The 245,693-nt window shown below is 43.3% G+C and overlaps 8 protein-coding genes and 1 long non-coding RNA gene across 16 annotated transcripts; 4 read left to right on the top strand and 5 right to left on the bottom strand.

The window, feature by feature from the left end:
- Positions 1–6,100: 6,100 nt before the first annotated feature.
- Positions 6,101–24,057, top strand: PHC1 (polyhomeotic homolog 1). Of its 4 annotated transcripts, none has more exons than XM_083885006.1 (16): positions 6,101–6,150; positions 9,917–10,073; positions 10,668–10,778; positions 11,967–12,044; positions 12,786–12,935; positions 13,866–14,021; positions 14,967–15,465; positions 15,790–16,553; positions 18,191–18,338; positions 18,431–18,639; positions 19,218–19,332; positions 19,921–20,029; positions 20,698–20,848; positions 21,359–21,590; positions 21,905–22,027; positions 22,106–24,057. In XM_083885006.1, the coding sequence occupies exons 2-16, from the start codon at positions 9,960–9,962 to the stop codon at positions 22,195–22,197; spliced, it is 3,051 nt and encodes a 1,016-aa protein (XP_083741132.1). In that variant the 5' UTR covers positions 6,101–6,150; positions 9,917–9,959; the 3' UTR covers positions 22,198–24,057. The 4 variants fall into 4 exon arrangements, with proteins under 4 accessions (XP_083741132.1, XP_083741135.1, XP_083741134.1 ...); XM_083885009.1 differs by adding an exon at positions 12,536–12,577 and having other exon boundaries at positions 21,905–22,208; XM_083885008.1 differs by having other exon boundaries at positions 14,973–15,465; positions 21,905–22,208.
- A 371-nt stretch (positions 24,058–24,428) lies between these two features.
- M6PR (mannose-6-phosphate receptor, cation dependent) lies at positions 24,429–30,014 on the bottom strand. Its single transcript, XM_083885011.1, has 7 exons — positions 29,891–30,014; positions 28,287–28,457; positions 27,923–28,095; positions 27,724–27,833; positions 27,408–27,538; positions 26,726–26,852; positions 24,429–26,175 (listed from the first exon to the last, which is right to left on the bottom strand). Exons 1-7 carry the CDS (start codon positions 29,953–29,955, stop codon positions 26,053–26,055), a joined length of 900 nt encoding a protein of 299 aa, XP_083741137.1. The 5' UTR covers positions 29,956–30,014; the 3' UTR covers positions 24,429–26,052.
- A 304-nt stretch (positions 30,015–30,318) lies between these two features.
- On the top strand, positions 30,319–42,949 carry LOC310924022 (killer cell lectin-like receptor subfamily G member 1). Of its 3 annotated transcripts, none has more exons than XM_083885012.1 (5): positions 30,319–30,510; positions 38,483–38,575; positions 39,252–39,403; positions 41,261–41,364; positions 42,311–42,949. In XM_083885012.1, the coding sequence occupies exons 1-5, from the start codon at positions 30,381–30,383 to the stop codon at positions 42,420–42,422; spliced, it is 591 nt and encodes a 196-aa protein (XP_083741138.1). In that variant the 5' UTR covers positions 30,319–30,380; the 3' UTR covers positions 42,423–42,949. The 3 variants fall into 3 exon arrangements, with proteins under 3 accessions (XP_083741138.1, XP_083741140.1, XP_083741139.1); XM_083885014.1 differs by lacking the exon at positions 30,319–30,510 and adding an exon at positions 32,083–32,179; XM_083885013.1 differs by lacking the exon at positions 30,319–30,510 and adding an exon at positions 33,513–33,753.
- Positions 42,950–45,562: 2,613 nt separating this feature from the next.
- A2M (alpha-2-macroglobulin) lies at positions 45,563–74,821 on the top strand. Its single transcript, XM_083885004.1, has 36 exons — positions 45,563–45,820; positions 47,446–47,629; positions 48,678–48,837; positions 49,710–49,762; positions 50,253–50,273; positions 50,624–50,792; positions 51,995–52,079; positions 52,833–52,956; positions 54,409–54,523; positions 54,763–54,872; positions 55,365–55,523; positions 56,855–57,082; positions 57,410–57,473; positions 57,952–58,100; positions 58,765–58,914; positions 59,559–59,729; positions 60,356–60,503; positions 62,200–62,308; positions 62,614–62,842; positions 63,121–63,247; positions 63,865–63,986; positions 65,248–65,299; positions 65,800–65,883; positions 66,271–66,447; positions 66,939–67,023; positions 68,208–68,364; positions 68,653–68,727; positions 69,011–69,176; positions 69,759–69,982; positions 70,314–70,532; positions 70,882–71,009; positions 71,368–71,458; positions 72,696–72,764; positions 73,149–73,251; positions 73,795–73,836; positions 74,616–74,821. Exons 1-36 carry the CDS (start codon positions 45,729–45,731, stop codon positions 74,639–74,641), a joined length of 4,467 nt encoding a protein of 1,488 aa, XP_083741130.1. The 5' UTR covers positions 45,563–45,728; the 3' UTR covers positions 74,642–74,821.
- A 2,326-nt stretch (positions 74,822–77,147) lies between these two features.
- Positions 77,148–113,532, bottom strand: LOC310905722 (alpha-2-macroglobulin-like; the record flags this gene model as incomplete). Its single annotated transcript, XM_083854374.1, is given in 37 exon segments — positions 77,148–78,254; positions 79,670–79,711; positions 80,255–80,357; positions 80,742–80,816; positions 81,390–81,480; positions 81,839–81,966; positions 82,315–82,533; positions 82,865–83,088; positions 83,630–83,795; positions 85,923–85,997; positions 86,284–86,440; positions 86,625–86,709; positions 87,554–87,730; positions 87,838–87,921; positions 88,550–88,601; positions 90,964–91,085; positions 91,687–91,813; positions 92,243–92,471; positions 92,754–92,880; positions 94,260–94,359; positions 95,088–95,258; positions 95,470–95,619; positions 96,458–96,600; positions 97,844–97,907; positions 99,188–99,415; positions 99,669–99,830; positions 100,218–100,327; positions 100,456–100,570; positions 101,292–101,415; positions 102,124–102,208; positions 104,039–104,207; positions 107,071–107,091; positions 107,785–107,837; positions 108,395–108,551; positions 109,251–109,434; positions 113,287–113,409; positions 113,411–113,532. Coding segments are annotated over 37 exon segments (4,590 nt in total). The 3' UTR covers positions 77,148–78,228.
- LOC310905724 lies at positions 112,844–117,046 on the top strand. The gene is made up of 3 exons (XR_014589264.1): positions 112,844–112,948; positions 114,119–114,313; positions 115,979–117,046. It is a non-coding gene; the product is annotated as an uncharacterized lncRNA (long non-coding RNA).
- A 10,630-nt stretch (positions 117,047–127,676) lies between these two features.
- Positions 127,677–152,452, bottom strand: LOC310906194 (ovostatin-like; the record flags this gene model as incomplete). Its single annotated transcript, XM_083855255.1, has 36 exons — positions 127,677–127,738; positions 128,010–128,115; positions 129,060–129,128; positions 129,678–129,768; positions 129,946–130,070; positions 130,480–130,695; positions 131,319–131,539; positions 131,794–131,959; positions 132,929–133,003; positions 133,406–133,562; positions 134,038–134,119; positions 134,630–134,806; positions 135,643–135,726; positions 136,495–136,546; positions 136,998–137,116; positions 137,450–137,573; positions 138,128–138,356; positions 138,847–138,943; positions 139,542–139,674; positions 139,976–140,146; positions 140,704–140,853; positions 141,985–142,130; positions 142,602–142,659; positions 142,979–143,206; positions 143,558–143,716; positions 144,929–145,038; positions 145,242–145,356; positions 145,713–145,824; positions 146,623–146,707; positions 147,264–147,432; positions 148,484–148,504; positions 149,389–149,441; positions 150,558–150,714; positions 151,049–151,232; positions 151,744–151,868; positions 152,444–152,452. 36 exons carry the CDS (start codon positions 152,450–152,452, stop codon positions 127,677–127,679), a joined length of 4,437 nt encoding a protein of 1,478 aa, XP_083711381.1.
- An 8,568-nt stretch (positions 152,453–161,020) lies between these two features.
- Positions 161,021–190,144, bottom strand: LOC310905723 (ovostatin-like). The gene is made up of 35 exons (XM_083854375.1): positions 190,062–190,144; positions 188,327–188,510; positions 187,516–187,672; positions 186,543–186,595; positions 186,045–186,065; positions 185,135–185,303; positions 184,413–184,497; positions 183,645–183,762; positions 182,914–183,034; positions 182,571–182,680; positions 181,564–181,722; positions 180,229–180,453; positions 179,960–180,017; positions 178,798–178,943; positions 178,275–178,418; positions 177,527–177,697; positions 176,820–176,940; positions 175,672–175,765; positions 174,775–175,003; positions 174,435–174,561; positions 173,704–173,825; positions 173,007–173,058; positions 172,583–172,666; positions 171,392–171,568; positions 170,828–170,909; positions 169,804–169,960; positions 169,274–169,348; positions 167,790–167,955; positions 167,036–167,256; positions 165,762–165,977; positions 165,509–165,633; positions 165,224–165,314; positions 162,750–162,821; positions 162,087–162,189; positions 161,021–161,298 (listed from the first exon to the last, which is right to left on the bottom strand). Exons 1-35 carry the CDS (start codon positions 190,124–190,126, stop codon positions 161,246–161,248), a joined length of 4,353 nt encoding a protein of 1,450 aa, XP_083710501.1. The 5' UTR covers positions 190,127–190,144; the 3' UTR covers positions 161,021–161,245.
- Positions 190,145–220,580: 30,436 nt separating this feature from the next.
- Positions 220,581–232,676, bottom strand: LRRC32 (leucine rich repeat containing 32). 3 transcript variants are annotated; one of them, XM_083854996.1, is made up of 3 exons: positions 232,240–232,676; positions 228,783–228,873; positions 220,581–224,104 (listed from the first exon to the last, which is right to left on the bottom strand). In XM_083854996.1, the coding sequence occupies exons 2-3, from the start codon at positions 228,867–228,869 to the stop codon at positions 222,164–222,166; spliced, it is 2,028 nt and encodes a 675-aa protein (XP_083711122.1). In that variant the 5' UTR covers positions 228,870–228,873; positions 232,240–232,676; the 3' UTR covers positions 220,581–222,163. The 3 variants fall into 3 exon arrangements, with proteins under 3 accessions (XP_083711122.1, XP_083711121.1, XP_083711123.1); XM_083854995.1 differs by lacking the exon at positions 232,240–232,676 and adding an exon at positions 231,710–231,810; XM_083854997.1 differs by lacking the exons at positions 228,783–228,873; positions 232,240–232,676 and adding an exon at positions 226,278–226,403.
- Positions 232,677–245,693: the final 13,017 nt, after the last annotated feature.

The following is a 245,693-nucleotide window of genomic DNA, read 5'->3' as shown; positions in this document are numbered from 1 at the left end:
CCCATCTCTGAGCTCTTTTTTCAATTCAATTAACACAATAGTTGATCTGCAACCAAACTCCACACAGAAAAAAACCCCTCATTTTTAACCCTGATCTGGTTTGCTCCCTGACCCTGAGAGTCATTTTTCTGTCACAACTGAAGAGTAGGAATAGGCAAGGGATCACTAAGGAAGAAATACTTTACCAATTCATGCAGACAGAAAAGGACAGTACAGCAATGAAACCAAAATAACACTCACTCCAAATTCACTACATGTTTAGACTCTGACAACACCTAGTCCCATCCTGTCAAGACATTAACCTAAACGACTAATCCTCACCTCTGGCACTACTTAAAAAAGACAGCAATCTGTGGAATTTCAGGATGCAGCACATGCAACAAGACAACAGTGTATGCAGATGGCTCAGCGGGATATGCAGTGCCATTAGGAAGATAGCACTCATAAAAAGGGGGATACTAGATAAGAAAATTGGGTACTCGTTTTACAGAGCTGACTGCCAAAAGAGAAATTACCAGGAGAGTCATGCCAAAAAACTTGAAGTAAGGTATGAAGTCAACAAGCCCAGGGGCAATGGAAATTAAATGAACAAGACAAGCTGGGAATTTGGGAAGAGATGACACTTCTATACAGGAAGTACTTTGGGAGAAAAAAAAGGGGGAAAAGGAACATAAAGTGAAGCAGGTCACGTAACAAGGATTGCTTGGGTTATCCCTGTGTAGTAGCCCTTTGCCTGGTCAACACAGCTTGCAAAAGAACAGCAAATACATTTTTTCTCTGACTGTTCAGAACAATTGGTCCATAAAGTGGGCAGAACCAGCCCTTCCACATGGGGGCAGATGGAAAAGTCTCACAGCAGTACTTAACTATTAAGCATTTAGGGGAGGTAGAAATCCTGAGGAACCAAGTGATACATTCTGTGAACAGCTGATACAAAAAGCCGACAGGGTTGAGTTCAAAGAAGCAAAAATATGAAGGGACTGAGCAGACCTCCAAGGATTGTTCCCCTAGCACTGTCCTCTCCCAAGACATCGTAGGAGTCAACAGGGACTATTCATTGGTGCTCTGCAAAGAGAGCAAAGTGGGACCTGTTGCCTGTCCTGGTTGCCTTCCTGGCAAGTCTCTTCCTTTGGATATTTGGGCTGGACTGGAAGAGCTTTGGGGTTAAAGCCCTCTGATCTATTGAACTTCAGATCAGGAAGTTGTAAATAAAACCTGAAGCCTGTAACCCAGCGTGCTCATTTTGTCCATAAGCCAGGCTCTCCCATCTCTAAATGGACATGTGCCAAGGGTCTGCTTTATAGTTCACAGGATCAAATTGCCATGAAATTAGATCTCAAAGAAGCAGGCCCACCAAGATTCCACTGCTTCTGATGATAGGGTGTCTTGGCACCTTGTACCTGCTTGGGATAGATAAGTGAGAAAAACAAGTGTGTGAAATATGAATACAAACAGATATTTCCAGGCTGTGGATTCAAATCAAATAGATGTTATTCAGCTGCAGATGAGGGGCTGAGGAAGCTGGCAAAGCAGAGAGCTGAAAAAAAAGCTTCTGTGCAGCAAGTTCCTATAAGACAGAAATGTACAGTAGCAGTCAGTGAGGTCTTTGCCTCTTGAATTAAATATTAGAGAATGAAGTAAGTGGCTAGTCTGTGCTGGATGTGCAATCTGATGCTTGCTAAGTTCTGTGGCTGTTGAAAAGTGCTCCCTGTCCTTGGTGACATCCATAGGAAATACCTTCCAGAGCAAGAAAGGAACCTTTGTAATGTGTAAGCAAAGGTAAGGTTGGTGGCCAGGAGACTTCCCTCCTGACTACAAGCAGCTGTGTGGGTCTTGGCAGCCAAAATGGTCTGGAGGCAACTGGGAAATTTCCTGCAAAGTTTTGTAGCTTTAATCTGTAAAAAAAGAAGATCCAGAAGAGCATGGTACAGGTGGCAGCTAACAGGCAACCTGGTCACCAGCATCTCAAACAGCAAGGGATTTTTCTGCAAATAGAAGCTCTTAAAAGGAGCGCAAAGTAGGCCCCTTAAAAGGAGGAGGACTGTAAGCACACAAGATGGCCCTAAGTGGATTCTGACTTTGTTAGGGCACCATTATAAAAAAATAAATGGCATTTTTAAAATCTGTATGTGAAAAAGGTAGTCTGTACAATAAACAGTCCACCACAAGAGACAGGTTTTCCTTCTGAGGTACCTGAAGGTGACGGTCTCACTTCCAGGCTGAAGTGAGTAAATGGGTACGGGAAAGGGAAAGAAGACGTGCAGTTACACAGACTACGTCTGTTTATATGCCTGTACTATAAGAATCTGTACATTATGCAGTCTCATGCTTATGCTATGCGCTGTTTATTTACCTGTGTATAAGGTTCATTTACTACTACTGTCTTCCTATAAATTGGAAAAAACCCGTGAGCTTGGAAGGTGCACTTTTCCTGCAGGGCCACTGAGTGTCACCATCGCTCCGTGGCTTGCTCTGCGAGATATCGCTTCTCCAGGGAATAAATCTCCTTTTCTAAAACGGGCTGGAATGGGGAAAAAAATATATATATTGGAATGAAAATGGGCTGCTTCTTGCTTCACCCCGGAGCTGGGAAGAGCTGCACCTAAAATGTGAGTTATCTCTGAAATGAATTCTGCCTTACATGTAAGCAAAGCATTTGACAGGTTTCCAGCCAGACCTCTAAGCCAGTCTTACAATTCTCAGCATGATCCTCAGTGACAACAATTATGGAACTGAACAAGTGCTTTATCGGGAAATACTAAAAAGGTTGGGATCTCATCATTTGGTGAGCAGAATGAGCAGAATTTGCTGAGAAGATGAAGTATTGATATTTACAAAAATAATGAAGGCGATGGATAAAGGGAATAGAAAACTGCTCTTCAGGAAATCTTTCCAGGGCAGACTGGGTGCATGTGATAAAACTAGTTGGTAATCAATTTAAAACAAATAAAAAAGGTATCTTATGCTATAAGAACCTACTGCTACAGGAGCAGAAAATATCATCAGGTTCAAAAAGCTCATAGACAAACAAATGGAAAGCCAGCCTTTACCAAAGGGTTATGGGGTATTCTCCACCATTTCTGCTACCATGCTTGGGTGTGGGAGTAGAACAACGGGAATGGACTGTAGAAAGCCAGGTGCACCTGCTTTCCCTGAAAAGTAATAGGGGCAGCTAAACCTGGTGGACTGAAAGCTGCAGTGGTTTCCTTTTTTCCTGGGTCAGTGGAGGCGAATGAGAGCTTGCTTGTTTCACACCCCAGCAGTAGCAGAGTGGTGTGCAAGTCCACAAAAGACATGCACACATAGGTTAACGCTGACAGGAGACAACACTTCAGAGACACCCACAGCAGCACAGTGTCACTGGCCTGATCCTGTTCCTAAGGATCAGCACTTAGAGAAACGCATTTTCATAGGTCTCAGATTTTTTGCCCTATAAACCTTTTATCCTACTTGCTGACTAGATAGACCCACCTGCACACAACAAAGATCACAATAACACGGGAAACAATTAAAATTATTCAAAATGCAATACAGGCTCTGGTGATCGGATACAAAACTTGTGCAGACAAACATACTGATTGCATTTGACTGGCTTTGTTTATCCCTACCTTCTCACCATTTGATCCACCTTGATCCCTCCATTTCCCTGCCCGTGATTTTTACGCCAAGCATACCAGTGCAGTTTTGAAAACCCTAAAATTCTCTTTATGGGTTCCAACATTCCCCCACAGCTGCTAAGTACTCCTCCCGTAAGTCCTAAAGCCTCTTTATTGCAGTACTTTCCTCTAGTCCTATTGCAGTAACTGCCCTTCGTTTGCATACATTCCAGAGAGTTTCCTCCTTTGAATCCACTTCAGTGGGTTTTGCAATCGGGACAAATGGCTTAGTCGTTCATCCAGTTGTTGGGGCTTTTAGGCGTGGTTGATTCACAGGGATCACTGTTTGCTGGGTTTCCTGCCTTGTCATTGTTTCTTTGTTCACTGTCTGACCTTTTGTTTTGAATAACCTTAAATATCTCCTTGAAAATCAGCCAGACAGTTTTCCATCTGAATTGAAAAAGAACCCTCAGCATTTACAGCAAGTATGCTTGGTAACAGCCCAAATGCCCTCCTGCACAGTGTGTTTTGCTGCTTTTCAGGCAGCAGTAAATATTATTCTGCGATTCTAAGTCAATGGGAATTGACTGCAATTCATAATGGGATTTTTTTCCTGTGAACTGTCATAGCCCAGCACTGTCATTACAGTGCCAGATGCAAGTTTCTTGCAACATGAAGCTCAAAGATGCCACTTGCAGGAGTATTTATGTTGCTTATAGCCTCAGTGGTGCTTGAGCTTCTGCACCTTGTACATGTAGATGGAACACGACTCATTCTTATTTGTCTTTTGCTGTATCCCACTTGTCCTTGATGCAGGTGATGGCATTCTGAAAGGAAACTCAGCAGCTCTCATCAAGATGAGCCACTGGTCTGACCCGATGGGCATTTACTTTCTAAGAAACAAACGTGTTGATCATAAAATCATAGAATGCTTTGGGTTGGAAGGGACATTAAAGATCATCTAGTTCCAAACCAGTAGAACATGGGCAGGGACACCTTTCCACTAGACCAGGTTGATCAAAGTCCCATCCAACCTGGACTTGAACACTTCCAGGGACGGGGCAACCTGTGCCAGTGCCTCACTACCCTCACAGGAAAGAATTTCTTCCTAACAGCTAATCTAAACCTGCTCTTCTTCATTTAGGAGCCATTGCCCCTTGTCCTGTCACTACATGCACACACACTTCCTTGTCCACTTACCATTAAAGGTGACAACATTAAAAATCCGTAAGTTTACCCTGATCAACCACTCAAACCCTAAGCCAGGCAACAAACACGCTCTTTGAGAGGAATCAAGAGAAGCAAGGTCCAAATGCCTGCACAGAGCAGCTTCTCTTCTTGAAAGCTGCCAGCAAGCTCTGGTGATGTGTTTTTTTTTATCCTGCTCATGCAGGTTTCCACTGTGCACCTCCACGTGTGCATCACACATGTAGAAGGCAAGAAACCTCCTGCTATTGTCCTGTTTGTTCATCAGAGCTTGTTGCAGGTACCAACACAAACAGTTTACAACCCACAATTATTCTTCTCCCAGGCAACCAGCAAAAGGATCAAAGGACAGAGTCGTCAGGGGAGGTATGGGGTGTATAACAGTAGGAATTTCTTATAGAAAGGGTGATTAGACTCTGGTATGGGCTGCCCAGGGAGGTGGTGGAGTCACTGCTCCTGGAGGTGTTTAAGAAAAGACTGGATGTGGCACTCAGTGCCATGGCGCTGTTCGGTCACCACGTTGGACTCGATGATCTTGGAAGTCTTTTCCAACCGAACTGATTCTGTGACACACAAAACGACCAGCGTTTAACAAGGCTGATCAGCCTGCAGGAGGACGGACGCTAAGGCGAGCCCCAGCAGGGGGGACACCCGCCGAGCACCCGCCCGGGCTGTGGCTCTGATGGGCACGGCGGTGGCCCGGTGCCGCCCCGCAGGGCCCGCTCGGGGCAGGGCAGGGCCCGGCTCGGGGCCGCCCCTCAGGGCCCGCTCGGGGCAGGGCCGGGCCTGGCGCCGTTCCCGCCGCGCTCCCGCTCCCGTCTCCCGGCAACGGGCAAGCGGCGCCCGGGGAAGGCACCACGTGCCCGGAAGCGCCTCCAGGGAGGAAGTGACGGAGCGCCGGGGGAGCCCCCACAGGCCGAGATTTAAAAAAAAAAAAAAAAAAAAAAAAAAAAGAACAAAAATACTAAAACAAACAAACAAAAAAAGGAATAAAAGGGATTTTTAAAGGGATCCGGGGAGAGGGGCGGGCGGAGCGGGCGCGGGTCCCGCCCCCCTCAGGGCGGCCCCTCCAGGCCGGGGCCCCTCCGGAGCCGCCGCCGGTCCCGCCCCCGGCCCCGCCCGCCCGGACACCGGCGCTGCCGCCCCGCCCCGCCCGGCCCTGCCCGCCCCGCCCCGCCCGCTCGGCCGGGCCCGGCTGCCCGCGCGCGGGGGGCGTGGCGGCGGCGGCTCCGGCGGCGCGGGGGCTCCGGGGCGGCGGCGGCGGGTCCGGCGGGCGGGCGGAGCGGGGCAGAGCCGAGCCGAGCAGGGCAGAGCCGGGCAGGGCAGAGCAGAGCCGCGGCGGCTGCAGGTGAGGCGGGGCCCGGGGCGCGGGCGGCCGCGGCGGGGAGAGTTCCCCGGGGCCGGCGCGGGATGGAAGTTGACAGCGGCGGCGGAGCAGCCATTGTCTGGCCGGGCCGGCCCCGGGCAGCTCCCCCTGCAGCCGCCGCCCGGCTCCGGGCATCCTGCGGCGCATCCCGCCTCCCGCCGCGGCGGGGCTGCGGGCACGGCACGGCACGGCACGGGCTCCCCTCGCCGTGCCGGATGAACTTTGCTGCCGGAGTTGCCGGCGGCCTGGGGGGCTGCTGTGCCGCGGTGTCCCCCTCCATCCTCCCCTCCTTCCATCCTTCCTTGGCCCCTCTCTCCCGCCGCCGGCCGGGCGAGGCGCTTGGCGGGGAAAGGCGGGCTGGGCACAGGGGTGGGGACCAGGTGGTGCCAAGGTCCTGCAGTGATGGAGTGTGGCACCCGCTGCTGCTCCCAGAGCATCCCAGAGCATCCCAGAGCAGTCGGCGTGTCCCGCCAGCTCCGCACCTCTGCTCCTGTGCCTTGGAAACTGTAGTAAAAACATAGTAGCAGCAGCGAGTATGCTGTACTCCTGGGTGCTCATTTTTCTCCCCCAAATCTTACATGTTTCCTAACTTAGTTTCTCAAGGATGAAGTGATAAAACCACTTAGCAAATGTTCTGCAGGCAGCAGTCGTGTCCCCGGGGGAATGCATGGGGTGAGCGAGTAAAACTTTTCTACCTCCTACCTTGTGCTCAGAGTATTGTTTGCCTTGACTTCTGTCTGCCCTTGTGCTTGAGAAAGGTCAGGGAATTGTAGATGGGCCACCTGTGGTGTTCTCGGTGTGTGCTGAGATCAGCGAGTGTGGGTGAGGTTCTGGAGGGGCCCATGTTGGTCTCATGCTTGCACTGCTGCCGGAGCCAGTTTTCTCCCTTCTCCTTCCCATCCTTTCCCTATGCTATGTGGTCATTCCCGCCATGGTGCTAAAAAGCTTTTATGTCCTTCTGTGTCTGCCTTCTAGGGGTGCAGTTCTAGCTGTTGTTCAAAGGTTAATTTCAAGTAATGGCCACAGTATAACTGTGAGTTGGTGGTTTTTTTGTTTGTTTGTTTGGAAAATCCGTGGCTTAATAATTTTTAGTAGGTTATCCATCTCCTGGAGCAGCTGAGTCGAGTGATGTGACAGCCCAGTGATCACTGGTTTTTTGTAAGAGTAAGGTGCTCGGAGATGCAGTTGGAGGAGGGGTGAGGGTGCAATTCTCCTGTTTTGTGTGGAAATGGCCTGTGTGTGGATCGGATTACACTAACATGGAGCTGCATCCTTAGATGAACTTGCTTGGGGAAAGGCTGTGCCTTTTCACTTTTGTGTTTGGAAAGGGTTTGCTGGATAACTCTCCTTGCTGTGAGTGACTTTAAGTTCTTATTGCCCTTCTGCAAAGGGAGGGATGCTTCTCTATCCACATCTCCAAAAGGCCTTCTGCCTATGCAGAGACCAAAAGTTTTCTATGCCTCATGCCAGAGGTATTTCAGTAAGATTCTGTTTACACTAGGACCTGATTTTAATAAGATATAGATCAATATGGATCTCTCAAAAATGCTGGAAATCTTAGGGATTGGTGGTGCTGCTTACTGAGAAAACACAGATTGGCTGTGGAGCAGAGCACCAAGGCAGAAGCCTGGTTCCTCCTGGTGAAGTTGTTGAGGATAAGGGTATTTGCTGTAGCTAAGGTGAACATTAGTTACATCCTTTTCTCTCTCATGGGCACTTGTGGCATCACAAGTAAGGTAATTCAACTCAGTGATCTGGCAGAAAACCGAGTTTTAGGGCACCTTTTCTGCAGTTAGCAAGTTGATCTAATGAGCACCAGAAGCAAGGTCAATGAGGAGGATCTGCTTGGGAAGTTGAGGGTGGGCAAGGGAACATAAATTGTCTCCTACTGGCATCTGAGCTACTAGAGAAGTTGGTGTAATGTGTGTAGCTTCATGTGCATTTTAACCCCACTCAAAGGACTTTATTTATCCACCACAGTCTCATTCTTTCAAAAAGTCTGTATTCTCTCCCTTTGCAGTGTTTATTTTCAGGCTTCATTTAATTTTTCCCCTCTGGGGAAGATCTTTAAGGCAATTGCTTCCCCAAGAGTTTTTATATTCTAGGTAGGTTTATTGACCAGGTGTTTCTAGCTGAAATAGGGTTGTGCCTAAAGACAGTAATGGCCAGTTAAGAGGAGGTGTGTCACACTTGAGGAGAAGGTGGCCACTGCAGCGCAGGATGCCAGTTTTGGGTCAGCAGGGAGATGCCTGGGCAGGGCTTGAGGGCAGAGGTGAAGAAGGTGTGTTTGGAAGACCAGACTGGAGCAGCAGCACTCTGCTTGCCAGTTAAAGAATTTTCCTGATTTTGAGGAGCAGGTTTAAAGCAGCAGTTCCTTGATTTAGCCACCCATCCTCTGCAGTGTTAATGCTGTTGCCCTACTTTTAAGTTATCTGCTGCCCTTAACACCATTTCAGAATTAAAAAAGTTGGCTGAGACTATTGTTGCACCTCCTTTTCTGCTGCACTGGTCTGTTTGCTTATACACCAGGAAAGCGTTTGGTGAAGGTTGTAAAGCTCAGAATCTCTGGATTTAAAAAGGGCTGGATAAAGGGCCTGTGCTAGTGCTCTGGCTCTTGGAAGCTCATTTACAGGGGTCTCAGATATGCTACAGAGGAACCAGCCAGTACTTTGGAAATAAATAGGCTGTCGGTGACAATAAGACTTACCAGAAATATATATTTTTTAAAATCTTGCATGGAGTTTTAACCCTCTAAAAAGTCAGGTTGGTTTTATTTTTTTTTTTTCCAGTGGAGTTCTGTTGAATAATCAACTTTTTGCTCCCTTTTCTGACTCTAGCCCCTCCTGCTGCCACTCCCTGTGTAGCTCATGTTTCTTGCTGCGGGAAACTCCCTGATCATCTCAATGTGCTACTCTTCTGCTAAGCACTCTCTTCAGTTTCACTTTTCTTCCTCCTGGCTGTTGAAAGCCTTCTTCAGTCCTTTCTCAGTCCTGCAATTCACTGCAACTCACATTTCTGCTGCTGGAAGATCTCGATGGTTCTGCACAACCTCTTCAGCAGCTTTTGCCTCACAAGTGTTACCAGTGAACAAACACTTCATCCACTCTGCTTCTGACTCTGTTCCTCCTGAAAGAAACTTGCCACCACAGATACCAGCTTCTAATCTAATATTCAAGTTAAGATCTGTTGGGAGCAACAAGTAGCTGGAAAGTTTGTGTGATCAGAAGAAGAAAGAGTTGAGGGCTGGGGGCTAAGCTGGGAGGAAGAGGGTCTGAGCTGGTATCAGTAGGACATTGGAGCTGAAGGGCTGGAGGAAGAGAGGATCAGAAATTGCCAAAGTGCATTGGAGGACTGGAAGCACAGGGCAGTTTGCCTCAGTTTGCTAGTCTCTCTTGAAAGGAGAGGCAGTCAGGTTCAAACAAACCAGAATTGTTTCGATGAGCTGCAGCTGCTCCTTCACTCCACTGCCTTTTTAAGAGCTCAAGATACTGTAGCTTGCAACTATAGCATGGCAATAAAAATATGAGAATATGTGCATTACGTTTCTGATGGTGGTAATAAAAGATTTAAAGTGTGAGTATGATTTCTGGGTGATTTTAGAATCCTGGCTTCCCTGGTCTCTGCAGTGTATCAGAGCTGTGCAGGGATCCTGATATTGAGATATTCTAGTACAAGAGCTGTGTAATGTAGTGAAATACAGTTTGGTTCTTTTGGTAGCCTGACTTAGTTTCCAATTCTTTCAATGTAGATCTGGAGTCCATCTCAGCCTGAGCTCCTGGGATCCTGTCGCCATGGAGACCGAAAGTGAGCAGAACTCCAACTCCACCAGCGGGAGCTCCAGTTCTGGAGGAAGCACCCGTCCTCAGATCTCACAGATGTCTCTCTACGAGCGACAGGCAGTACAGGTGAGACACGGCTATGCTCTGGGATGGCAGGGCATCACTGAAGGGTGGTGGTGAACCCTTTAGTGTTCCTCTGCATTGTTGGGTGTCAAGGTGGGACCGTGCTCAGAGCACTCTCATCTTTTTGGATTTAGAAATTCTTACGCTAGGCCTGATGTTTAGTTCTTGTGGCCTGAGGCTTCATGTTTTATAGGTTACTCCTTCGGTGTCCAGCCTCCTAGATTTAATCTGTACTGTGATCCAAGAGATTGGTTTTAGCCTGCTGTTTTAGAGAAAATCAGTTTGCCATCTCAGTTCTATGCCCTCCATACACAAGCTACACAGGAACACTTGTCTGCCTGTGTGAGCATGCACATCCACAGATTCTTGAAGTTTATTAAAGTCTTGCAAGTGTGATTCACACTGGAATACACTTGTGATTCAGTGTGTTACCAGATTTCTAATTATACTACGTATTTGGATGTGCTAATCTAGTGCCTGCTTTTTTCTTGTGGTCTAGGGATGTTCTCATAGCTGTTACTAACTTCTTCATTGCTCTCTTCAATCACGTTTTAACGGCATGCAATTTTTGACAATTGAGTTTTCTTCTTTATCTAGGCCCTGCAGGCACTCCAGAGACAGCCCAATGCAGCCCAGTACTTCCATCAGTTTATGCTCCAGCAGCAGTTTAACAGTGCCCAACTTCACAGCCTGGCTGCTGTCCAGCAGGTGAGTTGCCAAGAGGCAGAAGGAGAGGAGTTGGAACATTCTCTGGGGAAGATCCAGAGGTTCTGTTTATAATTTATACACTGCCTTGTGCACCAAGCCATCCTGATCTCTGATGAGACAATGAGTCCCTAAACACATTGTTTAGAGTTAATACAAATAGCCAGTCAAGTGGAAGCCTGAAGCAAAGATTAATTTCTTTTTTTGGGTACAGAACAGGGGAAGATAAAATTTGGCATCTCCATCAAGCAACTTGCACTTCAGAGGCCTATGATCACCCCCTGCACCTTCTTTAAATAAAAGATGGGTGGTTAAATCAGCAGTGGATGCAGTAGTGTTTAAAAACTGTATTAAAGGAACAGTGGGTTGTTACTTCTCTGAGAATGAATGTTTGTGTTTGCATGAAATTTCAGGCAGCATCCTCTGAAATTCCTGTCTTGGAACTTAGTAGCCATGTTTTTACCAACAGGAGGGTAAACATGTCCAACCAGGAGGCTGTCTCTAATTGAGACATATACGGATCAATATAAATCTATATATATTTTATGATGTACAATTGTTGAGTGTTTTTTTTTTTTCTTTATCAACTTTGTTCACCTACTAAACTTAATCATCAGTTCAAAATGGATTGCATGTGACATGAATACATTCTGTTTGTGTAACAATATCTCAGTAGCTGTACCTCCTCGGCAGTTAGTCCAGGATGTCATTGCTCTCAAAATCCCTTGCTGTAGTCTTATAGTATAGAAGAAATAGAATCCTCCCATCAGTTTTGCACAAATCTTAGTTATGGAACTAACTAACTTATGCAGGGGAATTCCCATGGCATCAGAGAGGAGGAAATAAATCTATCAATATTTATGTTCTTCCACAAACCATATGCTCTCTAATCTGAATTTTCTTACTTGGAGTGCTATCATTGCATTGCTACTAAACTGCCTAATTAGCCCAACAAATTGCTAATATTGCAGGGAATGTCTGGGTGTTAACAGTGGATTTCAGCACTGGGGTGAGAGTTCCAGTGTGTGTAGTATGATAAGCTGGGCAAGAGAAGCTTGTGTACCCGTGGGTGGAAGGGCTGGAGGGTATACTCTCTGGGGTAAGGGACTAGGTGTTCTGACAGAGCCAAATAATTGGGCTGGATCGAAAAGTTTCTTCAGGCACTCATTTCTCTGCCAATCTCTCTTGCAGGCTACAATTGCAGCCAGTAGACAGGCCAGCTCCCCCAACACCAGCACCTCACAACAGACCACCACCACCCAGGCTTCTGTAAGTAAAACTGCTCCTTCACACACATATTGAAGCCTCCCTTGCACTCCCTGCCTTGTTCTGTCTCCTCCTTGTCTTTTAGGATGCGCACAGCATTCTAAAAATGCTGGCAATCAACAAGATGCAGGCAACTTTGAGGATTTGGGGTGCTATTGTTATTGGTGGGGCTTGAGGAAACCAGATAAGGTTTTTGGGTGGGAGAGGCCTCAGCTGGAAAGGTAGACATGGATCTCTGTTTGCTGAGGCTTTGGGGATACATTGTCATGGATTAGAAAAGGATAAGGACTTATAAGAAGGAGGAGTCTTGAGTAGCTTTTGTCTTAGGCAGAGCAGTAGTTTGTTGAATGAGAGGATGTCTGTTTTTTTAGTGAGTGTTGAGGAGCTTGGATTTGCGCAGAGAGTAAATGAGTTGGTAGGGAAGGTTTTGTGGGTTGTACCTTTACTTGAGAGGCTGGGGAAAATGATATATTTTTTTGGATCTCTTATTGCAGTTGCATGCTAACAGTGATTCTCAAGCTCAGCATACAAATGAGGTCAGTATCCAGGGCTTTGGTTAATTTAGATTGTGTAGCCTGTAGGACAAGCCCTCTAAGACAAGAACTTTCTTCTTGGTCCCCTGTGGGATACAGGAAAAAACAGTAAAATGTCTGTTCTGACTGTACCCCGCTTAGCATATTTGGACTTATTTCTTGGCCTCCATCTTTTCATGCGTGATTTGAAGCTTTTTTTTTCTCTTCTAAGATCAACCTTGCCACCACCTCAGCTGCTCAGTTGATCAGTCGGTCCCAGAGCGTGAGTTCCCCGAGCGCCACAACGCTGACCCAGTCTGTGCTCCTGGGGAATACCACCTCACCACCTCTCAACCAGTCCCAGGCACAGATGTACCTTCGGGTAAGAGATGTGTCCTGAGCATGAGCAATGAGCCAATTACCAGGCTGCTAATTGGCTGCATTACCAACCAATGCAGAGTTTCAGTGCTTGGGATTACCAACACTTATGGACTAAGCTAGCTTTAAGGATGTTGCATGGGGAAGCTCTCATCCCTGAAACGACAAGTTTGATTCTGGGCTCAGCCTTTGAGATAGATGAGCTTTGTATTGTGTGGCTCAGGTGAGAATGTTAACTGTGTGTGTCTCTGCTCTGCATAGATGTTAAAGGTTCCATAGCACTTCTCACTGGAGTGTAAATGTGAAATATATGTCCTAGACATGAATGTAGCTCACAGAAATAAACTACTCTTCTAGTTCATTGCTGGAACAGATACATGGTAAATTACTCTTCTACTGCTTGCTGAGCTCAGGGATGTAAGTCAGAATTCAAGCAAGCCTAGACAAATAAATCAATGTGAACAAATGTCATCCTTTTAATTGCTTCGAAGTGCAGCTACGTAGAAAGCATTAGGCTTGACTGTGGCGTTAGTCTGGGGTTTGGTTACCTACTTGCAAAATATTTTCTGTTTTTCATTTGACTTCAGATGCAGATTTTAATCCCCTTCATTTCAAGCAGCACTAATGTTGGATGTATGTTTTTTATCACTGTTGTTCAACCAGTTCTAGATAAACAGCCTTGGGCAGTCTGTAGGAGTTAGCCCAGGCCTATGTTTTGATAGAAGAGGGCTTGTTTCCATAAGGAAACTGTTCCTAGTTTTCTGCTTTCGAGGCTTATGTTCAGTGTTACAGTGCAGGGAGGGCTGGTGGTTTTGTAATGTGTGACAATGCAGCCTAGTGTTCCTTTATAATCTGTTTGCTAGTGGGTTTTTTTGTCTTCCTTTCTCTCTCCTGCCTCCATTCCTTCCATTCCACATCACCTCATCCTCAACAGCCGCAGCTGGGGAACCTGTTGCAGGTGAACCGGACCTTGGGCCGCAATGTGCCTCTCGCCTCCCAGCTCATCCTGATGCCCAACGGGGCTGTGGCTGCTGTCCAGCAGGAGGTACCACCCACTCAGTCTCCTGGGGTCCATGCAGACACAGACCAGGTCAGTGACCTCCCTCCCAGAGTCCTCCCTTTCCTCTGCTTCTGCCACACCACACTCTGCTCTTTGTCTCAAGCTGTCCCTGTGTAGTAGATTAGGGCTGTTTTATCCCCAGCCTGTGTCCCTGTGCAGGCGGGAAATTTTGCCACCGTGTTTGCTTTTTGCTTCCAGAGATGAGATTCATTTCTGCTTAAAATTTATGAGGTGAGCAAAAGTTGGATCAATCCCACCTTTGCAGTTTCTTGGTTGTGGTTGTGTGAAAAGAGCTCTTGAATTCTATGTACAGTTTTCAGTCGCTCTGCAATTAAGAGTTTTTGCCAGAGGTAGTATTCCTTCATCCAGGTAGTTCATTGTTGTAAAGATGCAAAAGACTTGTCTGAAGCAATTTTTTTGAAGAAAAGTCAGCTGTGATCAAACTTTAGCGATAGCATGACATTTGGAGGAGGAGTAAATACAGAGGAAGGTGGCACCAAAATGCAGAGGATCTGGTGAAATCGAAAGGGGTGTGGGCCATGAGTAGATCTGTGTGCCTGGGTGTGGCAGGTGGCACAAAAATTAAAAATGAATGACAGGTCTTTAAAGGGGTATCTCAGTGCTTCTAGAGCTGTGCTGAACTGAGTCCTACCAATGCCAGGGTATGGCAGGCAGGAGGTCTGGAGTCTGTTCCATACCCTGGAGAAAGACTATCCCCAGATCCTGTTCACAAAGTGCCGTGGGATCTTTAATTTCCACCAGAGACCGGACAGGAAAAAGTTCAGGATAATGTGCTTCCTGGGGAGGGCCGTGCTGAGTTTTGCCCTGCAGTGTGAGCAGCTCCTCACACGAGACCTGAGGCACCAGCCCAGCCGGCATCCCAGCCAGAGCGTGTCGCTTACGTGTACTCTGTCACCCTCCTGGCAAGCACAGTGTGTGAAGTGAATGGATTGTGTTTGATGTGTGTGTCTCTAGGTGCAGAACTTGGCTGTGAGGAGCCAGCAGACCTCTGCCACCAACGCCCAGCTCCAAGGCTCTGCTCAGAAGACAGCCCTGCCAGGAAGCTCCCAGGCCTCGGGCTTACCGCAGGCGGCCACCACGGGCCAGGCTGTGGCAGTGGCCCAGGCGTCCTCCGGTGGGGCGGGACAGTCCCTCAACCTGAGCCAGGGAGCAGCGGGCAGCAATGGTGTCTCCGGGGGTGTGGTGGCCACTGGTGGCAGCCAGCCCTCCATGGGACTGAGCCAGAGCGCCTCGGCAGGTGCCGCTGGCAGCTGCCAGAGGAAAGGCACCGGGGTGGTTCAGCCGCTGCCCGTGGCGGCTGCCCAGGCCGTGACTGTCAGCCAGGGCAGCCAGACAGAGACGGAGAATGCGGCGGCAAAGAAGGGTGACACAGACAGTGGTGGGCAGCAAACGGTGGGCATGAACCTCACCAGGACCGCTACACCAGCACCCAGCCAGACGCTGATCAGCTCAGGTAAGCACTCATCTGTTTTTTTTCTCTTCAAAGTCATTAGGCTTTCACAAGAATGACATTTGGAAGCCTGGTGATAAAAGGTTTTCTGACACATCTCCCGGCTTCTGTCCTCCCAGAGACTTGTCTCAAGGGGTTTTATCCCTTTCTATTAGTGCAAGAAGTTAATTTAATCCCTCATGTCCTCTGCAAGAAAGCTGTCAGTCATTTTGGAATTTAATGTCTCAAGCAAAAGCAGTGCAGTAGCTGCCTTATTTTTGTTGTTGTTCCCAGCTGCACTGTTGCTAACTTTTGTGCTCTGTTTTTTCTTATTCTGTTTTTGCATAGCAACGTATACGCAGATCCAGCCACACTCACTGATCCAACAGCAGCAGCAGATCCATCTTCAGAAGCAGGTGGTGATCCAGCAGCAGATAGCCATTCATCACCAGCAGCAGTTCCAGCACCGCCAGTCCCAGCTCCTCCACACAGCCACCCATCTGCAACTGGCTCAACAGCAGCAACAGCAGCAAGCAGCATCTCTGACCCAGCAGCAGCAGCAGCAAGCTCAGTCTCCACAGCAGCAGGCTCCCCCACAAAACCAGCAGCAGGCACAAACCCTTGTGGTGCAACCTATGTTGCAGTCCCAGCCACAGCATTTACAGCTCCAGCAGGACAGTCCGTGCCAGCCAGCCACCAAATCACCTGTTCCTATTCAGTCAAAATCTTTGGTCACCCCCATCAAACCCCCTCAGCTTGGGCCTGCCAAAATGTCAGCAACGCAGCAGCCTCCACCACACATCCCAGTGCAGGTCGTGGGCACTCGGCAGCAGGGCTCAGGCCAAGCCCAGGCACTGGGCTTGGCTCAGATTGCTGCAGCAGTGCCAACGTCCCGGGGAATGCCAGCTGTAGTCCAGCCTGTTTCCCAAACCCATGCTGCTTCCCCATCATCATCTTCAGCTCCAGCATCCTCACAGGACGCTCCCCCTCTCACCACAGGGGTGAATTTGGCACAAGTTCAAGGCACAGCCCACATGGTGAAGAGCCCAGCTTCCTCTCCAGTTGTGGCTCAGATGCCAGCAGCATTCTACATGCAGTCTGTCCAGTTGCCAGTAAGTGATACCATTGAGAAGGAGAATAGCATATGGATTCTCTTTGTTCATTCCTAGGACACCAATCGCAGTCCAGGCCCAGGTCAGTGGGATGGGATGGGTAAGGGGTTTGGGGAAAGGGATGTGGAGGCTTTTTTACTCTCAAAAACACTAATTCCAGTCCGTCCAACCCCTGGGGTTACTGACTACAAGCGTTTCTCTTCCACATTATCATTCAAGGGCTTGCATGAAGTTAATAGGTGAGGCTCAGAGCCTGCCCTAGATGGATGGGTGTCCACATCACATACTGAGTATCCCATTTAACAGTGGGGTTTGGTTGACCTTGGCTGGCTGTTGGATGACCACCAAGTTGCTGCTCTATCACCTCCCCTTCACAACACAACAGAGGAGAAAAATACAGTGAAAAGCTTGTGGGTTGAGATGAGGATGTGGAGATCACTTGCCAATTACCATCATGGGCAAAACAAACTCAGCTTATGGAAATTATTTATTTTACAGCCAATTAAGTATAGGATAATTGGAAATAAGAACAAATGCAAAAAACACCTCCCCCCTTCTTCACAGGCCCAATTTCACTCCTGACTCTTCTGCCTACTTCCCCTGAATGATTCAGGAGGACAAGAAATGGGATTTGTGGTCAGCTCATAAGGTTTTGTCTCTCCCTCATGGTTTTCCCTTGCTTTAGCATGGAGGAATCCCTCCCATGGGATGTCCTTCACAAAGGATACAGTCTTTCATAAAATCCTTCTCCAGTGTGGGTCTTTCCCACAGGCCGCAGTTGTTCATTACCTGCTCCAGTGTGGATATTTCTGGGTTACAGATCCCTTGGTGTGTGGTACCAGCCACTGATTCTAGACCTCAGAGGATCCCCTAGCAACAGGCTATGCAAAGGAAAACTCGAATTCCATAGGCCTTGTCTATGCATTTGTGAATTGTCTAGCTAGGGCCTATCTAAATCCCTGAGACAACAGCACTTTGCCAGCTCAGATCATGGAATCATCAGTAATTGGAGTTAAAAAGAACCCTAAAGATCATATAATTCCAACACTCCTGCTGTGGACTGGGGCACCTTTCAGTAGACTAGGTTGCACCATCCAATCTTGTCTTGAACACCTCCTTAGCCAGTTGCTGAGACTTTCTAATCTCTGACTGCTTCTTTAGGAAGATGTCACAAGATTTGTCTTGATTTTTAGACAGGGGGACAGTTCTGGTGAATGTGTGTCCCCCTACTCTTTTGACTCTCCATTGAAGCTGATCTGTTTTATCCAAAAACCTGTTCGAAAACTGCTGGATGAATGCCATTCCGTTTCTTCCTGCAATAATCCCTTGACATTGACACAGTGTCTTGATCTTATACCAGTGTATCAACATGACTTGGGAACCCAGATCCTAGTCAGTGGCATGGCAGTGAGTCTTCTCAGGCTTTGTTCCTTGCTAAGCAAATGCTCCCAAGTAGAGGTATGTACTGAGGGAGCTAGAGCCATCTCCAGAAGAAACCAGGCTGGAAATCAAGTATAGTGGAGCAGGATGCTTTTTTCTCTCCTTTTTTTTTTTTTCTTCCTTTTTTTTTTTTTTTCTGCCTTGTTCTTTGCTTTGGAGCTTTTCTATCTCTTACTTGTTCCTCTTTATTCATGCAGAGCAAATCTCAGACCTTGGCAGTAAAGCGCAAGGCAGAGTCAGAGGAGGAGAAGGAGGAGCCACCCAGTGTCACTGCACTCCTGCCTGCCAGGTCCTCTCCCGTAACAGACAGCCCCAAAAACGTGGAGGAGAAGAGTGGCCTTGGAGGTAAGGTACAAAGGACAGCTCTGCTCGTGTGTGCTAATGACTTGAAGTAGCTGGAGCAAAGGTATCTGACTCCTGTGCTGGTAACTTTCCAGATAATTCTGATGCTGCTGCCATTGCAACCCCAAATGCTACATCAAGTGAAGGAGCCTCAGCCACCCCCACCTCTGCCTCCACCCCAAACCTGGCACTGGTGTCACGTCAGATGGGAGACTCCAAACCTCCTCAAGCCATTGTCAAGCCCCAGATCCTCACACACATCATTGAAGGCTTTGTCATCCAGGAGGGAGCAGAGCCCTTTCCAGTAGGGATTTTTTTGTTGTGGGGGAAGGAGGCATAGCACTTTCTTGGGAGGGTGGTGGGATCCCATCTTTGTGTAGGAGCATCTTTCCCCATATTCCAGTTCAGCATTTATAGCCTGAGACACAGACAATAAAGAGGAAGGGAGGGAGGTGTCATGAGTGAAGCAAGGCATTAAGAGGTGTCATTGAAGAGAAGGGATTTGAAGGAACAAAACAACTGTTGCAACAACTGCTTACTCTAGTAGTCACCAAAGCAATAATTAATGCAGGAATTGTAAGGAGGCTCTCCTCTCTGTGAGGGAAAGATGCATTTTGAACAGGCAGCAAGTGAAGTAAATAAGGAGAAATGGAGTTACTTGGAGTTGGATATTATTCCAGGCAGATAGTGCATGGGGAACTTTAAATGAACAACCAAGCCAGAATCGGGAAGCAGTAATGACTTCTTTCAGCATCTTTCCTTCCCTGTTAGGCAGAGAGATTCTTCTGAGTTGAATTTTGAGTTGCATGTACCTTGGCAGAGAGGGAGGTGAACACAGGGAATCCTTTACTAGTGGGTCCAACTCATTCTTTTCCTATCCAGGTGAGTTGTTCTCAGTTGCTGAAAGAATCTGAGAAACCACTGCAGGGAGAGGCTCTTTCTGGCCAGAATGAAAACCTGTCCAGCAATTCTCTGGGAGAGGATAGTGCTTCCATGGGTGAGTTTCAGGACCAGGAGGACTAGCTAGTGTTACTGAAAGTTTCTGCTCTATATCACTAACTTAATGCATTACAGACTTGTATCTCTTCCTGCCAGCTTCTTAGAGACTGGAGCTATGGAACTAAGATCTCACTTTTTTTTGAGTGCCAGAAGATTGACAATGCTTTTTTTTGTTGTTGTTGTAAATATGATCAAACACATCCTGTGTCAGTAGTAAGCAGGATATTCTGAACTGTACCTGTCTTTAATGACTGTAGGCTGTGAAGCACGTGTGGACAGAGCAGAGAGTGCAGTGATGCAGTTTCACAGCCTTGTAGGATTGAGGAATATGCTATTTTTTGCTTGTTTCATGAAGTGGTACTGACCAGGAGAAAAAAACCCTGCTGTTTGATATCCTAGGGTCCTAATTAGTGGAGCTTGTGCTTCTCTTTTCCCAGTGGCTTCCCCAAGCTAACTACATACTACATTCAGTAGAAAATAGTGCTTGGAATCTGTCTGCTCAGAAGAGCAGTGGAAGGGGGAATCATTGGGTGTGTGATGTGCTTCAGTTCAGATTACAAACTGGTGTATCTCTGTATCTCACTAGAGCTTGACAAGAAGGCAAACTTGCTGAAGTGTGAATATTGTGGGAAGTATGCCCCAGCAACGCAGTTCCGTGGCTCCAAGAGGTTTTGTTCCATGACCTGTGCTAAAAGGTAATAACACCAAGATGTAATATTTCTTAACTCGGACTACATGTTTGCTGGAACTGGGCATGTGTGGCCCTTCTCCAAGTAGTTTACCACCTTTGGGTACATCTGATCCTCCCTCTGTGGTGTGTACTGGCCACAGCAATCCTTTAGCACTCTAAATGATTTGTAAATGTTTCTGGGTCTGGAGAGGTGGATGTGATGCTGAGTATAAACAGGATTTCTGGGTTGCTCAGAAAATGAAGTGGGAAGGGGGAAATTCTGGGGCTATAAACAACCTCTCTTCAGAGAAACGTGCATTTGACTGACTAAATACACTGGTAGCTGTCTGCATTGGTACTAGACAAAGACACAAGGGAGCATTGGGGAAAAATCTGGGGAGAAGTTAGACTAGCCATTGCTGCCTCCTGTTGATAGCAGAGTGCTTGTTATGAGTCTTTTTTCCCTTAGGGGAATGACTTAATTGACCCTTCAGAGGTTAGATCAAGACTCTGGTGTTCAAATATTGCTTGTGTCAGAAGTCTGGACTGGTTCCTTCCGAGGGGAAGTCTTAGAAGGAGGAGGAACAGAACTTGATGGTAAAGAGGAGTCTTATCCCCATCTAGAGCAAGGAGAAGTAGTAGGTTTAGATAGCTGCTGCTTTCTAACTGCTGCTCTGCTTCTGCTTACTTGAGGTACAATGTCAGCTGTAGCCATCAGTTCCGGATGCAGAGAAAGAAGATGAAGGAATTCCAGGAAGCCAACTACGCCCGTGTGCGCCGACGGGGATCACGGCGCAGCAGCTCTGAAATCGCTCGAACAAAGATCCAGGGCAAGCGCCACAGGGTAAGGACACACACCTTCTCAGGGCCAGGTCTGTGTGGGATTTGTCCCTGCTGGCTGTCCCATGTTGTCACAGTGGATGCAGTCATGCAGGATGTGCCGAGGGCACACTGACACACTTGTTACACAAGGCACAGGGAGCTGCTCTAATCCCTCATGGACTGCAAGGAAGTGTACTCATGTTTGTACTTGTTCTGTGCACTGTGTTCACTCCCATGTGCATCTGGAAGGTCTCAGGGAGTGAGAACAACTGACAGCCTTCGCAGAAAACAATCCACTTTTCCTGTTTGATTAGCAGTCTTTCACATGAATGACTTGAATTGGGCCATAGAAGAATCAATGAGCCTCAGTTCTGATGTGAAGAACAGAGGGAGCTCTTGGGTCAGCTGCCCCTGGACCAACAGCCTGAGACAGTTGTTCCAGACTGTTGGGACAACTTCTGCTACTCCTAATGTCTTGTTTTTCAGCTTGTAATTGTGAATTTTCTTTTCTTTCTTTCCTATGGGCTTGTAGGGCCAGGAAGACTCAAGTCGAGGCTCTGATAACTCCAGCTATGATGAAGCTTTGTCCCCTACATCTCCAGGACCCCTGTCAGTAAGGGCCAGTCATGGAGAGAGGGACCTGGCAAACTCTAATATGGCCCCCCCTACCCCAGATCTACATGGCATCAACCCAGTCTTCCTGTCCAGCAATCCTAGTCGTTGGAGTGTGGAGGAAGTGTACGAGTTCATTGCATCATTGCAAGGTAAAGTTAAGATCCACTCCTGTGATCCAGTAGCATAGGGAGATTGGGCTCTCTTTCTGGAAGGAAAATGGTGTCAGTGGTGCCTACTGCTTTTGAACATGTTTCTGAATTGGAGTAGATCATAGAGGTGAATTCTCAAGATTTATTTCTCAAGGAGACTGTGTGCTCAAGGAGACTGTGGACTAGAGTGGGGAAAGGGGTTGGTTAGATTCCTAGCTTGTTTTTCTGTACCTGCCAGAGGTACAAAGAGTAGGCATGGGGGGAGTGCCCAATGCACATGTGTTGCTCACTGCTTTTTCTTGTTTGCTTCACAGGGTGCGAGGAAATTGCTGAGGAATTTCGGTCACAGGAAATTGATGGTCAGGCCCTGTTGCTTCTGAAGGAGGAACATCTCATGAGTGCCATGAACATCAAGCTGGGACCAGCTCTCAAGATCTGTGCCAAGATCAATGTCCTCAAGGAGACCTAAGAACTCTGAAGCCAGAGGTCTCAGTTTTGCTCTGACCTCAGGGCAGCTGCCAGTTTTGGAGCATCCTGCTGGAGCAGGGAAGAATGGACAGTCCCCTGTGGTCTTGCATTCAAGAAGAATGAGAAGGAATTTAACTGATTGAAACTGCCATGCACAAGCCCATCTCTTGATCTCTTATTGGTGCTACAAGGTTGAGGAAAACTGCCACCTGGGGCCTTTAAACAACTTTCCTTCTTCCTGATTTTGAATATGCCTCCCCTTTATACACCACATAAAGATGTTAAGGGGATCTCTTTCTGTCTTAAAAGACTTCTGAAAGGGAACTGCCCTCAACCCTTTTTGCCACAGCAGGTCTGCTAGATCTTAGCTTTGAATATCATTACCAGAATTCAAGGCATAGGAAGAGCTGGCCCCACATGGACATTGGGAGACCTGTGCTTGGGGCTTTTATGAAGGGGAACTAGAATATTGCAAGTGACAGAGGTGACAAACAAGAATTTGGGCAAAAGGGGCTGCTGCTTTTCCACATTTAAAAATACCTAGGCTGCTCATGAACTGGGTTTAATAGCCATTCCAGCATGCATACCAAACTTGAAGGCCTGTGGCAATAGGAGCTGTCTGTCTTGTCTTCACTCTGCATGTCTACAGGAGACAGTAAAGCTAAAGTGTTGTGGCAGCTATTCACTCCAGGTGCTCCTCTCATAATCAGTCAGAGGATTTTTCCTGAGTACTTATGACAAAGTGATGGGAAACTCAAAAGGGAGGGGATTGTTTACATTAGGGAACCTTGCAGCACTGGGTTTGTCTTCCCATTGTGCTAGAGCATAATTTACAGATCCAAAGCAGTCTCCAGAAGCACCAAGGCTCTTCATGAAATGGGCTGGGGTTTTGTTTTGTGTGTTTTCTTACCAGTTTGTATTCTTTTCATTTTGTGTGTCTGTCTTCATTATCCTCAGGAGAGCTTATGGGACAAAAATTAGGCTGGCAGGATTGTACTGCTTGCCTCAGGCTGTTTTTTAGGGTGGGGGGGGGTGGTGTTGTAAAACAAGTATTTCTCAGTTACAAGAAACCAAACACACACCCTACAAAGACTTCTCATTTCTAAAGGGTAGAATTTTCCCTTAATTTTCCCATAATTTTCAGTTATGGGCTGATTTTCTCCTACTCAGCCCCTCCAGGTTTGGTTAGGAATTCTTTGGTTGGGTGGTTTGTTTTTTTTTTTTTAAAGGACCAAATGTGGTGTTTTGTAGCCAAATTGCCAAAGGTGAAAACCTGGGCAGACTTGTTCTCTTCCACAAGCACCTCTGCTTCAAACAGGCAAAATACCTGAAGGAGTTGCACAAACTGTGAAGAGGTAAGTGCCCTCTAGAGCCAAATACCTGAAAGCAAGATGGTGTTATAAACCATGTATCTGGGCTTTTCTATTTTCAGAAGTTTCACACAAATATTTGAGTGAAACATAAGACTGTTCTGTGTTAAACACCTACTGTTGCAGGAAAGCTGTAGTGGCATGGGAGAAAGCCTAATAGCATAGGTAGGAAAACATCAGAGATCTTTGAAATGGGCTCTTTATTGACCCATGTTAGAAAAGGAAGAAGGAAAGTGCTTCGTAGATGGGTAAAATGTGTCAGCACCTTCCAAGTTTAAACTGTGCTGCTGAATCTCACTTTTGTGACATCCTTGTTCATGTGAGACTTCTGAGGCTTTGTGAATGCAAATAGGCTCAAAGGAAGCTGCCCATGCTTGCTTGCACCCTGGTACCACAGTTTGGTCTGATGTAGTCTGGGGACAGGGGAGGGGAAGGTTAGAATCAGCAGTGAGCAGAGGAAGGCTGCCCTTAAACCATTTTATTCTTAGTGGGCTGGGTGTGATAAAACTCCTGTTTAGTTTGACCCTGGGCAGGGTAGGCAGGCAGGCAGCCTGCCACTGTTACCAGCTACTCCTGAGGACTGGATTTTATTTCAGTCAAATGGGAAGGCTTCACTTCTTCATTTCATGTTCAATGTTCTTAATAAAAAAAAAATGCTTGATCAGGCTTTGTAGGTCTAGCTGCTTTTTAACCTCCCAGTGTTTGGAAAGTACAAACTTCATCACGAAGTTTTTTTTTGACTGTCATTGCTGCAGAAAAATATGGAGCATAATCCATCCATCCATAACTACCTGAGCCTCTAACATTTCAGTTTTGAAAGATGTTGATAGCCTTCCCTCATAGGCCTGGGAAGACCTGGAGTGAAACAAAGTGGCAGCAAAAGCCATGAACAAGAAGGTGTTCATAAGTGGCAAGAGTTCAGGCACAACGCACCACACACTAAGCATGCTTTACTTTTGGGTGAGAAAAATGCTCTTGCTACATCAGCACAACACTTCACCACGTTTTTTGGTCACTTTATTTTTGAAAGTTTTGTTTTGTACAAAAAAAAAAAATACCTTAGACACCACCATGAGAACAGTAACAGACTTACTGACTTCCTATTTTTCCCATGTTATGAGAAAGATTGAGACTGTAACAAAAGTCAGAGAAAGCAGGAATTGCTTGCCCACTCCAAACCCAGAAAGAAAGCAGGGCCACCCCCTTTTCTCTCAGTGTCTTAAAAATACATGAACCTTGTCAGTACTCTGCTGTTAACATAGTAGTGGCTTGCTCATTCACAGTCTGCCCCCCTAGACTGAGGGCAGTTCTCTGCCAGTCCAGGGTAGAATGGGATTGCTCAGTCTAGCCTCTCAAATAAAAAGCAATTTAGAATCAAGGTGCGAAGTCCCTGAAGGTTCCCATTAATTCTACAGCTCAAGTGTACCTGCTGTTCACCAGGGCCCAAAGAGGAGGTCTTTCTCACTCCCAGCCAGTGGCAGTATGTTAAGTACCATCTGCAAAGGGCTAGTGTTTCAAGACTGGCCTGCACCGTGCTTATGAGGAAAGTGATTTATGAAAGCTGACCGTGTAAGAGTCCTTCATGCAGTTCTCAATGTGTTAGCATTCTTAGCCTGGGCTTCCACGGTTCCTTTGATACAAAAATAAATTCTGACAGCTTCTTAGGAAAACCCTCTGCAAAACAAGGAACTTCTGGGGAGTGTGAAAACACAAGGCTGACAGTGACTGAGGTGTGTGGGCAGTCACCTCAGGAAACTTGTGTCAGAACTCAAGTGGCAGGTACCTGTCTCATTTTGTCTTGATGTCACTTTCAGTTTCAGCAAATGTTCCTTTTCCTTAGCAGCACATCTTTTCCTTTTGCTTCTCACCGATTGAGAAGACTGAGTCAATATTTTGACTGAAGTCATGAGACTCCATTTAACTCCTATGGTTTTTTAGCATTGCCCCTCTCTAGTCTGAGAGGATGGCATGGATCCTTTTACAGCTGTGGAAGGAAACTGTTGAGAAGTACACACCACTCTGCCATTAGGGAAACAAAAAATTGCAGAGGTGCTAATGCCTCTTCACCCCCTTCACCCCCAGAGTCTGGCATAGAGCACTCTGTGCCAGTTATGCTGGCAGAAATTGTATAACAGCGCAGAAGCTAGAAAAGTTGAAAATGCATTCAAAGAAAAATAATTCCAGTGTCTTACAAGATACTGTAAACCCCTAGGAAAAAAAAAAAAAAAAAAAGACACAAAATATCCCTTTAACAGTGTCAGCTGTTTTAACTCATAGCTTTTTTCCCTTTCTGTACCCTTCCATGCCCCTTTTTTCTTCTTAGTGATTCATCTCCCATTCCTGCTCAGTGCTGAACACTCATATTGCTGTTTTCTGCCCAACTGTCAACACTTCTCCCCTGAGCTCTGCTGCACTTTTAAAACCTAAGCCAGCATTATATTTATAAGACATGCCATTAGGAACCAGTGCTGTTCACATCCAAAGCCATCCATGGGACTTGACACACCGGAGACAGCGGAAGCAAACAGTGTAAAGAAAATCAGAAGTGAGAGAAGGAGAACTGGCTGGGAGGCACCTGGCTAAAGAAGCACTGGGGAGATGGGGAGCTCGGTGTGGAAAGCCTATCACATGGGCAGCAAGTGGTCATCCCGTTCTTCTGACTCCTCTCCCAGCTGGTCATCCCCCACGCCACGGTACGCGGCTGGCGCGTTCCGAGGCTTGGATCGGCACACAAAGTCACAGCCATCCTATGGGCACAGGACACAGCACCAGCATCAGACTATTTGCACTTGACGCAGCATCCAATCCAGAGCAGCTCCTGCCATTTCTCTTTTGCTAAGGGATTATGCCTATCCCTGTGCTACCTGAAACACCTCCCCGAAACTTGATATAAAAACATCCTACTCAGTCTTAAAAGCTCTGGACAGTTATGCAGCAACTGCAGCAACACCAAGGCAAGTATGAAGGATAAATAATACTGCCTACAATGACCAAGGTAAGATTTCACCTAGTCAGAAGTAAGCATTTTACTATCCCCAGGTGAATATTTCTACCTGGAAAGTGTTAACTCCTGAGGAGCACATGTTCTAGTTTGTTATGTAGCAGTTGCAGGACAGAGGCAGGGAATTGGTTTCAGCAAGGATTAAAAAATGGCCTATTTGAGAAAAAGGAAAAAGATACCCCCTTCTTCTGCTTCAAGGTACTCCACCCTGCTGGTAGGTCTACCCAAAACACAGAGTCAATGCCATTTTCTCCTAACATGGGCCAGGCTGAGAATACATAAGAATTTTTACTCACTGCCACCAGATTGCCCAGATCTTGCCAGAAGGCAAAGTGAGGAATCTGCTCCATGCCCTTTGCTCCCACAATGAGGCGCTGGTAGAGGAACCCACCAATGATGTAGACTGCAATTAGTGACACAAACCTAAAAGGCAGAATTAAAAAAGAAAAAAAAAAGTAAAATCACAGCAGAGAAAATCCTATAGAAAGTCTCTTCTGAGCCAGCTACCTGCCTCATTTTAGCATTTAGGAACAATGCTAGCACCACTCAAGAACAGAGCTGTTAAGAGAAACCAGACCATAAAAGGTCTCCAAGTTATCAATCTGCTTGTATAAATTTTTCAGCAGCATCATGTGAAGTAGTGCCTCTAAGCACAAACACAGAATATGAGTCAAGACTCCTGGTCTGAGTTCCCAGCTCTGGCAAAGAGCCATCATACAATTTTAGGAAGTCAAATCTCCCATGTTTCAGTGCACCTGTCTGTAAGCTATGAAGTGAAATGTTTACTGGGAACAGACCAGCCCTGCATCATGCCTTGAGCAAGAGCTTTTGTCCAAAAACCTCAGAAGAACAGTAACATCTAATGCTGGCTGTGGGAAAGTATATTGCAGTAATTTAGTCTTACTATAGCATTTGCTAAGTTTCTAAATAGCACTGGAGATTATGACTCAGGCACAAACAGCTCTTCAAATGACTCACGTGATCAGCAGAATGGAGCCAACACTGAGGTGGGAATTCTCAGCTGGACAAGCCACACTGCTGTCCATTTCAAAGAGGTAGAAACATTCCTGCTCCTTTTCTCGCTCTTCGGAAATAATGCTGAATGAACTCTGCAATTTGGGAAAAGTGAAGTCATGTGAAAACACACCCACGTACACTGAACTTCACCAGGAGACAGCTTTATCTGTCCAGACACTGGTCTGGCCAGCTCATTGTCCCTTCAAAACCCCTCTGCTCACAATCAACCATTGGTCTGGCAGCCTCCTGCTGCTCTCTCACCCCAGGTGTCACTCACCGCTGTAACTCCCCGCTTGCAAGAAATCATTATCACAGCTCGCCTCTTCTCACCACTGCAGTGCCTGCCATATGAATCACCTCCTTTATAAATCAGCATGATCCAGTCACCTGCCAGGAGAGAAACAATACAGGCTACAAATCCAGATCAGGAGGTGAAAGGTAGCTACTGAGTAAGCAAAGTATTAGTGGAATCGTACTTCCATTGAAGACCTGGGTTTCATTGATTCTTCCTATCACTGTGGTCTTTCCAGTCTGTCTATCTGTTTGCACCACGCCACCAAAGTCGTGCGAGGAGCTGTCGACCTCCCTGCACACCCTGAAATTGTAGACGTAGTTTTCTGTTTTGCCTTTCTCCACAGTCACGTTAAACCTGCAGCAGGGAGAGGAAGGAGAGACAACCCATTGGATTACCAAGAACACTCAGAGCAGTGGGAACTTCAGACCTGAAAGCCAATCAGAGACCATACTAACAGGGGGAGTCCATCCTGCAGTCTGACCCAAATCCTCCCTTCCCCTTGGCCCACTGTGCAGCCCTGAGGCCTGCAGGGTGTTGTGCTGTACCTCATGTGGCTCAGGGGCTCCAGTTTCTTCAGCAGGGCTCTCTCCATCTGTGACTCACTGCTCTCATCACCAACCACATCACAGCTCCTCTCTTCTGACTGCTCGGCCCCTGCTACAGCCAGGGCCACAAAGACCAGCAGCAAGGCAGAGGTATGGCAAGGTGGTGACATCCTGGACACATGCCACAGAGAACAGAGGATTAACTTCACACAGGATTAGCTTCAGCCCCCTGCAAACTCACTTCAGGGTCACAGAGTCAATGATTAGCCACTTCCTCAGTCCTGACTGCAAAAAGGAGAAGTTGAAGCCTAGAAACAACTCACAGTGCACAAGAGACACTAAATCTGAATCTTTTGCATAGCCATCAACGACAATTCACTGGGCTGATTTGGGGGCTCTTTTCTGAATTTGCCTTGAGACCACAAAAAGTTTTGCTGCTGAGCACATTAATTAGCTGCCCGAGCATAGTCGAGCAGGCTGAACACTGGAGTAAATTTCAGGCATAATCCACTGTTTGTTATGGCACTGCACTGAGAAGCCAGTCAGCAGAAAATTATTTATGAGGCCTCTAATCAATCATCTTCACAGCTCTCGTGTAAAGAGCTTGCAGGGAAGAGCCACTGTGATTAGTCAGGCTCTGTTTGTTCAAGTGCCTTAATCTTTATAATGATCTTCCCAGTACTCCTTTAGCTGAAAACCTGAAAAACATTAATAATGCTGAACTGCAACTTCACAGAATAGTTTCTTCCTTTCTTTCTCTTCCCAGTTTACACCAGGGAAGGAGGAAAGCAAGGCATCCGATGTAAGATCCAACCAGGCAATAATGAAGATGATAATAAAAGTATAGTAATAATAACAACAATAACATCAACAATAACAATAATCCATAAGATTGGGCTTTCAGGTTCATGCTTAAATCACATACGAAACGGTCAATGGTGGCACCAGCCAAACAGAGCAGTGCAAATTTACCCCCCTCTGCTTCTCGTGCCGCAGATTTTGGTAAAGCTCCAGTCACTGGTGGAAGGCAGACTCTCCATTAAACAAGCACTGGCTTTAGGCGGATATAGAGCTCTATGACTGACCCTAAGGATCACCCCAGAGCCCCGCAGAGAGCACCGCCACAGCCCCAGCGCTGAGCGGGGGCTCTGCTCGCCACGGGGCACCAAAAGCAGGTCAGGAACGCCGAAATCACAGAAGGGGTCAGGCTGGAAGGGACCACAGTGGGTCACTTGGTCCACCTTCCCTGCTCAAGCAGGGTCATTTTAGAGCACACGGCACAGGACTGTGTCCAGACGGTTCTGGAACATCTCCAGCGAGGGAGACTCCACAACCTCCGCGGGCAATCTGTTCAGTGCGCGGGCACCGAAATGAGGAAGCCCGTGACACGAGGACTCGTGACTGCTCTCTCCCGAGGCCAAAGGCAGGACCTGCCCTCAGCCTGGACGCGGCTTCTCCCGGGAACTCGCTGCGCGGCGCTCGGCCCGGCCTGGCCCGGCTCCTCCAGCGGGGGCCGCTGCCCCAGACCCGCCCGGGAGGGAGCGCGGCTCGGCCCCGCGGCCTCGCTGTGCCCCGCTCCGCACCTGCCCGGCCCGCGCACCCACCTGCGGCCGCCCCGGCTCCAGGCGCCGCCGCCCGTGGGGAAGAGAGACCGGCGGCTCATGCGCATCCCATGCTGGGCGGCCCGGGCACCACGGGCACCAGCGGCACCGGCCTCCTCCGCGCCCCGACCGGCTCCCTGCCCACCCCGCCAGCCGGAAGCCGGGGAGAGCGTGGCGGAACTGGCGCCCGGCGCCAATGGGAGCGCGGGAGCGGCCGGGACCGCCCGCCCAGGAGCGCCTCGCAGCCAATGACGCGCGGCGGGGGAAAGGCGGGCACGGCCGTGAGGGGGTCCCGGGCCGCGCCCACTTCCTCTCCGTCAGCCAATGGGCGATGAGATTCAGCGCGAACGCCCCGCCCCTACTCGCCTTTCTGCCAATGAACGACGAGGGCGGGCAGAGAGGAGGAGCCCTCACGGCGCGGGGCCGCCGTCCAGCGCAGTGCCGGGTGTGCAGTGCCGGGGCGGCGGGAAACAGCGGGAAACAGCCCCGCGGGATGGGCATCGCCGGCCTCCCGCCTGCAAATCAACTCCCCCGAGTGCTCTGTGACTGTCCCTGGCTGAAGTCGCGCTCTCCCCTCTGGTGTGCCCCGCAGAGGTTGGGAGCAGCCGCGGCAGGAATGGAAGGTTTCTCGGCCTCGCCCTTCCCCTCGCTCCCGCTGCCGGAGGGGATAGGAGTCCCTCTGTCCCTCTCTCGTTGGGCTTTGCCATCCCCACCAGGTGCCTCCAGAGCGGCATGTGTTGCGCCAGCACTCTCTCTCGACCCCTTCACAAAACTGCTCTGTGGCCTTGATCGCTCTGATTTTGTCCCCATTTTGTGGCTCTGGTGGATTCTCTCCGTGTTTTGTTGTTACACTTTGGAATAAAGGTGCCTCCCCCAGCTCTTGCAGGTTTTGCCACTACAGAGGAATTCCAGGTTCAGCGGTCAAAGTCAGTGTGCTTGAGCATCTTGGATGTCATTAATAAAGGTAAAAATGCGATGTAAGACTGGCCTGTTCAAAAGACATCTCTTTCCTTATGGTGTGCTCCCAGGGCACATCCGCTTTCCAGGAGGCTCTTACTGGAAGGGGCAGATGTTCTTTCCCAGAGTTCTGAGGCTTTTGCGTCCTCTAGTTAAGAAAGAAATACTGCATTTAGTGAACATACCGACATGCTGGAAAAAAGTACTTGTTTGAGAGAAATTTGGGAGGTTTCCCTACAGTAGGCTGCTTCAGTAGTGAAGAACTGGGGAAGAGGTGCTGCTGGACTCCTGGAAAACTGATCAGTTTAGTCCTGCTGTGACTCCATACTGACAGTATAGCGCAGCTGCAGAAGTCAGATTTTTTTATTCACACTTAGATAATATCTGAGAATTTCCTTCACACCTTCTACGTTGTGATCCCTCCCTCTCTACTTCCTGTCCAAAGAACTCAGCTTACTGCGGATATTAGGAAAAAAAAAAGGGTAAACCACATGAAAAGAGAGCTCTTAATTCTTTCCCACCAGCTTTCACTTCTTCAGTTCTTCACAAAAAGTGCTGTCTTTGTGGCCACTCTGGGCCAGCAGGCAGCCTGAACACTTAAAAAAAGTGACAAAACTGACAGGAGCTGGGAGAGACACCTTTATTTCAAAGTATGACAGAACATGCATGTATTGGAGAGAATATACCAAGGAAACACAAAGCAGGGATAAAATCAGATCTGGACACTTAAACTGTGTCTGAATCCTCTTCGTTACTTTTCAGCTATACAGATTGTATTCCCAGCTAAACTCTCCCGTGTGAGTATAGCAAATTCTCTCTGAGCTTGAGAGCTCTCTTTAGACTTCTCTATTATTCATTTGAAGCATGTAGGGGAGATTTTCTGCCTCGTCTTGCTCTACTGTCTTATGCCTTCCCCATTCTTTCAAGCACACACTCCCTATCTTGCTGTCCACAGGCCCTATGTAGGGTTGGAAGGAATCTTGTGGGTGCAATATGCCACCCTTATAGGCAAGAGCAGAAATTTGCAGAAATATACAATCCCTTCCCTGACACGTGCATTGTAACAAATTTGCCATTCTGTGTCAGGTAAGCATCTTCCCCGTGCAATAATTTCTTGAATTTAGAACATGTCACCAGAAGGGGGAACAGTCATCCCTGTTGGAGGTAGCAACCATCCCAGCTCCTTTGTTGAGCATGCCCAGACAATTACTGGAAATTAACTGTAGTGTACTGTGCTGAAGAAGTGCAGCCTGAGCCTGACCAATATCTCCATTCTGAGCATGAAATGGAAGGGATCAGAATGTGGATTAAAACAAAAACCAGCCAACCATGCAGGTAAGACATTTCTTGGGGTGCTGGAAGCATCACTACTCCCTACTATAGAGTCACAGAATCTTTTAGGTTGGAAAAGACCCAGAAGATCATTGAGTTCAACCATTAACCTGACACTGGCAAGCCCAGCACTAAACCATGTCCCTAAGCTCCACATCTGCATCTTTTTAAAATACTTTCATGGATGGTGACTCAACCACTTCCCTGTTCAGGGGAACCAGGGGAATTCTGCTTGATAACCCTTTTGGTGAAGAAATTTTTGCTAATATCTAACCTAAACCTCCCCTGGCACAACTTGGACTCTTCTCTTCAATGGTCAATACTTCAGAAGAAAAGTAGCCTTTCCTGTTGTAGCAGAATCACTAAGTGGTTGACTTGTGAAGGGACCTTTCAAGGTCATCTGGTCCAACCCCCTGCTCAAGCCATGCTTCCTACAACCTGGTCCACCTACAGCCCAGGACTGTGTCCAGGCCACTCTCCTTTGAGGGACACAACACAACCGCTCTGGCCAACCTCTATCAGTTTTCAGTCACCCTCACAGTAAGAAAGTGTTTCCTGATGTTCAGAGGCAACCCATTCTGTCTTTCAGTTTGTGCCCATGGCCTCTTGTCCCGTCATGGGTACCACTGAACAGTTTCACTCTTCTTGTACCCTCCCTTCAGATATTTATATACATTCATTGAATCCTAACCAAGAAATCTTTTCTCCAGGCCAAACAGTCCCAGACCTCTCAGTCTTTCTTCCCAGGACAGAAGGTCTGGTGCCTTTATACTCTTTGTGTCCTTTTAGTAGATTCTCCTCAATATGTCCCTGTCTCCCTTGTACTGAAGCTGTTGAGATGTTGGCTTGGAGGGACTTGAGAAATGCCAGCTCGCAGTGCCTGCCTTGTGTCTCAAGCACAGTCACACCAGTATTGGGTATAGACAGAGTTCCCAGTCCAAAGTGGAATTGTCCAAGGCTCACAAGGCTTCCTTTTCAAACCCGTTCTGTCCACCTCTACTCCCTCTTTGACAGCAGTTGGGCTGCCAGTTTGCTGTAGCCATTGTTTATCCCACTTTTCACCTTGTACTCTCACTATTCACCTTTTTTTACCTTGTACTGTCACTATCCCGCTGCTTCTGCCCTGAAGGGAGCTCCTCAGAGCACTTGCTCTATCGGTGTAACCACACCCTCTTGCATTGGCAACAATTAGAATACCTGTGAATTTTGTGATGAATCGCCTTTTCCATTAGCAGCTGTTCTTGAGACATCCTCCATCAGGTTAGAAAATGAAAGCTGCTGCAGTTCCCCTGCTCTCCATTCCGTTATAAATTTGGTTATCTTTAGCAGCTGGAGATTGAGTAGCAGCTTCACATTTCTTGTCTTCTGAATATAGCCTCAGATTTCCTGTTTCATATGCGTTGAGCCCTGTTCAACAGCCTGATTGAAACATCTTTTTGTGCACACTCCTTGCTTTGGCATGGAGGCAAGCAGATCAGAAATTTCTGCAGCTGATGAGAGTGGGGAAATAACATATGCTTCTGTCAAATTCTCTCAGACTCCTCTGCCAAGGGCCGAAGCTCCATGGGAAAAAAGAGGTGAGGAAAGATGGATGAGGTAGGTCAACCAAAAATTTTACTTTGAGTGAGAGCAAGATTTAACAGAAACACTCTGAACTGGCCATGGACTCTGAGTGCCAGCTTAGAGAGCTGTTGCTTTGGTTCTAAATTATTGTGGATATTTTAATGTGACAAAAGCTGATGAGTTAGAGACCCAGCATTTTCCCCTTCCCTCTCACCAACCTCCTTCAGTGTCTACTCCCGGGCATTCAACCCACGCATCCTTTTCTTCAAAATATTGTAAAATTGTCTGCTTGTCAGCAGCAAGAGGTCGTGAGCAATAGTTCTTTGAAGGGCAGGCAAGATGCAAATACAGATAAATTAGAGGTGCATGCTAATCAGAGATCAGAGACAGAGAAAGCATATGAGATCATCCAGCCTCTCTCCCGTGGGGCTATGTAGGATTCTTTTGTGATTTTTTCCTGTTTTCTGTGTTCTAGTGTTACATACCTCCCAGTGAGCAAATTTGCAGCTTTTGCTGCGCAACAGCTCTTCAGAGCACTTTACTATCAGGAAGATTTTCTTAGTGCTTTTCTTAAATTTTTTTCTTTCCTTATTTCCTCTCCATTACTCCTGATTAGACCTGCAAATGTCACACTGAACAATTCCTCTGGCAGCTTAGTTGAGAAATACCACCTTCAAAGAGTCAAACTTTGCATTGGTGATAGTTTTTTGTAAATATTTCCTTTATTCAAAATGGTGGAGGGGTTGGAAGCAGATGAGCTTAGGGTCCTTTCCAACCCGAATCATTCTACTATTCTATGAAATGTCAGTGTGCTTTAGATGAGTTCTGTTGCATTGGCTGCAACACTAATGGTTGACCTTAAATTTTCAGACGTGTTACAGAAAAGGGGACTCTCACTGTGGGATGCAAGATTTCTATACGCTGATCAGAATAATTTTGTATACCTGTGCTGTTTACTGCTCCCTGGTCACTTGCTTCACTGTGGAAACAAAGCCAGCACAGAAACTCCCCAGTTCCTATCTGGTACTCACACTCTGTCTGTTTGGAAGGCAGTCTTACTTTTGCATATTTTTTCATCAGAAATTATGTTTTCTGTCACATCAGAAGACACAGTAACATCCTTTTATTCCCTGCCATTCCTGTTCACCCCCACCCTGTTGAAAGGTGATTAACTGATGCCCTTTTGAGATGTTTGCATTTTTCTTTTTAACATCTCTCCACATTCTTTTATGGAACCTCACCTTTTTTAGCTGTGGTCAGACAGCCGTAGATAAGGAAGCTGATACTTGAACACACTTTTTGTGCATATTATTTGATTATTTCTCAGCTCTCTTCAGCATGAAAGAGATCTCTAAGGAGCTCACTTTAAGTAATTTTCTTTTGAAGGTCTTTATGTTCAACCCTGTCCCTGCCTCCATCACTTCTGAGAGATATTCTTTCAGGTATTTTTCCTCTGTTCATATGCACAGCCTTGCAGACTTTGTAAGCACAGTATCATGGATGTGTAGATCAGTCCTCTGGTCAAACCAACAGGTTTTGATACTTATGGACTCCTCAGAAATGAAGAGTTGCCCTGTTTGGCTTCCAGAGAACTTTAGATATGCTGCACTACCAGAATGTCAGTACAGCAGTCACTTAAGGCAGTGTTAGCCCGTGTAGTGTGCTTGCAGTAACGGCGATAACCAGATCTGTGGCACAGCCAAGGACAGAATCCTTGTATCTCAAATTCTTCTCCTTGGCCCTAGGTAGTCATGCTGTTCCCTTACTGAGGAAGCAGGAGCTGAGGGAAGCTATCTGGGACAATGGCATAACATTCTTCAGATTGTCCTAGATGAGGTGAATTGTAAAATGCTAACAGCTTTCAATTTTTGAACTGAATCTGGACTCACAAACCTAAAAATATTGGGTTACTTGCAAATGTTGCTTGCAAATGAATGGAGAGTATCAGAGTCATTTTTCCAGAGCACGGAGAGACCTATTGGGGTGTTTTGGACACAGAAAGTGATAACGCTGGGTATTTACATTGATGTCCAGCAGTCCACTTCCCCCCTTGGACAAACTCTTCCAGAGTTTGTGAGATAACTACATGGAAATATTTCTGGATGCTCCGTTTCGATTTTGCTCCTGTTTAAAACTCATCTTAGGTACTTCTCCCATCTACTCCTACAAGAACTTCATATGTATTTCAAGGGCTGAGGATCAAACAGAAACCCTTGAACCTGTTTTAAAAAGTGTGAACTGCAGGGACTCCTTTTTGCAGCAGGTAAAAATCCTGATTTGTGAAATACTTTATTCCACTTCTCTGGATTGATCTCTGCAGTTCAAGTGCAGCTTAAATTCACCTCAAACACTTCCTGTTTTCCCACTTCACTTCACTTTGTTTTTTTTTTTTCTTCCAAAATTATCTAATGCCATATTTTTTTCATTTTTATGAACTTTAATGACTCTCCCACTGCTGGGGTTGTGGAGGTCCCCTGGGATTTTGTTTTGATGATTGATGAATCATTCCTTTTTTTCTGCAGTTGGTTTGAAACAATAGAGAGTGAACTGCTCTATTCATTGCCAGGAGGCACCAGCTCCGTGCCCGGTGCTGACATTTAAGGATTAACCATTTCGCAGACTGCCATCCTTGGTTGCCTTGTCCTGGCAGTTTTCCCTAAAATGTAACAGTGATCTGAAGGGTGCAGGAGACAGTTTCTTTGGAGAGGCAAGAGAGGAAGGAAAACAAAAATACAAATGTGATCTCAGAACCAAGAGTTATGTTTCATCAGATGTTTATCCCCTTTTGCCAAGTTTTCAGTTGTAATCTGCAGAGAAAATACTCCACCCTACCCCTTAACCTTGGTCTGATTTCATTCTCTTGAGGCCTAATCTGATGACAAAACCCAAGCTGCCAGCGATACAAACAAGAGGAATAGAGAGCAGAATGAAGTTTGAATTCCAGACCCAGTCCAAGTCCTTCAGTTCTCCCACTGTCCCTTTGTGTGAGGCTGAGGAGTAGGTTGTAAATGAAAAGTCTTTCTGTATTTTGTCTCTTAAAAGAGATGAGATTTTGTTATGTAATAATGATTTTAAAAAATAAGAACTGTTACTATTTTTAAACTACGTTTGGGACAGCAAGAAGATCCTACAAGCTTCAGGAAACGTGAGAAAACCTCTATCTTAGTAAAGATCTTTCTACCAGAAGAATGATGCTTACAACAACACACCTTCATGATCTCCCTTGTTACCTTAGAAACTTCTTCTAGGTAAAACCACAGGCCTAAGTGTGTTGCTACAGATGAGAAACTGGCCTTAACATAGGTGAGCCTGCAAACTGCTCATGATCAAAATAAATTAATTTTTATTAATTTACTGATCTGGTCTACTTTCTGTATTTGGGCAAAGCTTCCAATGTTTAAAAGTTGTGTTCTTGTTTTTAACTGGAGTCCCTTCCCCTTCTGTTTTAGCACTGGCTTTCTTTCTCTTTCTCACAATATTCTTCATATGTGATCTGCATTTGTTTTCAACCTCCACCAAGAGATCAAATGTGTTTCTTTGGGTCTCGTGACATGGCCAAGAGAGAAGCACCTCAAATTTCATGAGATCCATGGGGATTTTGTTGCTAGATTTGGGTAGAAGGCTCTGGAACATCACAAAAGCAGGATGTGGTACACAAGTTAGCTGCACATTTACTGCTTCTTAGAAAGTGCTGTTGTCTGTGCAGCTATCATACTGAGGTTAATAAAACAAGCAAATCAAACTCTCCTGGGGCTCGTCCATGCCAGTAAGTGTCATCCTCTCTTCTGTCTGGAAGAGAAGAGATTTTAGTGCTGAGATTTCAAATGTTTCATGCAAAGCGAATGCCTCTCAGGTCAAACACAGCTCTAGGAGATGGCAATGGAAAAGCAACATATAGCCTGGAGGTTGTTAACATGTTGTGCTGTACATAAGCAGACCTTTATAGGCCAGTCCTGACCAGCCCTTTGAAAGTAAGCTATGTTGGGCTACAGTGGAAGTTGCCCCACTGCCGCTGCCACTCACCCTCTGCCACTGGCAGCCAGGGAACAGCAAACGATGGTGAAAGTGTAAAAGAGGAGATGTCCTAAGGTCTTCAAGGCTGGTTTTCCCATCCTGCCACCCCACCACGGAAGATGAAAATGTAGAACTGCCTTGGGAGTATCCTGGAAAGATGTAGCACGAAGACCATGTATCAAGCCTGTGAACAGGATGCTGAGATTAAACTTGTTGCTGGGAGAGCTGGCTTTTGTCTTTTTACACATAAGCTGGAAATGGTGGCTGTAGCAATGCAGCTCTCTGGTTCCCACCCTAAGCTTCAATGCTGAGGCAGGAGTGGATTTGTTGCGAGATTCCTGCCAGCACGTGGTGTCACATGGTGCCTAGGTGGCTCCAGCTCACTTGTGGTAGGTGCTTCCACAGAGGCTGGACCAACAGGCTCTGTGGCCAGGCAGGGGCAGAGCTGTGGCTGGTGTGAAGAAAGGTACCTCCTGGAAAGTTCAGACAGGAACTCGTGGCCACAAAGCAGCTGAAATGGGGCCCTGGGCTGATGGGCAGGGCCATGGGGAGGCCCCAGTTTGGCTGGGCAGGGACAGTGATGTCTGCCATGTGCAGAGTGTATGCAGACATGATGCTCTCAATAGTGCAATTCCTTGTGGAAATGCCCAGGACACAAGCAAACTATGTAAAACCACAGTCAGTTTTCACGTAGCTTATATTCACTATGGTTTCTTTTCTCTTTTACAGCTCCCTGTCTGTCGCCAGCAGTTCTGAAAGGCTTGGCCATAGGCTTTGGGACACTGAGCATCTCCCTAGCAATTGCTTTGATTTGGAAGATGAGTAAGTGCACAAAGGGCTGCTGAGCAAGAGCAACCAACAGCAAACAGCCAGCAACACATCTAACCACAGGAACTCGATTATATGGAGTTAAAACCAGAAGCTATTCTAGGTTACTACCAGCCTTATGTACCCACTGCCTTTCCAGAATATTTTGAAGAATTTATTCCTCATGAAGACTCCACGAAACCCATTTCACATCCTGTGGCAAAGAACAGTTAAACATATTAAAAAGTCTTTATAGACTTGCCTGGTAAATGTAGTGGTAAACTGTAGAACAAATAGTAATATATTTGCACTCATGCAGATGGTGCTAGACCTTGAGGAGGAGCTTACTGTTAGTTGCTTAAAATCCATCCACCTAAGGTGGGACGTGATCACACATTACCCACAGAGTGTGATGTGTTTTCAGACAGCCAGTTATGTATTATTGGGTATCTCAGTGGTTCAGTGGAAACCTGGGGGTGGGGTGAGTGTGTGAATGCTTGCCACCAGCATCAGAGTGCATGTGACTATTGTAAGATTTTGAAATTACACTGTTACTTTCAGAATCTTGTCCTGATTTGAGTTTTCTGTGTTTCAACTATCTAAACGAGTTGTTTCTCAGTAGGTCCTTACTGACAAATGTTTCTGTTGGTTAATGGTAGAGAAGAGTACGAGTATTTTGACTTCTTTACAGGTGACTGCCACCCACTCTGCCCTCAACAGTGGGTGGCCTACAGAGGGAGCTGCTACTCTTTCTCCACGGAGAAGAAGGACTGGAATTCCAGCCGGGAATCCTGCAGGGCACAGGGAGCTCACCTCCTGGTGATCAGTGATACCCGGGAGATGGTAATGGTTTTCTTCGGCTTTGAGGATCTCCCATTTCCTTGCAGATACCAAAGTGACTGACATACAAGCAGTGCTGTTGCTTCAGCAATATTTTGGTTTTAAAAGAGAGGAAGGATTTATGGCTGTGATGTTACACATCACAAAGTTTGCAGGAAGCAGAGAAGCAAAGGAGAGAATGGAGAGATGAGGATCACTGTCAAGTGCTCAGAATCATCCTACGAAGGATGGTAGGAGACAGCCTTCTCCACTGCTCCTCTCCACCTCCTCTCCTATTCCCAGTAAGGCTGATATGAATGACTACAGGAAATGACTGTGGGATTGAGCAGTCATTGCATTCATTGCCTACAAACTGATACCTCCCCACTGTCAAGGTATGCTTCCTTTGCAAAAGCAATACTTCTCCTCCCTGTGACTGCTCCAGCTCCTCCTGCTCAGTGACCCGTGCCATTCCGTGTTCATGCTTAGATATTTCTTTCTCAGTCTCTTTTCAATGCTTACTTCCTCTCTCTGCTGAAGTACCTCAATTGTGCTGGTGAAATAAGGAACCATGTGTTCCACTGCAGGTGCTCTCTTGGGGGCAGGGGCATGTGTGGTCACTAGAGAAATGGGTAGTGCTGATCACTGGGGCGCTGAGGCATATCTACTTAAGTAGAGCAGAAATCTTGATCTGGTTTTGCTCAAGCCAGGGCTTATTAGCTCAGGTCCAATGAACGTGGACAGTTTCCAGTCCCTGGACAGAAGTTGCATTGTGTGATGTTCTCTGGAGGATTACAAAGCCAAGTCTCTGCTTGATTTGGAGTATGTACCAGGCTCTCACATTTGCCTAGACAAATCCTGACTCCTTGAGAAATAGGCATCTTCCCCAGACTACCCATTTCTCAGCATGAAGAAAGCCTTCCTGTTCCTGCTGCTTTCTTACTACCATCTCTGGTACTAGAGTGTCACCCATTATCCCTGCTCAGACTCACCCACTTAAACAAGACTTTCCTAGCTATCGCTGCCTTGTACTGCAAAGGCTGTGATTGCTGGACCTCCACGTTCTAGGGAAGCACAGTCATCTCCAAAACACCAGTGTTTGGAGTGTTCTCCAGTGATTCCTCAAGCTGCTCCTATTTCCACAATTTTACCAAGCCAGGTTTGTTAATGCTTCTCTCTGAAGATGTCTTCTCTGAAGCTTTGTTTATGGCAGCAGGAGATAAGGATGGAGCCCAGCTATAACCCTGAAAGGGTTGTAACCCTTTGGTTGCAAAGGTGGACAAAAAAATCTTACCTCTTCTTGCTTTGTCTTTTTTCTGGGGAGAAGGGTTGGGGATGGGGGATTTACTTCAAGGCTGAATTTCTGTTGCAGGCTTCACCTTTTAACAATAATCAGAGGTGAAAAGTTAGCTAAAAGGAAATGAACGTTGAAAACCCATAGGAGGAAAATGTGTATGAAATGTAGAGCTTTCATATTGCGTTTGTTACACATATCTGTCAGTGCCTGCACTTGCTGCCCTACCCCTTCCTGATTTTGCCTTTAATTGTTAATACTTCATATTAGCTTGTTAGTTAGCTATGTAGTAGAGTGTTAATATTCATAGCATACCTTCCTACATAAAGCTCTGTGCAGGAAACCCCAGGAGACTGGGATGCAGTTCATGGAATCACAGAATATGCAGAGTAGGAAGAGACCCATCAGGATCATTGAGTCTGACTCCTGGACCTGTCATTAGAAGGTGTGGGAAAGCAGTATTGTCAGTCACTTAAGGAACAATGAGTTGAGGGGATGTATTTTGCTCTCTGTTCTCTTTACCTATCCTTATCTCCATTTTCAAGCTGGCTTTCATTAGTCCCTTTGTAATTCATCATCATTTCTAGGATCTGTTCAAGCGTATTCAAGCAGCATGTTTCTGGATTGGACTGAGGAACAGTACAAGCTCTGGATGGATTTGGGAGGATGGCTCTGTATTAAGTGATGCCAAGTGAGTTTCATTCTGTTTTAAAAACAATAGTGCTTATTCAGATTGCCTGGTGTTCCAGAACACCCAGAGTTCCTCCTCCAGATGTCACGAGCTTTCTTGCTGGGCAGATTTTCTTCTTCCTGTCACCTGTACTGCACTAAGGTCAACAGGGTTCACTTTTCACTGTCCTGCACCTTGTAAGGGTCTGAAAAGCAGGTCGAGTATTACTATCTCACTCTACTTCCCTCCAGCTGCTCAGACCAAGGACTTTTTTGCCTGCACGAGCACACAGATGCTTGCTCAGAAAGGCATATGGCTTTACTGGGTTTAGCCACCTTGCACCCATTCTGTTGAATGCCGGTGTCACTGGGTGCAAGGACCCAGCCCTTTCCTGCTCTACTCGTGCCAGCCTAAGTCAGAACCTTAATTTTATCTCAATCTTTATTTGGACAAAATTCATTTTTTTCCATGTGAAAAAACATGTTTTTATCCAGTGACTTTGCCTGGCCCTTTCCTTTTTATGGCATTAAGGCAATGAATTAGTTTCTGAAGCCTCTCCAGCAAGGAAAACTTGCCCAAGATCTCACTGTCAACAGGTCAGTACTCTGAGCACTTGGCTTAGTTCCCTGAATAAATCCAGCTTTCTGTTCCTACAAACTCCTTGAAGGCAGTGGTCATTCCATGAGATTTTCACCACTCCCGCTCACATGCTGGTGGATACCACTGCCACTGCAGGGAATTGTGTCTATGTTTGGTTCTGATTTGAGTTCTATAATGGCAAAATTACTTAGCTGTGGCAGAGTTCTTTAAGGTACATTTTATTTTCTAACAGCTGCCATTTGGAGGTCTGGTTGTTTCTCTTCCTCTGGGCTACACCCTCCAAAATCAGATGTTTTTAATTTCTTGTCTCCAGGAGACAATCTCAGTATTTACTTTCATTCTCACTACTGTTCTGTGTTTCTTGCAGGGTCCACTTTAACAGCTATGTGCAAAATTGTGCTGTCCTGAAGAACAATCAGTTTCACGCCTCCAGCTGTGAAGTTCTGGCTCCATGGATCTGTGAGAAAACGCTTAGATAAATCCCATGAGGTTTTTAATCTCACAACAACCTCCTCAGTGAGTTGATGATTGTTCTGCAAACTGAAGCTTCACACAAGAGCAAGGACTTGCCTTTTCCATACCCTCACTAAAGCGTTTTACAAGGACAGGTTTCTTGTCCATAAGGGTGATTTACTCTCAGCAATAGATCTACTCTCAGTCTACAACTGTTGGGTTACTACTGTTTGTGAACAGATGAGACCTGGAACATATTCCCTGGCCTACTCTTTCCCTTATTTATCCTATAAGGGCAAATAAAAGCTTTGTCACAACAGGTGTCTTCAGACCTCTGAAGGGGGCCTAATAATTTTCCCTCACTTTTAAGTGTCAGATTTAATTTCCATTCCCTGCATCTCCATTGTCTGATAAAGAGAAATGAGGCCTGCTGTTCATTGACAGAAACATATAAACATATTTCTTCCAGTGGAAGCTTCTCCTTTTGCATCCCAGTGGTATGAGTGGGAGAGAAGAGAGTGAAATGAAACCACATCTTCTGTAAATCCAACAGTGAAAATAAATTTTCAAGACTGCACTGGACCAAAAGTGTGTACCTGTGCCATTTCTTCTCTCTGTTGGAAGGAATTAGGCAGGTTTAACCAAACTAGTCAAGAAACTGGACTTCTGGAATCAAAGTAATACAGCTAATTCTGTGTAATTATTTAATCCACCAAGAACTGTTTTCCTCCCTCCTCTGCCTTTTCATACTGCAGATAGAGGAAGCAGTGGACAAACCCTTAATATGATGATCTTTAAATCAAAATAGAGCAGAGACAGGCTCAGAGTTTGAGTGCCATAAAAACACAGTGAATATTTGGGAGCACTGTCTTCAGTTCTGGGCTGCTCAGTACAAGAGAGACATGGACGTACTGACTGGAGAGTCCAACACAGGGCCCCAAATATGATGAAATGACTGGAGCATCTCCCCTGTGCAGAGAGGCTGAGACAGCTGGGATGGTTTATTCTAAAGCAGAGAAGGCTGAGGAGAGATCTTATTTCTACAATCATAGAAGCACAACAACCAACTTCAGCATTTCAATTCATATTACATATATTTGCTTCATATTCTTATTATAATCACAGGAAATCCTTACCAGCTACCAGTGGCATTATCTCCTATCTGCTTAACAGGATGTCACACATGAAGGTGACAAGGTGGATAAAGACAAATTTACAGATCTTAGCATACTTAGCTAAGTGGATGTCTACGGAGGCTCATACAGAGTTCACTGAGATGAGGGTCTCAGATTAGAATGTTTTACAGCAAGGGCAAGTCTGCTTTTCAATAACCACGATTGCAACAGGCAGACCTGGGGAAACTGCAGTGTAGTAGGAGGTGAAAACTTTAGAGTTTTCATCTTGGGTTGTCTGGGTTCCTTTGGATGAGTTATTTTATCTGTGCCAGAGCCCACTCAGCTATCAAAAGATAGTTGTTCCTGGCTCCTAGAAAGTTGGCACTGAACACTTGCTTGCTTTGTCACGGTGGTGGTATCATCTGTAGAAGGGAACCTACCAGTTACCTTACCAGAGAATACCACTGAAGAAACAGCTTCTCATATTATCATGATATGTAGCATAAGATAAGCATAGTTTACCTTGCCAGAATGGATTGAGAATGCTTCTCTTCAGTTTTTTGGCTACAGAGCACGTTTTTGACCAAGGTCCTAATGATCAGGAGCTAGCTTGGGACCTGTGTGAGCTGTTTGGCTATTTGACAAAAAGGGTAAATCCAGCTCCCTCTGCCACGTGCAGTTCTGCATCTCATCCTGTTGGGTTTGTGTTCTATCAGTCCAGCTCCTGACCATTACCACTGTAAATTGTCATTTTCAAAAAGGCTTTGATCAGCTCATATATACAAATCCTCTTGTTTGTGCGCGAGTCAGGTAACTTTCCTGGGTTACATTTCTTTTGGGGAAGCAAAGCCATCTTTAGGTATCAGTTGCAGAAGGAAGAGCACAAATCTGGGCTGTCTTTTGTGCAGTCCCCAAGGAAATTTCACATGCACTACTATCCTCATTTTTCCTATGCAGGTCACTGCAGGGCAGAATGAGATCTGTAATGAAGGTTTGTTATTGCACTGCACTTGGATTTCTTAACTACAGAGTTCCTGAGTTTACCAAAGTTTTGATGATTATATTAGGAGAAGGGTAGGACAGACAGAAAATCATTTTAGCCTGCACACTTTTTAATCAGGAAAATTATGCTTTGCATCCCCTAACATAGATCTCCATTCTTTGGTGTTTGCATTAGAACTATAAGTAAGATATTCCACTCCCACTTACAAGGGTAATAATTACCAGAGCTATTGATCCTCCTGCTGCAGACCAAGTAAAGACAGTGGTCTAAAGACCCCATTTCCCTCTATGGTACAGCATTGCCCATCACAGTGCATTACATGAATTTGCACTTAATTAAACCAGGATGACTCCATCAAACAGCAATTATTTGATCTAGATGTACCCACAACTTGGGACAAGGACCAGTAGAAGGAAAGGAAGACCCAGGCCACTTATGTTCTGCTGTGTAAGGGTAGCTGCTGCTCTGGGCAGCTGGTTAATGTGTTACATGCTGTTAATGGGTTGAACTTTTGGCAGCTTCCCATCATGTCACTGTCCCTGTTTCTGTCAGGGTGAAGGCCAGATCATTTTAGTTGACTTGATTTTCCAGGCAATTTCTGGCCTCTTTTCCTGGCATTAGCTTTGATGGGCCCAGGAACAGAGAGCAAAAGGGAACAGCGTGGGTGGAGAGGAAAGGTTTTTCAGTTCCCATTCCCTGTTTTCACAACCTGTTAAGGGAAGTTAGACACACACACACTTGTTTCCCAAATCCTAGCTCAATCTCCTGCTCCCAGTTTGAAAGAAATCAACCATCTCCTGCTATTCCAGCAACCTCCATGACCAGTGCCATATCCAGCTCCATACAGAGGCCCCTGCCAGAAATGGAGGCTTCCCCTCATGCTCTGCTGTTAGCCCTTATTTTCTTAGCTTTCCTTTTCCATTGCCTCTGTCCTGCCCCAAAAGAGACACAGCTCTGGCCTGCCAGGAACCCTCCCCTCCCTCTCTCCCCTAGCACTGGCCTTCTGCCCAGACTTGGAGCTGCTGGTTCCAGCTCCTCCTTACCGCCTCACCCTGTTTCCGGATGGGCCCTGGCCCCCAGCCTTATCTTCTCCAGCCCCTGGACTGTTTGCAGAGGAGACTATAAAGGGGTTGACTGGGAGAGCAGAGGGGGAATAAAAGCAGCACTGGACCACACTGAGTGTCTGCTTGATTCACCACGTCCTGCTGAGTACCATGGGGAAGAACGGGCTGCTTATCAAATCAAGCATCTTCCTCCTCCTCCTCCTCTTCTTCCTTCCAGGAGACACCTCACCCATCACAGAGCCGTAAGCTATGCTGGGGGGTCTCTGGGCAGGCAGGAGGCCTTGGCTGTATTCCTGTGTCTATTTCTTTGTCCCTTGTCGTCTAACTTCTTTTCTGCAGGAATAAAGACACCAGGGCTGGGTAAAGTTCCTTCTGCAAATAGGAGCTCTAGTGCTTGAGAGAGATGCAAAACAAAAGCTGTCAAACGGATATCTCAGTAAAACTTCAGGGGATTGACAGGATTTCAACAAAATTTTATGCACAAAATTAGTTCTTTTGAAAGACAAGTTTTCATAAATGTTTGTGCAATGAGGTCTTAAGAGACAAACTGTTTTGAAAGGACAATAGAAGGTTTAATTTTGGGTTGGCTGTCCTACTCCCAGGTTGAAATGCCCAGGAGTTGAGAGTGGCTTTTTAAGATGATAATGAGAAGAAAAGGAACAAATAGCTCTGGCATGCTTGGAAATGGCTTTATTTATTAATTCTCATTTTTCAGCTCAGCCAATGAATGAAAATTCTCTTCTCACCCAGGGTAATGTGACACTATAAGACTGTGACTGTCCAGGTCTGTGAGGGTATATTGTCCTGCCTCCTTTCTTCACCCCTGTTTGTATGTGAAGGGCATTTGTGTTGTGTGCATGTGGGTATGTGTGTGGTAGGAGCAGCACATGGAGGTCCTGACATCCCAAAGACATTTTCCTTTGGCTTTTTGGCAATGTCTCTTCCTCCCCTGCAAAACATGGGTCACCTCACCCATCATAGACCTGCAAGGGGTGCAGGCGAATTTCTGAGCAAGCCTGTGCTGTAGTGCTTTCATCAAATGCAGGGGAAACAGTGGGATCTGAGGGGCCAGAGCTTGATCCCTGCAGACCAACTGATGGACAAAAAGATGCCAGAGCCTCTGCTACTGCTACAGGGAATGTCTTGCCTTACTGCTGAGGTATTGAGGGCTCTTCTCCCATCTGCTCGCTGCTCTGAGTATGCCCACTGGAGGCCAGTCCTCATCCACCAAAATGGGAGCATGGTTAGTATTAGATGGATCGGGCTTGATTCCCAGATGCAGTGCTGGGCACCCGGACACCACCGCAAGCCGCCACGCTGGGAGGGGAGGAGGCTGCACAGGGCTGAGCAAGGATCCCCTGTTGAGCTGAGACAGAGGCGCTTGCTTCCCTGAAAACCTGAAACTTGTTTGTGTTTTTGCTTAAGATCTGGCACCACGCAGTGGCAGTTTTGAATCTCTGCGAGGAATGAGAGTAATGCTACAGACTCTTCGCAGTGTGTAGTCAATGGAATTTTTTCACTGGCTACTGGCATTTGCATCCTGAATGCTACCGACAGTCTAGCAAAGGTGACAATTGAGTTGCCCCCGCCTTTATTCAGGATCCCAGGAAGAAATGCTGCTGTTGTGCCAGAACCTAGAAAAACATATCCTTTTGAGGTGTTTGTGTGGAGGATTTCCTCTGGTATTTTATATTTGCTTTCCCCTGCTGCTACAGACATGCTGGAAATCTTGTTACACTCTTAGAAAATGCACCCTTCTCCCTGTGCGGTGGAAGCTGTAGTCACCAGATTGGTTTATTTGTTCTTTTTACACAGCTCCTCTTACCTGTTGCTGCTCCTCTGACCTATCATTCCCTCTTGTTCCTAGGCAGTACCTGGTGCTGGTGCCCTTTATGATACACACGGATTCTCAAGAGAAAGTCTGCGTTCAACTGACCCACCTGAACGAGTCTGTGACTCTGAGTGCCACACTGGAGTACCAAGGGGAGAACAGGAGCTTGATTGATGACGTGGTGTCAGAGAAAGATGTGTTCACCTGCATCCCTTTCTCTGTGAGTGTCTCATCCTTGTGGGATGATCCTTTGTGCCAGGCATAAAATGTAAAGACAATGAGAAGTAATCACCAGAGTAACACTGTGGTCTCTTACCTCTTGGCTAAAGGTGTGTTCATGTCCATCCTCAACACCCTCTTACTGCTGAGATCTCCTTAGTATCCTAAATGACTGTGAGATGCTGAATCCTAGAAAGCCACCCCCTTTGTGGGACAGGAGAAGAAAGTGGGTTTCATATATGACACTCCTGATGGCTGTTTAGTGAAATGGTTTTCCACACCATCCTTCAACATCCTAATTTGTCACTTGAGTGCCTTCAAATTGTAGTAGAGCTTTTGGACCTCAGATACTTTTCACCTGGTATATACTGAATGTATACATTCTTACTTCATGTAAGAACACAGAGCTGTGATTGTCTGTATCTGAAAAAAAACCCCATCAAAGCAGGAAATTTATAATTTAATGTCATTGAAAGCCCCAGGGACTATAATGAGTTGTAGGCAACTAGGAAACCTGATCACTGAGCTCAGAGCCTGGATTATGTCCTTGGCCTGAGGGGTGAAGAATTGGTCTTCAGTACACTGAAAAGATTGACATTTTTGTCTTTGTCAGATGTAGGCTGAAGACTGACTTGGTCACTTGTGAAAGAGAGGTATAGATGTCTGCCATGTCTGGTTTGGAAAAGGAAATGCTCTGTGAGGACTAGGGACATAACCTGAAAGAGGAGACAGACTATTTCATTCTGCTTGTGAATGTCAAAAGGAAAAGGAGAGAAGGGTTTGATCAGGGCAGTAAGAATTTTTAAAAATTGGGTACTAGAGCTAGGAGTTCCTTTGCTGCTCAATACTTGCACAATCACTGCACAGCTGGAGGAATGGGCAGGAATATGGGACAAATAAAAATCAGTCTCTTGTTCCTGATTATAGTTCTTCTCACCTCTGTGTTGGGTCCATCAGGATTACATTAGATCTCTTATTTCATGAAGGCTAGTTCAGTTCAGGAAGCCTTTAAAGGTGGTCTGTTACATAGTTTCCTTCTTACTTTCCAGCTTCCAAAATCAAGACTCCTGTTACCAGCCACGTTTCTCACTGTGACAGTGAAGGGGGCCACGCTGCAGTTCAGCAGCCGAAAATCAGTGGTGGTCCAGAACTCTGAGAGCTTGGTCTTTATCCAGACAGACAAACCCATCTACAAGCCCGGACAGACAGGTACCAGGAAAGGAGCGGAGATTTGCATTTGAAACAAACATTTGTACTAAAACTGTTGGATCGTGCACCCAGATATGGGTTGCTTTCAGTGGGGGTCGGAACTGCAGCCTCATGGCTGAGACTTGTGTTTTATTACTCCATATGGGGAAAATTTGGGGAATTTTAAGATGCATGCACGTATTTGGGGCACCTGCATACCCACCTTCTCTCACTGTGGGCTCTGTTGTTCTGGTCCATGCAGTTAAGAGGTCTGGATTAAAATCAGAGAAAGACTGGATATTTATCCTATAGAGAACAGGGCCAAAACTCAAACTAAGTCATGAAATAGCTTTCAAAGCAGCAGCTGCTTTTGCTCAATGAAGACAGCAAGAATTATGTAAGCTATTTATTTCTTCTGGGTCAGTGATCTCCTAAATTTGACCTGGATAAAAACAAATGTCCTAAAAGAGGTACTGAATTCTCTCTCCATCCAGAGCCGACGTAAACTTGCAGCCAAGTAATTTGCTTGCATTCATCCTTCCTAGGAAGTCAGTCTAGCTATAACAAAATTAGAAGGCCCATGTGAATTCTGGCTTAAAAATGCCTCATTGCAAAGTAGACAAAGGCAACTTAAATTTAACTTTTGTCCCAATTAATGAGATTCTGATGCCTGTGATCAGTAAGATGTTCCCACTGCCATGGATTTGCTCCTAACATCCTCTTACTCATGTATCCATAGTAGATGGGTAACCTTCTAGCATCACCTATCATTCTAGTAAATGGAATTTCCTTAGAATAGAACAGCCCTGTTGTCTGTTACACCATTTGCTTTTGCAAACTGATTTTTCTGGTTACTGATTGCACTGTGGAACCTCACTGTCTTTTTCCATCAGTCCTGTTCAGAATTGTTTCTCTGGATGAGGAGTTCCGACCTGTGAATGAAATGGTAAGCATGATACTTGTTTTTCAACTTATTTGGCCTTAAGTCAAATGTGACTAAAGGAAGGAAAAACAGTCTCTTTTGGAGAGAGCTCTGAGTACACTGAGATAACTGTGAAAATTCCGGGTCACCTCAGATGTTTTTAACAGGATCTTTTGTAAAATTTCTGCACAAGGCTGCCTTCTGCATTCTTGGAAAGATTTGACAAACTGCAAATGGACAGTGCTGCCATCACCACAGTGTGCAGCTGTTCTTACAAGCAGTGCAGATCATCCAGAGTTAGTAATTAGTAATATTGGCTGTCTTTCGTGCCTGAGACAAAGGATTGTTCCCCCCTTCTCACACCCAAAATGCTCTGATGATCCATACCAAGAACCTTTTTCCTTCCCCCATTGGATGATTTGCTTTTACCTTGAAATGTGGTCATAGCCCTAGTCATTTCACTGTGTTGCTTGCACTCTGTCTAAACATGCTGCTTCCTTTCTTCTTTTTCTAGATTCCACTGGTATATATGGAGGTATGTACAAACATTTAATTCACATTCACATCTATTGTACATAAACCTGGGAAGAGTAAACAGTTGTCTCAACATGATTCTCGTTTATTTTTTATATTAAGCTGGTCCATTACGTTAATTCAACTATACAGAATTTTAACTCATATGGTGGCTACCATGTACCTGGGCCCAGGTTACAGGTCCTCTGTTATCCTGCTGAATAGTTTCCCCAAAACTCTGCTAGTGGCCTCCACTCCTGGCCTGCAGCCTCCTGAAACACAGGGGCTGTCCCCTCCTTTCCCTGCTTTTGCTAGACCTTATTGCAGACTCCCATTGTTCTCACAATCTCCTTGTGATCACATTATCTGTAGGACCCAAAGAAAAATCGTCTGTATCAGTGGACAAACATACAGTTAGAGATGGGATTTATACAGCTGTTCTTCAACCTGACCTCTGAACCTATCCAAGGGACCTACACAGTGGTGGCAATGAAGGCTACTGGGACAACAGTTCAGCATTCTTTCTCTGTGGAGGAGTATGGTAACTGTCACTGCAATTTCAAGTTCCTAACAGCTAGTTCCAGGGGACATGAAATCTTAATTGAACAGCGTAGCAGATCTGACCAGCATGTCCAGCATCACTGGAAGTTTGTTTCTGTGTCTTTCCCTCCCAAGAATCATCTCTTTAGGAGGAGAATACTGGAGGACTTGAGTGACCTATCTCTACTCCTCCCTAAGCCCCAGACCATGGAGTGCAGCCCTTCAGAATGCCCACCTCAGCAAGGCTCCTATCAGGAGGAGCAAAGTGCTTGGATTAGTCTGTGCTGACAACCACAAGCCTTACCTCCTTTTGGAGGTGCTTTTAGGCCACAGCCTCATCTCTAGTTGGCTACATACCTGTCAAATGTCACACCATAAATCTGGGTCTAGGCTGTAAATTAAGATCTTGCCTTTTCTGCCCCACAAACCAAGCCCATAGCTTGAGTGATGCCATAGTGCCTTAACCTCCCTTTGGTGGTCTCACCTCTATGCCAGTTCCATCTGCTTGGCTAGAAAAATGGTATCCCAGTCCACACTGGCACATGATCACAACCAGCTTATCTTCTCACCCCAGCAAGCCAGCTACAGCCCTTGTTACATGGTCCCACATGGCCTGGCTCATGCAGCAGAGAGGTGTCCTGGCAGATGGGTCTCAAAGTGCTTTGGCTTTTTCCAGTTGCAAGACTGTGCTTTGTCCTGTGCCCTGAATCTCCTCCTAGTTCTCCCAAGACAGTCACCATCCACTTCCCCTCCTGCAGCTGGATGTGGATGGGATGTTACCCTGTGCTGTACCACTGGAGAAGCCAGGGTGTCTTCCTGTTTTGAGCATTGATAAGATCTACATGCTTTGAAAATGCAGAGACCAGGCTTCAGTCTGCATATTTATGAGAAGGTTCTACTGATTTATCTCTCTGTTTTACTATATTCTACTTCTGTGGGACTGATAACCCATGTGTTACCTATGAAGCTGCTGTATTTTAATAGCTGGTGTAATAGTCTTGTCTTCTTACCTGGCACAATGTTTGGCTGAGGAGTTTTCAATGACTTCAGTGGGATGTGCAGGTGACAGAAGCCTCTAAAATCTGACTGTTTAGATATAAAAGGTTTTTAGGTAATTTGTAAGAACAGCCTCTGAGCGCCTTCATGTGCCATTCTGATGTTATTTTCTACCACATAGACTGTTTTCCTTTTGTTCTGCTGCAGTGCTGCCAAAATTTGAAGTGACAGTGAAAATGCCCAAGGTGATCAGCATTCTTGATAAGGAGCTGAAGGTGACAGTTTGTGGACTGTGAGTGTCATTCTTTCAAGTTCTGCTTGGTTTTAGTGTTTTCTTGAGTTGCTGATGGAAGTTCAGTTGGGAGGCTGAGAGATGAGACTTTATTTTATTTCTCAATTCTTTTGGGGTCCCTAGCAGACTACATCTACTATTAGGAAAAGGCAATAGTTACCATTTGATGCACTTCATATGTAACATATAGAAACATATTTTTATCTGATTTTTCGGTGTTTAGAGTGTTTCTTGCATATTTTTTGAGTCATTGAGGATTTCACACCAGCTACAGTGCTAGAGATGAGGTCTTTAGTTCAGTTTAACCAGGAATGATGTTTTAACTGTATATTCTGCTTGTTATTGTGGAGAGAAAACCCTAAGGGATGCAGCTGCCCTCTTTCTTTTGGGCCACTTCACTGGATTCTGCCTTGCAGTGTTCCATGCACCCTGCAGGGAGAGCCATGGCTTGGGCTGAAAAGTGAGAGTAAAGACCCAGTGCTCACACATACATAAACCAGTTCTATCACAAGTGGGTGGTTGAGTAAATGCTTGCAACATGTTCCCCAGGATGAGGGGGACTCTCAACAAAATCAGCATTAGCATATGGTACCAGATTCCTTTCTGCTTTTTATTTCCTATGATGACCCTGTGTATCCTGGAGGCAACTCTAGGGAAGAAAGCTGGGGTCAATGGGGATGAGCCTGTAATTTTTCTACATCCCTCTTACATTCCTAACCTCTCTGCTTTCCTTTCAATCCTCACTGCTGGTAGATACACATTTGGGAAGCCTGTTCCCGGCCTCGTGAGCTTCCGTGTCTGCCGGAAATACGAACGTGCAGCCATGTCCTGCTATGGTGAAGAGGCCAGAGCAGTCTGTGAGGAGTTCTCTGGACAGGTGAGTCAGGATTACTCTGGTGGGTAGGGTGATTGGAGAAAGTGTTACTGAGCATGCCTTGTAGGCACAGGCTTGCTCTGAATATGTACAAACATAGTGTTAATTTGTGATGAGGCACTGGCACAGGTTGCTCAGGGAAGTTGTGGATGCCCCATCCCTGGAAGTGTTCAAGGCCAGGCTGAGCAACCTGGTCTATTGGGAGATGGCCCTTTCTATGGCAGGAGAATTGGAACTTAGTTGGCCTTTAAGCCCCATGCTAACCAAAACCACTCTGTGATTTTATGATTCTGTGAAAATCCATGTATTTTAAGGAAGGCTGAAGGATGAGAGAAGGTTGGGTGCAAAATGAAATGTGAAAAGTAAAAATAAGGGGGAAGGTCTGAGCAGTAAGAACAATGTGTATAAAGGTCAGAATCTGATGGAGAATGAAGAGATGAAAGAAATAACAGAAAGGTCAGATAGAGTGTAGAAATGATAAGAGTAAAGTGAGGTAGAAAAGCCATGAGCAATGAGAACAGAGTTGAAGTTGGCTTACACTCGAGATAGTGTATGGGGACAGAAACTGGTGTTAGAGGAAAGAAAGGAGCAGAAACCAGGAGAGAGACTCACGCATCTTGAGTGAGAAGGAAAGAAATATGGGTTTAGCAACAGTGGTCAAGACAGACAGAAAAAACTTCCCACTTTTTTAACCTCTTAACTGGAAAGAGCAAAACTGAAAGGTGTTTGGAGCACAGACAGTTGCAACAATACTGGGTTAATTGACAGAAGCTGGAGTAATAGCAATTGTGGAAATATGCCGGAAGAACAAAGCACATAGAAGATGTTCTTGTGGTCCCTGGGCTCTGCTACAGCACGAGCCACATGAGTCTACAGCTACCTCTGCCACTACTGTTGTTACCCATGTCAAAAGAAAATATAAATAGTGTGGTGCTAGCTTCTGTTCCAGTCATCTCTTCTATGGAAGCTCGCCTTGTGCATGAATTTGCTGAAGAGAGGTGGTAAGCTTTGGAAATACTTTTCCAGCTGTCATGTGCTTTCTACAAATATACAAGCTTTGGTTTATGTATTACTCATATGACTTACACATTTTAAGTAAGCAGCTTTATTTTCTAATGAGCCTGATGCCTGACAAACATCTCTTATGTGGCATACATTGACTAATTCCCTACTCACTCATACCAAGTGTTGGCAGCTTCAAACTGCACAAACATAAAAAAAAAAATTGTCTCGTTTGCAAGCATTTTGCTCGAATGTTGCTGTAAGTACCTCAATATGCTTTTTGCTAAGTTATTTATGTCTTTTTCCCATTTTGATATAACTACAGAGATAGATTATCTGTGAGGTTATGAGCTTCTCTTTCAGTTCAGAGCAACACACAGTGATAGATTCATTAAGCTGAATAAGCATCATATAAATGAGAATATAATGGTCTTGCTTGTTTTACTCCAACAGACAGACATCTATGGTTGCATTTCTGAAGTGGTAAAGACCAAGTTATTCCAGCTCAAGAGAAGTGGATATGAGAATAAGCTCCACGTAGAGGCTAAGATTAAAGAGGAGGGTACAGGTATGGATCATCTGGATGAAAGAGCTATGTAATGGGCCCAGGAGAGACCAGCAGAGGGGCCTGCCCAGTAGGAATGAGGGATAAAAGCAGACTCTTGCTTTTCTGGAATCTTAGAACTTTCCTGCCTCTAGTCCAGGACTATCAAGAAAAGAGTTTGTCCAGCAAAAGAGGGTTGGCTTGGAGTAAAAGGAATTCTGGTCAGCCAGAGACAAATTTGTTCTTCATGATTCTTTCTGCAGGAGTGGAGTTGACTGGAACAAGCTTCTCTGAGATCACAGCCACCATTAGCAGAGTCACGTTTGTGCTTTCAGATACTTACTACAAGCGAGGAGTCCCCTTCTTTGGGCAGGTAGGGAAACCATGAGAATGGAATGCTATGAGTGCCGAGCAATGATGCTACTGAATCTTCTGCTCAGATATATGCCCCAACTCTGCAAGGATGCTGGACCTCAGTGCTGCAAATTGCTGTGGGTCTCCTTTCCTCTGAAGGCTCTCAAACTGAGGAACAGCAGCTGAGAGCACAGCCCTCATTCTGTCCTTGTGCTTCTGCCTCTCCAGTCCACTGAAATTCTCCTTCTACAGTCACCTGTTTAATTTGAGGCCTCAGAGGCGCAAGTACATGTCATTCTCCATATCCACTCCTCTGACCCAGAGGCAGAGATAAGAAAGAGGAAAAGTATTCAGAAAATTTGCAGCTGTCTCTGAAACAGATATGTGTAAAATGCTGTTGAGGCTTCCTTGTCTGACATGAGCTCAACATCTTTACCTTGGTGTTCTACCAGTCTTCTTCGGGTGGCAGCCATCTCTCTCCTTCTAAACTGTACTGCTTTTGCTCCTCCAGGTGAAACTAGTGGATGGGTCTGACACTCCAATCGCCAATGAAACTGTAAGAATTTCTCTTCAAGGAGGACAGGAACAAAACTATACAACAAATGAAGAGGGCATGGCAGAGTTTTCCCTAAACACTTCCTCATTGGCCTTTGAAAATGTTGGAATTAGGGTAAGTCCTTTGGGCAGAGAAGGTAATGAAGCCCCTTGCAGGGCTGGAGGGGAAGCTCTAAAGTTTCTACTATAGATGCAAGAGTAGTTAGATTTTTGTTCCTTGTTGTTTGTGTGAACCATGACACCAGTTTGATGGAAATAGCCATACAGCAGACTAAGGTTCCAGGTCACAATTGCACTTAATCTTGTAAATATATGCTTTCTGCTTGGAAATTGCAATATAGGGTTAGAAGGAATATCAAGAGATCATAATAGTCCATTCTGCTCCAAGGAATCACTAGCCCTCCCTAGTCAAGGAGGGGGTCTATCTCCCATCTGGACATCTCAGGGTTTAATTTGGCTTTTGAAGTTTCTAAGTACAGCTCCTGGGTTTTTCTGGGGGAGGTTGGTTTTCTTTTGTTTGTTCATTTGTTTTTGCTTTGTTTTGGTTTGAGGTGGAATTTGTTTGTCTGGGACAAACAGATGCTGCTGAACATCTTTTTGTTAGTGGGAAATGCTATTTGTTGTGCAACATTCATATTTTGTAATATCACATCCTGGAGTAGGGGAGAGTATTTGTGTCTAGAATGATATTTGCTCTTCTCCCTACAGTTTGTCACAGACTAAAACCATTAAAATTTTTCCAGAAGTTAATACTAGATGCTTGAAGTTTTCAGATTTTTGCAGGATAAAGAAAAGGCAAGAATTCTCAATTATAATGAGAAAGATAAAGAAAAAATGGCATGTGAGGCACATCAAATGCTGAACTAGCACTCTTCTTAATGTGAAATATCTTCCCCTTGCTCTCATTTTTAAGAGGGCCTGGACTCTCTCAACTCCTCAACTTTTATTTGGTTTAAGTTTTGAATTTTTGTTGGAGATTGTCCTCTTTTTCTATAGCATCTGTAGCTTGATCTTGGCACTATCCCTTCTTCAGTGCTGATGATAAGGAAAGAAATGAAAATTGGCTTTTTTTCCCTTTAGACTAACTAGACTATTAGAGAGGGCAAGGCATTAACGTAAAAGGCCCTTAAAGTGACATTGATAATAAAAAAATCTGTTATGATTCAGCTTGTTTGACACAGACTCCAGCTTCTCTGGCAGTGAGATCATTTTCAATGATTTGCTAAAGAAAGATACCACCATCCTGTCTTGCATCTTGCACTTTCCAAAATCATGTGGTTTTGTTTTTTTAAAAATTTTTTTTATTTTTTTTTTTTTATTTTGTAGATTTCCATGGCACTTCAGTACTAAAAAAATACTAAAGCTTTAATATTAGGCCATGAATTTTTGTCTCCAGTTTGGCCACCTGTGTTTGAGGATCTATGTATGTGTTTTCTCCTTTTCCAGGCAGTTCATAAAGCAAACATCTTCTGCTATGAACGTTCCTGGGTTGTTCCATATTATGGAGAAAGTTATCTTCAACTGAAGCGCTTTTATTCTCCCAGTAATAGCTTCCTCCAAATTGAGCCCAAGTCCAAGCTACTAAGCTGTGGGTCCTCCACAGAGATCCGGGTGCATTATATCCTTACTCCAGAGGCTGTAGGAGAGCAGAAGAAAATCACCTTTTACTACCTGGTAAGTTTGCACCTGCCATACAGTGAGGATGTCACTGGCAATTATAAGGGGATTAGGAATAAAAGCTGTAGTTTGTGGCAGCAGTCTTTAAACACTTTCTTGTCATCCTTCTTTGGAAACAAAAAGGAGGGTATGAGTTGGGAGTAAAAAAGTAAGGATGTCCCTGTGCCCTCTGGATCAGCACAGGGATTCTGCTACAGGGAGGCAGGGAGCTGGGTGTGAGCAGCAGACATACAGCACAGTTGCTCTCCTTGCAGGGTCCCTCACTTTCAAGGTTTGGCTTATGCAAAACCACAATCACAACAAAGTTTCTCCTTCCATTTACAGGTGATGGCCAAGGGAAACATTAAGCGAGGAGGCACTCACATTCTGGATTTGGACCAGGAAAGTGGTGAGTTCCTCTCCCCCACCAAATTATCACTCTTATGAGGGGCTAGGCAACCATGGCAGACATACATTCTGCTTCCATGTAAATGCAGGAATCCACAATTGCGTGTCCTCTAAGATCTGGGAAGAGTTTGATCTTTCTCTGCCTTCAGGCTTTTCATAGATTTGCTCTAATCCCCTGTGCCACTATCTTACTCCTGACACTGCATTTTCTGGTGCTCCAGTGCTCCTTGGAGATACATCTGATAGTCTGGTTTTAGAAGCTGAAGCAAAATTCAGCATACTTATGCACTGGAAAACAGGCCTTTTCAGTCAGACATGGTGACTTAGACATGTCTGTGAGCACCAATTCATCCCACTTGGTTGCCTGGAATATCATAATGGCAAGGATAAAGTTCAGCACAAAGTCAAACCTAAAATTTTGGCTGCTTCAAGAGAAAGTTCTTTGCACATTAACTTTTTGCCATTGTTTTGTTTGCTAGACAATGGTGTCTTCTCACTACAACTGTCTGTACAAGCTGATATTGCTCCAGTGGCCCAAGTGCTTGTCTATACCACGGTGCCCAGCAGGCACCGTGAGGTGATTGCTGATTCAGCCAAGTTCCACACAGAATTATGTTTCAACAATAAGGTAAGCGTCCACTTCCTGAGGGAGCAACCACCAGACTGCAGTGTGTTCAAGCTCACTTATTTAGATTTAGCCTGGTTAAGCTAATTTCTTCAGATTCACTAATACTGGACAAGCAACATATCAATTGTTGTAGGTAGCTTCACTGCTTACTGGTTTGTGCTAACCTGGAGGGGATCAACTGCTGGAAAAAAGTGCTAGCAGGGGCTACTACTACTACCCCCTTTAGGAGCTGGTCAAAGCTGCTGATCCTGCATATTATCCTGGCTAAGAAAAAGAAAACAAGAGCAAGGTCTTTACAAGCTGGTTTTCTCTCCACATGCAGTTTCTGGGTGCAATACAGTGACTGGTCCTATTTCAAGGACATGCCCCACTGTCTGATCACATCTAACCCCCATGTGGGATTGCCTCATCACATTCACAATGACCACAAAACCCAAAACCACCTTAAAAATTTTATGAGCAGATGTGATGTTTGAAGTTGCCAAGAACTCTTGGTGCTGACTCCCCTGGCACTGCTGGAAGGGAATCTTACCATGGAGGAAGTATAGAAGGAAGTGTGCATGTGTGTGGGGACCTTGCAAAGTTAGAACAGAATGCACTCAACTGGAAGGAAAAGTCCTGTGAGGGTAGGGCATCTGTGACAAAGCTTTTCCTGTGGTTACAGGTGGACTTAAGCTTCTCCCCTTCGGAAGGCCTGCCTTCCTCAGATGCTCACTTGCAGTTCCAAGCCTCCCCCAACTCCCTCTGTGCTGTGCGTGCTGTGGACAAGAGTGTTCTCCTCATGAAGCCAGAAGCTGACCTGTCACCCGCCTCTGTACGTTCTTGGTCTGTGGAAAAAGTCAGAGCCTGGTCAGAGCAAGAGCAGCCAGTGCTGGAGTGGAAGCAAAGAGCTCTTGTCAGAGCTGTGCTGCTTCTCGTCTTTCTCCAGTGGGCAAAAAGATGAGAAATGGGCAGCAGTTGTTTCTTAGGGGTTTTGTGTGATTTTAGAGATGGCAATTAGAAAGCCCTTTTAAGGGGCCTGCTTGTCTTGGCCAGAGCCAAATGCTGTTGTGTGTTTGATAATAATTTTTCAGTTATTCTCCTCATGCATGGATTAATTTTCTTGGGGTAGCATCTGGAAGTGTCAAAGAATTTATTTGCCTTTTGCCAAGCAGAAAATTACAATCCCTGAGTAGGGGCAAAGTACTACAGATGGTTTGGCCAATATAATTTTTTACATATTTGAGCCATAATAACCAGAGTAACATGCAGAGCATAAAAATAGTTGCAATATCTCTATATTTTGATCCTTCTTTTTTGATTCCCAAACTCTTCTTGCCCTCAGCACAGAGAGGACCATGGCAATGTGGATGCATGTGCTGGTGATGTGACTGTTACAGTGCTTGCATCCAACTCCCTCAGTTGTGTTTCATAACAATGGACACTAAAATGTCAAATACACTCTCTCTTTCTGCCAAGGTGTATAACTTACTTCCAGTGAAGGAACTCCATGGCTATGTCTATGGTTCAAATACAGCCTTGGAGGAGCCCACGTGGAATTGCATGACTGTGGAGCCAATAGTTCGGGATGGGATCACCTATGTTCCAGTAATGGGGGTGACTGAAGAGGACACTTACAGCATCCTAAAGGTATAGCCCACCCTGGCCTGTTTAGGGAGTGGAGTGGGAGAATGACTGAAAATGCTTAAGCCTTCTGTGGCATCATGAAACTTAACAAGGGAAAGGTTTGAGCATCTGAATGACCTGACTCTTCTTTTTATCCAGAGGCATATTCAGTGAGGGTCATAAGCTTTAATTTATCTTGCCAGATATGTTTCACACTTGGTGGAAAAGGTCTCAAAGTTTTCTTACAGGAAAAGGTTTGAGGTTGACTTGAAGTGACATTCTAATTGGAGATAAATGGTCCCATGCCATTATAGTTACCTCGAATAAATCAGTATGTCCTTGAGCTGCATTGTAGCCACAGACATTTCATTCCAGAGAGAAAACCGTATGTCTACTTCCTAGCTAATCCTGACCCCTAGGCTGAAATTGGACTGGAACCAGTGTCCTAGAAAAAGAGGGGATGTATCATTGGTCTTTCTGAGCCACCCAGGCACTCAGACCCTAGAGGATCAGGGGATCATCTCAAGGTCCAATCCACATACAGTAACAACTTCTCCATTTTGAGGCAGTAAAACACCGTTTTCAAATCTGTTGTGTAAACCTCAACAGGATTCAGAAATAACAAAGCATGTTTGGTTTTCCTCCCACAGGAAATGGGTTTAAAGGTTTTCACCAACACCAACGTGAGGAAACCTTGGGTTTGCAGCCCCAACGAGATCTATTCTGCCTATGAGTCAGGTGGCAGAGCAGTACCTGCGGCCATGGCTGGACGGCCCATGTATGGAATGCGGACAAGCAGTAAGGGAACTCGGTTTTGTTACTGCTTCTGTTCTGAACAGAGATCCTGACTGTGTTTTGGGGTGAATACTTAAACAAGAGCTGGGGTTGTGAATTGAAACCTTGGAAGCAGTCCTGAGCTGATGAGTTTGCAGATTTCAGCTTCTGAATGGGTTGTGTAGGTCTACAGACAAACTTTGGTAACTCTACATTAGAAATCATTAGAACCAGACTGTTCAAAGACTGGTAGAGCAGAGGATATTATCCTGCTGATAAATTCTCTTTTCATTAGGCTTTTACAGTAGACTTCTATACCTAGATTTTCGCTTACAGAGTCTCCAGTACCATTCTCAGGCTGTTCTCATTGACTCAGCCAGTCTTATGTATGCTCAAAACCATGAGGTGGGGGACAAATTTTTCAGTGATGAATTGCTAGACTTCAGGAGCTTAGCATGGTAAGACATATATGGTAGAAGTCCAGTCTGAAATGGACCCATTCCTATTATCCTATTTCTAAAGGCTATCTCAACTCTTACACTGTAAGAGTTTGGGCAACAAAATTGGCCCTATCATCCTTCAGTCTCATATTAAGAAAAAAAAAAATCTTAGAAATTATATAAGTTATTCTAGCTGCATAGTTGATTCAGTGAGTTTTCCTTTGGCACCAGAATCTGTGCTTTGTATGTGTCCAGTTTAAAAACAATTTCTGACAGAAGTTGCTAAGATGCAAGATAGATGCCTTTTAATTATTTTAAACTGAAATAAACAGCAGTAAGAAGACTGAAATACCACAATAGAAAAGCACAAGCCACCTGCCACTTTTGCCAGGAGCAATGTGATATAGCTCTGGTTGCATCTTTCACCTGTCCAAGAGACCTTCTCAGGCTCTGGAGATGCCTGTTGTGCAGTTAGTATGAATACTTATTAGCCACTCAATTGTCATCCAAATACAGAAATTCTTTTGGCCAAAGTAAAGATGATGAAAATTAGAATTCCCTTAGGAACTTTTCTTCTTTTTCTGCTTGGATTTCTCTTTTCTCTGTGTGAAATATTTCTCTTTCTGTTTGTGAAATCCAAGCAAACCAAGTCCCACCCACCCATCTTTGTTTTCCAGTTATTGAAAAGTAAAGTAAAACAAAATGTTTAAATACATTTCATACCAAACACAGAATATTTTATTGGGAGTGAATTCTGTATGTGAAAACTTTGTTTTAGTTAAAATGGCTCTTTTTACTCTTTCCGTATTCCAGCTGCATGCTTTTATTTTGAGCATTTTCAGCCTAGTTCTTGAGGAGGCCATAGCTTTGACAGGAAGTTGGTACTCTGAGTCACTTCAGTAGAGGGGTGCTCTATTGCTGGCTGGCCTGATTAGGATGGAGAAGAACATCACATCAAGGCTGCACCTGAAAGAGAAAAGCCTGTTTGCATAGAAGGTCCTAAATAGTTTTTTGCTCTAAATCCCATTTTTAAGTTTGTAAAATGCTGGCTTCCAAACTTTGAGGTCTGCTGGAGACCAGCAGAAAATAATGGAAGGCTGACTCTTCTTGCCAATAAGCCCTAGCCCTGAAACTCCACTGCTGTTGGTACCATAGCTTGCTTCAGCCACAAGCATCTGCTTCTGCTTGACACTTTCTCAGACTGAAGTATGATACTGATATAGGCCTTGCTTGTTTGGAATTAGCAATAGTTGATTTCTTTTTCATCTCACCACATTCAGACTTGCTGTCAGAGAGATCTTCTGGGCAGTTAATCACTCCTGAAGAGGTGACAGAGACAGTCCGAAAGTATTTCCCAGAAACCTGGATTTGGAGCTTAGTACCTATAAGGTGAGTACCTTGGACTAGCTCACTCCTTTAAACTGGATTTATAAAGTGAAAACATGAATTCCAAAGTCTTTGTCCTTCATTGTTTTCAGAGACCATTTGACAATCCTCTGAGATGAATTTACTTTCAGCCATAGTTAGGTTTGTCCAAAGAGTGGACCAGAAAAAGATTTAGTGGTCCTACTGTAGTAAATGTACTATATCCCATCATTCACACAGCAAATACTATTCAGTAGGCCAAAATGGGTACAGGTAGTCAAAATGCTGTAAAATTGATCCTTCTGTCCTTGCTGTCTGTGCCTCACCAGCTCTGAGGGAAAAGCTGATCTAGAAGTGACCATCCCTGACACCATCACTGAGTGGAAAGCCAATGCATTCTGCACTTCAGCAGACACAGGCTTTGGCCTGTCCCCAACAGTGTCCCTCAGAGCCTTCCAGCCCTTCTTTGTTGAGCTCACCATGCCCTATTCTGTAGTGCGTGGGGAGTCCTTCACGCTGAAGGCGACCGTTTTCAACTACCTGCCTGCCTGCATCAGGGTAAGGGAGCTTTACATGATTCTCTGTAGCTGTGTACCTTCTTGTGCATACCTTGCCTTCACCTAGCCTTACCTTATCTCTCAGTAGCCCTAGATCCTTTGCTCCTGACATTTTATTTTTTGCCCCTGTTGTTTCTCCTATATACTCCAAATGCAGAAACCCACTACTCCAGTTCTCTGCTCCTTTGCTACTGTAGAAATTGCTATTGCTATGTCTTCCTAGTTCTCTGTCTCTCATGATCACCATTTCTTAATTGTACCTCTCTCTACAACTGGCAGGTCAGTGTGACTCTGGCTCAGTCTACTGATTTCCTGGCTACTCTAGTGGAAAAGGAGACAGAATCTCATTGTCTCTGTGAGAATGTGAGGAAAACCGTGGCTTGGCTGGTGACTCCCAAATCTCTAGGTAAAGGTCTCAGGGTGCTGAAAACTGCAGGAAGGGTTTCTTCATGCTGCTCTCCCTGTTCAGTGTTGGATATTAGGGCAACGCAATTTCCTGGGAAGCACTTCAGTTGAGGGTGTCTGATCTGGGGGGCAAAGATTGATATTTGGGAGCCAAAGACTGGAGGATTCATAGGGTCCAACTGTGTGTCTGGTATCACATGGAGTACCATCAAGCCTTATAGCCCTTGGACAGTATCTCCTGAGGCCAGAGATGTTGCTGGCCAGCAGAGATGTCCTGTTAGCTCCATTCCTCCCAGAGATTAGATATCTTCCCCATGGGATCTTCACACTTTGTTTTCACTGTTGGGGCGCAGGGCAGCAATGTGCTGAACAGCAGTGGGGCTGGTCACACTCAGCACTGTGGTGTCCTAGGTTCTGTAAAAGAGTCCCCAAAATATAGTCACCTTTCAATGACAGCACAGCTCATGTAGAGAGCTTGGTTTTTGTGGGAAAGAAGCAGGGCCCAGCTGTGACAGAAATCTCCATCCATGAGCCTGCAAGTTGAAACTCCTGAAAGCAGCGGTGAATCCCATTGCCTGGCTCTGCCTGGTAGGGCTGACTGACCCCTGTTTCCTCCAGGGCAGGTGGAGTTCTCAGTGACCACTGAGGCCCTACAGAACCAGCAGCCCTGTGGGAACTACATTGTGGAGACTCCTGAGAAAGGGCGCAAGGACACGGTCATCAGACAGCTGCTGGTGGAGGTACGTGGGCTGTGAGCACTGAGCCTTCCTATGGGCTTTAGCTTACACAGTGATACAACTGGATGGGATGCTAGATAATCTCATCTAGCTCCCTTTCTTGTTAAAGGTTGGACCAGATGGTGTTTTGAGATCCCTCCTAACCTGATCTGGTCTATGATTTTATGGGATCACTATGCGGCATGGCAATATGATGGTTTTGCATCATCTTTGTACTTTGACAGGGCTGCATAAAGACTTCAGCTTAATAATGTGCTTTGTGTCTCCTGGTACTTCCCCTGTCTTCTACTTTAACAGGGCTCCTACTGCAATCCATCCTTCCCTTTAGCTCCCATCTGTCATCTGCTATTTCAATACACTGTCTTTACAGTCTCTCTCCTTCTTTTGACACACCCCCCGTAAATGTGCCAGCCAGCACATGCTGCCTCTCAGCAAATTGAGTGGCCAAGCAAACTGCCTCTTAAGCTGAGTGTTTTGCAATTATGGTTTGGTAACATAGACTGGCATCAGGATGAAAATGAGGGATTTACAAGCACCTATGGGAATTGGATGACTGTAGAGAAATCCCCTTAAAACTACATGTGAAAACATGTTGAAATTTTACAGCTTACCCATTTCCTGTGACAGAAAGAGTGGCCGATGTGATGCGGAACACAAGGAAATACTATGTGGCACTATTGGATAGCTTTTATAGCAAAGTGTTAGTTTATTATATACTGAGGGTGGTAATCTGGCATTTTGGTTCTATGTTCTGAGCTTTTCTCTGTATCATAAAATCCCCTAATGTTTGCCCACCATGTCGTATGCTCTCAGCAGTATCACCAGATACTACAGTGTACTACATCCTCCCTTTCTGTTGTTAACACACACATTTTTTCCCCCCTAAAAGCATTACAATAAATAGCATTGGAGATTTCTCTTCAGCACAGCTCTCCGTAATGCTGCAGTCCCTTTGTCACAAGGATGTTAAGTGTCTCTCACTGTGTGCAATAGCTGCAGGTCATCCATTTGATGGTCCTGCAAGTGTTCTCCTCCTTTTCCTGTCCTTCCTTCACATACAACAACAGTCACTTAGGATCACATTTCTTTTATTTGCTTAAATTATTTCAGAGCTCTGCATTTCAGGGAGTGTTTGTGACTCCTTCTCCTTCTTCAGTTCCCTCACTTTTCTTTTTACATATCCCTCTGTCCTTGTGAGGATTCCTGCCTATATTTCCTGTCTCACTAATTTCTCACCTCTCTTTTTTCCTTCATCCCATCCAAGCCTGAAGGAGTTGAGAAGGAAACAACCCAGAATTCTGTGCTCTGTGTAAAAGGTAAAGCCCACTATTTGCACACTCTCTATTTCTTCCTATGTGGTTTGATGGGTGGGATGTTGGAGGCCTGCCTCTATCATATTCCATGTAGTTGGACATTTTTGGGTAGTCAAAACACCCAAGTCCCATTGGTAGGGAGTTTGAGACATAAGACAGAAGAAAGCCCTAAAGAATTAACCATCCTGCCTAAGCATCAGGGTATGAGCTAGGACAGATTTAGCATGGATGTTTGCATCCCTGCTCTCCTTAGTCCTGGCACTGGAATTACAACTGAGCTTGCTTTCTTGCACACTCAGGAGGAAGCTGTAGACACATGACCTGCAGTGCCTAGAAGTGGCTGGGAGTGGCTTCATGTAGAGATTGTGTTACAGCCAGGGAAATATGAAATCAGGCCATTTCTAATTGGAAGAGTTCCTGTTGTTTCACTGAGGCCCCCTCCCCTTCCATTACCCATTTCTTAGAGCTGCACTGAAGCTGTTTGGGTCTTATTTCTTTCTCAGGAGTGCCTGCAAAAGAGGAGTTTTCCCTGTTGCTTCCTGAATATGTGGTACAAGACTCAGGCAGAGCATATTTCTCAGTGCTGGGTGAGTTAACAGCCTGCCAGAAGAACCATGTGCTGTTTCTGACTCCTTGTGTTGACTTCCTACCTCACAGCTTTTTCTCTTTCTAGCATAGCTCATTCTTGTCTTTAATAGCTTCTGTGCTGAGCACTTTCCCTTCTGTTTATGCTATTCCTTTTGCCTTTCTGCAAGCCTTTTTTCTCAGTCCTCTCATAATGCCCTAACCTTTCTCTCATTTCTCTTTTTTCTTTTTCTCTGCTGTTCTGTGTTCTGTTCCAGGATCTTTATCAATCCAGATTATCTTTTCTTCTTCTCTAGTATCTCCTGTACCTGTCATTCAATAGCTTCCTCTGATTCTGATAGCCAGCCCTAAATATTGTTAATATCTCTCTGGTGTTTCCTGCTCCTCAGGTGACATCATGGGCACTGCCATGCAGAACCTGCACCAGCTCCTCCAGATGCCTTTTGGCTGTGGGGAGCAGAACATGGTCCTGTTTGCACCCAACATCTATGTCCTGGACTATCTGAACAAGACAGGGCAGCTGAGTGAGGAGATCAAATCCAAGGCCATTGGATACTTAGTGAGCGGTGAGCTGGGACATGGCTTTTGCTCCTGCTTTGTCTTTCTTCTACATCCTGCCTGGGGTGGGTCTGTTAAATGCTGACCAGATGTTGAAAAAGGTCTTCTCTCATACACAGATGGTCTCTGCCATATGCCTGAAGGCGCCCTTTGCTGCTTTTTTCTTTATTATTTTCTGTTGCTTAAGCATTACTGTACCTGATCATTGCAAGCACTTTTCTCATGGGGCAATGCAGTGCAGAGTTGTCCCAGCTACAGTGACTCATTCATTGTCATTTATAGGTCCTGCCATCCTTCTGAAGAAAGGCAGATGTTGCTTTTCCTCATGCATGACAAGCAATGCATGGAGATGGGGATGTACCAGCACTTCATATTGGTTAGGAAAGGACTGACCTATGCCTCTCTCATTTGCTTTCACTGATGGAGCTATTTTTCTATTTCCCCATCCCTCATCAGGCTCTTTCTTGCATCTGAATCTTGCCTTATGTTTCCATTGCAGGTTATCAGAGGCAGCTGAACTACAAGCACCAAGATGGCTCTTACAGTACCTTTGGACAACGTTATGGCCAACCAGGGAATACCTGGTGAGATTTCAATGCCACCCATGCCTCTCCAATATGCTCCTCTTTCTCACCCACACATTTACAATAAATACTCCTGACAGTAAATAGGAAGTGCTGTTGTAGACCAGCAGGTTTTCCAGACCTGGTGTGCTCCCTATGCTGCCTCCTTCTTAATAAATAGGCTACATCAACCAGCTATCTGGCTGAAGTATTTCCTCCCACCAGCCCCTCCGAGGAGTATTACAGACAAAAAGGAAATAGAGATAAATTGGGGAAGAAGGGAGCAGAGATTTAACACCCTGACTGAAGAAGGCTGAAGAGTTGCAGTGGCAGCTCTTCTAGACTAGCATCTGCTGAGAAGTCTGCTGGAAAAGATGGTTCCATATGGAAACATATGAGGAAACACAAGTGGAAAAGTTGATAATCCAATCAACTGTGCTGAATGTTGTTTTTTCAAGTGTGTGTATGCTACTAAGCAAAGACAGGCTGGAGAAACACGTGTGTTGCCATTTTGACTTATTGAAAAGTTTTGACTTGCTCCTGTATATCATTGTCATGTGTTTTCAATTTTAAGTAAGGATAATAATGGGAGAACTCACCACCCTCAGTTTGCCTTTAGTTTCTGAAATGGTAATTGGCTTTTGACAGCATATTGGCTTCTTACCACATGCCTGCTTCTTTTCCATAACTACTTGCAACATCTCTTAACGAAAACTCTTTCAACATGTTCTGCTTTACTTTAAAATTCTAGGGCAGTTCTGGGAAATGCGTGAAGCATGGATTTACAGTTTAAGAGTTCCACCAGCAGACCATGAGCTTGCAGGAATTTAATTACTCTTTCTTGTAATTTTGAATACTTCTGTTATGCATATTTAGCTAATTGGCATACAATTGCCTATGCTTTTCAAAGTTTTCTTCAAAGACAGATCAACAATCATTGTCCTTCAAACTGTAGCCGCAACACAAAGGGATCACAGGGTTATTTGAGCCAAGTGAGAGACAAAATAAGAGACAAAAATCAAAGTGGAAAGCAGTTTTTTGACAGAATTTTTGGAGGTGAGGATATAATATACATAAGGTCTGACTAATTGGACCACAGTTCACCAGGCCTTCTTGCTGTTTCCAGATAGATGAAGTGCACATGGGGCCTGTCAACTGAAATAGGCAACAGGCCTGCTCAGGCCCTTTCTTTTTCTTCCTTTCAGGCTCACAGCCTTTGTCCTCAAGTCCTTTGCCCAGGCCCGGCATCACATCTTCATAGAGGATAAGCACATCCAGGATGCTTTGCACTGGCTGTCCTACAAACAGAAGGACAATGGCTGTTTCCAGAGTTCTGGGACACTCCTGAACAATGCTATGAAGGTAACAAGTCTACCTTGTAAGGCTAGAACTTAGCCATAAGTCAGATGGGGCCAGTTGAGCTTCTTGAGCACATAGGGAGTTGGGATATATTCATGCCAATGGCAAACACTGGGGAGAGATCCATGCACCATTCTGTACTTATTGATGCCTTCACATCATCTGCAAGAGGAAGGAGGCAAGCTAAATGTCTGCAATGCAGAATAATGCATTGCTCCCACTGGAGTGAGAGAAAAGACTGAAGATATGAAGCTGGGTGGGATCATCATCTACTTTTATGTTTCCCTGCAGGGTGGAGTGGACAACGAGGTCACACTGACAGCCTACATTACTATCGCGTTGCTGGAGATTCCGCTGCCCGTGACTGTAGGTGTCTGCACCCCAGCTTGAGCCAGTTGTGCTGCGTCAGACTATGGCAACACAGTATTGACTAGAATTTGCTCCAGATTGGAAAAATCACTTGGTTGTTGAGCTCTGTGGTATAAGAACTGTCATTTTTTGCTAAATCGGGGAGACATTGTACTCTACATGTTTCTAGGCCTCCTTCCAGCAGTCCTCTCCTGAAAGTTCAGTAGGTTGATGTGCTTTTAGTAAGGCAAAAGCCTCATTCCTCCCCACACTTCTAATCACTGGCTTTCTCTCCTTCCAGTACTCAGTGGTGCGGAATGCTATGTTTTGCCTGGAAACAGCAGCAAATCAGAAAGAAAACCATGTGTACACCAAGGCACTGCTGGCATATGCCTTTGCCCTGGCAGGGAACAGGGAGAAGAGGAAGGAACTGCTTGACTCACTTGAAAAGGAAGCCGTGAGAAAGGGTGAGTGTTCCTGGTGGGATGTGGCTTTAACCAGCCTTACACCTTCCCTTGGAAAAATGGGTTTGGTTGGTGGGACAGTGGCTGCAGGCACTGGCCTGTGTGAGTAGGGAAAGGTGGAGGGAGAGGAAAGACTTGTGCACATTTTTGGGAAGTCCCTCTCAGGGTTGGTCCTTCTTCTCTGCTCTGAGGGAGCTCACCAGGAAGCACCAGGCACCATCCCCTTGGTGCTGAGCCCTTGGGTGGCTCTGCTCCCATCTCTCCTCAGCGCACTCCTCTGGGCACACCAGGCACTGCTTAGCAAAGGCTTAGCAATGCTCAGGGACATTCCTTCCTTCCCAATTCCATAAATGTCCCTGTGAATGTGCAGTCTAGGACAAAGTGCTGTCTAAGCCTGAGGCTCAGCAGTCTCACAGTCACTGAAAAACTGCAAAATGTGTAAACCTGACCCTTCCCACTTCAGCCTGCATGACAGACATGTCCTGGAGGCTTCGTCCTCCCAGCTGCAGCGGCAGCAGCTGAAGAAGTCCCTGGCAATGTTTAATAGTAACAATTGCTTGCTGTCTCTCTGTGCCTCCTGTGAAGACGGGTCTGTTCACTGGCAGCGGCCTGGGAAGGAGCCCGAGGCTGATCTCCCGTACTATCACTCCCGAGCCCCCTCTGCAGAAGTGGAGGTGACGGCCTACGCGCTCCTGGCTCACCTCACCTCGCAGCCAGCCCCTGCCCAGGAGGAGCTGTCCTCTGCAGCCCTTATTGCAAAGTGGATCAGCAGCCAGCAGAATCCCAACGGAGGCTTCTCCTCCACCCAGGTGAGCTGCTTCCCTCCAGCCACCTCGCACATCAGTGTCAGAAGATGGGATGTGTCAGAGAGGCAGGTGGGAGCACAGGAAGTTTTGCCAGGAAGATGGTGGGAACTGTGGCCCTGTAATAGATCCATGCAGTACATACTATAGTTTGCAAGTTCCCCAGAGGCTGCAGACAAATCTGTCAGGCAGTGCCCCTGGGAAGGGAAATATGCTGGAGCTGGAGAAAGTGAGGATGCAGGGGAGGGTGGCAGCTGACAGACGGGGCAGGCTGTAGGAGGACAGGCTGTGGAGAGACTAATTGCATCCCCTGCATTCTGGGACTCATCTCTTTCAGGACACAGTGGTGGCTCTCCAAGCCTTGTCCCTGTACGGAGCTGCCACCTATGCCAAGAGTGGGGCAGCTTCCAAAGTGGCCCTGCGATCTGGAGGGGATTTCCAGCAAGACTTCCAAGTGGATCCCAGCAACCGACTGCTGCTGCAGCGTGTGCCCCTTCCCCAGGTGCCAGGGGAGTACAACGTGGAGGTGTCTGGTGAAGGATGTGTCTACCTGCAGGTGAGGGTGATGGGCACAGCTGGCATTCTGGCAGGGGAGCCTCTGGCCAGGCTGGAGAGGACCCTGGAGGATAAAGTCATCCAGGCTGGAAAAGACCCTGAGATCATTGAGTCATTCCATTGAGACAGCAGAGAGTCAAAGACAGGAGAGAGGGGAGAAGGTTGTGGGGACAGTGAAGAGGATAGAAAGAAGCAGAGAGAGTGGAGGAGAGAGTGGGAGACAGGGAGGGAAGGCTGTGCAGTGTGGAGGAGCTGTGAGCAGTGGGGTGGCTGGATGGGGAGAGGGTCCCCTCTCTGCCACGTTGGGCATGCACACACACTCTCACACAGAGCTGCTGGATGTCCCCTAGACAAGCCTGAGGTACAACGTGCAGCCCATGCAGAAGGAGGCGCCCTTCATGCTCCATGTGCACACAATCCCAGAGGTGTGTGTGGACTCCAAGGCTCACAAGGTCTTTGACATTGGCATAAATGTCAGGTGAGTCTGCATTTTGGTCTGAGCTTTCCTCTTAGGCCGTGGGAGCTGGGGGAGGTCTGGTTGTCCCCAGGGTGAGCCAGTCTGGAAGTCCTGGGAGTGCAGCACATTCCTGGGAAGGTGGGCAGGAGGCAGCTGTTCTGTGAGGAGAGGCTGTGGAGGAAGGACTTGTCCTGCTGTGCAGGCAGCCCAGGGCTGGGCTAGTGGGAGGCTGTGTAGATGACTAGGAGAACCTGGCACAGCTGGAGAAGAAGGTGCTGGACTGCCAAAATTTAGTAGGGTACCAAGTGTTATGGAAATGCTGGAAGTGTGGCCAGCTCTGAGTTGATGTGCACTGAATCTTTGTTGCCTGGTTCCTCAGTTACACCGGGGAGCGCAATGTCTCCAACATGGTGATTGTTGATGTGAAGATGCTGTCAGGATTTGTCCCCTTGAAGTCCTCAGTGAGGAAGGTAGGAGTCTGGTTGTTATATAAGCAACATTGAATCATAGATTCATTATGGTTGGAAAAGTTCTCCATGTCCAACCTTCCACCAAATGCCACCGTATCCACTTTTTACCATATCACTTAGTGCCCTGTCTACTTTTTAAAAAAATTTTCCTGGGATAGTGACTTCACCACTTTCCCACAAAGCCTGTTCTAATTCTTAATCCCTCTTTTAGTGAAGCAATTTCTTCTAATATTCCACATGAATCTCCCCTTCTACAACTTAAGGATATTTCCTCTTGTTCTATTACAATGAAAGGAGAGACTGTCCCTCTCCTCACTGCAATCTCCTTTCAGGGAATTGTAGAGAGCAGTAAGTTTCTCCTGAGCCTTCTTTTCTTCAGACTAAACAATCTCAGTACCCTCAGCCACTCCTTGAAAGACTCACATTCCAGTCCCTTTTCCAGGATCATTGTCTTTCTTAGTAGTTGCTCCAAGGTCTGAAGTGTCAGGTCCAGAACTGACTGCAGAATTCAATGTGCTGCATCACCAGTGCTGAATGCAAAGAGAAAACATCCACTTTCTTACATTCAAGGCACCTTTCCAATGTCTGTAGCAAATGACAAAGCATTAGCTTGATTTTGTCACTGTCATTTGCACATTTGACATGTACAGTGTTCTCTTTTCATACATGGCTTAAGGCCAACACAAGAGGAGACGATGTGATCAGCCTAGGAAAAACAGAATAAGTAATTTTTTCTTTAGACTGATGATGGGTGCTTTTATTTTCACTGTGTCCCATCAGTTCCCCATAAATATTGTCTGTGCATAGTACATTCAAAAATAGTGCTGTTTCTTTTTTCCCCTGTGCTGATCTGAAAACATCTTATAACATTATGACTCTTTAGGTGTTGGGGAACTGTATGAGATGCTAAGTAGGTGCATGAACTGAAAAATAAGTATATAATAATATTGTGCAGAACTAGCAAGCCAGAAGGAATGTATTTTAATTTAATTGTTCCATCACTATGCTTGATTCAGTGCTAAGGCTTTTCTGGAGCCAGGCTGTACTTCTTCAGCCAGCCTGGTGAAGGGGTGGGCTGGAGACTTGTGTGGCATGCCCAGGAGGCAGATCTGTGCTGCTGGCTTAGTGCTCTGAGTACTCCAGTATTTCCTCCAGAGTACATCCCACCCACAGGGCTGTGCAGGGGGCACAGAGAGATCACCATCAATGCAGTAACATCTTGGTCTTGTTCCTCCAGCTGGAAAGCCACTCTGTTATTGAGCGCACAGAGCTGAATACCAATCATGTTCTACTGTACCTGGAAAAGGTGAGGAGGGGGCAGAAACACAGACATTTGGACTTTTGGCTGTATAGAGCAAAAAATCTGAACACAAAACTACCATGGCTCTGCTAAGAATGGGACCGAATATTTTACTGTCTTTTTCTGACTACAAACTCTAAGTTTTTAGACTTAACACAACTTCTCTCCCAGCCCTCAGCAGGCATTCCCTCCACTCTATGCACAGATCAGGTCCTGATTTCCCCACCAGCAGAGCCTCCCCCAGGGTGGGGAACAGTCCCAGGGTTTGGTCCTGCCCCTCAGCCAGTCCTACAGCCCTGTGTCCCCCCAGAGTGTGGGTGGCCGGGCAGGGTGTGGGGTCCTGGGGTCAGTGCAGAGCCCCCCTGAGCCTCTACTGCTTCCCTTCCCCAGCTGGGCAGGGAGACCCTCAGCTTCTCCTTCACGGTGGAGCGGGACATCCCCGTGCGGGGCCTGAAGCCAGCCCTGGTGAAGGTCTATGACTACTATGAGACAGGTGAGTGCCGGGAGTGCCTGTGGGAGCCGGGAGGGGCACAGGAGCCGTGGGGACCCACAACTGGCCCAGCCTGGCACAGCCACCCCAGCCCTGCCTGAGCTCTGGCAGGGCAGAGGGGCTGGGGCAGAGCTGCGGGTCCCATTTCCATTTCTGGCCCTGGAGTGTGGCTGTGCCTGTGCTTCCAGGCAGACCTGCTGCTCCCTGTGCCTCTGCTGTGCCAGGGTGGCAGTGACAGAGCTGCCTGTCCCCACCTCAGCCCAGTGTGCTGGGAGGAGGTGTCTGAGCAGCCCTTGGGTGCACTGGGGTGGAGGGAGACCTGCTGGGGCTGCCTGTGCAGGGTGGCTCTGCCTTGCTGCCACTGCCCCCAGACAGGGCTGGGACTGGGGCTGCCTCCACCCCAGCTGGGATCTCTGGGGGAAACTGGGAATGGTGGCACCAGCCTGCTCTGGGAGCCTAGGAAAAGGATCTCTCTGGATCCATCCCTCTGCCAGCAGTGCCAGGGGTCATGACAGCTCACTCTGTCCCTTCCCTTCTGTTTTCCAGATGAGTTTGCCACACAGGAATACAGTGCTCCCTGCAGCACAGGTAGGTGCACATGAACAACTGAGATGCTCCAGCAGGGACTGTTGCAAGTTGTCTTGAACTAGAGTCTTTGTAGATTTTGTGTTTCCTTGGCCTGTGTCTACTCTCATAATTTTCTTCTCTGTGCCTACTGTGGTCTCCATGTCAGTACAGAGACCAAAAGCAATGCTGCCACCCAACTTCCTCTGTAAGATCAGATACAGCTTTCATTTTCCTTCCCTGCATATAGCAATCGCTGTATTACTGCCTTTGTTTGTACAGTGGCAATTGTCTTTTCCTCTGTGTCAATGTCACTTTTATACAAATAAGATTGAAGTCTCCCTTGGGATGGAACAGCGCACTCAGCCTTTTGTGTCTCTGCCCTTTTTAGGGCCACATCTGCTATGCTGCAGACACTGAAAGGTATTGAAGAATTCTCTCCCAAATACATTGGTGAAATGTTGATGTTACTCACATCTCTTTAACAAGGACCTTTCAAACTCTCCCCTGGGTTAATTTTGCTTTCCCATGGGAAATGCAGTTGCTGAGAGAGGTTGTGTGTTTGGATAGCTTATGTATCTCCAGGATGAATCTGCCTCCCCTCTCCGTAGCATAGATATTTTGAATGTGTCCAGTCATTCCCATTCTGTTGTCTGTCTGCAACTGGGCATTTTTAGATGAAGCAGTTTCTCATAGTTTAACAGGGCTTGAACTCACACAGCCACCAGAACACAGAGATATCCAAGACTCTGGATACCATTCACCAGAATATTTGTCTCACTTCGTCCTTTTCCCACCTCCAGTCCAGGTTGAACAAGGAAATTCCTGAAGAATGCATCTTGTTGGAGCCTTGCTGTATCAGCTCATGTATCTGCCTCTAGAAGATCTTGTTAAGGGAGGGATATTGAAATGTTAGAGGAGGACACCGCAAAAGCAAAACTAAATAAATTAAGTCTTGTTTCTCATTAGATGTCTCTGGCCTTGTTTTCTGTTATTGTTATGCTTGTCTCTTTTCCTATCCATGTCATGGCCTGAGATTTCAATCCATAACCATCCATGGCAAGGTGGTGTTTGGGAACTCCTCAGGAATACCAAAAGGCAGACAACTTTTAGCAGTTGGGAGATTTTTTTCCATACTTGCCAGTTCTCTAAGGAGAGAGGACACCATCTCTCATCCATTATGCACTGGAAATTTGCCTCTCTGCCTCTACAGAGGGTATTTTCTGCAAGATGATCGTTGGACATAAACCTCTGATTGCCTTTGAATGCACTGTGAAATCACTGCTGTGAGGTGCAAGGACACTGTGAACCTGTCCAATTTGATCTTCTGCAGCAGCCCAGATAGAAGTGAAGACCTGTTCCCATTCTTGCAGTGTCTGCTTGTTTCTAAAAAGCTGAAGTGAAATCAGAGACTGGGACCTTAACAGTGTCATTCATAGAGTTTTTTAGGTTGGAGAAGGCTTTAAGGTCAAGTCCTATCATTAACCCAAGCATTACTCAGTCCACTGCTAAACCACATGGGGTTGCATGGGCTTGTTGTGACCCAAGTGTAGGATCCAGCACCTGGCCTCACACCACTGGCCTTGACCCGTGGATCCAGCCTATCTAGATCTCTCTGCAGAGCCCTCCTGCCCTCCAGCAGATCAACACTCCCACCCAGCTTGGTGTTTCCTTCAAACTTACTGAGGGTGCCCTTGGTTCCCTCAGGTCACTGATAATTAAGCAGGACCAGCCCCAACACTGAGCCCTGGGGGACCCCACTGGTGACCAGCTGGATGTAATTCCATTCATCACCTCTTCCTGAGCCTGGCTATCTGTTGGAAGCCTGGAGGCTGAAAATTTCAGGCTTTCTGAGCTGATGGGTGCCAACCCTCAGGCAAGCACCAGATTTCACCTGAGGCCGCAGAATAGGCTTCTGAGATTGAGTGATAGCACTGGGATTGTAGGTGTGTAGTTTGGTATTGTGTGATCTCACAGGGTGAAAAGCTTAAATTTAAGATTTTAGTATATAGTAATGTGTGTGGGTCAAGATGGAGGATTTTAGGTGTTGTCTAAATCCTTCTTCATTTTCTTCTTCCTTCTTCTTCATGGGTTTGGGTAGTTTTCTGTAATTGGGTGAAAAAAGGTTTGCATTGCAGGCCTCAGGTGGTCATTATTGGGTCAAAACTATAAATAATATAGGTGCCATCTTATTATTGAGGGATTATCACTTAAATAACCTTGGAAGGAGTTAGAAGCACTCCATTTTACCTTGTTTCTCTAGCTTGCTAGATTGAGCTCATGGTTCACGCGTCTGTAAATAGGTAAGATGCAATAAACTACCAAGTCCGAACTCAAAATCTGTGTTTCCCGTGTTATTCATCCTGACCTTGGCAGAGAAAAAGAAATCAGAACTGCCACAGCTATCCAGATAGTTTTTTTCCCAGCAAAGAGTGCACCTGTACAAGCAATGGGCAATCAATTTCTCCAGGAGAATGCTGTGGGAAATTTTGTCAAGGGCTTTACTGAAGTTTGGATAAACTACATCCATGGCCCTTCCCTTATCCATTGAGTGGGTCACCTTGTCCTAGAAGGAGATCGGGCTGGTCAAGCAGGACTTGCCTTTCCTAAACCTGTGCTAGCTGGAACTGATCACCTGGTTCTCCTGTATGTGACATATGATGGCACTCAAGATAATCTTAGGCAAAATTTCAACCAAGAACCACTTTATGAGCAAAAAACCCCTTGCACTTTTCATAAGAACTTTTTCCTCTTACCCTCAGAGGAGGCCCATAGATCTCCTCTGGGTTTTCTGAGTAATTTTTAATACTTTTTTTTTTCCTTCACAACTAGCCTTACAATGCCTCAGCAGATTTCAATGAAGAGGACCTGGATTCCCATCTCTTAATTTGGGTTATCATTTTTCATGTAAATTTTCCAAATGATTATATTTTATCTGATATCTACATGTCTCATAGGGATGCAGAGGCAGTCAGCCTCAGTTCAAGAGATCATATGGCACCATGTGTGTTTTACATTCATGTTTCTATGTGCAAAGGTGCCTGTCACCTTGCCAGTGTAAGCTTAAGCAAACACACTTATGGGAGTCCCTCAAGTAACTTATTTCACAAATACAGACCCTTCTTTCTCTGGAAAAACAATTGCCTCATGGTAGAAAAAATAGGTGGCTATATTATTTCTAATTCAAAACAAAAGGTAATTTAGCTGTATTAGAAATTTTGCTCAGCTGTCACTGAAGCTGGTTCATTCCACAGACTCCTCTGAGTATGAGGTGTCAAAAGACCTTGAGTGTGTAAATCCCAAACATCACAGAAGACAAAGTGATATAATATTAATATCTCGCAAAATAGATTAAGAATTTTATTTGTTCCCAATTACACTGTTTGTACAGGCACACTAAACCAAAAATTGGGTGGAACAGCCAACTGTGCATACTTTGGATGCACAGCATGCCATGATACCTAACAATAAGCATTTCATGAGAATAAACAGTCACATATGATTTTTTTTTTGCATTCAGAAGTTAAAACCACAAATTCATGAGACAAAACAAAGAAAGGGGGATCATTCCTGGAGGTGTCTAAGACGCTTATAGACAGTTTTATCAAAGCAACTATATGATTTAAAGGAATGTACCATTTAAAATACACTTAGGCAGGTAGGTTAGTTGGGAATCTCCCAGAAGTAGCAGACATGAGATGGAAACCTCCATAAGAAAGCTCAAGCTTCAACTGGAGAACAGGCCATTGTAAGTTAGCAGCCAAAGGCATAATGCATGCACACATCCCTCCTGCCCCCCCTGGCACTCTCTAATGTTGAAGAGGGCAGATTCTCTCTCCTCCCACTCTTCTACAAACAAGAAACAATCCCAGGAGGGGTGTCTACAGGGCAGATCACAGAGGCTGAATTTCATGTAACATTAGTTGATCTTCCAGGCTGCCTAATGGTGGGAGACATGGATAGGCCTCTGCAGAGACCAATTCAATTGAGGTTATGGTTTGTAAGCCAGGGGAGAGAAATTGTTCCCAAGAACTACCTATCCTTCTCCATTGATTAGATTGCATCTCAGATGATAAGTTCAGAGAACATAACACAGAGACAGATACATTCAAAAGGCTGACTCCCACCTAGATCATTCTGTCCTCTTTTTTTTTTTTTTCCTCACTTGTTAGCCTTATTTCTCTGCACACAGGCATTGTTAGATGGGTTACTCTTTAACCTAAGAAGCCAGGGAGATTAAAGCTGTGACTGAAAGATGTGCAGGAAAAAATCAGAATGGGAACAAACTGTTCAAAATCATTGGTGAGTACAGTTAATTTATTTGTAAAGTTCACTTTCCATTCCATGCAGGCACTGTCAATCTGTCATGCTGTGGTGGTAGTGAGGCAGGCGGGTTCCAGCATCTGGGAGTGTTCCTCAGTCATTTCCCTGGTCTGCTTCCTCTGCAAGGATGAAAGAAGATGGGAGGGAACAGGAGTCAGAGAGATATGTCCATCTGCTTTCTAAGGCTGAGAGACAGAGGGAGCAAGATGTGGAAGCCAGGTTGTGTGTGAAGCACAGTAGAGGAGAGAGAGTTGCTGTTTTACCAGGGTGGAGGGTCATTCATAGCACTCACTACTTGTGTCACCTTCAAGGCAGTGAGAGAGGGCTGAAATCCTCCCTGCCCCACTGGGAGAGACCAGCAGAGTGTGATTTGTCACAGCTGAGATAGAAGTACAGTGAAAACAGGCAAGGCTGGTTGGTGTAGCAGTGAGACATGTTCTGTTTATTTCTCTGCAAAGACTGGAAGAAATCTACTGCACTCTACTGCCCTACTATACAGGGCAGGGAAGGAAGCTTGGCAACTGAAATCTGCCTTCTAGTCAGTGCAGGCCACCTTTGTACATTTAGACTAGTGGATGAGCCTCTTCAGTAGCAATTTCCCATCATCCTTTCCAAAGAAGATAAAATCTCTGCCTTTTAACAGAACTGGGGAAAAGTAGCCTAAAATCTAAGGTCTCCCCATGAGTCTCACACTGGACAAACAGACCACACCAAAATACCCTTTGGAAATGTTTTACTGTCCACTTGATGTTTGGACTTAGGCACATTTTTCCATGAAGGGAGGCTGTAGGTCCAGAATCAGCAGAAAACACCTGCACCTTTGGACACAGCCCAGATCAACCAGCAGTATGGAATAGAAGTCTTTTCTACTTTTTCAGATAAAAACACTAAAGGAGATAGATGCCACCATTTACCACCAGCAAGAGGCAAAGCTTTTGCCTTCTCCAAGTCCAAATCACTTTTTCTCAGGTGTCAGAGTCAGGTAGTGTGAAAAACCATTTCCCAGGAATGCTACTTTCCAGAAGCCTCCATATTCCAAGCACCTGAAACTGGGCAACTGATGGAAAGCGAGAGCTGCCAGTCTTCATATGGGAAGACTCCATATAGGACAGGAGAAATAACCTTGGTCAGAGCTTTTGCCAGGAGCTCCTAAATTACCTGTGCTCCTAAGCCAAACACATGTGGCCTTGCATTGCAGAGAATCCCCCAAAGATGACAGTATTGTGTCCTGCCAGCTCAGACTCCAAATCAAGACTGAGGGCTGGCTGTCCAGGGTCACAGGGCACAGCTGTCTCCTGAGAGATGCCAGGGCAGCAGGAACCTGAGCAGGAAGCAGCTGTTCCTCCAGACAGAAGCAACCAAAGGCAAACAGGCCATCTCTGTAACTCCCATGCTCTGTGTTTCATATGCAACATCTATGCCTGTAAGTTGGGCCAATGTCATCCAAATTCAAACAGGAAGAGACAAGTGCTGGCTGAAGACCAAAAAAATAATGAAAAAGATGTGGTGAGCAGTGAAGCAAGCAGCAGCCTACCTGTGCTGCAGGGAGCACTGTATTCCTGTGTGGCAAACTCATCTGGAAAACAGAAGAGAAGGGACAGAGTGAGCTGTCATGACCCCTGGCACTGCTGGCAGAGGGATGGATCCAGAGAGATCCTTTTCCTAGGCTCCCAGAGCAGGCTGGTGCCACCATTCCCAGTTTCCCCCAGAGATCCCAGCTGAGGTGGAGGCAGCCCCAGTCCCAGCCCTGTCTGGGGGCAGTGGCAGCAAGGCAGAGCCACCCTGCACAGGCAGCCCCAGCAGGTCTCCCTCCACCCCAGTGCACCCAAGGGCTGCTCAGACACCTCCTCCCAGCACACTGGGCTGAGGTGGGGACAGGCAGCTCTGTCACTGCCACCCTGGCACAGCAGAGGCACAGGGAGCAGCAGGTCTGCCTGGAAGCACAGGCACAGCCACACTCCAGGGCCAGAAATGGAAATGGGACCCGCAGCTCTGCCCCAGCCCCTCTGCCCTGCCAGAGCTCAGGCAGGGCTGGGGTGGCTGTGCCAGGCTGGGCCAGCTGTGGGTCCCCACGGCTCCTGTGCCCCTCCCGGCTCCCACAGGCACTCCCGGCACTCACCTGTCTCATAGTAGTCATAGACCTTCACCAGGGCTGGCTTCAGGCCCCGCACGGGGATGTCCCGCTCCACCGTGAAGGAGAAGCTGAGGGTCTCCCTGCCCAGCTGGGGAAGGGAAGCAGTAGAGGCTCAGGGGGGCTCTGCACTGACCCCAGGACCCCACACCCTGCCCGGCCACCCACACTCTGGGGGGACACAGGGCTGTAGGACTGGCTGAGGGGCAGGACCAAACCCTGGGACTGTTCCCCACCCTGGGGGAGGCTCTGCTGGTGGGGAAATCAGGGCCTGATCTGTGCATAGAGTGGAGGGAATGCCTGCTAAGGCCGGGACAGAGTTGTCTCCTATGAGAGACAAGGTGAGTGACTTGTTTATGTTCTGTGTTTACAAGCACGGAGATGTTAGCAATGCTCTCCATCTCTGCTTTGTGCTATTGCTATTGTGCTGTAGAGCTCAACATGTGCCCTATGGCATCCCTGGGTTTGTCCTCACCTGCTCAAGGTACAGCAAAACGTGGTTTGTGTTCACTTCTGTTCGTTGGATCTGGTGAAACCATGTGTTTGAGAGCTGGAAAAAGGAGATGTGGAGGAGGTTGATGATCTGAAGGGAAGTTAGTCAATCCTCCTCAGTTTTTCCCCACCACTAAAATCTCACCATGTAGGTGCTGAGAAGTAAAGCACAGAAAGTTGTACTTCTTAGAGGACTTGTCAAACACTCTAGTATGAAGCCCCATATACTCAGACTACCCTCAGCTCCCACCATCTCAGGCTCTTTCACCTTGTTGACACAAGAATGGAATGAGGGACCAGCATAGTCATGGCCAACATATATCTCCCAAGGTTCCTGAGTCCCTGATATTAGACCTGATGGTCTCCTTCCAGCTTTTGATCTGGGGCTAAACCACATATAACCACAAGCTACTGCAAGAGCTTGAGGAATGGGAAGGGAATGCTGCTGCTGGCATCCCTCATTCACCCCTACTCCAGAGCTGAGGGGTGGATGACCTGGAGGAAAAGATGGACAGGTCTAAGAGAGGAGAAGATAACAGGAAAATAATTAAATGCTACTTTAAAAAAAGAAGTGATGGCCCAGATTAAAAACAAATATAATTAAATAAATGCTTCAAACACAGCACCCTACCTTCCTCACTGAGGACTTCAAGGGGACAAATCCTGACAGCATCTTCACATCAACAATCACCATGTTGGAGACATTGCGCTCCCCGGTGTAACTGAGGAACCAGGCAACAAAGATTCAGTGCACATCAACTCAGAGCTGGCCACACTTCCAGCATTTCCATAACACTTGGTACCCTACTAAATTTTGGCAGTCCAGCACCTTCTTCTCCAGCTGTGCCAGGTTCTCCTAGTCATCTACACAGCCTCCCACTAGCCCAGCCCTGGGCTGCCTGCACAGCAGGACAAGTCCTTCCTCCAGAGCCTCTCCTCACAGAACAGCTGCCTCCTGCCCACCTTCCCAGGAATGTGCTGCACTCCCAGGGCTTCCAGACTGGCTCACCCTGGGGACAACCAGACCTCCCCCAGCTCCCACGGCCCAAGAGGAAAGCTCAGACCAAAATGCAGACTCACCTGACATTTATGCCAATGTCAAAGACCTTGTGAGCCTTGGAGTCCACACACACCTCTGGGATTGTGTGCACATGGAGCATGAAGGGCGCCTCCTTCTGCATGGGCTGCACGTTGTACCTCAGGCTTGTCTAGGGGACATACAGCAGCTCTGTGTGAGCGTGTGTGTGCATGCCCAACGTGGCAGAGAGGGGACCCTCTCCCCACCCAGCCACCCCACTGCTCACAGCTCCTCCACACTGCACAGCCTTCCCTCCTTCTCTCCCATTCTCTCCTCCACATTCCTCTGCTTCTTTCTATCCTCTTCACTGTCTCCACAACCTTCTCCCCTCTCTCCTGTCTTTGACTCTCTGCTGTCTCAATGGAAGGACTCAATGATCTCAGGGTCTTTTCCAGCCTGGATGATCCTATGATTCTGTCCTCTTCAGCCTGGCCAGAGGCTCCCCTGCCAGGATGCCAGTTGTGCCCATCACCCTCACCTGCAGGTAGACGCATCCTTCACCAGACACCTCCATGTTGTACTCCCCTGGCACCTGGGGAAGGGGCACACGCTGCAGCAGCAGTCGGTTGCTGGGATCCACTTGGAAGTCTTGCTGGAAATCCCCTCCAGATCGCAGGGCCACTTTGGAAGCTGCCCCACTCTTGGCATAGGTGGCAGCTCCGTACAGGGACAAGGCTTGGAGAGCCACCACTGTGTCCTAAAAGAGATGAGTCCCAGAATGCAGGGGATGCAATTAGCTTCTCCACAGCCTGTCCTCCTACAGCCTGCCCCTTCTGTCAGCTGCCACCCTCCCCTGCATCCTCACTTTCTCCAGCTCCAGCATATTTCCCTTCCCAGGGGCACTACCTGACAGATTTGTCTGCAGCCTCTGGAGAACTTGCAAATCTTGGTACGTACTGCATGGATCTATTGCAGGGCTACAGTTCCCACCATCTTCCTGGCAAAACTTCCTGTGCTCCCACCTGCCTCTCTGACACATCCCATCTTCTGACACTGATGTGCGAGGTGGCCGGAGGGAAGCAGCTCACCTGGGTGGAGGAGAAGCCTCCGTTGGGATTCTGCTGGCTGCTGATCCACTTTGCAATAAGGGCTGCAGAGGACAGCTCCTCCTGGGCAGGGGCTGGCTGCGAGGTGAGGTGAGCCAGGAGCGCGTAGGCCGTCACCTCCACTTCTGCAGAGGGGGCTCGGGAGCGATAGTACGGGAGATCAGCCTCGGGCTCCTTCCCAGGCCGCTGCCAGTGAACAGACCCATCTTCACAGGAGGCACAGAGAGACAGCAAGCAATTGTTACTATTAAACATTGCCAGGGACTTCTTCAGCTGCTGCCGCTGCAGCTGGAAGGACGAAGCCTCCAGGACATGTCTGTCATGCAGGCTGAAGTGGGAAGGGTCAGGTTTACACATTTTGCAGTTTTTCAGTGACTGTGAGACTGCTGAGCCTCAGGCCTAGACACCACTTTGTCCTAGACTGCACATTCACAGGACATTGCTAAGCCTTTGCTAAGCAGTGCCTGGTGTGCCCAGAGTGGGCTGAGGCGAGGTGAAAGCAGAGCCACCCAAGGGCTCAGCATCGAAGGGATGGTGCCTGGTGCTTCCTGGTGAGCTCCCTCAGAGGGAGAGGGACTGAGAGGGACTTCCCAAAAAAGTAATCCCTGTGCACAAGTCTTTCCTCTCCCTCCACCTTTCCCTACCCACACAGGCCAGTGCCTGCAGCCACTGTCCCACCAACCAAACCCATTTTTCCAAGGGAAGGTGTAAGGCTGGTTAAAGCCACATCCCACCAGGAACACTCACCCTTTCTCACGGCTTCCTTTTCAAGTGAGTCAAGCAATTCCTTCCTCTTCTCCCTGTTCCCTGCCAGGGCAAAGGCATATGCCAGCAGTGCCTTGGTGTACACATGGTTTTCTTTCTGATTTGCTGCTGTTTCCAGGCAGAACAGAGCATTCCGCACCACTGAGTGCTGGAAGGAGAGAGATACTGAACTAGAGGTGATCACACTGAGCTCCATCTTGGAACAACCGGATTAGGGATGATACCTGTGAACACTCAGCATCCCACTCTCTAGCCTGACAAAGATTTTATCACTGTGTATCCCTTACCTGCAGGCCTAATAATTCCTAAAACAAATGGGCAGCCAAAGGCTGTTGCTTATCTTGAATCCACTTTTTTTAACATGTCTTGTTGTAATGGTTTTCCCAGTTTGATTTAAAGACTGTGAAGCAGGACTCCAATCCTTCTTTTTTGAGAAGAATTACTGGCCTGATTGTGTTCTGGGGTTATAGGAGTTCTCTGAAATACTTCCTTGCTTTAGGTGTACTGAACACTTGCTTTTCTCCTCCTGCTATCACCCTGAGAGTGTTCTGTGCCTTCACCCTCTGTTCTATCCTTTCCTTTTTGTTTGTTTTCCCTTTTCAAGGGCATTTTGAAAAAAATTCACTTGCTGGAAGTAATATGGATTCTAATTTGGTGATGGAACTCTGTCTCTGCACAAGAAAAAAAAAAGTGTTTTTTTTTTTTAATTTTCTAGAATTTTTTTGTGATGTTCACATTAGCAATACATGTATTGGTTTAACAGTGCAATCACTACAGCAAAGTAAAATGTAGCTACTTTACAGAGTGTTATGACTAATAGACACTGTTATGCCACAACCTTTCAGCAAGACACGACTACTCCTCATTTGTGATGGAAAAGCTTCTATAAAATTGAAAAAGTAGCTCTGCAGGGAGAGCATGCCATGACCTGAAAGCTATTAATAAAGGGTCTAGAAGGAAAAGACACATTTTTCTGTTGCTTTGTGCTTTGACTTTCACTATGCGTGTACTGGAATCTTTTGTTATTCCATTTGGAGAAGCAGTTCAGCTGGTTTTAAGAAAGCATAGAATAAAACCAAAATTGTTTGTGTCTATGCCTACTGCTGTTTGTAAGGTAAATGTTGGGGAGGAGTCCAGTCTAATGACAAAATGTGAGAGTAGACACACATGCTAAAGACAGTGCTATTAAGGTTTTTATGAGGGTTTAATATGGCTTAAGTTACTTATATACTTTGTAATAAGTAATGGTAATACTCCATATGAGCGTTAATTACTTAAGGACTGTGCTAATCTTAGTTCATGCCTCTTAACTTGAAATGCCCCCATAACCCACTCAGATTGTAACAAACTCCTTCCTTCACATTCAGTGGCAGTTTTGGACTCAGATAGGCAGCTGGAAAACATCCTTTTTATCCAATATGGCTCTGCCTGAGAGCTTGGCTTCCAAATAGAACATATAAAAGAGAAAGAATGCTGTTCTGGTGAAGTTAGTGCCATCCATGTCACCTCACTGACAAAATAATTCCTTCTGTTTCTCTTGCTACAAAGGAAAAACTTTAGACACAGAACATTCCCTACGACATTTGGAGCAGAGGGATTGGAACAGCCTGGCAACCACATTGGCTCAGCAGTCCTGCTGTGAATCCTACCCCAGTTTTACCTGCAGCACGGCCTTGTCTCTAAGTGAGGGAATCAGAATGAACAAACCCACATGGCTCTTAAGCAGGCCACAGGCTTTTCACAGAGTGCCATGATGGTATTCCCTATAGGTATACCCTATTCTTCAAGCATTAAGGATGATGATTTCCTATAAAACCATCTAGAAGAAGTAGAGAAAATGACAATGAATTCTTGAGTGTGCCATCCTTTTCTTGCAGACCTGTGGTGTTGTCTATCTATCTGCCCAATAGGCCTAAGAGTGGTTCAACTGGATTGTACTATTCTAAGAAACAAAAGGAGATTCCTGTAAGTGTAGAAAACCTATCTGGCTCACTTCAGAGAATTAAATATTATTTAACTCACTGTCAATCCAAGCTGTATGGAGCAAATCCATTATCATCCACAGAAGAACTCAAAAAAATGCTAAGTGAAATGTGTATATAGGATGGGACAGGGGAGGAAAATGGAGAAAGATGTTCCCTCAGTCTAGGTTTAAATGAAAAGACTACCCAGACAGGATTTCTTCTTTCCAAAGGTAAAGGGACCTTATAATCTGGGCATGGGGACACTAGTAGGGCAGGTTAGTACCACCTGTGGTTGGGGTGCAGACACGTACAGTTACAGGCAGAGGAATCTCCAGCAGTGCAATAGTGATGTAGGCTGCCAGTGTGATCTCATCATTCACTCCACCCTGCAGGGAAACACAAAAGTACTTGCTGATCCCACACAGCACCACTGGCTTCTCCCTGTGCTACATATCTACATCCTGCAGGGAGAAATTCTCCCTGGCCTCCTTTTCATGCTGGGTCCTTCAGAAGATGCTGCTGACTTCTTCCTACTTCTGTGATAGCCCACATATATAACTCCTCACTCCTTTCCACACCCCAAGTACTGAAATCTCTGTTGTTGCCAGAGTGACTTTTGGTGAAGTTCCAGCCTGACAGAACCCATGTGGAGCCAGCCAGGAGACACGTTACCTTCATGGCATTGTTCAGGAGAGTCCCAGAACTGCGGAAACAGCCATTCTCCTTCTGCTTTTGAGTAAGCCAGTTCAAAGCATCCTGGATGTGCTTCTCCTCTATGAAGATATGAGGCCGGGCCCGGGCAAAGGACTTGAGGACAAAGGCTGTGAGCCTGAAAGTGACAGAGGGAACCAAGACATCCTGAATAGGGCCTGTATCCATCAGAGGTCATAGGGCCCATTTAACTTCATCTCCACCTCCATTGCAAACTCCACAATGGCCAAGTACAAGAGAACACTCAGGAATGAGAGGGCATGAAAAGCAGAAACAAAAAGCCAGAGGTACTCAAAGCTTACCAAGTATTTCCAACTTGCCCATAATGAGGCCCAAAGGTGCTATAAGAACCATCCCGGTGTTTGTATTTCAATTGCCTTTGATACCCTGAAGTGAAGAGTGAAAATATATTTCAGTTGCCGCAGTGCTTTTCAAGGAGCCATGCAAAGGAAATGCAGGAGACATGGGACACACTGTCCCCCTTGGCTATGACACAAATGTGACCTATCCTGCTCAGTATTACCAAGGAAGTTCAGGGGAACCCCCAGCTCGGAATATCTCTATTCTTGTGCTCGTTCTCTCTCCAAAAACACCTGGAAACTGGCTACCTGTGGTCATTGCTGCTCTCTGCCCAAGACTTCATGAAGAGAGGTAAATGCATTCCAGACTTGAGAGAAATGGGAGAATGGTTCCCAGAGGAGAACTGATTAAAAATATGAGTCCTACACAGGATAGAAATGCAGAAAACAGGATACGTTTCTTTGGAGGAAATTTTCCTGCAAAAATAACTGAGTCACAACAGCCCCTTGCTAGCTGGCAGATGCCCACCATGTAGATGTGTACTGATGTTGTGTCTGTCATCATGCCCTAGCTAATGTGGTAAAATTCTGCCCTGATCAAAGATGAGCAATACTTTCTACACCTCAGTCCTAAGGAGAATTCAAGATCTACATAAGCAGCTGCCATGATTAATGGTTATAGTCTGATGTATGTATTTCATATAGCCCTTTTCTTATGGAGGGAAATCCTAAGTTATTGCCAGCCCTGGACTTTGTCTATGTTCCTGTTTGGATGCTGTTTTCTCTCACCCTGCACCTTCAACTGAGCATAGGATTCCTTCTTAAAATACTGTAAGATACCCCTAACCTGCCAGCACCCTGTTCCTTTCTAGAGACCAACCATGTCCCTATCCAGTAGCCAAGGGAAGGGATGAACAAAGGCAAAAGCTCACCGCTCACTAAGTATCCAATGGCCTTGGATTTGATCTCCTCACTCAGCTGCCCTGTCTTGTTCAGATAGTCCAGGACGTAGATGTTGGGTGCAAACAGGACCATGTTCTGTTCCCCACAGCCAAAAGGCATCTGGAGGAGCTGGTGCAGGTTCTGCATGGCAGTGCCCATGATGTCACCTGGGCAGTGGGACAATTCACAGTGTAAATTGGCCATTAGACTGAGCACAGCCTGAAGTGGCAGTGTTTCAAAACAGCATGTGACACTTTGAGGAGGTTTCACTTACCTAGCACTGAGAAATATGCTCTGGCTGAGCCATCCACCACAGTCTCTGGGAGAGCCAAGGAGACTGTCTCTGACACTGACTCTTCTGGGATAAAAAGCAGATTAATTTGGTTACAATTCCAAATGTACCTACAATGCATGGTTAGCAGCTATCCATGAGTGAGACACTATCCCCTGAAGAGGGATTTCCTGACTTCAACAAATCCATTCATCTGTAACTTTGTTGATGAAGTTTCCTATCCTGCAAATTTTGTATTGGGCCTGCAATACCCTAACACACAGATTGTCATGTGTCAACCAGCCTTGACTGACAAATACAGCTTTTCCAGCCTATTTTTCTGGCCTTTTCTGCTTTGGTGGGCAGACCTGGCTTACTGCAGAGTCTGGTTTGTGATTTTACATCTGGTACATGAAAGGCATTAGAGATGACGGTGTCAAATCCCAAATACTCTCTCCCTGCACTGACCCAGCCAGCCTCATTTCCTAAAAGATGTGTTTCTCCCTCTCTAATTGTAGACATTATTACATACTCAGGTCTTCTTCTACAGGAAGAATTGTTTTCACTAACAATTGAACATACATCTAGTTTGTTCAATTTTATCAGGTCCCTAAACCTTTCTCCTGAGAGTAGAGTACTCACAAACCTTTTATTCCATCTTTGTCTTTAATTTCTACCTCAGCAAAGAAAGTTTTGGAAAACAAATGGCTCTTACCAGATGCACAGAGCACAGAGTTGTATGTGGTTTCCACTTCAGTCCCTTCCGGCTTGGGGAAAAAGGCAAGGAAAAAAAAGGCAAAAAATGAGAAACAACAGCAACATAGAAAAGGAAGAAATATCAAAAGGGAAAGTAAAAAGCACTCTTTGAAAATTGCCTAGAAATTTTTCTCCTCCACGTGCTAAACTGAGGATAATTGAGGGCTGTAACATACTGGCTAATTACAAGTATGAAATGGAATACATTTTCTTTTGTTTCTTACTACTGAGAGAGGCCCTGCAGCTTCACAGATTGTGATGGAAATAACATGCAAGGTGATGTTATCAACAGAGACACAGAACTGATCATCCAAGTTGTCACTCTGTGACCCAGCTCAGCAGAGCTCTCCAGGCTGTGCTCATGGCTGAGTGTCTGGCACACTGGGAGGATATGTATGCAAGAACTTTGACTGGTGGCAGCTAGAGCACTCCAATGCACCTACAAGTGACATGCTACAACAACCAAAATTTAAATCTGTGCCATAGTAAACTGGTTTATAAGTTTTAGTTTGGTCTTCGAAGTCAGAAAAGAATCCCTCTTTTCTGTTGAAATGGGTGAAAATATTTTGCAGAAAACTCAGGAATTAAATATTTACTAGAAATTTTTTTTTGTCTGAATTTATTTTAGTGAGATCCCTGCACCAATTTTTTAACCTCTAAATAGGAGAGCTCCCATTGTTTTGCTACTGGTTTCCAGCTTTTGCCAGCTAATTTTTTTCCCCCAGCATGTAAATGATGGAGTTATTGTCTTCACTTTCTCACAGTCAGAATACATTTTCTCTCATTCTTCAGTATGAAAAGACAGAAAAGTATCAAAAGAGCAGAAAAAAAAGAGAAAAAGATTTTTTGATAAACTGTGACAGAGCTAAATGCTTCTGTTTGAAAAGGTACCTTCTTGTTTGTTTCAGTATGTCATTCTGATATGCAATTAAATAAGAAATCCATTGTTTTGTTTGATTTTTAACAGGAAATTAAAACATACAAACTGTAATTATTTGAAAGATTTTCCTTTCCAGATGAGAAATTCCTGGGTGAAAAAAATCCCTTTCCCCAAAGATCTCTCAGTGAGGCTTGGTTTCTTGAGGGGCAGGAAAATGCCCTGAGGCCCCTGGCACACTCACTTCTCTCTCTCTCTGGAATGCACTGCCTGCTGCAGGGAATATTGTTATCCATGTCCTCAAGACAATGTAGCTTCACCTCAAGAATGTTGCACTGTATCCATCCCTTCTAATTAATTGTTCAGCCTTGGATGCTAATCTCCTATTCCATCCCATCAGGGCTTGATGTAGATTAATTACCACATTACAATAACAGGATAGGATGAGCAATCTCTCAGACACCCTGACAGAAGTAACTCTAATATTTGTTCAGTAATTTACATTCTCCTGCCATCTGTGAGAAAAGACTTTACAGTGTTCTATTCTTCCTGTATTTTCAAAGAACAAAAAAGTCTTTTTCCTGAAGGAGTTTATGAAATTAGAAAAAATTCCTGAAATGTTAAACAGTTGTTCATGTATTATACATTCAAATCAACATTTAAATAATTAAAAAAAAATGTCCTGCAGAAAAGACTGTTGTTCCATCATTACATTTCAGTTAGCAAAATATTTCCTGAAGATAAATGAATCCTAGCTCTGCCTTACTGAAAACTAGAATGTCTGCAACGTAAGGAGGACTCATTATTATAGAGATTTCCCTCTACAACAAGCTGGTACTTTTTGTTTGCTAATAGCATCACTGGGAATCTAATACTGAGGATTAATTTATGACCGGCAACTTATTATGTGAAAAGCTATGTTTTTATTATTGCAAAACACTGCTTAAGAAAAGAAGTGTACATAAGAATGTAAAAATGAAAGGTCAGTTACAGTGCTTTGAACATTCTTAGAAGTGTAATAAAAACAATTCAAAACAGTGGTGGTAGTTTTGTATAGAAATATTTGTAGATTGTAGTGCCTGTTCCATATTCCAGAATACTGGCCATGGGCTAGAGGAGAAGCATAAGCTTTCTGGCTAATGCTTTATTCACAGCCTATCCCTCTGATTTATTACAGGCAAACCCAAGGATTTCTCATTTATCTCTGATATGATGTGTCTCGGAAAAGCCTGTCATTATTGCCTGCCTTATTATTCCTGTCCCTCTATGTAATGTAAGACTCTGGTTTGACTGTGAGATGGCATCATTGTGAGTTATGGGCTCTCTTGGCCTGTGTTAGATTTATCAGTGCTTCTTTTGTAAAAGCTTGCAGAATAAGAGTCCCATGAGCCATTATTGCTGCTCTCATGGCTAAAGCAGAAAACCTTTATCACACAGCACCTCTTGCTGTTACTATTGCTACTTTTCTGTGCCTCCAAAATTATCAGCCCACGTACCTCCACCAGCAGCTGTCTGATGACCGTGTCCTTGCGCCCTTTCTCAGGAGTCTCCACAATGTTGTTTCCACAGGGCTGCTGGTTCTGTAGGGCCTCAGTGGTCACTGAGAACTCCACCTGCCCTGGAGGAAACAGGGGTCAGTCAGCCCTGCCAGGCAGAGCCAGGGAAATACGGGTTTGTGTTTGTGCTGGGAACTCCATGATGCATTACAGAGAAGATTTTCCAAGAGGAGAACTAAATCTGAGACAGGATTTTATCTTCATCCAGATGCAGCCTTCCAGATCACCTTCTTTGTGATGGACACCCAAGCAGGTGTTAGCCCATCAGCATGAAGAGTAGTGATGGGGAAGGTCTCATAAATCAGACAGTCTTTTTGTGGGAGGCTTCAGAGGAAGCAAGCTTTGATTAAAAAATTTCAGACACAAACCCATTAAGACAAGACATTCTTAGCTCCACAACTGGAATGTCTGAGTTCTTTGCATGCATTAAGGGAATTTGTGGGAATTTTCTCTTAAAATGTTGGGAAAGCCATGGCCTGGAACTCATGTGTTTAGGACCTGGAAACACTACACTCAGTGTAGTGTGTCAACCTCAGGGTTGGACTTCTGACATAGAGAAGGTCCTTTCAAACAGGTTTGGAGCCACCTAGCTCCTCACACCAAAGATCTGATGCCATACACTGATATCTGATCCCAGTATCTTCTTGTCATCTGGTCTCTTACCTAGAGATCTTGGTGTTACTGCCCAAGCAACAGTTTTCCTTTCATTCACACAGATGCAGTAGGACTCTTCCTGTCTCCCCACTGGTACAGCCAAGAAATGAGCTGATTCAGCCAGAGACACACTGACCTGCAGGTATAGAGAAGGGTCATGAGGTTTGGACTTGCAGAGAAGATGGAGTTATTGCAGACAATGCAGGACATGGAAATAGGCAGTGGAGCTGGTTCTATTGTGGCACTGAGGGCGTTATGCATATTGCAGAGCAAGAGCTACCTGATAAAGGAGGAAATGACTGAAATTTGTACACTTGTAGGAGATCAGGGAGGTAAGTGTAGGGAGCAGGGTCTTTGGAAAGGAAAGAAATTCTGGGAAAATTAATAGCACAGACCAGTTTTGCCATGAATTAAAGATCTCCTTCATGATTAGTTAGGTGAAGAGATAAAACCTTTAGGATTAGTTAATTAATTAATTAGTTAGTTAGTTTCCCAGCAGTGGGAAAGCTAGTAAGGGAACGTCTCAATGGCTGTTAGGCTGAGCAAAGCTGTGAACATCCCTTACCCTGATGCAGGCAGGCAGGTAGTTGAAAACGGTGGCCTTCAGCGTGAAGGACTCCCCACGCACTACAGAATAGGGCATGGTGAGCTCAACAAAGAAGGGCTGGAAGGCTCTGAGGGACACTGTTGGGGACAGGCCAAAGCCTGTGTCTGCTGAAGTGCAGAATGCATTGGCTTTCCACTCAGTGATGGTGTCAGGGATGGTCACTTCTAGATCAGCTTTTCCCTCAGAGCTGGTGAAGGACAAAGAACAAGATTTCAGTTATATTCTGGTGTTCATCTATTCTCCTCTCAGCCTACTGAACATCTGCTGACAGCAAACCCCTGACCAGCTGGGATATAGGCATTGGATTTTGCATTTTCCTCTAAAGCATTCTATACTTAATGTCCTTAAAAAATCTGTTTATCTACTAGAAATACTCCTCTCACTGCAATACCCATTAATTCACTGAGGCTTTAACCTAATCCAAGGTTTTGGCCTAGTCACCACAGTCTACATTCCCTTAAACACTTACTTCACTGAAACTATGTCCCAGATCCATGTCTCAGGGAAGTACTTCCTGACAGTCTCCATAGGATTGTCATCATCAATATATTCTGCCATGGTCAAAGTCACGTCTTCATGGAGATTCATTGTAGAGACTAGCGTATTTATTTAAGGACAGGGAGAAAGGAAAAGATGTGTCAAACTCCATTCTAAACCAGAAACATACTTTCCCTCCAGGTAGCTGTTATTCTTAGGCCAAGTTTTAAAATTGAAAGAATAGTTTTGACCTCTTGGGCAACTGGAAACATTAATTTCTCTGCTGCCATCTTGGTATTAATTTTTCTTAATGTTGATGCTCTTCTTACAGAGATTGGATGGAGTTGAGCATTCTTCCCCCACTGCCAGCAAACCCCTCAGTGCCAAAAACATCATGCATGATGATGATATATTTCTATAGCAATACAGAATCAATTGTGAAACTTGCTGTCCCTAGATGTTACCATGGCACACAGTTTGATAATTTGGTTAAAGAACTGATTGCATTTATACACGACCAGAAACAGAAGCCACACTTAGCCCTCTGTCTAGTAATTTTTAAAAAATGAACATGAGTCTTTACATGTCTAGCCAGTAGCAAATATACAGGAAGACGCTTTCTCACAGTGTTTGCATACTGTTGTGCCCTATGAAAGGCTTTTTCATCAGCCTTAGAGAACTTTACATCTTTTCAAAGCAGACAGCTGTCTTGAGCCATACTCCAATGACAAATCCTCCATTTCAAAATCAAAGGTCTGATCTCCTATGAGTAGGAGGCTAGAAGCTGTCACTGGATCAAAAGCTACAATTGTTTAATTGGAGCTGGGGTACTGCACCATAAAAGTCAGAAATTGGAAGTGATATAGGTGAGTCTATTATATAGTCTTTCTAGTCTGAAATCTGTTTAAGAAAACAAGCAAAACCAATATCAGTCTCCTATCTTCACAGTCACTGAGCCTGCAGAGTAGCTTCTTATAGTCGTGTAAGTGGGGAAACTGGGAACAGAACCAAATTTCTCAGCCCCCAGTGGTAAAATATCAACCCATGGGACTGTATCACCTTCTCATTTGTCTTGTCTCACTTTTGCCCTAGTTGTTCCTTTATTCCTAGTATGTAGCTGCCTAGAAGCAGATGCTCCTTTTTTAGGTTTTCATAACTGGACTCAGATCTGATGGAAAAAAAAACCCCACTGCTTTGTGCTGAAAGGTTCTTTTAGTGCCTACAAGCCCTCTGCTGTTGTAGGGGCTGGCATGGCAGTTACCAAGCACACACAGTTCCAGCCAGGCACTTCTGGCTGCCTGGAAAGATGCAGGCAGAGATGGATCAGTTTCATATTTCAGGACTAGGTCCAGAAGGGAGGGATCCTGAATTAGGTCAGCATACTTGAACACAATCAGATCTGCCTGTGTAATTAATAATCAAAGATTCAAAGAGGAAAGGAAAGAAGCAGGGTGGTAAATTTTAGGAGGTTGTGTGAGAGGTAAAACCAAAAAGGTACTAGAACCACTGTAACTTCTTTCCATCATGTGTTCTGGGTAATGCTCGCAGAGTTCAGGCTTATGGATCTTGCTGCTAGTGAAGACTTTTAAGCCCAATTCCTAGTAAACAAAGAGAAAGAAGAACAAAAATATGCAAAAAAAAAATGGTTTGAAAATAAACTTTATTTAGTATGTCAAAAATGGATGTACCTAAGTCTGGTATTGATCAGAATAAGAAAAGTTTGTATTTAAATTGCAGATAGGCTAGTTTGACACAGATGTGGAGTCTCTATCCTGTTATTCTCATACTAAGGCTAAATCCTAGCTCGATCAGGCAGAAAGGTAAGGCCACAGGCCTACCCTGGGGACAGCTGCCTGGGTGAAAATGGCATGTGTGAAATGAACTGGAGTGAGGGTATCCAAAAAAATTTGTGCAGGACACTTTGGATGGGCATGCATGGCTTTATGGATTATCAAATTAACTGATACTTTAATAAAGACCTTTAAACCAGAGAAAGAAAACATGACTGAATGGGGAGTTTCTAATATTATGGCACTAGAGATAATTTCTCAGGACTGATTCCTTACCCAAGCCCATTTGCAGGTGTCTCTACTATGAGGAAACCTTTCAAACTTTTATTAGTTTAGAGAAGCACTCAGTTACTATTTATGGGCTAAGTATATGTGGGAACTGGGCCTGGTTATTTTCTTGCATACAAACATGAGCAAGTTTACAGCAAATTAGCTTGGTTTTTTTTATTTAAAAGTCCTTCAGGGCAGGTGAGAAGAAGAGAGAAGACTGAATTCAAAAAGGGTATAAAAGATAAAAATGAAAGGTTGGTGCTTACTTTGAGAATTTCATAGGTATCCCCTTCGCCATCAGCAGAAATGGGTATGTAGAGAAATCCATTTAATGACAGATTGTCAAGTGACACACATGGATTTACATTGTCTTCTTCCAAGTAGTACTCCCTGAAGCTATAACCGTGGCTTTCCTTCAGTGGGAGAAGATCATACACCTGGGGAAATGCAAATAAAAGGGAACAATGCAACAGGTCACCACTTACAGCAACAAACACAACCTAACACTCCACTGGTAAAAGCCAGCTTCTAAAAATCAAGTGTAAGGAATGCAACTGTAAAAATACATAGCCCCATGTCTATAGTGTTGTTAGTGGGTACTTGATTGGTTCTTGTACTTGCTCATTGCCTAAAGCAGCCAAGACTTACAGAGCTGGAAGAAAGCTCATTTTCAGGCTTCATAAGGAGAACACTCTTGTCCACTGCATGGAGGGCGCACAGGGATCTTGGAGAGGTGTGGAGCTGCAGATGTGTGTTGGAAGCAGGAAGACCTTCCTTGGGTGCAAAACTCAATCTCACCTGCAAATTCAAAAGGAAGTTCAAGCAACTACTTTCCCAGACACTGTTACATTATTATTCTGACACTTCTAGCCTTGTGAACTGAGCTCTGGTAGTGTCTAATGTATATTCACCTTTGATCGATGTAATTAACAAGGATGAGGGATTCTCTTTTTGTTTCTGTCTTACTCCACTTTCTATTTTCACACTTTTGTGATACAGGTTAACACGTGGCCAGAGTCCTATAAACCATGTGTAAATGTACCAATTTCTGAGGATCCAGCCCTTGCAGATTGGCTTAACATAATTTTAGTGAGACTGCTCTTCAGAGGTGTTTTGTAAAGTAAAAGGTTTAATAAAGAAAACTAACAAAATAACAAATGTTACAGGAAACAAAAGAAAAGCACATTTGTCCAAGAAAACCTCTGACACCCTGCTAAAACAATCCAAAATCCCCTTATTTCTTTTGGGCTCCTTCCTAAATACTGAATGTTTTAGGAGGGAAAATTTGGCTCTTGGCCCAATGAAATTAAACACAGGCTTTGAGTTACACTCTCAGAGCCCCATCCATGCTCCTGTGTTGGCACTGAGCCAATTACTGTGAGAAAAACATGGAACTTTCAAGTTAAACTTCTTAAAATGTCTAAAGGTAAACTGAAATTCTTTCCCTATTTGGAAACACCTGCTGGGGATGTGGGGGATGCCTTACTACAGTTTTGCAGCTTATTCTGGTTCAACATCTGATCAGAACATTTCATGAACCCATTGTGAATTCTGCCTTCATTCCAGAAATCTAAACTGAGCTGCTTGTGAGTCCACGAGACAAACATGGGTTGCATAAACCATGCCTTATACTTACTTTATTGGGGAGGCACATTTCAACCTGGAAATCTTCTGAACTGGCAATGACTTCCCCGCTGGGTGAAGTGGTGTACACAAGCATCTGTGCCACAGGAGCAATTTTTGCCTCAACAGAGAAGCTCAGCTGAAATGTCCCGTAAGCTAACAGAGAGAGCAAAAGGCTTTTCAATATGCAAGAGGTTCCAGTATATGCATGTGCCTTCCCCAGATAAAAAAAGTCAGGCTCACTCATGCTGAACATTTTTAGTTATCAGGGGCCAGAAAACTGACACATGACTAAAATTTATGGCTGCTGGTGAAGACACCTGCACTCAAAGACCGATTGTGAATTGACAAAAGACATGAGTTTGGAGGGCCTAAACCTGCCTTCTAGATTCTCCACAGTTAACATGTGGCATAACTTCTTGATGTTCCCCACTCTTTTTTTCCCTCAAGGTCCAAGATCTACAAAAAAATAGTTGAGGCAAAAAAAAAAAAGTATCATGACTGTTGCAAGGGTGACAGGCAGTCAAGGTTGCAGAGTGGCCGAAAGAACAGCGTGGCAAGGTTACTGCTAAGCAAGTACTTATCTGGAACACCAAACTATTGCTCCAAACATGGTAGAAAATGCCCCTCTGTACTGGAAAACTCTGTCTGGGCCTGAGCTTTATGTCACAATCTAGACAAGGTGACAGAACATCCTTTGGTACCAGCCTGGGTGGGAGTTTAGTCGCTGCTACCAGTGAGAATACAGAATTTTGTACAGCACACAAAACCTTGTACTGCCATAATCTGTTTATATCCACTGCAGTGCAACTCCTTCTCACACACTTAGAAAATGCCTCCCTCTTCTCATTTTCAAAAGACATTTGAAGTTGCATCACAGCCTGTCTCTGTCACTGAAATGTGTAATCCTTGGACATGTACGTGAATAAATTTAAATATGTTGATTAGAATATAAGTATGCATGTGTTTGCATGCTTACAAGGCAGGAAAAATACAAAAAAAAATTTGGGAAAGTGAGAGACACAAAGAAATGGAGGCACACTCTTCCTGCTTGTTGTACATGTGAGTTTCACAACGCTGGTAAGCATCCACAATCAGAACAGGGTAGAGTGGCCACCAGAAAGTGCTGGTTTAAGGAAATGGCCAAAACATTATACTCATTTTTGGCTGAATTTTCTAATGTTTTTTCATAAAAAAAAAAATAGCACCTGTTGGAACTCAGAGAAAACAAAACTAACCAAAGCCACTTCATCTAAAAACGCATAATTTTAAAAATCCAATCAGTAAGTGCAAAGTTTGAATGAAATGTTAAATTCAGTGTTTGAATTCAAGTAATTCATCTGCACTCCCCTGCCCCAAATTACCATCAGAAATGCTAAAAGGTCATAAATCTGCTCACCATCTCCAGCATTCACAGTCAGATCATGGGTGTCAGCTAATGCGATTTGTCCCTTGGCCATCACCTGTGTAACAGAGAAATCTTCCTGGAATGGTTGTTACCAGTGTTGAAAGGCAGGAGAAGGAATGCTCACTGGGTTAATTGTAAGAGTGTGAGTAACACCAAGAAGAGGCTGCAATTCACTGGGTCTTTGGAGACAGAAACATTTGCTCCTAGGAGGACCACACTGATCATACTTATCTTTGCTTTTGTACATATTACATATATATATATATGAGGTTCAAATGCATTTTGCATCTGATCACACATAACTTTGGCAGTCATCTGCACATTTCTAACAATTTGGAACAGACTGTAGGTCAAAAAGTCTCCTCATTCCTGTCTCAGTTTTATCATGACACCATATGAAGAAAAATTTCACCAGGATCAGTTGTATAACTGCACAGGATTAGGACAGAGGACCACAGGCTCCAAAGAATAAGAGTTTGAATGAGCCACTTGGAGTCAGGCAGTAAGCAATACCCTAAATGCTTCCTGTAATTCCCTCATTTCTAGAAAAAATATTCCCTTTGCACAGTCAAATATGCTTTTTATTTAGGTATTTTTGATATGGAATATTTATTCCATAACACCATATTTGAATTTCAAGATGTGGGATCCACGTCTGTAAAAATGGAAGTTCTCTCACTGTTTACCTGCTGTACGTACATACTTAAAATCAAATTTCCCAGGCAACTGGGATAAACAGGTGTCTTGTCTTTCCATTAATTTTTTAGCAGTCTTGAAAATAAGCACATAGACATCTCTAGCACAGGTTTGTATTTTCTTTTTGAATATCAGCCCAAGTCCCCTGATGTTCTGTGCAGTCCACCAGAACTGAAGTGTCTGTTCTACTGATACTTTTATTATTCTCCAAAGCTACTCTCCTCTTCTCTGCTAGTGTCATTAAATGGGATAACCAGAAAAACAAATTCAGGGAGAAATACATTCTATTTGGATATTCATTTGATTCTTCCTGTCCTCCCAAGAGAGACTGACATGTCGCTGTTTGCTCAGAGTTCAATTAGTCTCTCTTCTCTGATCCCCAAAATGAACAAATTCCTAGTTCTTAATGCCAGCATGTTACAGTCTGTTCTAATTACTGTGGTCTCCCAAAATGCTGCACACAGAAGACAGAGAAAAGAGAAACATGAGGGAAGTGTATTTAGATTGCACTGTTGCACACTATCCATTCCAAATGCTTTCCATCTGGCAGTGCTCTGGTTGCTCATCATGGAACATAGCTAGAGGTGACATAGTACTTTCTGTGGCTGTAACCCCAAGGTAACACCAAATATGTCTTACCAAATAATAAATGACAATTTTCTTCTGCTCCCCTATGGCCTCTGGTGTGAAGATATAGTGCACCTGGACCTCTGCTGAGGAGCCACAACTTAGTGTGTCAGGCTTTGGCTCAATTTGGAGGAAGCTCTTACTGAGGGAGTAAGAGCGAGTGACTCTGCGTGTGGCATGCTCATAGGATGGTGTCATCCAGTCACTGTTGTAACAGTTCAGTTCAGGCTTATGTTCTGCCTGAGAAAGAAGAATAAAAGGTTCATAGCCAAACAAAATCAGGTATAAAGTCCACAGAAAAACTCTGGGTATGTTCTGTATTCCACATTTTTAGGAGATCGTGGATAATATGCAGGGAAGACACCGAGAAGTGAGGTGACCCACAAGAAACTTGCCTTATTTTCCAATTGGCAGAAAAGACTGATAACCCATGGATAGACATTTCCCCTGTTGAAGAGAAAGACAGAGGCTTACCCCTGTCTCTGCCACTCACTCGGATTTCCAGGGAAAGGTCTGTGAAGCTGGCAGTGTCTATGGAAAACCAGGATTGTCCCAGCTCATCTGTAGTGTAATTCCCTTTGTATTTGTTTCCACCCACAGTTATTGTGATGGTTTCATTGGCAAGTGGAGCATCAGTGCCATCAACCAGCTTCACCTAACAAAGCAATAACAAATTTCAGGTTTTAAACTAGCAACGAAAACCAATTCCCAAGTAATACATCCTCTTCCCTCTTTTCCTCCTTGCCAGGGAGGATATTTCTGGGGAGAGAAGAACAAAGAAAAAGAATGAGGAAATGTGTGAGGCATGCCCTGAGTTGTCTAAGGGAATAACTGAGAAAATTCTCAGCAAAACAACCCGGTCAGCCCATGGAAATTGTCTATTAGGATCCCAAGTTCCTCAGTAGTTTTAACTCCCCTGGCCAGCTTCACTTGGGACCTCTTGAACCATGTCACCTGCACACCCCACTACTCCATCTGATGGGATTGTGCACTTGTGTGTTTTCTGTGCCATTCATTGCCCATGGCCTCAGAAGTTCCCTACCATCCCAAAAAGTGGGATCCCTGGTTTGTACACAGAGTCCAACAGGTCAAAGCGGATTCGGCTCATGGTGGATGTGATATCACAGGAGCCTGTTCCAGTCATCTCTATTCCTGAGACAAAGCACAGTAAAGAGGGATTATTAATGAATTTCTTGTCACGTTACTCCACCTTCTTCGTGTTTGTCAGTTCCTCCTGTTATGGCCTGCCATCACTTTGGCATGCCTACATGCCTACATACCTGTGCCATCTTCTGTGATTTTGCCTTGTACCTCAATGCTCATCTCATATCCCTTGCGTAGGAGCTGAAACACCTTGGTCCTCACCACACCAGAAACACATCCACGAACATCTGCCTAAGCAAGGGATTGGAGAGAAAAGTGAAATTCTATGAACAAAGGAATGAGGAATGAGAATAGATATCCCAAACCCAACATGCCTAACTTCTGTTCATGAAATTCCAGAGTTTCTTCAAGGGTTGTCTCCAAGACCAGAACTTCTGTGCAGCCTCTTTCCTAGTGTTTCATCCACACATTTTCTGTGTTCTGTGAGGTACCTGACACATAGTTTTCCAAGGGCCACACTGGGTTCCGTGCTAATTCCCTCCTGCCTTAGTTGTGTTTTTCTTCCTGTTTCTTTCATTGTCTTCTCTCTTTATCTTGTTGCTCTTTCTCCTGTATTTGACCCATACACAATACCACCTCTTCTTTGTTCCTTGTTCTCTGTGCAGCTTTCTTGTTTTCTCCTCATCTTTTCTCCTTGCTCAGTCAGTCTCTCTCACAGTTAGAAAATTCCTTCAAATATTCTTTTCTCAGTTTGTGGAACAATACCAAATACCTCATGGCTGGCAGTGGAGGTTTCTCACTAGTTTCAATAGGGTCAGGTTTTCATCATCAGTTCTGTTTCCAGTTTAGTGATCCCTCTGTTAAGAATGTCTTCCTCTGAGATTCTCTGCTTTTCCCTGGAGAGAATGCTATCTGCGATGCCCTTCTATCTCCCAACATATTCAATCTCTCTTGAGACAACACTGCCCATTAACCTTCAGATAAACCATTACATTTTGATCTTGGGACTCACCCGTCTAGTGAATTCTTCACACACAGATTCTGCTTCTTTTCCGTAACAACTTGAAGCAGACTGGGAAAATTTCCGGCATACTTGGACATTCACCAAGCCAGGAACAGGCTTCCCATAGGTGTACCTAATCACAATGTGTTAAACAATGTATCAGATAAGGAGACAATCAGCCACAGTCACATTCAGACACACCTCCTTAAAGATCTCTGTGGATGATTTCTAATACTTCTTAAAGGCTGACTAATCTGACATTTTAATGATTTCCATCATTTCCATAGTGAGATTCTTCCATTATCCATGGAAGATACATTCATCCTGTTTTTGGAGGGACATCTCTGCAGAAAAATGTTGACTTCAGAAAATTATTTCAGCCAAGAGCATTTCTGTATTACAAACTGCTCAGGGTTCAATGAAGAAATGGAAAGGCAACCAAGTACTCAGAAGGAGTATTTATGAGTTAAAAACGAGAACACTAGGTTTGCATAACCAATTTAAATGATGTCTGATCTAATGTCTTGGAGTATTTGAGAGTTCAGCATTGGCAGTGAAGCTCTAACTGAAGAAATGTAAAGATAGAAAGAGAAAATGTGAAATAACATGGGAAGAGAAAGATGCAGATTTGTTTGACATCATCTCTTAAAGGACACAGGGAAGAACCTTCTCTTTGACTCCTCAGGCCAAGCAGCAGGTTCAGGACTGACAGAATTAAAAAAGTGTTCACTATATGCCTGGGAAAAGTTTAAAAACCCTCCCCGAGCATTTCTTTTGGTCCTCAGCAAAAAGACAGAGTGAAGGATAAGCAAGAGAGATTTACTGGAGTTCTGTGACTCACAGACCACAGACAGACACTGGAAGTTCATTGTCCTTAATAGTGATCTTCTTTGGGACCTTCACCAGGACCTCGAACTTGGGCAGCACTGGATGGAAGAGAGAAAGTCTGGTGTGAGAAGAATGAATGAGAGCTGTGTACTACACAGCAACACAAGCATAGAGCCAGGATCATCTTCATATGAACCTTTCTGAGGTCTTCAGTATAGATCTCTACTCCTCCCATAGGTTTTCTCAGCCTTCACCACTGTTTGGGTTCAAAGACAATTCAGGAAGTTTGTAGTCCCTACCTTCCCTTATTTGCGGCACAGGCTTATGTGGCACCAGACAGCTGAGCAGATCCCTCACCTGTGTCTCTTCAGAAGGACACACTGGTCCTGTGTGTTGTGTTCACAGTGCATAATTTGCAGGTGGGACATTCACCACCTTTGTAATTTACCACATTGAAATGCCCCAAATCATTGATTCTCTTGGCTGATTCTTACTGCTCTGGAGATCCAGAGCTGCTCCTAGGCTCACTAAGATGCACCATGGGATATCATCCTGCATGCCCGGAGAGTTCAAGTGAATCTAGCCACAGACTCTCAGACCTGTATTTTCAAGTGGAAGAGGCAGCACTAAAGCCCAATATAAAGGGGCACAAGTAAAACACGTATTTTGCTCCTGAGTATTAAGTTACATCCCTCTTCCTATATTGTATCCTTCAGCCCTATGCCTCCAACTTCTCATGCCCAGGACTGGACTGAAGCATGTAACGTCCTGCTTCCAGGTGGTGCAGCTGAAGGATTTTTCACAGTGCAAGGAAATAATAGCAGAGTGCATGTCCAGGAAATGGAAAATAACCCTGGGTAATACAGTTTAGACATAATTTTGCCTCTAAGATGGGAGACAAGGCTCAACTTTTCAACCCCAGGGTATGTTTCCTCAAAAGACTGTAAGAAAAATAGCAGTAAGAGAGATTCACTGGAAAAAACTAGAGAACAAAGGAAAGCAAATCAGTTTAGTAGGAGACTAACAAAGAGAACATAATGTCTTTGATTTTGTTGGGCATTCAGAATGGTCTTTGTGGGAGGAGGAACAGGTCATCTGTCACCATGGCAGGTTGAAGTCTATAACCTGGTTTGTGGTCAGATTATTCACCATGTCTGACTTGAAGCCAAATAAGCCATCTCCCACAGACTTCAATGGCAATCTATGGTCTGTATATTCCAGAAACAGTAGGTCCTGATCAATATTTGGTCTTCATGTAGAGTAAGTGGAGAGCCTGGGAGTGTGAAGCACTGGCCAATCAGCCTTTTTGAATGTGCACTATGGTCAGAATACACATCTAGCATCACCTGAGAGGTTTTTTTAGAGAACTGGGCTTTAAAAGGCCCCCTGAAGCAGCGTATTTCTCCTTACTCAGTGTCTCCTAGCAGTCTGTTTGTGACACTCATGGATTGTTCTTCAATTACAAGTTTTCTACCAAATGTGTTTTCTAAGCTTTCACAGAAACAGGGAAAAGCAAAAATAGAGAGGAGTATGAATGGAAAAAGAGGCCTTATGCACATGATGAGAGAAGCAAAATATAGTCACCAAAATATTATCATATCCTTCTTCATGTCTAATGCTACTTGCAACAAGCTGCTGGACTGGAATCAGGTATGACAAAGTCAGCTGGAACTGGTGCCACAAGCCATGTACAGGAATTCTGGTATGTCCTGTGCTCCCAAGAGCACTATGAGCAAATACAAGCTCAGACAGGTTGCAGAGATGCTGTAAAGCCAGCAAACACTTCTGATACTTAGTGCTTTCTGGCTCAGCCCCTATGAACCTCATTGCCTGTTATATTCAGTCCCTCCATTCTCCATGTTGTTCCCAGCAAATTCCAAATTGAGTGGTCACAGTAAAAACCATTGCTGTCAAATTCCTCTCCTTACCAAATTCCTCCACACTGAAGGAGTGCTCCACATGGGATGAGAAGCTCTTCTGCACGACTATTTTGTAGGAGCCTTGGATGGGATCCGAGGTGAGGGGGAAGGAGAGCTGTGTAAAGCCTGTTTCTAGTTCCACCCCTTGCCACTGGTACACACGGTTCCTCTGGGGATCCTGCAGGTATGAGGGTAACAGTGTCACAGGACAGTACAGGAGAGTGCCAGAGACAGAGCAGTGAGTGCCCAGTGTATGCACATCCCAGCTGGGAAATACCTATCTGTAATTATTCAACAATCTGTGAGGTTTTGAAAGTGCTTACCTCTCGATTTTGCACAACTTGCATGCAAGAAAGTTTTTAAACACTTCTAACGTCCAGGGGTGTTGTCCTCCCCTCAGCTCTACCTGCAAAGGATGGGGCCAGGAAGAGAGGCAAGACTGGCAGAGTAACAGGAGGGAACAGAATTGATATCAGAAGTAAGTGGAACACATGGAGAAAAGAGGGACGTTTCAGCTTCCTTGACTGGCCATACAGCATACAAAAGTTTTGTTTTTCCCCTGCTGGAATGGAGACCGCTGAAGTACCAGTACACAATCTGCTGAGAAATCAGACACCTGACTTATCTGTAGGACTGAGAAATGTACTTGTATAAGAATCCTAAGCTAGTGGTTGGGTGGGGACAGGAACAGATGAAAGTATACTTCCACATACAGGCATCCAGCTGAGAGCCCTTTCTCATGTCTCCACGCTCCTAATGCTGGAGCTGAAGTCTCACCACTACTACATTTGTGTATTGCTCATTATTAACTGACTATCAATAATGAATCCCCTCAGCCGCAAATTTCTTGTAGAAGTCACTGAAACAGCACAGTGGTTCTGCGTAGTTTAATACATCCTTTTCAGGCTCCTCAGCAGGATGTTTAATGTTTATAGCCTTTCATTTTCTGCCTTCTCTTTGCATTGTACCTTGACTGTCACCAGAAGTTTATTTACTCTAGATAGGTGTGTGACTCAAGGTACGTGACTATGTGCATTTACTTCACTGAGATATAATCTCAGGGCTTAGGGAAAATGGAGATGTGGATGACATCTCCCAGCTGGAGGTCATCAGTCAGGGGGTAGAAGAGGGAGTCGTGTTCCCAAGAAGCCACCTGGGAGACTGGCACAGTCAGTAAAATGCATCCCATGGCTCTAACCAAATCCTCTTCATCATCCCATTTCAACTTCGCTGAAAAGCTCACCACTTATTTTGAGGGACACCACTGGGGTTCCTCAGAAGAGGAATTCAAGAAAATGTTTACATAAATGTTTACATTTCAAGCTGGGCTTGTGAACTTGTTGCCATTTCTGTGATGTATCTATAGGGAAGGGCTGAAAGCCAGTTTTTTTTTTTTTCCTCAGAAAGGTGCTCTATTTTTTAAAATTACACAAACAATAGGTTAGGATAATAGTTAAGAAGTAACAGACATACTAACTTCTGCCTTTGTGCTTCACTGAGATAAATTAGTGACATCCAGGGTGTGGATTGATGGACATTTATTTCCTTAGAAGTTCTGACTCCTAGGCTGTCCCCTTTCTTCACTCCTGCCACTCTTTCCTTTGGTCCAGTCCAAATTTCATGCAATCATGTGGTAAACTGCACTGACAGATCTGATCTGGCTGAAGAAAGTACTGTAGAGTAAACTGGTGAATTTTCTGCCATGGGAGTTTCCCATGCTACAAGACTGCCTTGCAGACAGCTGTGAAATCCAAACAAGGGGCAGTACTGGACTGAGAAGGAGCACTGAGGAAGGCAGAGGGGATGGTGAGGATGAAGGAGAAGGCCTACATAAGCTGGCTTAAACAGCAAGGATAAACATCATGCTTTTCAGCTAGAGCTGAAAACAGATGGATCTCCTAGGGATTTAAAATTGAAGGCTTCCATGGTATCGACACATACACACAAATGTTATGAAATTATTCAGCTTGTTAGGCAAAGACATATTTCAGGAGGCAGTGGAGAGGATGTATTTGTTCCTGCTTCTTTCATGAAATTCCTGTACTCAGTAAAGTATCATCTCATTGAAAGGGAAGGGACCCCATGGGACAGCCCTGGCAAAAGGTAGTTCTGAGATACTCCTTGCTAATCCACTCCTCTCACTGTCTACTCTTCTTTCTCCAATATTCACAGATTGTCAGCAGCCCACCAGCTCTGCAGCTCTTTTTTGGAAGTTTGTTAATGGGAAGAAAATGAGAGCACTCTGAAAAAAGGATACAAAAAAGGGGCATAGCCTGGTTTTGGCCTACCTTATGCCTCCTCTGTTGTGGTGACTCTCCAGCTCTAGACAGAGATGGTGCAGAATGGAGACAGCAACCCCACACAGAAGGAACAGTAAAAGGACTGACTACAGAGGACTCATTAATCATGTAAACCAAAATAAAATTTGTGCACACTAATTTCAGGGTCTGTCCATGAGCCCTCGTCATTAGTTTTTTCAAAAGAAGATATCCCAAATAATAACTCTAAATTTTGGGTTCTCATCTGAAAAAGGGAGTGCTTGAATTATTGAAACATCCTTCCTATTAACTTTTGCCTGACACTAAAGTTCAACCATTAATAAAAAAAAAACAGACAAAAAGAACATGCTTGGGAAGACGGGATCTCTACTTACCTAATTTTATTTCTTTTGTTTTGATAGCTTATTTAACACTGGTCTCTAATTTCAACCACACTTGGCATACAGAAACTCTCAGTTCTGACTGGGGAGAGGAATAAGCCATTTCGATGACCTCTAGCCAAGTATAGTTTTGTTCACTTTTGTTCACAAGCATGACTTGTAATGGTTAATTAGTTTTCTCCTACAGCTCATTCTGTGATCAAAGAACCATTGTTGAAACTTATTTTGATGCCCAGCTACTCAGTCTTCCTTTAACCAAAGGGAAAAGATCACACACCCGTGATTTTTCCCTTGCCCTTCAGCCTGATAACACCACTGCGGGGGACTGGTACCTCTGTGCCTGCACATTCCTCTGCAAATAACAATGTAGTTATCCACTCACCAGAACGTAGACAAAGGGAAACTGTGGGGAAAGAGCAAAAGAAAATCAATGTCAGAAATATTAATCACACGGAAGTAATTTCCAGATTTGGACTGAAGGGTAGAAGGACAAACTTCTAAGAAGTCCTTTGGGTCGTTCCCTTTCTATACTTGCTCTTTTTTCTTGGTTCTTGATGGCTAAGGGAGTCTTTTCTATAATATTTTAGGGGCCTTATTTTTTGTCTTACCACAGTAGGAAGATGTGATGAAGCAGAAGTTTTCAAAAAACTTGTCTGCATGAAGAAGTGATTGTCAAATAAAATAAAAGGTAGGCTTGCACCCCTGACCAATTCCATAAAACCAAGTTCTTGTCATGCTGCTCTCTAAGTGTGGGATCTCACCCACTGCCAGAAACAACTGCACACCTGTCACTACCAATGGAAATTTGTCCCACACTTTTTTTCAGAAATGAGATCCCTGCCCACATGCTTAGCCACATACATTGCTTTGCAAATCTGGTTTTAAATATCTATATGCTTCTGAAAAGGGGGAATTTTTTTTGGCCAATAGAGATAGGTGGAGTGTGTCCTAGGATAGAATATAGAACAGGTAAAAGCATGGTGTGAGAGGGTATCATATGCTTTAAAGGCTGTCTTCAGTGGTTCTGGATGACAACAAAAATGGTGCTAATTAAGAATTAAGTCTGCTGGCTAACAACAAGGAATTAAGGCTCTACCTTCTCATTCAGTGGGTAGAAGTCTTTGTCCAGAGAGACGATCCGAAACTGAACTGAAGAGTGTAACAGAAAAAAAGGAAATTCCACTGTTAAATTTCTAGCCATCACCAGGAAATGTCAATGTTTCAATGATTTATAACTCAGATTCATTCCATGGATCAACAGGCTCTGAACAGGATCTCCAAGTAATAGAAACAATTCCTTCAGGCTCTTTCTCTTGCAGATAGTGAGGGGTAGATAAATTTAGAAGAATAATCAGCTCTTGGCCGAATTGAATTATCTCTTGGGAGTGCCTGTCCTGCTTTGTTGGTTCTGGTGCAGCCAAGGGAGACTACACTTTGCAGTCATCCTAGTTTTGTGCCTCCACTTGAGTAAAATGCATCAGAGCCTGTGCCTACATCTAGCTGAGATGCTGTGCCTGAAGAATGACGACTAGGAATGACAAAAGTGCCATGAACTAGACCTCAGCTGACAGAAATAAGATTTACTGAATAGCTTAGATCCCCCCATGAAGAAATCTGAAAACTTTAATGCAAGTATGGCACCTCTGGAGAATGGAGCCCTTAAGATTTTATGCTGTCAGAGTCAACACCAGCCCAATTCTTGGTACCTGTCTGTCCAGGCTTGTAGATGGGTTTGTCTGTCTGGATGAAGACCAAGCTCTCAGAATTCTTGACCAGCACTGACTTGCGGCTCTTGAACTGCAGTGTGTCCCCTGTCACCCTCACAGTGAGAAACGCCACTGATGTGCTGTTGGATTTTGGAAGCTAAGGAGAATGAAGAGGATAACTGCTTTACTGATTCACCCCATTGCACCAAGCATTGAAGGAAGGAATGCTGTCTGGGGCAGAAAGTTCCCTAAAGGGACAAAAAGGACTCAGTGCAGGGAGGAAGAAAAAAACATTATTGCCTTCCTTCATTTATATACTTTTCTTAGAGAAATATTGTGTCTGATCTTATGTCATCACATGATTTATCAAAAAGAAAATTAACCCAGATTCATTAATTAGAGTGTGGAACCTTTTGCTTACATTACTCACCAACCAGCCTTCTGCAGTAAAAAATTGTGAATAGGCCCCAGAAGCAGCCATATGACTTCATGGACCTCACTGCCTTTAACAATTCCCCAGCTTCTACAGTTTTCACACCATGCTGATATTTTTCATCTCAGGCTTACACAGATCAAACAAACTTGGAGCACATTCTGTCAGTCAAAGTTCCAAAAGGCTTCTCTAAGGCATGCATGCAGAGAAGTATTATGTGGGATACAGAACTTGATAATGGGGGAAAATTAGTCCTCATAAGACTACCATAGTCAGTTATCCAGATTGAGTTAATTCCTTTGTTTGAATTAGCTTAGGGGTCTCTGATTGCAGTGTGTCTTATTTCTCATTTCTGGATTGTTTGGATCTACTATGCCACATCAATAAACACAACAGATCATCCCATGAGGATGAGACACTCACAGAGAAAGGGATGCAGGTGAACACATCTTTCCCTGACACCACATCATCAATCAAGCTCCTGTTCTCCCCTTGGTACTCCAGTGTGGCACTCAGAGTCACAGACTCATTCAGGTAGGTCAGCTGAATCCAGATTTTCTCATGAGAATTCGTGTGTATCAGAAAGGGCACCAGCACCATGTACTGCCTGTGAAGAGAGGGAAGCGAGAAAGATCAGAAATGTGAAACAGTTTTAAGGCAACACTATAAAGTGAAGGGAAATTAACAAATTAGCATGCCAAATCCATTGCCATCCCTGCGAACTGCAGTGCATATAACATGAGCATTCATTTTATTTTGGCTTTATACATATTAAACGGTCTAACTAATTAGCCTAAAAGCAGGAAAATGCTTGCAGTAGAAGGAACAATTTCTATGCTAATAGAGAGTGCTTCACAAAGGATGTTTTGTTTGGCTTCACAGCAGGGAGTAAGGACGGTTTGAAAGGTTTCAGGCTGTTAATTGAATTTTGTATATCCCACAATCTCCTTTTGAGACTCAAAGGCATTAGCTAAAAACAGCTGAGAAAAAAAAAAACCCACCCACTTGTCTGGCTGGTCCAGTCTTTGCCTATCCAGGTTTCCAGATCCTTCACATGCTGAGCAAAGATGTGAGTGCTTGCAGTTTGGGACCTTATTAAGACGAGCACACAAAGGATTTCAGCCTGTAGTGTTTTACTGCAACTCAAGTGCACTTGCATCTTCAAAGAACTTTTGACAAAGGTCCCTCACAAAGGACCCTTAAATTAAGCTGCCATTCAATAAAAGGAATCATTTTACTAATAAATTATCAATTCTGTCCTGGATTATTTGGTTGAAAGATAGGACAGCAGGGGTAGGAAACAGTGAAAACCTCCAGAGTTTCTGTTGAGACCCCTGTTCTTCAGTACATACCTAAATGATCTCAGAAGTACAATTTTCTCATAAAAAGGATAAGAAAATTCTAAAAATTGACTTACATATTTGTGGAAAAGATGTTTTTATATGCTAGAAATGAGTAGCAAAAATAGCAAATGAACTGTTCATAAAGGGAAAATAATAAGCCAGCTCCTGCCACTCCGACTCGAGCATTGTTGGTCAGTCTTGGAAAATTCTCAATCAGTAATAAGTAACAAACAGACTGTCAGGAAGTGTTCAGAAAGGAATGGAGGATAAATACAGATGTGTCCATCCAGAGCTACATTTTTGCCTGGGCTCTGAGCTTTCTGGGGAGTCCTAAAGCTGTTGTGGAGGCAGTGGGATCCCATGGCAGTACCTGCATTTCCTTCACCATGAGGCAGCACTGTGATGAAATGTAATAAGGACCCTGCTGGCAACTCTGCTCAGCCCGTGCTGCTGCAGGAGCTGTGAAAGGAAGGAACTCCAGCCTCCCAGAGAGTTACAACTTGTGAATCTCTGCTTTCTCCAGCGCTTCCTTTCTTCCATAGCCTCCTTACCACAGCTTCAGCCCTTGCTGCTCCCCTAATGCCATTCCCCCTGTCCCCCATCAGTGGCACTGGCAATGTGACAATAACATCCAGTCTACAGAAAGCACAGCATGACCTAGTTTGTGGGGAATTTGGCCTCATTTCTCTTCCTGTTCACTGTTCTGCTGAAATTTTGGCCAACTTGCAGAACTTGCCCTTAGGCTGTCTTTCCTGCCTTGAAACAAGAATATAAACCATGCTGTTTGTAGACCTCTCTTTAGGCGTTTTGGGATGTGTTGTTGAGAAGAGACAGGTGAATTAAATTACCACGAGCATTTTAACTAATTTTGGTCACAAAATCCATGTGTAGACATTGCAGGACAAAAAGCATCTAGGCTGACAAAAGAGATCTCAACATGCAATGAGCTGTTCTGACAAGAGAGGCAGTGACTCTGATAGAGACATGCATCAAGGAGGAATAGGAGATGGAGGCTGAGGCAAAAATGATGAGTTTGTCTACACAGAGAAGGTAATAGTGTAGCTTAAGGCAGAATAATGTCTGTCTGTGTATTGGCTCTCAGCTACTTACTAGAACAAGCACTCAGCCAAAGAAGGCAGTGAACTTCATCAGCCCAACTCCATACCTGCCAATTCAAGGGTCATTATGACACTTTGTGTTTGGGTTACAAAGGATGTCTGGAAGTCTCAAGCCCACCTTGCCTCCTGGAACAGGGCTTTTGCAAAGGACACCATAGAGGTTTCTACCATCTATCTGGGTCACCTGCTCTGGTGCTGCACTAACTTGATAAATATGTTCTTTTCCAATAAGTAATCTGAGCCTTAATTGTGTCTCCTGTCCAGCTGGCCACCGCTGAAACAGAAATAACAGCAGCTATTTCTGCTCAAAGAAATGATACCCCTACTTGCATAGGGCACAGTAACCAAGATTTGGTTGGAAGTTTAGTTTTTGTCTTCAGTTCAAGGGTTGCTTCCTTTCCGTCTTGTATACAGCATCTGATCCTGCACCCACTACAAAAACACTACCCCTATGCTACCTAGCAGTTCACTGCTCAGAGCTGCCTCCCTGCTGGGTTCTTCTCTTCTTCTGTGGAACCAAACAACTCCCCCCTCTCCCCCATTCCCTCAGCCTTTCTTTGTTTTTCCCTCCCAGAACAGGGCTCAGGTAAGAGACAAAAAGTACCCTACAAGAAAGATGGAGAGAGGCTATTGACTAAGGGACAGGACAAGTGGGAATGGATTCAAACTGAAAGAGTAGGTTTAGATTAGATATTAGGGAGAAAATTTCTTCACTGTGAGGGTGGTGAGGCACTGGCATAGGTTGCCCAGACAAGCTGTGGCTACCCCGTTCTGAAGTGTTTAAAGCCAGGTTGAATGGAGCTCTGAGCAACCTGATCTTGAGAAAGGTGTCCCTGTCCATGGCAGGGGGTTTGGAACTGAGTGATCTTTAAGGTCCCTTCCAGCCCAGCCCATTCTATGGCTCTATGACTCTGTGTTGCCCATAGCTCTGAACAGTATGGTTTCATTCACTTTCCCCGATGTTGGGCAAGAATCAATTAAGATTATTTAATCTTAATTACTTAGTTACATGAGATTACTGTGGGGGGACCAGAGAGCTCTGCCTGACCCCAAAGCAGACTTGGTTGAAGTACCCAAACAGGGCAGATGAATGAGAGGCTGATGGCACAGTGTGAGTCACAGGCTGACCCAACTACAACTTTACCTCTGACACGCAGCAAGTGGCAGCAGTAATGCTGCACCCTCTGCCAGCACTGTGGCAGTGCCCGTGGGCATACAATCTCTGCAGCAAGCATTGCAAGAGATTGGTGTTGGTGTTGGTGAGAACTGCCCCTCCGTCAGCACAGCAAGAGGAACGGCAGCCGAGGTCTGCAGAGGGACCCTGCTCCCACCCAGACAAGAGGCTTTAGAGCAACGCTGTCCTGTGGGCAAGGCTGGGGTGGGCACGGCAGCCCCCAGCCCTGTCCCCGCTCATCGGGGGAGCCCAAGGCACAGCCGGGCTGCTCAGCCCCGCCGCCCAGGGATGTCCAGGGAGGGCGCTGGCACAGCCCCCGTGCCGGAGGAAGAGAATCTAGGTCACAGATCCTCTCCGAGAACAAGTACATCTGATGCTGCCAAGGGTAACAAGCTGGCAGGGGAAAGGGGAACAAACTGGCTCGAAAGCAACAGGGGAATGGAGAGAAGTAACTCAGTGGTTGAAACTAGGAAAACTCCGGAGAAGGTGAGCACCTGGATTCTTGCATCATGCCCACAAACCCCCATGCCCTGAGAGGTTTCTAGGTAGGAATATACTTAGGTAAAGATGTTGTGAGGATCCAGGTCTGCACTGTGGGGCAGCTGCAGGGCAGGACTGCAGGCACTGTGGCAGAGACTTGGGGCAGGGTGGAAGGAGCCCCTGGCAGAGACAGCAGGGCTGGGCAGCCGGGGAGTGACAGGGTGGGAGTGGGGAGCACTGTCAGAGCTGTGCAGGAAACTCAGGGCTCCCTTATTAGTGGAAGGAAAACTAAAGCAAAAAGGGAGCACTCAGACCTCCCGCCCCCCTCCGCACGTGTAGCTTACGGTTCTGTGTTGAGAGGAGTATTTCCAGGGAGGAAGAGGAGAAGGAGGAGGAAGATGTTTGGCTTGCTGGGCAGCTTGTCCTTCCCCATGGTGCAGGGCAGGTCGTGGTGAGCCAAGCAAGCAGTGCTGCTGTTTTCCTGCACCTTGTAATTCTCCTGCACTCTGTGCTCTGTCAGCCTCTTTATAGCTGCTCTCTGCAAACAGCCCAGGGGCTGGAGGAGATAAGGGCTGGGGGCCAGGGCCCATCCGGAAACAGGGAGAGGCGGTAAGGAGGAGCTGGAACAGAGGGACACTATTTGGCCAGGGACTCTGCAAGTGGGGGAAGGGTATTTATTTGGATAATGCTTATATTAGAAATCTTTGAATAATTCATACCCTGATTTTTTTAACCCATCAGATATTTGCGGTGTTGGGGATATGAACTCTGTTCAGCACATGGTCATATTCCCTGTGGGCAGCACCCAATCACAGCAATCTGATGTAAATTTCTACGATATTTCCTTCGCGGTTCCTCTTCGTCAGCATTTTAAAATATGTTGTTTTGAGTTTGGAATGACTGACACAGAAGATCAAATTAATAAGTTAATACATCATGAATATTGATAAATTCCAGTCACAGCATGCCTCGTTCTGCAAAGTTTCTTCTGTGCCGTACAGTCCTCACTGCTTTGCCTGGCAAAGATGACACAAAAATGTGATGTGTCCTACACCTCCAAGTTTATGACCACTATAGAAAACACATTTTTCCTTGAAAATAAAGTAAGCTATTGAGCTGTGTAATTTTAATCACCTTAACCCAATTCTGGTGTAGTTTCCTCTGATGTCTTTTCAGTTTCTATTTTTTAGCTGTGTGGGTGAATGCCAGTTGTCCAAATACAGAGTGGCTCGCTGCTGACAGCAATTGCAGGAAGAAAAGGTATCTGTGGTTGGGTGTAAATACACCCTGTACCATCACAACAGTAGTGTATGTGGGAATCCTTGTCTGCTCCAGAAGTCTTAGGCAATTTTGGAACCTCTGCCACCAAAGGTAAATAATCCCAAAAAAGACACATGTTTCTCTAATATATTCCTGTTCAGTTTGCTCAAGGACTGTAGCACAACACTTCACCCTCAAAGGCCAAAGCAAAGCAAAACTGAACTTTAACCTTTGGCTTTGAAGAACAGGCATGTGTAAAAAGAAAAAGCTGTGGAAACATTTCTTGAAGACGCTGATATCATGCCTGAGGTGGTCCCTGCACTTTCACCTAAGTACTCCTGTTGGAAGCCAGCAGCTGTAGCAAAGGAATGTCTCTCAGTGCCTACATCAGCTTTGTGTGATGACAGATGACAAAAAACCCACTGTAAAACCCAAGACCTATATTAACAGCTCCAGTTAACAAATTGTATTAGCTGTTCAGCTAAAGGCAGAAAAAATACTGCAGAAGAAAAAAAAAAAGTATTGTTATTTTAAAGGAAATCTAAATGATGATATTACTTTCCCCAGCCTGTGAATCTAAAGCAAACAAACCCAAAGCAATTTATTTTGTATGACAAAAAGGTATGGCAGGAAAAAGTAGTTGAATAAATCAATAGGAATAACAGCAACACCCAACGACATGAAAAGGGCTTTGTCGTTGTGGAGGAGACAAAATACTTCACAGACCACAGTGAAGGGAAGGTCATCTATTATAAAATTTCAGACAATACGAACATTTTACAACTTGCAATAAGCAGGAACAGGAAGATACACAATGAAATGAAATACCATATGACTGCTTCATCAGCTAAACTTCAAATGAAACTGAAAATGTCAGAATGAATAAGGATTATCCACTTTAGTTGCTTGTTGAATAATTTAAGCTGAGACAAGGGCCTGACAGCAGATGAACTGCCTTTCCCAGACGTGGACAGCTGGGCTGTCAAATATAACTCATATTTCTGGGGTGTCATATGAACAAATGAGTAAATTCAGGCGTGGCAAAACCATCAATGAATTATTTTCATTTTAAAGCACTTTGTAGATTAAATTGCAAACCACATTGGTGGCTGAATTTTATAAATGGTCCTGCAACCATATTTTGCCTGATGTGAGGTGGCCATCTATAGGGTAAACCCTATACAAAGGGGGGGTTTTCTGTCTTTCTCAGCTGTATTATAACAAACATCCACTCTATGTATAAAATTGGTCTTGCCTTAGAAAAAAATTATAGTTTGTTATAAAAAAAGGCTATAAACAAGGCTGTTTACCCTCAGGCATGAGAAATCTATAATGTGTCTATTTGATACTTACAGTACCTAGCATACAGGGAGTAGAATAAATTGTTGAAATCCCATTATAAAATCCATCTTAGGTAACTAGTGAACAATATGTAATAATTTTAAAACCTATAAACAGGAAACTGCTTGCATGTTACTAGATATTTTTGGATATTACAGAGAATTGAAGATAATCCCTGATGCAGTAAAAAATGACGATCTATTTTAATTTATGGTTTTGTACTACTCAGAATTTTGCCAAGGAGAGGGGGTAGAAGAGGCCAAAACATTAACCAATGTGTCTCAGAACAGCACTCAGGACAATCAACTATGTTCTTTTTGAGACATATGGCTCTTCAGATAAAAATTTACCATGTAAAAAGATATATTAAATGCATATAGACTTTCTGTTTAGCTTTGGCTGTTAAGTTATTGTCTGGGCTACTTCTCTCCTCAGGTGCAGGCATCTCATGAAGGTTCTTCTGCTGGCCCTGAGGTTATGTTCAGGCTGAACAGTATTGGAGCCAAGCTTTCCTCAGAGGTGCACAGTGGCAGGAGCAAAGGCAATGGACCAAGCTTCATACAGAGAAATGTTGAGCACATGGAAGGAAAAAAAATGTTTCTCCCAAGGGCTATGTAACAACAGACAGGCACCCAGAGGTGCCATGAGACATCCATCCCCAGAGACCATCCACACTTCATAGCACAAGGCCATGAGCAGAAGTGCCAGTGTGGAAAAAACCCATACTCATAGTGTGTAGGCATTTCAGAGATTTCTCCCATTTAGATTTAAAGTTCACTTAGCTGCAAAACAGTAAAACTCCAAATCTCTTCCCTCTGGAAGGCTGCTGGAAGAAGGCAGCAGAAGGCTGTGCCAATGCTACTTCCCTGTGGCATGGCCCGTGCTGTACCCACCTGCTGTAACACCCACCTGCTGCAGAGGTGTGCAGGGGCTCTCAGTCCTCAGCCCTGCCTCCCAGAGCCTTCTCTCTGAGCTGAGGTGGCCAAGGGAAGGGCTTTGTGCTTAGCTCCTTTCCTGACTTGCTGGGTAACAGCACAAGGCCATCAGGGTCTCTCTGTGCTATGGCTAAGGCAGATGTTTGGTGCCAAACACATGAGCCTTTTCCCAGTGCAGAGAGGAGATGGGGCTCACCTGGTGTGTTTGTCCAGGTTTTTGAGATGCAGGATGCTACAGGAAAACCAAACAAGAAAGTCCTAGTGGAGTACAAGGCAAGGAAATCTGATATTGTCACATTTAACCCTTCCCCCTGCACCTCTGTTCTGTTTCAGGTTGTTAGGCAGGGCAGAGCTGACATTTCAGGTCAGGGGAAGGTGTATGAGCCATGACAGTGTAACACAGCTGGAGAACACAGCATTTATCATTTATTCTTTTGAACACAGTCCTGCTACAGAGCCTGTCCTGGGAACAGGACAAGACCTGTCCTAAGCAGCCATGGGCTCTGAAGAGAGAGCTACCTGTGCATCCCACAGGACTTCCCAGATGTGCTTTACCTTGTCACAGACCTTGAGGACACACCTTGCCTTGACAGCAAGGACAGCAAGGGAACCAGTGGGACCTAGAGCTTATCACTGCTAGAGAAGTAGAAAACATCTGGCACAGTTATGCAATTGCTTCCAGTAATAACCCAGCCTTAACCTCCCTATGGGTAGTGAGTCAAAGGGTAGGAGGCTGAAAAAATGTGTGAGGTTAGCACTTTAGCAGCATGCACAGAGTCCTGTCAATAGCCAGTGGTGATTTTTATTCCCATTACCTCTGACAGCCTTGTTTGTATGTACCCTCTCTTCTCTCTCAAACAGGACTTTTTAAATCTCTCAGCTGCCAGGTTATTTATGCACAGTGTGACAACATGGGGTCCAGAAGCCCTGCTGAAATCATTTTCTTAAGGGGGATCCTGGTTTGCCCAGCAGGAACAGTGCTGTGCCAAAAAGGAGATCAGTGTGCTGAGCTGCAGGAGAATCAGAAAGGGAAAGAGTCAGACATTCCCTTGAAGGAGGCTATTAGTTCCTGTATGCAATGGGATGCTGTGCTTGTAGGGTTTTCTTGACCCTCAAAAGGTGACCCTTTACAAGGTCAAGCAGAAAGGAGCTATCTCTTGCTGTGAGCTACAGGATTAGCTGACACTATATTGTTTTTCCAATTGAAAAATCCTTGAGGAAGCTTTTAATTGTTGCTCTGAATGAAAAATTCAAATGTATGAGTGACGTTCCTCAGGAAGTCCTTCTCTGACACTCAGTGTTTCACAGCCAGTGGTGCCAGAGATGTGACCACTCTTCTGTGTCACCTGGCTGATGAATCAGATGGTGGAAGTTGCTTCAGTGCAGACAAAGCCCTACCTCCCTAATTGTCCACCAGGTACAAATTATGGTAACAAAGAAATAATCAGGAAACAAGGCTGAGTTGTTTCCTCAGATCAATTTGACATTGTCATTTGTTGACTGAAGAGTCTTCTGGCACATTTCTGATCTTCTGTGATCATTGAATTGGTTGGCCATTACTCACACTTCATATTTGACACAGGTGCTGAGAGGAAGATCTGAACATCTAAATCATACAGGTGGGATCTTATTGTGCCATTGTTAATAGCTTGGCACTATTACCTGTGGCACTGCAGGGATCACAGAGGATTTGAGTCAAAAGATGGAGCAACCAAACTCTGTGGACCGAGGACTTCTTTGTCTGACCCTAGATAAGCATTTGAGAGGTAGAATTACTGTAATTTTTTAGACATACAGACTAAGCAAACTGTGTTGTCCAAATGTGATAAGATTGGGCTCACTGGTCCAAGAGGTACCCTACTTGTTGCCAACTCAAAGGCACACGCATTGGCTTATTGTGCTTGGAATTGCACCTCCCAGTCTAAAAAAGCTGAAATTGTCGTGCAGGACATTGGACTGAGTCAGCAACACTACAATAGATGGGAAACTCCCAGCTTCACTGTGGGTGTCTGCCCACACCCTGGTACCTGCTCTGAAGCTTTTGGATCTTCTATTGGTCTGTGCATGGCTCTGCTGGAAGTACATTAAAAGCTGTTCCAAAATGCAATTCTTATTAATAAAAAAAGAGTTACTGAAGTATAATCACATCACAGTGTCTTTAACTAAAGTGCTCTGTCAAGCTTACTTCCCTTTTGTGTTAAATAATTCTTTGTAGAGTTTATTTGTACTGTGGGAATTGATTTGCTGTTCATGTGGAGTCCACACTCCAGGATCTGCAAAAGGTTGATGTTATGCCTTAGCTAAGAAGAGGACTTATAATGACCATACTTGCTTTGAAAAGTGAACAGAAACTTTTTTACAGTAGAAGATGAGTCTCATCCACGATGCAGGCAGCAGGATGCAAAATCTAGAGAAAATAAAAAGCGTCTTTTCAGAAAAATGAGCTCTAGTGTAGAAGCATTCTCTTGCTTAGGCCTCTCAAATTCTAATAAAATGCTAATTTAGTACAATGGGGCAAAGTTTTGAAGGAAGGAGGGCCAAAAACCAAGGGAACAAATCTTCTAACAAATCTATCTGGACTCAAAGGAATGTTTGAAAAAAATGCACATGTAAAAGATTAATCCTTAAAAATGAGGATTTTGAAAGAGTGAGTGTGCTTTTCTGGTGAGCCACTCTCGGCCACGATACCTTTGCTTTTCTGTCTCCTAAATAGTCTATACTTATTTTTTAAATTAAACTTATAAATTTTTCTAAGAGAGTGAAACTCGTTTTTCACAGAAATAAGAGACACAATGGAAAGTTTCAGTTCCCCTGAAGGTGCTGGGTAGGGGTTAAAGACAGACTAGCAAAAAATATCAAAGGATTTAAAAGTGTGGATACAGCAGGGCAAAGGTGGCTAGAAGCTGTACAGAAAGAGATAAAGGGAATTTCAGTGAGGGATTTTTCACAACTTCTGTAACACAGAAGGAGCAGCACCTGCCAAAAGTGAAAGTTCAAGGCAAGATCATCTGGGCTACTGGGCCACTCAGTGAAAATGACCCCCAGAAATTACATTTTTATTACTCTCCAGAACAATAAAAAAAATATTGAAAGAGGAAGAGCCATGCAAATTATTTCCAGAGTAAGTGATGTATCTGAATTAGCTAAGAATCCCTTTTTAATGAATATGTATAATTAGGATGGATAAATACCCCATGGCAAAATTCCCCTGGGCCTGCAGGACCAGGAGAGATCTGCTGTGAGTCTGAGCTGATCAAGAATTCTGGCTTTGTGATCCCTCCAGTTCTGTCCAGGAGTTCACTCTGGCCCATTTCGGTATCAGGGGCTGGGGGGACACTGGGGACGCTTCGGGGGAATTCATGGGACTGGGATTGGGGTCCTGGTGTGCTCTGGAGGAAAGTGAGGGGGGACACGAGATGGTGGGAGTGGGATTGTGGTCATGGCAGGGCTGGGAGACACTGACGGGGCAAGGGGTGGTGCCTGGATTTGGGTTGAGGTCCTGGGGTGACACTGAAGAAATTGGGGACTGGGAGTGAGATTGCAGTCTGGGGAGGGACCCAGGGTGAACTGGGGGGGTCAGGGAGCGACTCCAGGGTTTGGATCTGGGTCCTGGGGGTGCTGTTGGGACTTGTAATCATAGGAGTAGGATTGAGTCTCTGGGGAGGGGGGCAGGAGGACACAGGACTGTGGGATTGGGGTCCTTGGGGAGATGCTGAGGAGGCATAAGTAAGCCCAGGATTGAGGATCAGGGAGCCCAGACATGTCCAGGAGTCTCCTGGCCAGGAGTGCCTCCCTTCCCCATGGGCTGACCCCACTCCCCTCCCTGGTCCCTCACTGAGGATCCCAGTCCCTGTCACCCCTGTGTCTCCTCAGTATCCCTTCAGTGTCCCCCAGTGTCCCCTCAGTGTCCCCCATTGTAGGTGCAGATGGGATGGTGATGTGAGAGATCTCTAGAGTCTGTGTCAGCTCTTGAAACATGCTTTTATTGCATAGATCGTGGGTGCAAGAGCTTGGCTTAAGCTGCCAGCCACAGCTAAAAGCCTGCCCAAAAGAGAGAGCTGGAGAGCAAGAGCAAGAGCAAGTGCGAGAGCTATGTTCCTGTTACAATAAGTTATATCTCTTCCTGTGGTGAATATTCTTATTTAATCTAACCAACCAGTAAGAGACACATCCTAGAGAATCTACATACACGCTATAAGAACTACTACATTACCATACTGTGTTACATTTTAAACTCTAAAAGCTACTCTTTAGACTCTTCTCTCTTGCTGTATTGACCTTTGGATCCCTCAGCCAGCAGAAGGGTATTGTTCAATCAAAAGGGATTCTCCTTCAGCTGGCTAGACTATTGTTTTCTGGTTGTATAGTAACCAAGGCTCGGTATCCTACATCTCAAAGCTAGCTTTCATTTCTACTTTGCTTATAGGTTTCATATTTTCAGAACCTTTTGCCAAGCAATCATATTTATATGGTTTCCTTGTTTCATCTTCCTCAACACCCCAGTGTCTCCTCAGTGTGTCCCCTCTGTGTCCCCAGCATCCCACGCTGCTCCTGGTGGCCTCTCTCCTCCATGGCCCCCCTGGCTCACACCCTGATGTTGGGAAAGATGGGACAGGAAGGGCTTGTGGGTATGATTGCCTAGTAAGAAATACTGGAGATGTAAAACCTGTGAGGGAAATAGAAATGAAGGCCAGCTTTGAGATGTGACCATGGCAGGCAGGAAGACGGTGATTAGCTGGAGAGAGGTTGAGGGATAGAAAACAAAAGGACCCAAGAATGTAGCTCCTCTCCACCCTCCCAAAGCATCAGGGAAAAAGTAGTTAGAGTTTAGAATGTAGGATGATATGGTAATATAGCAGTTCTCAAAGGTTGCATGCAAAGTCTGTAGGTTTTGTATCTCGAGCCGCTTGGTGACTGTAAATTAGAATATTCAACACAAAAATAAATATAATGTATTGTGACAAGGTCCTCACTCTCTCTTGCTCTTACCTCTCTTACCACTCTTACTCTTACCCCTTTTAGCTCTCTTAGCTCTTTTATCTTCCTTACCTCATACCCTCTCTTCTCTTCTTCTCTCTTTGGGGCTTCCCTTCAGCTCAGGCTGGTGGCGGAAGGCAAAGCCCTTTTTACCCACGACCCTTGCAATAAAACCACATGTTTCTAGAATACATCAGCTCTGCAGACTTCCTTCTCCCTGCCGTCCACGGATGTTCCTACACCTGGCACTGCTGGCAATGACTGTGGCCACTGCGGCCATCGAGGTGGTGCCCCTGGACACAGCCCTGAACTCCTTTGATGACCAGTACCAGGGCTGCAGCCCTGCCATGACCACAGTGTTGCCAGCCCTCAACTGCTCCGAGTTCCAGAAGAATCCTGACTTTGCCTTGTTCTGGACTAAGGCTGTGCCTGAGTGGCTGTTGTGGTTTGAAAGCAAAATGAATGAGAGGCTCTAAGTCAGAGATATAATTTAATAAGAAGAAAGGTAAAAAGGTAAAAGTAAAATAAAATAAATGCAATAACACAAAGGATCACTGACAGAGTCAGAATACAACCTGAGCAGGATGGTGGAAGCAGTCCAGGTGAGGTGCTCTTCCTGAAGCAGTGATCCTGTAGAAAAGGTCTGGTAGCTCTGCTCCTCTGGGAATCCAGTGGATAAGTGCTACTTGCACTGTCCCACATACCAGCTTATATCCAGGTGAGAATGCTTGGCTCCTCCCCCTGGGCAGAGCATCTCACAATAGCATGAGAAGTGTGAAGTGGGTCTTTGATGGCCCATTAACAGAGATAACCCTTGGAGGGAGTTACCTATGACTCACGGGCCAGGCGTTCCACCAAGAACCTCCAGAGAAATGAGGCCACCAAGGCTACCAAGGCCACCACTGCCACTCTGGCCACCATGGTCACTATAACCACCAAGGCCACTGTGTCCACCATCATCACCAAGACTCCTTGAGCCACAAGGCTACCGCAGCCACTGTGACCACTGTGGCCAACAAGGCAAATTTGCACAGCAATTCTATTAAATAATCCTATCAGAACAATTCTATTGAATAATCCTACCAGAACAATTCTATTAAATAATCCTATCAGAACAATTCTTTTGAATAATCCTACCAGAACAATTCCATTAAAGAATTCTACCAGAACAATTTTATTAAATGATTCTATCAAAACAATTCCACTAGAGAATTCTCTCCAAGCCAGCAATGAGAGACAATCCTTAAGCAGGGCTCAAGGTCACTCCCAACACCAACATTCTTAGGAACGTCTCTTTCTCTCAGCCTCACGCAGGATCCTTGGGGAGCTTCCCCTTCCCAAGGTAGGAACCTCACACACATTTCATTCCAAGCAGGAATATTGGGAAGGAATCATTTGTGGTTGATGATTTGCGCTGATTTTAGCCCAATTCAGCACCAGTGCCATCCCTGGCTGGGAGGGTACATGCTGGAGCAGCTCTGGAGAAGGACCTGGGGGTGCTGGTGGGTGACCAGTGGGGCTGGCCGTTTGGCCTGGGGCCAGGAGGGATCCAGGGGCCATTGGGAGGAGTGAGGCCAGGAGGTCAGCGAGTGATGGTGCCCCTCTGCCCTGCCCAGTGCGACACATCAGGAATGCTGTGTCCATCTCTGCCCACTGCCATGTCCCGCTTTGCTGAGTGCTCTGTTCAGCTCTGTCCAGTGCCCTGTCCAGTTCTGGGCTTCTCTGTACCCAATCCTGTGCCCAGGGATGATGCTGCCTCAGTTGAGAGCTCGGCCAAGTGCCCACTCTGGGTCCTTCCAGCCTGACCCACTCTGGGATTTGGGGATTCTGGGAGTTGTGGTTTGGGAATTGTCCACCGGAGGGCAGCAGCGAGCAGCGTTAAACAGTGGCACTGCACATGCACCGCCCCTAGCTGCAGTTCCGGGAGTCACCATCAGGCGGCAGCAAGAGCTGCTGGTCCCCGCCCCATCCCGGCCCCGGGGCTCTGCAATGGTTTGGGATGGAGTCACCTTAAAGCCCGTCCTGTGCCAGCCCTGCCATGGGCAGGGACATCTTCCCCTGGGACAGGCTGCTCCTGGCCCCCCCAGCCTGGCCTTGGACACGGGCAGGGGCCAGGCAGCCACAGCTTCTCTGGGCAACCTGTGCCAGGGTCTCATCACCCTCACAGGGAAGGATTGTATAGGAAGGATGGGTGGGGATGTTTTTGAAAAACAACTCAGTGGTTTGGAGTCTTCAGGAGAAATGGTTCTCAATGCCTTCCAAAATGGGTTTTGATATCTCTACAGACATCAAGTTTATCACAGAACCCTCATGGTTGGACCAGAAAGTTTGATCTCTTGAACTTGAAGTTAATGGGAGAAATGGGTCCCCACAAAGTCTCTTGCATAACCCAGAGAGCTTGAACTTCCAAACTTTGAGGGAGAGTGACAGGTTCAAGGGGGAAATGGGATAGGTGGTTTGGGAAGGCTGCACCTTCCCAGCAGCCCCATTCAGCTGATGGGGAATGGAAGAGGGCAACATGCAGCTGAGAGTTTGGGATAAAAGGAGGCTGCATCCTCTAAAACCTCAAGAGAGAACCCCCATGGGGGTCTGGCTGTGGAAAATCTGTGCCTTTATTCAAATAAAGTTTCAAGGCTGTTTTGTGGGCACTTGGCTTTTCATAGTGTGGCTTTTCCCCACAAGATGAAGGTGCTGGGTAGGGCTTGAAGACTTATCAGCAAAAATGATAAAAGGATGTAAAAGTATTTACACAGGAAGATAAATGCAGCTGGAACCAGTGGAGAAAGAGATAAAGGAAACTCCAGTGTGGTTTTTGACAAGTTCTGTAACACAGAATGAGCAGCCCCTGCCCAAAGGCGAAAGTTTGAGGTGAGGTCATCTGAGCTATTGGGGCATCCAGTGAAAATGACCTCCAGAAACTCTATTTTAATGTCTCTAGAGGGCAATAAAAGTTATTTCCTGAATCAGGCACTCTTGCAAATTATTTACGGGAAAATGTTGATTTTATATTAGCTAAGAAGCCCACTTTAAAGATATGTATAATTAGGATGGATAGATCCCCCATGACCCTCCCTGATCACCAATCCACCCCATTCACCCCCGACCACCGGTCACCCCTAACCTTCCCCCTGCCCTTGGCCCCCGTCTCGCCTGTCACTCCTAACCCCATATTACAGCCCCCTGCGACCCCCTCGCTCCCCCTATGGCCACCCTCACCCCCCTAGTAATTCTACCTTCTGAAGCATGGAGTAACTATACAACAACCATATCTATGTTTCTTAGTTACATTGCCTAACGATGGGCTAGTACAGACTTGTACAGGCCTGTATTGTCTTGCACACAAACATACATTCATACACCCTGATCTTTTCCTCCTTCAAGGTCTTGCCTCGACTTGCCAGGGCTTGTAGCTCTCTGGCACATCTACTTCTGTAATGAGTTCAGCAATACTTTGAGTCCTGCTTCCAATCTGTATTCCCACACTGGAACACTCCCCAGAACCCTGGCACCTCAGGATTATCAGATGGCAGAAGAAGAAATTACATTCAACCTAGTGGGTGTCCCTGGCTTGTTCAGTCCACAATTAGTATACTTGCTTCAGTTTCAGGTGTGTGGCACAAAACCTAGAGCTGAAACATGACGCCAAGGTTCCAGACATCTTGGAAGTGTTGGAATGTGTTTTAAGAATATTGGTGTTCCCTGTGGGAGTGGAAACAAGGGAGACATGATCTAGATGTAAAAATCTGGAGGGAGAGTCTGAGCATGGGATATTTATTAGATTTGACTGCCAATAGCAATTATCTGTTTGAGTCAAAGGATGAAATTGTGTAACAAACGTTACGTTTTCAGCATGCAAAGGAAGAGATTGTAGTGAGAAATGAGCATTTCATGTTTTAATAGTTAGGTTAGTTAGGTTTGGCCTAGCAGGAAGATAAGCTTTCAAAGGTATGATAAAAATGCACTTTTTAAAGAGGACCAGGAAACTATGTTTGGCAGAACAGAATAACATCTCTGACCAAACCTGAGGCGATTTTTATGAGTTCCATGTGAGATGCTGAAGCCTTAACTTAATTGGTCTTACATTCCTCAGGAAGATATACACCCTGTATCCACATCCACCTCAGTCTGTTCTCCTTTTCAACCTTGTGACTGTAGCTATTGATTTCCCTTGCTTTAGTCCAGCCTGATGCTCATGTAAATCAAGTCAGTTTCTACAGTCTGGGCCGTGTCAGGAATACAAAATCCACAGTCTTTCTTGCTTTCCTCCCTTTTTCTCCTACTGCCAGTGGTGTTTTAATTTTGGAATTCTGCATGGAGATCAAAAATGTACCCAAAGCTCTTTCATGTCCCACAAATTCCTCATCTGTGGAACTTAAGAAAATGGCTTTTTATAAGATTAGTATCATGCATATCCTGCATGGCCAGTCCTGTGGAGCTCTAAAATTCAAATTCCTTAGCGCATTTTGAAAAAAAAAAAAATTGATTTGGGGAGAGGAATATCCTGTGTTGACCGGATAATTAATTTTCATTGGGGGGAAAAAATAAAAAAATGCAAGCCCACACGCAGTTCCGCTAGCGTGTCAGTGTTTGCAGAAACCAGCACGACTCCAAGCGTGGGGAAGTAGGGGATGACAAGAGGTGCGGGAAATGGGGAGGCTTGCTGATGGTGGCTGGGACCATGCTCCATCGTGGCCTGGTTTGGACAAACTCTGGCCAGACTTATGGACTGGAGGGTCTGGCAGGTTGAGATCCAGGATGTGGACCCGGACACCACCAGGTCTGGAGGCCAAGCTGCCCCTTTCCTCACCCTGTCCCCTGCTAAGCATGATGTAGAGTTACTCCATTGATGTCCACAGCTAAACCCCTGCTCTCATGCCACAGGAGCAAAGGCAGTGCCCCCACAGAGCTGGGAAAGGTGAGGAGGGGCTGTCCAGCAGCCATGAGCAGTGGGTGCAATCTCTGGATGTGGGGAGCACTAACACGATGGTATTGCAGTGGTGGCCAGTGGTTATCAGCTGTAGCTGAGGGATGCAGCAGAGTGCTGCAGGAAGGACAGAAGTGTTCCTCTCCTCATCCTCCCCCAGCCAGCAGTCATGACAGGTGGACTATCATCAAAATGACTGTCCTATGACACTGAAAAAAAGCCAATGCCCAATGTAAAAATGTTTATTGGTTCAAAGATTATGTTACAGAGCTGGAGAGATGTGCTGTGAAAAGAAACAGAGAATCAGATACTAGCTCAATCAATGCCACAGAGTCCCACTGTGATTCCTAAGGTGCAGTGGTCCTTTCCAGGACTTCATGACAGAAGAAAATAGGGTGCTTGGACACTTGTTCAACATTTATGGTGCTCCTGCAGGTGAAAATCCAAAAGAAAATAACCTCAATGAGAACAAACCAATAGATTCAGGTTACAAAACATTTTTTTTTTTGTTTGTTTGCTTTTTTTTTTTTTTTTTTTTTTTTTTTTTTGTTTGTTTTTTTTTTTTTTTTTTTTGTTTGTTTTTTTGTTTTTTGTTTTTTTTGTTTTTGTTTTTGTTTTTGTTTTTTTTTTTTTTGAAAATGCAGGCTAGTCAGTTCTTTCTGTGTGAAATGGAAAAAAAGCTGCACTAAGGTCTTGCAGCAAGTTACGCCTGAACTGCTCAGAAACTGTTGATCAGGTGGAGCCAGCAGAATTGCTGTGCTGAGCAGGATGCAGACCTGACCTCCTCTACAGCCAGGCACCACCATACTTTCATACCTCTGACTGGTTATTATACTGCCTCCATGTTTCATGTCACTTCGTGTTCTCTTCAGATAATATATTAACTGTCCAAGGAAAAACTTCTGTTAGTCCATGTGGAAAACCTTGCTTGGGCCTGGGAAGCATAGGCTCCAGAGGGAAGACTTTCAAGGATGGCCATAGGTAAATGATTCTTTGGTGCATATCTGTGCTTTTGAAGAAACTTTGAAGGTATTTCCAGCCTTTCCATTATTCTGCACTTTGGCTTTCATTCTAGATGCTAAACTCTTCCCATGGACAACAGCGTGGTCCCCACTTGGATTCCACTGGTGTCATGGGACAGGATCTGGCCACTGTCTGCCTGTTTTCTGAGAAGCTTCATGGAGAGTTCATTTCTTTGAGAATGGTAACTGTTCTACTCTGCTTTTACTGCTTTATACTTCACTTTCTTATCTGCTTGTTTGGTTATTTTCTGGCTTTCACTTACCTTTTTGAATCCTTAGTCCACTTCTGCAACAGCCTCTTTGCAAGGTGATGAGTATTGAGCAACAGCATACTCTTCTGGAGAAGAAGAATAGCAACATTCTTGTTACCCTGCAGAACACTTCATGTGCCTTTCCCTGGAGGTAAATATAACCTATGCATGCTTAAACTGGAGATCCTTGGAATGTCCTTTATTCTGGTGCATTTATTTTCATAACTTTCTAGTCATGCCTATTGGTCACCTTGGGCATGAGACCAAGGCCAGTGAAGTGAAATTAGTCTCTCCCCTGGCCCTAGATTCAGATACTGATGGAGTTCAGAAGAGTGCTGGTTAAAATCAAAGACATACCTGTTTCATAGTAATCATAGATCTGCACAGGAGCTGGCTTGGGGTGGGTCACTATAAAGTCCTGCTCAACTGAGAAAGTGATTTCTTTCCTTTTCTTCTGTGAGATCTGGAATGGAAGGTCAGAGATCACATCAGTCTTTTTATTTGTACGCCATCTAGAGCAGACAAGGGTGGTAACTGACAGGTTGCGTATTCCAAATCCCACTGATGTCACACCTGCAGATGTGGGACAGCCATTATCTAAATATGTTTGGAGAGTCCAAAGTGAAACTGAACTGAAAAGTTAATAGCTTTTCTGTTCTGCTTGTATCACCTGATTCTGTAAATATTACATACCCTATTGCCAAAGCTGGGAAAATTGTCCAAAGGGACTGAGTTTAATTTTCCAGGATCTCCCAATGGTCAGGATGATAAAGTCTGGTATTCCAATCCCTCCCATTTCAGACATGAACATTATGTGCCACCAAGAATCTGGGAATCAATTTACACTGTCCCTCACTGGGGTATTGGCTTCCTATTGGTATAGGCTTCTGTTAGTTCTACAGTGCCTTGAACAAATTATTTGCTAAGTAAATTCCGATTCAGGGATTAGATTACAAGTAAAATTTTGCAATGATCGAATATAAGGGAAGCAAAGAAAATCTTTCCAGAGGAGAATGAAAACAGTGTTTCCTGTCCTGTTGGAAAGACCAAGGTTTATAAGAAGTCTACCAAAGAGACATACCCACAAGGGAACCTCTTTTATGGTGATTATCTGCTTTATACTGAAAGGAGGAAGAATTTTGATTAATTTCAATGTGCTTTTTTAAAAAATTAACTTCTTTGATTTTTTTAGTGGCTGGTAGGACAGGTGTCAGTCTGAAGCTGTTTGGAAGGTTGGGATGTTACATGCAGTTTGGGAAGTAAGCAGCTTAGTGATTGCAGTAGAAAACTGTTGAGGAAGAGAACATGATAAATACACCATATAGGGTCTATCCATATTGTGGTTACACCTATTACATGCTGACTCCATCCATTGTGAAAATCAAATAGAAAGTGACCAGAACTTACATTTTGCAGATAAAGGAGGACGTGATTTTTCTTGTTTTCTACTTGCATGACTGTGCGACTGTTAAGGAGCTGTGAAACAAGAAAATGGAGATAAATATATTTGCAAAACATTACAAAACAAGTGCTGCCTCAGACCCTACTCCTCCATGTCTGTGGTATTCATTCTTCTCTTAGTCAAGTTTCAAGGGCTGGTAGTTGACTTTTAGTCCAAATGTTGCTGAAAGGATGGACAAAAAACCTACCACTTGACTTAGTTGGGTGTATGAGCTCAAATGCACAAGTCACCGCAATTCACTTGGGGAATTCTGCCTGACTGTGGTGTGATCTATGTTTCAGAGCTAGTCTGAGAGGTTTCCCACCCTTCCCCTACCTGGGCAGTGCCAACCCCCCAGTTGCAGCTGCCAGCTGCTCAGGCTTGAGCTGAAACCCTTCCTAGTTTTAAATACAGGAAGGTCTGTGTGTTCAAAGCTCCCTGCAGGGCTTTCCCTCCACCCAGTAACAAATAGTGCAGCCATGCAAACACCTCGCGTGGTCTGTGACTGAATGGTTCTTAACCATGCCTCTGGTTTCTTCTCTGTCCCTGTGGGGAGTAATTTAGCCTTGCTCCTCTAAGGTTACCTTATCCAGGGAAGACTTAACAGGAACAAAGCCAGAGAGCATCTTCACATCAATAATGACCATGTTGGAGCTGTTGCGTTTCCCTGTGTAACTGAAACAACAGAGGGCCCTGTCAGTGGTCTTTTAGGATATTGTGTCTTACAGGCTGCTATAATCAGCATATTGATCAGCTTGTGGTTCTTGACTTCATCAGCTGAAGTGAAAACACACAGCAACGTTCTCTGTGTGTCTTGTCATCTGAGCAGCTGGTTTGCTGCTGGCACCTTACTTGCTTACGAGGACAATATCAAATTTTGCTGGTCTGTCCTGTGGGCAGGAAGCATTTGACGTCTGTACTGAAAGCAGAAATCCAAAGGACCCCTCTGGAAGGTGAATGTTGTATCTCAGTGCTGACTGGAAGAGATAAAAAAACCCTTTTGTTCAAGAATGCCAAAAGTTTTCTTTGCATTCCAAAAAAACAAGTGTCAGAGGTACTGAATTTTTCTGGCAATGTTGCACTTGGTTTTATGAGGAAGATCCTTGCTTACATCAACAATGAACACATAAGACTTCTGCATTTTAACAATGAAGGTGCTTTTACCTGGAGTCACTTCCCAGAAAGAAACCAGATGTTGATCAGAAAGGACTCTTTTTACATGCCAGAGCTCCCCAGGACTCAGAATGTGGGATGGGGAAAAATAAACAGTTTCGGGAAATCAAGCAATTAGGAAAAATAAAGAGAAGTCAGCAAGAAAATAATCAAAACAATGGCTATCCTGTGTCCAAAATGTGAGACACAATGAAGAAGAAAGCAGACATTTACTTGCATAAATACACATCCACTGCCATTCATTGTCAGGCTGTATTTCCCGGAGACCTCTGGAAGGGCAGTCTGTTGCAGCAGGAGCCTGTTCTCATTGTTGATAATAAATACCTTCTCAAAAGGCTTCTCAGAAGTGATCTTGACTCTGCTTTGTGAAGCAGAGTTGTAGGTGGCCTCACCATAAGCAGCGAGTGCTTGAAGGGCAATGACTGTGTCCTGAAGAAAAAGAAAATAATAAAAGACAATTGGCTACACAGTGTGACCAGTGCGGGGGAGATCAAAGTCACTGTTGCAATACCAATCACATTTACTCCTTCCTGAATTTGTGTATAATTCCAGGGTTCCCATACAAAAGGAGCCATTTCATTCTCTCATGTATGCTTTACATGAAGGATAGAAGAATCTCTCTCCTAATACAAGAGTCTCCACACAAAGGAAAGAAGACTCTTTCTCCTAATACAGGAGTCTCCGAACATAAAATCTGAGCAGCAGAGTCCACTTCTAGAGTTTTTCATAGTGAAGAAGCCTGTGTTTTCTGAGGAGCTACACAGAACTCATGGGTCATCTAACTGGTGGGACTTGGTGTTTTCTAGGCTCATCCCCAACACAAATATCTGAATTTATTACTAGTCAAATTACTCTTGTATGGTTTTAACCTTTCTATAGTTAAGAAGAGAGGGGGAAAAAGTATTTTGGTCTCCTAATATAAAGGTTTAGTTTCTCTCAGGGACAGCAAGTAAGAAAGAGAAAAAGGACTAGGTAGTCAGAGCCTTGCTGGAACCCAGAAACAGTGACCTGATTCCCAGGACTAGCTGTGGAGTGGAAGGTAGTTTTGGCACCTGGGTAGAAGAGAAACCTCCATAGGGGTTCTGCTGCCTGATGATCCACTGCACAATTTGTGAGGCCTTTGTGAGATCTTCTTTATTCCTGTTGGGTTTGTAGAGCAATGCCAACAACGCGTAACTGGTGATCTCAACTGCAGCTGAAGGGGCATGGTCAAGGAAGGAGGGAGATTCGCCTGATGGAGACCTCTCCTCCTGCTCCCAGTGCTGTGAGCCATCTGAATAAATGAAAAGAGGAACCAGTATTGATTAAACTGTCACTGCTCTGTACTGCCTTGGAGTCTCACTGTGTCCAGGTCTCTTCCTCAAAAGGACTCCTTGCAGATCAATGTATGCACTGCAGATTAACTCCACAGATTATTCGTGTGGTTTGGTTCATGTACCCACACTCTCAATATTGTCAAGGTTAGACCATCAGTAAGATCTGTTCCATCTTCTCACCTCCCAAATTCCCCAAATGACTGAAACTCACCAACTTCCTTTGCTGATTTCTGCAACTCTTTAAGGAATGATTCACATTTTTCTGCCTTGCCAGCTAAGCAGAAAGCATAGGCCATGAGTGCCTGAGTGTAAACTTCACTGATACTCTTCTCAGATGCAGTCTCCAGACAAAAAAAGGCATTTCGGATTACAGGGTACTTAAAAACAAAAAAACATATAGGTCTAATTCAGGATAATGGTCTTAACCTCCTCAAAAATTTATTTTCTTTAAACTTGTTCCTCATCTTGTCACTATCACAGCAACAAGAGTGGGACTTCAGCTTGTGTAATGACTTCAGGGGAGAGAATACAGAATTGTTCAAGGAGAGATTTTGCAGGAAACATCAAAAAAAAATCAAGTAGCTTTCAATGGGGCTCTTGATGAGGTTGATCTAGGTATTTCACAGATAATTGCTTCTGCTTGCCTCCATGATAATTATTTGCTCTGCATTTCTATAGTCAAGAGTTTGTTGTCTTGAACAAATCTAACTTAGTGGTTTCTGTCCTCATTGACTTTGGTGTAACTTTATTTCTGCGAGGTTGTACTAGGTATACACCCACAAAAAATATACAGCTTGACTCTGTGTCCTCAGAAAGAATATGAAAAAGTGGAATCTAACTCATGTATTGAAGTCCAACATCTCCTCTGTAGTTACCTTTGCACTGCCAACTTTTTGAAAAGGACAGAACAGCTTTTGCTCTGATGGAGATTTGTTTTTCACACATATCTTTTAGTTCCATTTGTATATTTTATAGATTTACCTGCAACAACTTACTTTCTTGACTGGGCTGTCTTTGAGGCTAAGCCATAGTGTGTGGGTTACTACCTGTCAAGTATTTTTATTGGAAACTAAAGGGTGTCACTAAATGTTTTGTGTCTCACAAATAGAAGATCTAATCCCACTGAAGTTTGTACAGTTGCTGCTCGAAGACTGGTGGTTTAAGAGGTATAGAGATAGGGATTTTCTCTATCACAGCAACTAGTGGAGATACAGAGCATGGTCACCTACTCTGGGAGCTCTTTCCCTCTCTTTCTCTCTCTTTACTATTCAGATAATTTAGCAGATGCTGGACTCAAGGCAACAACTGTGATCAGTTCCATCTGAATATCAGGTAAGTGTCCTTACCGAGCTGGAGTGCCCAGCTTCCAGCATGGCAATGGTGATGTAGGCAGAAAGCGACAGCTCGTCATCTACTCCTCCCTGAAAAAAACATGGAGAGAGGAATAATCACTAAATGCCACAGATGTAAATATTAATTGCCATGTCCCAGCTGAGATAGTGTGGATAGTTCTGGAGATAGCCCAAAGGGAAGGAGAGCATTTGCATAACTCTTGAGTAGCTGAGAAATCCAGAGAAGCCCTTTGCCCTTAAGTCCAAAAACATCACTCCTTCAAGCTTGCAGTCCTGTAACCCTATCTCAGGTGCACGTAACATGTATAGTAGGTGTATGAAAGCTGAGCTGAAAATAGTAATTATAAAATGTGAAGAATTAGCCCTTGGAAGAAGACAGGCATTTGGAGTGAAATATCATTTTTGGCAGTAATAGGAAAATATATTCCTAATGAAAATTATAAATTTGACCTAGTAGTAATTCTCTGCTACCTTCAAGGCATTGTTGAAGAGTGTCCCAACACTCCGGAAACAGCCATCCAGCTTCTGTTTGCTTGTCAGCCACAGCAGGGTTTGGGACTGGACACGGTCATCAATATAGATTAAGTGACCAGCTCGTGCAAATGATCTGTACACAAAGGCACTGAGCCTGCAAAGGAAAGATGAAGCTGTGAGATGAGCACTAGAAGAAACAGAAGAAATCAGCCCTCCCGTTCATGCTGTTGAAGAGCATTAAGAGTTACAGGCAGTGTGTTGGTGGCTTGCTTTCTTTTTGTGTGCTTCTCAGAGAGAGAATAGTTAAAGGAGCAGTAGCTAGATGGGACATGGGAAGGATGGCCAGCACACTCTGTGGCTGATCCTGTCTGCAGAGCACCACAGTGCAATGGGCTTCATAGGAGACAGCAGGTGCATGAATCAGAAAGTCAGCTGGGTCTTTAGGGATCAACTTCTTTTCATGCACCCGACCTGGCAGAGGATGGAGAGACATTTTCTTTAGTATTTTCCAACCTCCAGTCCTAGACAGCTCTGTACACCTGATTCAGCCAGTAAAGCTGCCTCTTACCTGCACCATAGTAATTGAATGCAAATTCGCCTCTGAGCCAATTCTGCTCCCAGTCACTCACCAGGTGTTCCCTTCTTTATCTCTGGGACCAAAGATGCTGTAGGACCCATCAGGATGTTTGTAGGACAGCTGCTTCTGGTAGCCTGCAAGAACATGGAAAAGAAAGTATTCTTGGATGTAAAACAAAATCCTATTTTGTTTACTAATGTATTTATCTGAAACCACAGGGGGAAAGAATGGGAAGGCAATGTATATCTACCAAGCAGGAGGGAATCTCTAAGGGATGCTGTAAATGGAAGTATGGAACGTCTTGTCTTGCAGAAACACTGAGAGAATAAGCAAGATCTCAGCTCTATGCTCCAACTAAATATACAGGATCAGAGTACGTGCTGTGCCTAGTGGGAAAGGAGAAGGGGACTGAAAGACAAAACCTTAAGGGAAACATGGCAGTTAAATGTCAGCAAAAAAGCATAAGATAAGAAGATAAAGAGAAGTAAAAAAATGTCTTGTTCAGGGCAAATCCTTGAGTTGCTGGACTGTGCTACAACTGTGATGCCATTGTCCAGCATAGCCATGCTGCTGCTGCTGCTTCCACTCACTGGCCCTCAACAGGAATTTCAGCACACATTGTAAGGACACAACAAAGCTCTCACCGCTCACTAAATATCCAATGGCCTTGGATTTGGCCTCTTCACTCAGCTGCCCTGTCTTGTTCAGATAGTCCAGAACGTAGATGTTGGGTGCAAAGAGGGCCATGTTCTGCTCCCCACAGCCAAAAGGCATCTGGAGAAGCTGGTGCAGGTTCTGCATGGCAGTGCCCATGATGTCACCTGGGGAAGAGGAGATGAGAGGGGGGTATTAGCACAACTCATGGCCACTGAAATTGCCAGTAATTTCCACTCCACAGGCAGAGTCCTAAAAGCCTAGCAGGGGTTGGGAGCCTTCCAAACAAACTGGAAGTTTTCAGGGCCGAGTTCTGTTCTGCTTTGCAGCCAACAAAGAATCCCTTCCCTGCCTCTCCTTAAACTGTCTAAATTGCCCTTACCAGAAACACTCCTTATTTTGGTGCCACTTTAGGCAGATACTTCTTGTTGGAAATGAAAGGAACTTACAGGAAACATTTATTGCAAAATTAACTGCTAACACTGCAAAGGGATGTTGATAATGCAGATGCATCACAGACCACCTCTTAATTGTTATTTCTAGGAAAGGTAGCAGAGACCCAGCAAGGGATTTCTGGAATGAGGTTCTAAAAGTTACCAACATTACAAAACAAGTATTTTATTGCTAGTGAGGAGTCTAACCAAATCCATGTCCTGAAAAGACTGAATAGACTCTACTGGCACCTCTGATTTTTAGGTGGGTGTATAGAAAAATGCTGTACTGGCATAAATCTGGCCGAGGTCATAAGTCAGAGCTGTGCTGCTACTTCAGAGAAAGACTTTCAAATGCACAAAATTTTAACAGAATAGTGAAGAGTGATGCAACTGATATTTAAACTTTATCTTGCTGATGCAGAGCACTGTTGGGCAAGATGAGAATCAGTCTCTTTTCTCAAAAGTTTCCCACACTAGGAGTGGAAACTCACATTTTGAATACTGAAAGAGCTTTCATGTTACATTTTCTATATTTTCTTTTTTTAATGTTTTATTAATTATATATTTACCAACAACAGAAAAGGAGGCTCTGGCTGATCCTTCCAAAACATTTGTAGGTAGCTCTAGAGCTATATCTTGAATAACTACATCATCTGTGGACAAAAACATTTGTCATTTATATAGGAATACTAATTATAACAGTGAAATGCTTCTGGCACGAATTGCACAGTACAAAATTGCACATAAAAGACAGCAATAAAGTGAAACTCACAGCATTCACCAAGAAGAAGGGGGCACAGCAAAAATCAAAATTCTAAAAAACAGATCAAGTGGTATCGCCTTTGTCATTGCTCAACAGAAAACAGTGAAACAGGATGAGGTTGGTGCTCACAGGTTGTAGTATTTGTGACCCTTGGGGATTCCTTCAGTGACAGAATTGGCAGAGCTAGAGTTGGTGAGGGTCAGAAGAGATTTTTTTTCCTCTTTCAGGCCAGTCAGGAAACCTTAGGAGCTGTTTGCTGTCAGCACTGAGATGGTGTGGAAAGGAGCATCACACTCCCTCTCCCATTCTCACCAGAGGTGGAAAGCTGTAAGCTACAGTACCCATGGAATAGAGGACAACAGTCACCATGAATGAATGAAACACAGGACGTCATTTACACAGAAAGGTTGTGTCCCTTTGAGAGCTTCATAGCAGCCTTCCTGCAGCATCTGAGCACATCTGAACAAAGCACAGATGCTGTCTCAGTGATAGGCACCAGACCACACAGGAATTTGGTAACAGGGAACTGAACTATTACACTCATAGTAGCTATCATATGGACAATTCTGGGAAAAAGGGAAAGGAAAACATCAACAAACACTGCAGGAAAGAATGCAGACTCCAAACTTTCAGTTCTTCTGAAGACAGTGACCCTTACCTTCTGTACAAATTAAGGAGTTTTGAGTCTTTTCCCTTCTGATTCCTTCAGGCTGCATGGAGATGGAAAGAAGGGACACATGCAGTGGATGAGATAAAAGCATGCAGAAGAAATTCAGTGGCAAAAAGCCACCTCCTTCCCCAGCTTCCTACATCATCAAACAGGTGGGTTGGAGCAACAGTTTAAAAGTTCATGTATGATGTGGCTGCTCCTAAAAGGGAGTTGGCATGAGATGGAGTCCCGCATTTCCAGTTTCTCCTCTGCACAAGGGAGACATGCACTTGTCAACACCCACTGATTCTCATGGAAGGGAACATCAGGTGGGAGTGGACTTGGTCTTAGATTGAGCAGCCAGACCCCATCCCAGCCAAATGAAGGTGGAGCTGTACCAGGGGTTCTTTGGGGAACCTGAAAGCCTTTTACTTGCTTTTGGTACTTCTGCTGTGTTTTAGTTTCCTCATGAAAAGGAGTACAGGACAAACAGTAAGAGCTGTCAGCAGTACCTCAACCAGCAGTGTTCTGATCTGGGTGTCCCTGTAGTCAATATTGATGTTCCTGGGAGCTTTGTCTCCACAAGCTTTATCATCCTTGGTCTCTGCAGTAATGCTGAACACTACATTACCTAAAATAGCAGCAAAAAAAGAAAAAAAAAAATGGGTCTCTACCATGCAGGATGATTGACAAAGTAAGAAATTCCATCTGATTAATAAGATTAAGTAGTTCAACATAATGAATGGTCAGTCACTGTAGGTGAGACATATGGGAAGAGAACTGGTCTCTACAAATGGCAATGATAAACACACTGAAGCTGTGGAGAAACTCTTTAATCCAAACAACTAGAAAGAACAGTGGTGGACCAAGCTCTCCAGGCTGGAAAAGGATTAAGTTTTTTCAGGGGGGAGATAAATTAGTATCAATCTTGGAAGAGAAAACTCAGTAGATTCAAACCACTTACCAATTTCTTTGGGGAAAATATTCCAGACATAGGTCTTTCTTTTCTTGGCACATACACATCCATCATCCTCTGGGGAGATGAGTTTGGCTTCATAATCAAGGGAATCCGACAGTGAAACATTAATCTGAGAACAAAAAGAGTAGTGTAATGGGAGGAAGGTTTTGTACCATATTGCAGTTGGTGCTTTATTGTTAGAGGGGGTGAGGAACTATCTGCTTACATTTGGAGTTAAGTGTAGAGCAGATTTAAGGCCTCGAATGATGATGTTTGATTAATCATTCATCAAATGTAACCTGAACAGTTTCCTCTCTTGCCTCTCTCAACAATCTTAACAGATGTTAAACATCCTATGCACACCTGAGTCCTAAGGAAAAAGACCCCAGTGAAACCATTGATGGCTTTCATAACTGTGGATGGTGAATGATACTCTGCAGAGCTTGTTTATTTTCTTTATGGGTCTTGAGACAGCTGATTTACAGGTCTGCCCTAGTCACAGTTCACAAGATCTTCCTCTGCTCCATACTGGTTTCTGAGGACAAATCCAGCCAGGATAATCTGTTGTCAGCTAGAATGAGCAGTACCTCCGTCAAGAGCAGATCCGACCATCTGCACCAGTCATTTTGCTGCAGCTTTTTTGGAGACAGGGTAATGTCTAAGAATGTGGGCAGAAGTACACACCTTAATGCACTGGTCAAGGTAGTTGAAGACAGTGGCTCTAAGCAGGAAATCTTCTCCTCGTATGATAGAGTATGGCAAGGTCAAGTCAACAAAGAAAGGCTGCAAGGCTGTCAGGGTGGCAGGCACAGACATGCCAAATCCAGCCAACTCTTCCACACAGAAAGCACTGGCCTTCCATTTGGTGATGGTATCAGGGATAGTGTATGAGATGCTGGCTTTTCCAGTAGAGCTGATGGGAAAGAAGAAAGGATGAAAGTTTTAGAAAGGGTAATTTTCAGATACCTTGCTTTTCAGTAGAGGCAACAAGTTTTGAAATCTTATTCTATCTGCAGAAATCCCGTATACATTCCCTGGAATTTATCACTAAAATTTGAGAAAAGTCAATTTGAAAGTTCTTCTGACCATCATATCCTTGAGTTTGGAAAGACAACTGAGTTCTTGTTCTGCAAAGCTGTATTTTAAATGAAGGATTCCTTCTTCTGAGGAAGGGAATATGACTCATGATACACACATTGTGAGAACAGGTGACTTTAGGGACATCTTTGTTAATTTGATAATGGAAAAGAGAAGGGCAGATGGGCAGCTGATGATTGAAAAACTAGGTCTTCTGGTCCAAAAAGGAAGAAGAGTTGGCAAGGGATTGCCACCTTGAAGGACATCAGAGAACATATTTAGTAATTCCTAAAGCAAGGCAAAGATATGAAAGAAACAGTACTCACTTAATGGGAACTATATCCCAAATCCAAGTTTCAGGAAAGAATTCGCGAATAGTCTCAAGGAGGAGTCTCCTCTCTTGTTCCTCCCTACCAGCTTCAGCTGGCAAGAGAAAATGAGAATTTAGTAAAACCTGTCTCATATAATGGAGATGTCCAGAAAGGACAGGTTTGAATGTACACGGGCCAGTATGAAGGGCAGTAAGGGATTTACTATTTCCCTTCTAACCAAGACTATACATAATGCCACACAAATATTATTAAATGTTACTAATATATCCTTCAGTTAGGTGTAACCTGATGTCAAAGGAAAAGAAAACATTACTTGAAGTATTTTGGTCTCTCATAAGACCTAGGGCTAAAAGTCAGATCACTTGTCTCTTAGCTCTGATTACTGTTCTCACTGTTGCACAGTCTTTTCCAACTAGCTCTGGTCAGAAGGGAATCAATGTCAACAGTGTTAGTTTTGTGTGACACTGCCAATTGCCAACAATTCCCAGTGTGAAACTGGACATGGATCAGAAGCGTAGACCTGAAAGACTCTTGGGCATTGGCCATTAGCTTAAATGATCTCGTTCTCTGCCAGGCCAATATTTAATATGAAAACCGAAGTGATTGATGAGTACTGTCCATGTCCATATAACAAGAATACTCTTCCTTTAAGGAGAAAGGTGAAATCTCTTTCCTGTTCTCTGTGTTACCTGCTGATTTGACATGGTGTGCAGAAGCCACTTGTCCTGCATTCACTACATATGGCTGACGCCTTACAGTCTCACCAGTGCATACAACTGGTTGTCGAACCTTTGAGTTGGTAAAAAATTTAATTCCCATATCCTGCAAAAAACACATTTGAGCATTAGCTGTAACCACACTGTAGCTGAGGTTTGTTCCATTCTTCCTTCTTTCCCATTACTGTGTTTCCACCACAGAGCTGCCCAGAGACATGTATGCAGAGACTTTTGGGAGCTTCATGTGTGCTGGAAAATCACAGTAGGCACTAGAATCAATTGAGAATAGAGGTCGAAGAGGAGAGTTTGTCATGTATAAGTTTTACTAATAGGGTTGTTTGCAGAATCTAACATTACATAAGCAAAAAATCACTTCAGCATATTTAAGTAATGAATAGGACATTTACCCTGAGGAATTGATACACATCTGGGCCTAATTCAGACATTACAGGTGTGTAATACAAGCCTTTGTGGAAGATGTGGTCAGATGAGACACAGGGCTCTTGGGAGTCTTCTTCTAGATTGAACCCACGGAAGACGTAGCCGTGAAAGTCTTGTAGGGGGTGCAGGCTGTACACCTGTGAGGCGTAAAGAAACAGGAACTGTGGGTATGTAAATATCAACCTTACTTACACTGTCAAACACTGCAAATTGCCAAAACTGAGATGACAGCCTGTTTGAAACCATGCTCTGTTTCCCGGGTTGAGAAATGGCTGAATGGCTGGGATTAGAGGGCACTGTTCAGTGGCACAAAGTCTAGTTGGAGGCCAGTAACCAGCAATATACCACAGGATACTCCAGTACTGGGTCTAATCTTGCTCAATATCTTCCTTGATCATCTGGATGTTGCAGAAAGGGTCTACCCTCAGCAAGTTTGCTGATGGCACAGAACTGGGAGTAGTGGATGTGCTGGAGGGTTGTGCTGCCAGAGACCAGTCACAGGTTAAACTAAATCCCACATGAAAGAGGACTTACAATCCACAGGAAACAAAATCTGTTTATTGCCTACTAGATGGCTTATGACCAGTACACAGAAGCTGTAGAACTGTAACTCAGCCTAATGATCTCAAGTGGAGAGACACTGTAAAGAAGGAGGAAGAACCAGTGGAAGGAGATAAGGCATTTGGCAGCTTACCATTTCCATGGACAGGTCTGTCTCTGGCTTCAGGAGCAGCACACTCTGATCCACTGCCCTCACAGCACAGAAGGAGTTGGCAGCAGCTTCAATGACCAAACTGACATTGGAAGCTGGGTGCATCTGCTTTTCAGAGAATTCCAGGTGGACCTGAAATTCATCAAACAGATGTTGACATGGCTAACCCATGCTGCTAGGGCTGCTCTGACTGTGTGTATGAGAGGAAGGCAAGAAGGAGAATGGAAGGTTTTTTGATTACAGCACAGAAGATCTTCTGGGAGGAGGATTTCTGGTCTCCACTGTAGCTGTTGACCAGGCCTGTGTTATAACAGAGACCTAGGCAATAAGCACACTTAGATTCCTGTGATAGCTTAAATGAAGCCTACCTCAAGTGATTTAAAACAAAATGTGATTTTTTTGCTGTCATTATCAAATCAAATCAAACCTTATTATGACTTGACTACATGCAATGATCCCTACAGTGAACAAATCATATTTTTCCAAGGTCCATTGCCCATGTTTGCAAATATATAAAACAGACTTTTCATCTATTCAGAACAAAATCTTTTTCACATTTGTTTTAGATAAGAGGAAAAAAATAGAAGGGGTAAATAGAAATGGGTAGTTAGAAACATTTGGTATAGTGTCACTTGGTTTGTCTTGTTCTATAGTTTCATGCATTTTAGCTTTTAGGAGCTAAGGTATAGAACAATCATACTGGTGAAATCTGAGTTTATAATGATGAATAAAAATGTACCATAAAAAAAAAAGAGAAAAAAATACTTAAACCTCAGACTGCTATTTTGGCTTTCTTTTTAATGTGTATTTAGTTCTGGTAAACCTAAACTGCATTTCTCAAAAAAAAAAAAAAAAAAAAAAAAAAAAAAAAAAAAAAAAAAAAAAAAAAGTGCAAAAAATTAGATTGAATGATGAAGTGGAATAAGTCTAAAGTGTGTCCACTATGTTGGAGAACAGAAAGTCTAAAAACTGAATGGAACCTTAGTGGAGTTTAAGAGAGGCAAGAATCATTTGGGACTTATGTGGGTCTCCTGAAAAGTTTTTAATGTTAAAAGAAGATATATCTTTTGACAGTAAGACCAGGAGATAGTAGTAGAGGGAATATATGAGGCCAAAGAGAAAAAAGAAAAATTAAAGGAGTAATGTAGAGAGAAGTGGAAGGAAACAAGAAACAAAACTGGAAATCTCTTGTGGATATATACACAAAGAATTTGTATTTATCTGACAGCTTGCTGTATCTTAGTGCATCTTGCTGTATCTCACCTTGTTTTTGAAACACTTCTCAACTGGGTATTGAACACTGTCTGCCACCAGCTCCTTGTCAGGGTGTAAGGTGTACACCAGCAGCCGAAGGGCTGGAGCCATCTTCTCACTGACCACAAGTGGAATGGTGAAAGTGCCATTTTGGCCTGTTAGAAGAAATAAAGGCACCAATAAGGAAGGAATATCAAAGATTTACTGTAGCAGTAGCCAAACTCAACAGATATGCAACTGTACCAGTCAGTGGAGTGATGTGGACTTAAATTGAACAATTTTCCAAGAGGTGACAGGTCTGGGTTTATTCCAGGTGGTCTCAGATTTATTGTAGATATGAACATGTGGCCATATTCAGATAGGACCCTAAAGCAGACACTCTGTGTTCCCTATGTCATCCTTTGGGAAGATCTTTAGAGAACACTATTTGACTAATATCAAATTAAGTAATTGCTGGACTAAATCTGACTTTGTAGTGATCTTAGTGGTAGTGCTACTATCATGCATACATACATGGATGGGGAGAGATACAGCCCTCCCTATAGTTGCTGTATTCAGCCATCTGAGTGTTTGTTTGTTTGGTTGTTTGTTTTAATGCAAAAATATGGATTGGCAACTTAACTTACCAGCTTGGATATGAACTTTAACTTCCCCCGTAAGGACAATCTTGCCTTTTGCCATACCCTGTGCAGAGAAGATTAAGACATGTACGGGTTGGTAGAAGTTGGAGGGAGAAAGCAGCAATCAAGTTCATTGTGCATTGACAGGACAATCTAAAATGAGATGCTTAAATGTTTAAACATAAGCCTTAGGGCATGCTGAATGCTTGCACTGCTGCTGCTGAGGACCTTGTTGCTGGTCACAAAGCAGAAGCAAAAGGAAGAGAAAAGGGGGACAGAGAATACCATGAAGAGCACTCACTGCTGTAATTCCTGTGGGTGGATTGCCAGATAGATGCCCAGTAAAGTCCTTTCAGCAAACCAACCCGCAATGTCATACTCACCACATAGTAGAAGTTCATGGTGTTGATTCTCTTGTATCCTTCTATATTTAAGATATAGTGCACAGTGATCATCCTCTTCTGCCCACATTTCAGATCTTTCCACAGGGGCTCAATCCTCACAAAGCTGCTAGTCCAAGAGTAGAAGCGCGGGATGGTGAGAGACGCTTCTGGGTAGTAAGGCTCTATCCAGCCTTCATAGTGGCAGTGGTCATTGGTTTTATAAACTGCCTGAACAGGAGAGGGGGTGGGGAAGAAAAGGAAAACAAGCATATATCACTAGGGAAGTTATCATCACATTCTGACATCAAAATGATTAGTTCATGTAATGCATATAGATAAGAACTGCATCTAAAGCCAGACTGGTAAGGAAAGAGCAGCCTTGAGCAAGCCATTGCATGGCAACAGCTCAGATGTTTTCCTCTGGCCTCTTATGGTAGTTTTTGAGAGCTCTAGACCATGAAGAAAGATGAAGAAAGCACATTTTTATTACGGGAATTAAATCATCCAATCTTCTTTTGGGTTCAGTTTGAGAACAGCCATCTCTCTGTGTGTCTCTATTCAGCCTTGTTTTGTACTCACTTTCAGACTGATATCGTAATCAAACATTTCAGATGTGTCAATGCTAAACTCAGCAATGCCATTATGATCCGTGGTGAAGTTGTCTGTATTCCTGTTATTGACAAATAGCTGAATAACCTCATTGGAAACTGGAGAGTTGTCTTTGTCTGTCAGCTTGATCTGTAAAAGGGAATGAGAAACATGTTGAGTGTATTGTCGATCTGTATGTAGATACTGATATTTTGCACTTCTTTGCTCTCCAAACATCAGAATTACTTTTTCATCTTCCTTCAAAGCAATATTTGACAACTGAAATGTCTCTCTTCACTTTCTGGCAACTATCAGAGCTATCTTAAGAGGTCTGGAGCAGGAGCTTTCTCAGCATCTGCCACACCATTGATAATGTCCTTTTGTGGAGCAAGAACTTTCCTGCATCATCTCTTTCCCGATCAGTCCCTTGTGACTATACATTTCCAGTTTAAAAATATGTTTTCTTTTCTCCCTTCCTTTTTCCCTTTCTTAGTCTTGAGAGTCTGCTGCTGGTCTTTTCATTGTCTAAAAACCTTTTCTCCACATCTTGATTTTCAACATTTTTATGATTGTGTCTACACTGTCTCTGGTGTTTAAGTGTTAAACAATCAAACAAATAACCAGCAAATTTATGGATCCCATTAAGTAAATGCTATGTTGCTAAAAATGAGGATTCATTTTGATTTAAAAAAAAAAAAAAAAAAAAAAAAAAAGAAAAAGAACAGAGTGGGAATGGGAACCAAATAAGAAAGTTATATGGACTTTACAGAAGAGAAAAAACCCCACCCTTGAAAGACAGTCTTGCCTCCTTTCAGAGCTGAGATCTTACTGGTCTTCCTTATCCTTTCCTCATTGACAAAAGCTGAGCTGAAGAAGAGAGGTTTGTCCCTACCCTTTAAACCATTGACAGAGTTATGTGGATATTGTCATGAAACAATATAATGAAAAACCTTTCTGAGACAGGAACTGTTGTCATATTTCCTTGATATTTTTTTTTGTGTGTGTGTCTTAAATTCCTTTCCCTCTTTCTTCCCTCATCCACCGGTGTTTTTATTCATGTCTGGCTGGCATGCATTGGTCAGTTCTGAAGGGAGAGGCAGTGATTTATAGCAAGCTTAAAATGCAAATTAGAGAAATGCTAGTTAATGAATTGTTCTGATTTGAAGTATTTCTGGCAGAATCAAATTTAGAATAAACTAATAGTCTTCTGTATTCAGAATTACCAGTAGGGCACTGCATGTAACGAAAGAAGGTTGGGAGTGTTCTCCCCCAATCCAAACAGTCTCCTAGATGTTGCCATCATTGTTTTATGTGATTGCCTGTCAACCATCTTCAATACAAGCCCTCCAAGCTCTTGCTTACTTGTCCAAAGTAAGGAATTCCTCTTCTGTAGTGGAGATCCGTGTTCTCAAACTGTATGGTGCTCATCACCCGAGTTATGGAAATAACTTCAGCAACTGTAAATTGCAGGCCTGGAAGACATGCCCAGAGTCATGAGAAGATTCACTTTGCCCTGCACAGAGCATCATCAGACTTTGCCTGGAGATGATCACTGTGCTTGTAAAAACAACCATCCTCAGGCAGACATTCTTGTACTCAGCAAGCAGAGGCTATCTTCTACTCTTCTTTTTGACCACACCACTTTTGCTATTTCTGTCTGTCTAGAAGGGCTTACCTGTTCCTTGCTCTGTCACAGTGGCTTTCACATCAATGTGCCTCATGTAACCAGTGCGATGTAACTCAAAGATGTTGGAGCTGAAGGCCTGGGAGAGGCAACCATCTGTCTCCAGCTGGACAGGGAAGAAAACAAATCCTGTTGTCAAGGATTGTAGCTTGCAAAGGGTGTTGACTACACACAGGACTCTTCTTTAATGAGTGGAGTATTTTTCCAGTACTTTTAACATGATTTATACATGTTTATGGGAAACTGAGTCATGAAGAAGAAAAATATCAATCCTTCAGGTCTGCAGAAAGCCAAGAAGAGAAAAGAGGTACCCTGACCTCCTAGCTAGTCATACAAGCAAAGAGATGAGTAGGGTGAAGAGAAACATCAAAGAGAGAAGCAAAGTGTGATGGGCATAGGGAGAGAAACAAGAACACAGCATAGAGGACAAGCATAAAGAGGAATAATAATTATGTATCGTACATTTTTGGTAAACGATTGACAAACTGGGCTTTTCCTGCACCTCCCATATGAATCAAAATCCCTGCACACACTGAGCTTGACCTTCCCTTCAACAGGCTGGCCATAGGTGTACCTAGGGGAAGAGGAAATAAGATCTGAGGATCTTAATATGTTTTCCAGAACAAGCAGTGAGATGGGAAGTCAGAGCATGGAATAGTTTAATAGGTTTTTTCCTAACTCTCCTGCTTGGACAAAATAGAAAATACAACTCAGACAACAAAATTAGTTCTTTTTCACACCTAAACCTATGAAGCAAAGCTATATCTTGAATGTAAAAACAAATACCTTTATAGATGTAATGAACAGAGCTGGCTACTGACCAAATTAAGACTGTTGTCTCCAATCTTCAGCTTAAACTGGAGCTTCAGACTCACTGAAATCAAAGCAAAACTCCTCATGTCTGCTAGGAGATCAGGATTTCAACTCTGGATTCCAACTCTGGATTCCAAATTACAAGATCTTGGTGTTGGTTTAAGCAAGGTCTTTCTGAAGGACCAAGCTTGGAGGAGGAGTTAAACAGCTGGAACCATAACATCCCCTCTAGAATTTAATGGTGCTCTGCTTTATGAAGATCTCCCTCTGGAGTGGGTTGTTGGGTATGGAAATATCCTACTTTACCAAAAGATTTATTACTCTCAAAAGATTTATCTACCTCATAGAACACCACATGGAACCAAATACTTATACAATAAAATGAGATGAGTACACAAATAAATGAAAGCTCCAATGACCAAGTTGACCCTCACCAACCTCTTCTGGGGTCCTACATATTTTGGCTTCTTCTCTAAGCTCTGGCTCTTTCCCCAGTCCTTGAGAAGTTCTTCCAGTTCACTTCAGCATATTCCCTAACAACCCTGCACGTGGTACTTACAACCCACAAACTTTCACTGTGAATTCTGAATCCAGGACTGTAAGGCTTTCTGGTGCAGTGACTGTGACATCAAACTTTGGCAACACTAGGACAAAGAATAAAAAGAAAAAAAAACAACACTGGCATAATGTAAATTTGCAGACCCTCCTAAGAGGAAGGCAAAAATGAGGATATATCTTATTGTTAGTCATAGAGGTAGTGGGATCTCAGAACTGGGGTGGCAATATGATTAAAATTTGGCCTGATCTGAAAAGGCTCACTAAAGTATTTCTGCAACACTTGAAGAGAAGACAGGACTTCTGAACGAGTCCTGTAATGTCTAGATGCCTTGCAGAGCTTTGGAAAAGAAAGTTCATGAAGATAACTGGGAAAAATTTAGTTTGTCTCGCTGAAATTTGAGATCCATTTGCTGATTTCTTATGCAGATTATTTTGCTGGCTGAGTGTGTGAAAAATAGTAGTTTTTTCTTGGGTTTTGTTAACTTTTCTCTTTCTTTTTTAATCTCCCCAGTTCTTAATGACAACTAATTGAAGCTGCATTTGCCAGGAAGCTGTTCAAAGTTTTAGCAATCAAGGTTGCTTGGTATGGGCTCATTTCTAATAATGTTTCCGATGCTGAATAAAAAAATGGGTGGCATTTACCGTATTCCTCCACAAGGAATGAGTGATTTGTTTTGTCTCCTGACTTCTTTGCTACAATAATTTTGTAGTTCCCCAGGATAGGCTCTTCAGTGAGTGGGAATTCTAGCTGAATAATGTTCAACTCTGACTTCACATTCTGCCACTGCAAGATCCTGTTGCCCCTTGGATCCTGAAGAAAAAAACAAAATGGAGACTCACAGTTTTTTTCCTTGGAAATCTTTTGCTACCAGCACACAAAACTAGCAACAAAGAAGAAAACAGAGCAGGTTGCTTTAACTCACTGGAGAAGCTGCCTAATGCATGTGCATTGATTTAAATTGCACCTTTGTACTCTGATTATTCATGTTATTATTAATGTTGTTAGATTCTCATCTATTGTTCCCAATTTAGGCATTCTCTGCCAGCCTACTTATTAGTCTCAATCATCAGGGAAAGTTGCACAATACTGCTCTTTCCTGCTCTTTAGTATATGTTGCTCTAGATTTGTGTCAAGAGGGGAGAGAAAGAAAATCTTCTTTGTGCTTTCCCTTCAGGCAAGTTTATCCCACACGAATCTTGGCCTTTAGCAACCCCAGCTTTTTTTTTTTTTTCCAGCTGCAAGAAGAAAGGAAAGCTTTTTTCTGCATTCACTGGGGTGGTATTTTCCTCTCAGTATATGTTATGCTAGCTAGACTAAAGAAAACTCATTCACACCATTTCCTTGGCTCTTTACAGCAACGACTGGAAGAAAAACACATGGAGGGCTCAAGAGATGTATATGCTCACTGTAAATGTTGAGGAAAATAAAGTCCCCTGACTTCACATTGTAACATGAAAACTTGTAAGTATGCTGTCTAGACATGAACAGCAATTGTTTTAAAAATCATCAGAAAATGCCATGAAAGTACTGACATAGTTTGTAGTTGCATTCAGAACCTATATTTGTTCACAGTTTTTAGCAGCACTAGAGTTACAAAAAGATATACCCCCAAATAAGTTGAGCAAACTGGGGGAAGGGGAGGGGAATCAAAGGCATAAGAACACTACAAATTTTGACTGCTGTAATTATTATAGATGTGCTTTCCATGTCAAGGTCAAAGAGCATCCTTGTTTTTTGTGGAGTTTCTGTTAATTTCTTCTAGTGTACTCAGCAGTGAGATTTGTCTGTATATGGACACATTCAAACCCAGGTAAGGACATGTGCCTGGAGTAAATGCAGTAAAAAGACAAAAATTTCTTACCTGAATTGCAATCAAGGGGTACTGAAAGAGGAAAAAACAGAACAGAAGAAGACATTAGGGGGCTGATCAAACACAAATTCTTCTTCCTCAGTGAGAAGTATATAATCAATATTCAGTACAATACCATTAATCAGAGGTCCTTATCTCCTTATCTCTTATTTTAATCAGTTCAACAGCAATTTTACTTCAATAAGAAGCTTCCATAAAGGAGAGAGATGAAATGAGAATGGTGGGGCAGTTTCTGGTCATACTGGTTTTAGTGCAATCTCAGAACCCAGGAGTGAGCAGAGTTACAGAAGTGCACACAAACCATGATTTGGGCTTCTTATTAGCACCAGCTCTTTTGCTACCACTGTGCTGTCTCCTGCATTACAAGCACAGGAGAGGAGGCCAGTGATAACCCTCCCATTAATTTCCTTATGCTCTATGAGCATGAAGAGAGACTGCTGGCAGTAGAAAGAATACCTCTGAGGAGATAAATAATTGTGGCAGAAACTTTCTTTTTTTATTTCCTCCATTTCTAAAATGGGCAGAGTGGCAGGTGGGTGATTTACTGATGTCTGCAAGCAATATTTGCTGAACTGTAAGAGCAGGAGACTGAACCATGGGCTTTCTGGCCAGAACTCAGATAATGTCTGCGGCAACAATGTGGAGGGAGTTTTGGGCCTCTTTCCCAGTGACAACAGAAGGTGTTGTGTCAGGAATTCAAACTGCTACACACTTGCCTTATTCCCTGTGACACTAATTAAAAGGGTAGATTACAGCATGTGCTTAGAAAATCAGGTTAATTCTTTGGCATTTAGTCTCTGCAACATCTCATTTTATCCATAGCAATCCTTTATGCAAAATTTGAGAAGTTGTCTCCCAGCAATTTTAAATACAGAGGAATATTACTGGTTACTCACCTTCTCCTGAACAGGTTTAAAATTTAAATCCAGGGCAACAACACGAAACCTCACTGGAAAGGCAAGGAACAGGGTGTTAGCATTGACCATAGTTTATTTGGATGAGCATGATGTTTGGTATTCATTAGTACTCTCAGTTTCACAGGATCTCCCAACAGTCCTGCTTGCACAGGATACACATAATAAAATGCACCTGAAGGTAGAAGAACCCCACCCAGACTTTGAATAGGGGTCTTTTCCCTAGCATCAAGTTCTTGTACTCTTTCATAAAAGTTTCCTTTAATGTTAGTAATGAAAAGCTTACTTTCATTAAGGTTTAATCTCACTGAAAGGAATAAGAACCGCATTACCTTTTCATAATTTGATTTTGTCTGCTGCTTGCCCCAGCTCACAACCAGCCATTTGACCAATAAACAACTCATATTGGACACCTTGGTGACACCAAAGTCCAACTGGTAAGCTTTTCTTCATACTATGTGTCTGTGTAGATAGAACTCATCCTAATTAAAGTAAAACTAACCTAGTCTAATTGGCTGCATTACGTCACTAATCTCTGGAAAGAAGTCTTCTTCTGTTGCTTCCTATAGTGTGTGCTAGAAACCTTAAAGCCTGGGAATGAATTGAGGAGTGGATCTAGAAAAATGGAGCTCTGCTTGATGGCCGTGTGAGAAGCATGGATAAGGGATTAAGTGCAGGAATGCAACATGAAAATCCAAAGTCCAAACACATTGGAGGCCAGAATGTAAATAGGATGATTTTGTCTTTAACAACTTATAATTAGTTCTAAAGTAACACAATTTACTCTGGTTGCTTAGACTATTTTGATACTGCCCAGCACCACAGAGGGAAGCATTGTTTTATGCCAGGTATTGATCTAATCACCTCTTACCACTGTTCTGGCCTGTCTCCAGTAAAGAAACAGAAGCAGTGATAGCTTCTGTCACCTAGGAGGAAGGGATAAAGAAAATAATAGAGATCATGGGATGACAGCCTCCTGACATCCTGAAGATGATTCCCTAAGCTCCACGGCAAATAACTGTAATAGTTTTAACAGAAACTCTGAAGAAATTGCCTAGAATGTAGCTGAGACTGAAAAACACCAGACAGAGAAATTCTGTCTGAAGGAATTGCCTCCTAAGGGTCACATTATAGACAAAGTGGACATTTACCAGTCTGTCCTGGTGTGTAGATGGGTTTGTCTGTCTGCACGAAGACAATGCTATCTGTGTTCCAGATCATCACTGACCGCCGCTCCTCTAGGCTGATGGTGGTGCCCTTGGCAGAGAAGGAAATGAAAGCCAGTGGTGCAGAGTGGACAGAAGGAACCTGTGAAGAGATAGGAAAACATGGGGAGGTTGTTAGTTTTGAAGTAGTTTGCTCCAGAACATTGTTGAACAACATTACCTGTGGCCTGGGCTCCTACAATGAGACACAATCTCACTTCTACCAACTTCATCACCTTTCTTGGGCTTTTTCTTATTACTTTTGTCTACAAAAAATGCTTCCTTGTCTGTTACTATGTTACTCTCCTATGCTTCCTTTTCCCTTTAACAAGTCTTATTTCTTTCTCTGTTTGTTCCTTTCCTGTGCTCTCTGCTTTAATTTTCTCATCCCTCTTTATATTTCTTTTCCATGGGGACATAAACTAAAATTAACTTACCTTGAACTTGAAGCATTGTAGACCACTGCTTGCTGCCACAGTTTCATTAAAAATAGTGGTATTAACAGAGCTGTATTCTAGGATTACTCTGACGGATACTGTCTCGTTGAGGTGAAGGAAGTGCAGGCAAACCTGACCTGGAGAGTCATTTTGGAGGACAGCAGGCACCATAAGGACATACTGCCTGTAAAATCCAAACATCAAAGTGATCACATTCATATGTAAGGGAGAAACAGCTTCAGCAGGATACAGTAAACACACAACACCCTTATTATTCAGTACCCACCAGTTACTTTAAATAAGACACACTGCCAATGCTCCTCACTGTCCTGCAGCTCTGAACTAGCCCAGCTCAGTACTGCCCACAGCTCTGGTATTGCCCCCAGCTCTTGTCCTTTTGCCCTTTATCTGGATCCTGGGCCCACCTGGTTTTAGCAAAAACATCCTGCTGTCACTACTGCTATTGCCTTTTCTGGACACATGTCAACTTCCATGGAAGTTCTGCAATAGGTGGAAGGTCTGATCAGATTAAATGAGAGTGATTCACTTGCCATCCCCATTCTGCTTTAGATCTCCAGATATAAAAGATGAGCCCTGGCATCATTTAATATTTAGAGAAAAACTGATAACATTGATTAGCACTGTCTTTAAAGCCTTTTCACAAATAATGATAGTAGTAATAGAGTAGTTCTTACGGCTCAAGTTCCTTTGCAGCTGTTACATTCCAGAGAAGAATAGCCAAAAGAAACTTCAGCCACATTTTTCTCACTGGGAAACAAAAGAAAGAGATAAGTTCTCTTCCCATGAAACAATTCCTTGACTACTAGTTTAACAGCTCTGCAGCATTCCTCACCCAGTGGTCCAGAGGAAAGGATTTTGCTCTTCATCTCCTCCCTGGCTCCTTCCTTTGATGTTACTGCCTTTATAACTGCAGCAAGGGGTGGAGATCCCAGTCTATTCTACTCCTTGCAAGAACCTCCCCTAACACTACTGCAACCAAAATCAACCCACCATCTCCAGACTGTAACATTTCACTGCACTTTTCTGAAAGTCTGCACAAAATACATTTAGTGGTCTTGTTTTCAAGGAAAGGGGCTTCGGGTTTTACACTGAGACTTGCCACAGTACTGAAAAGCAAAAAACGAACTAAACCTGAGTAAGTCTGTCAAAGTAGATTAACATTTGAGGGTTTTCCCCATTTTTCTTGATATTTACCAACTGGATGGATGGTCTGGGTGGAGCAGTCCAATTTTCTATATTTTATCTCCAGATTCTGGCTTAAATAATACACTGACTTCTCTTTTCTCTTGCTTCAAAGGTATTTTGAAAATTGACAAAATGGAGAAATAGAGAAGCTAGAAACAGGGAGATCTAAAATGTCTTAATTTCTTCTACCTTAGCCATTGAGCACATGACAGTGTTGTTGAAGTTTGATTCATTTCAGCTCAGAATTAGCCAGTCACTAGGTCCATGGGAATTTGTTAGTTCCCCAGGTTTCCAGCTTTCACACCTGTGTGGAAGCTAATGAAGTTTTTATTAGGGAGAATAATTGTTCCTTTGTACTCTGAAGAGAAAACAAAGCACTCAGGTGGGCTCCTCCCCACAAGAAAAACAATGATGGAAAATATTTATTTGAGAACTGTAAATATTTTTTTTCCATTAATGTTGGTACTGGGTCTTTCTGGCATGAGGTTATGAGGTCAGCTTTCTCCACAGTAGCCTGCTGTGCTTTGCATTGAGGCTAGAACAGGTTTCATAACTCACCAGCGTTTTGGCTCTTGCTGAAGAGTGCTTGCAGAGTGTCAGGGCTTTCCACCTCCCCCATCTCCCAGCCAAAAGCCAGGAGGCTTGGGGTGGGTAAGGGACTGTGAGGGCCCACAGCCAGAACAGGTGACCCAAGCAGGCCAAAGGGAGATCCTGTACCTACCATATGACACCATGCTTGGCAATAACAGGTGGAGGAAAGGACAAAGAGGGACATTTCTGGTAACAGCATTTGTCTTCCAAAGCAACCACTGCCTTTGCTGAGGCCCCACTTCTCAGGGAGTGGCTGGACATCTGCCTGCCAATGGGAAACAGTGAATTAATACCTCTTTTAGCTTCTCTTTGATGTGCACCTTCTGCTTTCCTTTTAAAACTGTTGTTATTTCAACTCACTAGTCTCTTTGACATCCTTCCTGGAAAATGGGGATGAGTGAAAGATTGGGTGGTTGCTTGGCTGCCAGAGAAATATGGGTCCATGGGCAGAGTACCTGTATGGGAGCATGATTTCCTCTAATATCCTGAAATGTTTTATGACTGTCTCTTCTCATTTCTTGCTAGTCTGTGAAAATTCCTTCAATAGAAACATAGGGCACCTAGGGTGGCTATTAAATGTTTTCCCTTATGCCTTCAAATCATATGGAAATGGACCATAATGTAAGTAGCAGGTGGTTCCCCAGAGGTCTCCCTGTGGCATGGTGTGGGTGCTTAGAACACAGACTCTGTTCTGAGGCTACGTTCTGAAAGCCCATCTCACTGTCATTTCTGTTGCAGAGGATCTCTACAGATTCTACAGTTAAGGAGCTTCCCTAAGGATCAGGCTTTATTTTTTGTGCAATGGGATGCCCATACCAGGAGCTGCCAAGAACAGAAATTCACTGACAAGGGCTTGAACTTGAGCTGACATTGTGGAAAAAGATGACCAGTATTGCAGGTTCTTGCTTTTCTTGGCTTTCCTCAGGTAGTTATAAATTTATTGCAACATAAAGTATTCATTCAAAACAAGTCAATTTGATAATCATCACAACCCAGAAGCTTTCTGAGTCTAATTTTGAATGTTTAATCAGAGAGTTGAGTGTGTTAGGTGACATTCAAAGGCTGTAGATGTCGTTGTGTATAACTTATTGTTGTAACCACCAGGTGTCTTGCCCCAAATATAGGCTGGATTTGGTCAGAAAGTGCACAGTTGTATATCCAATAACTGTCACTGGTCACAATGACTTCTGTGCACATATACCTTCTGAACAGTAACTAAATGAAGGACAAAGATTACCTGTGCATGCCATATCCAGATAATTCACTGTACTAGTTTAAAGCCTCCACTACTCACAATGAAGAAGATGCATCTGATAAGGAAACAAACAAACAAAAGATGCACTAATCTTTAATAGAAAAGCCATTGAATTAATAGATTTACAACAAAACAAGTCCCCTGGGTGAAAAAAAGCCACTGTAACCCTACCACAACAAAGGAAAATGGAGGTTGTCTCATCTTCTTGGCTATAACATATAATAACTTGTCTTTCACAGGAGAATCAAACAACGTTCCACTGGATACAACAAAAAGGTTGTTCTCAGGGCAAATATTTACGGAACCATTGACCTTTGTGTTTTATGATTTTTTAACATTAGCATTTGCTGACAGCATGTCTTTCATTTTCATATCCTACCCCTACTTTTTAACTCAACTGCATATGTTCAAGAAGCTTGTGAAGATTGCTCTGTGGGGAAGTTAGAGAAATGAAACTTCATCACCAGGTCTGTATTTCATAGAATTATTGAATGGTTTGGGTTGAAATGGACCTTAAGGACCATCCAGTTCCAACCTCTCTGCCATGGGCAGAGACACCTTCACTAGACCAGGACGCTCAGAGCCCCATCCAGCCTGACCCTGAACACTGCCAGGGATGGGGTGCCCACAACTTCTCTGGGCAACATGTGCCAGTGTCCCACCAAGTTCACAGTCAGGAATTTCTTGCTAATATCTAATCTAAACCTACTCTCTTTCAGTTTGAATCAGTTTCCCCATGTTCTGTCACTATATGAGGTTTTAAGTTGTCTCTCTCCATATTTCTTTGTAGCTTCAGGTACTGGAACAGTTTCTTGGTTTTGGGTAATGTTGGAGAAATGTCAGTATACAGACAGATTATCTTGCATTCTTGACTCAAAAGAGGATTTTGGTAGCCTAACTTTGCATGTTACATGAGCCATAACTTCAGACCCCAGTTACTTGTGCTTAGGTGTAGCACACAGAGGGAGATCTCTGTGTTTGTAGATGGAGAGCAATGAGAGGGAGCCTTGGCAACAGTAGAATGAGCTGTCTGATTTAGTTAAATTTGATTTAGTTATCTTTGTTAAAAAATGGCCCACCAGCTAAATACAGAGAGCTTTCTCCCACTGAAACAGTCCTGCTGCAGCCACAGTTCGACACCAAAACTTGTACCTTCATGGCTGTGGTTTGGTTTATTTGAGGCACTAGATATGTTCTAGCTGTACAAGATTATCTTGACAGATAAAATTCTGTCTTGCTGTGAAAAGCTATAGTAATACTACTCAACTGCAATTAATTTTTTCACATAAGGCTGCTCAGTCACAGTAATTTCTGTGTCTTTCTGTGTGATTTCTTGACCTCAAATTTCACTCACTATTACTGAAAAGAGCTGTATTTCTTTCCTGTGGGAATCATCAAATGGCTTAAGGATAATTACAACCGTCTCTGGAGCTCTAGGGCTTTTTCCCTGTTTTTGAAGCATTTGTGGCTGCTAGCATTTCATGTAGGTCTAGTGCTCCTCACTCCTGCAGTCTAAAGCCAGCTTGGATGTGTCTGTAAGATCTGCAGCCATATATTTGTGGTGTAGGCACTGTCAGCTTTCTTGTGAATGGGTTAATTGCTGCATCCAGAAAAAGATCAATGCAAAGAAACTTGGTCATTACAGCTACAAAAATTAGTTGAAAAGCACTGACTCAACCTGTGATTTTGGCTGTGACTGCTTTCCTATAAAATCGTCTTTCAGAAGATTAGACTGTAATGATTTGTTTAGGCATAGTAAAGGTCGAAATGGTTGGTTTGGCCCAGGTGTTTGGGGAACAATACTGAAATGTGGTAACTACAGATAAAGTTCTGCTTGGTCAATAGGGTCTCTAGTCAAGCATGCAAGATTTCTTTCATTGTTCTAAGATATGTGAACCTTGGCAAAGTTCTCTAGCAGCTACAAGGATGGTGAGGTCATAGAAGAAAATACATATCTCCCTAGTTGAATAGTCACAGCTTGCAGTGATTTTGATGAGTGATGGAATTTTTTTCAAAATGTGGTGGTGAGGAGGACTGCAGTTTATTTTGGGGGTCTATGATGCCTGGAAAAGGCAGCCTTATGAAAGATGAAGCTAGTTGAAGGTCAGCCAGTTGCAAGGCTTCAGTGACTCTGTTGAGTGTGGATGGGTCATCCATAACCTGCTTTCAAAATGGAGACCTTTCTCCACATATGTGTAGAGGCTGAGATCTGAGCAGGAATAACTGTGAGCTGAAGTATTAAGCTGGTCGTTGCTGTGCAGTTTTGATGACAAATGCCAGTGAAAGGTGAGTAAATCTGGAATCTGGCTACTGTCACAGCACCTGGACAAGCCTCAGAGTGGATACTAATGGATATACAAATAAAATTATCTTTCCTAGTTATGCACAGATTACCTGGCAGCTTTCAGGCTAAACTATGAATGTAGTGCTATAGTTAGGCTAATAAGACAGTCTGCATTTCTTTTGAGAGTGCTTTGCAGTTTTACTGTCCTTTCATGGACAGGAACAAGAGGTTTTCAGCCCTCCTTTTTATGCAGTCTTTATAGGCAGCATCAAGGGTTAAGATAAAATGTGGAGAGGTCACCAAGAAAATATCTGAATAAGCCCTGCAAAAAATCTGTGGTACTTAGTAAGTTCATTCTTCACACTTGCAAATATAAATCAGATTTTTATTAAAGGGGGAAAAGAAAATACTTAACAACAAGCATCAAGTGGGGAACATTTGACATGTAATCCATAAAATGTGACTACTTAAGCTAGGACAACTAGTCTGGCTGCATGTTCCCCCCTAAATCTCCCCTGCCTGAGACTGGTACTGTGAAATCATCTTGTGTACCAAGAGCTGATGCAAGCTGCACATGGTGTTGTCAGATATTGGCCTTCCTAGCTAACAGAAAGCTGCCTGAGACCAGCCATCTCTAGCATGCTGAGGGATGCCCAAATCATTCTCTGATCTTTTCACCTCTGGTCAAACCCCTAACCCTTTGTTTCTATTTCACAGCTGGCACAACTATCCTCTCTTCATAGCTGCAACTTCTGAACTCTGAAGGTAGAAGCATTTGCTTTCATTTCAGGTGACAGAAAAGACAGATGATGATACAGAGAGAAGTAGCTCTCTGAGGCTTTCATACTGCAATGGCTTTTCTCTGCTTTATGGAAAGCCTGTTTATAAACTTCATTCTGCAGAAATGACTCATAAATGCATTGTAATAACAGATTTGTAAGTGTTTGAGGCCCCATTAGTCTCCCTTATTTCCTTCTCCTTCCCTCCATCACTTTAGAATGGAACAGCCTTCCCTGGCTGGTTGCCCTTCTTCCCTGGATGGAATTGAGAAGGGTCATACAGTTCTGCTTTCCCTTAGGAATTCAGCCGTCAGCCTACAGGTCCTACAAGGGTTTTACTGAGGTAATCACACTTCTTAAGTCTTTTCCTGCAACTTCAGGCACTGTTCACATAAGAGACTTGAATCTTCTGTCTGAACTGTGGGTTGGTCTGTAAGAAGAGAACTATGGTGGAGCCATGTTTTTTTACGTGTGTCTTTGGATGCAGCTTTGTGGGCCAAAGGAAATTTATTGGACATATTTTCTGGGGAAATGCTGTATGTGTAATGCAAGGGCTTTTAGAAGGGAAGGGTGGATCTCACTTCAAGGCTGTAAAATTATGTTATCAGAACCAAAAGTTCATCGGAGATTGATGCATGACATCAGACCTACATCTTTTAGTACGTCTTCTCATTTCTTTGAAGTCTGTCTTCAGTGTAGGCATGATACTGCTAGGACTTGAATGGGAAAGAGGGCTTGGGGTTACGAGTCTCTCACAAGTGGCTGATAACACAAAATGTTGGAGCCTCAGTCTCTTTTTGAGTACTTTGATCTTTTTGCCATTGACCAACATCTTGCTTCTAAATACATTTTTTGTTGTTACAAAGAATTTTTCTTTCCACTACGACATCCCAGAAATTGAACTTGTTCCAGACACATTATGGAAGGCGTGCAAATGCTATTCAGAGCCTGCAGCTTTCTCTCCCTTTATCTGTTATTATTATCTACTTGGCAGCGAAACAATACTCTTGTGTTACCTGATATATTAATTGCACCACTTTAAGGATGCCCCCCAGGGAGAGCCTGTTTGTGCCTTCAACCCCTGACCTTATGCCTGAAAAAGTTTTTTTGATTCATTCCCCTCACATAAAGGTTATTTCTGTTTTGTCTCCAGTGAGACAAATATATTGAACTGCTGAGCACGGTACAGCAGTACAAGCTGGAGGATCTGTCCTTGGTGAAGACTTGTCAGTCTTTGTTATCTTTTATTATCTTCCTAAACAGCTGAGGTTTCCAAGTTGTCTCAGGGCAAAGAAACTGGCCTCAGGCAAACAGGGAATAAGAAAAAGTCCTGATTGTCCTCTTTTGAAGAACTAGGGGTTTTGTTGTTGTTATTGACCCATAAATAAGCAGCACTAGGCAAAACTGTCTGCTGGAGTGCACTGTGTGGAAATGAGGAAGTGACTGGAGCATCACATCCATGTCTAGTGTCACTCATAGTTGCTCATAGCACAAGTGCATTGCTATTACACAAAACAGAGTCAGAGCCCTGGCAGTTTATACCTCTGGGAAAGACTTCCAGTGCCTGTCCTGGCACATTCCCATGGACTACAGCAGATTGATCCCATAGGAACTGCACCTTTTTACACACTAAAAGTGAAAGGGAAGATTGATTCATGGTAATTTTAGAGTTCTAGGCCATCTTTCTAACTATAGCAATCAAAGAAAAGAGTGTAAATGTATTTGCCATTTTTGGATATGGGATACGGCCCCTACCATTTTCTGATAGATTCACACGGTCCTACAAGCTCAGTATCTGAAGCTCCTTTCAATTGTTACGTCTTTTCATCTGATTTGCATTGAGGTTAAGCAAACTGACTTTGTGAAGCAGCAGCTTCACATGATGCAAGCTCCATGAGAACAAAAATTGGGTCACTAGTTGCACTGCAGTTAAAAGAGATAAAGAGGTAAAAGAAGGCTGTAAAATGCAGATTTTGCTAGGTACTGCTGGCATTGTTCCATCCACTCCCTCTCAGCCTAGTGTTTTGGAAATTTGTAGTAAAATTTAAATGCTGTGCTTTTGAAAGCATCTGCATTTCATATAATTTTCCATCTGACCAGGCTTGCAGTTGGCCATTCACTGGAATGGCATTAAACAAAGGCTTTTGTTTAGCAGCAGGCTGAGTTTACACAGCTGAGGAAGGTGGATTGAAGTAGCCTGACTGACCCCTCTTGAAGCTCACACAATCATTTTTGCTGACAGGGATGGGAGAGCAAGGGGAGTTTGGGGTCAGTTGGCCCCTTAACCTCTTCAGAGTCATAACTTACTTCTCAGCATGTGTCTGTCTGTAGCAAAAGTCACCACAGGTCTCATGCAAACATGAAAACATTGCTTTCAGTGTGACTTTTTGGGTCAAGGGTTGTGCCCAGTGGTTGCTTCTGATGGGAAGAGAAATGCTGGGGATAGAAACTCAATGTTTTGAGCAGAATTGAAAGACTTAAAAGCCACTCACCTAACAATATCTTTTCTCTTCCTATTATTTTCTTCACAAGGTCATTATTTTTTTCATAAGGTAGAAATTTCCCCAGAATGTCAGGGAAGAAATTATTCTTGTTTCTTGATAAAACAAGCTTATATGCAACTTTTAAAAAAAGAAGAAAAAAAAGAAAGAGGAAAAAAATAATCCAGAGAACTCCATTCCCATATTTCTGTCCACCCTAAGAAGAATAAGTAGAAATATAAGTGTCATATGTGCTCATAAATGTTGCTTTATACATCAAAGTGCCCCTTCAGGCTCGCCTGCATGCACAGTGCTACCACATGAAAAGTTGCTCTGTGCCTGATGCTTTCACATGCCAGGTGGTGTGTGTAGAGATCTGAGAGAATCAGGGCATGGGGCCAGGTTCTCAAGGGTGCTGAGGCACTTGGGTCTCATCAGCCAGAATTTAAATTCTCAAAGGGCCTTAGGTTCCTTTGTCAAATTCCTCATTTGCTTAGAGCAACTCTCTAGCTGCTTCCCAAAGTCTCCTAGGTCCTGATGTTGCTGAATTGCTGAAGTCTGCTTTTTCTGCTGGCACTGGACCCCAGTGCCACTCTCAAACTGAACACCCCTCTGCTGGTTAGTTTCTGCTGGGTGGTTCTTAGAACAGGAGGCTGCAACTAGTGTCTTCCCCAGCTCCTTCCAAACCAACATTTATGTTCTCCCACAGCTTCTAGATTTCTTTTGCATCTTTCTGATGCACTGGGATTACACTGAGCCTGAGGGCCTCTGTCATGGCTTCCCATGTCACACAGGCTCCTGCATGGTGAGGTAGGATTGGTTTCACTTGAGCTACCTCTGGGCAAGCCTGACATTCTACTGAGCAGTGCTCCCAGGGTGTGCACTGGACTGCTCCTCTCCTACTATATCCTGGTCTGTTGTGTTCACCCAGTTCTAGATAGACCAAGGAGTGGAGACTGAGACAAATACCACTGCCAATCAGAATGTTTTATTACAAAGGGCAGTAAAATCTGAAGAAAACATTTCTTTCTAGACGGAGGCAAAACTTGAACAGAAGTTGTCTTCCTGTGATTAGAATTCTGTCATCTGTAGATGATTCAGTTCAATTGCTGAAAAAGGTGAGGATCAAAGTCATTTCTTCAGGATTTTCCTTCTGGATAGTGGAAAGACCAAAACAAATAAAATCTATGGAAGCAACAGCAGCACATTATTCTCCGAGATTAGGATTTCTTAAGAGGAATCTATGGCCCAGAACACATTTCAAGCATTTACCTTTACACAGTTCTCCCACTGGAATATGTAATAAGTTTCAAAACAAGATGGATGGTAAGAATCAACAATTGCACAGTATCTCCCTTGTCAGGAAAAGGACTTCATCTGCAGTTTCTAATCCACATTGAACCCAGTTCTTTTTGAGGTGTGGGCCAGAATGGGTCATTCTAATCTACAGCAATATGGGATTTGCTTATTCTTCATTATTCTACATGTTTTTCATTGTGCTCCCAGAAAAAAAGAAAAAAAAAGTCTCTTATCCTCTTCTTGTTCTACAACTGCTTGCCTGATACTTTCTGAATCATTACCTCTTCTGGCACACATCTGATTTCAGTTGGAAGATGGGGAGCAGGGTGTGTTGTACTCTGAAAGGGCATATTCATCTGGAAAGAAGAAAGGAAGAAGACATTTGTATGAGAGTGAGAAATCATTCTGACCCCAGTCTATCTGCACCTGTCATTAACATGCTACAAAACAGAAGACATTTGCTAAATTTTGTGGTAGACTCGCAATTGTCAAGGCACTCAGTTGCAGGGCTGCATAGTCAGAGACCAGTGCACTCTGACCATGTTTGTCAGGACACAACATTGCTGTCACCATTGCTGTCACCATGCAAGATGTGGATCAGGTGGCAGAAAATTCAGGGTCTGGGGTCAATTCTCTGACTGCTGCTGTTCCTAATCTGCTAAGATGGAGTTCAAGGAAGGTGGTCAGGCACTAATTTTTCTAGTCCTAGTTACTTAAACTCCTCTTTTGTTAAGTGAGACTGTCATTCCTACTTAAGTATTTAAATTCCACTAAGGAAGATCTGTTTTCTGCAGCCGACTATGACAATATTAAGTAAAAAAAAAAAAATAGCTTATGCAGTTCAGGGAAGTCAGGAACACTGCTGCCTTTGAGTTATTGATTTTAACCATCATGTCCAAACTGTGGAAAGAAAGTGGAAAGTGTCTTTTTGTATGTGTTTGGTAAGACAGAAACTCCCATGTATCAATTTCTTATCTGCTTTATGTTGAAATGAAACAAGACATGTAAACACAGGAGAGCAGAAAATGTTTATGCTCTGCAAAACCTTGGCAGCCTAGAAATCAAAACCAGCAGAATTGCAAAGTGAGTCTCTCCTTGCCTCTCCTTTGTCACAGGTTTTACCGAGGCCAGCTGGGTCACCTACCTGTTTCATAGTAATCATATATATGTACAGGCACTGGTTTGATGTCTGAGACAGGCAGGCTTTGCTCCACACTGAAGGAGAAGCTGATTTCCTTCTGGGAGACCTGGAAATGGCAAAACAAGCAGATGCATCAGAACTTTTCATAACTACCCCTGAGGCTAAGGTTGAACAGATTCATTTCTGAATCAGACTGTGTGACAATGTGCCATTCTACAGTTCCCTCCAGTTTGTAAACTTGGTGTTAAATCAGATAAATGTTTAAAAGCTGTTCCTAAATATGTTTTGTTTTTAAAATTGTGTGCTCTTTTCTTTCTTTCTCTTCCTATTTCCACTGCCAATTGCCCCAGCTTTATTCTGTTAGTATGTTTTTCAGCTCATCAGCATTCATCCTGTAATCAAAAAATCCTGTTAGTTTATTTCCTTGCCTTTTCCTAGCTAAAATCACCTTCAGTACTCCTAAGAATCTTCTCCCTACTTTTCTCCCTCTATTACTTTGATTGCAATATCTCCATTATCCCCTGTGATGTAGGATTGAGTGAAGTACCTTTACATCTTTAAGGCATGGCTATTGTTAATATGCTATTAGTAAGATTTTTCTTTTATCTGGGAGCCTGTTTGAAATTTCCAGTTTAATAAAACTGAATGGAAACCTCCCAAACTTACCTTCTGAAGGTAGAAGAGTATGTGGTTGTTCTTGATGTCTACACGGTCCACAACAGAATTCTCGTACCGAAGCTTTAAATAAGGCAAAATACAGCAATATCAGCACGGGCGACTTGCCAAGGAAATTTACAGGTTCCACAGCAAAATGCATTTAAAGTGGCTGCCGTGCTCCTTTTATCCCACCCCGCCATCTAGTCGCCAAAAAAAGAAATGCAAGCTGATTGTTTTTATAACCCGATGCTTGCAGACCAGTCATAGTGGTAAACAGTTCCACCAATCAGCTTTGATACTTGTGACTTTCACCATCAACCTAAGAATTCTCTCATTTCGAAGGGAATATAGAATTAATTTCTGCAGATCAAACTGACTCACTTTCTCCTCCATTGTATGTTTTAAATAGAAGTTTAAAAGCACTTAGAAAAGAATGTGAACAAAATTATTTTAATATCAAAACATACAAACCTAAAATATTCCAAACATTAAAAACCAGCTATTTTCCCCCAAGTGTATATGAAGAGGAGTAGGATGCCAAATAGAATAGCATCTCAACAGAAAAAAAAACTTCCAAAGAAAATTTATCAATCTTATACAGTTCTAGCCAAAAAAAAAAATCAGGCACAAAGAATTTCATTCTTCTTTTTTATCTACTTGAAAATTATAGCTCATGACTTGAAAGTAACTCATCTATTGTGAACCTAAATTGTATTAGGAACTTAAACAAGGTGCTTGTCAATGTTGTCCCCAGAATTGTCATCATCATAACCAAATTTCTGGACAGCAAAGGAGGAGGATCAATAACCCCCTTTTTTTGGTTGTTTGTTAAACTGTATTGTAGAGGAAAAAATAACCCTTGCCAAAGGGATAATAATGCAAAATTCCAAATAAAGCAATTTAACAATGGCAGAAGTATTTCTCACACAGATTCTGTTAGGCTGTGTGACTACAGACTCACACACATAGACACTAAGGAGCACACGGAAACCCCAGGAACCTGAGCAGAGCCACTGGAGCACTCTGACCCACTTCCCCTTGGGGCTGCCACAGGGCAGTGACCAGCCCATTGTCAGTGTGAGACCCACCAGGTGAGTCAACAGCAGAATATCCCCAGATTACCTTGCAGACTGAAGGGGAATGCTGCCTACAGACCATGGGGCTGAGTATGGGATGCTGAGACTCAAGAAGAGGTTATTACAGGGTTTTTAGGGGAAGAAACAGAAGTAACAAAGAGAGGGATAAAATCCAGTTGGAAGGAAAAAGGGTGAAAAATGAAATAAAAGAGGTCTGTTGCACATTACAGTTTGGTGGTCAAGCACACTTGTCTGCCCTGCACCTGGTCACCACAGCCTCTCCTGCCTTCTTCATAATCTCTGTTCCTGGCAATTTTCCAGGGATAAAGGCTCTCTATTCTGTGTGAACGTGTGTGTAGAGAGTGCAAGTCACTGAAGGGAGGATCAATGATCACAGGAGCAGTGTGTCTGGACTGCCAGCATCCTGAGACACCAGACTTCAGGACTGTAGTGGCAGGAGTATGTATGTCAGCATGTGGTCATAGCAGCCAGCTACTGAGTCAGGCGTAAACCTGACCCAAATGTTGGAGACACCACAGTATCCAAGACAGGTACCAAAGGGACCAGAGTGTCTGAGCCTATTTCTGGAGAAACCATGAAATCTTGGAGGTGGACATTGGTCTGGAGCAGCTAGTGGATTTTATTTGCATGTCTCTGTGTGTATGTTTGACATCACTGTGAAACCAGGGGACCCCAGCTCACCTGCTGCATGTTTAAGAGTGCTTATAGAGGCCCTCACCATGCATACCTGTGGGTGATGGGGACCTCAGTTCCAGGCACTGAAGTGGGGCTCAGGCCTTGAAGGGGGCACATGTCCAGGTGCCAGAAAGGGTCCAGGGGCATCTGCTGGGCAATTTGAGTGCCTGAGGCCCGTCACCATAAGGAGCCACATCATGTATTTGCATGTATTCTTGTGTATAATTATGCATTTATTTATGTCTTTTTTTCTGCAAATCAGATTTTAATCTGATCAGGCAGAGAAGGGAGCAGGATAAGGCCAACTGTGGTATCTGTGTTTGTGGAAGTGCTGTCTTTCCTCTCTACTGTGTGTTTGTGTGGCATGTATATTATGTATATATGGATATATATGTGTGTGTATGTATGTGTGTGTGTGTGTGTGTGTGTAGTGTGCATGTCTGCTTATTGGGAATATACACTGAACTTTGCTGTTGGTTGGACCTGGGGATATGAAGTCTTAGCTCTCCTGGCTTACTGGATTTGGCAACTCCTAACGGATTTGTCTTCAACACATAAACAGCTAAAAATTTGAAACAGAGTATGTGAGAGAAGGCTATACCCAGGGACTTTGCACTATTCCCATGGGCTCAAATTTGCTGATTAGAGACTATGTTTATCAACTTCCTATGTTTTTAGGCTTTATCATTCACCTTGGACCAATTTTTTTACCTTTTTCAGGGAAGATTCTTCAGGAATAAATCCTGAGAGCATTTTCACGTCAATAATAGCCATGTTGGAGACATTGCGGTTTCCTGTGTAACTAAAATGAGAGAAGTTTTGTTAGTCTGGTCTGGAAATGGAAAGGAGACCAGTGAATGACATTTTTAGCTCACAGTAATCCTGTTTTTCTTCCTACAGCTGCAGAGCAGCAGTTAGCTGCCTGTACTTAGATCCTTTCTTGGATGCTTTACCAAACTATGAATGTAAGGGGGTAGGTCAGTAAAAGGAAGTTACCTGGCAGAGAGGACAAGGTCAAACTTTGGTGGATAGTTGCCTGTGCAAGACACATTTTCTGTCCTTACAGACAGAGAGAATCCTGCAGCTTTTTTTGGCAAATGGATGTTGTATCTCAGGGTGGTCTGAAAGAGATAGAAAGTGTGAGATGGTCACAGACTTAAAGGACAGCATGACATATGGAGAGGAATAAAGCATGGAGAGCCTCCTGCTTAGTTGCCAGAGGGTGGTGCTGAGTTCCCAGCTTGCTTACCTGCAGATAGACACAGCCACTGCCATTCACTTCCACACTGTAGCTCCCTGGAATAGTGGGTAAGGAAGCCTGCTGCAGTAAGAAGCGGTTCTTGTCATTCACCTGGAAAATCTTACTGGGGGTCTCCATGGAGTGGACTTCGACTGTATTAAGACTTTTTTTGGAGAAGGTGAGAGATCCATAGTGGGCTAAAGCTTGGAGAGCAACCACAGTGTCCTGAAAAGAATAACAGGATCCCCAGTTAGATACCCAGGTGTAAGATGGTGCGTGAGATTAGCGCAGCTCCTATTTCCCCGAGGCTTTGTCAGTACTCATAAATGAAGGGGAGCTTTGCAAAGAGCCAAGGAGACAAGACACAGGTTCTTGTAGAACTCATTCTGATGGGCAAAAAGCTGTCCCTAAGTTACCAGTGTGCTCTGGCGATCAGTAAGTCTATCTGTGGTACATTAGGAAGGGCTTTGGCCTTTCTGTTCAGCCCTAGGGAGATGTACCTGGAGTGCTGTGTCCAGTCTGGGCTCCTCAGTACAACACAGACATGGAGCTCCTGGAGCAGGTCCAGAGGACCATCATGACAAGAATGATTAAGGGACTGGATCATCTCTTACAAGGAAAGGCTGACACAACTGGGCCTGTTCAGTCTTCAGAAGAGATACTGAGAGGGGATCTCACAAATATCTGACGGGAGGGTGTCCAAAGGATGGATCAAGGCTCTTCTTGGTGCTAAGCAATAGAAGAAAGGGCAATGGGCAGAAATGGAAGTTCCACCTGAACATGAGGAAGAGATTCCTCACTGTGAGGGTGAATGCCCACTGGAACAGGCTGCCCAGAGAGGTTGTGGTGTCTCCTTTGCTGGAGATGTTCAAGAACTGTCTGGACACAATCCTGTGCCGTGTGTTCTGGGATGACCCTGCTTGAGCAGGGAAATTGGACCAAATGACACTCTGTGGTCCCTTCCAGCCTGACCCATTCTAGATTCTGTGATTCTGGAGCAACAGATTTTAATTATCGCAGAAGACCTGGGATAATGTTGTGTCAGCAGTCACTGTTGTCCCTGGCTAACTTGGAACTTGGGTAAATTCTCATTGCTTAAAACCAAATTATGTGTAAAGTTATGAAGATAATGGGGTGCCTTTGACAAGGCAACCCATGCAAGCACCGGTTATCCAGTACTATTCAAATCCTTATGCAGTCAGAAAGATTTGTCATTTGTCAGGATTTAGCTTGCAGACTGTACTGCTCCAAGACACTTTCTTTTTACCACACTCTGTTGTTACCTGGGTGGAGGAAAAGCCACCATATGGGTTCTGTTGTTTGATAAGCCAGTACACAATGCGGGAAATATAAGATAATTCTTCTGGAGTGTGTTTGGTTCTGTTGAGCAGAGCCAGGAGCACATAGCTGGTCATTTCAATCTCAGCAGAAGGGGCGCGGGAATAGAAGTCAGAGAAACGTTCTGCTGGTGGCTTGTTTTCTCTCTGCCAGTAAACAGATCCACCTGAAAACAGAGAAGTAGACTGTAAAAAGTATGGAAGAAAAACGTTTTTTCAGATATTGGTGTCCTGAACTGAGTAAGTTTTACTTCCAAGCTGGAAAAGAAAACAGGAAGGGATGGAAAGGGAATTAATAAAAAGCAGGCTGTATAAGACAAAGAGGGATTGGAATGAAGGCAATGTAATAGAAGGATGCTAAGGCAGTTGCAAACAGGAGCACATGACACAGCCAAGGGAAGTGGGTTTGAGGAAACTAATTGGAAAATTAGGTACAATCTTTCCATACCTTGGGCTGAGACATGCAGGGGACTCTCCCCCTAAATTATCTCAAAATTTCGTACATCAGTCCACAGCTCAAACTTTTGTGAAGACAAAAGAGACAGACAGAAAAACTCCTAGAGAGAAATTCAGTAGCACAGCAGGCATGAAATGGGAAGGGAGAGCATTCATGACAAAGCTGTGCATCAGAACAGCTTACATGACACAACAGGCCATTCCATCAGCTGCACTACCTCTACCATGGCCATGCTGCACTTACCAGCCCTGACAGCTGCCCCATCCAGCTGCTCAAGGAAGAACTGGCGTCTTTCCTCTCTGCCAGCTAAGCCATAAACATAGGCAAGGAGGGCCTGGTTGTACAGGTTGTGGATCCCACTGTTAAATGCAGTCTCCAAGCAGTTCATGCCACTCCGAATGACAGGATGCTGTTAATGCAAAACACAGTAGGGTGTCAGGTACTTGGATTTGTGTCTCCACACAATACTTTTTAAATACTTCCATCATTGCTTAAGCTGCAATTTCTGACTCTTCATGCTAGAAATGTACATGATCCATGGCACATTTAAGGGCCTACAGAGTGTATCCTGTAAAAAAAATGCCCTTCCAGGAAAAAAAAAATGCCCTTCCAGTCATGCTGCCTCCTTTCTGCGTTTATTTGGAGGCAGCATGGCCAGAATAAGAGAGCATTGTTTCTTTTCCTGACTCATGAGATGACCCTATTCAAGTGAAACCTTTGTCCCTCAGTCGCTTTAGCAATAAAATGTGGACTGTTTTTACAGAACTATGTAAAGTGTTTTGAGACCTCATGACTAAGCAGGCTCTCTCAAATGGATGTTGCTCATTTGCTAGCTATAGCTACCAAGGTAACTCTTCAGACCTTTTAGCCTTATCGACTATCTCTGTGAACTCTTTTTCATCTCAGACATCATCAGCACACTACTGACCATGTCATGTCTCTGCAGCTTCACTTAAATATGTGGCACCAGGTTTTGGAGCTTCTTATGAAGCTATTGGAAACTAAATTCATGTTGCTATAGAACTATTTGATTCTGCACAATGTTTTCATCCTGCTGGTCTCATGGACCTTGATGATGGCCCATACTCCATGCCTGAGGGGTGTTAAAAAAATCAGCACATCTAGAACATGTTTGTCAGATTTGGAACAATTCTTCTCCTCCTCATTACATAAAGAACAAAGTCAGCATAAAAACAAGGTTATGAAGATATGCAGAAAATGTATTACAGAGAACAGACCTTGAGTCTCATTTCCCAATGCCTAGTACTACAACCAGCAGCTCATGGTTTCCTTCTATTATTAAGATTTCCATAGGGAAATGGAAACACAAACTTGGAACTAAATACGCAAAGTAAGTTTGTAGACTGAAGATTTGGATAGCTTGAACTTTGGACTGGGCAAATTCAGAGAAAATTCCAAAGTGGACTCTGGATGGAGTGGGCAAATTCAGTCTGGATTTTGCACCTACTTGGACTACTATTGTCTAAAACAGCTGGATTCCTCAGGGGTGTTTCAAGGGAATCTGTTTGCACTGGATACGTAACTGGTTTGTAACACTCATTAAATACTTGCAGGGGACTGCAGGGTTCTGAAAATTACTGTCTACAGTCAACTACTGCCCTACAATCAGTATTACAGTTCCTCATTTTAAAGGAACACTGATGTGAGGACTGTGACTTGTGCAGCTTGACAAATGGCTGACTGAGTTAACAGCACCAAACACCTACTGAAGCAGAGTGTCCAGCCTCCAGCAATGATGCCACAACGTAGGCTGTGAGGGAGTATTCAGCTTCTTCTCCACCCTGATTAAAACAAGCAAAGAACTGGTTAGGACAAATGTCCTAGAAAGAAACAACACATGAATTTATTCATAGTTCACATATCAGTTTGATTTGAGATCAGCAGTAATTTCTGTCTCCCTGTGTGCACAGGAACAAGATCAAGTTCACACAGGATAAAACCAAAGTAATTGACTGCATCTTCTTGACTTTCATATGTGTTTAATAAAGCAGACAATAGGTTGTGGCTGAGCACACAATGGAGTGATAGAAAACAAACCCCAAGAACTCAGGAAGTTCTACTTGTTTTTACCTCATCCTCAAGAGCACACGTAAGAATTATGCCCTGCTTGTATAGAAGAGAAATGAGATAACAGTACTAGGAAGAGTGAGGGTGTGGTGAAGAGTAAGCTTGTGTCTTATCCAAATAAATCCAGATGGCAGGACTGGAAGATTGCGGCTGTACTTATCTCAGTTACCTTCAAAGCATTGTTGAAATGTGATCCAGCATTTTCAAAGCAGCCATCTGACTTCTGCTTGCTCGCCAGCCAGATCAAAGTTTGGGACTGGACGTTGTCATCAATGTAGATGTAGCGCTTGGCTTGCTCCAGTGACTTGTACACAAAGGCAGTGAGCCTGCAGGTGATCCAGAAACACAAAGCAAGTGTGGTGTGAACAAGACCAAGGACATTTACCAGTGCATAGGATGTGCATAGAAAATGACATAAAAAGAACTTCATAATATTTGAGGTAAAAGAAGAGCGTGTTTTCTAAATAATACACATAAAATTCTGATACTAAAAATTGACCTGATATGGCTCCATTACTGTGCTGAAACCATTATTTGAGAGCAGTGGTAAAGTATAGACACAGCTTGATGATTGATGTTAGCAATTTCTAGTCTTAGTTAATTGAATTATGAAACAAACCAGGTTGGAAGGGACCTTTGGAAGCCTGTTAAACAACCTGCTTAAACTAAGGTCAACTTCAGAGCTGTATCAGTCTGCTCAGTCTTTTGTCCAGTCATGTGAAAGTCTCTAGGGATAGAGATATCCACATCCTCTCTGGGTATTTGTCTCAGTGCTACAACCTTCTCCTGGGGAAGACTTTTATTCCTTCTACCCACCTGGAGTTGTTTCTGTAGCAACTTGACTAAGGACAAACTCTTGTCCTAACTCTATTCAGCTCCAACAAGAGTCTGACTGTATTTTGACAGTCCCCATCTAGGCTGCAGAAAAGTTTACCCAGGTCTCCCATTAGCTTCTTCTTCTACAGGCTAAACAAATCCAGATCCTTCAGTTTCCTTTGAACATTATGTACTCCAGCTCCCAATGATCATACCATCCTTTTGTTGCCCTCTTTCCAGTTATTAATTTCTCCTTTACTAGGAGATTCAAATTAATTGAACTGTATTTATTTAATCTACTAAGAATAAGAATCACTGAATACTTGGCTCATTTTTCAAAGCCTAAAGATAGGGAAATAGAAAGTGTCATCACTTACCATACACTCCCTTCTCCATCTCGTAACCCAAAGGAGCTGTAGGATCCATCCCGGTGTTTATATGATAGCTGTTTCTGGTAGCCTGAAAACACAATAAAGAAGATACATTTTCTAATCACAGAAAAGGATTAGTTCTGATGTTTGTTCAACTGAAGCAGCAAGACTTTTGGATTTGGTATCAGGTAATGTATGTTTGGCGAATAATGCCAACCACTCTGCCTTCCAGCTGCTTTTGCTCCTTAAGAATGACACACTACTTTTGGGGTGCTCTCATTGCCTGCTCCTATGCAGTTATTGTGGTACTGGAATTCAGAGATCAGTGCTCACTATGTAGAGCTAAGGACTTCAAGGCAAACATCACAATACTAAGTCAAAGAATCTTAGCTTATTCTGAGTTGGAAGGGACCAACAATGGTCAAGTCCACCTCTTAACCATGCAGAGAACCCAAAAAAATCACACCATCCGCCTGATATCATTGTCCAAATGCTGCTTAAACACTGTCAGGCTTAGTCCTGTGACCATTTCCCTGGGGAAGAAGATGGAAGAATCTGAAAACCTCTTACCTGTGGATAAGTAACCAGTACCCCTGACTCTAATCTCTTCAGTCAGCTGCCCTGTCTTATTCAGATAATCCAGGGCATAGATGTTGGGTGTGAACAAGGCCATGTTCTGTTCTCCACAGCCATAAGGCATATGGAGGAGGTTATCCATATTCCGCAGGGCTGTACCCAAAATGTCTCCTGAAGAGTGAAAAATGTATGAAGTCAGCTCAGCTCAGCTCAGGTTTTTATTACACAGTATTATACATTGGTCTGTGCTTTCATATTATGAACCCAAGGGCAATGACTAATATAGAGTAATCACAGTAACCAAAGACACATAATAGAAAAGAAGTGCTGAATTGTCCCCATTTTTCATTTCTTATCTGCATGATAGACACTTGGGAAAAACTGAGAATCTGAGAAAAAATGAGCACCAATACTGGCTGGCATGGCTTCTGAGAAACAGCTATGAAGGGTTAGATTTCCCTGCCCTTTACAACCTGCTTCCTGTTTTTGCATGTGCTTGTGAAAATGTTGTGTGGGGTATGATGCTGATGAGCTGCAGAGGCTGTAATTGCACAGCATCAGCACATCTCACACAGACACAGGCGCCCAAAACAACTGTGTTTAGAAAACAATCTGAGTTCAGAACCTCAAAAATTTTTTACTGAAGAGAACCCTCAAATCTTATAATAATGACTTTCCGATTAATAGAGTTGATTGGGACCCAAAACTTTTATTCTATGGGAACTTACTGACTTACAAATATTTTTCATTATGCAAAATGGTAAATTTGAAATTATGCAGTCAACAAAATTCTGAAGATTTCTTTCCAAGAAAATAAGATAATTTTTTTTTCAAAGAAGTCTGTCTAGTTCTGCTTTTCATCTGAATTGGCTGTTTTACTATACTGAATTGCATATGTTAATGCAGTATAATCTGAAATGCAATATAAATGGAAATTATTGGACCATTTTGTCCTCTCTTGATATGAGAGAATTGTGAGCAAATTTTGCCTTTCACTGCCATTGTCCAAAGTAGAAAACTTACCTTCTAAAATCAGGAATAATTAGTTCTTCAACTTTACATAACGTTTGTGGGTGTATACATGATATACGTGTATACACACACATGTATACATGTATACATGATGGCACGTGGTGCAGCACAAGAGAAATGCCATTTTGCATTTAGTCTAAGTATTAAACTTACCAACGACAGAAAAATAAGCTCTGGCTGATCCCTGCACTAGGTTTCTTGGCAAGCTGAGTGATACTTGTTCAGAAATCTTTTTGCCTGATAGGAAAATGTGAAAAGAAGAATTGTTAAAATTATGAGGTTTTTACAGAAGTCTTAGCTATTATAGTCTTCAGTCTGGGTAAGGAAAAATACCATAGAGACTTGTCCAATGACCCAAAGGTATCTGAAAATCCTGAATTTTAGCCTAGCATCTTGACCTGTGTCCTAGTCACCCTAGGACACCCTGAATATCTCTTTCCTCCTCTGGAAGGGTCTCTGGCTTTGTAGGACAAGATCTACAAGACAGTAAATCTGTTTCACTTAGCTCCCTGGAATGAATGAATGAATGAATGAATGAATGAATGAATGAATGAATGAAGGAATGAACTTGCCTTACCTTTTGCACAGACAAGAGAGCTCTGAGTCAACTCCTTTTTAATACCTTCAGGCTGTTTGATTGCAGTGAAGTGAGAGAAAGAAAAATGCAGAACATCACCATGAAACCATGACATTTAGCAGTGTAAGACAGTATGTGAATAAGGCTATCCAGACCATGCACCTCTCATACCCAGTCCTACCCTAGCTCCACTAGAACACCTCTTGGTCCATCCCTCTTTTACCCAACATCCTTTTCAGAGCACCTTCCTCCTCAAAGAGCAGTTAAAAAATAGTTATTTCTAGCCTCTGAGAGGGACTCTGTCCAATTAATCCTATGTAGCTGTTGCTGTATGATGCTCAAGAGAAACCCTTTTCCTTTTATATCTTCTTTCCATCCTCCTCCCTAGTATTCGAGTCACATTCTAAAGATGCTTAAAAGTAAGGTATGGAATCTCTTCCCTTCTGGCAACATGGGCTGTCAGGACACATGATCATGGTCCCAAGAAGGAGACAGTGGGAGAAGGACAGTGGATACTGTGACCACCATGACTTTCACTCTTATTTCGATATGGAGAAGCCTACTGTACACAGGTACTGTACTTCCTCCTCACTGTACCACAATCTCTCCCTCCTTCCCTTCTAATTGCTTCTAACCCTCAGCCACAGGAATTTCAGTTTCCACGAGGCAGAAAGCACCTGCAGATTTCCTACTGTACCTCAACAAGTAGGGTTTGAAACAAGGTGTCACTGTAAAGGGTCTCCTCTTCTGGAGATGCACTGTTCCCAGTATCTTCAGCGTCCACTTTGGCCTCAGCAGTAATCACAAATTTCACCTCACCTGGAAAGCCACCAACAACCCAAGAAAATGATATCTTCAATGTCTATAACTACCCCTGGTTTTGACTGTCTCTTCTAGGCTGATGAACTGGTGAGAAATGTGTTTCCTCTAAAGATAGCTCAGGAAAAATCAAATTTCATCAAGATTCCATATCTTTTTTTTAGTGGAAAGGAGTGGTTGCCTCGGGCCCTGGTATGAGGAATGAAAGAAGGGTCATCCTGTCCAGAAAATGGACATTCAGTACTAATTACCACCTCTTCTTAGCCTTGTACTGAATTTTCTCTGGCCTAGGGCAGTGTTCTAATAATTTAATTATAGCTCTTCTGCCTTCATTCATATTTCAACTTTTGGGGCACTTACACATGCAGGTAATTACAACTGCTTTTAAAAAGAGACAATGTGGACTTAAAGGCAGGGCAGATTAACACAGCTATAAAACTGGGAAGGAACAGTATCCTTATTGCCCATTGAGAATCCAGTCCAAAATTATTAGCAAATTTATTAGCAATTAATGGAGCTGTCCAGAAATGCCTACTTGTTGTTTATTGATGCTACCCTAAAGAGTGGGAGTAGAAAGACGAAATCAAGGAGGTAAAAAGAAAAACTTACCCAGTTTTTGGGGCCTAACAGCCCAAATATATGTTTTTCTTTCATTGGCACACACCGTTGCTGTGTTGCCCCCTGATGAAAGGATCTCTGCCTCATAGTCACTTGACTGTGCCAGTGTGGCACTGATCTGAGACAATAAAGAAAGGAGCAAGATTACAAATGAAGGAGGATGGCCTCAAAATCAGGCTGCAGAGCAAAGGAGGCTGCTGCATTGCTCAGTATTTATTGTGTTTTGCAGAGCACAGTACCCATACCCTCTGCTGAGGATCCTCTGCCAAGAGCAAAAAGATCTCTGGGAAACAAGCAAACCACATAGGAGGTGATAGGGAACTTGGTATACCTGCACACACTTGTTGAGGTAGTTGAAGACATTGGCTATTAAATTAAATTTTTCCCCTCGAGTGACAGAGTATGGCCGGGTGAGGTCCACAAAGAATGGCTGGAAGGCTGTCATGGAAGCAGGAGGGGAGATGCCAAACCCAGCATCATCGTGCACACAGAAAGCGCTGGCTTTCCATTCTGTGATGGTGTCAGGAATGGTGTAAGAGACATCAACCTCTCCTCTGGAACTGAAGAGAATAAGAAACACAGAATGAGAAATGATCTTTGGAATTTTTCAAGGCAAGTTATAGAATAGGCTTTCTGCTTGAGTTAGAACTTCTGTTTTCATCTCCCTTTCTACAAGATACTTTTCCATATATTAAAAAAAAGTTATAATGTTGAAGTAAAGATAAAGGTGCTGGTTAACTACATGTTTAAGCACTCAAACACTCAACTTTTTAAATTTAGAAATACCAATTGCTGAAAAACCAGAATGCCCAACCACACAGATTAGAATCAATAAATTTAGATTAATGTTTTAGAACAACTTCTGAAGGCATAGTTAAGATGGAAACAGTCTTATTGTAGATATTATGATAGCCTGAAATAAAATAAAAGAAAATAAAATAACCCAAGTTTTTTTCTGCTGAAATAAAAATTGGATGAAAAATAACAAGCTCCTTCTCTCTCCATAATAATAATTTCATTTCACTCTTAGCCCCTACCTATTTCTCCCCACCAGAAAGACAGGAAACAGGGCATAGAATATTTGCTTGCAAATGTCATTGATCAAGATGGGAAAAGTAGACCCACATCTACAAAGCAAACATATGTTCCATGGTTCCTTCCCAGAGTCCATTTCAGCTGAATGAATCAACTAAAAAAGGAAGAACAAAGTGAAGATAAACATACTTACTCAGTGTTAACCAGTTCCCAAATCCAGGTCTCAGGGAAGTATTTCCGAACACTGCTGAAACCACCAGCACTCCCACCAAGAATCCTTGACTCATCTACAAGATAGGACATGATTAAAGGATAGTATTAGAGACATCATGTGAGAAGAATCTGAACTTCTGTCAGACATGCTTCGCCACCACAAATGAACACTAAGCATCATGTTTGAGCATTTTTTTTATTTCCTGTCCCCCCATATAACAGGGAAAATTCCAAGAGATGTAGGCATATGCGAAGAAACAATTTCTTATCTATTCTCTTTTCCCATGGGAAAATACTGGAAATATTAGTATTTTACAAGACATTTCACTTCATTTCATACTGAAAGTTCTTGTCATTCAGTTAGAAAAGTGTGTTCCCCATCCTCTACAACTAGCTCTCTCTGATTTGCAACTCAGGACCAGCAGCCAGTATTGTCATCAAAGCTTGTAAATGCTTTACAATGACTTAGAATCACAGAATTACTTTAAAAAGAAAATCTAAGTTGGGAACAACCCCTGTAATTCTCTAGTCGAACTTCTGGAAGTAGGACTAGCTTTAAAGTCAGATCAGATTGCTTCTTGTGCAGCTCAGTTTTGAAAACCAGCAATGATGGAGTTTCCAAACCTCCTGGAGATCCCCTTCTAGTGAAATACAATTCTCATGAGGAAGAACTTTTTGCTGGTGTTGAATGACACTTTCTTTTGTGGCACTTATAAGTGCTACTTTTGCTTTTTTGCTGAGCAATCTGACTTAGTGGAGAGCTGATAATAACTTTTGTTGATCTATAAAGGCTTTGGAGACCATGTGCTAAGAGTGCCACATGCTGTGTGAAGTCTTGACTTTTAAATATTTAATTGAATTATGTTTTGATGAAAGGTTCTGACCTGAAAACCCCTTAAAGCCAATATCAGTTTATAAAAGAGGCAGCATCATAGTATTCCCTGTCCTTTCTATATGCACCTGCACCTGAAACAAAATTGATTCTACTGCAAGGACTGCCAGAAGGAGATTACAGGATGCAAACTGGGTCTCACAGGCCTATTTCCCCAACCCCCTCAATATTCTGGCTGTTATTTTATACAGGCAACAGTTTTAAAGGACTGGAGATACAGAATGAGCTTTTTTTACCTGAGGTCTGGAGACTGGCATCAGAATAGTGAGAAGGGTAATTTTCCGTGTCTGATCTCTCTTCATTGCACAGAACCGGTTTCCGTAGTGCAGAGTTGGTGAACACTTTCAAACCCATATCCTAAATGTGAAAAATCAGTGAAATCACTCAGGGCATTCACTAGCTGCCAGTGCATATCACTGATCATCATTCCTCATTTCTCCCCTCTCTCATCCCATTTTATCCCATTTTTTCAGCCTTGAATGCCTCAGCTCTACCTCGCCAACCTCTGTGTATTTCTTGTGGAGCAGTGACACCTTGTGTTCTGCAAAGAGCAGTGATGGTGAGTCTAATGTTGGCCTCATGTCTTAGGGCACAGGGCCAGTGGGCAGTGGATTCCAGTGTATCAGGGACCAAGTGGCCTGCATCATAGAAATAGATCTTTACAAGAAATGCCTGGAGTCATGAGCCAAGGCCATGGTCCTGCTTAGGAAATGTCTACTGAACCATGAGCAGCAACCCAGTGATTTTCTAGCAGTGATTTTCAGACCTCCTGAGTCAGTGATGAGGAAAAAAAAGCATAAATTGCGTGATCAGAGGCTTTAGGTAGTTTCAGGCATTAGCTGCCTTCTCTCAGCAGTAAGAACCTGAGAAAGTTGAATGCTAGTGCAAATGAATTCTTCCAGAATCCCTCCCACTTAAAGAGCCTCCCACACAGACCACATACCCTAAAAATCCCGTAGACATCTCCATCCCTACTGACATTCACAGGTTCAAAGTACAGGCCATCAGAAAAGATGGTTTTGGATGGGATACACTGCTGTGGCCTGTCATCTTCCAGGTTGAGCCCGTTGTAGTAATAGCCATATAAATCACCTCGAGCAAGCTGGTAGTACACCTGGAGGTGAGAATGACTAGTGTAAGCACAAGGAAGGTCTCAGGCAGATGCAAAATCACAGATATTCAAAGCTTATGGTGGTCCCTGAGTGATCTGTAGACTTTGGTGGGCTTAACTAGTGATGCCAACCTAGAGATGAATAAGCAATTTTGACTGAACTGTACCCTCCTCCTTCTGAGCTGCAATGGTTTTGTGGAGTGAACTTGAGCAGAAAGCATGGAGATACACTCCATGTATCACACAGCTGTCATCTACAGCTTTTTGTTCTGGGCCCAAGGCCTATCTGAGCTGTAAAAATGCAATTTTGACATAATCACTCCACAATGAGGAAATATCCTGTCAAGGATTTACATAAGGCATATTCTTGGGATATATGTTACACTGCCATGCATCCCAAAAGCAGTGTCGTGCTATCAATTTCTGTCTTCGAAGTGTACAATTGCCTTAGACCTTCCTTTCATCACAGATGTCTGTTTCCAAAATAAAAAATAAAAATACAGTCAGCAGCAGAGACACCGCAGGTGGGAACTGGGTTGTTCCTAGCTCAAAAGAACACAGGACTGGGGATGTGGCTTACACTCTTGGCAGATAACTCTTGCCCAGACTGAAGAAGGACGCTCTGAATTGCTCGCAGGGCACAGTGGGAGTTGGCAGCAGCTTCCAGGTGGAGCCCAACTTTAGAGCCCGGGAAACCCTGCTCCTCAGAGAACTTGAGCTGGACCTGGAAATTAGGAAATACAAGACAAGCCCACGGAAATTAGGTGAGTTGGATTGGTGCAGAGATCTAAATCTCACCTTTCATCTGCACTCGCTGTTCTCTGTAGGACAAAGCTCCTACCGCTAGATGTCCCTTCTGGAAACCTTTGTACAAACTCACATAATGCCTCCGCAGCCACTCTTCTATCTCCACTGTGCAGAGTTTTGTCTGAGCCTGACCATATGTGCCAGTTCCAGAGACAGCTTCTCATGATCCCAGACACACCTGCACCATTTCTATTCCTAAATGCCATCCTCAGGGCAAGGCTCTTGATATGAGAATTTCCTGACCATTTTTCAGCAAACCCTGATATATCCCTTAATAAGAAAGCAAAGGTTTCCACCTTGTTTTTGAAGCATATATCACTGTGTATCCTGGAGCTGTCAGCCACTATCTCTCCATGAGGATGCACCGTGTAGAGCAGCAATCTGGCACTGGGGGCAAGCTTCTCAGTGACAGTCAGTGTGATGGAGAATGTACCTCTGGAAGCTGTGGAAGGAACACGGATCAGGGGAGGACAAGCCAGCAAAAGAGCTTAGACAAGCCTCAGCTTTGGAGGAAGGACCACGTATTAATTCATAACCTACAAGCACCTTTAAAACCCAGGGAATTGGATATTGGAAGATTCATCTCTCAGAGGCTGAGGGACAGCTCCCATCAGACACAAACTGGAGGATGCTGAGACCAGGGTGCTTTGCAGAGAGAGGTCTATGCTGGGAAGAAGTTAAACATGGAAATCTTTACACAATTGCTATGAGAAGTGCATAATATTGCCTTTGGGTCTCAAAACTAGAACCTCCTACACCAGAGGCTATAGAGCAATATCCTGAGTTACAGGAGAGTTCTCTTAACACAAAGAAATATGAAATTCTTGTCTACATGGATGAAAACTACAAGTGCATGGACAGGGAGTTAAGCTTAAGACCAAAGATGGTAAATATGAAACAAGTTCTGTATATGGAGAGAAGCTTACTTAAGCCACCTCCTGAAGTGTGCAAATAGACCAGGTTCTGTCAGAAAAGTTATTTTAACAATGACCAATTGAAGGTCAGGATCACTGTCATTTGTGGGTATTTGGAGACTTCTGAAAGGGCAATGAATTTCAAGAGTTGACTGCTAAATATCCCTTTCAAATGGGACACCTATTATTCCAAACTTTAAAATGTTTTATTATCCTAGTTGGTGAAGACTAGGATGTCACACAATAACTGTGAGACCATAAATACTCCTTGGCATTATAAAATAATATAATAAAACAATAAAACAGATGAAGGTTGCATTCGACATGTTTGATCACAACAAAATGTCTTTCTATTAACAAGATAAAATTGATTATGTTATGGGGGTTTGTCTAGATGCTGCAGCAAAAGAAAATTATTCTATGAGCAGTAACGGGTCATGGGATTTAGGAACTAGTACCTAATTTAGTCACAGTTCTTTGCTTTCATCACTTGCAAAACTTACTATGCTCTGAAGTACAAGTAGTAATATGGTCTGGAACTTACCACCAGAAATGCTGACTCGCTTCTTGCCACTGAGAGTAATTTTTCCTTGCATCATCACCTGGGCACAGAAAAATCTCATGAAAGGGGATCAAAAGCACCTTCTCCCTTCCACCATGAAATCATTAATTTTGAGTATTGTTCTGAGAAGCCTTGAAGGCCATCAGGTTGAGCCATGATCCATAACCATGGTCTGATCATGAGATTTCTGCCTTATGGAGTGCTTGAGAGAAGGTGAAAAAAGGTGTTTTAGGACTAACATCAGGACTTACTACGTAGTAGAAGTTTGTGTGTGTGGCATTGCCGTAGCCGTCTCTGTTCAGGACATAGTGAACATTGATGATTCTCTGCTGGCCACAGCTGAGCTCCTCTGTCACTGGCTCAATTTTCAGAAAGCTGTTGGTCCGTGAGTAGAAACGCCGGATGAGGAATGAAGCTTTGGGCTCATTATCAATCCCCCAGATAAAGTCTTCACATTCATGTGGTGCCTGTTTGACCTACAACATACAAAACCATACATGTGGAATCAATAATGTAGAAAAAAAGAAGATGCAAGCCAGGTCAGAGGCAAAGGCATCTTTTCTGTAAAATATTCAGTTGGGAAACTGATTTTGTGAGGTTGTTAAAGCCACAAGCAAGAACTGGTGTGAAAAATTTGTGTTTCACCAATGCAGAGTGAGCAGCCTTCTGAACAGCTTTAGGCATTCAAATGCCTTTGGCACATTGCAGTAAAGGGGTTATTTCAACTTCTTTTCAGGCTTGGGACCAATTGCATAAACTGCTGGGACTTACACTGAATTAGAATGTCATTGTTCTAAATGACACACTTTTTCTCAGCTCCTTCCATCACACCAAAACAAAGGCATGACATTACAAGAAGACCATGTGATGATAACAGGCATGAGTTTGTGTCACCCCTGACTTTCTTGCTTTCAAGTGTTTGAGTCTTTGCAGCAGCTTTCTCATGCTGCTTCATGTAAACAATATTGTATTCTTAGAAATTATGTGTATGTTTTGCATTCTTGTTCTCTGAGAGAGAACTTGACTGATGGTCATAGTGACCAATGGAGTCAGGAGGTTGTAACCTCCTTGGGCCAATCTTGGCCCACTGTACAAAATGTATATAAGTAGAATTGGAGTCAGATAATAAAGAGTCTTCCATATTTGACCCTGCTGCTGCCTGCTGTCCTCTGTGAGAGTCCGCACCCACGTCGCAACGTGTTGCCCCTCTAAGGGCAGGGGTAACAAGTTTGTGCCAGCAGAAATGCAGGCAGTGAAAGATGCCTGCAATAGTAGTAGGCAGTGAAAGATGCTGGCATGCACCAAGGCTAGATAGGGAAGGCAGTGCAGTCTCTGAGGAAGGTCCTCTAATACACAGAATAAAGAGAAGGAAGATGAATGTAAAAAGAGCTTCTAAAGGGGAGGGAAAAGCAGGGAGGAACTGAAGATCACTACAACCCAAAACCACAGCTGCGGTGCAGTGTACCTCTTCTCAGGCATTGGTACTTGCCCATATGAGTTTCACAGAGTTTGCAGGTATTCCTTCTAAACCCTCTCTCCCATGAAGTATTTATTCATGAATTAGACCGTAGCCTGTGTTTACTTACTGTCAACGTAAAACTGGGATCAAAGAAGTTGGACGTGTCAATGGAAAAAGCAGCAGTGCCATTTTTGTCGGTGGTATAGTTGGCCAGATAATCGCCATTGAGCTCCAGCAGGACAGTGCTGTTGGAAACAGGCTCACCATCCCAACCTGTCACAGTGACCTGAACACAGTGAATACCCAAGGGATTCAGAAAAAAGCAAAGAACAACAACAAAAAAACCCTCTGTTTACTAGAGGATGCTCACTTAAACACTAAGGACTGTTGCAGGGAGTAGAAATCAAGGGTGAAATGTACTGAAGAGGCAAATGCTCCTCAGTATTTTGAGGGAGTGGGAGTTCTATGATAGGAAAATTCCCATCAATGGGAAATTCCCATCAGTATAGAATAAACTATGTGTCACAAAGGGAGGAGAAATATTTATTAAAGAACATTGATTAACACACCCAAAACAACCAGATGACTTCATGGCCACAGGCAATCTGTAAAGCTCAGCAGCACCTTTCAACTCCTACACATCTGTGCACACCCGCTGTCTCCATTGACTGTCAGGATGATGTTGTACAGGTCATTATCCTTTTTGTGCCTGGTTTATCCTGCATGTGTATATTGCTAATAAGTAGGAGTGTGCTCCAACATCTACAGTGCTATAAAGTAAACATCTCTGGGATTGTGTGATGCAACACAGGGTGAATTCTACCTTTAGTTTACGCATAACCGTTCCTGAAGAATTTTCTTGAACACTCCTCTTCCCCACTCATATGACCTTCCATTTATTCACTTTTAGGAATCCTCTGACTATAGCAGAAAAGAGACCCTGACAAGCCAGGTGTGACACAATTTTCTTTTTTCCTCTAGGAGTATCAAGAGAACTATGCAGTCACTGTTATGCAGCATTATCATGGGAAGCAGACAGCATGTTCAGGTGACAGCCATAAATGGGGCAACATGGAGATCATCATGCTGGACCTCAGGGAGTTTGGGTCTAAATGTATCCTCTCATGCACCTACCTCACCATGATAAGGAATTCCCCTCTTGTAATAAGAATCCATATTCTGGAACCTCACTCGGTCATTTTCTCGGTTCACTGAAACATAGTCATAGCCCTTCATCTGGATACCTGTGAGACACACCCAGTACAAAGGAGAGGAAACAGAAATCAAACACAGGCAGAAAGCTGTTCCTTTTGAAAAGCTGTATGGAGTGGTGATGCTCTGGAGAGAGAGCTGCACCAAGGAAAACATAATTGCTGCCTGTTTGCCACACGATGATCCAGGGGATTCCTCTCAGGAAGACCCATGAATTAGCTGGATCTGCATTAATCAGTTACTCCCAACATCCACTTGGTGTTACCTGTCCCATTTTCGGTGACGATGCTTTCTACTTTGAGGCTGGCATACATCATGGCGTAGCTGCGGTAAAGCTGGAATTTTTTGATGGAAATGACAGTGTTGAGGCAGCCATCCTTTCCCAGCTGAAATAGTAGCACAAAGGGGAAAACTCATTTTTCTCAAGGTTTGCAAAATTGCTCCTCATTATGTATTAGTGAGTCTCTGAAGAGCTCCCTGCCTACCTTACATTTCTTGTTCCCCAACTCCCATCCCAGATGACTGTTTCAATATCATTTGCTCTAGCACCTGGAAACTTCTCTCCTTATCCTCACTAGTCTTCTCTATGCTCATGCTCCTTCTTAAACCCATCGTGCATGATGCTTGTGCTCTGTGACCACAGCACCTGGAGTCTGAGCTAGTGGACAAATTAATAATTCATTAAATATTAGGTGTCCTCAAAGACTTTCAGCGGACATCTGCTGATGAGATTTGGTAAGAACACAGCCCCAGTGTTTCAGAAATGATTACAAAATTACAGTTTCATAAGCTTCCCTCCTTCCTACTGATCCTTTCTGAGGGAAAAAACAGTCTTTCAGTGAGGTCTTTCACATTGTCTGTGAGATAGTGAGAAAAACCACACCACTGAGATTGTCTCTCTGGTGTTCCCTTGTAAATTAATGAGGCCACTGAATACTGTGCTACATGTTGGGTAGTAAAGCTGACAGGGAAGAAAGAACTTGTTATGTATCATACCAGTCCAGTGACACCTTCACAGGTTTTTTTCCAGTTTTGTTTACACAGTGGACTATAAAATCTCTGCTGACACACATTAATTTGGGCATTCCCTTGCACTGGCTGGCCATAAGTGTACCTAGGAGAGGAAGAAACATGAGAATTTAACCATGTGGATTTAACATGAGACCTGCAAAAGTTACAGAGCAAGGCAGACTCTACATCACTCCACAGTACCCAGAGCACAGACAGGAGAGCAGCTGGGAAGCAGCCAGCCCTAGTAGAATTCCCTTCTACTATTTTTAGTCCCTTTCTGCCGTTTTGTTGGAAAACCGCTGCTTCACCATTGCTTTGGTGCAGTCATTCTTTAAGGTCTGAAGCTGGAAAGTGGTGCTGGACTCAGGATATCATTCCCTGCAGCTTTTTCTCATTAGTACCTTACACAAGGCAGAACATATTGCAGAAAGACCCTTTTAGCTCTTGGCACTCTGCACTTGGGGTATATTGCAGCAATTTTAATTCTAGACTCTCATTTTCTGTAATAATAAAACACAACAGTTTAATAGGAAGTACTTGGTTTGGACACACACAAACTCCCCTGGTTTTAATTCTGCTATGTAGCAGGAGAAGAGTTATCCTCTTTTATATCATGAAAGTCATAGCTAAAGGAATTGCTCTAAGTCACTTTCTGAACCACGAGCAGGATCTCTGCTTCCCAGCACAGCACACCATCCAATGCCTAAAACCTTTGTTGTGCACAATTGTGTTGTCTTCAGCTCTGATACTTACAAAGCACAAACGTTCACCCTGACTTCTTCATCAAAGAAAGAAATCGACTTTGGCCCAGTGGTTGTCACTTCAAATTTTGGTAGCACTGAGAATGTAATATGAATATGACTGATCAGCAATTGCATGACATACACAGGTGTTTGTGTGTGTGTAAAACAGTAAAAAAACAGTTGGCAAAGATATTTTCACCAACAAGGGAGAGGAAATGGATTGAAGAAAAACCTAATTAGGAACTGGCTGTAGTATATTACAATAGAAAAAATAACCTTCAGTGGTAAGATGAGTAACTTCTTTAAAATTAAATAATAATCATACTAATAACTATAACAGTCACAGCAAACCCCATGATAAATCACTTTAATCTCTTTTCTTAAAGAAAAATGAGTAATGCCAATGTGTCAAACTGGTTAAGCCCTGAAGAACAAAAATTATTATGCAATCCAGTTGCAGTGAAGGAGAAAAGCAACAGATTAAGTGAAATAATAAAATCAAATAGATTGCTCTCTTCAGCTTATCTTTTATCCCAGATCACTAGCAATAATGACAACATAGCTGGGAAAGGCCTGTTTCTCATGCACCAGTCCACCCAGCTCTCTCCATGTCTTTCTTTTCCAGGTATGATGCAGAGAATGCAAAGGACTTAAACTCTGCACTAGTAGCTTTTATCTGACTAAGGCAGAGCCTCACTGCTAGCACAGGGTAGTTTATGAGCCTTTGCTTACCATACTCCTCCACTCTGAAGAAGTGGTACTCTTTTTCACCTGACTTCGTCTCCACAGTAATTTGGTAGGAGCCCAGAATAGGCTCTGGGATTAGTGGAAAGGAGAGCTGGACAATTCCACGCTTTGATGTCACCTCCAGCCACTGGAAGATCTTATTTTGCTCTGGATCCTGGAAGAAAGTAGCAAAACCTTTATCACCATTCCTTGCCTTCCTTCAAGGCCTCTTTTCTGACATATTGGTCACTGGCTAAGAGCACTTTGGGGCTGATGACATGTGCTTACTTATCATCTCTGCCTGTGGATTTAACAAACCTAGGTTTATGTTTAACTGGGAATTAGCTACACTGACAGATGGCCTCAGATCATTCAGAAACAGTTCCTGATTGGGATATAGGTTGATAGGTTGTGTCCAGGACACAGGCTGCCTATTTATGACACTCAGCATAAATCTTCCTGACTCAACTGCCTTTGTAAAGCAGGAATGTTATGCTGGCCTCTCTCAAAAAGTGCTTGGACATGTGGTAGAAGGTGATCCATTGTTGGCCCATGCCCATGAGAATGCGGCATTTCAGAAAGTCACTATTCTTATGCCTATGTGTGAGAATGAGGCTCTTTCACCAGTTATTTGCTGTAGTCCTCCCAAGGTAAGCCTGGACAGAACATTCCTGTTTGAGCTCCAGGGAAAGGCAGGGCAGCAACCCCACGCCATCTCTGACTAACAGCTCCAGTTCTGCTGATTTCTTCTCCTCTGGTGTTTGACAGAGAATACTGCCATTGTTCAATCTCAAATCCATTGGCTTTAAATGGTGTGCTCTGGGTGAGTCTCCCTCAGCTGTTGACTCTATGGGGAATGATGAAGCATAGTCTTTCCAAAGGAACCTGTGGTTTAATTTCATGTTGTATCTCTTACCTCAATGATGATTCTGGGATACTGGAGGAGGAAAGAAAGGGAGAGAGAGAAAAAAAATCAAAACAGTAATCTAACAGTGGAGGCTGATAAACACTAGAACATAAGGAAAGCTGTGAACAGCTTTTTCTGGATAGAGAAGACTGGTCAAGGAAACAATTTGCAACACATGTCTGTAATTAAAGAGATAATTTTAAGAGGATAACCTTTTTGTGAATTTATCTTTTCTGCAAAAATATCCAGTCTTTTTTTACATATCTGGGACTACAAAATCTGTGCACTGCGGGAGATTTCCACAAGTGTTTTCAGAGCCTTGCCCTCTACAAGGGCAGGGAATTGATGGAGTGTGAAGGTAAGGAGTTACAGCAAATATACAAAATACAAAATATAAAAAATATCAGGAAGCCTATTCCTGGCCCTTCTTATTCAATATCTAAGTGAGAGAGTCTCAGTGAAGAGGTACATCAAGAGGGTACTTGAAAAGTTTTGACCATCACTCACCGTCTCCTGAACAGGTCTGAACTGGCTATCCAAAGTGACGACACGAAACATCACTGAAAAAGACACAGGATAAAAAAGGATTACAGAATCATCAAGGTTGGAAGAAACCTCCAGGACTGTCTCATTCAAACATCAGCCTGGCACCAAGTGTCAAATCTCAAAGTGTCACATGCAGATGCCTCTATTATTTATTTTATTAGCAGTGATAAATCATTTTCAATACACAGCTTTGCTCAGGCTTCTTTGGAAAACTGAAGAATGCCCAGAGAACATAAAAGGATTATCTTAGCCAGTGAAAAAAAGAAAAGCAAAATAAATGTTGGCTGAAATATCTTAAATTATTACCCACTTGGACTAAAGCAACCTCTATAGCAAATGCAATTTACTGCCTTCAATCCTTCTTGAAAACTTAATTCTTTGGAGCATTTCCTAAAAAGACCTGTTTATACAAACCAGTTCAATGTAAAAATCATAGAGAAGGAAGGATTTGTCTTTATTTTAAATGTAGACTCTGTGCAGCATTGAAGTATAATTATGCTAAAGAGATAGCTAACTCCACCACAGCTAGTACTGTCATTTAAATGTTGTGATGGAATCAGCACTTTGAAATAGATCAACAGTTAAGGAGAAAGAGCTGTTGACGGGAAATGAGGTGCTTGCTTCATTTTAATATTAACTTTATTAACTCCAAATCTAGTCTATTATTTTCTGTATTTTTAAGGATACTTTTTATGTGACTGTCCTCAAGTAAACCTGACAGAACCTGAGATTTTGTAAATGCAATTAGTTAAGTACAAGCACGTAAATTCTTCAATTGTGTTGCACTGTTGTGAATTGGTTCTATTTTTCACTAAATTTGATGATCCAAAACTCAGATGAGATTTTTATTCCACATAAGTAAGTTTCTGTCATCCTTGACCCACCCTTACTCTCAGTTTCTCACTTCTCTAGCTGCCTCAAACCCTTCATCCACCTTTTTGTCCTGGCTTGTAGAGGGGTTTGTCCGTCTGGACGAAGACAGCACCATCCACATTCTGAATTGCCACTGATCTTCTCTCAGCTAAGTCTACTGTGGCACCTCTGGCTGAGAAGGAAATGAATGCCATGGGATCAGAAGCAGCAGGAGGAACCTGGAGAGGAACAAAACCCCAGAAGAAAAGTGGTAAATGAGACATGCTGAGGTTTCCTGATGCCCAGGGTTTTAGAGTAGGATACTGTCAGTTGAGTCATAAATAACTTATGGAAAGTCATGAAAGCCCCACCTTTGTCAGTGAGTTAATTTCTGGGAATTTTTGCTGCAGAAGGCCCGTAATCTGTCACCAGGTAATAAAATTTGAAGCTGTGCTCCGTCCTATGCATTTCCCTGCTTACATGCAGGTTGCCACAGCCATATATCTTTAATTCTGAAGTGTTTTCTCCTGTTCCATTATGGAAGACCTCACCTTGAGCCTCTTTTTCTTGTGTGTACATATCTTGCAGAGTCATGGGAAAGGGAATAACTGTGACTCATCTGGGTTCTCTTGCTTGATACTTAGTTCCATAAGGAGCATGCAACTGTGATGAAAATCTAAAGCTTTTTCCTATTAACTCTGTGGATGGAGATGGAAAGTCTCTCTCTAGCTCCCTTCTACAATCCACAGGTTTTTTTCCTATTTTGTCAGCCTTTCCAACAGTTTCTCTTATTTTAAACAGTTTGCCTTCTTTTCCTCACTGACAAGGAGAGTTGCAATCAGAATTATTTCCAGTTACTACACCCTCTTCAGGAGTTTCAAAAGCGGAAATACCTTGAACTCGCTGCACTTGAAGAAGTCATTCTGTGTCATGGGTTCCTCAAAGAGAGTCTTTTGGACACTGCCATACTCCAGGACAGCACTCACGGACAGAGGCTCGCTGAGGTTGTGTAACTGCACACAAGCCGTCTGTGGAGCATTGCTCCTCACAACCGAGGGGACCAGCAGCACATACTGCCTGTAAGAGCAAACCAGAAAGTTCAGTCATGCAGGAAAGTCAGAGCAAATGAGAGGAAAATACCACAGAAATGCCATAGGTGTGAAGGATGACACGATCCAAAGCTCACTCAAACCAATGGAAGGATTTCAATTTCTTTCAAAGGATTTTCAATAATATGCTAAGAAAGCACAAATGTCAACTTCTCGACCCCTCACAATTCTTTCTGAGCTGAGGGATTGGCATGATTCTGTGCAGTGTCTTACCTGGCATGATATTGCACCTCTATTCCAGGTATTTACACAACTCCGATTACTGAAGTGGCTAAAGCACAGTTGCATTTGTCCTCCCATGACCTAGGTGTGTACTTAAACCTCTGCAGCCTCCCATAAGGAGGAGCGATATTTAGCGTTTTCTTGGGATCAATGACAAAAATACTAATTAAGGATTGCAACAACCTTTACATTTCTCATTCTCTGGATATCTCTTAGATAAGAACTGACATAAATCAATCCACTTAATGCACAAGAAGTGATCTTGCTTTTCCATTTTCCAGAAAATTCCAGGCAATGCTCAATCTAATCTGCATGCTCAATTTTGTTTCCATGCTTCTGTTTCCGTGTCTCTCTCTGTGTTGTTTTCTTTGTTTCTTTCTTCCATTGAAGTTTTTTATTTATACTTTTTCTCTTTATAATTAGGGTAGTCTTCCTTCCCTGTAGTACTCCTCTGAAAAACATTCCTTCATATTTGCTATGTGTGTCTAAAATTCTGTTGCTGTCCACCAGTTTGCTACCCAAACTACTCTTTCCAAATAATGTATGACAGGATTCATGAGTTGGTTTTGTAGCGCAACATGAACCACACAATCTTTTTTTTTTCTAATCTGATCTTTCCCCTTTTTTTTCTCCCATTTCTTTGCCAGCTCATATTGCCTTTATTTTTATTTTCACTTGCCCAGTTCAGGCTGCATGAAATTCAAAGACCAAAATTAAAAGTATTAAAATTAACAGTGTATTGGAGGAAGCTAAGTTGTCTTTCATAGTATTTTCCTCCAAAATTTTTGAGAAGAGGGTTTAAGTTCTAATGTTGGTGTATTTTTGAATACTATGGCTGAAATCATCTGTATAAAGCCATGGACACTGACAGTGCTAATAGGAATACTAATTGTACTGGGTTTGCCATTCAGCATGGTCTTAGTCCCAGCCACTGTCTGACCTCTAGCACCTCCCCATACATGGTGCTCTCTCTGTGCTGCTGATGCATATCAATCCTAATTATTGGTATTACTTGTTAGTCTAGTCCTGAGTCTCCTGCCACTTTACCCACGCACATCACACTTCAGCTACTCAAGTTCCAGGTTTCTGTCATCCACACTAGATTTCATAGCAGTTTGATGATAGAGAACACCATTCCAAACCATCCTTCAATGTCATCTACTTCCAAGCCAACACATTTAAGGATCTATGTCTCAAATATCCTGTTGATAATATAGCAGTGTCCCAGAAGAAATAAGCTGGTGGGAAATACAATAAAATATGTTATCATAAAGACATAGAAGGTGTGACCACTTACGTTTCAGAAGACACTATGGGAAACCAGTTCAAGGTCAGAATACTGAGAAGAATCCTTGACCACATGTCTGTGCGTGTAGAACTAGAGAGGCTGATCTCAAGCTGACAGCCTGTCCCTGGTTTTTAAATTGGCCTGGAAAGGTGCTCCTCCTCCATGGCGTCAATCACAATCTAACAAAAGTTATTTACATAAAATTTGCATACATTCCATTTCCTCAATACTGTGTTCTCACACTTCTTGAGCTCCCAAGCAACAGCTTTGGAAAGCTCTCATATTTCACATAGCTCTGTAATGTATTGCAAGCCAAACCGGTTCCTGCCTATATGATTGTTTCATTGAAGCTTACCTCCTTGATTACTGTGTCATTGGGTAAAGTTTCCTAAATGTTTCAACTTGTTAGTATTTGCTGCTGCTTAAGTATTTCCTTATTCTGCAAAAGGTGTCCTGCAGACATGTCACACAACAGAAATAATCATAACACACTGCTTTTTCATGTCTGCATGGAAGCCAGGATGGGTAAAAATACACCAATACAGCTACAGCGGCATTCAGAGTGGCACTAAAGGAAACTCCTAATGGTAATCTGGATTTCTTACTGCAGACACTAACATTTGGCAAGGAATGGTGTTGGCAAGTGGTCTACCATTTTTGCCAGTGGTCAGGACATGTATATTTCTAGGGAAAGCAATCTGATAGCATTACTTCATTTGTTCACTCATCTGTCTGTCAGTCTCCATTTTCCCCCGATCCCTGCCCCCTCCATTAAACAACTTGCAAATCTGTTGGCAAATTTTAGTAAATCTGAGAAGAAGTTTCAGAATAATTAATATATAGAATCAAACAATAATATAGATAGAAAGGAACTTCCTGACATCATGTGTCAAATATCTCATTTTAAGCAGGGCTAGCTTAAAAGAAGTCATGTTTTGAGTATCTGGAGGAATGGAGAGTCCACATCATCTCTGGACATCTGCTCCCATGCTTAACCATCCATGCTCTGAACACTTCTTTTCCTTAAAAGAATTTCCCAAATTATAGCATGTATTCCATTTTTTCTTGCCCTTTCACTGTGCACCTTCAGGAAGAATCTGCCTCTTTCTTCTCTATAATCCTGCTTTACACTGTGGAAGACTGAAATTACGTCGCTGTGTAGCCTCTGTTTCTCCAGGCAGAATTAAATTAGACTGTTTCCTTCTGTAGGTTTGTCCCAATTCCTGATCATCCCAGTGACCTTCCACTGGACTCTCTTCAGCCTGTCAATGCCTCTTGTACTGGATGCAGAACTTCATTGTGGTCGCCCAACCACTGAACAGAGGGGAAGAACCAGTTCTCTTGACGTGTTGGCTAAAGTCTTGATAATACTACCAAGGAAACAAAATAATCCATAGTAATTGGGGAATGGATTCACACCCTTACATAGGAAATGGAAAAAAGAGTCAGCCTGAAGAAAAATAAACAACAACAGTCTGTAATTGTAACCCCAGGGAAGTAACAGGCAATTTCCTTTCTACTTTGTCTTCTCAACCAAATAGATGATGAATAGGAAGAGGAAGCTGAGTATATTCCAGGAGTAATTAGGAACATGAAAAAGAGCTGGGGGCAAGGAAAAAGGTGTGAGCAATGCAGAGAGGGCATGAAGTTATTTCATGAAGTAGTAAAGATTATGAGGAGGAAATGAAGACTACTACAGTGATGCGGTGTAGAAATTGATGTGTCCCTGTTAAAAACCAGATTCTGCCAATTTCAGCTTTAATAGTAAAATATGTTCTCTCAACCTTCTAGCTAGTGACTCAGCCACACTTATTTATTACTAAATAATAAAATAAATTATTCTTTCCATCAGCATAGCTGGCATTTAAAACCACCTATGCCTAACCAGGTTACCCACTCATCTTTCCTAAAACCTTTCTGATGACCAAGTTTGGACACAAACTACCCCAGATGCTGCTGGAGCTATGGGAGCTACTATTCCCACTATGTTATTAGTGAGAAATATGACACAAGACTTCCCAGAATGATGTGGCCTTACAGTGACAATGCTGAGTGCACATGTGTGTGTGCCACGAGAGCAGTCACACTGTGAAGGAAGCTTGCATTAATTGAAATGATGTCAGACGACAGTTAACAGTATGTCATAGATATTTGCAGCTTTGAAGTGCCTCAGACCCCATCTCTTACTTTAAGAGCACAAGTACTAAGTAACAGGAAAAAGAATTAAGGAGGGAGGAGGGAATAGCAAACAACCCTAGGGTTCTGGTGTAAATTGTTCCAGAAGTTCACCCTTTATTTAAGTGCAATATGCCTTTAAAAGGACAGTAAGAGGGCTTTCTTGTTAACAACCAGACATGGAAAAGAAAAGGATAAAGCATTTGAAAAACTGAAACCCTGGAAGAAACTATGTTCAGAACAATTAAAAAGTACATCTTTCTCTGGAAACAAGCTATTGAAGTAATTCAGAGTAATTTCTGATTCCAGAGGACCTCTTTTCATTGAAGCAACGTTGTGATAAGAACACATCAGTACCAAGACAGGCATAATTCTTAAGATCTCAGTGCAAAGAAGAAACTATTCCAGGTGTCTTTGGTAGGATGAGAAAAAGAAGAAATTTTCAGTTGTATGATTAAGAAACTAGGAGCCAGAGAGGATAAATCTATAAGTGCGGAGATCAGGATTTAACATGGAGAGATAATGAACCTCACACTAAGTAGCAGTTACAAGAAAGACACACAGGAAATTCCTTGACACTGGAAATCTTAAACCAGTCTGTGGACTCACTTTGTATTGGCATAAGGAAAGATGTAACTGGATATCATAGTTCGGCTAGAAATTTGATTAAATGAGGAACAGTGTCAGCTTCAAGACCAAAGCAATGCAAATACAGATTTTCTAAGTAGAATCATGCCACACGCCTTTTGGACAGCAGAAAATCAATGTCCTCAACTTACACCATCCAGACTTCAGAAAGTTACTGAATTAGCTCTCTGTAATTAAGCTATTTTATATACAAATACTTTCCCCCCAGCCCCGGTCCTCCATTCTTTCTCTAGATGAGTCAAAGTGATGTTTGGAGTTGCATTGAAAACATGTTTTTCACAAGGTAATTTTCTTTCAAATAAAATTGAATTTGCTAATCCATTTTATCAGACTAAATGCACTTGCCTTCTTTTCTCTTTCCAGCTGGGCACACATACAGGCCAGGGCAATGTGAAGTTTTTCAGCCGAAGCTGAATCCAGTCATTTTCTGTGAGTATTTCAGTGTTTAGCATGTACATTGCTCTAACAGAGCATTCTGTGAAGCTCTGATTAGTCATATACAATACCCCAATTAGCTTGTGTAGGCCATGTCAAATATCCCTACACTGTCCAAAAGTGCCCAGCATATCTGTATGTGCAGAGTCTAGGCACTAGATAGAATCACAAATTAGAAAATAAAGCAGCTGAACAACATCCACCTGGCATGCAGAATCCTGCATATTCTGAATGTAGAGTTGAGACATTCAAACTCTTGGTCAATCTAAGGCCTAAGATCTAAGTCATGCCTGTTTTCCTTTTTGTCAGAGAATCAGCAGGAAGTTAATGAGAAACATGAGCAGCTTATAGCAGTGAAACCTTGGATTTTCCAGAAGAGTGAGTAATATATAATTACTTGTTTCTGCTCTATGGCTTCACTTTATATTTGCGTAACACTGCATAGCAAGGACTGTAAGTACTTTCTAAGTCATGCCTTCACCTGAGGTAACGTACAGACAATCCACCCCACCCCACTCAGTACAATACCTGTGTTATTGCCTGATTTCTGTACCTGAGAGAGGTGGATGTGGGATCAGAGCCCCAGCTTCCATTTGACTTAGGCAAGCACTGCCACAACAGTCCCAGGCTATATTTTCTCAGGAAATTATAATCTGATATATGCTTTCCTGCAACACATTCATCAAATGCACTGTGATGAAACATCTTGTTTAAAAAGCCAAACATATCTCTGAAAAGTGTTGTGCATGTCTTAAAGTTTACATACTTTGGATAAATTTGCCCACACAGCCTTCTATTTTTCCAAGGCATATCCTTTTCTGCAAGCTTTTAGGTTTGCAAGTGAAAGTATTTCTCACAATGTTCTCTGGCAAGAGGCCACAGTGTGGTTGGTAGAGTATTCTGTATCATTTCATGTTGAATGGATGGAACGGTTTTCTGATATTATTCATTTTCTGTAGTAATAAAGATCAGGTAATGTTAAACTCTGTAACACTGTTCTATTGAGAAGAGCAAACCATAAACTATTCAGTACCTGAAAGGCCTCATTTACAGAAAGGCTGTTAGTAAATTAACTGCTGAGCTTTCAGCACCATTATTTATTGAATATGTTTTAGTTCTGCTTCTGAAAAATTAAGTATTACAGCCCCATATATCATGAAATGCTTGAAATACCAACCATTTTTCTTTATCTATAAAGTAACATAATGTATACGGACATCCTTGAAGAACGCTGACTGTGTCTAAAAGATGAAAATAGGAGAGTGTAAATGTAGCAGGGCTAAGAAAAAGAAGAAAAAAGAAGGTTTAAAATAAAAAAAAAAAAAAAAAAAGAAAAAAAGAAGGTTTTAAAAAGATCAGCAAAGACCATCAAAACCAGTCATCACCCTTCAGAAACAACAGAAATAGGATGCTGGCAAGAGAATCCACAGGATCATGTCATGAGAAGAATAGATAAGGTCAAGCAGAGTGAAGGAACAGTGCAAAGAATTAGTATTTTTACTTATTTGTTTAGTTAATCTAATTATTAATGAATATTACTGTATTTAAATGAACAACTTGATATAAAAAAAATCATTTATCATTAAACAAAATACCCAACAGTCTATGATGAAGGCAATTTTTATGCAGTAACTATGTTGCTGACATTCTGAATTAGCTCAAAATATTGAAAAAAATTACACAGTCAACACTAAGATATGATTGTTACAGACCTTTATCATAAGAAACCATGAACTGTATTTCATTTGATACAAAAATATGTGACAGTGAGCCTTTTAGAGAGTGAAATTAATTTTTACTTTAGTAGAAAACTTTCCTGTCGTCACTATTTTCCTTGCTTCCTTATTCAGGTAAACATGGGCAGACTGACTCACCAGACTTTAAAGCACTCAGACAGTAATGGAGTTAAAATAAAGATACCTATTTGAAAGCTTCCGTTTTGAAATGTCATCATCTCATATTTTGTGTTCTGATACAAAGAAAATGAATCAGTTCACTCCAGGCTGAGGTTCTGAATAATCTCCTACTCCTTGCAGTTAAAGGAGCTCATCTGTGTTTTACATCTTTTTGTTTTTTAAAGAGGGAAACACATGAGCCCCCACACTAGTCCACTCAAACTCCTCCCATTTCATGGAATCTTCTGGTTTTACCCTTTCAGAAACATCCAAACTCTACCAGTCAAAGCAACTGAGGAAACTGAGATTGATACTCCAAAAACATTGCTTTTAGCTCTTTGAGTCGACCCAGTTCTGGGCCCCTCAGCTCAGGAAGGACATTGAGGTGCTGAAACGTGCCCAGAAAAGGACAATGGAGCTGGGGAAGAGTCTACAGGGTAAGTCCTGTGAGGAGTGGCTGAGAGCTGGGATTGTTTAGCCTGGAGCAAACGAGGCTCACAGGAGACCTCCCCACTCTCTACAGCTGCCTGAGAGAAGGTTGTAGCCAGGTGGGGGTTGATCTCTTCTCCCAGACAACCAGCAATGGGATGAGAGGAAATGGCCCCAAGCTGTGCCAGGGGAGATTCAGGCTGGACATCAGGAGGAATTTTTTTGTGGAAAGGGTTGTTAAACATTGGAATGAACTGCTCAGGAAAGTGGTAGAGTCGCCAACCCTGGAGGTGTTCCAGAAACAACTTGATGTGGCACTTTATGCCATTTTCTATTTGACAAGGTAGTGGCCTGTCAGAGGTTGGACTCGATGATCTCAGAAGTGTTTTCCAGCCTTAATGATCCTATGATCCTTGCCTAAAGACATTTCACAAGATGTGCCCAGGCTGAGGCTGTAGTTGGTCCATGAGCCAGGAAAGATCTGTTCGCTCTGTAGCATCAGCTGGAATACATTTGGAACAAGAACCTGTGGGCAACTCTTCCCCAGCTGCAAGGTCCAAAGAAACAAAAGGACAAGGGGACCATGCCATGCAGGTAACCAGGCATCTTGATCATGAAACTTCAAACTGTAAACACTACAAAGACCAGATAATTTAATGGATAACCTGAGAACTAGTTCACATGCTCTTATGTGCTGCCAGATGTTCAGCAGAATTGGTAATTCAAAGACAGGAGAGATCTTGTATAAAGTGAGGTGATCCCTATTTGTATGTTAAGACCTAATTTTTCTGGTCTTTTAAACAATGTACAAGTAATGGCTCCAACACAGGCCTTGCAACTCCAAGATTTCCATTTTGTACAAAGAATTTTTCAGGGGTGTTATTTAATCTAACAAAGGCTTATAGGTTTTCTTCTGGTGATGTGAAACAACTCCCACATGCTGTTTCAAGTCACATGCACCTGCTGTGTTGTCTGCTGTAATTCTGCAAGGGGCAGCACTTGATTTAAATAATCTGCAGGCAAAAGAATGCTAAAGAAGGCTTTAAGAGTGATTCTTCAGGCAGCACAAATAAGTCTTTTGTATTCCTTCTCATTTTTCTGAAGAGCCAGTCATTCTTCCAGTGACCAGGGACCAAAGACTCTGCAGATCCAATCACTTTGTGTGCCCATCTCACTTTTTTCAACCAGTAAGATCATGCTGCAGGTTGTTCCCTTAAGAACCTTGCATTTTCTAGCATCACTTTTGGTGGTACAAAGCCCTGACAGCTGTTGATGCCTTTTGGGATCATGGGAGTGATCTGCGTGTCTTTGTAGAAGATCTGTGTGGTGGCCATGCATTTATGTGTATCTGTGGGGAGTGTGTGTGTGTGTATGTGCCTGCTAGGAATAGCAACCTCAGCCTCACTACTAGTTGCACCAGGAATTTCACCTCTGCTGGCTGACAAATTCTGCCCTCCTTAACACTTTTCTGCACTGAGTCCTTTAAAAGAGACATTTAAGGACTCAAGCACAAGAAAAGGGCTCTATCTTCTATCTGGTCAGGGAATACATTTGAGCAGAAAAGATGTTGAAGACATGATCAGAGCTTGAAAATATGTTACATTGTTTGCAGACTTCTGTGTAAACTCATTATTCTGGTCTTTTCCTAGGAAGAAAAGAAAACTAGCAGAAGCAGCAGTGTTCCAGTCTCTCTTTATTTGCCCAAGTAAATCTCAGAAATTTTTAAGCACTCCTAGCTGCTAAGTTCCTAAAAATAAGGCCACATATCAAAAAAAAGTTCCATAAATAAACAAAGAAATGCTTTGATATATCATTTGTATTCAGTGTTCCTAGAGATCCTCAAATGTAATTGCATGACTGGACATGGGGAGCCCTTACACTGAATACCACGCCTCTGGAGGCAGCATATTACTAAGTAAGGGCTTTACATTTTTGTAGCCAAGAAACATATCAAACCTTTGCAGCAACAAGTGGAATAAGAGAATGAGTCTAGGTGTGGCCCAAACCTGCATTTTTTAAATGCATATTTATTTTTTATTAAAGTGCCTTTAATTGTATAACCAAGGCCCATTCCCTTCACTCATATTAGTAATTGCTCTACTTTTCTGTGTGCCTGAATCTGAAAGGAGCAAATGATCTCTCTCTTAAAACAGTGAACACTGTTCAATCAATGCTAAAAGCAAATGCTTTGAGTCACTGATGCTTAAGGAAAAACTGAATATACCAAGAAATGGCCCACGTCACCTTCCAGTCTACAATCAGTTTTTCTGGGTACTGGTGCTGCAGTACAAGGAGGGTATTTATACACGCTCGTGTCAATGCCAGATGTATACTTATTAAAATCCTGGAGCACACTGTTGTGTTGCAGCCTTCTGACCCTAGTTCAGGCTCCATAAGAGCTAATAAAAATAGCTGCTTCTGAGTGAATACAAGAACGAGCCCAGCTACATAGCTCAGGACTCTCTTGAGCAGGTGGGAATGAGGTCCTCCAACCACAGACCAAAGCAGAGTTGGTTTGGAGATGATTCTGCAGTAAAGTCTTCTCCAGGCCTAGTGAACCACACTAACAAGGTGTGCAGGAATATTATCATCTTGGGGTTATAGTCTGTGGATGACTACCTAGTAATTAATGAGCAATCTTGCACAGCTCTTGAAATGTCCTCCCCAACCACCCTGGGACTGCCAGGAATTGGGAGTGGTGGCTATGGGTGTGGTAAAAATGCAGAGACAAGCAAAGATTAAATGCATGCAGAACTGTCAAGGCCAAAAGAAGCTGTTAGGCCTCAGTTTTCCTTGTCATTCCCATCCAAAGCCACAAAACCAGAGTTCTGTCTCTGCTCTAACACCTAACCACGGAGGTGACACAACCAGCAAGAAAAAGGCCAGCTGCCAGCTAAGGCTTGCACAGAAGAAGTGCTCAGCCCTGAGAGCTATTGCTATTGACAGCCCATTTTCTAGTCCAACCCAAACTAGAGCTCTGTCCTTAATACCTAATCACCACTATCACCTGAGCCTGTTGAAAGGTTACAAAGTGAAGATGAAGAGCCTAAATGCACCATGACACTCTGCAACTCTCCCCAAATACAGATCCAAAATTGAAAATATCCAGCAATTCCCATGGAAAGGTGCCAGAAAGGTCTTACTGACTTTTACTTTTTCCCCTGTAGCTTTTCAGCAGCAGCACCAACACTAAAGGCTACATGCTTCCCTAGCCAACTAAGTGCACCATCACACACTCTGACTTCAATAGAGACAGAGCTCCAAAACTGAAAATGCCTGGTGTCTGCTCCAGCACAAAAGGTGACAGAACAGCTGTTCCTGGCCTATCCTTCCCCATGTAGCCCTTCAACAGTGCATCCAGATGGGAATATGAACCTGCCTAGCCAGCTAAACGCATCACGCCACCAAATAAGCTCAGATACTCAAAATACTTGGTGACAACTCCAAAGCAATAAGTGACAAATAAGAAAGGTGTTGCCATTCTTTACCTTCTTGCTATAGCCAGTTCCTTCCCTGTGCATCCTATAAACTCCAGCACTGGCACTGGGGCTGCGCACTTGCCTTCCTAATTTAAGTGTACAATCACATTTTTTCACTGTTTCAAACAACTCGTGGTACTCGGTGAGTTCACCTGGGATCTTAGCCTGTGTTTGTAGTGCAGTTTAACAAAAATTATAGCAGTTTACAGGCTGCAATAGGAGACTGAAGGCCAGCAAGAGTTTTCTGCCCTGGAACCTTTTTGTGTGGGTGCAATCCATGAATGTTTACAGTTTTCTAGCTTAGTTGCTGGCTATTAAAAAGACAGGATTGCACATTTAATTGAGAAGGAAAGCACATAGCCTCACTATTTGTGGTGTTGTTTACAGCCTGCATGAAGAATGAAAAAGGATGCAGCAGGATTCTAGCCTGGCACCTTTTGTGTGGGAGCAGACATTTTCAGTTTTGGAGCTGGAATCTGACAGGAGTAAATAAATAATGTTGTGTACATTGAGGTGGGGAGCAGGGCGCACAGCCCCAGAGCTGGTGGAACAGTTTATAGGCTGCGGTGGGAGAGTGAAGGTCAGCACCGCCTTCTGCCTGGACGCTTTCTGAGGGAGCAACGCCAGATGTGCTCAGGAGCTGCCCTTGGGGTCCGTGAGGAGCATCCCAGAACGCGGAGTTTGTAGGGCGAGTGCCTCGCCCCATCTAGTGGTTACACCGAGCAGAGCCGGAGAAAAGGTAAAAGCCAACTCCAGCTTTTCTTCCTGACAAATTTCCCAGGCTGTGCTGCAGCTCCTGAGCCCAGCAGCAGCACAGGCACCAGCGACACCAAGAACGCCTGCCAAAGACGGGTTTCCATTCCCACTCCAGCAGCTACTATGCCTGCTAGGACAGCACAGGTAGCTGTACAAGACCTTAGAGTGTCTTCTAGTACCTAAAAGAGACTTTCAAGAAGGCTGAAGATAGACTTTTCACAAGGGCAAATTGTGATGTGACAAGGGGAAATGGTCTTAAGCTGAAGGAGGGTAGGTTTAGATTACATTACAACCTTCCCACTGAGGCTTTTTGGAAAATTCTGCCAAAATTTGGGTTAAGTTCAGAGATGAACAAAATTCTTTTTTCTGGTGCTTAAAATTATTGATGATAATAATTTCCCCATTTCAGTTCCTGCAGTACATAACCACAGAATCAGAATCACAGAATGGTTTGGGTTGGAAGGGGTACAAAAGATGATCTAGTTCCAAGCCTCTTGCCTTTGGTAGGCATGACACCAACTAGACCAGGTTGCTCAAAGCCCCATCCAACGTGGCCCTAAATACTTCCAGGGATGAAACAGACACAGCTTCTCTGAGAGACACATGCCAGTGCCCCACCATCCTCACAGGAAAGAATTCCTTCTTAATACCTAATCTTAAACCTTCCCTCAGTCAGCCTCAAGGTGATGCCCCTTGCCCTGTCACTCCATGTCCTTGTCAAAAACCCCACTACAGCTGTCTTGGAGCCTCTTTAGCTGCTCAAAGGAGCTCCAGGGTCTCCCTGGAGCCTTCTCCAGGTTGAATAATTCCAACTCTCTCAGCCTATCTCTATGGCAGAGAGCAGCTCTCTCTGATCATCTTCTCCTCTGAACTCACTCCAGCAGGTCCACCTCCTTCTAACGATGGGAACCTCAGAACTGAACAGTTCAGTTTTATGTGATTTTTAGAGTATCACATCCTCCTGTGCAGTTCAGACCAAAGTAAGTCCTCCGCAGGATCTATGATGATTGTTTTGGAGCAACTTCTCTTTTCAAATCTCCTGTCCTTTTCAAAGCCTTTTTTTAAACAAATATGTTATGAGATTAATACTATCACAGACTGGTATGTGCTCCCTGACAGTGCCAAGAATTATTTTTTGTTTCCTCTCCCTAAGTGCACCTCTGTGTTTCTAACAAATGAGCTATTGTAATTCACACAACTCAGGTTTATTCAGCACACTGTCAGACCTGAGTGCTGTCAGGCTTGTTTATTGTTTTACGTCCTTTCAGGCCTTTTGTTGGAAGGCACAAAAAGCCTCTCTTTCAGCACGTACACCTCTCTTATCAACAAAGTGCTGAGTAACACTGTCATCCTTCCTCTGGGTGATGGCTTGTTAAATAAAACTCATGTCGCGCTTTTGTTTCCGAAGAATTGGTTTTCCCTCCATAGATGAAGGAGACGCAGACAAGCTGACACATTTCTATAACATGTTCAACACTGAAATATGTTAGTTTGTATGGCATTTCTCAAATTTGGGTCAGCAGAGAATCAACTAAAAGTCATTTGTAAAGAAAAAGTTTTTTATATAGTCTTTTAAAATTTTTCCTTGTAGTCAAGGATTCACTCTGTCTGAGTAAATGGTTCAGAGGAATTTCAGTAATCACTTCAGCTGTGCAAATCTTTTGAGTGTTGCTCTTTCTTGAAAGAGGCAGTGCTGAGATAAAATAAATGTTATTAAATAAATACTATTAAATAAATAAATAATAATTACGAACTAAATTTTATTAAATAAAATAGTTTATTTTTCAAGGGATCTACAGGTCCTTTCCCAAAACTTACAACCAGATTTGTGCAGTTCCTTGAGCTAAAATAGAAAACACTCCTCATCCCCTGCACAAGTCCTCCCATCACTTGCAGTGGTGACCTTTGAAGGCAGGTTTGAAGAAGGATGATTCAGAGGTTTGGCAGCACATCTCTGCTGACCTTTGCTGAGATGCTGCTTGCTGTTGAGCTGTCACCACTGTGCATGTTCCTGCTCTTGGTGTACATCAACTGCCCTGGAAGATGCCTGTGCTTAAATCTCTCCTCCACCACTCGTGTTAAAGTGGAGTTGTGCTCTTGCACATTAAGAACATGCACAAGCCAAGTACCAGAGCTCAGCTGACAAGCTGTAACTTCCTAACCACCCACTTGAACATACAGAACTGTTTGCATAAGGGCTTTCATTTGGTTTTTGATGCCCTTTGCTAGTATTCATGCACTTATTTAACTTTGTGAGCACAAATGTCTGATGTCAATTAGCTCACTCTGATGAATGAAGTGTAGAACATAAGTAAATGTTTGCAGGAAGAAGGTTTAGATCCTGTTTATATCTTTCATATCTATGATGGAAAATAAACTATTGTCTTGTAAATCAGTCTCTGTGAAAAACTCATCATATAATTTTGCTATTGTGCAATAATTTTGCTGCTGCTGTGGCAACAGGACACAGTCTGAGGGCTTGAGCCCGTCAGTCCTGAGTATAATTCATTCTACAACATTTAAAACTGGGTCAAAAATGTCCATAATAATAAAAAAGCGTCCTAAGTTCAGACATTGGGTAAAACTTTTATGACATTCAAATTAGAACTTACTAATGCCAGAATTTTACCATTGCATTTGATTTTGAGCTTTGTAGAAAAATATATGTCAAGTTGCCAGGTGTAGTGTAAAGATAATATGTCATCAGATGTAGAAATGAGGTGGAATAAGGGTTATATTCCTTCTTGAACTATGCTGAACTGCTCTTTCTAGAAATGGCAGGGATTAGTAACCCAAGAGGTACCATGCACCTGGAACTGTGGTCACTCATTTTCTGATAAGACTGATCTATTTCATGCCTGCTCTTTTTCGAGAGGCCCATTCAGCATAATGTTGTGAAGGAGAGAAAGAAGTAATTTGCTGTATTAATCACCGGTTTGGCATTTTGGTGAATGTGTCAAAGATTTAAATCCTTTTCCATACACACAGGAAGAAATCTTTGTCTTCTCCAAAGAGTAATTCTAGGAATTGCTTAGACTTTTAGACTCATTTATCCATTCAATTTCATTGTGACAATATGGTAGAAGGTGATCTTCAATTGATTTTTAAATTCCTTCTACCTTAAAATTCAAATAAAATTGCTCTCATCCCACTAGTTTATTAGTCTGTCAAAGCCAGATCATAACTATTCTCACTGTTAGGAATTTTGATTTTGACAGAGGGCATACATGGAATTTCTCACCTGGTGCAGCTTGAGGAAGTCCACTGATTTATAGTCACATAAGATTCTGGAGAATGTTTAATCTTCAGTTCTACATTATCATCCTGTCCTCAAACCTTCCACCTACTCAGAGCTAATCATCTTCTTGCTTAAACATCTGGTCTCTAGACAACCAGAAATTACGCTGAAATATAAACTGTGAGCTTGCTCTTCAACCTCTCACATTATCACTCAATAACAGATATCAGAGAGACTTTACTTTGAATAAATATTGTATGCGTTGCAATGCCTTTAGAAATCTTTGTCCTTTGCTAGAAAGTAGGAGATACCCAGCTGCAATATCAAAACTGTAAATATTTGAGACTAAATTGCACAAGATGTGCTTTCTATTTGAACTGTTATGGTGGGATTTGCCAGATTAAATATAAACATATTTGATGGTGATGTTTGTGTCTTGAGCTCACTTTTTTATTGCTGGAGAGAAAGAGGCATTTTAAGAGACTGATAGTAGAGGACTCTGATGCAGTAATTGATCTTTATTCCATATAATATTATAGAGACAGAGGCTGGGAAGTCTGGAAGAGGTTACCTGGCCCCCATTCAGTCTCCTAGGGTGAATCAGGTACTCCTGGAGCCTCCTTGGAAAAGTTTCTCTGAGCTGTTACTAATGAAAGGGAAAGACCATGTGAGATGGCTAATCCCCCAATAACTGATGATTCTTTATATCTGACACTTCATTTCAGCTTCTGCTAAGTTATGTACCTGCTTTAAGTTGTTCTACTATTGGCCACGGAGAGTAAAAAGAATCTCTGAAGAGCATCCTTTTTGCCACAAAATATGTAAAATCATTTCTTAGTGATGTGACTCCGCTGGAGGTACCTCTGTCTCTCTGTTGGTTGTAGACCAGCACCTGAGATTATCTGCCCAGCTTTAAGCATGATGGAGTGAGATGGATTAATCTGACCATTATCTGTCCAGAGCACAGAGCCCACATCTGAAAAAAGATTTTCACATGATGACCCTCCCTGAAGGTGATCAGATTCCAGACTTAAATAGTTTTAATTTTTTTAAAAAAAAAGCTTAAAAAAAAAAAAAAGGAAAAAGAAAGTATCCTCTACCAAAATAAAGACTTAAAATGTGTTTTCTGAACAATCTGAGCCCATTGTAGCTTAGGTGGAAGGGATTATCTATATGTAAGACAAATTCCTGCCTGTGACAAACTAAGATCAGATCTCCTTAAATGTTGATTTGATTCAAAAGTGACATAAAAATTCTTGCAAGGTAGAGAGCAAATGGGAAGAGCTAAACGACCAGATGATCATCGATTTTCTCTCCCGCTTGCTATTATTATTTTTTCCATCAGAGCCTGATGAATAAAGTGCATCTTAAAATTCAGGACTCCACTCTGAAGCCAACAGGAAGAGCTTTTCTGTCATTTGCAGTGTACACCAGGATATTATCTTGACTCTCAGGATTGTAAATGCTGCTGCTGTCATATCACAGCTCTGATGGGTACTTGAAGGGACTACTTGGGTAAGCTGAATTCTGTGTTTGAAAGGCCTTTCTGAGTTCTGGTTATGTCACTAACTACACAAAGTGCATAAGAAAGTAAATATTGTGGAAAGGAATAAGAGGACAACCATTGTGTAAATGAGGGAATTATGTGTCTAAAGCAGGACTTCAGATGACTGATTGTTCAGCATTACATTATCATGCAGTTTCTATATATCATTAACAGTCTCCCTTTGTAATCTGCATATTTTTCTAATATAAGATTTCTTTGATGATAGTCCGTTTTATTATGCTTGGTGATTTTTCTAATTACCAGAGTCAATTAATCATTATTTTTGCTCTTATTACACTCATTAATGGTCTCTGAAGATTTTTTTCCTTTTGGATATTTTTCCCAGCACAACACAGCGCATTGCTGTAATGGAAAGTGTTATTTTGAGAATCAAATAGATTTTCCCAATAACTGTTTCCTGATAATTTCCCATTTTCTGTTGAAGCCCAGACAAAGTTTGTAATCTCTCTTGGTGTCAGAATGCTTTCTAAATGTTCTGGAAATGCTGAGACTGAGCACATTCTTCAGTAGCAGTGGTGCAATGAATTATGCTGGATCATTTAAAACTGACTCTTGGTGCTTTTCCTATGTTGAACCAGTTGTACTTGGGCTTAGGTGAGTCTCAGGTCTTTAAATCTCAAGCAATGCTTTAGAAGTAAATGAGATACTTCAAGTGTAAAATGGCACATCTTGAAAGTGGAATACCAAAACTAGAGTGCAATAAATCTGAATTCATCCAGGAAAATACCTGCTAGGAGTCAGAACTGAGAACAGACATTCCCAAACACAGACAATAAAAGAAAAGAGAAGAGCTTATAAGAAACAATGAGTATGGGTTTTCTATTATTTATAAGAGAACAAACCCAAATACACTGTTTTGAACGTCTCCTTTATGAAAGAAGCACAAACCAAGTTTGGAAGCACAGCTCCACTCTCAGTTCAGTCTTTAAAATATGGATCAAAGTTGCCTGCACCACGGAGGCATCAGTCAGCTCTGCTCTGCTTGTGTTTCTTGAAGGCATCTGCTTTGTATCTCATTGGGCCTACTGCAAAATTGTTTTCTGCTATAAATTTTAAGTGACTTTTTTACCCTGAAAATGAAAGATATAAGTGGCATCTTACTAGCAAACCAATAATTCCTGGGCCTGGCTAAGGCTGTTCTACCCTAAAGGGTGACTGCTTCTGTCTAGAATAGATCTGGTGGAGCTGTAGTCAATAAAGATTAATCCTATCACACATATCACTGGTTCAATTACCAAACTAGAAACTAAGCAGTTAGGTTGTATCAACTTGAAATTAAACTTTTAAGCCATTTTCTGCTGAGGTGGTCAGATAAAACAGTTGGATTGAACTGTACAATTTGATCTATTTAGATCAGAAATCAGCAGAAACCAAGGTGAGGATTATGTGCCATTCATGAAATGGAAAATTAAGAACACCACAATATCAATCCCAGGGAAAAGGAATATTCCTGAAATAGAGAACAATAGTCACTTCTAGTAAAGGGAGCCCCACTCCAAAGTTTTGGATGTGTCCTCAGTGCTGTGTGCCATTTGCTGTGCTGAGTTGAATGGAGGACACAGGGAGCATCACAATCTCTTCCCCATCAGTTAACCATGGTTAAGAGGTTCATAGGTTAAGTACCTCTGGAATGCAAATACAGCTCCAAGGTTTAAATATTGTTTGGGACACAGAAACCTGTTTTTCCTTCATAAGCCTCTTTCAGAGAGCTCTTCTTCAGCATCATCCTTTTCCTTCTCCTGGTGTGCACAGCAGTCTGGATTCATTCTTGGAGATAAGAGATAGGCATCAAGATGTTGTGTCTGCCTTCCTGTGCCCTTCTTTGGCATGAGATCTGAATCCCTGGACCAGGCTGCCCCATGGCAGCACCTCCATCAGTAACATCTGGAAAGCTGTCACATGAGTCATCATCAGTCATTAGTGATATCAGCAGCTTCATGCTCGTTCCCTGTGGTTATTCATGCAAATTTTCATGTTGAAATTTGGCAAGACATACAGCCCAGGTGAAGCCATGATTTCAAGGCAACCTGATCAATTTTTTTAGAAAAAAATAAATAAGTTCTCTTCAGTCTTGTTAGAGCCATGTGTCTATGCAGTGAGATTACTCAAGGCCGCAAGGTGTGTGATCAAAGCTCCATTCTGCTTCCTCTTCCCCCAGCTGAGTGAGATAATGCACAATGACCTTCCCCTTGATTTTGCTGAATGGCACATATGTGAAGCCACACAAGTGGTTCTGGGATCATGCTGCACGTGGAATTAAGCCAGTAGGACTGAGGACTGAGGTTGTTATTTCTCCTCATCTCCATGGTAATCTCTCACAAACTGATATTTTACCCAACAAAGGATATATGCAATTCAATGGTATTGGTTGTTATGTTAAAAAACCTCCTATACAATAACCATGGTTGTTCCACCATCAACTATGCTCCACAGTTGGAGTTTAGGCTGATAAGCTTATGAAATCTTTAGAAACTGTAATTTTCTATCTCAAGTGAAATGGGCTAAAAATATCTGTTTCCCCTGCTTCCCATAACAGCTTGTCAACACACTGGAAGAAAGGGATGTCATCCAAAGGGACCTGGTCAGACTGAGATGGTAGACTTTTGTGAGCCTTGTGAAGTTCAGCAATACCAAGTGCAAGGTCCTGGACTCAGGTGGCAGCAATTCCACAGCACAAACAGAGGCTGGGTGGAGAATGGATTGAGAGCAGCCCTGAGCAGAAGGATCTGGTGGCACTGATGAAAAACAAGAATGACATGGGCCAGCAAGACGCATTCACAGCCCAGAAAACCAGGCACATCCTGGTCTGCAACCAAAGCAGCGTGGCCAGCAAGGCAAGGGAGGGGATTCTGCTCCTCTAAACTGCCCTCATGAGACCCCACCTGGAGGGCTGTATCCAGCTCTGGGGTTCCTGACACAAGGATGTGGACATGCAGAAGCAAGTCCAGAGGAGGACAGGAAGATGTTCAGAGGGCTGGAGCACCTCTGCTAGAAAGATAGGCTCAGAAAGCTGGAGTTTTTCAGCCTCAAGAAGGGAAGGCTCTGGGGAGACCTTAGAGCCAAGTGCCTAAAGGGCTGCAATAGAGCTGGAGAGGAACATTTGACAAAGGTATTGAGTGACAGGACAAGGGGCAATGACTTTGTATTTAAAGAGGGAAGGTTTAGATTAGAAATTCAGAAGAAATTCTTTCCTGTGAAGGTGATGAGGCACTGGCACATGTCTCTCAGAGAAGCTGTGTCTGGTACATCCCTGAAAGTGTTCAAGGACAGGTTGGATGAGGCTTTGAACAACCTGATCTAGTGGAAGGTGTTGAAACATAATTGTCTTTAAGGTCTCTTTCAACCCAAAACATTTTTTTGTGCCTTATCAACATGGGTGCTGTCAGAGATCTTAAGCAAGTACAGTGTATGTACAAGCACTGCTCTTCCCCCTTCTGCATCAATAGTGTTCTATTGTCTGCTTTGAATTTGGAGTTCCCTCTGTGCTCCTTTAGCTGCCTCAATATGTTCTCAAATTTCCTGTCTGACTTGGCATTGGTGCCCTGGCTGGGCTCTTGCCACCCTCTGCCAACCAAAACCCCACAGGGCCCTTTTTTGGTTGTGCCATCAGTTAACCTTATCATGAAAAGCAACTTTCCAACAAGCAGAACTTTTCAAACTGGGGATGTCAGGTAACTGCTAGTTACATGTATTGGTTAGTCTTTAGGGTATTTATTTCTCTGATGTTAATTATAGATTGCTGTTTATTTCTACTGGCTTGGCTAAAGCTGCCAGTTTTCAGAAACTGAGGGTCTGAAAACAGTACAAGAAATACAAACAATACAGGGAAATGAGAAATTGACTGTGAGTCATAGCTTCTACATTTAGTTTCCACCTACACTGCTACACTCAATTAACTCCTCCAAGGCTCAGCTCTTCAATACAAAGCCCAATAGTGACATAGGAGTGTGATGTTTGGGCAACCTTAAAAGAAAGAGGCTTAGATATTCAGACACTGATATTTAGCTTAAATACTGTAAATAAATGAAAAATGTTGATTAGTTGTTGATTTCTACTCTTACCTAGTGATGACAGCTACTTGCTCTCCTCCAGACCTCTGCCCTCCCAGCAATAAAATTAATGTGAACTGTGATTCAAACTAGAATTTATGGGAAAAAATAAGAACATAGATCCTTCTGCCTATCCTTCTATCTTCTAATGAGCGCCACAGGAACAGGGAGTGAGGACACAGGAGAAGAAAAGCTATGCCTGAATGAAGGATGCTTAGTTTGCCTGCAATCACTGCCAATAAATTGGTAAAGATAAAAATGGTGACAACAGGAAAAAGAATGAACAAAATGTCCTGTGCCCTATGTCCACATGCATGCCAGCCTGTACTACTGGAACTTTTCCAGTAGAGGCTAAAGACTGAAAGCTACCCCAGGAAAAGAGAGTCTCCTACTTTACATGATTTTTAACTGCACTCCAGCCAATTTCTCATGCCCATTTGGGCATTTTCCAGGCCATCCCAATAGGCACAATCCTCCCACCGTGAGAAGAATTTAATACTTGGCTTGTAAAATTGGCTATCACTTCTGCAGCTGATAATCAGGGAACTACTTATTTGTTAATCATCTCAGTTAGGAGCAGGCAGCCAAAGGTTCTGCTCGAATTACATTGCTGAATCAGCCAAAAAAACCCTCCTCTGTGCTGCTCTATAGCCTCTTTTCACCCCTCCCAGCCTATCTTCTCTCTCAGTACACAGAGAGAAAAGGGTTGTGATCTGCACCCAGGGACTGCTTAAGCTTGTCCCATCTATCTTTGTGCTTTGCTGAGTGTAACCACAAGATTCCAGAGAAAACAAAATCCTGTTGGGGCCTGGGTCACTCTTCCTCAGTGGGAAGGAATGGACTGCACCTAACACATTCCTTAAGCTGCAAAACTAGTTCCATCCTTACTTGCTTCTTCATCTACAAGCACCAAATATAGTTTTCTCTGAAGCACTGCTATCCTGCAAGTACCACAGCTTTCTCCAGAACCCCAAAGGGAAACAGCTGCTTGTGTTGACTGATCACAGGTGGCACAAAGCAAGTCCTTATCCCTCACATCCCACCTGCTCATCAGTCCAGCTGTCCTGGGTTTGTGATGTTAGCAGCAATCTTCAGATCATTTTGCAAACCGCTTATTGTGAGGCATGGTAGCACAGAGTGCTGCCCTTTCTGGGGCAGCTTCCTTACACTGGATAAAAGCAGCACTGGACATCAGAGCAATGTATCTGGATACTGAGTCCTTGCTGCCAGCCAGAGGGGACTGAGGGGTTGCATAGCTAATTCCTAATTTAATAAAGTGGAGTGCTGTAGGACAGCTTCATCAGCTCCTGGCTCTTCAGCCTTTGGCTTTGCTTTGGGCTTCTCAGTGTAGAGACATGGTAGGGCCTGAGCTGACCCTGTCTGGGGCTGTGCCCATGAAAGCTCCTTGGTGGAAGCTGTGAGCTCAGACACACAAAGCCGTTCAGATCCCAAACAGAGCTGGCATGAGGCCAACCAGCTCAGCACCAGGGTAGAGCAAATACACAGCTGTCTGTGCCCATCCCTGCAGGGTATCCCCAGGAGGTCAAAGGGAGCTGCTGGCAGGGGTTGTCCAGTGCCTTTTCCCCAGAAGCATTTTCCCTGGCACAGGATTTGTCTGGAGCAACTGTCCTCAAGGGGCTGTTTCCTTAATGGAGAAATGTACTCCATGTAGCCTGATACAATGTTGAGTTATAAAGACATGATTTATGACATTTATGAGATGATTTACTGCATGAAAGGAGAACAGTAGCACCAAGGAGGCAGGGTCTGGGAGAGCATGATTTAATCCCTACTGTTGTATCCAAAAGCCAGTGTTACACCGGTATTGCTAAACAATGGCAAGGTACTTTCTGTCACAGCAGCCTAGGGTCCAGCTCTCTTCTGGCAGCCACGTGTGTGCCTTCCCAACCTAAGGGAGGGATGTAGGCAATCATCTGGACAGCAGAACAATACAGGGATGTCTCATTCCACTGAGCTTTGGACAAGTAGCAGATTGTTGGTCTGGTTGCTAAACTGGAAACCTCAAGTTTAGCTTCTACTCCAGGAGATCTAGAGAGATGGGGAATGGCTGTTACAAGGAAAGTCAGTAAACATGCACTGAGATTAGTGCAGTGCCCCGGCCTTGTGCACAATTTCATCCTTGGCCAATGCAAAATGCATTTTGTTGCAAATATAGTGTGTGAGCTACTGCAGGGTGAGAACAGTGTCCAAACTAATACTTATAGTACATGGATGCTTGAAATGGAGTCACTCCGTGCAGTTTCTCTGCGTCCTTAGAAACACTTATTCAGGTCCTCCCCACCTCTGAGAGGAACCAGGTTGTGCTCCTCTCCAACCATTTTTAGTTGACTTTGACTGGAAGCTTTTCAGACATGTTTTGATACACAGGACAATCGTAATTCCTGCAGTCAGTGGGACTGTAAGATGGACTGGTTCTCACTTGAAGCATGTAAAAAAATGTTCCTTTTTCTCTACCCGGGTTCAAAGAGCGCAGTGATTTATAAGTGAATTTTATGTAGGTTCTGATGAAAAATCTTCCTTAAAAGGAGCTTCACAGGTTTATAAGTTGTCATTGCTGCTTTGAAGTCCTTTACATTTGCTACAAATAACACACTCCATGACATATTGGATGAAAAAATGCTTTCAGCTATGCGTAGTGATCCAAACCCCTACATTGTAGAAATCAACAGGTTCAGAAGAACATATTACAAAAAGGAAAAAAAAATTCCCGTGAAGATTTGACCTTCTACCTTTTCAATAGGACTGTTGTTGTGTTTTTATGCCTACACTATGAACAGTCAAGACTATACACCATTTTCCCTTGGTCAGAAGTTTTTGAGAACAGCTGTATTTTTGACACAGTGCCAGCCCACAATTCATGTTTGCCTGCACCCTTTACAGCACAAACTTTATTGGTACTATAGTATTTTGATACATTGAAAAGACTGTTACAATTAGAGTAGTTTTATTTCTAGTCAATAATATTATTTCAAAAAATTTAAATGTTCTAGAAATAATAAACAAGGAAGAGAGGCCTCACTTCTTAATGAAATATGGGTGCACGAATTCCCCTGACCTAATTTCCGGTACACTCAAACATGATACAGTTCAAAAGTTCAGCTTGGGTTTAAATTTTGTTAAGTTTATGTTCTGTTTGAGACAGATGGCTTGAAACAGATGGGAGAAGTCCAGTGAAGAACAGAGGGAGAGGAGGTCAGTGGTCAGGATGGAATATACAGAACAGCTGGGGAAGAAAAAAGCAAGAAGTGCATTAAAAGAATGAATGCTCTGTATAAAACCTCACTTTTGCTGTGGTTTTCACCTTGGTGTCAGCACTTTTCACCTTGGTTGTCCTCTGAACACAGTGCAAAAAGTTGGTGGATACATGGAACCTGACCTGATGTCATCAGCTGTCCCATGCATGTTGTTGGCAAAACAAAAAGTGAGCACCAGTGGCAGCAGTGCCTTCACTGGTGGGACTGAAGCTATCTGACTAAATGAACCGAAGGATTCCCCACAGCAAGAACCTGTATATTGTGGTTTAATTGTTCTGGGACAATTTTCATTGTAGAAAAAGAGCAATATATGTTCTATGTTCAACAACATAGAACGTAGAACAAGGAGGATTTAGGTACTCAGGCTGGTATGAAAGTCATCCAAGATAAAAAGTTGATCTCAAAAGTTCTGAATAATTTATGTTTCAACATCTCTAAGTCTAAACTGATGGGAAAGCATCCAGTCCTTTCCCCATGCAAAAAGCCTCTTCCAGACGGCAGGCTCTGCTGCATTCCCCAGGTTCAGGATTGATCCCAACATACATTTACATCTGTGCCACTAGTAAGACTGTAAAAATCCACCCAACATTGGACTCACATTTTCTGTGTGTTTCTTCCTGCTTCCCCTCTGATTCAGATTTCCCTTTTCTGTTTATATGCTTTAATTCTCTCCCTTCCTCTGTCAACCAGCTCTCACAACCTTTTTGCAAAGGTCCTGTTTTTCACACTTTTCCCAGTTGCTCCTAGATCCTCTCTGAACTCTCTCACAGTGTCTGGCTGGAAAACTTTGCCAGGTTTTGTAACCTTATTCTTGAGACCATGTTTCTTGAGGAGCAAACCTGGGAGCTCTGCAAAGCAAGACAGCACGAGGCAGATAGGAGCAGCTGCCACAGAGTTGTGTCCCAATAAATTATCTCTAGTCAGGATGTTAATGATACTGGAGATAGTCTTAGCCTCTCCCATTTGTCAAGTGAAACATGAAAATGTTTTAAACTGCTTCACAAGCAAGGAGAAGTGTAGAGAGCTGTGAAGTCTTGGCTGGTGAACAGATTGTAACATGACCTCATTCATTTACAGTTGAGACATCTTCAAAAACTGCACTGATTTGACCAGAAAAATAATTTTCATTACTTTCCAATGCAGATAGAATTTTGTGGATTTATTTCTAACTTGTGGGATGTCTGAAACAGTGCAGTGGAAAACAAGAGAGGTTTGGATGTTTGTATAGAAAACTTAGCTATGTGCTAGGCATGTCTTTTAGGCTTTATTAATGGAATAAAACCTTTTTTATTATTATTGGAAGAGGAAAGATAAGAAGATCTGCTCATTTTATTTAATCCAAACAAAGCAAGATCCTTTTTTGAGATAAGACTTTATTCCCATAACAACTCTTGCACAAGACCAAAATTGCAACAAGCAAGTTGTGAAAGAAGAAATGGTAAGAAAAAAACACCCTTTGGTCTATGAGATGCTGAAAGCATTGCTCCACGGACAGCAGTAACTGATTTATTTAAATGTGCACGAGTTGGGTACTCTGCTAAGAAACATCTGAAAATGCTTTGTGTGGGTGAATCCAGAGGCCTACTGAAAAGTAGTTGAAAGTACATGGTCCAAACCAAATGAAATGGCACATTCTCTGGTGCACAAACATGTGATGTCATCGCACTTTTATTGGATCTACTGGAAAGCCTCCTTAAGAGCAGTCTAAGGAAGCAGGGGGCGGAAAAAGTAAACAAAGAGGTCAACATGACATTGGGTGTTCACATGCAGAGAGCTGTGCAAAATCTTCTTGGATGAGAGTTTATCCTGATTTATCCTAGTTTTGGTTACTATTTAGGAGAGTAAGCTGATGTAAAACTTCAGAGATCAGGTTTAGCATATCAACCTGCTAAGGTAAAACACTTGGGGCCTCTGTTTACTGAACTAATTCTGCCTTCCTATCCAAACGTGAGCTCAACTAGATACACACAAACTGGTGTTCAGTTGCCTTTCAGATACCCTGGGGTTTCCTTCATGGTGGCACCTTCATTTTATCCTTCCTCAGTGACTTAAGTGTCTCAAAATCTGGGCTATAGAGGCAGACAGACCTCTGGTGGTTCACATCCATAGACCTTCCACGTGAGACACGGTGACTGAAAGTTGTGGCGACTTTTCTCTCCCTTCTCTCATACAGCCTCGTGTTCAGAGCACCATGTACAGTATAGCACACCATGGGTCAGTGTTCCCTGGAGGAAGGAAATTGCTTTAAGGAATACATCAGGAAATATGGGAGGATGGTACTTCCCAACAGTCTTGTTCAGGCTCTTCCCCTCTGCTTCTGTGGTCCCAGTGGCCAATTTGATGTGTGGAGTTCTCCAGAGATTATTTGAAGGCCCTGTAAGGAGCATAACATTCTGTAAATGGAGCCGAAAAAGAGGATAAATTTATAAGATCCAGATAGCGTTGCCCAAGGACTGCCAAGGAAGGCACCACTTGGGGAATAGAAAATACCCATCAGGACAGGGAAAAGAGCTGGTTTGGTCATCTAGGCAAGGAGTTTTCATGGGAGGTTTATTTCCAGCTGCACTTTGTGCAGAGGTTTTTCCAGCAGTGATGCTTTGTCAATGTTTACCCACTTAGGAGATGTGATAAAGGGATTCTCAACGTGACAGCCCTGTTGGGGCTTGCACAGATATAAATGGTTTTGTGCTCTTTGTGGCATTTCTGAAAATGCAATGAACAGACTGAAATTCATAGATAATTTCAATATTTAACACAGTCCTCTGCAGACTCTAGGCACCAGATGGAAGAATCAGCTGCAGAAGGGCAGTAAAGATTTGTATTTTGGACTTAAAATGTCTAAAGAGGCAATTAAAGCACCTGGAACCTCACCTAACTGGGCATCATTCCCTCCAAATAGCTCGATTAAGGTGTGTTTGGTCCAGTTCATCAGTGCAATAACTTGCCTGATGTCTATGGTGAAGCACAAGGGGCACATTAGGGGAAACATATGGTCTTGAATCACATATGTAAGGCAAGAAACATATGCAAAAATCTGTTACAAGGAGCTTTTTCCAAGAGTAAACAACAATTAATGAAGCTGGAGGTTTGAAATTCCTCAATCCACTACTCTTGCCAGGGTTTTTTGTAACATTTTAAAGTGAAAGGCACTGGAGTCATAAAACTTGTAAGTATTATAAAAAGCACAAATTACAATATAAGTGCTCATGATGGAAAAAAGTTTTACAATAAAAAACATTTTTAAACTCTTACCTGATAGGTTTCTTCTGGCATTTCATAAGTTTACTACCATTATTTTATTTTATGCTCTTCCTGTGCCCCAGCACTAATTGGAGGGTAAATATATGAAAAAATTTACGTAGTTTCAACAGCCTAATATATTTTTTTGTTTTGTTTTGTTTTGTTTTATTTTGCTTTGGTTTGTTTTGGTGATAGCTGAGAGGGATGTTATTTAGAATTATCTGATTTCCTTATCTACTCTTGAACAAAGATAGTAAAAGCAAACAATGTTGCAATGATTATTTTATTATATAAGAATGTGGTTGCTGTGGCAGGAATATCTGAATTCAAGATGAAGCTTTGGCCTTACAAAGGACATATTTACCAACCTCACATTTTTCAGGACTTACATGGAAAATTTTGAAAAAATAATTTTCATTTTTAGCTACAAAAAAAAAAGAAAAAAAGAAAAGAAAAAAAAAAAGAAAAGAAAAAAAAAAGGGAAAGACGATTTAAACTCAGGCTTCAATATTCTGACCATCTCTGCCCACATGAGACATCATCAACAACTTTTTCCATCTCTCTGGACACTTCTGCTGTCAAATCCCCTTCACTGCATCTGTACAGGGAACAGATACTTATTGTAGGCTCTGTCGCTCTAAAGCTTCTCTGCTATCTGTTTCTCATCTAAGTGCATGACCCTTATCTGTTTTGTAAAGGTTTGGAGAATAATTCACATTGGAAGGAGCCTCTGAAAAACCCAGTCCAGCTGCCTGATAAAAGCAGGGCCAACTTCACTGTCAGAATTTGTTGTTCAGGGCTTTACCCTGAGGAGTTTTGAAAGCCTACAAGGATTTTCTAGAGTTCTATCTCTCTCATTATTGAGGATTTACCCTTATGGGAAAATTGTTCTCTTGTTTTATGGGATCTTCTGCTGTTGCAACTTGCAGTGGTTGTATCTTGTAGGACCTGGGAGGAGATGATGCTGTCTCCCTTGTAATTGCCCATCCAGTCTCCTTCTCTAGAAATATTCTAGGTGATTTTGCTCTAGCAGGGTGGTTGGAGTAGACCATCTGCAGAGCTCACTTTCAGCCTGAACCATCTCGTGATTCTTTGATTTGTATTCCAAAATCCTAGTTTAGCTATTCTTACTCCTCTTCTGCTCACCTCATGCCACAGCTCCTACCCTGTTTTCTGTGCCAGACTTTCTTCTCTTTGTTGGGTTTCTTTCCTGAGAATGGAGTCCTCCCCTTCTCTGCTCTTCTCTCTGGCATCGCAGACTCCCTTCTCCCCTCCACTTTCTGGGAAAGTTAGGAACAGCACAGAGGAATCTCCTCTGTAGTCACTTCCCAGAATGTTTCTTCACAAAGTATACTGCTTATGAACTGGAAAATCATAGAATTACAGAACGTTTTGGGCTGGAATGGATTCTAAAGATCATCTAGTTCCAATCCCCCTGACAGAGGCAGGGATGCCACCCACTAGGCTCAGGCTGCTCAAAGTCCTGTCCAATGTGGGGTTTGTGAATGGAGCATCTACAACTTCTTGACAACATGTGCCAGTACCTCACCCCCTCACAATAAAGATTTTCTCCCTCATGTCTAATCCAAATCTCCCCTCTTTTAGTTTAAAACTGTTCCTCCATTTCCTGTTAAAAAAGCCCATTTAAAAAGATGCTCTTTTTTTTTGTTTCTAAGTACTGAAAGGCTGCAATAAAGCGTCCCATGTGTCTCCCAAATGTGTCTTTGAAGCAATGACTGTTAGACATGGACAGGAGGAGGAAATCTGTGGAACTATCTTGGCTCTGCAATGCAGCAGAACTGCCATGAACAATAGCTTGGGAGAAAAGTGACTCTCCCAGTGTTACAAGACTGTTCCCTCATTTTTGCCAAGCTTTTCATTAGTGTCGTGTTGCATCAGCCTCCAGATGAAGGAGAAAGTGTTGCACAGTCAGACAGACCCTTCTCAGAAAATTCTTCTCTCTCTTTTTCCTCCCATTTCAGCTTCATCCCATTTTCCTGTTTACTTCACACTTGTTTACCACCCTGCATGAACTGATGTCCTCCTCTGTTTTCATGCATAACACACCTGTAAGTAGCCAGCATGTTGTCTAACCAAGGTACCTCTGTCTCCTCCTGCTCTGCACAGCTCATCTCTGACTACCTCTTTGCAAATCTTTTCATATTCCTCTCTATTTGATTCTCTTCAGTTTCCAGTTACATGTCTCTGTTCCCCTTCATGAAGACATGAACTGTACTAAAACTCTCTACTCCATTTCCCTTCCATCTTTCACTTTTTCTATCTTCCTTCATTTCCGTTCCATTATCTGTTTCCTAGACTCTCTTCTCACACTTCCCCTACAAGAGATTGAGTGAAGCTTCACTGATCCTCTCTAAACTCTTGGGGAGAGGTGGGTAGGTACCTACTACTGCCTGTTCCTCTAAAGTATTTTCATTTCTTCACTTCTCAGAGGGAATCACATCACAAAACACTTTGTTTTCTCCTTTTCCCATCACTCCCACCGAGCACTTTGGTGGCTATGAACTCCTCTCATTCCTCATTCCTCTTTTTCTTGGAAAATCTGTTTGGACCCTCACCATTCCAGGACCCATGGGACCAAAATCTGTTCTGGCTGCCGAGTTGCAGCATTCACAGGAAGCTGAAGACACTACACTTAATTTTTTGTTCTTTTCTTATGTCTATCTTTCCTTTTTTTCACTCAAATTTACCCACAATAGCTGAGGATGGGAGTGAGAGTGGGGGATAGATAATTTGTGTTATTATGGTCCTTCTGAGGGCAGACTACAGGGCAGAGGAGGTGTTAGCATTGCTAGTCTTCAGCTCTTCAGATGTTCCAAACAACTCTGGCAGAACAGAAACTATCATTAGAAAGCTCTAAATGAAATAATTATATATACATCTGGACAATCTCATTTTTTTTTCCTGGGGATTGTATAAGACACACCACAGAGCCTTGGTTTTGAGAGGAAATGGACCCAGTTTTCTGGAAAATGTGACTTGTTTCAGGGTTGGAAAGACACAGGCTGCAAATTTAGGCATCTGAAATGAATCAGTGATCACTTTTGAAAATATTGATCAAAATGTTTCACATGGACAGGAATCCACAAGCAGCAGAACCACAGGCTGTTTGTTATTACAGATGATCGTTTAGCACAGGCTGTTCTAATTTAAGTTAAACAAAGCTAATCCTGAAATGATCTATTTCTTAAACTAGCCTTGTGAGTCTGTGCCTTTGCACATGTATACACAAACAGAATAGGTAATTGTTTATGGAAAATAATATGACTAGAGGATACCTTGCCTGGTTTTCATTTTCATGGAGCTACAAAGGATCCAAGTTGTTGTGCAGGTTTTTTTCCCCCAGGAAAGTCAGAGGGTACTGAATAACATGGGGGTTAGATAGAATAGGATAGCAAATGCTTTGGGCTCCCAAAATATTAGGAGGCACTTACTGTGTTGTATACTGACCTACTGTGGCTAGTTTAGGGCTGAGTGGAGTCCCAGCAGGGAGGTCTGTAGCTGGAGGCCCTGGTACTCTGTTAGGGTACAAAGGACTTTGCAGAAAAATAAAACGGTGCTTTGGAGGGAAAAAAAAAAAAAAAAAAAAAAAAAAAAAAAAAAAAAAAAAAAAAAAAAAAAAAAAAGCCAATGCTTTTGGAAACTGAGACTTACTTGCCATGAATGGCTAACGTGAGTCATGACTTGCTGAGCATTTAGGGCTTCTGTCTGTTTCTAGTTTTTCTAGCATTCCTATTGTTTCCAGTACTTATATCTTCCTGATGCCAGGCACATTCAGATTAGATGTTATGTAGAAATTCTTTACTCAGAGGATGGTGAAACACTGGAACTGGTTGCCTCCTTCCTGTAAGATTTCAAGACCACGTTGCAAGTCTGTTGCAAGGACTTTATGAAAAGGCAGTAAATGAGGGTGAAAATTCTTGCTTACAAAATTCCTATCAAAGCAGCCTATATGATGCCTACTATCCTGGTGTCAGCTGGGAGAGAGTTTATTTTCTTCTTTATTAAACCATGCCACCAACCTATTAGGAAAATGGACCTGACCGGTGGGAAGATGTGTAATGTGTGAGTAACATCTACGTTTGATGCAGGATCATTGTTGGACATTTGGGCTTCTTGAAGACACAGTAACAGGAGAGGCAAGAGCTGGGGCTGTTGGCTACATACCCCCTATTTTGATGCATAATATCATGCAGGGCTCGCATTTCTCCCTGTTTTTCCTCTCTGCTATTTTATTCTTGTTTTTTATTTCCCTTTCTTGCTCCTCAGCCCATCCAGAAAAATAGAATTGGCTGGAGCAGGGTCATGTCACTGATTATCCTGCTAACAGAAAAATCCAAACAAGCCATTCTGCATTTTACTCCTGAGGCTTATTCTTGAGAAAACTGTTTTTGATCCTGGGGAAGTCAATGGAAATCTAATTAGTCCCAGATGTGTAGTAATAATAACCACTTCATTTTGGGAGAGCCAACCAAAAGCTGTGTGAAAACTATTAATTAAACGGGTTTGACTCTGTAATCAGATTATTAACTAATTCCAGTCATGCTAGTCAAGTTAATACTGGCTCTGAGAAGGAGATTGTCCTGCTTGACACAAAAGCCATAAACTTAGTGTGGGCACACAGCTCAGCTTGCCTTCACACCAAGGGAAAAGGTTGGCAGCTTCAACATCGGACTTCCAACTAGTTCCTGGAATTGCTGCTTGTGCAGTCTACTAGACTAGAGAACTAGAGACTAAAGACTAGACTTCATTTCCCTACTTGAATAAAGGCTTGAGCCAATGATAGGCTCAAGCATGGGCTTTTGAAGATGTTAGATCAGGCCCCATTGCTGCTGAGGGTTTGTGCAAACTTGTAGAATCACAGAATCACGGAATTGTTTGGGTTGGAAAGGACTAGCAAGACCATCTAGTTCCAACCCCATTGTCACGGGCAGGGACATTTGCTAGACCAGGTTGCTCAAAGCACCACCCAGCCTGGCCTTGGACACTTCTGGGATGGGTCATCCACAAGTTCTCTGAAAAATCTTTTCCAAATTTTTGCCTACATCTTCAGTAGATCTTCTTGGTCTCCACTGGTTGCCCTCTAAGATATGGAACAGCTGTCACTTCTTCAGGACCAGAAGGTAAAGGTCCAAGATAGAGTCTGAACACCATAGGAAAAATAGGAAGGCTTTTCTTTGCTTTTCTTTTCATCTATGGAGCATTTCAAACTGGTGATTTAATATATTCACAACCCTGTGCTTTTTACAAAATTCAAATATGTTTTTATTATACAAAATTCCACAGTGGAATCCACCAGCCAGTTTCTTACATAGCTGCTTTAAAAATAGAATTAAACACCTTTTTGTAGTGTGCTATTTATTTCATTCACTAGCTTAAAGAAACAGAAATGAAGCAGCAATTTGACTCTGAGTTATTTACCTAGACAGGTTTTAGTTTGACCTCTGTTTCTGTTATATGCCTTAATGTACAGTTCATGGCATTAACAGAAGACCTGATATAGTCCCTTTTAAAGCAATTGCACCCTATCAGCAGGTCAGGCTCCCACTATTGGTGAGCTTTTCTTCACTTCAAAAGGGTGAATTTTCTGTCAGGGTACAGAACAAAATATATGTCAATGTCAACTTTTAGCAAAGTAGCATGTTAGCTGTGTTAAACCCATCACAGAATGAGGATCTACATAACTTCTCTTACAGCGCATCCTCTAGACTATAACATCTTTTTAGGGTGACACAGTGAACATCTGATCTGAATAATATCACAGGACTAGGTTCCCTGTGTAACATTTCACAACAGTATCTTTTTGCAGTCTAACCTTCTGTGACCTTTAAAAATAGGTATATTATTCTTCTGTATTGAAATGCAACCATATGCCTTGAATTTCCCCCAGTTTTCCTTAAAAATGTAAGCATTTCAGTCCAATTCTAGCTGGTCGAAATTGATTCTCCAAGATTTTTCTTTTGCACAGTATTCACCCCAGAGATTAATTTCTTCACATTATACCCAGTTAAATATGTATTGCACATGAGAGGCAAATTTCTCCTCTTTTAGTTAAATTGTGGACCTGTGACCTTCTGAGCAGGTCTGGGTGACATCAGCAGTTGTTTCATGCTTGAGATTTCTTTTACATCTTTTGTGGGTATTAAGTGCCAGAACTAATTGACCTCATCTACCTCATGTCATGACCCAGTGACTGGAGCAACATCCTAACAAATAAAATGAGATATCCAAAGAGGTTCCTAGCACATGGTCTTTGGTTTCCATGGTCAGCTGTCTAAATGGTAGGCAGGAGCACAATGGACACTACTTAAAATTTCCATTTAGTTTTGTTTTGTTTTTAGCTACATTCTCATTGTTTTGGAACTCAAGGGGAATTTTACAACCAACTTCACTGAGTGAAGATTGTGTTTTGACCCACTCTGGCATATCTTTGTGTGATTTCAGTTTAAGAAAGGTTAAGCACTAACCAGCTAGGTAAAAGCAAAGCTCAGACTGAATCGAAACATCTTGTGGAAGAATGTAACTTTGAGAAAGTATTTCCTAATTGGCTCATGGCATCATCTGAGCTTAGTGAAGTCTCAGGACTCAAGACCTTAGAGGCCTTTTTCTTTTGAGCTGGCTTAAATTACACATCCCTCAAAACAACAGCAGAACTTTACAGTGGCCTCTTCTAACACTGTGTAATTTTTTAAGCAGATCTGCACGTGAATGAAGCAAGTGCAAAACAGAGCAAATTCTCCTTCCAAGTCCCTGCAACCCAGACCACTACAGTGGTACAGTTCAGGGACACTTCAAAACCATCTTAAAATCCACGGTTAAAACTCAAAGATGGTTTTTTTTATCCTTAATTTCTACACAGTGCCAGGGTAGCACCTGATTTCTTCAGTTTTCAAGGCATTCTGTGTTCCTATGCTTTAAAGTGATGGCTAAAGTTTTGCCTTCGGAAGCAAAAAAATGAACCCACACCAATGATGATCACAGATAAAACTAGTACAAATGTTAATATAATGAGGATGTTGGTTTTCTTCAGATCCTCTTTTTCACAGTCTTCTGGTCTAATGCTCCCAATGTGCATTTCTTCCCGATACCCGAAGCTCTGAATGTACTGGCATGTTAAGTCCTCCACGTTGGGGATCTGGACATTTTTGTTCTGGATCATTGATGAAAGCCAGATATTTCCACAGCAGTTGAGTGGGTTCCCAGACAGATACAAGTTTTTAAGTGAATTTTCTAATGCTAAAATATTGCTGTCCTGTAATGTACTGAACCTATTGTTCCGTAGGTCTAGGACTTCCAGTGGAGAGTCACTACCCCACTTAGGCAGCCAGTTCAGCTGATTTTCAGAGAGGTTTAAATGCTTAAGGTGACTAAAACAAGGCAAGTCTATATTTAAATCTATTAGGCTATTGCCATGTAAATGCAAATATTCCAGAGACTTCTCCAGTCCTGCTAGTGCTTTAAGCTCTATTTTCAGTCCAGGGTTCATGGACAGATCCAAGACAAGCAGTGGAGTCTTGTAGAAGGTGTGTGCTGGTAGGATGCTCAGCATGTTGTCAGCCAGGTACAAGTACTGCAGAGCAGGAGAATCAACAAAAGACACACAACCACTTTCCTCTCCAGCAAGTCTTTGCTTAGCTAATCCTTTGTATGTGTGGCAAAGACTGATATTATTGCTCTGTAGGTTAAGAAGTCTGAGCATAGGAAGACTGGAAAAGATGTCAAATTGTAGGGTCTGAAGGTTGTTGTTTTGAATATGAAGCTCCCCCAAATTTGGCAAAGCACCAGCATCGAGGAGAAGGTTCTGCAAAGCATTGTAGCTCAGGTCAAGGACAGTTAGGGAGATCAATGTGCTGTCATGACTTACTGCAAATGCCTGAAGACAGTTTCTGCTGAGATTAAGGGTGTGAAGGGACAACATTGACTCAAAGAACCCATCTGGAATGGATTTGATTTCATTATAACTTAAGTCTAAATATACAAGCTGGGATAAATAAAGAGAACTTGTATTTTTGCTTCGCTTCTGATCAAGGAGACGAAAAGAAGCATCTAGCCATTCATTATCCATATAGTCCATTTTATTATAAGGGGATTCAGCAGTGAGCTGGATTAAATTATTTGATAAATTCAGAGTTACCAGCTTATTTACCTGAGGGAAGACTGGAAAGTGAAGCAATTTGTTTTCACTAAGATCCAGACTTCTTAAATTATATTCATCATTTGACTTTGTGATGCTGAAAGTCTCAATGCTATTCCTGCTGAGGTCAAGTATCTCCAATTGCCTGAGGTTGAAATCAGAGATGCAAGTAATTGAATTTGTGGAGAGATTGAGTTTGGAAAGGTTTGCTAGAGTCTCAAAAGCACCTTCTTGTATTTCCATGATGATATTTCCCTGAAGATCAATTTCCACAAGACTGGGAGATCCCTGAAACATCTTGTGTGATATCATGACAATACTGTTGTCTGCCAAGGAAAGATACCGCAGTGTTGGAGCTTGTTTAATGAAATATTCAGCCATCCCATTGTAGAGATTGTTGTGGGACAAATCCATTATTTCCACCTTGGGCAAAAGTCCAATCCCCTCTGTCCCATTCTGAGCAAGTTCATGTAAATGATTGTTGGCTAAGTTTATTTCCAGCAAACTTGTCATGTGTGCAAACACTCCAGACGTGATGAAGCTTATCTGGTTGAAGCTTAAATCCAGATACTGGAGGGAGGTGTAAAATGATAATGGCATTTCAGGGATGTTCTGAATCAGATTTCCAGACAGATCTATTTTGTTTACATTCAGATGGAGTTCATGAGGGATTTGGTGGAGGTCTTTGTTGTGGCAAAATGCCTGTGAGTTTGCCTGCCAGAAAAAGAGAGAAAAGAGGTTGTCATGTGACAAATTAAAAACATTTTTGCATTATATATATAAGGAAAATAACATTCAAGATCCAGGCAGAACTTCCTCCTGAAACGCTGATCCCATCACTTTGTCTGAGCAGTCAGACAGCAAGAGCAACAATCCTAACACCTCTCTGCAGATAACAGCACTTTTCATTTTAAAGGCATCTCTGACTTACAACAGTACAATTTTTTCTATGTGTGATACCTACTGAAACCTCTCCTTTTTATACTTTTCTCCTGGACTGTTTTTAATAGTCCCAAGTGAAGGAGTTTTGGTCCTTTTCCATTGTAATCAAGCACCATTTCTTAATTTTTCTTCTGATGTTTAATTTAATTAATCAATTAATTAATTTTCTCATTTTCTTCTCTGTATCTGATTTTTCAAACTCAACTTGCAAAAGTAAGCAGTACTTGAAAAAGCTTTGCTCTGTTGGCAGTGTGGGTCCCAAAACAAGGAGGTGGAAAAACATATAAGGATCCTACATCACAAAACCTGTCTCTCCTTCATAGTCACACCCTCAGATATTCAATCATGTTTTCCTTTAGCCATGGCTTAGTTTAGTAATGCATCTTTATCCAAAATTAGTAGTTCAATGATTGAAGTATTTCTGATGTAACTCTCCAAATTCTTCCTGCTTTTACTATCCATGTTTGTCTTTTTGCTAAGGTAACAGTTCCCTTCTTGCGTGGAGAGAGTGTCTTGTGAAACCCCTCTGACAAAACACACATGACATAACACAGAAAAGACAAATTCTGTACAGCCTTCATTTGAGAAAGAAAAAAGCTGTGAGGTGCAGTGAGGGTCATACTTTTTCAGGCCAATTCTCAGCAGCAGATAAAGAAAAAGAAACCCCAAATGTCAAAATCAAATCCATCTTCCAGAAGCAAGTTTGTTTAATTGCAGCTAAGCTTGAGTCTGTATCCAGGCCAAATTTGGAGTCTGTTCATAAGGAAGATTGGGAATATGAATGTGAGCACCCTTGTATAACTATAAAGATATATTTTGTTAATGAGGAGAATACACAGCAGTGTGAGGAAGTGGAATGTGAAAGGCTTAGGCATTTAATTTACTGGAGGAAAGCTCTTGCCATGAATGTATTTGGGTGTCTAGGCCATAGAGTATTTGTAGAAAGATCAGAAAGGAAATAAAGAAAAAAATCTGTTGAATCTTATTTTTTTTTTGTGGAGAATCAGGACCAGATTTCATGATGCAAACCTTTTCATATATAAAAGAAACATTAAAAGTAAAAAAATATCAAACCCCATCTGTTTTATGTGAACTTTGAGGTGAATGAAGTTGCACATCTGCTTTGGAGAAGTGTGGCACTAGTCAGCCTTTTGTGAATCTCTTTTGCATAATCTAAATTTTGGAGACCACACAAAAATGTGTCAAAGAATTATAAATGCTCATCTAAACTCTAGATAGAGTCAGACTGCTCCACAATCCTTCCTATAATACATCTTTCCCTAAGATCCCAAGTAAATTGACTACAAAAGCCTGAAACTCTTGCCCCCCTCCCCCCCCCCCCACCCCCTCCAATTCACTTAAATCTCCCCCAGCTAAAAATATTAGGGAGAAAGAAAGAAAGAAATTTTCTGGCCTCTCTCTGACATTTTTTTCCTGGAAAGCCATTGTAGAATTGCTCATTTTGAGCTAAAATATGCCTGGAGTTGGGCTTAGCTCCAAGGCATGAGAAGGAAGCCTTTTTTATTTAGTTTGTAGAAGAGGCAGAAGCCAGAAGGATAAAAAAGTCCAGAGTGAAAAAGCAGCAGGTACTTTGCAGCCTAAGGCAGATGCCAGATTTCTTCAGACACTTTGAGCCAAATCTCAACAAGTGTAGAATCCTCTTCACTCCTCCTGGAAGAAAGCATCTCAGCAAAATTCTGATCCAACTCTTGTAAATGCCAGCCAGCTGGTTTTCACTGAAGTCAATGGGTGAGAGGTCAGCCCCAGATAACCATGTATCTTGCAGGATTTGGCCTTTAATCCGCATCCATGGAAATGTTCCAGGGATAAAAGGGACAGATAAAATCCATACTTCCCGCTGTCTGACATTTGCTCCTGTAATAGTTCCTCTCCCATATTTCTTTTAAAACTATCATTCCTTTTCACTGACTATTTTGATCCTCACCATATTTCTTCTCTTCTACACCTTCTTTACTCCCCTGAGGCTCAAACTGCATGACTTTCATCCTCATCAGGAATAGGAATAAAAGACAGAGCACATCTCAGTGGGATGGAGCATCTCCTTGGTGTATCTCCCCTTCTCCCACCTCTTAGCCCAATGGGTTGGCAGCCTGAGACTGGAAAAGATGATTTTGCCAGTCTTATGTTCTGACTTAATCTTTTTTGCCAGTGGTGCCCATCAGTTGTTTTTCAAGTCCATTGTCAAGAAGTATTGCAGGGTGAGGAGCATTTTGGTCCCTTCAGTATCTGGTCCCATTCATGTGCTGGAAAAAAAAAAGATCCAACAGCTCAAAAGATGAGCTTCATTTGGATTCTTGTTTCAGCTCTTCACTGTTCAGCATTGGGAGGAAGTTATCATCCATATTTGTAAGAGCCCTACAAAAAAAGCAGCTGGATCCAAGTATCCACACGTGTTCTCCTTTGTCAACTCTTGAACATTTGAACCAAAGAATTTGGGCTGCAGCCACTTGGCACTGACCTGCACTTATGTGGTGTCCATAGCCATTCCTAGAAGAGCTTCCCAGTGGAGTCTCAGCTGCAGAATCAAACCTCAGCAGTTTGCCCAGGTACTCCACATCAGCTGACCTGTGATAACTGGTCATGCTCTTGTTCTTGCACCTCCTCAATCCAAGATAGAGACAGAATTTCCTAAAATCCTTTCCCTTCTGTAAATTATTTCAAAGCTTATCCTTTGCCAGTAAACAAGAATGAGCAGAAACATCCTTCTTTGTGAGGTAGAACATGCTCTACTTGGAGCCTTGTCTGTCCTTGGAAGGCAACATGAGTTAAGAAGAACCTCCTGACATTTAACCTGTACCTTTTTGTCTTGCAAACAAGTAAATATGCCATAACTTGTATAATCAGTGCAGCTCACTCCTTTGTCAAGGGTCTGGTAGGGATTGCTTACTTCCTAAAACTGATTCTGGAGTTCTTGTTCAGTGACAGGAGTACTAGTGGTGAGTCAGAGATAGGCACGAGTTTCTGACTCATGCCTCTTCCAGGAGACTTGAGATGAAAGTATTGAATTCTGAGCCCTTGTGTCCTAGGCTGACTTTTCTCCCAATTTTGCCCTAAACCAGGACACCTTGCTGTTCTAAAGGCGTCACCACAGGGAAAGTACCATGTGAAACAGTGAAGCTGGGATGAAAAATAGTAATGCAGGACTTCAATAAACCCAGCAGATAATGCAGTATCTCCTTCTCTCTTTTACAGTGTTTGGATTTGCATGCACTTTTCATTGGAGCAAACATCCAGTGAAGGAAGATGATCAGCATCGACATCCTCAATGCTGAGATGTTAATTTATTTGAGAGGGGCATCCCAGTCTCTGACTGCAGCTTTCTGTCAGAGCTAAATTTATCTCAGTTAGCTGCTTGGAGCCTTGTGTCATTGGCCTGATGATACCAGTCTACAGTGAAGTGGTGAAAAGAAGCATGTGTTTACTTCTCAGCAGTCAGCCAGGTCTGTGACCCATCCAAAAACTGGGATGGGGCAAATCTGCTTGGATCATTGTGTCCTGCCCAGCCTTCACTTGACTGTGATACATGGGACCCAGGCTTCATCAGTCTTCCCTCTCCAGCCAATGAACGGAACTACTCAGTTACTTTCCCAAGATCGTTCTATATAAACTAGATTTTAAGTTCTTTGGAATTCAGGAAGTGCAGCATCACAGCAGGTGGGCAGGAATGCAATGAGCCCCATAAGGGAGTTTTATAAAGCTAGTAAGTAAATTTTTTTTCCTATTTTGGAAATTCTTGATGATTTGTGCTAAGCAGCTTTAATATTCGGGGGAAAAAAAAAGGTGTTTTAAAAGCCTGTTACAGTCAGAAACACTTTGATAGGGAAGGGAGAAAGTTCAAGTCTGAATAACATTTATGATATTGTACCAGGTGCTTGCAAAAATCCAAGGAGAAAATTTTGTACTAGAGCAAGAGGCTTTGTCAGTTTTTTTCCTTCCAGCAGAAGTCAGGTGCAACTTCCCTGGCAGCAATGCTGTATCAGGGCAGAGGAGGTCACTCTCCTTGATATTACAAAAGGGCTGGTATAGAGAATATTCTTTATTTAAAGCATGAAGAACTTAGGCCTGATAGAAAGGAGTTGATTTTAGGTGTAAGTCTTTTCTTTGTCTCAGTCCCAGAATTCCTCTATAGTCTAAGGGAAATCAGGTCGAATTTCTTTTAACCAGCTCCCCTTTAGAAAAAAACCCTGAGATAATGACCCTTCTTCCTGCCTCACCCCTCTTTTGTGCTGTCATTACAAAAAGGAGATAGCTTGAAAAGTGCCCGCTACCCATCCCCTAACCCTGCAAACCTCACCTCTGCCACCACAGAAAGTCTAGTCCTGGGGGATTTCCCTTTTCAGAGACTATGGCTGTTTGCTCAGTGCCTGTAACAAGGGTGTCCCAGCCTCATTGCAGATCCCAAAGGGCCTGAGTAGGAATCCCTCCTTACCATTTCACAGGATGTCCCCTCTGTGGGATGATAGTTAAAGGCTCCTGTGTTCACCACAGCCAGCAAGATGATGATGTTCAGTTTCATGGTTCTGAAGGTAAAAGCAACTAGGGTTAGATTTCAACACAGAGGAACACAGAGGTTAACACATTTGAGAGCTGGCACCAGATCATCATCTAATATAGGGATGAACACAAGCAGTGCAGTAAATTAACCTGCATCGGAGCCTACTACACTTATGACCTACCTGTGTAGCTTTGCATTCCTTTGAGCCTGGTGGGAAAAGGAAGATGCAAGGCATTTAATGGGTTTGTGTGGTTCCAGATGCTGCCTAGATGATATCCAGGCCACCCAGTGAAGTCCAGGCGCATTATGTAGAAAGAGCTCTCAAATGGAAATTATTTCTGTTTAGATCCAACAAATTAAGCTGAGGATATTAGCCACAACAGAATACCACCCTGATCGACATTTTTCTGTCATGCAGAAGATGATTTCAGACAGCTTGTGAGTTCAGTTTTCTATTTATTACTTTGTGCTGCCCTCTAGGGCTGAAGCAGCTGTCTAATTGCTCATTTCCTCTCTTCTTTCTGCAAAGTACTGCTGCTGGAAAACCCAACTTTACATAAGTCTTCCCATTGCTTTCTCCCAGAGCCACAAGCCTGAACAGTTGCAATGCAATTTTCCCATGGTTGAAATAATATGCCAAAGAGCTGGGCTCTTAACACCTCATTTGCTTTGCAATGCACTCTGAAATGAGAGGCATAAATCACAGAACCAGAGAATCACGGAATGGTTTGGGTTGGAAGAGTCCTTAACAATCCTTTGGCTCCAACCCCTCTGCTGTGGTTAGGGACACCATCCTGCAGACCAGGTTGCTGGTTCTAGCCATGAAAATGGTATGAAAAGACATCAGGGGAGGGCATGTTTAGGTGCAATGGATAGAAAAATTCATGTTAAGCTCTCAGAAGAGCAGTCTGTCAGTGACACTATCACAACCCCAGACAGGTTTCCCTTGGCTGGGCTCTTGTCAGACTCATTTTGACCATCTTCCTTCAAGAACATTGTGTCTTGAGCTTCCCTTGCCTGGAGCTGGCTGCAGTGCTGATTTTGGCATGCTTCCTGGGCTCAAGCTCTCTTTCTGCAACCCCCTTGGGGTGAGCAGGGGACTTATGTTGAAGCTGGGGACTTCTGTGGTGTCCAGAGGTTTAAATTCCTTTCACACACTCTGTGTTTAGAGTTTGCCTTGTCAGCAGTGTGCAGTAGTGCTTGCAATGCATAGACACTTTTGCAAGACAAACCTCAAACATTTGAGGCCTCCATGAGAAAAAAGATATATTTTTAAAAATAGGATATTTTGATTTCATTTAGAGATGGACTACTAATATCATGCCTGTAATGAAGAGCAACAAGTGATCAGGATGACTGCAGCTTTGTATTTTCTACACATGGATGTTCAGAGCACTTTGGGAAGTTTGGATTTGCAGGGATAAAAATAGCAGAAATTTTGTTGGTTGTGCTTTTTAAAATCGCAGCTCAGTTCCTCAAGCTGTTTTAGCAAGTGACCAAACAGTTGTGCCAGGTGAACTGTGAAGAAGAGCCTGGACAGAAACAAATGCCAAACCAGGAGGGAAGGGCATGCACTGATTCTGCTGCTCAGGACTTTGCTTCATTAAAATCACAGCCAAGTCCAGTCTGCATACCAAAATAAGGACTCCTACATCTCCTCTAACCCCAACATGTTTTTTCTCCTGTATTTTGAAACTGCTGCCTTCCTCATTTCTCACTCTGTTCTCTCTCTACTTACACCTGTATCAGGTGTTTAGCAAACAGAATTTCCCTACCAGAAATTAACATTTTCAATCAATTGGACATATGGGGTTTACCCACATTCCCTATTTTATTCACCTTTTTTTTTTTTTTCTTTCTACTCTTCTCTGCAGGAAAGAAAAAGAAAATAAAGTGACAATTGCATGAAATTCACCAGGCTGGAGACTTGCTGAGCAAGGGGCTGGGTGAAGGGACAGTAGGAGATGGGAAAATGAAAACACTTATATCAGCAGAAAATGATTTGCAGATTAAACTATCTGACCATAAAAACAAACTATCTCACTGGAAAACACAGTTCTCAGAAAACCTCAAATTCAGGAACTAAAACATAGTAATTTCTCATATTATTTAGTGCAGCAAAAAGAGGGAGAAAAAAAGGTTTTAATTCAGCAATTTTTGTTCATTGACAGTGGCATCAGTATCTGGGAAAAGATTTATTCAATTTATGTGATCCAAGAGGAGGAAAAATGAGGTGAAGATAGTTATTTATGACAGATCTGATTACATGATACCAATACCCCTCCTTGAGTCCATCCATGATTATATTAGTAAAAGGTAAAGCACTGATACAATCACTGAAATGAAAATATATACTTTAAAAAGGGATTACTTGTGAATTTCTGTCACTGAAAATGAAAGGATTTCAGCATTTTAGAGTAATAAGTTGATTTTAAAGTTGAAATTATTCCATCTTAGTAAAAAACAAAAAAACAGAAACAAATTTCTGCTGTTGTGGAAAACCTAATTTTTGATTCTATTTGAGGAAACATATCTGTGCTTTCATCAAAAATACTTTTATCAAAATACAGCAGGGTATGACTTTATAAATTTGTCTGTGACTTTTATACAAATAAGGATTTTCTAAAACTTTATCAGTTCCAAATACTGTATAAGTGTTAATTCCTGTGGTAACAATCCAGATGCAGCAAAACCCTCTCACTAAGTCATTGTTCACCCAAGGTGACTTTCAAGCTGTCAGGATCTTAAGAGTAGCACAATAACGCTGCCATCTCACACCTCGTGCTCCAACAGGGAGAGCTCAATGACAGTGCTGATAGTAAGAAGAGCAGAGGAGGCAGACAGCCTTTTTCCCATTTTACCTGGGGGCTGTGTGATTTGCCCAAGGCTGTGTTAACATTCAGTGTCGGGGAGCTGGGCAAGTGGCATTTAATCAGTGTACAAGGCTGATCTCTGCAGCATTCCTGGTTCAGAGCACTATAATGCAGCAATTCCACAAACAGACTAAAGTCCTGTAAAGAAAGAAAAAATACCCAGGCATGTCCCCATCTTTTACTACTTTTAAGCACAGAGAATAATAACAAACCTGGCATGCGACAACAGCATTGTTGTAAACTAATCGGTGCCTCCTTAACATGAGGGATCTGACTCGCTGCAGTGCAAGTCCCTGATGGGTTAAATATACAGCTGTGTGGATAGAGCCATCTACACAGTGTGTTTAGCCAGTTCCTCAGCCTATCCACAAACACGTTATATTTTATTTATACAGTACCTTCCTCCTCCGTGTTACTTTTAAAGGCTGCAGCTCTAAGTCGCCAGAGCCCCCATCTCTCCTGCAGTCAAAAGCTCAACTTTCCAGCATGCTCCCAAGTTCAAATACATCTCCACATACCTGCTCTATGGCTGGAGGAGAAGGAGGAGCAGGATTCACCTCTGCCTGCAGCCTTCTGTCTCACAGATTCTCCCAGCAGCTTTTCCAGGGCAAGTCGAGGAAGAGTTTCCTCAGGGAAGTCGTACCTCTATTGCATGCCAGCTGACTAAAACTCTGCGAGCTCTGAGAGAAGTTTGAAGTCACTGGGAAAAAAAATACTCCCCATAGGCTGGTCCATGAATTCATTCCTTTGCAGTCACGATCTCTTATGTATTCCCAGGCTCCCACAAGCATGTGAATACATACCTCCGTAATAGTTTTAAAATGTGTGTGTCCTCTGCACTTCTCTTTATTTTCCATTTCGTCCATTCAGTCTTGGCTTATTTCCTGCAGTTTCTCAGCTGGTAATTACGCTCCTCTCGTACTGACACATGAAACAGTCTGTAAATTCCACAAAAAGATCCCCTCTGCAGTCTTTGCAGACACATGCTTGTCTCTGAAGTCATCCGTGCCTGTCCCACAGCTGTCAGCTTGCAGATTCCCAGGGGATGGAGTGAATCAGGGGCACTGAGCTAGTTGCAAACCCAACTCCAAGTCCATGCAGAACAGGATGCAGAGGGAAAGGGTGTATGGGAGGGAAGCTTTACAGTAGGAACAGCACATATGTTTGGTTTCCCAACAGCTCAGTTGTGTCTCTGTGGCACAGGAGCGGGATGACCAAACATACCCTTGGGGGAAAGGATAAATTCAATTTAATGCTCGAATGGGAAATAATGTAAATGCCTTCCAGAAAGGGCAGTGGGATGGATTTTTCCTTCTTTTCCTTGGATGTGAAACTCTCTATTATTTCAAAAGCAATGCACTTGTGTAAATTGGTGGGGTACCTGCACATTGCCTGCATTGTCTTTTTCTGCTTAGACGTGCCCTGGTTCCAGGGCAGGGGTGCATTGGCCTCTGCATGATAGTTTGCAGCAGTGCAAACCTCTGAGAGTTTGGCCAGCTCCTCAGTGGGTGTCTCAGGACCAAAATGAGTGTTAGGTTCACCAGCTGAGGCACAGCCCTGACTGGGCCACCCCACCAGGGAGCTCCTGCAAGCATCAGAGACCAAAGCAAGCCTTCCCCAGGGGCCACTGCAAATTTTCTTGCCTGGATGCATGAAGAGTATCTCAACTGAGTGACCTCCTGCCTGGAGGAGAGTTCTGCCTTCAGCGTTGTGTGTTTTCCCCTATTTGCACTGACATATGCCATTATGGACAAGAATTTCAAGAATTTTGGATGAGGAAAAAAAAAAAAAGGGGGCTACTGACTCCCTTCTACTGGACAGCATTAATTCTGTCCAACTTTCCTGGACCTGTTTATTAAAATCAGATAAAACTCATGTCTTTCAACAGCATATGCCAAACAGCTTTGTGGATTCTGGTAAACATATGTTGGCTGCTCTGCCACAGGTTACATTTTCTTTAGCACACCAGCTCCTGACAGGGTTACTTCAGATCTGCACCATATTGCCAGATTCAAGGTGAAAATGTCTACAGATGTGAAAAATGTGGTTTGTTAAATGTTCTAATGAGTACATTTTGCATGTGTTACTCCAATAAGAATGTAACAAGGATAATTTAATTTAAAAGTAATGTGTACATTATGGCAAAGAAGTAAAAAGTAGTGATACATGTTCGTAATAATATCATGTGTGATAACGAACATGTATAGCTGTATATGCATATTTTTAAGGGCCAAATGGTTTAACAATTTGTAGGTGAAGTATTTCTCATTGACTTCTATTGACAACAAAGGCAGATCTGGAGGAGTTTTCTGGTGTACAGCATCTCCAAAACCTTATTGAGGACCTCAGAATAGCACTTACATGGGACATAGGTGGCCCAAAAAATACAGCACAATATCAATGGGTAAGCATGTGATCTGAAAGCCCCAATGACCCTGTGCTGTGCCTAAAGTAGGAGTCCACTATAGCTCTATATTGTGGCACTGTGCCACAAGACTGTGGCAGTGCTTTTGGTTTGGCATCAGCTGGACACTGATGTGTTGATGTCCATCTCCCACCCAAGCTGCAACTCCCCTCATGATCCATGCTATCTTATTTGGCTGGGATTGACAGAGGGAGATTGACAAGGAGATATTGTCTCCCCTCCTGTAACCACACTAGAACAAGCCAAGCCTGCAGGATGGCTGCATTTGTGCTGCTCAGAGATGTGGGGCCAGTTGTATTATCCAGGTGGTGCATAGCTAGCTAAAGAAAAATGGCTAGTCACAGAAAGGATGGGAAGTCTCCTGACAAGGAGTTTCAGACTTACATGGAAGCAGAAGAAATTTTTCACACAGATGTTGCTGTTGTTAGATGTGTATCTCTGGTGTGTGGGGTGCAGAAATTTGGGCCAACAAATGGTGATACCCAGTGACATCTGAGTGCTGATTCTTCCCCAGTTACCTCTCCCAGTAAAGGTATCTCTCCCAGGGAGTGATCCCTGGCTGGATCCATACAGACCTGCCCCTTCTCTAGAGCAAGTTGACTATTTCCCAGTGTGTAGCACTCAGGTATCTGACTCTGGATGGTTCCCCTACAGCTCTGAATTTGTTGTTTCACTGCTAGCTTTCTTTAAGAATGCCTTGAATATTTGTGGGGACAGCATCCAAATCTGCTGTGGAATAGTGTGGGAGGACTGTGCGGAGCAGAGGGAACCAAACCTGGTGCAGACCCTGAAGGAAACCGCAGAACTACACCCAGCTGGGAGAGAACAAGCTGGTTTTGTGGGAAGGTGTGCCCTTGGGAGAGCTAACCCTTGGGGGGATTGAGTCTGGGGAGCTGGCTTGTCTGACAGCATCAATGCACCCAAGCATACCCCATGAAAGAACCTGAGGATACGAAGAGGGACACCACACCCTGAAAACTTGTAGGATCTTGCTACCAAAACTGCTTACAAGCACCAGTCCTGTGATAATCTCTGCTGGTATCTGCCATGCACAAATCCTACACGCCTCCATACTGAGGCATGGCAGGATGTGACAACCAGTAAATCCCACTTGAAAAAAAAAAAGCCATAGGTCAGTTCTGGTCACACAAAGTCAACCCTGGGCCCTCTCCTTCCCTTATAGCTGTCACGGGATTCCCACTCTTCCATGGGAAAGGGGAACAGGCTTGGTTGGTGGGGCTAGCACAGAGAGAAGCAATGTATGAACAGAAGAAAAAATTCCCAGCTACTGAGATGCTCCAACACATCACTGCCAGTATAAGCATCATTATCTTGAGCTGACGTTAGCCCAGCTTTTTTAGAATTACACTAAAAAAGACCCCAAAAAGCCCAACAAAGCAGCCAGGAAGAGAACTGACTGGTTTTAATAACTTGTAAAATATTAGAAGTTGACCATGTGCTTATCTCACAGTTAAAATAAGCGGTATCTTGTCAACAAGAAGCCCATCTTTACTTAAAAATTACATTTTTCCAGCCTAAACAAAGTTTGCTATTTATGCTCCATATCTCTGGGTCTAATTATAGCTTCTTCTTCTTAAAAAAAATACATGAGGAGCAAGGGTTCCAAGAGCTTTGCTCTAGCTACTCTTTTTCTGTTTCTGCTGCTGTTGTTGAGGGGAGTTTGTTGCTGGGGTGATGCTTCATACTCTGATGCTGATACAGGTGGTGAGTTGAACAGTGAAGTTGTCCTGGTCAGCAGGTCAGCTGTGATTCCTGTCCCATCTCAGCCCTCATCACATGGTCCCTGCAGATCTCAGGAACTGTGTTTTTAGGTGAATTCAGAGATGATGTTGCTCTTGGTGTTTCCCCAGACTAGATTTGTGTCAGTCCCCTTTGGTACCAACCATAAACTTCCTCAGGTCCACATGGCAGCGTAAAAATGCATGTCCAGTTCCTGTGGGACACTCCACACTTACCAGACCAGACGTGGCCAGCTGTGAAGGAGTTAGCTGCAATTGTGTTAAGATGCAGTGATTTGAAGGCTGGACAAAGTCCTGGCCCATCTGATTACTCTTGGGTGCCAGCGCCCTCAAACACTGCTTGAAGCCTAGGCAGACAGCACCATAAAATTGAGCAAGAAAGTAAAACAAACATAATGGTGCAAAAAGAGGTTCATGGAATTCTTGAGTTGTACCTCCCTTGGAATGGCAGATATGGTAGAGACTCCCAGCATAAGTAGGTATTGCCGCAGGATATAGATGGGGTGACTTTGGTGATAAGGGTCTTCTGCAGAATCTTCTGAGAGAAGATAACACAAATCACTCGGAGAGAAAACAATGCCTTATTGTTGGGGGTGGGGGGGGCGGGAGCGCTGCTGGGGCTCATGACAGTGAGACAGTAGGAGAAAAAAGAGAGGGGAAACCATATGGGAAAAACTCCCAGAAAAGTAAACTGATATGACAAGAGTTGCAGAGTCTCGTAATTTTGGGGGGGTTGAAATGGTGCAAATGGAATGTGTGTTTGTGCTATGGGGGGCCAAAACAATCTCCAGGCTACTCTGGCTTTATTTTCCAAACCCTGTGGTCCTCAGACATGCACCATTCTTCAGTGAGACTTTGAGCCACTGCTTGCAAGAAAAGTCAATAGGTGAACATCTCAAGAAGACAGAAAGAAGGGGCAATCTTTCTGCCTTGTACTTCCCCTGCTCCAATGGTTGAAGGGAGCCTGCATCGTGCCCTGATTTTTGAAGTGTCTTTGGGTTTTTCCTGACCTCTGCTAACTTCTCCAGGGATATCTTCCATCCTGTGCTTGAAACATCCCAAAGCTTTACCATCAGGTTCAGGAAACTGTGCTGCATGTTTCAGACAAATCTGATTTATCTTGAAATACAAACCATATGAGATTGATGTGGTTTCTCTTGGAAATATTTCCTATATCTCTGCTCTACCACAGCAATAGCAGAAGGACCAATGAATCAGGTGGTGTGGAACAAGCTGAAGAACAGTTTGCTCTGTCTTCTGTGCTAATGGGGTTAAAGATCATGTTTCTCTCTAAATCTCCTGCTTAATTTTAAGTGTGTAACAGCATCCATTCTTCCTCCTTCTTCTTGCTTTCTTTAGTTTGGTGGAATGAAGAAAGAGCATTTTCAGTTCCTACTATTGAGTCAGACCTTACAAAAATTACTCTTATTTATCAACCACCATTTAAATAATGAATTTTCCTTTTTTGTTGTCCCTTCTTTCCACCTCAGTACCATGTTTTCTTTGGATAGGTTGTGTTCTAGTGGAGTGAAGCTATAGTAAATGGATTACTGGAATTACATCTATAAAGCCTTGGAGCTGATCATGATACAGGTAATTTTCAGCTTTTGCAGAAAAGTATTTCACAACAGTTAGTGGAGAGTATGATATACACTGTGTTTTGCTCCTTCTAGACTGTTTTTAGGCAAATGCTGAAAAAAAAGAAGGTTGGAATCATACAGAGAGAGAGAAATGAATTAGAAATGCTCTATTTTTGTCATGTTCCTTACACCCTTTGATCTTTCCCACAGCCCCCCGATCCATCACTACGTCATCACTTACTGAAATCATGGGGGCTTTTTATAGCCCACAGTAGGATTCTGGGTTATTTCCAAAATGTCTTTGCTTACTGCTCAGTGTGTTGGCTTTTTTTGAATAATCTAACTCCCACCCCCAATGATGTATTTTGGACTTTTTTTTTAATGAAGAAAAAATATTGAAACTCTTACTTAGTTCCTTCAGAGTTCTTGCTGAGCTATAACCATGCATCATGAGAGCTCCTGTGTGAAGTGTTTTAGGTGGAACATACTGCTGGAGAAGAAAGGTACCTGCACCATCTAACAACCCTTCTGAACCAAATGATGAAGCAAGGGATACATTGGGAGATACGAGGGGATATTGAAGTTATTTCAGTGGAGACAAAAAGCAGACATAAGGCAACAATCTGAAGGAAAAAATCCTGCTCATCTATCTGTTTGATTTTTCAAAACACTGTAAGCATAATTTGCTTCTGAGCATCTCCTTCCATATTTCAGAACAGGGGTGCACCTCAGATAAAATTTTGAATCCAGTGTATGGGCTAAAATTCCTGAAAGTTTAGTGCATTGAATGGTGAAATACAGGGAACACAGAAGCACAATTATGTTCAAACATGTATCACCTGCCCCCTGCCAAGCCCAGGTGGAAGTAGTTATGGCATTGAAGAGCTGAATAAACCCCTGGTCTCCTTTTTCTCATAAAAATTTGTAGTTCCAAAATGATGTCATAGGTGAAAAAGATAAGCTATAGTCATCAAATGTAGACAGCTGCAAGGTTGGGACCTATCAAATGAGCCACTAATCTTGATATCCTCCACAGCTCAGGGAGGGAAATGAAAGCCTGTCTTGCTCATGATTCATCTAATTGTCCAGCAGATGAGTCACAAGCTCTGACTTTCTCTTGTGAAGATGAAGGGACTGGTGCGTGACTGCTGCAGACATAGATCCAGAATTAAGGGAAATGAATCCCACTTGTCACCAGGAAACAGAAAACTGCTTCATTCTGATGGTTGTGAGTATACATCCTGTTGGTGTAAATCCCAACTTTCCAGCCCAGCTGGATATAGCAATCCCTTAAAATTCTTTCCAGGTTTCCTCAAGTGAAGTCGCTTGGGGATGGTATTACAGGATGTACTACAAACATTATGAGCCATTCTGCCATTCTGTTGTTGTTCTGAGGATCTGACACCCACCACGCCATTGAGCAAAGCCCTAAACAGAATTCCTGCCCTAAGGGGCCTCAGTACCCCCATAAATTTTCATCGCCTTGTACAGAATTGTGAAGATCTTTGTTATGAAATTGGGATGGAGCTTCTGGACAAGATTGTCCATCCCTTTTCCTCCTCAGGTTGAAGGCACAGGGTTTTAGACAATGATCCTTATGGATTCCATAGTATCTAGAAGGTCTGTCTGTGTCATATCATAAGCATGTCCCAGTTGGAGGTATGTGCTTTTAAGGATTTGCTTTCTGGCATCAAGATTTAAGTATTTTTATTCTCTCCATAGCATGAGTGGAAAGAGAAGCTCTTCTTTTCTCATTGCACCTTTCCAAAAGCTCCTAGGACTCAGGACAGTGAGAGTGGACACACTGGTTCATACCAACATTGCTAGATTTAGATCTCAGACAAGCAAAATACCCCTAAACTAGCCATCACACTGTGAAGAACAACTTGAAAGGGTTGAGATTCAGGACAAAACCATTTTAGCAGGGCCTGTTGTGATAGAACAAGGGGTAATGGTTTTAAACTAAAAGGTGGTTGGTTTACATATTAGGAAGAGGTTTTTTACAGTGAGGGTGGTAAAACACTGTCACAGGATGCCCAGAGAGGTGATGGATGCCTCACCCCTGGAAACATTCAAGGCCAGGCTAGACAGGACTCTGAGCCACCACATGCAGTTGAATGTGTCCCCGCTCCTTGCAGCAGGAGTGGACAAGATGAGCTTGAATGGTCCCTTCCAGTCCAAACTATTCTATGATTCTATGATAAGAAGGTCACTGGAGCTGGTCAGAAAAAACGTTGGTGATATCCTTTTGCCCAGAGCAGTTTGAGCAATTTGTTCATTGGCATATGCAGGGAAGCACAGGATAATTAATTTTCATATTCTCTGCCTGCCCTCTGGTGGTGAATGAATGCTGCTTAGTTGAATGCATTAAATACATTTATATGTACACATAAGTATATGTATATATTCATGTAGTCAGAAATGCATTGACATAAACAGCATAAAATGCTTATATCTGAATTGAATTTTGAATTTGAATGTTACAGATGTGAGCAATTGTTAACTGTCCTCATTGGCTGTGGTTGGTCTTTTTAGTGCTGAACATTTTCCTGTGATTGTGATAAAATTTAGTTCAGTTAAAAAAATTTCAGAATGACAGTAATAGGACTTATAGTGAAATATTTGCTCCAGCTTTAGAGACCAGCAAGGTCTTTTCCTCTCTATAAATAAACTCTGCAGAAACTGGGTGAGTACAAAATGAAGAGCAAAAGGTCTTTCCAGGACCAGTTCTTATAGCAAATAAGGGACAGCAAAAAGATAACTGCTGCAGCATGGGTGTTTCTTTCCCTACATAGTGACAATCTGGGATAGCAGGAGGCCACAGGGAGAATGGCAAAACCTTGGAAGACATATGCTCAGAGAATAATGAAATATTCAGAGTTGGAAAGGATCCACAAAGTCATTGAGCACGACTCAGGGATCAAATCCACAGCCTTGGAATCTTTAGCACCATGCACTAACCCACTGAGCTAATCTCAGTACTTGTTCACTCTTGGTGGGGTTTTTTGAGTTTAGCAAGGATTTGACACCATATTTCCACTCATTTTCCCTTGTAGCTGCAAAGAGCAGAAGGATTTTCCATGCTGTCCTTCACAGCTCCTAGAAAACTCCAGCACCTGGGCACAAGATAGTGAGGATAAAAGCATTCGGCACTGCAGCTTTCAGGACTCACACAAATATAAGAGGTATTGGCTGAGCACAGTGTTCCAGCATTGTCTCTTTGGATGACCTATTGCAGTGGGAAGGGCAGCACAAGTGATACTCACTTTGATGGGCTTTGTCTATGTCCAGAGGGAAGTGAAGCAGAAAAGCTTCCCATCAACGCTTTAATTTACCATTACCGCTTCCAGGTGAAACTACAGATTTCCCCTCAGGAGAAGGGAGAACAGTCTTCAGTCCTCAGAGCCATTATCTGCAAGCTCTTCTATAGATTATTACCCTGATTACACACTTGCCATGGAATTTGTTTTGATGCTATGCACAGGGATGGACAAACACTGTGTCTCTGGTTCCCTGTAGCATTAAGCAACATGGGTATGATGTCCGCAGTCACAGGCTCCCCAGGGATGTGGCCACAGCCCCTCCAGATCCTTTTCTGCTGGGCAGCTTTTCAGCCACTCTTCTCCCAAGCCTTTAGCACTGCCTGGGGTAGCTACAACCAAAATTCAGGACTCGGCACTTCGCCTAGTTGAACCTCAAACAATTGGCCTCAGCTCACTGATCCAGTTTTCCTTCCTGCCCTCCCGCAGATCATCACTCCCACCCAACTTGGTGTCATCTGTGAATTTACTGAGGGTGCCCTCCATCTCCTTGTCCAGAACATTGATATAGATATTAAGCAGGACTGGCCACAGTCCCAAGCCTTGGGAAACACAACCTGTGACTGACTGGATTTAACTCCATTCACCACCACACTCTGGGCTTGGTCATCCAGCCAGTTTTCCATACAGAGAAGAGTACGCCTGTCCAAGCCATGAGCTCTTTCTCCAGGGGAATGAGCTGGGAAACAGTGCCAAATGCTTTACTGAAATCTAGATAGACAATGCAAAGCTGGTTCTTCTCAATGCTTAGGCCTCTGGTTATTCCAGATATGGAGCATGATTTGGTGGAGATCTCACAGGATATGAAAATTATTGAGGAGCTGGAGGAATCCCCATCTGGGGAGATTCTTCATTCAGTTCCTTTCCACCTGCCCACCTTCTACTGGCTGGTTCCTGTCCACACACACCATTGTTGGACAGTCCATACCCATCCTAGATTGAAACACAAGGACAAAAGTACAGGGATAGAGAAAAAAACTATTTCAGGCTGATCCCTCCATAGCTTTAGAAATGGAGCTCCCTGAGTCACCCTGCAGATTGGACTGGAGTCTTGGACCCACCATGAGTATCAGGTTTTGTTTGCCTTTTGTCCTGACTGTGTTGCAGTCCTGACACGTGCAGTCAGGCAGAGAAACCTTGATGACATGAATAAATGAATAAACTTTGAATAAACTTTGAATAAACTTTGAATCCACTTAGAATTCATGAATAAACTTTGGCACTTTATTTAGATAACAACCCGCAGTTGTTCCCTCCAGTGCTTTCTATTTGCTGATGGTGTTTGGGAAGCTAAGAGTTACAGATTTGGCTGGGCAGGCAGTCACCTCCTCAGGGAGCCCACACAAGTAGGTTAAACAAAAGCTTTATTTCCACACTTTGTTCTCGGGACACAGTGCCAAGATATCACAGACAGCTCAAAACAAGAAATGGCAAGGAATGCTGTGCCCCTGTCATGCTCTTTTATTGCAAACAGCCCTGAGACACGAAATGCATTAATGCAGTTAATTGCAGCACATCTGCCATCAGATATTATTGTGTGATGTGTGGACATGGCATTTCTTCTGGTGAGAAAAGACCTCGAGGCCGGACATTTATTCCTGCAGAGTGTTTTTGCTGCCTACTCTTCCTGCCCACGTTTTTCTGACTAGTGTGGAGAAAGGTCAGTTGGTTTCCTGCAGGATTTAAATATTTTGAAATGCTATTTCAGTTCCAGCTTCTGAATGAAAAAAAAAGAAAATAAAGGCGGAAATTGTATGTAGAGTTTGGAGCTGAGACGTCTGCCTCCAGGGTTGCTTTAGAATCAGTGACTGCAATAGCCCAGCAGATGGGCAGCTGAGGTGTCTGGAAAACAAACTTTGAAAACCAGGCCACTTTCCACTTGAACATTGCAGAATGTTTTCAATTTCACAAATTTTAACAACAATAGAAAATAAAAAGGCTCCAGCACTTAATAAATGCCTTCTGTTCAAGACCAACTGGGATTACTTGCATGGTTTTGCAGTTTTCATCTGGGCATCAGGCCTATGTGAATATAAGATATTTCAGCACTGGTCCTTGGCTCTGGATCAGTTTTTCCTGAGCTTCTCTGTATCTGTTAATGAACATGTTTCAGACACCTAGATTAGTGAAAACGAGTGTATTTACTTTCATCATCTGTTGTTTTTTTAATTGTGTCTGAAGTCTGCACTATCAAGTCTGGCTCCTGGACAGCCACAAGTTGAGAACAGAAAATGGCAAAAGGAGGGTTAATTTCTTTGAATAAAAGAATTGTATCGTGTCAGTGAAAGCAGTCAATAAAAGAGAACAATCTGATAAAATTTTCTTGACTAAACAGGTCCCGTGCAGGAAAGGATGACACTTTGCACCAGGTAATGACAAAGTGAAGAGGAAATGTCATGGGTCAGGACAGGTATGGAGTCGGGAAGCAAAGCAGAGAATTGCATTATCAAGATGCATCATGTGATGATTTTTGTGGGTGGTCCTCGCAGTCACTCCACTGGGTCCTGGCTGTTCAGCAGAATTTAGGGATGCTCAGGGAAGGAAGGAGAACCATGGGATGCTGACATCTGAAAATATTGTGAAGTCAGGCTTGGGAAGGATAGTGAGAAATTCTAGTGAATGAGGAAAAAGCTAGTGAATGAAATTTAATATCAACAGCTGTAAAGTAATGAGCATCAGAGGAAAATCATTATGTGCTTCTTGCACTACACAGAACATGGATTCTGTTTCAATTGCTTCAGAGAACTCTCTCCTGTGGTCATTTTAGGAAGGCTGGAGGAGTACTCTGGTGTGGGATGAATACATAAAAGTTCCCCTTGCTCACTTGTCTTAGTAGTTGCTAACCTAGGAGCACTTTGTGTTGCTGCTCACACTGCAGCTGCAAGAGAGGATTGCAATCATCCAGGGTCTGGAAATAATCCTTAGTGCAATGGCTCTCTGCATTTTGGGAGGTCTGTTTCAACTCCATGTGCTCACCCAACCTCCCTGTACATAAAACTCCCTGAATCCTACAGCTGACCTAGCAATCCTATAGCTCTTTATCAGGCTGAGTTTTACCTGTAAGAGCTTTCTCTAACTCCACCATTTCACACAACTTCAGTTTGTGATGGTCAGCTGTAGTTTCTCTGCCTTCTCCCACGTATTCTTTTATTCTGATTACTCTTTACAACTACTTCAAAGGAGGTTGTGTCTGGCTGAGGGTCTGCCTTTTCTCCTGGATGAAAAGCAATAGACAAGAGAAAATGGCCTCAAGTTGCACTAGGAGAGGTTCGGATAGGGTATTAGGGAATGTTGCTTCATTGAAAGAGTTGCCAAGCATTGAAACAGGGAAGTAGTGGAGTCACCATCCCTGGAGGTGTTTAAAAGACATGCAGATATGGCTCTTGGGGACATGGTTCTGTGGTGGATTGGGCAGCGTTGGGTTAATGGGTGGATTTGATCACCTTAGAGGTCTTTTCCGACCTAAATGGTTCTACAACATGATTCCATGGTATCATGCAAGCTGTTATTTTTAACACAGATCAGGCTGCTGATGAGTGCCACACTAGGGTTTTTAGGCACGGCTGAAAGGGAATGAAAGGATGTGTGCCTACAGCAGCAGGTAATCCTTAGCCCACCTGCACCATTGATGCATCCATCTGATGACCACTGTGTGTGAATGGGTAGGTAAAGGCAGGTGAGAGTCTGCCTGTGCACAGGTCCTTGCCAGATCATGTCCACTGGATTTAAAGGAGCCCGTTGATGTAATGTCACTCATCTATCTATTTGACAGATTCATTGTTGGTGTGAGGATGGAATCACAGAATCATAGAATTATCCTGGCATTACTTACCTTCAGCTCTACTCCTGCATTCACGTGGCTGTATTTCCAAACTCCAGAGGAGCATCTTCATATTTTTTAGTCAGAAATGTGCTGTGGAGAGTGGTATTGACCCCTCATCACATTAACATGCCATGTCATGGGAAATTTTCAGAGATTTGGGCCATTGCAGCTGTTTGGGCACTCACCCATGCTGTGGTTGCTGGTTGCTCCACATCTTCCTTGGATTCTTTTACATCTCACACCTTCTCTGTCTGACTGTCCTGTCACTGGCTCATGTATCTTGAGACCTGCTTTTAAGTTGCTGTATAATCCAGCAAATATGTGAAAGGAGGTCTCCATAAGTGCCTTATCTTCACAGGGAGATAAAAAGTAAGCTAAGTCAGCTGAAGGTTAATGTACAAATTAGAACGAGATTTTCAGGTGGAAGGATACATCTTCAAGGATCTTTATTGTCATATGCTATAAATTGACTGCTAAAAATATGGTATGAAATACAAACTATATTCAGATATTGTTTATTGTATGTAAATACATCTTCTACAGCTCTCAGTGGGTTTGCATGATTACATTAAAATTCACTCTATAATATGAGCAGTGAAGCATTTAGCAATCATGTGGTAGGTTCTTTTTTATAATGGTTACTACAATGTGTGCTTCCCTATCCAAGAATCCACCAATTGCCTTGTCCACAATCACCCAAGAAGTCTGATGTGGAGTTACAAAAATTTCCATTTGCTGCTTCCATCCCACATCATCCTCATTACAACATCTTAGCACTAGTTTTATGAGCAAAGTAATAATAATAAAAAAATGTTTTAGATATTTCTAACAGCAGAGGTAATCACACTCAGGGATGAGTCCTTGGCCTCTTCCTGTTGAAACTAAGAGGAAAAAATACCACTAGCTTCAAAGAGATTAAAGAATTATCCTGGGATTACTAAAGTTGTCAGTGACTAGAACTTTGCTTCTCTGCTACCCTTTCCCACAGATTTAATATCTTAATTTTTAAAAGGAATTCAAAGAATGTTGTTTATTTTAGAAGACTACAGACTAAGAAAGAATTC

This window comes from Zosterops lateralis (genome assembly GCF_965231275.1).
Source record: "Zosterops lateralis genome assembly, chromosome: 2".
NCBI lineage: Eukaryota > Metazoa > Chordata > Aves > Passeriformes > Zosteropidae > Zosterops > Zosterops lateralis.
The sequence above is the reverse complement of the archived record's forward strand: the minus strand, read 5'-3'. Positions and strand labels throughout refer to the sequence as shown.

Excerpts from the sequence above, each read along its gene's own strand:
- M6PR (XM_083885011.1), bottom strand. The coding sequence starts at position 29,955 with ATGCGCATGAGCCGCCGGTCTCTCTTCCCCACGGGCGGCGGCGCCTGG. Across the intron at positions 28,458-29,890 it reads TGGAGCCGGGGCGGCCGCAG|GATGTCACCACCTTGCCATA; the intron begins GTGGGTGCGCGG and ends GCATGTGTCCAG. Across the intron at positions 26,853-27,407 it reads GGCTCCATTCTGCTGATCAC|GTTTGTGTCACTAATTGCAG; the intron begins GTGAGTCATTTG and ends TCTGCCTTTTAG.
- PHC1 (XM_083885006.1), top strand. The coding sequence starts at position 9,960 with ATGGAGACCGAAAGTGAGCAGAACTCCAACTCCACCAGCGGGAGCTCC. Across the intron at positions 12,936-13,865 it reads AGGCACAGATGTACCTTCGG|CCGCAGCTGGGGAACCTGTT; the intron begins GTAAGAGATGTG and ends CATCCTCAACAG. Across the intron at positions 16,554-18,190 it reads TGCAGTCTGTCCAGTTGCCA|AGCAAATCTCAGACCTTGGC; the intron begins GTAAGTGATACC and ends TTATTCATGCAG.
- LOC310924022 (XM_083885012.1), top strand. The coding sequence starts at position 30,381 with ATGGGCATCGCCGGCCTCCCGCCTGCAAATCAACTCCCCCGAGTGCTC. Across the intron at positions 30,511-38,482 it reads AGCCGCGGCAGGAATGGAAG|CTCCCTGTCTGTCGCCAGCA; the intron begins GTTTCTCGGCCT and ends TCTCTTTTACAG. Across the intron at positions 39,404-41,260 it reads TCAGTGATACCCGGGAGATG|GATCTGTTCAAGCGTATTCA; the intron begins GTAATGGTTTTC and ends CATCATTTCTAG.
- LRRC32 (XM_083854995.1), bottom strand. The coding sequence starts at position 231,747 with ATGTTAACACAGCCTTGGGCAAATCACACAGCCCCCAG. Across the intron at positions 228,874-231,709 it reads GCAAATCACACAGCCCCCAG|AACCATGAAACTGAACATCA; the intron begins GTAAAATGGGAA and ends TTTTACCTTCAG. Across the intron at positions 224,105-228,782 it reads AGGGGACATCCTGTGAAATG|GCAAACTCACAGGCATTTTG; the intron begins GTAAGGAGGGAT and ends TTTTTCTGGCAG.
- A2M (XM_083885004.1), top strand. The coding sequence starts at position 45,729 with ATGGGGAAGAACGGGCTGCTTATCAAATCAAGCATCTTCCTCCTCCTC. Across the intron at positions 57,083-57,409 it reads AAATCACCTTTTACTACCTG|GTGATGGCCAAGGGAAACAT; the intron begins GTAAGTTTGCAC and ends TTCCATTTACAG. Across the intron at positions 63,987-65,247 it reads TCAGACAGCTGCTGGTGGAG|CCTGAAGGAGTTGAGAAGGA; the intron begins GTACGTGGGCTG and ends ATCCCATCCAAG.
- LOC310905723 (XM_083854375.1), bottom strand. The coding sequence starts at position 190,126 with ATGTGGTCAAGGATTCTTCTCAGTATTCTGACCTTGAACTGGTTTCCC. Across the intron at positions 186,596-187,515 it reads CTACAAGCCAGGACAAAAAG|TGATGTTTCGTGTCGTCACT; the intron begins GTGGATGAAGGG and ends TGTCTTTTTCAG. Across the intron at positions 176,941-177,526 it reads ATGTCTACGGGATTTTTAGG|GATATGGGTTTGAAAGTGTT; the intron begins GTATGTGGTCTG and ends TTTCACATTTAG.